We start from the raw sequence: 288,358 nt of genomic DNA on the forward strand, positions 1-288,358 counted from the left end.
TGTCTTCCTTGGTGTTTTACACATTGGTTGTGGTGGACAAGCAGGATTGCCACATGATGACGGCTTGGGATATTGAAAGGGTTGGTCTCACTCTCCCGAAACTTTTTGATTGGCTAATGCATCCACCTACTTACATTTAAGTCATTTAGCAGACGCTCTTATCCAGAGCGACTTACAGTAGTGAGTGCATACATTTCATTTCATGCATTGTTTTTATTTATTTTTATTTTTGTTTATTTTTTGTACTGGCCCCCCGTGGGAATCGAACCCACAACCCTGGCGTTGCAAACACCATGCTCTACCAACTGAGCCACAGGGTAGGCTTACTCTTAGTAAGCCTTCACTGTCGATGACGGGGTGGAGATTACGAAGCGGACTGTTCGTAGGAAGGTCACGTTTTGACCTAGTGTTGAACACTTCTGATCACGATGTGCTTGGCATTGGAAAACTTCACCTCAGAGAAGCCTTTCTTGCACATGTGCCAGCCGACACAGTCACTGCTGTCTGAAGGGTGAGTGAAGCATTGGGAAGAAGGTGGGCTGTAGCCTTTGTGAGACAACTCCAGTCTGAGAAAGGCTCAAAGTACTTTGAGGCCACAGCTGGCTCTCTGAGACTTGGGTAGTGAAGGCCGCCGCTGTAGAATAGATCTCAGGATCAGACTCGGATTGACATGGTCGAATGATTCTTGGTCTTCAGAGACTGAACTTTCTGGGTTGCTTAAGAAGGCTGGTCCAGACAGCCATGTTGTCCTTGTAACGTGAGCTGCTGGGACAGACGGAGAACCATGGTCTGCTGGGTTGAGTTCTGTAGGAACGTAAGCCCACTGATCTAGTTGAGTTGACTGCTTGATTTGCTGCATGCGGTTATTCACGTACACGTATGTATTGTTACACAACTTTACTGTCAGTGTAGAATCTGATCGCGTCTAATTTCATGTCTATTTCTTCCACAGTGAGTTTGGCGATCTTCACGGCCAACACAGCCACACACAACTCCAGTCTTGGAATGGTGAGCTCTGGCTGGGGTGTTAGTCTGGCCTTAATAAGGACAAAGCCTACATCGCTGTGACTATCTTTGTCTGACTTTCAGTTAATCAACTGCTGCTATTTAAGTAATGATGAACTGTCATTTCTCTTTGCTTATTTGAGCTGTTCTTGCCCTAATATGGACTTGGTCTTTTACCAAATAGTGCTATCTTCTGTATACCACCCCTACCTTGTCACAACACAACTGATTGGCTCAAATGCATTAAGAAGGAAAGAATTTCCCCAAATTAACTTTTAACAAGGCACACCTGTTAATTTAAATGCATTCCAGGTGACTACCTCATGAAGCTGGTTGAGAGAATGCCAAGAGCGTGCAAAGCTGTTAAGGCAAAGGGTGGCTACTTTGAAGAATCTCAAATATATAATGTATTTTGATTTGTTTAAATTTTGGGGGGTTATTACATGATTCCATATGTGTTATTTCATAGTTTTGATGTCTTCACTATTCTACAATGTAGAAAATAGTAAAAATAAAGAAATCTTAGGCTTGTGTGCGGATGCTCGGCCATGGAAACCGGTTTCATGAAGCTCCCGACAAACAGTTCTTGTGCTGACGTTGCTTCCAGAGGCAGTTTGGAACTCGGTAGTGAGTGTTGCAACCCATTTTTACGAGTTACGCGCTTCAGCACTCGGCGGACCTGTTCTGTGAGCTTGTGTGGCCTACCACTTTACGGCTGAGCCGTTGTGGCCCCTAGACGTTTCCACTTCACAATAACAGCACTAACAGTTGACTGGAGCACTTGTAGCTGGGCAGAAATTTGACTGACTTGTTGGAAAGGTGGCATCCTATGACGGTGCCATGTTGAAAGTCACTAAGCTTTTCAGTATGGGCCTTTCTACTGCCAATGTTTGTCTATGGAGATTTCATGACGGTGTACTCGATTTTATACACCTATCAGCAACGGATGTGGCTGAAATGGCCGAATCCACTAATTCCAAGTGGTGTCTAAATACTTTTGGCCATGTAGCGTGTGTGTGATATATATATATACACACACTGTGCTTGCTCTATGTGCACAATAGGTGACAGTATGATATGTTCTGTTTACACAGTGGAGAAGGGAAATATGCAGTCAGGAAGCACCACCACACAACCAATGGAAACACGAAGAACATTTTGTGTATGTAAGTTATTCAGGACTAAGAGGACTGTGCTTGCTCTATATGTGCACCTCAGGTGACCGTAGTAGGATATGTTCTGTTTACACAATGCAATCACAACAATCACGACTTGTTTCAGTGTTATTGAAAACAGTTCTAAAAACGTTTGCAGGTATGATATATAACAAACCAAGCTTATTTTTTTCTATATACGAATGGGTTTATGCGAGCGTGAGTTTATTACGTTGAAAACAGTGGTCGGCCGTCTAGGAGGCTGCCTCTAGGTCTTATCATAGCTCAGCGGTTAGGTCACGTGATAACATCTTGATGCTGAGCGAGATTTATGCTGTTTGACTCTGGTGCTCACTTCATAAATCATAATATTTTGATCAACTGTATGAAATAACTTCCTTAATATGTTGTGAATAATGTATGTAATTGTCAATGTCTGATAAACCGTTTGTGAGCATGTCTCTCTGAGGGAGAGTGGGGTGTTCTGCATGGCTACGGTAGAGATGCTTTCTCTCACTGCGTTCTGTCTCGCTCTCTCGATTTGATGAAAATAAACTTGAATACGTTTAAACCTCAAGTTCTAAGTAACAATTTGATATGCAGCCATTGAGACTTCATTTAGAATTGCAGATGCGACCAGCGATAAACCACTGAGGTGCCAAGATGTCTTTGGCAAGTCTGTAGTTGAGTGGGAGAGAAACATTGGTTGGTGCCTGTCTCTCTCTGCACTCAGCTTTTACTGCCAGTGTACACACACACACTCTGTCGGAAGGGTAAAGGTTTGGTGAGTCTAGCATAGAAGGTGTTGGAGGAGTTGCGAATGGGAATTTACCAGTTGAAAGTGTATGGCCATTGGAATGCATTGAATCCTATATTGCTATGGCTTAAAAGTAGAAATAGCATCAAAAGATGTAATGTAGTCTGAAGCAGCTTGTAAGGTTATTTGGTGTCTAGCTCAAAGGGTTTAGAGCAGGGGTGGGCAGAAGAGAAATATGAAGAGTATTTTGAGTCGAATTACGTAAGTGTTTCTGTTAAAAGCACACAAATCCTGAAAGGATTACCACTGGTTAGTTCAGTAGCATGTGTGCGGCTAATTGAATTAGTAGTTCAGAAATAAATAACTTAGGTAGTTAGACTCATTTGTCAACGATTTACTGTGTACAACATGAAATATGCACATAGATTAACAGTGAATTTGCATATATTTTCTGTGTATAAATAATGTATTGTCGATAGGAACGTTCCTATCTTGATATTTGAGTTTCTGTTTTGATCTTAGTCCACCTGTGTCGGGCTCGTGCAGTGGAGGCGATCTTCTTGGGCTATACTGAGCCTTGTCTCAGGGTAGTAAGTTGGTGGTCTGTTGATATCCCTCTTGGTGTGAGGTTATATCCTGCCTGTTTGGCCCTCTCCATGGGTATCGTCAGACAGGGCCACAGTGTCCCCTAACCCCCCCCCCCCCCCCCCCCCCCCAGCTTCCAGTATCTATGCTGCAAAAGTCTGTGCCGGGGGCTAGGTTCAATCTGTTATCTGGTGTAATTCTCATGTCTTATCTGGTGTCCCTTGTGAATTTAAGTATGCTCCTTCTAATTCTCTATCTCCCCCTCTCCCGGAGGACCTGTCCTAGGACCATGCCTCAGGACTATCTGGGCTGATGACTCCTGGCTGTCCCCTGTCCACCTGGTCGTGCTGCTGCTCCAGTTCCAACTGTTCTGCCTGTGGCTATGGAACCCTGACCTGTTCACTGGATGCGCTACCTTGTCCTGGACCTGCTGTTTTCGACTCTCTCTCTCTCTCTCGCACCTGCTGTCTTGACCTCTGAATGCTCGGCTATTAAAAGCAAACTGACATTTACTACTAAGCTACTGAACTGTTGCATCCTCAACCACTATGATTATTATTTGACCCTGCTAGTCATCCATGAATGTTTGAACATCTTGAAGAACAATCTAGCCTTAATGGCCATGTACTCTTATCTCCACCTGGCACAACCAGAAGAGGACAGGTTCCTCTCTAGGTTTCTTCCTAGGTTCCTGCCTTTCTAGGGAGTTTTTCCTAGCCACCATGCTTCTGTATCTGCATTGCTTGCTGTTTGAGGTTTTAGGCTCGGTTTCTGTATAGCACTTTGACACCCGCTGATGTAAATAAATTGTATTGATTTTGGTGCCATTTTTGGGAAAGGCTTTGCCATGGACTTGTGCATTATCTCCTGTGACCTTTTGACCCAGAATTTCTGATATACAAATTGTAATCTCAACACATATCAAAGTTGCAGGCTAAAGTTAAATCTAGACTTGGTTTCCTCCATCGTAATCGCCCTTCTTTCACCCCAGCTGCCAAACTAACCCTGATTCAGATGACATCCTACCCATGCTAGATTACAGAGACGTAATTGATAGATCGGCAGGTAAGGGCGCTCTCGAGCGGCTAGATGTTCTTTACCATTCGGACATCAGATTTGCCACCAATGCTCCTTATAGGACACATCACTGTGTAACCGATGTGAAATGGCTAGTTAGTTAGCGGTGGTGCGCGCTAATAGCGTTTCAATCGATGACGTCACCCGCTCTGAGACTTGAAGTAGGTTTGCCCCTTGCGTTGCAAGGGCCGCGGCTTTTGTGGCGCGATGGGTAACGATGCTTCGTGGGGTGTCAGTTGTTGATGTGTGCAACCTGGTTGGAGCCCGGGTTGGGGCGAAGAGAGGGACGGAACCTACACTGTTACATTGATGCTGTTGACCCGGATCGTTGGTTGCTGCGGAAAAGGAGGAGGTCAAAGGGGGGGGTGAGTGTAACCGATGTGAAATGGCTAGTTAGTTAGCGGTGGTGCGCGCTAATAGCGTTTCAATCGGTGACGTCACCCGCTCTGAGACTTGAAGTAGGGTTGCCGTGGCGCGATGGGTAACGATGCTTCGGTGGGTGTCAGTTGTTGATGTGTGCAAGGGTCCCTGGTTCAAGCCCGGGTTGGGGCGAAGAGAGGGACGGAACCTACACTGTTACAACTGCACTCACATCACTGCACTCTATACTATTTATAAAACCATCTTAGGCCTCACTCCCCCCTATCTGAGATACTTACTGCAGCCCTCATCCTCCACATACAACACCCGTTCTGCCAGTCACATTCTGTTAAATGTCCCCAAAGCGCACACAACCCTGGGTCGCTCGTCTTTTCAGTTTGCTGTAGCTAGCTACTGGAACAGCTGCAAAAAAACACTCACTATCCAGTTTTATCTCCATCACTTTGTTCAAAGACCCAATCATGAACACTCTTACTGACAGTTGTGGCTGCTTCACGTGATGTATTGTCTACCTTCTTGCCCTTTGTGCTGTTGTCTGTGCCCAATAAAGTTTACCATGTTTTGTGCTGCTACCATGCTGTGTTGTGTTGCTGCCATACTATGTTGTCTTAAGTCCCTCTTTATCTAGTGATGTGTGTTTTGTCCTATATTTTTAATCCCAGCCCCCGTCCCCGCAGGAGCCCTTTTGCCTTCTGATAGGCCGTCATTGTAAATAAGAATTTGTTCTTAACTGACTTAACTAGTTATATTTATTTAAACCTTAATTTTTATTTTAAGTTAATGGTAAAGCCTACAGACATGAAACAAAGTGCACTGTGCTTCTGATAGTCTGTATAATTTGGTATGCTCAGTTTAGCTCTAAAAGCAATGTTTATTTACACATTAACACCCTAGTCAGTTTGAAAGAAATTCCTCTGGTGGGAAAATGCGGATTTGAGAATATTCACATTAAATCTGCCGACAATTGGATGGAAATCTAGCTATTGAAAGCAATTATGGTGTTATTTTCTACACAGAAGATCATACACAAATATTGTCTGACCTGGTTGCATTTGGGACTTCAGTGTTAATCATCCGAAAGAAGCGCTATTCAACCAATTTAATGGCTTTCATAACGACCATTACTTTTATTTAGACATTTCACAGAATGGTGAGAACCGGAGGTAGGTGCTAAGAAAAAAATTGTCATGGCTAAAAGGGTTCTAGGTTTTGTCAAATGAAAGTCAGATTTGACTTCGTAGCAGGTTAGGAGAATTAGGTGACGGTTACGGGAAAGCTAAACTTCACAACAAAAAATCGACTTTTAACAAAAGCTGCACCCTTCTAGCCACAACCAAAGAAAAGATTCTCAAACCAAATCCCATCTGCGCATGTACGTTTATCAGTTCTGTTCGCGCGCGCGAAGTTGAGGGCGTTCGAGAATCTTGGTAGAGCCGTTTCCTTGGTTATCTCTGGGTCCATGTTGACAATTTAGTTTGCATGCTAGAGAGGTAACTTGCATGTTTTTTTGGGGGGGTCAACTCTTGTATTCCATAACGGACCGGTAAAGCGTTTGAACCATTTCGTTAGTTCTGTTGTCATAACTTGGAGTTTGCCAACGTAAGTGTATATTATGATGTGCTACCTTTTTTTTTAGCAACTAACCTAGCTAGCTAAGGTAACGACGTTAGCTATCTAGCGTTAGCTATGTTCGTTGTCTGGCTGAGTGTGCTAGCAGATAACAGATGTCCTTGTATTTGACTTAGGAGTTTTTATAGCTAGTTTGTAGCTAAGGTTGACATATCTTGCTAGCAAAGTAACTTAGTGGCGTGACAAGGGCTAACGTTACCTTTTTTTATGCCAGCAGGTTGTGTTAAACCAAAATCATACATGGGGTCAAACTGCCCGTTTGGTTTGGAAAAACTTTTTTGACATATTCATTTATTGGGATATATTTACAGAACTAACACAGGTAACGCATTTATTTATACACCTCGAACAATGAAGCTTCAGTGCGATGTCGAAGTCGTGAACCGGATGCTTCCCACGTATGGGATGAAAAACCGAGGAAAGGGAGCAAGGGCTGTGCTGTCTATTGGGAGACATGTGGACAAGACCACACAACGCCACAACATTTATCTAATGATCTGTACAGCAAAGGATAGGACAGGCTCAAAATATAAGGTTAGTATCTAGCTATTTGTTTATTTAGCTACTTGGCCAGTTGTCTAGCTATGTATTCTATGTTTTACAGGTATACCCCAAGTACACAGGATGAATCACCCAACTTCTTGACCTTGTTAATTGGTATAGCTACTTTTCAAATGTATGATGACTTCATTGTGGAATGAATGAGTTGCATTTGATTGAAATCCATTATCTCAGATAACTTGGAGGAAACACTTGTTCATTTGTGTTAAACTGTTTTGGGTATTTTTTTCTCCTTAGTCCACTGTTGATGCCAGGGACCTCAAGATACGATACTTTGGTGCCGAAATTACATGTATTGCAATTCGATATGCTCACCATATGTCTGCTGCAGAGGGACAAGAGAGCCATGAGAATGACTATTGATCAGTTATGGAAATAAAAGTGCTGAAAACGAATTGGCTCCCTATTTTTTTTAAAGAAGCTGGAGAACAAGCTATGGAGGACAAATACTGGAGTTTTGGTGCAGATACAGCCAACTACTGCAAAAATAATATTGCGAACGATATGATATATTGTCAAAAATAATATTGCGATATGTAATTGTATTTTTGTTTACCTCCCCATCACTAGTTGATACAGTCCCAAAATGTTTTGCATTAATGTGGACATTAATATAGTGTGTGGTCTTGCATGAACGAGTCACCAGAAATACTGGATAACGAATCGACCATCGCTTTGTTTTTTGTTCCACGTCTTACTCTGTGTGTACCTACTTCCTCTACAGATAAAAGAAAACATTGAAACATTCTTCACCAGGTTTGTTGAGGAGGGAAAAGCCACTGTGAGACTGAAGGAGCCCGCTGTTGACATCTGCTTGAGCAAGGTATGAATCTAGACATTTCTGTATGGCGGAATCTGATCGCCAATGAAAAAGGAGAATAAAAAATAAAATATATATAGAGAGAGAATTTGGCCTTCAGGTTCACATGCTACTTACATTTCTGCTGGAAAAGTAGTGCTTACACTGAAATAAATAATTTTAGGGCATGCATATTATTAAACAGTTAACATGACCCAACATATAGAACGTTACATTGCTGTGTCCTCCCAGCCCTAATTAGGATTTTCAATCATCTCCGATGCTTAAAAGAATCATTGCGTAATACACTGAGTGTACACAACATTAGGAACACCTTCCTAATATTGAGTTCCACCCCCTTTTGCCCCTCAGAACGGCCTCAATTCGTCGGCTCATGGACTCTACAAGGTGTCGAAAGCGTTCCTCAGGGATGTTGGCCCATGTTGACTCCAATGCTTTCCAAACTTGTCAAGTTGGCTGGATGTCCTTTGGATGGTGGCCTATTCTTGATACACACGAGAAACTGTTGATCGTGAAAAACCCAGCATCATTGCAGTTCTTGACACTCAAACTGGTGCGCCTGGAACTTACTACCATACCCCACTCAAAGGCACTTAAATATTTTGTCTTGCCCACCCTCTGAATTGCACACATACCGTAAATTCCGGACTATAAGCCGCAACTTTTTCCCCAGGCTTTGAACCTCGCGGCTTAAACAATGACGCTGCTAATATATGGATTTTTCCCGCTTTACTTTAAAAAATTAAAAAATAAAAAAAACACATTCTGTGAAGTGCTCAGTTTTTTGGCGGCATGAAGCTTTCATTAGACCAATGAAATTGCCGAACGGGTTAAGGTCAAACAACTATTTTGTTTACCGTTTAGATTAAATCGAGCGCTCTCAAACTTCCCATCATTCTGATTATGGTAGTCATTTTGTCACCCTCATCATGGCAAAGACACGGAGAAATGCATATGATGCAGCTTTCAAGTTGAAGGCGATTGAGCTGGCTGTTGGAAAAGGAAATAGAGCTGCTGCACGGGAGCTTGGTCTTAATGAGTCGATGATAAGATGTTGGAAACAGCAGCGTGAGGAATTGACGCAGTGCAAAAAGACAACTAAAGCTTACTGCAAATGTTTTATTTTTTGTTACAAGCCGTGTTTCGTTAAAGCCTATTTATTTTTGTTACAAGCCGTGTTTCGTTAAAGCCTGTGTAAAGTTCATTTGTTTCAATGTACCGGTAGGCACCTGCGGCTTATAGACATGTGCGGCTTGTTTATGTTCAAAATAATATTCTTTTTTTAATTCAGTGGGTGCGGCTTATATTCAGGTGCGCTTAATAGTCCGGAAATTACGGTACACAATCTTGTCTCAAGGCTTAAAAATCCTTCTTTATAATGTATCCTCCCCTTCATCTACATTGATTTAAGTGGATTTAACAAGTGACATCAATCCATAACTTTCGCCTGGATTCACCTGGTCAGTCTGTCATGGAAAGAGCAGCTGTTCCTAATGTTTTGTACACTCCGTGTGTATCTTAGTCTGATATTTATGCGTTAGCCAGACTTGTCTGAATGTGGGGAGCATGCTCTGTAAATGAGCGACTGTTTCCTCCAATGGGTGACAATGGCTCTAGGCTGTGTTAGGGAAGTGTTGACCTTTCCCCTAGATCTTGAAACACATTTTCCACCCATCTCACACACACAGACAGGCTGTGGTGCATACGGCTATGGTGATACACAAATGGAACCAGGCTAGCATTGTGAGGACTCACTAGGCAATCCTTTGTGTGACTTATGTTAATAACATCTCATGTGTATTGTAATCTTTTTGTAATTAAACGTTTCATCTTGTGCTAGCACAACTAAGACCAAAGATATCTGTGTCATGGGAACAAATGTAGGCCTAATACAATATGATGAAATCCTTGGGTTGTTAGTTTACATTATAAACTGGGTGGTTCGAGCCCTGAATGCTGATTGGCTGACAGCGGTGGTATATCAGACTGTATACCACATGTATGACAAAAGTTATTTTTACTGCTCTAATTACATTGGTAACAAGTTTATAATAGCAATAAGGCTTGGCCTATAATAAGACACGTAAAATGCATAATTAAGCAATAAGGCACGAGGGGGTGTGTTATATGGCCAATTTACAATGGCTAAGGGCTGTGTCCAGGCACTCCGCGATGTGTTGTGCATAAGAACTGCCCTTAGCCGTGGTATATTGGCCATATAACACACCCCCTCATGCGTTATTGCTTAATTATGCATTTTACATGTCTTATTATAGGCAAAGCACTTTTCCTCCATCGTGAATGTTTCTCAATCTGAAGGATAGATAGGAAATGTGTCAACTTGTTTGATATGGAGGGATTTATAAATAATGCAATCCCACTCATGTAACGCTCAAATTGTTTTATAGCAGGTACGATAAGACCTATTGTATTGACTGTTAACCATTAGTGACATCGGTCTTCTTTTGGGTTTCAGGCTGATGCTAACAGCTTGAAGAACTTCCTCTCGGCTGCTCGGTTGGCTCACAGAGGAAATGACACGGACAGCCTGCCTCTCTCTACACTGACGCCCGTCCGAGCCAGGGATGTGGAGAAGCCCAAGAAGAAGCTTACTATTGTATCGAAGAAGGACTATCCATTGACCTCCAATTTTCCCTACTCATTAGAGCAGCTCCAGGTGTCCTACTGCAAGCTCTCACGGGTGGACATGCGAATGCTCTCCCTCAAGGCACTGCGCAGACTGGACCTCAGTAATAATAACATAAAAAAACTTCCTGACACTATCGGCGACCTGGGCTGCCTGGCTGAGCTTATTCTCCACAACAACCACTTAGAGACCTTTAGTGAAGCCCTCTGCCTGTCCAGCCTCCAGCGCACACTTCAACACCTCGACCTGAGTCAGAACCGCCTGCAGGCCCTGCCGCTTCAGTTCTGCCAGCTGCGAGAGCTGATCAACCTCAAGATGGACAACAACGGACTGGTGTGGCTGCCCTTTCGCATCAGCCATCTCTCCAAGCTGCGCTTTTTGTCAGCTGCACACAACCAGCTGGCCCTGCTGCCAGGGGACTTCCGAAAGTTAACTCTGGAGAACCTGGACCTGTTTGGTAATCCGTTCGCCCATCCCAACCCCCTGGACCACACCATCCAGCTCACCTTCCCCCTGACATTGCAGGAGATGGCCGCCAGGGCTGTGGCCAACCTCAGGTTAGTTCAATTATTCCTTTCAACATTTCACCCATTTAAGTGCTTTTATCTTGTTTGGAATTATAAATGTGTAGTATCACATAAGGTGTTATGCAATATTTGAGCCTAATTTATGTTTTGTGTTTACACCACATAGAATCCCTTACGGGCCTCATCTCATCCCTGCCCACCTTTGTCAAGACCTGGAGGTTGCCAAGACCTGTGACTGTGGCTGTACCTGTGTGAACTACTACATCAAAACAGCAGTCAGCATGAATCTGCATCTGATCTCTCACACTGTGGTTTTGGTAGATGACATGGGAGGAACAGATGCACCGGTGCAGCATCACTTTTGCTCCTTATCATGTTACTCTGAGTTCCTAGACCAATGCCTTCAGCGAGGCCTGAGATGATTAAGTCCCTCAACTGTTCCTCGGCAATCAGTACAGTAACTAGGTTTCCATCCAATTTGCGACAGATTTTCATGCGAATATTCTGAAATCGGCATTTAAAAAAATATGCTTGTTTTCCCATCAGATGTTTCCATCAAATGTACTTTTTGCGGATAAATGCTGTGTGTGATGACGTAGTGCACATAAACATAACTTTTCATTGTTAAAGTCCCATGTACTGAATGTGAAAATACAAGTTCAATAGGTTTCCATCGTATTGTCAAGTCTACTGATGGGTTTTGTCACAACTGTTGAGTTATACAGCAAATGTACCCACTCTGGTCTTGGCATGTGCGCTCTAGTCAACCGCGCGCAGATACAGTGCAGGTAGGCTAGACTGTAATGTAAAGGGCAGTATGAACTCTTTGGACATTGGACCCAACACGCATCTCACAACTGCTTATGTGACCACTGGTTGGACATATGCTGATGTTCAGACATTTTGTCTTCAAGCGTGTTTCCCAATCAGTGTTACAGATTGAGAAACCTAAAATGACAAGTAGTAGTTTTATATCTGTTTAAACAAGGTCTTTGTGTATATAAAACTTTTTTTTATATATGTTTGTGGAATTCAAAAAAATGTTTTATTTTTACTGTATTGGTACAAGTTTGAAAGGAAATTAAAGAAACTATCCATATCTATCGTTGTCTCAATTACTTTCTGAAGGTTTAAAATTATATTTGTCACCTGTTTCCATACCTTTTTATTTAACTAGGCAAGTCAGTTAAGAACAAATTCTTATTTTCAATGACGGCCTAGGAACATTGGGTTAACTGCCGTGTTCAGGGGCAGAACGACAGATTTTTACCTTGTCAGCTCAGGGATTCGATCTTGCAACCTTTCAGTTATTAGTCCAACGCTGTAACCACTAGGCTACCTGCCTCCCTGGTAGCTCCATCTTGTAGTAATACACAAACAATGTACAACAAAATTACAACAGTAAAACAATTATTTAAAATGTTAGTATTTGTGGTGTGACTAATGCATCCTTCGATATGTCAAGCAGACTTGAACCTTGTGGCATGGTCTGAGTACAGAATTTTACAGTTGTTGAAGCGTCGCTCAAATGGTGAGCTTCTCCACACCCTCAACATGTAGGCCTAATAGCAAATGGTAAGTATAAAACTAATAATACACTGGGTGGGTACTCCACTAAATGCTGATTGGCTGACAGCCATGGTATATCAGACCGTATACCACGGGTATGACAAAGCATTTATTTTTACTGCTCTAATTACATTGGTAACCAGTTTATAATAGCAATAAGGTACCTTGGGGGTTTGTGGTATATGGCCAATATACCACGGCTAAGGGCTGTATCCAGGCACTCCGCATTACGTCAGGCCTAAGAACAGCCCTTGGCCATATACCACACCCCCTCGGGCTTTATTGCTTAAACATACCAGTTGAGAACTTTCCCCCCTTTTGTAGAAAGAAGTATATGGGAAATAACTTATGAAAATTGTTTCAAAAGGAGAACTCTGAAATTGATACTGAAGACATGGGAGTCTTACTGATTCACTTATTCAGATAAACTTTTTAAATACCTTTTTCCTATTGCCCTCAATTGTATAAAAGGATTTTAGGTTTTCGCGCAAGACCTCAACTAATTGAATCTGCAACAAACTTCATAGAGTATCTTTGTGACGGAGAAAGTTCCTTGACATGAGACTCAGTCCAGGTCATAGATAAAGGAGTTTTGAAAAATGAAACCAGCAGATGTAGTATGATCACTAATGACCACATCTTGTCCATCCTGGTTAATTTCTGTCAGCAGAGCTTGCTGTGGTCTCATATCACAGTCCTGAAAGGTCTGCTCAGCAGGCAGGCCTTCCTCCTGAGACTGAGACACCTCCACATGCTCACTGAATCGCACACTCTTCTGTTTATCCTTAGTTGGAGCTTGACTTTCAACTATCTCTTCTATCTTGGGGGATGAGCAGTCTTTGGCCTGGTCATTATTGTCAAGATTGGATGGAATGACCATTGCTGCAGTGTTAGATGGGTCATCTATTCTCTCGCTCAGGGATGAGGGGTCTGTTTCCACCTAAAAGAAAAGTAATTGTCACAGTGGATGTTGGGGTTAGTAACAGCACTGATGAACAGAAGCCTAACGGTTCAACAACAACAGGGTCAGCTTTTGCTAGACATACACTATAATAGTACATTTTTCTTCTACTGAATGAATGTTAACCTAAAGATGATGGCTCACCTCATCATGTAAATGATTGCCATCTGACTGTCCCTCATTCTGGTCAGTGCACCCAGTCTTGCCATCAAATTCAGTGGGCTCTGAAGCTTTAGCTCGGTGTGATTCACCACTTCTCAGTTTGTGTTGCTTGTCCTCCTCAATGTCACCAGACTGTTCAGAAAACTCTATCTTGTCTTCCAGGACTGAGATTAGTTGATTTTCAGACCGGAGTGATATAGCATTTTCACATGCTTCTGAGCTGTCCCCTTCATTGCAACCGCTGTGGTCGGGGGTATCTTCTTTGCCACGTTCACTGTGGTCGGGGGTATCTTCTTTGCCACGTTCACTGTGGTCGGGGGTATCTTCTTTGCCACGTTCACTGTGGTCGGGGGTATCTTCTTTGCCACGTTCACTGTGGTCGGGGGTATCTTCTTTGCCACGTTCACTGTGGTCGGGGGTATCTTCTTTGCCACGTTCACTGTGGTCGGGGGTATCTTCTTTGCCACGTTCGCTGTGGTCGGGGGTATCTTCTTTGCCACGTTCGCTGTGGTCGGGGGTATCTTCTTTGCCACGTTCGCTGTGGTCGGGGGTATCTTCTTTGCCACGTTCGCTGTGGTCGGGGGTATCTTCTTTGCCACGTTCGCTGTGGTCGGGGGTATCTTCTTTGCCACGTTCGCTGTGGTCGGGGGTATCTTCTTTGCCACGTTCGCTGTGGTCGGGGGTATCTTCTTTGCCACGTTCGCTGTGGTCGGGGGTATTTTCTTTGCCACGTTCGCTGTGGTCGGGGGTATCTTCTTTACCACGTTCGCTGTGGTCGGGGGTATCTTCTTTGCCACGTTCGCTGTGGTCGGGGGTATCTTCTTTGCCACGTTCGCTGTGGTCGGGGGTATCTTCTTTGCCACGTTCGCTGTGGTCGGGGGTATCTTCTTTGCCACGTGTTCCATCTTCTGACTGCGCTGCACTTACACAGCTATTCTCAAAATCCTCTTCACCATCATCATTGACAAGCTGCCGGGCAAACAGTTGAGCGATTGTTGGCTCCTTCAGAGGTAGAACAGGTAAAGTAACAACCAGTTGTTTCTTTTGCTTGTTGAACTTTGCCTCTCCCTTGTTTTCATCCACTGGATATGCCATCGGCACCTCTAGTCTGTAAGCTGGTTTCTTGGATTCCAAACTAACAAGTCTTTCAGTCACATCTAGATCAGCATCCGCAACAGATCTAAGCAAAGGCAAATCAATAGTGATGACAATCTCTTTAGGGCGTGGGCTCTGAGCTGAATCTCTGGAACACCTGAAATCTTGCAAATCAATGAATGATCTGTATTTTAGAGTGTAATGTGGTTTCGTTGGCTCCTTGGGTGAATTGGCTTTTTGTTGTCTCTGGCTGATCTGGGTGTCGGACTGAATCTCGGCTTTCGGTTTAGGGCTCTCATTTTGATTTGTTGCCGTATCTGGTTGCTTTTCGTCAGGGTAGGGAAACGAGAGATGATCGTCAAATGGTGAATGTTTTTCCTTGGCAGGTTGACCAGGTAAGGGCTTGCGCATGACGGCAGCATGTGGGGTCCCTTTGTATTTGATTTTCAAAACTCTTACATTGTTTTTGTCTAGCTTCACTTTGCCCCCATTCTCGACAGCCTCAACAGCAGTGTTGTCAACCATTTCCATAAATCTCGGGTTGTTTCCAGCCATGTGAATAGTGTCTGGATGAAACACAACATCATAGATGGTGTACTTATTCCCCTTTGCATCCCTGTCTGGCGTTCCAGGTGTCAAGCTGTGGGGTAGTGACCAATGCTGGCCTACTCTGCCAGCCTCGTCTACCCTCCTAAACTCAGGTTTACGAATCATGTCATTGCTGCAGACATTGATGAAGCACTTCTGCCTACCGTCCATACTCGTCTTCAGGGCTCGGTAAGGTTCGGGGTGGACAAATTGAATGTCCATGCCCCTCTCTTGTTCTAATAACTTGATTTCTTCCTCATATTTCTTCTTGTTCTCCGGTTTTGATATTTCCTCTGCGTATTCGTGCAGCATCTTTCTGAATTCCTCATTTTGAAAAGCCTTGGTAAAGCGGCCTATTTCATCCGATGTCATGTTCAGGTCCTTGAGCTTGGAACCGAATTCCATATTGGTGCGATAAGCTAATTTAGCTACTGTAGCCACAAAGTCTTTTCACTCTTGTAGCTAGCTTGCTATTCCAGCACAAAACAACTTTACTACAGTAATTTTAAGGTGTTACACGAAATATGAACCGATATTTTACAGCAAATCATTCGCAACCTGCCAAAAGTAAAGTTTCTCAGTACTTTTGTAGACTAGGTTACCACGGAGTTGTGGCGTAGTGGTAGGAGAAAGCTGCCAAGTGTCTTGTAATGTTGACGAAACCATGGCAACAAGGCAGTGCAGCAGCCAGGTACGGGAGTGCGCTCGTCCAATCTTGTGGCGTTTGTGTAATAGTCATTCCAAAGCCATAATACAACTTTAGTGAATTCAAATTTTTATGACTGTCTTCAAAAGTTGTATATAATGTTATTATTATAAAGTGGTGGCCAAAGCAAAGTTGTAGTTGTAAAAAGTATGATATCAAACATTACAACAGTCTTGTTTGCAGGCAGAAGACACCCATTCACAGTCATAATATAAAATAAACTGTAAAACATAAAAAATATATATGGATACATAATGACAATAAACTACAATCTTTTGAAAGACAAATCTTCCCACATACCCTGAAGGCCTTATCAACAGTAATACGTGGAACATAGAGTATGAACTATGAACTCTGCATTATCAATTTACTGTAGTCTACTATTGATCATTTCCCTCTAATATTTACATATTATTTTATTATTTTATTATTAACCTTTATTTAACCAGGAAAGGCTCATTGAGATTTAAAATCTATTTTTCAAGAGCGTCCTGGAAACATATGAAAATGCTATATTCTCCTAGATGTCTGAAAAAAGGACATTCTCCTCTGTACAGCTGGCAGTAGTTTTGGGGGCATACATGGAAGCTGTTTTTGAAGCAGCTTGCAGTTCTTCACATTCTTGGCTATCCTGTGCAAAAAAAATATATGTTTTAAGGAACAGTGAAAGTATCGGCTAAGAGGGCAGGGCACTGCATGCATTTGGAAGATCTAGCTTAGTATACTAATCTTTCACTATGTTATAGCATCTATGTAATGGCAAACAGTCAACATGATTTCCAAAATATCAAAGTGTGTTCTAGAGCTGAGACAGAATGAATGAATGATCATAATTGATTAGTTACCGAAAGAGGGGGTAGGGCTGGATCTGGAAAACAAGTGCATCATTGCAGTGACCCTGAAGAAAGGTGATTAAAAAAAAAGTTAATTGTGTCATAAACAATTCTTTATATACCCCACCACAGCTCATTGTAAAGGTGTTACATAATTCATAATAAATGAGTGCTGTGTGGACCCTTTCTGTTTATGAATTTGAATAATATATGCATTAACATAATACCAGGTAATCTCCTTCCTGTCAGAAATTGTAAAATCATCCCAATGACGAAGGTGCATAAAAGATGGAAGAATTCAGATACACTACATGACCAAAGGTATGTGGACACTTGCTTGTCAAACATCTCATTCCAAAATCATGGGCATTATAATGGAGTTGGTCCCTGCTTTGCTATAACAGCCTCCACTCTTCTGGGAAGGCTTTACACTAGATGTTGGAGCATTGCTGCAGGGACTTGCTTCCATTCAGCCACAAGAGCATTAGTGAGGTTGGGCACTGACGATGGGCAATTAGACCTGGCTGGCAGTCAGCCCAAAGGAGTTCGATGGGGTTGAGGTCAGGGCTCTGTGCAGGCCAGTCCAGTTCTTCCACACCGATTTCGACAAACCATTCCTATATGGACCCCGCTTTGTGCACAAGGACATTGTCATGATGAAACAGCAAAGGGCCTTCCCCAAATTCTTGCCACAAAGTTGAAAGCACAGAATCGTCTAGAATTTCATTGTATGCTGTAGCATTAAGATTTCCCTTCACTGGATCTAAGGGGCCTACCGCAATCCATGGAAAACAGCCCCAGACCATTATTCCTCCTCCACCAAACTTTACAGTTGGCACTATGCATTGGGGCAGGTAGTGTTCTCCTGGCATCCGCCAAACCCAGATTTTTCTTTCAGACTGCTAGATGGTGAAGCGTGATTCATCACTCCAGAGATCTCTTTTCCACTGCTCTTGAGTCCAATGGCGGCGAGCTTTACACCACTCCAAAAAATGCTTGGCTTTGCGCATGGTGCCCTTAGGCTTGTGTGCGGCTGCTCGACCATGGAAACCCATTTCATGAAGCTTCCAATGAACAGTTTTTCTGCTGACGTTGCTTCCACAGGCAGTTGGAACTCGGCAGTGAGTGTTGCAACCAAGAGCAGGCAATTTTTAGGCGCTTCAGCATTCGGTGGTCCCATTCTGTGAGCTTGTGTTGCCTATCACTTCGCGGCTGAGCCGTTGTTGCTCCTAGACATTTCCACTTCACAATAACAGCTTTTATGGGTTGACTGGGGCAGCTCTAGCAGGGCAGAAATTTGATGAACTGACTTGTTGGAAAGGTGGCATCCTATGACGGTGCCAAGTTGAAAGTCACTGAGCTCTTCAATAAGGCCATTCTACTGCCAATGTTTGTCTATGGAGATTGCATGGCTTTGTGCCTGATTTTATACACCTGTCAGCAACGGGTGTGGCTGAAATAGCCGAATCCACTAATTTCAAGGTGTGTCCACATACTTTTGTATATATAGTGTATTACGTACCTGTTTTTAGCACTACCCACAGAGTTCCTAAACTATGCTGCGCAACGTAGTTCAACGTGCCTATAAATCAGCACAATGTACTTTTTCATTTTTTTTCAAATTGCCACCATCTTGGAGCTAGAATTGGGATCATGTATACTACGCTAATACCGATACAAAAAAAGAGTAACCAAGAGCAATGTACAATATGGTGAATTTAGCAAACGAGGCATTTGTCGTAAGTACATGTGGGCCGCGATCTTTATGCACCTTCACCATTGAATGATTAGATAAGTTCCCTGTATGGTTTCCATAATACTTACTGTGTCTACAAGGAGGATGTAGTCGCAACTACCCCCAAACACAATGACATCAGAGTCCTTCCCTTGGCACGCTGTGTGCCACAACCTGAGGGTAGAAAGTAAATAAAATGGAGACTTTAAGAGTCAGGTTAATCATTAAAATCTTCGTAGGAGCATCGTTAAATCTCCGAGCTGTTTCCCAAAACCATTGTTATTAACATTGCACTTGAAAACGCTCGTAATCTAACGCCTGTAATCTAACGCCTGTAATCTAACGCTCGTAATCTAACGCCTGTAATCTAACGCCTGCCTCAGACCATTCGTAGAACCAGCTAACGCTTCGAACACACCGACAGTGTATTTGCATTTTGGTACACCAGAATTACATTAATTTCCAATGAAACACTGCATATGCCTTGCAGCATTGCGTTGCAGAGACAGTTGCAGTGCGTTTGGTGTGGTGCATACGTTGGATTTATCAAACGTATGCGTCAAACTGTATGCGTAGACGGCTTGACAGAAATGGTAGCAGAAGGTGAATGTTGTGAACTTTTGTTGCATACATTTCCAGATGATGCTGCATACTATTTTGCGCAATGACTCTGTCGGTGTGTCCAAAGCGTTAATGCGGTTTTTTTTGCCCTCCTGCATCACTGTATACACAGAGGATCTCTGCAAAACAGTGTTAATCCTCCTCTCGTGACCGTGATTTGTAGTGAACTTCAACAAAGTTGACTAGAAATACAAAGTTGTCTTTGCAATTGTAACAACCAAGCGAAGGATAACTAAGAATATGTTTGAAATGAAAACTGCAGATGACTGCATTAAAATAAATGGTTTACTTACAGTATAGGCTATAGGAAGTATTGACACACTTTGACTTTTTCCACATTTTATTGTGTTACAGCCGGCACTTAAAATGGAGTAAATGTAGAATTTTTGTCACTGGCCTACACCCAATACCCCATAACATCAAAGTGGAATTATTTGTTGGGAATTTTTATTAATGAAAAATAATTAGAATCTGAAATGTCTTGAGTCAATAAGCATTCAACCCCTATGTTATGGCAAGCTTACATAAGTTCAGGAGTAAACGTTTAATTAATTAACAAGTCACATGATTTTTTTTGAGTGACCCATGTCATCTCTGTACCCCACACATACAATTATCTGTAAGGTCCTTCAGTCGAGAAGTGAATTTCAAACACAGATTGAACCCCAAAGATCAGGGAGGTTTTTCAATGTTTTGGAAAGAAGGGCACTTATTGGTAGATAATATATCTATTTTTTAAAGCAGACATTAAATATCCATTTTGAGCATGCCGAAGTTATTTATATATTTTACCCCCCCCCCCCCCCCCCCCCTTTTCTCTCGCCAGTTTCGATCTTGTCTCATCGCTGCAACTCCCCAACGGGCTCGGGAGGCGAAGGTCGAGTCATGCGTCCTCCGAAACATGACCCGCCAAACCGCACTTCTTACCACCCGCTGGCTTAACCCAGAAGCCAGCCGCACCAATGTGTCGGAGTAAACACTGTTCAACTGACGACCGAGGTCAGTCTGCAGGCGCCCAGCCCGCTGCAAGGAGGCGCTAGATCGCGACGAGACAAGCAGAGGCGAAAATCTGATATCAACTTTGGAGGGGACAATTACATTACATTTTCTCAAGAGCAATTCCTGAGGGGGACACCAAAAGTAGTGCTGTAACACATAGCCTACGTTTAATATGGTAAATGTATATTGAGGAATCAAAGAAATAAGGTGTTTGCCGTACTCCTAACTACCGGTACCCAAAACTACACAACTAATCACAACAGCAATACCATTGCCTTTAACAAATCTTAGTTCAGTCACCAGTTTAAGTTGAGAGTGGGGGTATCCATGGCATTTTCCAATTATGTTCCTATTTTACAAGTAAAAAAAATTGAGAACCTTTCATAATGTTGCCAAACAAAGACTCAACAAACTTACCTGAGACTCCCTGTCTCTGCCAGTCTGTCCCTGCATATCTGTCCCCAACTCTGCTGTCTGTGTGCTATCTGTTGCCTGCTCTGCCTAATGACATCATTGTGAAACATTTCCATTAGAATTTCATTTCTTTCTTATGAACATTTTATCAACTAGTCTTTGAGATATTAGGCTACTAGGGTTCTTACTTTGCGTTTTGGTGTACTGAAAAATACTCTGATGTCCGTCTTTTTTCTGCCATTTTTCTGCCATTTTTCTACCTGGTTGGCTACACATACACAGTATGTAGGTTATTTACAGTAGGAGATGGGCTTCTATCATCTTATCTTCTATCATTCTATATGGGCTTCGATCTAAAAGGTAGCTAGCAAATGTGAAACGGATTGCAGTGACAAGAGTTGACAGCTGTATGAGTTCACCATTTACACAACATATGCTGCAACCTTTTGTAATTTTAATCGTTTGTTTCATATTGGCTGGCTTCTAACAATAGCTGAATTTGCAAAGCTAGCGAGCACCAATTCAGTGGTGTTTGCTATAATCTTTGCTACCCGGGTTAAATAAAGGTGAAATAAAATATATAAATAAAAGTTCCCTTGCGACAATTTAGCTTTTGCAACGAGACCATTAAATATATTTAAAACAATGGTAGAAGAGAGTGTAGTTCTGTTCAGTTTATCGCTAACCTTATCACAGGGACTTTGAAGCACTAACTTACATGCATGCTGGTCTTGGAATAAATTGACGATAGCAAAGATTCCATTTTTGACGACGCCACATAAATGGAATAGGTACTAGCTAGCTTAATAGTTAATATTTGCGTGCTAGCTCTGCATATTCAGCTAGTGTGTGTGCGCGATTGACTGGATTAACCTCACGTCAGTTACGTGCATTGAGTGCCTTTCAGACAGTAGATACGACCTCTACGTTACCTCGCAAGCTAAGGAACTGGCAGTGGATCAAACCATTGTGAGGCAAAGGGTGGGGGGGGGGTCGCAATCTTTTGAAACTTAAAAACGAGCTATAAAGTGTCTATAATCAGCACAATTGCTTTCATTGCGTATTATTAATATTATTTAAATTACATAGTTATGTTTCAGTGATATATTGGGGGGGACAAATCATAGTTTTCCCAGGATGGGGGGGTCGTGTCCCCCCCGTGGTTTCCGCCCCTGGAGACAAGTAAAGCCCACACAGCCAAACCCTCCCCTAACTCGGACGAGGCTGGGCCAATTGTGCGCCGCCCTATGGGACTCCCGATCACAGGTGGTTGTGATACAGCCTGGGATCGAACCCAGGTCTGAAGTGACACCTCTAGCACTGTGATGCTGTGCCTTAGACCGCTCCGCCACTCAGGACACGAAGTTATTATTTAAACTCTGGATGGTGTATCAATACATCTAGTCACTACAAAGATACAGGCGGCCTTCCTAACTCAGTTGCTGGAGAGGAAGGAAGCCCTTCAGGATTTCACCATGAGGCCAATGGTGACTTTAAAACAGTTACAGAATTTAATGGGTGTGATAGGAGAAAACTGAGGATGGATCAACAACATTGTAGTTACTCCACAATACTAAACTAATTAACAGAGTGAATAAAAATATGCCAAAACAGCAGGACAATAACTTAAAACACAAGGCCAAATCTACACTGGAGTTGCTTACTAAGAAGACAGTGAATGTTCCTGAGTGTCCAAGTGACAGTTTTAACTTAAATCTACTTAAAAATCTATGTCAAAATCTGAAAATGATTGTCCAGCAATGATCAACAACAAATTTGACAGAGCTTGAAGAATTTGTAAAATAATAATGGGCAATTTTTGCACAATCCTAATGTGGAAAGCTCTTAGAGACTTACCCAGAAAGACTCAGCTGGGATCGCTGCCAAAGTTGATTCGAACATGTATTGACTCAGGTGTGAATACTTATGTAAATAAGATATTTCTGTATTTCATTTTCAATAAATGATGCAAAAATGTCAAAAAACATATTTCCACTTTGTCATTATGGGGTAGGGTATTGTGTGTAGAGGATACGATTTTTTTTTAATGATTTAATCCATTCTGAATTCAGGCTGTAACATAACAAATGTGGAATAAGTCGAGGGGTATGAATACTTTCTGAAGGCACTCTATATATTTAAATGATATTGAAATCAATGTCATGTTCATTCAATTTAGATTTATTTGGCTATTTGGCTACTGTCTTTTGCTTGAATATATTTCATGATGTGTAGCCTAACACGTGCTCAAAGATCTTCCAAACCTTGAATTAGTGCATTATTATAGGGTAAGCATTAGAATAAGTCAACTCAATATTTGCAGGTGTAACCGATGTGAAATGGCTAGTTAGTTAGCGGTGGTGCGCGCTAATAGCGTTTCAATCAGTGACGTCACTCGCTCGCTCTGAGACTTGAAGTAGGGTTTCCCCTTGCGTTGCAAGGGCCGCGGCTTTTGTGGCGCGATGGGTAACGATGCTTCGTGGGGTGTCAGTTGTTGATGTGTGCAAGGGTCCCGGGTTGGGGCGAAGAGAGGGACGGAACCTACACTGTTACACAGGCATGGGACGGAGCTGATCCATCATCAGTATTGTTGAATAATTCTAATGTTAAGGTAAGATTTGAATGGTGAAAACTGATCCGAGAGCAGCGCTGCCTTTCTGTTCTATCCTATCAGTATCGACACATGCCTGCCTCAACGACGCACCTAGCGAACGTTCTCCCAGCGTGGCGTTTTGGGAAACGCATGTTTTGTTACATCTTCGACCGTTGCAGGAAAGATGCATTGTTAAAACACTCTTAAGCCTAAATTGTATCGCTATCAGGGAGCATGGGCCCAGGTGCACCGTTATTTACGAGTCCACTTTTGAAGTTTCCCAAACAAGCACGTAGAGAGAACGTTTGCAAAGTGCGTCGTTAGACCACGTGTCGATACTGACAGGATCGAAGGTAATGCACCGCTGCTCTCGGATCAACTTTCTCCAATAAAATCCTATTTTAACATTATAATTATTCCACAATACTGACAACAGATCAGCTGCTAAAGAGATATTAGCCTACCACCTATGGCTGTAAATAGGCTATTGAGGAGGCTTATTATGCTAACCCAATAAAAATGTACTAAATAACAGATTGGGCACATCATTATGCACATCCTGAAACACATTAAGGCAAACATTTCCAGACAGTAGCTAAGTCGCAAAATAGAACTCGATTGAACATGAAATTGATTTCAATATGATTGAAATAGCCTATATAGGCCCATGTAGCCTAAGTATCTTTCAATGCAGTCATCTTGGTTTAAATTTGAAACATAATTGTATCCTTCACTTGTTTGTAACAATTTCAAATACTTTGAGAACTTTCCTATTTGTAGTCAACTTCGTTCTGAAGTTATGGGCAGTTACAGTCAGACAGACAGCCAATTAGCAGAGATCTTCTAACGATGCACTTTGGCTACTCTACGAGTAATCTGGATCAGTCTATGTGCGAAGGTTTTTAACAGCCCCTTTACTAACGAAGGCTCTAGGAAACACTTTCACTACTAAAGACACATCGTAAGAAGGTTCTAGCGATGATCTTAACACTAACGCTATGAAAGCTCTGGGAAATGAGGCCCATATCATAGAATTACATATAGAGATCCTATAATTCACTCTGAGTCAGACAATGTGTTAACAGTTTTACTATTTGCACATTTTAGGTACATTCCTCAGATTTCAGATTGGAAAATGAAACACTTTCTGCTAACAACTTGCACATACACTACCTTGGTTTGTTCATGTATGGATGCTCAAGCTCTCTCCATTTCTTTGCCATCGCCTGAAGAAACATAATCTTTTTAGAAAACCAAATAATTCCATGTTTCCATGGAATATAAGGTACAGAGGTAGGATAGGGACCTGAATGAGTAAATGACTTCCTCATTGGTTCGCAGTCCATACCCAGTCCTCCAAATAGAAACAAAGCGCTATCAGATATAGCGGTTAGGGTATGCCACGACCTTCCCATTGGCACAGTGGATTCTGCTACTCTGGAAAAGCCATTTTTGAAAGAACAGATAAAAAAAAATCAAGTGTGATGTGAAAACAGTATAGTACAGAACAGTAACCATTTTAAGTTGAGCATTTCAAAGAGTGAACAGTAAATACGTACATTTCGGACCATGTCCATGATTCTAGATCTAGACAATAAATGGCACTTGTCCTGGATTCCTAAAAGTGAAAAGAAAAACAGAAGAGCTTATTCCAAACCAGCTTAAAAAAAACAGTCAAAAGTCCTATGTTTCATTAATGTTCAGCAGAAGACACAATCTCATGAATCGTTGTGACACTTTAGGTTGTCTGTGTCAATGAAAAAACACGAGAGAGGAGTTGAGATATATCGTTTTTCACCCTTATTCTGCCTCCACATACGTATCCTTTGTTGTCAAGTGTTGCACTGGCATGGGTAGCCCTGGGGTCAGGGGCACGACCCTGTAGACCAAAACAACATTTACAGTGTAGCTAGATATCCACAAAGAAACGATCATATTTTAAGTGTCTTGTCTTATATGCTATACTGTTAATAATATGCTATGACAACACCATGTTTTTGTATATCCACTAAATTAATTGCTTTATTATATATGTAAACACAATTTAACCTCCGTCTTACACTGGTATGTGGTTCACTCCAACTGGTCGATGTTGGGTCAAACATATGGACTTCATTGTTCCATCCCCAATAGATGTCATCCACCTGCAAAGCACAATATTACTAATCCATACAAAAAGGAAAGTTAATAGTAAATGAATGTATACCTTTGGACATAATTGCACCCGGAGGCAAAAATGACCCTTGATGCCTCATCCATAAGGAAGCTTCTATTGTTACCGATGTCATCAAATTGCTTATGACCATATCCAGCGAAGTAGATGAGCCTACAGAAATACCAAAACATCTTCCAATCACAAGGGGTTCATATTACAGGGGAGCTAGGAACCCCCATAAATGTAGGAAAGACTTTAGTTGGGCCAGCACACTATTTATTTAGACCACCCTTAATAGTAAAGGTGTAATCCGAACCCTGACAATATTTCTATTTACATAAAGAATGTTTACCTGCCATTGAAAACCCAACAAGAGAGCTTATCTCTGGGTGAGGGAGAGGAGCCACTCTTATGGTTCACTTTCCTCCAGCTATACTTCCCATCCAGGAGGTTGACACAGTAAAGCTGCAAACACAGGGCATTTCAGCATGTAAATGTGAACAAAACAATATAAGGCTTTGTAAACTATTGAGGATTTTCACACTTCCCTGTCAAAGTGTACTGTACCATCAGGGCTCGTTTTCATCAAGTGTCTCAGAGTAGGAGTGCTGATCTAGGATCAGGTCCACCCTGCCCATGTAATCTTATTCCTTATGATCTAAAAGGAAAAAACGAATCATACATCAGTACTCCTACTCCGAGACACTCTGGAGCCCTTTTTTTGAGTTTACCTGATTGGTCTGTCCGTTGTCATTGCATCCCCCAAATATGTACATGTCTCCATTCAGAGAGCAGCCACAGGTGCCTGACATTGGGGGTGGGACCTCTCCAGACATTTTACACATTTCCCTTCAGATTGGAGAACAAACAAACAATAAACAAACAGAACAGGGAAATGAGGGATTCAGTTATGCAGCTAAATCATTCCAGAACACACATTGCACATAAAGCATAACATTAACCAGATGTATTTAGAGAGTTGAACCAATGGGGTTTGTGCATTATGAAGCATTTACATGACACTTCAACATTCGATGGCAGCCATGTTAGCTCCCCATTAACATTACATGGGAAATGTTTTAAAAAAATACTATAGAACTGAATGTCTAGAATTAGTATTATGATGCATTTACATGACACTACAACACTATGGCAGCCATGTTAGTTCACCATTAACATTAGATGGGGAATATTTAAACCATGCTGTGTAATTGTATGTTCGTAAATTCACTCTAGCAACCTACTCCGATTTCAGAGTGCTCTGGTTTGAGTGCCAGAGCGCAGAATAATTGAGGAATTTACGAACGCCCTAAACTTGGTTGTTGTGACAGGTGTAAGTAAACATCGACGAATTGTTTTAATTAAACTGTTGTCAGTAACTCAGTTACAATCATGAATCCTCTTGATAACGTGACAACACTCAAGAAGCTATGTCAGCACTGCCTGGGCGAGTAAAATGTTGAAAATAGTGTTTTCTCATTTTGTGTCTGGAAGTAGCTACCTAGCAACCTAGCCAACTCTTTATGCATTTTGCCTGGGTGGTTGACCGTCGTTGTAAAGGGGTTGTTCGTAAATTCAGAGCCACACTGGACGCTCTGGCCGAGGAGTAGAGTTGATCCGTGCGAACTGACCTCACGACGGTAGTAAAGCACCCAAGTTATCTGCCTAACGTTGGCTAGCTTGCTAGCTACTTCCAGACATATGAGAGAACACCTCACTCTGAGCATTTTACTCTTACTCGGACCTCGCAGAGTTGGTTAGTGTTTTCATGGTATCACGAGGGTTAGTGACCTAACTGTGTTATGGCAACAATTGATTTACGTATTATTATTTTTTTGCCGATGTTTACTGACACTGGTCATAGTTATTCTGCACTCTGGACACACACAGACGAGAGTGCTCTGAAATCGGAGTAGATATCGAGAGTGAATTTACAAACGCTACTCCTCGGCCAGAGCATCTAGTCTGCCCATTCATAGAGAGAAACGCTCTGAATTTATGATAGGACAATCTGACAACGCTCTGAATTTACGAATGCTCAGAGCGCACACTGGGTACACTCTGACACTACGGAGTGAATTTACAAACGCTCCCTGAATGTCTAGAATTTTAACACAGGTCAAAATCTCTCTAAATACCAATATTCCACTGTGTCAATGTAATAACATTTTAGTAACTATGTAGTAGGCCTAACACCTCTGATATGCGATGCAGAGTTTACAAATGATGACCTGTTTACAAAGTCTGCCATCTAATGATATGTTGGTTTCAGTGCAATCTTTTTATGTTTAGAATGTAGTTTTCCAAGGATCCAAACCTTTTTATTACATCAATTTATTAATTCACAATCTTTGAAATGTGTTAATCTATATACTTCCCATATACAAAAATACAATTTGTTATAATTAGATTAATATTCTTACCATACACCTCTTTCTAAATCATAAAACCAGACTTCATCATTTGGCAGAAAAACTTCACCATCAGCAATTGACTGCAGAAAACAATTGAAACGTAAAAGTAAATATTTTTTTTATTACTGAATGGGAAGATGGAATACGTTGCTTTACATTCTTAAATTCTATCTTTGCATATTCATCAATACTGTATGGAGAAAAAAAACATTCATTGCGTAACTACATTGAATAATTTTGCATATCCCTAACAACATATTAGTGAAATATTGAAATGCTTAACATAAATTCAAGACTATCAATTGGCAATGTTTGTAACCATATTTGCTAGTAGACTTTCTTCAATCTCTTCCATCTGTTTGCCAGTTTTTGCTTACCACGTAGCCTCCCCACACGTACAGGACATTTCCCTCAGCTACAGCCGTATGACCGCTTCGCTCACCGGCTACAAGCTCTGGACAGTGCTTTGCAATTGCAGAATCCATGGGTGCTAAAAAGGGAGAGGGAAAAATAACGAAAGGTGACTACATAAAAGACCACACGTGGCAGTACTTTCAGTGTATCTGGTTGAAGAAATCTGTAAAAATGTAACCTTGTTTAGAGATCCAAGTAATTTATTTTTGTCAACACAGCTTTTGACAGCTTAGAACCAAGGCCATATGGTAAATTAAGGCACAAGAGTCTCTCGTCCGTCGCCTCAAGAGGATGTTTTCCAACAGCTTCTTGGAGAAAACAAGTTTTTCTTGACCTGATAGGCTTCAGGGCAGGTTGTCTCATTGGACACTTATAACCTATCCTTCAACCTGACCTAATGGTTGTTCTATTCTGGATTATTTTTTAAACCAATAAAATGATGTGCTGTAAACATTTTAGAATAATATTGCAATATGATGAATAAACATATGACAAGACTGATATACATTAATAACCATGCCAATTGATCATGCAATGATAAGTAATAATCTGGGTAATAGCTACTTACATGTCTGGCTGCTTTATCCATGTTTTTGAGAATACCCAATGTTTTGAAAACATCAGCTGACTTGAAACACCAAATATCGGCAGAATCGTGCAGTAGTGAAGCTTGTTGTGTAGAATCTTTGCTTTGAAGGAAGTGACGAAACATATAGGCGGAAGTTAACATTTAGCGCCAAATGTTGATTGTTGAAGAAAGATTCAACATGGAGGTTCGCAGAGTGAAGACGAAAGTATCTGCTGGCTTCAAGATGAGGGGACTTATGCTTCGACCGTACGCTATAATTTGTCAATCATGTTGTTCTTGACATGATATGTGGTTTACAGTAAATGTAATGGCTGCATTGCTAGTTAGTAGCTAAATCTGTCTTGTTGTGTCAGTGATACCAAGAAAGAAACTAGGAGGCTAAGGTTAGCTTAGCTACAGTAAATTACATGGACAGCTAGCTAGACATTTTAGTAGCATACTATGCATATTTAAGCAATTAATCTATAGAAACGAATGCAAATGTTGTATGTTTTTAATAGGAATGATGGGATTGATGTCTGGCAGTCAAAAGGTATACTACAAAGCAGCATCAATGAGTTAGCCAGCTAACTTTGATAAACAACCAGAAATAACAATTGATTTGAAAGTTAGCTAAAAATAGATATGTTTTTTGTTGTTAAGTCAATTAGACCATGCCCATTTCAAGCATGTCTTACTAAAAAGTTATTTCAGAATATTCAGACAAGTTAGCTGGCTAACTCCTTGATCCAGCTTTGTAGTATACCCCTCAGATGTGTACGTAATGTTGTTGTTGTCCTCCAGAGAAGCCAGCAGATACCTGGTGGAGGTGTTGGAGTCTGTCAATGAGCTTGAACTGGATGATGTCATCGAGAGGGTCATGGATGCTGTGGAGAAGCAGCCACGTACGTCTTCTTCGATCATAACATGCTACTAAAATCATGTACAAAACTCAATACAGTCAGTTGTGTTGGCTCTGCTTGTGAATGATGGGGCTATTCCTCTCTTCTCCTGGACAGTGTCCTCCAGTATGATTGAGCTGGCTGTGGTGGAGACTGCTGTGCAGGACTGCAGCCAGTCATGTGATGAAACCATGTAAGTTGAGAAAGATGTCAGTCTCACAATAACCAATTTCATACACATTCTCTAGATAGTAATCCTCAAATTTGACTTATTCATTTGAACTATTTTATTATTTTCAGAGATAATGTCTTCAACATAATTGGTGCTTTTGACGTGCCAAGATATATCTACAGCACAGAGAGGAAGAAGTTTGTACCGTAAGTATGAATGTATAATCCTGACTTCCTGATGTTTTACTGTTTGTTTACTTGTTTAATTACTTGTATGTGCTGTGTACTTGATTCTGCTTTTAGCTGCCAAGTACTGGCAACATGCAAGGTATTAAAACTACTACTACTACTATAGGTTGACCCCATCTAGTCTACATGGTCCAAATGTTATATCAAAAACACTCTATAAAAAAAAAAGATCTTTCTATTGAAACCACCATATGAAGACATCCATCAGTGAAACCGTTGTTTGTTCTTCACCCAGCCTCAACATGACCACCCACTCTGCCCCAAGTCTCTGTGGCTCAGCCAGGGACAAGGCAGAGCTCTTCAGGGAACGCTACACGCTCCTACAGCAGGTCAGTAGGCTGCATTTCTTTGCCCTCTGAATCCATCATAGTTTGATGGTCTTTGTATATTTTGGCCTTAAAGCAACTGTCCAGTGTTTCCAGACTTCTCTGACATAATATTACCTATATGAAATTACAATATGAGTGAAAAAGTTTTCCTTCTAAAAATGTGTAATTAAGTACAGTATGTTAAGAAGCATATTTTCTGTGTTGGAATGGTGTGGGCGTATAGCGGTCATTAAAAATGTTCACGAGAGCAGACCGCTGATTGGCCAGCTCATCATCCTCAGGAGGATGACATCATCCTTTATGAGGAAATAGCAAACATTTTTTAAACAGTCTGTTTGAGAGACAAGTTTGAGGTGGGGTTTTTTAGGTGTTTTTTTTCTCCAATTTATGCTTTGGCCACATATGAGTGTAGGATGAGTCATCAACATTATTTGGGTATGGGTTAACAGAATATTAACTTTTAAAAGTGATATTTTCACTGGACAGTTACTTTTAAAAATGCTTATTTCCTGAGACGCTGCTCTCTGAGGTCATTGTAAAGAGAATGTGTTCCCAATCCACTTGATAAATGAGGTTAAATCAGTGAAAAATAAATGTGTACCCTGATCCACATTGACAGTTGCCCCGTTTCTGTAGCGTACACATCGGCATGAACTCTTCACCCCACCTGTAATAGGGTCCGCTGCAGAAGAAGGCAGAAACAAATTTCAGGTAATAACTCTGTCATAACCAAAAACACACTTAAATGTGTTTAATGGATTTGATATAAGCTAAGAGGACGTTCTCATGTTGAACATTGATTGTCCTGATCTTGCTCTGTTCTTGTTTTCAGCTTCAGACTGTTGAAGCACTTTTAGGTAGTACGGCTAAGCTAGGAGAGGTCATTGTTTTGGGGATGGTCACACAGCTTAAAGAGGTGAGCAGCTAAAATTCATGTTAAGGACTTTTTAATTGGAAAATATAGTAATATCTATAGATATACAGTGCCAGTGAAAAGTTTGGACACACCTACTCATTACAGGGTTTTTCTTTATTTTTACTATCTTATACATTTTAGAATAATAGTGAAGACATCTAAACAATGAGATAACACATATGGAATCATGCAGTAACCAAAAAAGTGTTAAACAAATCAAAATATATTTGAGATTCTTCTAAGTAGCGACCCTTTGCCTTGATGACAGTTTTGCACACTCTCAACCAGCTTCACCTGGAATGCTTTTTTCCCCCAGGGGAAATTCTATCTGGAAGACCCCAGTGGTACAGTACAGCTGAACCTCTCAAAGGCAATATCCTTTCACTGTGGTGTGGGGATGGAGAGCGAATGATACAAATGTTCTCTTACATAATTCAATGGGCCAATTAAAGTCTTGAATATAGTCAATGTTTATTGTATTTCAGATCAATCATGTTTTCTTTAACCTTGCCCTCACCAGTTCCACAGTGGACTTTACACAGAGTCCTGCTTTGTTTTGGCAGAAGGTAAAATAATTTATCTTTTTCATCCACATTAATGGACATCGAATATTACCTGTTATGCAATGACTTAGTAGTCCGGTCCTATTTCCACCCCATAGGCTGGTATGAGGACTCAGTCTTCCATGTCAATGCATTTGGATTCCCACCAACTGAGCCATCATCCACCACAAGGTCAGTAGATTACAATGTCGCTGGCCTGTCAGTGTTGTCTTGATTTAGAAATGGACATTACCTACATAATGCCTTCTCTGAAAATCAGTAGGCCTACTGAGAAGGGCGAAAGTTCTTTTAAATTCCAATGTATTGTTTTTAACTCTACAGTTGGCATTTAAAAATATATTTTCCTTTCCCCTGTGTGTGTGTGTGTGTATATATATGTATAAATATAAATAAATAAACAGAGGATGAGAATGGACTCTGGTTTTTAGGGCCTACTACGGCAACGTGAACTTCTTCGGTGGGCCGTCCACCACGTCGGTGAAGGCCTCGGCCAAGCTAAAGCAACTGGAGGAAGAGAACGAGGACGCCATGTTTGTGGTGGTTTCCGACGTGTGGCTGGACAGCGTGGAGGTGCTGGAGAAGATCCACCTTATGTTCTCAGGTTAGTTCCACCCATAACTTCACTGACAGAAGAGGAGCTCGTATGGGGATATTTACCAGGTTACTGTAAAGAACTTTGTGACAACTGTTTATGTAAAAAGGGCTTTATAGATACAATTGGGTTTCTGGATTGATTCAAGCATTTATGCAAGTCGTATTAATGTTGACATTGATGGTTATTGTCATGTGTTTCATGTCCATCTCTGACAGATTTTCAAGTCTCCATCAGTATCTATCTCTACTGCTTAATAGTATGGTCTGAAATAACCTTTTCATGTGTCCATTGTAGGATACGCAGCCATGCCTCCTACCTGCTTCATCTTCTGCGGCAACTTCTCCTCGGCCCCCTATGGAAAAACACAGATCAAATCACTCAAAGGTAAAAAAGATTTGAGTCAATTTTTTAATTTTTTTAATAAATGCCCTGCTTGTGAAGATATACTGACCTGTCAAATAGGTTATGACAGAAGCATTAGTACACACATTTGAAGTATTTTCTTTTTTCCCCCCAGAGTCGTTGAAAGTTCTTGCCGATGCAATCTGTGAATATCCCAGCATCCACAGCAGGTAACGTGTGAGGGAGGAAAACCACTTGGTTGACCTGAAAGTCTGATATTCCAGGAAACTATTTCAACAGTACCACATCGTTGTATTCAGGGTGACAAACTGTTTGGGAAATATTCACCATGCTGCATTATGGGTCTTCTACAGGAAATTGTTGTGTTTACTTGTCTAACTGAATGCATCCTTTCAAAACTGCAGTAGTCGCTTCGTGTTCGTTCCCGGTCCTGAAGACCCTGGTCCGAGTACAATTCTACCCAGGTGAGAGTTGAAAAACAACAGACCTGTGTTGATTTGCTCATGATTTGACTATAGTCCTCTGATGTACTGTACTTCATATAAATGCTTATGTCCTCAGGCCCCCATTGGCAGACCACATCACTGAGGAGTTCAGACAGAGGGTGCCATTCTCTGTGTTCACTACCAACCCATGCAGGTGATTGAAAGATATGGGACTCCCAATCACGGCCGGATGTGAATCAGCCTGGAAATATGGCAGTTGTTGATTTATTCTATTTTCAGGAATTTGTCTCTTGACCTTTATTAAAGGGATATCTCTGGAGCTTTATTAAAGGGATATCTCTGGAGCTTTATTAAAGGGATATCTCTGGAGCTTTATTAAAGGGATATCTCTGGAGCTTTATTAAAGGGATGTCTCTGGAGCTTTATTAAAGGGATGTCTCTGGAGCTTTATTAAAGGGATGTCTCTGGAGCTTTATTAAAGGGATGTCTCTGGAGCTTTATTAAAGGGATGTCTCTGGAGCTTTATTAAAGGGATGTCTCTGGAGCTTTATTAAAGGGATGTCTCTTGAGCTTTATTAAAGGGATACAGTTGAAGTCGGAAGTTTACATACACTTAGGTTGGAGTCATTAACTCGTTTTTCAACCACTCCCCAAATTTCTTGTTAACGAACTATAGTTTTGGCAAGTCGGTTAGGACATCTACTTTGTGCGTAACACAAGTCATTTTCCAACAATTGTTTACAGGCAGATTATTTCACTTATAATTCACTGTATCACAATTACAGTGGGTCAGAAGTTAACATACACTAAGTTGACTGTGCCTTTAAATGGCTTAAATTCCAGAAAATTATGTTATGGCTTTAGAAGCTTCTGATAGGCTAATTGACATAATTTGAGTCAATTGGAGGTGTACTTGTGGATGTATTTCAAGACCTACCTTCACTCAGTGCCTCTTTGCTTGACATTGTGGGAAAATCAAAAGAAATCAACCAATACCTCAGAAAAATAATTGTAGACCCACAAGTCTGGTTCATCCTTGGGAGCAATTTCCAAACGCCTGAAGGTACCACGTTTTCTGCCAAAACAATAGTACGCAAGTATAAACACCATGGGACCACGCAGCCCTCATACCGCTCAGGAAGGAGACGCGTTCTGTCTCCTAGAGATGAACGTACTTTGGTGCGAAAAGTGCAAATCAATCCCAGAACAACAGCAAAGGACCTTGTGAAGATGCTGGAGGAAACAAGTACAAAAGTATCTATATCCACAGTAAAACGAGTCCTATATTGACATAACCTGAAAGGCCGCTCAGCAAGGAAGAAGCCACTGCTCCAAAACCGCCATAAAAAAGCCAAACTACGGTTTGCAACTGCACATGGGGACAAAGATTGTACTTTTTGGAGAAATGTCCTCTGGTCTGATGAAACAAAAATGGAACTGTTTGGCCATAATGACCATCGTTATGTTTGGAGAAAAAAGGCAAATGGCTTGCAAGCCGAAGAACACCATCCCAACCATGAAGCACGGGGTTGGCTGCATCATGTTGTGGGGGTGCTTTGCTGCAGGAGGGACTGGTGCACTTTACAAAATAGATGGCATCATGAGGTAGGAACATTAAGTGGATATGTTGAAGCAACATCTCAAGACATAAGTCAGGAAGTTAAAGCTTGGCAGCAAATGGGTCTTCCAAATGGACAATGACCCCAAGCATACTTCCAAAGTTGTGACAAAATGGCTTAAGGACAACAGTCATGATATTGGAGTGGCCATCACAAAGCCCTGACCTCAATCCTATAGAAAATGTGTGTGCAGAACTGAAAATGTGTGTGCGAGCAAGGAGGCCTACAAACCTGACTCAGTTACACCAGCAGCTCTGTCAGGAGGAATGGGCCAAAATTCACCCAACTTATTGTGGGAAGCTTGTGGAAGACTAGCCAAAACCTTTGACCCAAGTTAAACAATTTCAAGGCAATGCTACCAAATACTACTACTTGAGTGTATGTAAACTTCTGACCCACTGGAAATGTGATGAAAAAATTAAATTTGAAATAATTCATTCTCTCTACTATTATTCTTACATTTCACATTCTTAAAATAAAGTGGTGATCCTAAATGACCTAAGACAGGGAATTTTACAAGGATTAAATGTCAGGAATTGTGAAACTGAGGTTAAACATATTTGGCTATGTAAACTTTCGACTTCAACTGTATTTCTTGAGCTTTATTAAAGGGATATACAGTGCATTCGGAAAGTATTCATACCCCTTGACTTTATCCACATTTTGTTACGTTACAGCCCTATTCTAAAATGGATGAAATCGTTTTTTCCCATTATCAATATTCAAAAAATGCCCCATAATGACAAAGTAAAAACTGTGGTTTAGAATATTTAGCAAATTTATATATTAAAAAAATGAAATCACATTTACATAAGTATTCAGACCCTTTACTCAGTGCTTTGTTGAAGCACCTTTGGCAACAATTACAGACTTGCATGTTCATGGGTATGACGCTAAAAGCTTGGCACACCTGTATTTGGGGAGTTTCTCCCATTCTTCTGTACAGATCCTCCCAAGCTCTGTTAGGTTGGAACGTGAGCATCGCTGTATAGCTATTTTCAGGTCTCTCCCTAGATGTTCGATTGGGTTCAAGTCCAGGCTCTGGCTGGGCCACTCAAGGACATTCAGAGACTTGTCCCGAAGCCACTCCTGCATTGTCTTGGCTGCGTGCTTAGGGTTGTTGTGCTGTTGGAAGGTGAACCTTCGCCCCAGTCTGAGGTCCTGAGTGCTCTGGAGCAGGTTTTCATCAAGGATCTCTCTACACTTTTCTCCGTTCATCTTTCCCTCGATCCTGACTAGTCTCCCAGTCCCTGCCACTGAAAACATCCACACAGCATGATGCTGCCACCACCATGCTTCACCGTAGGGATGGTACCAGGTTTCCTCCAGACCTGACACTTGGGATTCAGGCCAAAGAGTTCAATCTTGGTTTCATCTGGCCAGAGAATCTTGTTTCTCATGGTCTGAGAGTCCTTTAGTTGCCTTTTGGCGAACTCTAAGTGGGCGGTCATGTGCCTTTTTACTGAGGAGTGGCTTCCGTCAGGCCACTCTAGCATAAAGGTCTCATTGGTGGAGTGCTGCAGAGATGGTTGTCCTTCTGGAAGGTTCTCCCATCTCCACATGTTTACGATTATCTGACTCTGGGGAAGTGGATAAAAGTTCGGGATTTTGGCAACGAAGCCCATCTGTTGAAGTTCCTATGAAAAAATGTGCACTTAATGGCTAATATTTTTAACGTTGTTGTGTGATACATTTGGCTACATTTGCTCATTATAACAAACAGTGGAGGCTGCTGAGGGGAGGACGGCTCATAATAATGGCTGGAACGGAGCAAATGGAATGGCCTCAAACACATTAAAACCATGTGATTGATGTACTTAATACCATTCCACCTATTCCGCTCCAGCCATTACCACAAGCCCGTCCTCCACCATTAAGCTGCCACCAACTTTCTGTGATAACAATTGACCATTCTTTGACAGTTACTTTTCACAGGTTTTGTGATTGCATGTAGTCTTTGTTTTGCCTGCATTTTGTAAATGTCATCTTTTAATATCTCACAACCTGTGAATCAAATGTTCCTATGTCAGAATCCAGTACTGCAGCCAGGAGATTGTTGTCATCAGAGAAGACCTGGTGAACAAGATGTGCAGAAATTGTGTCCGACTGCCTAGCAGCAACCTCGACATTCCAAACCATGTGAGTCTTAGCTCCTCAGTTATGACATACCCAGCCTCTACTAGTACAATTACCTACACTACCAATCACAAGTTTGGGCACAACTACTTATTCCAGGGTTTTTCTTTATTTTTACTATTTTCTACATTGTAGAATAATGGTGAAGACATCAAAACTATGAAATAACACATGGAATCATGTAGTAAGCAAAAAAGTGTTTAACAAATTATATTTGAGATTCTTCAAAGTAGCCACCCTTTGATGACAGCTTTGCACACTTGGCATTCTCTCAGCCAGCTTCATGAGGATTTCTTTCCTTCTTAATGCATTTGAGCCAATCAGTTGTGTTGTGACAAGGTAGGGGTGGTATACAGAAGATGGCCGTACTTGGTGAAAGACCAAGAACAGCTCAAATAAGCAAAGAGAAATGACAGTCCATCATTACTTTAAAGCATGAAGGTCAGCCAATCCGGAAAATGTCAAGAACTTTGAATGTTTTTTTCAAGTGCAGTCGCAAAAACCATCAAGCGCTATGATGAAACTGGCTCTCATGAGGACCGCCTCTGGAAAGGAATACCCAGAGTTACGTCTGCTGCAGAGGATAAGTTCATTAGAGTTACCAGCCTCAGAAATTGCAGCCCAAATAAATGCTTCACAGAGTTCAAGTAACGCACACATCTCAACATCAACTGTTGAGGAGACTGTGTGAATCAGGGCTTCATGGTCGAATTGCTGCAAATAATCCACTACTAAAGGACTTGAATAAGAGGAAGAGACTTGTTTGGGCCAAGAAACACAAGCAATGGACATTAGACCGGTGGAAATCTGTCCTTTTGTCTGATGAGTCCAAATTTGAGATTTTTGGCTCCAACCGCCGTGTCTTTGTAAGACGTAGAGTAGGTAATCGGATTATCTCCGCATGTGTGGTTCCTACTGTGAAGCATGGAGGAGGAAATGTGATTGTGTGGGGGTGCTTTGCTGGTGACACTGTCAGTGATTTATTTAGAATTCAAGGCACACTTAACTAGCATGGCTACCACAGCATTCTGCAGCGATATACGCCATCCCATCTGGTTTCTGCTTAGTGGGACTATTATTTGTTTTTCAACAGGACAATGACCCAACACACCTCCAGGATGTGTAAGGGCTATTTGACCAAGAAGGAGAGTGATGGAGTGCTGCATCATATGACCTGGCCTTCACAATCACCCGACCTCAACCCAATTGAGATGGTTTGGGATGAGTTGGACCGCAGAGTGAAGGAAAAGCAGCCAACAGGTGCTCAGCATATGTGGGAACTCCTTCAAAAATTTTGCAAAAGCATTCCAGGTGAAGCTGGTTGAGAGAATGCCAAGAGTGTGCAAATTTGTCATCAATGGAAAGGGTGGCTACTTTGAAGACTCTAAAATATAACATTTATTTTGATTTTTAACTTTTTTGGTTACACATGATTCCATATGTTATTTCATAGTTTTGATGTCTTCACCATTATTCTACAATATAGAAAATAATAAAAATAAAGCAAAATCTTGAATGAGTAGATGTGTCCAAACTTTTGACTGGTACTGTTAATTGTAAACCTAGCTAGTTAATTTGGCCCGTATTCACAAAGTGAATACCCCCCACCTAGATCAGAAATCCTACTCTGAGGCGCTTTGTGTGAATATTTGTCCTGTAGTTGAATTTATTCTTCATGAATAATAACGACATGAAAATGTCTAACACTCACCAATAAACTCTTTCTCCAGTTTGTGAAGACTATCTTGTCTCAGGGCCACCTGACTCCACTTCCGCTGTATGTCAGCCCAGTGTTCTGGGCCTATGACTATGCTTTACGGGTTTACCCCGTGCCTGATGTCATCATCTTTGCGGACAAATATGACCCTTTCAACATCTCCAACACAGACTGCCTCTGCATCAACCCGGTACGTTATGCTTATTCCTAGATTTCCACCATTTTGTTTTATGAGACTCGGTATGAGATGTTGGACTTGGGTTTCGAGCTATATTATGATGAGATCTTATATTCTTAATTTAAGATTTATTTTTTATGTGTTGTCATTTTGTTCTTGCAGGGCTCCTTCCCAAAAAGTGGCTTCACTTTTAAGGTATATTACCCATCCAACAGGACCGTTGAGGACAGGTGAGAAATGTTTTTTACTCTTTGTTTATGCATGCTCTACACATATCTCACTTGGTGTTAATCATTGCTTTACTGGCAATATGGTAACTATAGTATATTGAGAGTCAACTTGGTTTCCATGTCGGTCTTCATTTCTCTTTGCTGATCTAAATATTCTTTATTTTTCCTCACAGCAAACTTCAAAGCCTCTAAAGACCATAAGGATTATTTTGGACAGGGGGATTGGCTGTTATGGTTGTGTAAAATGTTTTTGTAAAATGTCTAAAAATACTTTTGCTAAATCCCTTTTTATTTTATTTGTATGTACCTTTTGTATCATGGAGAATAAAGGTTCACTGTCATTAAATTGTCATCTTTGTGCATTTTTTACTTGACTGGTTAATGTTGGACAATAAAGCAAATAAGAATTGTGTTACTCTTCTGTACTTGCATAAATCAAACGATTATATTTGACCTCACAAAGATGGCGGAAATAAGAAGTTATTGGTTAATTCCGGTTAGGCATCTTGTAATTGACGACTTCAACCAGATGTCGCATAATAATCACTGAACAAAAACATAACGTTTCACACTGAAGGCCAAAGCAGACGTGGACCATTTAAAGCAGACTACGTAAGTGTCTTTTTTGTTGTTGTTGCAAGGTTGCATTAGTTCCCTTTTTCAAAGTTTAGGTGGCGTTAAAACGCAGTTAAATTGATTGATAGGGCGAACGTTAGCTAGCTTGCAGACACGGCTAAGTTTGCTAACGTTGGCTAGGTAGCTTTCGGTGTCACGTTGAGTCGGTGTAGGCTTAAAATGCTTGCTGAAAACTAGTCTTTTTGCACGAGCTACGCATTTGTATTGTCTTCATGATGGCACACAAGCCAACATCATGACTTGTGTTTCCATGTAAACCAACCAACAGTCAGTGCATCAGCCATGGTGGTACTAAAACAGTTGCCAGCTGTTGATATTAACTTACTTAGCTGGCAACAACAATTCTAGTCCTACCCAGTAACAGCTAACGCGCTATCTTTGGCATTTTACTATCTGAATTATTTGTAAATCTCTTAGAATTCATACTGTAAAACGTATTCTCTTTTTAGTCATACTAACCCTGTTCATAACACAGCCCATTGGTAGCTGAGCTACCTGCTTAGCTATATCCTATAGCTGCATGTTGGGATGAGACTTCTTAACTATAGTGAATGTCTGTATTGTTACAATACCTCTCATACTCCTCTACTCTGAAGCCCTGTGTATGCAAAACTAGGTAGCTCTCATCTCCCATCCAGGTGATCATGGATGAAATAGAGGAGGACATTCCTGACCGCTTGCCTGTTGAGGAGGGGGATGAAGAGGAGGGAGAATTTGACTGGGTGGTGGACGAGGCTGATGAACTCGATGATGAGGATGTAGTTGTTCTGGACACAGAAGCAGAGCCCTTTGAGTTGGAGCAGCCAGCTGAGCGCAGTGGCCACATAGCAGCGGTGGATGGACACTACATGTATGTTTGGGGAGGATATAAGGTAAACAAGTATGACAGGCCTTCTGAATAGACTTTTGTTTATATGATAGTGTATCTAAATAATTTAATTTGGAACTATACCATTTTAATCAATGATTGAAACAATGATCAATGAGTCTTCAATCAATTATAGTTTTTATTGGAAGATTTGCCGTCGGCTTTTGACCTATGATACCATTTGCCACAGTCCACTTTGCCAGAGATAACACAGCCGAACCCTAGCCAACATGTTTACAGATGATTTAATTCCATTGACTTCCCTCTTGTTTGTCTTGTCATTAGAATTCCCAGACCACTGGCTTCTTTGACTTATACTTGCCAAGGAATGAAATCTGGATCTACAACATGGAGACAGAACGATGGTAATGATTTTAAACATCCTTTTGTTAGTGTCTAGCGTGTCTCAAATTATATGGCTCCCTATATAGTGCCCTACTTTTGACCAGAGCCCTTATATCTACCGTCTGTATTTGCAGGAAGAAGCAGATGACTGTGGGTAACCTGCATACCTCTATGTCTGGCAGCTGTGGAGTGTGTGTGGATGGCGTCCTCTATCTGTTTGGAGGCCACCATGCCAGGGGAAACACTGACCGGGTGAGAATAGACCGTGTGTGCATGTGCGTGGACTCTGTTATGTCTTGTAGAATCTTGGCACCTAAGGCTGTGACCAGTCCCTCCCTTTCCAGAAACTGTGTTTACAAAAATATTTTATGTGCTGCACGCTAAGAACTATGTTTTTGAGGATTTCTTTGGTTAAAATCCCCACTTTCAGCATCGGATGTTAATTCACCACGGCAGGATTTATTTATTTATCTCCATCTCACCTCAGAAGCCTGTTTTCCAACAAACCATTTAAATGTTAATGTCCGTTACGAAACTTATGATGTAACTTTTTTGATTTCATACCATCTCAACGTTGGCCCTGTTCTGCTCCGTGGCCTTCAGGTCTTCCGGCTCCCTCTCCGAACACCGGCCCTCTGCTGGGAGGAGATGAAGGATCTCAAGGGCCTGGCCCCGTCCTGCAAGGACAAACTAGGCTGCTGGGTCCACAAGAACAGGTGAGGTGGCCCGTTGGCAGGCAGTGAGGTAGATTATAGAACAGGTGAGGTGGCCCATTGGCAGGCAGTGAGGTAGATTATAGAACAGGTGAGGTGGCCCATTGGCAGGCAGTGAGGTAGATTATAGAACAGGTGAGGTGGCCCATTGGCAGGCAGTGAGGTAGATTATAGAACAGGTGAGGTGGCCCATTGGCAGGCAGTGAGGTAGATTATAGAACAGGTGAGGTGGCCCATTGGCAGGCAGTGAGGTAGATTATAGAACAGGTGAGGTGGCCCATTGGCAGGCAGTGAGGTAGATTATAGAACAGGTGAGGTGGCCCATTGGCAGGCAGTGAGGTAGATTATAGAACAGGTGAGGTGGCCCATTGGCAGGCAGTGAGGTAGATTATAGAACAGGTGAGGTGGCCCATTGGCAGGCAGTGAGGTAGATTATAGAACAGGTGAGGTGGCCCATTGGCAGGCAGTGAGGTAGATTATAGAACAGGTGAGGTGGCCCATTGGCAGGCAGTGAGGTAGATTATAGAACAGGTGAGGTGGCCCATTGGCAGGCAGTGAGGTAGATTATAGAACAGGTGAGGTGGCCCATTGGCAGGCAGTGAGGTAGATTATAGAACAGGTGAGGTGGCCCATTGGCAGGCAGTGAGGTAGATTATAGAACAGGTGAGGTGGCCCGTTGGCAGGCAGTGAGGTAGATTATAGAACAGGTGAGGTGGCCCATTGGCAGGCAGTGAGGTAGATTATAGAACAGGTGAGGTGGCCCATTGGCAGGCAGTGAGGTAGATTATAGAACAGGTGAGGTGGCCCATTGGCAGGCAGTGAGGTAGATTATAGAACAGGTGAGGTGGCCCATTGGCAGGCAGTGAGGTAGATTATAGAACAGGTGAGGTGGCCCATTGGCAGGCAGTGAGGTAGATTATAGAACAGGTGAGGTGGCCCATTGGCAGGCAGTGAGGTAGATTATAGAACAGGTGAGGTGGCCCATTGGCAGGCAGTGAGGTAGATTATAGAACAGGTGAGGTGGCCCATTGGCAGGCAGTGAGGTAGATTATAGAACAGGTGAGGTGGCCCATTGGCAGGCAGTGAGGTAGATTATAGAACAGGTGAGGTGGCCCATTGGCAGGCAGTGAGGTAGATTATAGAACAGGTGAGGTGGCCCATTGGCAGGCAGTGAGGTAGATTATAGAACAGGTGAGGTGGCCCATTGGCAGGCAGTGAGGTAGATTATAGAACAGGTGAGGTGGCCCATTGGCAGGCAGTGAGGTAGATTATAGAACAGGTGAGGTGGCCCATTGGCAGGCAGTGAGGTAGATTATAGAACAGGTGAGGTGGCCCGTTGGCAGGCAGTGAGGTAGATTATAGAACAGGTGAGGTGGCCCGTTGGCAGGCAGTGAGGTAGATTATAGAACAGGTGAGGTGGCCCGTTGGCAGGCAGTGAGGTAGATTATAGAACAGGTGAGGTGGCCCATTGGCAGGCAGTGAGGTAGATTATAGAACAGGTGAGGTGGCCCATTGGCAGGCAGTGAGGTAGATTATAGAACAGGTGAGGTGGCCCATTGGCAGGCAGTGAGGTAGATTATAGAACAGGTGAGGTGGCCCGTTGGCAGGCAGTGAGGTAGATTATAGAACAGGTGAGGTGGCCCATTGGCAGGCAGTGAGGTAGATTATAGAACAGGTGAGGTGGCCCATTGGCAGGCAGTGAGGTAGATTATAGAACAGGTGAGGTGGCCCATTGGCAGGCAGTGAGGTAGATTATAGAACAGGTGAGGTGGCCCATTGGCAGGCAGTGAGGTAGATTATAGAACAGGTGAGGTGGCCCATTGGCAGGCAGTGAGGTAGATTATAGAACAGGTGAGGTGGCCCATTGGCAGGCAGTGAGGTAGATTATAGAACAGGTGAGGTGGCCCATTGGCAGGCAGTGAGGTAGATTATAGAACAGGTGAGGTGGCCCGTTGGCAGGCAGTGAGGTAGATTATAGAACAGGTGAGGTGGCCCATTGGCAGGCAGTGAGGTAGATTATAGAACAGGTGAGGTGGCCCATTGGCAGGCAGTGAGGTAGATTTTAGGTCTAATTCATTGCTCCGTTACATATTGTTGTTGCGACATTACATATTGCCTCTAAAGAAAGAGATGTTTATTTTGATGAATGTTTCTCAATGAACTACTCTGTGTGTCGACAGGCTAGTATTCTTCGGGGGCTACGGCTATATGGCACAAGGAGCTCACCGAGGGACATTTGAATACGATGAAACTTCATTCATGGTATGGTCAATTAATTCTACAACTCTGCAGCTGCTTTTTAACGGCAGTATGAAAACAATGGTCTGTTTAGTCTATTAGTCTGCAGCAAAGGGAGTCATCAATAAGGGTAAATCCTTGGTTGTGTTCATTAGGACAAAACGGAAGAAAATGGACTGAAACAGGGAGGGACAACCTGGACTTGTCCAATAAGAGTTGCCAATTTTGGTGTTTTGTAGAAAAATGTTTTGTGTTGCATGGCCTAATGAACACAACCCCTTCACTGTGTGTTGTAACAGGGAGATAATCCGGGGCGGGGCTGGAACAACCACATTCACATCTTAGACCTGGAGACGTCCACTTGGAGCCAGCCAGTCACCAAGGTAACGCCATTCCCAGAAATCCGGTCATGACTTTGTGTTGGAAGCCATTTTGTACAGCTGTCTCAGTGGGAGCCCCATTCTCACCCCTCCTTTCCCTCCCTCTCTCCTGGCGAAAGGGCAACGCCCCCTCTCCCCGGGCAGCGCATGCCTGTGCCAAGGTGGGCAACCGAGGCTACGTGTTTGGGGGGCGTTACAGGGTAAGTAGGAATGTTCTTTGAAAATAGAGCTTACACAAGTTTCTGCTGAGTTTACAGTCATGCTGTCTAATGTAAAACAATATCACTGGCCTGTAGACAGAGATTTAGGTCTTCACGGTGTTAATTTATATGATTTACATATTGTTATGCCTTGTTACATCATAGATTATAAAGGATATTGTGTTCTAAATGTTTGATGCTCTTCCTCCATATGAGTAAGGCTTGACTCTTTCGCAACAGGATTACCGCCTGAATGACATGTACTACATCGACATGGACTCCTGGGAGTGGCATGAAATGTACGCTATGCCAACTTATCCAAAATGTCTTCATGCATGTTATAGTGTTAAACACATCCATTTTTTATGGGAGGATGTTGTGCTCTTACCCATGGATGTCCCTGTATGTTCACCATGATGGTACTAACAACTCTTAACCCCCTCCACCTCCCCACGCTCCCCTCCACCTTCCCCGGTCCCATCTCCCCTCCATCTCTCCCGGTCCCATCTCCCCTCCATCTCTCCCGGTCACATCTCCCCTCCATCTCTCCCGGTCCCATCTCCCCTCCATCTCTCCCGGTCCCATCTCCCCTCCATCTCTCCCGGTCCCATCTCCCCTCCATCTCTCCCGGTCCCATCTCCCCTCCATCTCTCCCGGTCCCATCTCCCCTCCATCTCTCCCGGTCCCATCTCCCCTCCATCTCTCCCGGTCCCATCTCCCCTCCATCTCTCCCGGTCCCATCTCCCCTCCATCTCTCCCGGTCCCATCTCCCCTCCATCTCTCCCGGTCCCATCTCCCCTCCATCTCTCCCGGTCCCATCTCCCCTCCATCTCTCCCGGTCACATCTCCTCTCCCGGTCCCACGTCACATCTCCCCTCCATCTCCACCTCCCCCGGTCCCATCTCCATCTCCCCCGGTCCCATCTCCCCTCCATCTCTCCCGGTCCCATCTCCACCTCCCCCGGTCCCATCTCCACCTCCCCCGGTCACATCTCCCCTCCACCTCCCCCGGTCCCATCTCCACCTCCCCCGGTCCCATCTCCCCCTCCACCTCTCCCGGTCCCATCTCCACCTCTCCTTGGCCTTCTGCAGGAGTGTTCCTCAGCAGGGTCCTGTGGGACGCTCATGGCACTCCTTAACCCCTGTGTCACCTGACCACATATTCCTGTTCGGAGGCTTCACAACTTCCCGAGAGACGCTCAGTGAGTGAAGAATATTTCATTTTCCTTAAGAGTCCATGGCTCGACCACAATTAATTCCTCTATCTATTTGTCATGTATACAGGTGATGCTTGGCTGTACTGTGTCAGCAAGAACGAGTGGCAGCAGTTCAAGCACAATCACACAGAGAGCCCCAGGTAATATCTCCATACAGATAAACCAATTAATCTTCATGACAATATCACCAAATAAGTGGTTAGGAAAAGAAGCTGCTTGTCTCACTGTGTACATTGTTTGTGTTATGAGTCAGTGGTGATTTTTCTCTGATTGTGTGTGTGTGTGTCAGGCTCTGGCACACGGCCTGTTCCGGTCCTGGTGGGGAGGTGCTTGTGTTCGGTGGCTGTGCCAACAACCTGCTGTCCCATCAGCGAGCTGTGAGTACAGTTAGAACACACCACTCAGTCATAAACTACTAGACCTTTCTTGGTGTCACTTGAAATTAGATCAACAAACAGATTGATAACCAGTTTTACTACCAAGTATAGTTTGAATGCATGGATATGTTCTTCGATTTTCCTTTTCAACAGGCTCACAGCAAAGAGTTGCTGGTCTTCACAGTTCAACCCAAGTCACTCGTCCGGTGAGTAGAAACAGAACTCAGACAATATGGCCCATACACCGAAATACTGTTTTTCCGTTGCATGCCCTAATGAACACAACCCAAAGTCCAGGTCCCTGTTTCAGTCAGTTTCCTTCGGCATTAATGAACACGTCTGCTCTCAAACAGTACATCTTGTGGTCAACCTAAAATTTGCCTTCCCATGCGAAGTGGTAAGTTAAATATTGCCTGATTTGTTCTAGGTTCTGTATGGAAGCAGCGCTGCAGCACAGAGAGTTGCTGTCTGGGTACTGGGACTGTCTGCCTAAACATCTGCTACACACTCTCAGACAGCGGATGGGAGGCATCAACGCCCTGGGCTCATAAGAGCCATACACCACCACGTTCTTTGGGGTGGTAGGGTTGAGTGTGTTTGAGATGGTTGACTGCCATGGCCTTGCTGCTAGCTGAACGAAGAGGACAGCTCACCTGATCTTGTCACCAAGTGTCATGAGGAGTGGGTCGGGAAAAACAAAGTAAATTAATGTAAATCATTTAGAGAAAAAGAGGCTTTTATAGGGACTAGTGTTGGCAAATCCCTTAGGCCAGTCAATCAGCAAACATGGCAACGTTCATTATCCTAATTCTGAGTGCTTACTTTTATGATGTATATATTGTATTGTATTGCATATATATGTGTGAATTTGTTGTGACCGTGTTTAAAAAAAAAAAAGTATATTTTTTTAAGTAAAAGTACCATGTATTCAATCCTGCTGGAGAGGTGGCATACCTTAGATCATGTTAGTCGGAAGAGGCTCGTGTAGCATTTTGTCTGTTTTAATCGGGTAATACCAGTTACATTGGAGCTACATTGCACTGAATTTAATTATCAAGAAGTTACTTGTTTGGTATTATTCTTGTCTGATCTGCACAGCTTTCCCTTGACATTTTTATTCTAAAATACATTTAAAATGTTTAATTTTGAATCAAGAAAATAAACCAGACAAATATGGCAGATCTGAATCTGATCTTTTACATACACACTATCTTGAATGATGAATGTAAAAATCTGTGAAACAACTTGAGGGAAATTAAGGCTTTTCCTGTCATGCATATATTAATTTGCATATTATCGGTCAATTGAAGGCATCAATTAAGTCAGCATTGTCCTATTAAGGGATGGGTTGACTCATTGTCTCTGGTTTTCCTTGGTATCATGATACTGTCCAGATGGGAAGAAATCCCATGACCATAAAAATGTAATAAAATGTATGCACTCTACTGTAAGTCGCTCTGGATAAGAGCGTCTGCTAAATGACTAAAATGTAAATTCATTCTATAGAGCCACTTTAACATTGCCGTGGATGTTTCTAGATAAATCCATATCCTGAAACGAGCGATAAAAGGATGTGAAAACCAGAGCTCCGTTTTCACACTCATGGATGGTTAGTGTTAAGTGACTAAGCAGTCATTCATATGGCCATGGTGCTTGCTTAAATATTCCAGACTGCCAGAATAAGACTGAGGTGAATTTGTATGATTTACTATATATATATATATATATACATACATACAGTTGAAATCAGAAGTTTACATACACCTTAGCCAAATGCATTTAAACTCAGTTTTTCACAATTCCTGACATTTAATCCTAGTAAAAATTCTGCACAATAAATTGGGTGAATTTTGGCCCATTCCCCCTGACAGAGTTGGTGTAATTGAGTCAGGTTTGTAGGGCTCCTTGCTCGCACATGCTTTTTCAGTTCTGTCCACAAATTTGCTAATGGATTGAGCTCAGGACTTTGTGATGGCCACTCCAATACCTTGACTTTGTTGTCCTTAAGCCATTTTGCCACGACTTTGGAAGTATGCTTCAGGTCATTGTCCATTTGGAAGACCCAACCAAGCTTTAACTTCCTGACTGGTGTCTTGAGACAAGGTCCTTAACGATATCATAACCGCCATCGATAAGAGACATTACTGTGTAGCTGTATTCATCGACCTGGCTAAGGCTTTCGACTCTGTCAATCACCACCTTCTTATTGGCAGACTCAACAGCCTTGGTTTCTCAAATGATTGCCTCGCCTGGTTCACCAACTACTTCTCTGATAGAGTTCAGTGTGTCAAATCGGAGGGCCTGTTGTCCGGACCTCTGGCAGTCTCTATGGGGGTGCCACAGGGTTCAATTCTTGGGCCGACTCTCTTCTCTGTATACATCAATGATGTCGCTCTTGCTGCTGGTGATTCTCTGATCCACCTCTACGCAGACGACACCATTCTGTATACTTCTGGCCCTTCTTTGGACACTGTGTTAACTAACCTCCAGACGAGCTTCAATGCCATACAACTCTCCTTCCGTGGCCTCCAACTGCTCTTAAACGCAAATAAAACCAAATGCATGCTCTTCAATCGATCACAGCCCGCACCTGCCCGCCCATCCAGCATCACTACTCTGGACGGCTCTGACTTAGAATACGTGGATAACTACAAATACCTGGGTGTCTGGCTAGACTGTAAACTCTCCTTCCAGACTCATATTAAGCATCTCCAATCCAAGATCAAATCTAGAATCGGCTTCCTATTTCGCAACAAAGCATCCTTCACTCATGCTGCCAAACAAACCCTCGTAAAACTGACCATCCTACCGATCCTCGACTTCGGCGATGTCATCTATAAAATAGCCTCCAACACTCTACTCAACAAACTGGATGCAGTCTATCACAGTGCCATCCGTTTTGTCACCAAAGCCCCATACACTACCCACCACTGCGACCTATATGCTCTCGTTGGCTGGCCCTCACTTCATACTCGTCGCCAAACCCACTGGCTACAGGTTATCTACAAGTCTCTGCTAGGTAAAGCCCCGCCTTATCTCAGCTCGCTGGTCACCATAGCAGCACCCACTCGTAGCACGCGCTCCAGCAGGTATATCTCACTGGTCACCCCCAAAGCCAATTCCTCCTTTGGTCGCCTTTCCTTCCAGTTCTCTGCTGCCAATGACTGGAATGAACTGCAAAAATCTCTGAAGCTGGAGATTCCCATCTCCCTCACTAGCTTTAAGCACCAGCTGTCAGAGCAGCTCACAGATCACTGCACCTGTTCATAGCCCATCTGTATACAGCCCAGCTACCTACCTCATCCCCATACTGTATTTATTTATTTATTCTGCTCCTTTTGCACCCCAGTATCTCTACTTGCACATTCCATCTTTTGCACATCTACCATTCCAGTGTTTAATTGCCATACTGTAATTACTTTGCCACCATGGCCTATTTATTGCCTTAATTCCCTTATTTTACCTAATTTGCACTCACTGTATATAGACTTTTTTTTTTCTTTTTTTTCTTCTACTGTATTATTGACTGTATGTTTTGTTCATTCCATGTGTAACTCTGTGTTGTATGTGTATAACTGCTATGCTTTATCTTGGCCAGGTCGCAATTGCAAATGAGAACTTGTTCTCAACTAGCCTACTTCGTTAAATAACGGTGAAATAATTTGTTCTATTTTTTTTTTAATGTTGATTCAATATACAGAAACAGGACATGTTTGTCCCCAACAAATAGAAGACACATTGTGCAAGCTACTTGTGTCTGTTCTAGATTATGGGGATATTATCTACATGCATGCTTCAGCATCAACACTTAAATCGCTGGATGCTACTTATCATTTGGCACTTAGGTTTATTACGAGTGCTAGCTACAGAACTCACCACTGTGTTTTATATCAAAATGTGGGTTGGACTTCGCTGTCCATGAGACCAGAACAACATGCTCTCGTGTTTGTCTATAAAGCACTTCTGAAGAAACTACCTTCTTGTCATCACCCATCATTATAATTATAATTCATGAAACCAGGTCTGAAGCATGGATTACACTTGAGGCCCATGCGATTTCCACAGAGTTGGGTATGGCTGCCTTTTCCTGTTACGCTCCTTGCCTATGGAATAGCCTGCAGACCAAACTTAAACTTCAGACTCTTGTCCCCCTTGCCCATTTTAAACATTTATTGGAGGATTTTTATATTGCTTGTAACTGCTTCGGGTAATGCAAGTTCTTGTGCTGTTAGGGGAATAACCTATGTGTAAGTGTAATAATCTGCTACTGTATTTTTTTGTGTTATCTGTGATCGTTTTGTTTCTTAATCATTGTACCTAAACTGTATGTGTAAACATGTATACGCAGGGCCCAGCTGTATAAGAGACCTTGGTCTCAGTCTGTGTTCCTTGTTGAAATAAAGATATAATAATATCCACATAATTTACCTTCCTCATGAAGGCATCAATTTTGTGAAGTGCAACAGTCCCCCCTGCAGCAAAGTACCCCCACAACATGATAGTGCCACCCCCGTGCTTCACGGTTGGGATGGTGATCTTTGGCTTGCAAGCCTCCCCCTTTTTCCTCCAAACATAACTATGGTCATTATGGCCAAACAGCTTCATCAGACCAGAGGACATTTCTCCAAAAAGTACGATCTTTGTCCCAATGTGCAGTTGCAAACTGTAGTCTGGCTTTTTATGGCGGTTTTGGAGCAGTGGCTTCTTCCTTGCTGAGCGGCCTTTCAGGTTATGTCGATATAGGACTCGTTTTAGTGTGGACATAGATACTTTTGTACCCGTTTCCTCCAGCATCTTCACAAAGTCCTTTGCTGTTGTTCTGGGATTGATTTGCACTTTTCGCACCAAAGTACGTTCATCTCTAGGAGACAGAACGCGTCTCCTTCCTGAGCGGTATGACGGCTGCGTGGTCCCATGGTGTTTATACTTGCGTACTATTGTTTGTACAGATGAACGTGGTACCTTCAGGTGTTTGGAAATTGCTCCCAATGATGAACCAGATTTGTGGAGGTCTACATTTTTCTGAGGTCTTGGCTGATTTCTTTTGATTTTCCCATGATGTCAAGCAAAGAGGCACTGAGTTTGAAGGTAGGCCTTGAAATACATCCACAGGTACACCTCCAATTGACTCAAATGATGTCAATTAGCCTATCAGAAGCTTCTAAAGCCATGACATCATTTTCTGGAATTTTCCAAGCTGTTTTAAGGCACAGTCAACTTAGCGTATGTAAACTTCTGACCCACTGGAATTGTGATACAGTGAATCACAAGTGTAATAAAAAAGAATTAAAACATCTGTCTGTAAACTATTGTTGGAAAAATTACTTGTCATGCACACAGTAGATGTCCTAACCGACTTGCCAAAACTATAGTTTGTTATCAAGAAATGTGTGGAGTGGTTGAAAAACGAGTTTTAATGACTCCAACCTAAGTATATGTAAACCTCCGACTTCAACTGTATATATATATATATATATATATATATATATATATATATATATATATATATATATATATATATATATATATATATACTGAACAAAAATATAAAATATAAATGCAACATGTAATGTGTTGGTCCCATGTTTAATAAGCTGAAATAAAATAGCCCAGAAATAGCCCAAAAACTGATTAAACAGCATGATCATTACACAGGTGCACCTTGTGCTGGGGACAAAAGGCCACTAAAATGGGCAGTTTTGTCACACAATGCCACAGATGTCTTTAGTTTTGAGGGAGTGTGCAATTGTCATGCTGACTGCAGCAATATCCATCAGAGCTGTTGCCGGATAATTTAATGTTTATTTTGATACCGTAAGCCACCTCCAACGTTGTTTTAGAGAATTTGGCAGTATGTCCAACCGGCCTCACAACCGCAGACCATGCCAGCCCAGGACCTCCACATCCGGCTTCCTCAACTGCGGGATCTTGCCAGCCACCCAGACAGCTGATGAAACCTAGGAGTATTTCTGTCTGTAATAAAGCCCTTATGTGGGGAAAAACGTTTTCTTACTGGCTGGGCCCGGCTCTCCAGTGGGTCGGCCTAGCTCCCAACTAGGTAGGCCTATGCTCACCCAGTTGTTGCAAGTTGCGTTTATATTTTTGTTCTGCATAGATAGCCACCCAGCCAGCCACTGTAACGCCTCAATCACACCGATTGTGTTTTGCATTTTGGTACACCAGAAGTACATTCATTTCCAGTGGAACGCTACGTGTGCCTTGCACTATTGCGTTACAGAGGCCTAATTAGTACGTTATGTGTGGTGCATACGTTGGATTTATCTAACATATGCGTAGACGGTTTGACAGAGATGGTAGCAGACGGTTAATGTTGAACTTTTGTTGCACACATATCCAAATTGTGCTGCGTAACAATTTTCCAATGTCGGTGTGATCGAGGCGTAAATGTATTGTTTTCAGGTCAGAGAGTTGAGGGTGAGGCGTGCCTGGTTACCAAGGTGACGGCCCAGCTAACATGGCTAGCTAGAGCAGCAAGGCGTTTCTCTCTCCAGCCTTTCAGTCTTGGAGGAGCTCGCTAGATCAGCCAACTAGCAATCTTGCCACAACACGGCTGTTCCATGAAATTATCGCAATGTGTTATTTAAATATAGGACTAGTATGGATAATCTACTTCTGTGCAGTGAACACTTTGAAGAATGGATAGTACGTTGATCGCTTGCTTGCCTGTACTACGTTACTAGCTAGCGTTAGCTAACCTTACATTGGCTAGGAAATATCGTGGCATGTCAAATTCTTTTTCCAGGCAACTTTTCATATTCTCATATAATTATACAGCTAACATTAGACAGCTGCTAGCTAGAGCTGCATGTTTTTTTCTTAATTATTACAAGAGTAACGTTAGCTACATGTCTAAACTGTTTTGTTATGCAGATTACAAGATAATCAACAAAATTGGAGAAGGGACATTTTCAGAAGTGGTGAAGGCTCAAAACCTGAAAGATGGGAAGTATTATGCGTGTAAAACGATGAAGCAGTCACTCAGCAGGTAACTAACTATCAGGGGTGCTGCCTGCTGTTTGCCTTGGGGTGCTCCACGTCCTCTGTGTGTGTGGACCCTCACCTTGAATCTTGAGCTAGCAGCATGACACCCTTACCTATCCAACTGGAAGTCACTGTCAACATGCCCTGACTGTGACCCAGTGAGGTTGAGTTCGGCTAGGCACAATGTTGCTTTTTAGAACAGATTTTTCTAAGCCTGTAAATTAACGTTTAACCTATATAGCTAACTACTCTCAATTTAACTACTCCATTTTGTGAATCGTCTTTGAAAATAAGTCATGACATGATACATGTTCTCAACAATGTAAAGAAAGTTAATTTAACATGTGTTGGTGGTTATCAGTCTGTTACAGAGTTAATAACAGGTTTCGCTACATGTTTTTTGGTTTGTTGTTCAGCCTGGAACAGGCCAACAACCTGCGAGAAGTCCAGGCCATGAAAAGACTGAACCCTCACCCAAACATCATTCAGCTGCATGAATTGATATTGTGAGTACAATGTTTGTCCCTGTCTTTTAAATTGTTTGTGTGAAGCCTCAACCGAATAATAACTTGGTAATTTTGTCTGATTAATTCAATGTGTTACAGTGACAAAGAGTCAGGGACTCTGTCCTTGGTATGTGAACTGATGGAGATGAACATCTATGAGTTCATACGAGGTCAGACACACAGTGAAACTGCTACTGTGAATGACATAAAACGTCTACCACAACTGTAACTACAGCACATCAAATACTATTCCCATTCAGTTATCTTGTGTATTGCTAACTTGTCTCACTTGCAGGGAGGCAGCAACCTTTGCCAGAAAGTAAAATCAGACACTACATGTACCAACTCTGCAAGTCACTCGATCATATGCATAGGTAAGAATGAAAATATTGAGATGGGATCTTGTCCATGTATAAATACATTTCCTACAGACGAAAGACAGAGGGTGTTAAGGGTATGTTTTTTTGCTTCCCCTAAAAGTAAACAGTTGTACCCTGTTGTTATCTTGGTACAGCAACGGGATCTTTCACCGGGACGTTAAGCCAGAGAACATTCTAATCAAAGTAAGTAAAAAAAAGAATGATGCTGAAAACCTTGCCTGCTGATTGGTAAATCAGAACTGTTACTGTTACATTGTTTACCATATGTTGTCCATGACTTGGTTGGTTGCTTCCATAGCACGACGTGCTCAAACTTGGAGACTTTGGCTCATGCAGGAGTTTGCACTCCAAGCCCCCCTACACAGAGTACATCTCCACCCGCTGGTACAGAGCCCCAGAGTGCCTCCTCACAGACGGCTATTACTCACACAAGATGGACATGTGGAGTGTAGGATGTGTTTTCTATGAGATCATCAGGTACCTTTCATCGATCATCAAATTAGATACAGAACTGCTTATGTCCATTCTAGTAGGAGACTTTGGTTATGGCTTTAGCGTTGTGTTCCTCTACGGCCGAAGCCACAGACATTCGTGAACAGCTGCTGTCGTGTAAATAGCCTTGTTGACATCACAGACGATAATGTTTGTGTATTTCAGTCTCAGCCCTCTGTTTCCGGGAACCAATGAGTTGGATCAGGTGACCAAGATCCATGATGTTTTGGGTACACCTGACAGCAGTCTCCTTCAAAAATTCCCTCAGTACGTTTGTTAGATACGCTTATCATGTAATGAAGACCAATGACTTACAGTATGTTCAGTGGAAACCATTGTCCTCAGTGACAGTGTTGTACATACATTTTTTTGACAGGTCTAGGGCGATGCGTTTTGACTTCCCTCTGCGGAAAGGCAGTGGAATATCTCAGCTCATCCCAAACTGTTCAGCACCCAGTCTGTCGTTGCTCTACCAGATGCTGACCTACGACCCAGAGGAGCGCATTGGCGCAAGAGCGGCGCTACAGCACATCTTTTTTAGAGAGCTACGGTAAGCACATAAACTGTACTGTATAACAAATACATAGACATACTGTGCTTTATAATTGTAGTATGAGAGATAAAGTATTTAATTGAATTCATATGGTAAATGCTATCTTCCCTCCTGTCCTTGTCTCAGGCTGGCGGAGAGGAGAGCTGATAGTCTGCGCAGAGCCATTGTGACTGTAGAGGGAGGAGAGAGCAGTGGGACCCCCCACTCTGTGGATCACCTGCGGCGCATGGCCAGACAGGGCAGGAGGCAGGTAAGAGACGGACACATCTCCTAAAAAGGTTGACCCAACATCACATTTTATGAGTAATCAACCACATTACAAAGGGTAGGATAAAATGTTTTAATATGCTACATACTGGGAAAATGACAATATTCCATAATTTGGATGTACTTTTCCCTACTATGATGGGGCTATAGTCCCTTATGATGGCATAATATTCTTCTGTTTTTCTGCACAACATTAAGCACGTTGCCGAGCCTCTGATCAGACGCAACGCCCCACAGGTGGAATTACCAAAGCTCAATGTGGTAGTGCCTGCACCCCAGATTACCTACCCTGTTAGCACAGTGCCAGTTCTCACCATCACTCACCGTGGGTCCCTCCCAGCCATCACATCAAAAAAGTGCCACTCACGGTTGGCTAAGGTAAACACACTGTATTACGGTGTACATTTTAGGACATCCCTATGGGAAAGGGGGATACCTAGTCAGTTGTACGACTGAATGCCTTCAAATGAAATGTGTCTTCCACATTTAACCCAACCCCTCTGAATCAGAGAGGTGTGGGGGGGCTGCCTTAATTGACATCCACGTCTTCGGCGCCTGGGGAACAGTGGGGAACTGTTTTGCTCAGGTGCAGAACGACCAATTTTTACCTTGTCAGCTCGGGGATTCGATCCAGCAACCTTTCGGCCCCAACGCTCTAATCACCAGTATGGCTACTCCCTACGACAAAATGTCCTGTACAGACATGACTTTATTGCACATCATAAAGACAATCTGAGGCTGTATGTGTCAAGAATCTGAGTAGGACTGCTGGTCTAGGATCAGACCCCATCTATCCATGTAATCTTATTCATTATGATCTAAAAAGCAACACACATCCTAGATCAGCATTCCTACTCCGAGACCCTTGATATACAGCCTCAGGACTCAATAGAATAGCGTCCATGTGTTCATATATTTCTGTTAACCCCGTTTTATCTCCTCTTTACCCAACAGCCAAGGGATGAATCCCACTGCTCTGCTTTCAAGACCTACTACATGCCTCCTCTGGATAGGAAACCTGGTGGCTACTGAGAGACCCAATTTTTAACAACTGTTGCTATTCAACAGACCTGTTGTACATACTCAGATCTGATTTGGTTAGACATTGTTGAACAAAGCTACTTCGCTACTTCAAAGCCTGCTGCTTTCTGGTGAGCAATGCTAACATGGTGTTGGACAAAGGAATGTCCCATAGCAATAATTACCAGGGTTAATTTGTATAAGTCATCATTCCGGCAGATGAAATACAACATGATCCCCAAAGTATATTTGACTCTGTCATCAGTGTTAGGCAAATGAGAAGATGCCTATTGACCGTTAATAACCCAACCATTTCCTAACTAGGTGTGTCATGTTATTAACGGTTGTTGATAAATTTGCTCAAAAGTGAGCTAATGACTACTCGCATGCAATGCAGAACTTCAATGAGGAGCTCTGATATACACTGAATGTACAAAACATTAAGAACACCTGCTCTTTCCATGACAGACTGACCAGGTGAAAGCTATGATCCCTTATTGATGTCACTTGTTAAATCCACTTCAATCAGTGTAGATGAAGGGGAGGAGACGGGTTAAAGAAGGATTTTTAAGCCTTGAGACATGGATAGTGTATATGTGCCATTCAGTTTGTGAAGTTGCAAAACAAAATATTTAAGTGCCTTTGAACGGGATATGGTAGTAGGTGCCAGGTGCACCAGTTTGAGTGTGTCAAGAACTGCAACAATGCTGGGTTTTTCCACGCTCAACAGTTTCCTGTGTGTATCAAGAATGGTCCACCACCCAAAGGACATCCATCCAACTTGACAACTGTGGGAAGCATTAAAGTCAACATGGGACAGCATCCTTGCGAAACACTTTCAACAACTTGTAGAGTCCATTCAATGAGAAATATGAGGCTGTTCTGAGTGCAAAAGCAGGGGGTGCAACTATGTTCCTAATGTTTTGTACACTCAGGGTATTTAATAAAATGATGAAAGATCAGGTGTTAGTACCTTGGTAAGTTCATTGATTCAGCACATGATTCAGTACATTGTATCCCAGTGCTAGATAAAATCAGATTTTTGGAAATTGTATTTTTTTGCTCACAGAGCATTTCTTTACGATACAATCAAAATTGTAGATTTCCTAGACCACCTGTGACTTCCAAAGCAATAGTCAAGTACATGACCAACAAACTCTCAATGTGTTTTAGTATCGCCCCTGGGCCTGGAGAGCTGCAGGCACGTCATGGTTTTGATTAAACCAACCCGGAAGACCAGGTGGGTTGAATATAGGCAATCACTAAACTGATCAGATGTGGTGCCTAGTTGGAACGAAACCCTTCAGTTCCAGCAGGAGCAGGGTTGCCTACCCCTGTACTACTGCATTGCCATAAGAGTATAACATGTAGAAACTGTATTGAGAAAAAGCAACATATTTTGTAAGTTAAGTTCTGTGATGGTTTTGCCTTTTGTTCTATGACATATTACATAAGATTTTCCAATACTGTGACAGACTGTTTCTAAGTCATTTGAGACAGAGGTATTATTGTACATATGAAAGGCATATACTGTGTACGTCCATACTTATCCCAGCACGTATTGTATGGGAACAAGCAAAGTGAAAGTGTGTTTCATGAAGTGTATCTTTACAACCCAAATGTAAAAACATTTCACCAAGCACTTATAAAAATCAATCTGCACAATAAAAATAGACAAACAAAATCACTAACAATACAAGTGTAATAGAATATATACCTTTTTAATTAAGAATAAAAAAAAGTGTCAAACGTTAACCACAATCCAAAAATATATTCACTTCACCATTCGTTCCTTCTGTGGTTAGTGTGGAGTCACTTAACTCCTTAAATAGGCGTCACACGGAACAAGGTCCTGCTGTGGGTCTTTTTGGACACATAGAAAAGCGTTGCTGATGGTAAGCAAAATATATATTTTCTTTATCTTAGTCTATAAGACTTCCTGAGCTTCATAATATTTGTGAAGTTGACAGCTGCTTTGTCTGACTTCTGCACATTGTGATTATTATGCGTTTATTTCGAGCATTTAATACATTAATCTCGTATATCAAAATACATCTGCATGAATTTTGTACAAGAGAAAAGAACTGCATACTCAAGATTTTAATATAATTAATGTATATTTTTCTGCATTAGAAATATAACAATTTCCTTAAACGATTAGAAGTTACACTACAGTAATAATTTGCTATTACCCCGATAACTCACTGAATTGCAATACTACGATAGAGCAGATTTTCATCTGAAATAATTACAATAAATGCTTAAAGGAAAACCCCACACAAAAACAATATTTTGGTATTTGTTTCATTAGTCCATTGTTGATATAGTCCGAAAATGTTTTGCATGTCCAGCAATCAAGTTAAGATATACAGTACCGGTCAAAAGTTTGGACACACCTACTCATTCCAGGGTTTTTCTTAATTTTTTTACTATTTTCTACATTGTAGAATAATAGCGAAGACATAAAATAACACATGGAATCATGTAGTAACCAAAAAAAGTGTTAAACAAATCAAAATATATCTGCGATTCTTCAAAGTAGCCACCCTTTGCCTTTGACAGCTTTGCACACTCTTGGCATTCTCTCAACCAGCTTCATGAGGTAGTCACCTGGAATGCATTTCAATTAACAGGTGTGCCTTGTTAAAAGTTAATTTGTGGAAATTCTTTCCTTCTTAATGCTTTTGAGCCAATGAGTTGTGTTGTGACAAGGTAGGGGTGGTATATAGAAGATAGCCCTATTTGGGAAAATATCAAGTCTATATTATGGCAAGAACAGCTCAAATAAGCAAAGATAAAACAACATATCATTACTTTAGGACATGAAGGTCTGTCAATACGGAACATTTCAAGAACTTTGAACGTTTCTTCAAGTGCAGTCGCAAAAACAATCAAGCGCTATGATGAAATTGGCTTTCATGAGGACGTCACAGGAAAGGAAGACCCAGAGTTACCTCTGCTGCAGAGGATAGGTTCATTAGAGTTACCAGTTTTACTGTACCAGTCAAATAAATGCTTCACAGAGTTCAAGTAACAGACATCAACATTAGAGAAAGGTGGATACCTAGTCAGTTGTACAACTGAATGCCTTCAACTGAAATGCGTCTTCTGCATTTAACCCAACCCCTCTGAATCAGAGAGGTACGGGGGGCTGCCTTAAATCGGCATCCACGTTTTCTGTGCCCAGGGAACAGTGGGTTAACTGCCTTCCTCAGGGGAAGAACGACAGATTATCTTTTATGGTCTACCATCTGCCACACTGATTTTTTTACCTTGTCAGCTCGGGGATTCGGTTACTGGCCCAACACTCTAACCACTAGGCTACCTGCCACCTCTTATTACGTGAATCAGGCCTTCATGGTCAAATTGCTGCAAAGAAACCACTACTAAAGTACACCAATAAGAAGAAGAGACTGGCTTGGGCCAAGAAACACGATCAATGGACATTAGACCGGTGGAAATCTGTCCTTTGGTCTGATGAGTCCAAATTGGAGATTTTTGGTTCCAACCGCCGTGTCTTTGTGAGACGCAGAGTAGGTGAACAAATGAGCTCCACATGTATGGTTCCCATTGTGACGTATGGAGGAGGTGGTGTGGTGGTGCTTTGCGGGTGACACTGATTTATTTAGAATTCAAGGCACACTTAACCAGCATGGCTACCACAGCATTCTGCAGCGATACGCCATCCCATCTGGTATCTGCTTAGTGGGACTATCATTTGTTATTCAACAGGACAATGACCCAACACACCTCCAGACTGTGTAAGGGCTATTTGACCAAGAAGGAGAGTGATGGAGTGCTGCATCAGATGACCTGGCCTCCACAATAACCCGACCTCAAACCAACTGAGATGGTTTGGGATGAGTTGGACCGCAGAGTGAAGGAAAAGCAGCCAACAAGTGCTCAGCATATGTGGGAACTCCTTTAAGACTGTTGGAAAAGCATTCCAGGTGAAGCTGGTTGAGAGAATGCCAAGCGTGTGCAAAGCTGTCATCAAGGCAAAGGGTGGTTACTTTGAAGTATCTCAAATATATTTTGATTTGTTTAACACTTTTTTAGCTACTATATGATTACATATGTGTTATGTAATCGTTTTGATGTCTTTACTATTATTCTATAATGAAGAAAATAGTAAAAATATAGAAAAACCCTTGAATAAGTAGGTGTCTAAACTTTTGACTGGTACTGTATAAGTCAAAATACAGCCGGTATATTGAATTTCGAAAGTTACACATCTTGAAAACTTGATTGCTGACATGCAAAACATTGGGACTATATCAACAATGGACTAATAAAAAAAATACCAAAAATAGTTTTCGGGTAGAGTGTTCCTTTACTAGATATAAAAGGCTTTTAATCATTTCTCCTCCTAACAGCTGTCAGAGTTATTGCACACCCAAAATGTAAAGCCATTTTCCACTGATAAAACTATACTGAACAAAAATGCAACAATTTAAGGATTTTACTGAGTTACAGTTCATAGAAGGAAATCAGTCAATTGAAATACATTCATTAGGCCCTAAACTATGGATTTCACATGACTGGACAGGGGCGCAGCCATGAGTGGGCACAGGCCCACCCCCTTGGGAGCCAGGACCGCCAATCAGAATATGTTTTTCCCAACAAAAGGGCTTTATTACAGACAGAAATACTTCTGAGAATCCCCCACCCTTCCTCAGACGATCCTGCAGGTGAAGAAGCCAGATGTGGAGGTCCTAGCCTGGTGTGGTTACACGTGGTCCGTGACCTACGGTTGTGAGGCCGGTTGGATGTACTGCCAAATGCTCTAAAACGACGTTGGAGGCAGGTTATGGTAGAGAAATGAACATTACATTCTCTGGTAACAGCTCTGGTGGACATTCCTGCAGTCAGAATGCCAATCGCACGCTCCCTCAAAACTTGAGACATCAGTGGCATTGTGTTGTGTGACAAAATTGCACATTTTAAAGTGTCCTTTTATTGTCCACAGTACATGGTGCACCTATGTAATGATCATGCTGTTTAATCAGCTTCTTGATATGCCACACCTGTCAGGTGGATGGATTATCTTGGCAAAGGAGAAATGCTCACTAACAGGGATGTAAACTAACTTGCGCACAACATTTGAGAGAAATAATATTTGTGCGTATGTAACATTTCTGGGATCTTTTATTTCAGCTCATTAAAAATGTGACCAACATGTTGCGTTACTCACCAGACATGATGCTCTGGATCGACAGCGTGTTCCAGTTCCCGCCAATATCCAGCAACTTCGCACAGCCATTGAGGGACAACATTCCACAGGCCACAATCAACAGCCTGATCAACTCTATGTGAAGGAGATGTGTCGCGCTGCATGAGGCAAATGGTGGTCACACCAGATACCGACTGGTTTTCCGATACACGCCCCTACTTTTTTTGTTTGTTGGTATCTGACCAACAGATGCATATCTGTATTCCCAGTAATGTGAAATCCATAGATTAGGGCCTTATGCATTTATTTAAATTGACTGATTTCCTTGTATGAACTGTCGTTGAAATTGTTTCACGTTGTGTTTATATTTTTGTTTAGTATTGACCAAGCTACACACGATCACAGGTTTCGGTGTGCCTTGTCTTCCGTTCAGAGGACAGTCTCAGTCATAGTAGGTGTGCTTTTACCAGTCACTGTAACAAAATCTGTGCAAAGTTCTCAATGGGGAGATTCTATTTAAAAAAAAAACACTTGTAAAGAATTTGGTTAGAGGCAAATCCTTGGATGCTAAACGGTTAGTTCACTCAAATGTAATTTGTTAATCTTTTTCTTACCTTGAATGCAGCCTATGAGCCAGGAGTGACACCTACTATGACTGAGACTGCCTTCTGAACGGAAGACAAGGCACACCGAAACCTGTGATCGTGTGTAGCTTGGTCAAGAAAATAGTTGGGACTCTAGCAAATGTAATACCCTTTGACAGTGCAAAGTCATAAAGGCTAAACGACTTGATTTTTGTGTGCAGTTTTTAGACTATGGAACGCCATTATTTTACGGTAGCGGCTGGTGGCAGTCACTCCTGGTCCATGGACCATTTGCATAGGAATTATGAAAGTTGGGTGAACTCTCATTTTAAAACACAAGCATCATTTCATTGGTTTGCATCTAACTAAGCCAAGCTCAAAGTCCAGAAAACAGTCTTGTGAGATGTGGGAGCAAAAATAGACAAATTATTTAAAAAAAATTACATTTTAAAAGTCCAGACAATACATTAGAAACACTGTCCAAAATGTCTCCACACCCTTTCCATTTCTGTATTTGAATACTTCTACCATCTAGGCCATGTGAATGATAAATAAAGACAATAGAAAAAGTAACAAGAGAAAGGAAAAAGAATAAAAGGAAAAAACTTGCAATGCATTGTGGGGTGAAGAGCAGCACCAGGCTCTGGTGTAATGCAGGATTCTTAGCAGCAGAAATAGTGTTGGCTATATTATCGTTCCACTGGGAGAGACGGCTTGCTTTTGGGATGACAAACCCTGGAAAGGAAAACAAGGAGATTTGGCATTGGGGAAAGTTCTCAAAGCATCAAATGAATCACCCCCCATCTTCCTTCTCCCACTTTCCTGCATTCAAATGGCCTTTGCACAGTAGTTAGTGAGTGCATGCAGTAAATATAATGCATTAACATAGAAAGCTGAAAGAATCTGTGTAGTGGGTGAGCGTGCAGAGTTCTTGCTTGGTTATGCTGCGGTGCATTGTGGGATGGTAACTTGTCAATATGGGTGTTTTCGAGCCGATGCACACAAACACACTCGGTTGGGATCAATGTCTTCTTTCCACTAATAAGGAGGGCTGCCTAAGTGCACTTACTTATCCACCAGGTGACTTGATTGTACATAACATACAAGCGTCTAACCATTATTCATATTTTGAAAATGTATGGGCTTTGCATGGGGTGACAGATGAACACAAACCACACACATACAGACAGATTGAGATGTGACATAGTGCATGTGTAGGAGATCCCAACACAATGCTGTCCAAAATGTCCACAATTATATTAAAGTTTTCAAAATGGACCCTTGCAGTGCCCAAACTAACCACAAAGAGAAATGCATGGGTATTATGCAGAACTTAAATTCTATTCAAAAAGAACTTACCACTTTTCCAGGCCTCGCCCATGTCCAAATAACTCCCTCCTGACAAGCTGTCACTATACAGTCCTCAAGAAATATTAAGACAGTCAGTCTCTCATGTGCTATCTTTTTACAGATAAGAGGCTCTAGTAGGGGTAGGTCTTCCATGCGGGGACAGAGCAGTGTCCCCAGAGTCTTTGCAGGGTCTGTTCTGGATTTGGTGAGCATGTTGAGCTTGTCACTGCTCTTGCTGCTAATATGACCCATGCTGTGGTTCCGTTTGTGGTCTGTCTCCTGGTGCTGCTCTTTGCGATCGTGAAGGGAGAGCGTGGCGAACTTGCTGACACCCGAGGCGATGGCACTGCTCTTGTTGTTGGCAGTCATAGCTGGCGAGTGCGGTAAGCTGTTGGAGCGTGGCAGGGGAGAGGAGAGGGAGTTACTGGGGGTGTTGGCGCCGCTGTCGTTCGTGCTAGGGTTATTACTCACATTGTTCACTATGTCACCAGCGACTCCACCTCCTGCCGGGGGGCTGGTAGCATTCATCACATTGGTGTGTGTTCTTGTCCGGGAAAGCGGGAGGTGGGGGAAAAGGATATCTTCTGTGAGGTCCCACAAGCACAGCTGAGTGTCCTGGCCCACTGAGCCAAACCTGTAGGTGGTGTGTACTGTCCGACTGTCCGTGGAGTTGCATTTGGAGAGCCGGGACTGCGTACTGTTGGCCCGGTCGCGACCAAAGTGGATTTGGCCCTGGAAGTCCTCGTCGCTGCCGCTGAACTCCATAGGGTCTGCATCCTCCACGCTGGTTGTGTAGTGGTCAAACGCCACCACGCTGACCCATGATTTGTGTCCGTGACCGCGCGCGATAACCCGGCAGTCCACAAACGACCACACGGTCACCAGATCATCCTCGCCCCCTGCGACAATGTACTTTCCATCCGGACTCCAGCACATGCACAGCAGACCCCCAAAGTAGCTTTTCATGGTCCCGTGCAGCTCCACCGCGTCAAAGTTGAAGACCCGAAGGAAGCCGTCCTGGCTGACGCACGCCAGGAACTTCCCGTCGGGTGAAAAGGCAAACTCGTTGAGCGCTCCCTCGCCCACCGTCCATTTGAGCAAAGGGTTGCGCGTGGACTTGCTCTTACACGTGTGCACAGAGTAGTTCTTGCCCTGTTTGAGCAACTGGTAGTGAGGCGCCGTGGTGCCACACGTGTTTTCTACGTTGTACAAGTACATGTTTCCACTGGAATGAGCAACTAGGAACAACCTCTCCAAGCCGGGCACCCATTTTACACAAGTCACTCTAGATTTGTCTATTAGTCTCTGGGGAAAGCGTTTTGGGAGAGAAAGGGAGGAGGGAGAGAAGGAACAAAAAACAATTTCAAATGCAAATGTAAGCAACAATGGCTTTCATTGAGTTATGTCAAAAAATTACATTTGAAGTCAGTAACAAAACGCCATTTCTCTCTCTACCCCAATCTATGGTGGTTTTAGCCAATCACAGCTTTATGTGGCTTTACATTTCTTGAGACTTTCATGACAACTTACTTCCTCATTAAAGAGCTTGCTGGTCTCCTTCTTGATGGGGTCGATGAGCTGCACTTGGCCTGCCGAGAAGCCCACCAGCAGGGAGACGCTGTCCGCCGTGGCCGTCAGGTGGTTGAAGTCATGACACGTGGGCTGTGTTCCCTTGTATATCCTCTTGTCGATAGGCTTGCTCAAGTCAGCCGCCTGAAAGAGAAGAGTACAACAACAAAAAAACATAAGATTAGGGCAGTAACCTTTTCAATGTTTTCGGCTCTTGATCAAAATCGCAGATCAAAGCATCAAGCATGCAAAAGCAACAAAGCCAACTTGAGTAGAGTGCTCACGATGACACAGAATTCTTTGAACATGACAGCAAACACGAAAGGCCTTTTGAAGTGGTAACTAGGTCTATGACGTGGCCTTTCAAGTCAATAGTTTAATTGCATTACAGTACAATCCATTGTAATAAATCAGAGGACATCAAAAAGACACCCTTAAAAAATATCTTCCTGAAATAAAGGCCTACATGACAACGTAGTGTCTCTGGGGGCTTGATGCTGTGTGTTATGAACAATACTGACATAAAGAATCAGACCAGGGCATGCAACTCTAGCCTCTTGGGTTTGTGCTTTATTCAAAAGGCCTCACAGTGACTTTACTAGCATAACAGTCACACTGGTGAATGGTTGACACTATCAGCAGATCGGAAAGTTTTCTTGTGTCTCCAGACAGCTCAGCTGTTTTTTGCATAGGCCTATTCCAACCATAGGCCCAAATAGTATATCCCAGCTAGGAAATATCAGAAAGGTACACGCTTTAGTATTTTAAATATAGATTTTTACTTTATTTAACTAGGCAAGTCAGATAAGCCTACCAAAAGGCAAAAGGACTCATGCTGGGACAGGATTATTCTTTTTTAAATAATAAAATATGGGACAAAACACATATCACGACAAGAGAGACAACACTACATAAAGAGAGACCTAAGACATCAACATAGCAAGGCAGCAACACAGCATGCTAGCAACACAACATGGCAGCAGCACAAAACATGGTACAAACATTATTGGGCACAGACAACAGCACAAAGGGCAAAAAGGTAGAGACAACAATACATCACGTGAAGCAGCCACAACTGTCAGTATGCGTGTCCATGATTGAGTCTATGAATGAAGAGATTCAGATAACTGTCCAGTTTGAGTGTTTCTTGCAGCTCGTTCCAGTCGCTAGCTGCAGCGAACTGAAAAGAGGAGCGACCCAGAGATGTGTGCGCTTTGGGGACATTTAACAGAATGTGACTGGCAGAACTGGTGTTGTATGTGGAGGATGAGGGCTGCAGTAGATATCTCAGCTAGGGGGGAGTGAGGCCTAAGAGGGTTTTATAAATAAGCATCAACCAGTGGGTCTTGTGACCGGTATACAGAGATGACCAGTTTACAGAGGAGTATAGAGTACAGTGATGTGTCCTGTAAAGAGCATTGGTGGCAAATCTGATGGCCGAATGGTAAAGAACATCTAGCCGCTCGAGAGCACCCTTCCCTGTCGATCTATAAATTACATCTCCGTAATCTAGCATGGGTAGGATGGTCATCTGAATCAGGGTTAGTTTGGCAGCTGGGGTGAAAGAGGGATTACAATAGAGGAAACCAAGTCTAGATGCAACCTTAGTCTGTAGCTTTGATATGTGCTGAGAGAAGGACAGTGTACCGTCTAGCCATACTCCCAAGTACTTGTATGAGGTGACTACCTCAAGCTCTAAACCCTCAGAGGTAGTAATCACACCAGTGGGGAGAGGGGCATTCTTCTTATCAAACCACATGACCTTTGTTTTGGAGGTGTTCAAAACAAGGTTAAGGGTAGAGAAAGCTTGTTGGACACCAAAAACACTTTGTTGTTTAGCATTTAACACAAAATCCATTGATGGGCCAGCTGAGTATAAGACTATCATCTGCACATATATGGATGAGAGAGCTTCCTACTGCCTGAGCTATGTTGTTGATGTAAATTGAGGATAGTGTCAGGCCTAGGATTGAGCCTTGGGGTACTCCCTTGGTGACAGGCAGTGGCTGAGACAGCAGATGTTCTGACTTTATACACTGCACTCTTTGAGGGATCTTTGGCTTGGTTTACTAACTACCACTCTCAGAGACTAACACTCCTTAGCCGGCCCACAAGAATGGAATGGTCTACCGTATCAAAGTCAATAAAAATAACAGCACAACTGCTTAGAATCAAGGCCAATGACGACATCATTAAGGAACATTTAAGGTTGCAGTGACACAATCCATAACCTGTGCGGAAACCAGATTGCATACCAGAGAGAATAGTATAGACATCAAGAAAGCCAGTCAGTTGATTGTTGACAAGTTTTGATAAACAGGGCAAAATAGAATTTTTGCACCTGTATAGTCCTTGTGAATATTGTAGATGTTTAGATCTGTTTACACACTTGGAAGAAATGGAAAAACTACAGATTTGGTCTACTATCTGCCACACTGAGGAAAATAGGATCAAGCACCTGTAGCCCTGCATTATCAACTTGTCATGTCCAAAAGTTCACAGCGACTCACTAAGATGCCCCTCTGTCTGTCTGATTGAACTCCATGAAGTACTTCCTACGTCACCACATCATTGGAAGTTAATGCAAAACCATTCAATGGAAATCTTGTATGCAGATTTAGATTGAGGTTATATAACATCTTCATATGCATGTGAATTTGCAAGTTATTGTGCAAATTAATTCACAACAACACCTTGTTCTTGACCCCACAACTGTTGTTTAAGAAGTCATGTAGCTAGCTTTACACATTTCAAGGCTAGATTTCCTAGGTCACATCAGACAGGGCATCCGTGCACTGTAAGTCATCACCCAAGTGGAAGTACAAATAGAGGTCACACTTGTGATTTCACTAGTATGTATTCACTGCCAATATTGGGATTCTAGTAAAATGTCCACCATGTCCATGGTGCGTTGATAGGTGTTACAACCTAACTGTGACTGTCACATTAGAGTTAGCCAGTCTGCTAGCTGGCTCGCCGTGCATACCACAACACTTTTGGACGAGGTGGACTGTGCAGTCAGAACAGACTGGTGGTGGTATTGGACACAGTGCTGTGCATTAGTCATAAACCATGAAAATTGGACAACACTGGCCTGTGGTCATCAATTAAGACACATCAATTATAAGCAAGTTGTTATAATAATATTTAGCTACCTACCTTTCTAACGCCTTTGTAGATGTAGAAGTACAGCTCCCGGCCCACATTAAAACAGATTCTGTCGCCGTTACCAGACTGGTCATTGACGTTAACGAAAGAGACTTTGACCGGGTTTGAACCCTGGGAATTAAAAGGCACCCTGTTGGGGCGGCTATATTCGGAGTGAGTGAGGAGTTTATAGACGCCTTCCCGTGTATTGAACTGAGTTTTAATTTCGTTCAACTCCTTCCCTCCTCCCTCCGCCGCCGCCATCTTTAAAATTAACAATAACATTCATCCTTCCTCGAGCCCGGATCTTACGCATGGAGCATGCGCATCACCGTTCATGGGTGAGTGTGACCGAAACAAATAGACAGGAGTTGAACAGATGAAAACCATTAAAAAAAAAAGTTTTTGTTCTAAATTGAAGTTTAATACTGGCAAACTCACGTTTCTCTCCTTGGTAAACGAGGCATAAAGGTAAAATAACCTGTTTAAAATGAACCAATAATAAACGAGTCAATCAATTCACAGTATTCAGCTGAGATGCCGACAAGGCGCACCTGTCCAAATCTGTGAAGTTGGTGGTCAATCAAAGAACCATGGCGACAACGAACCGGCAGCAGCAACACTCACTTCCAGGTAATTTTGGGTGAATTGAGTGTCAGTGTTTACAGATGGCAGTGAACAATGAAAACCGAATGCATACAGACTTATGCACATACTTTAGGTTTTCATCCGAATAGACGTGCGTTTCTGCAGAAAAACCTTGTTTTTAAACGTGACGAGTTTAACTTAACCAATGTTTAAAAAAAAACGTGGGCCTATTATCACAGTAGGTCACGTTATTAATTGTGATGACAGAAGAAAATACTCTAATTAGGCCTACTGATTGTTTACCTTATAAAATAAACATGGATTTATATTACTCGCAGGTTTTCCTGATGACAGTCTTGTTGAAAGTAGCCCCAGTAGTGTGGATAAGCTTGCATTCAAATACATGGTGAGGAAATACAAAGATGTAGTTGTATGCACATTTTGTATTTTCTAGACGGGTAAAGTCAACGCCTGTCGGCCTAGTTAGACATTATTGTGCCACAACTTTGAGGTGAGTAATATGTAATAACTTTTCTTTAACACTATTATTGTAGGAGCTGTGTAAAGTGGAGTCCAGTACTGATTCCGAGTCCGATGTCAGTCCAAGGTGGTCTGATACCAGCACCATGGTAAGTCTCATTGTATGTCCTTTTGACTGACAGTAAAATGTTATGGTAGGCATAGTCTACAATAATTATGAACATGCATGCACTTACCTCTCAAACTCTACCCTTATGAAAAAAAGACTGCAGTTACACTGCCTTCTAACTGCATACAACAAAAAAGACTGGTTAAGCGCCATTCATCCACGAAATGACTTCCGCTACAGTTTGAGTTACGCTGACACACCGGTGTTCGGGGGACATTAGATAGATAATAAACACAGGTGGTGGCCTCCTGTCTTCCGTAAACAAGCGCAATAACAGGGAGATATGGCCGTGTGGGAACACTAAACCTATCAATGTGTATCAATTGAACTTTTTTCTTTCTGATATTAAAGTTAAGTTCTTTATGCATCCAAAAACTGTACCGCAAGTGACTCATGTTAATGTTCAGATTGAGCATCGGCCTCTTAAACTCCCTTGTACAGAAGATGCCTTGTGTAATGGAACGGAGTCATGACCAAGAACTAGCATGCCCTCACCTTTGATACAAGTTAAAAACCTTTTATTTTTATAACATTTTAACTAGTTTCTACAATGTTACTCTGATCAGGGATGTGGAAGTAGTGCGCCAGAGAGCAGACAACCCATTCAAAGGATGCTAACATGTTCACACAAGCCGGTGGGACGATATTCGTGGCTTTCTTTGGTAAGTAGGATTGCAATTCACAAGCATTGATGAGCAAATCACTTACATTCATACTATACTTAATACTATAAAATACCCATCTCGCTTCAGTCCTTGGACCCATATGACGGGAGCTCAGAAGATTCGGATGAGTCTAACGCTGGCCCCAGGCGACCGAGGCAGGGGAGCTGCAGGTATTGGGGCAGGAGCCAAAGAAGGAACAATCACCCTCCCACTGTCATCCTCAAAGAAGTGATCAAAAGTGGTGGCCCAACGGAGCCTCATCTCATTGATGTCCAGATGAGATCAGCAAGTGACTCTGAGCTTTGGACATGCAGCCACAGCAAGGGGCGGGGCCCTGTGACATCTGCAGACTCAGGAGTGCTCACTATTAAATCCTCACCTTGCACACCGGTGTTTCCCACTTTGGTGGGGGCAGCAACCTCTGTCCCCAATGTCCGGATACCAGAGAAATCTCCCGACAATACTATCCCCCTCAGGGGTGTCTTCAAAAGGAAGTTAAGTCTTCCAGGAGCAGAGACACTACAAGATTGTGGCCACAGGAAGAAGCAGTGTGTCACCAAAATGGAGGCTGGGGATTCTCCTCCTGAGGGGAGTTGGTCCATGACCAGAAACACCCCCCTAGCCTAGACACTATTGCTTATACCTGCTGTTCTACACAGGTGGCTAGGAGTGGTTTCTGGACAGGGTCATGACACTGGAAAAACGGGCACTTTTGATCATCTTTTTCTGCAGAACAAGTTGATAGTACATTGATGTTGAAGTTGTGGCTATTCAAGTTAGAGAATGTCACTTTTTTTTACTTAGATGCACTTTTTTTTTTAACACTTACATGTGAGAATTAAGTTAAGGAAAACATTCCATATTAATTTGCATTGCTATATTGTTAATTGGTGTGGTGCTGTATATTTTGGGGGACTGAATAAATCATGCATTTGCTAGTTCTATTGTGTGGTAGACAGAACTGCTTTATTTAATATTAGTGTAAAGCAAATCTATCAAATTGACTAAATTTGTTTATATGGGTCCTTGCTTTGTAATTCTCTCCAGACAATGTCTGACTGCTCCCCTCACTGTCAATTCATTGGGTGCATTCCAAACAAGGATGGCAGACTACAAAGAATCATTTGTGGATTGAGAAAATTCCACATTACAAGGGTGCTAGTGTGCACGTAATTCAGCCTAGGAAAAGCAGAATGATGAATCTAATCCCACAGTGAAGTAAAATGCTCGGGTTTAGCCCCTCATATCTGAGATGGATAAGCAGCAATATGGTGCTATTCTTAATTGTGCATTTAAGGTCAAGCATAGACCATAGTAAAAATAAAAAACCTGTACCCAGTCTTTCAGCCATGTTAAACCACTGATACTTTATTTTCCATGTCGTTTACGCCATCATAACATACAGAATCCTTCAAAAATTCACCTCTTTCCAACTTCCCTTTCACAATCCAACTGACCACATTACTCAGACTTTCTTACACTTACCAATGACTTAGTGTTAAATTCAAATTTTACCCACTAGTTACTTAACTGGACTACACTATGAATAAGTGATTAATAGGAATGATGAATAAAACAAGTTCCAGAGTCTACTCTGTGCAGAGCACTGCCACTCCACGCTCGTAGAAGTTGTGAGGGTCTTCCTTGGTGGCGATGTCAAAGTCCACGGTGAAGATGAGATCAGCTCTGGTGAAGTTCAGATACACGGGGAGAGTGACCTGTGGGAATGATAGATATACAAGCGAGTTGTCATTAACAGTACAATGTTCACGGTATTTGGATAATGACTGATTAGCTCCCAACATTCTATGAACCATTTATTGAAGGGAATTGTGAGGTCTAGTCTCGCATATGGAATCTAGCAATACCCCCGAGGGGATATTGAATTCTAAAGAAAGCGTTGAGCTCAAGCTTCACATTTGTGCATTCCCATGTACCATGTGCTTCTTCTCAGCGCTCAACTGCTTCACCCAACGCAGCTGAGTCAGTGGCAACTCCGTGGAGATGTCGTTGGAGAGAGACAGCTTGTTGTTGCCGTGAGTGGCTCCCTGCAGCTTCAGACCTGTCGGGGAGAAAGAGGGGTTCATAAAGGTCACTTAAGTTGAACATGTATATTGGATGGATAAATAAACACTTTCAATAGAGAATGTATTTTAAAAATCCAGGAAACCAGCCCTGGAGGATCACAGCCAGACCATAACTATATTAAAAGTAGCTTTGGTGTTGTGGTTAATTCTTGCTTTCTGGTGAGAATACCCAATGCCCTGTCTGGTACTGTATACTAATATAGATGAGTGACTGGTGAGCTGACCTTTGATGCCGAAGCTGCAGGCATCAAGCGCGGCCCCCTGGGCGGTGGTGACGTTGACCTCCAGACACAGCTCCTCCAGGGACCAGCTGTTGGCCTGGGCCACGTACTGACGGGTGGCCGTGATGTAGGCCTCGGGGACAAACAGGCTGCCTAGGCACACATGGATGTTCTGGACAGGAAAAGACACTGATTCAGAGTTATTGGTAACACTACTGCTTCGAGTCCAATACCTTGTCTGTCATGTTCCCGGGGTCAATTATGGTATCAACCATTTATTTTTAACTCTAAAAAGTGACAACTTGTTCATGGACTTTAAAGTCATTCAGACTTAAATGAATACCATCCAATGGGATGCTAACATTAGCAATATTCCAACCTAACGAATTAGGCTGTCTGTCTCTACGTTGATGGAATCATTTTAAGGCAACACCAAATCCACTTATGGTCTTCCTATCCCTTTGATATAGGATGTCAAATGTACAACCCCGTTAATATTAGAGGTCAGATGAAGGCACCTTGAGCTCCTTAGCGCCCCCGCTGGCGGCTCCCTGGGAGATGGCCTGCAGTTGTTTGACACGCTCGCTGAAGTCGGCCACCCACTGGATAACAGTCATGGACGCAGGCACGGTGTAGCGACACCAGCTACGGGGCAGGATACCTGGACGAGACACACCGTTAGCACTGGGAAGCCTTGTAGAGACTACATGCCAAATCCTAACTAGAGTTGCATGAGTTTAACTTTTGACCCTTAAGTAAAAACATCCATTGATGTCAATGGAAGACTTGTATAAAAACAAAAAAGTACCACACATGGATCTTAAATTAGGATTTGGGCCATTGACTATTACCGTAATCCTCACATTGTCACTATGTAACCATATTAGATGTGATAGTGAAATGAAGATGATCTTGTGTAGAGAATGAGAGGAGAACCTTTGACGAGGTCGTTGATGAGGGTGCGCAGGTCGTTGGTCTGTTTCTTCTTGCCCTCGCACACCTGCACCACATCAGTCAGGTCCTGACGCACTTCCTGCAGCATGCGGGCGCCCATCTTCACCTCGCGCTCAAAGAAGCGGAACAGAGGATCCTGTGTGTGTGTGGGGAATTAAATATATAGAAGTTGATTAAACAAGATATTTTCACATGTATAGTCCTTGAAGACACCCACAGTGTTTGAATTGCATATTAGAAGTCAGATCCATATGAGTTTCATTCACATACTGCATCAAGGGGGAAAAAGCATTATGTAAGAGAGATTGCAGTGTGTGTAGGTTGGAAATAGAAGTGTAAAAATAAAAGGCATCAGATCCCAGGCGTCACACTGACCAGATGAGACGTTGCCGGGACATTACCTTGATGTTCTCCACGGTGCGCTTCAGGTGGTTGACCACCTGCGGGATGAGAGTCAGCCAGTTGGTGGCGGTGGTGAGCAGCGTGCGCATCCATGCGGGCTGGGCTTCAGCCGAGGTGGACGCCGTGCGCTCGCGCTTAGTCTCCTTCTCGTAGGCCAGATCATCCTCATCCTCCAGCATCTGCATTTTCAGCATCTTACCCATCATGTCAGTGCCTTAAGCAGCCAGCAAGGGGAGCAGGAGGGGAGAGGGGTGGAAGAGGAGGGGAGAGGGGTGGTGGAAGAGGAGGGGAGAGGGGTGGGGAGGAGTGTGGGAAGAAGATATCAGCGGTGGACCAAGAACATAGCCTTGTACTGCCTCATCCTCATAGAAGTGTTAATAAAAGGGTTGTTTCACAATCAAAAACAAGGGATTACAACATAAAGTCCAAGACAGACAGTAAAACATCTGACAAAAACAAGTCAATACCAACAAAATGGAGGGAGACCATGCAATATTTCTTAAAGGAGGACATATAGAAGTGAATACATTTTCTGGGGCTCTCTGAGAAAAATCAGTTGTAGCCAAAGGGGAATGGATGGATGAAGGGGATGAGTGAATGGATTGAGGGGTGGATGGAGGGGATGGATGGGAGGGATGGATGGATGCATCAACAGCTGGGAGTTGGAACTGGAAGCCAAGCGAGACACGATAAATGTGAAATACAGCTGCTGGAGGGTGAGAACACCCCTCTGCTGGACAGAACACTCCCATTCACATGGGCAAGGCTACCACACGGGGGCCTTCGGTTTTAACACTGGAACTGATATGAGGAAAGGTATGAGTAGAGGAAAGGGGTCTACAACCACGTTACTGGAAGCAGTGAGAGAATATGCTCTGTATCAATGGTAGTCATCAAACGAACACCTGCCTAATGTGTTGGTGGGTAAGAATACCTATTTTACTAGCCACGTTGGCGGGTAGGAGGACGTGTGCTGGTTGTGATTTAACAGTACTTGGTTGTGATTTTCAAAGTACTGCTGCCATTTTGTTTCGTAGCTGCTAATCACACCTATCAGACCTGTGCGCTCTGAGTGAAGTGCTGATAGATTCATTTTTGGAGGAGCTGTGCACAGGCATCAAAGTTGATCTAATTTACTCTAAAGTCTACAAGGTGAGACTTCGTCCTCGCATTTCTTGGCTATTTCAATTGTTTTGTTCACAAGCTTGGTTGTTTTTCAACATTAGCTTAGAGACGCCCTAGTCAGATCCCATCTCACGCACACAGACACGACTCAAGTGCCCCTGTTAACCTCCTGCCCTTAAAAGGGGCAGCTGAATATTTAGTAAAAAAAACTCAAGTCACAAAAAAAATAAATGGAATCGAGCAATATTACTTCTTACTAAAAACATTTTTTGTTTTAGAAACATGGTCATCAGTTTATTATTTTTTATGTCATTAAGGTAAAAAAATACCAGTGGCTGGTGGACCAAAACATACATTTTAGGCCCTGGTAGTCATTCCTGTAGTTCAGGGGTAGGCAACCCTGTTCCTGGAGTACCACTGGTACTGCAGGACTTTGTTCCAACTAGGATCCACACAATACCAATGGAGGTAATTAAAGCAGTGATTTCCTGAATTCAGTTAAATCAAAAACATGTGCCTGCGGCCCCTCCAGGACCAGCCTATCCTTGCCCACGTTAGAATATGCTCAACACCAATGGTGGTCATTTCTCTAGTTAGATGAGAATGAGGCCTGTGGGAATAAGATGTGTTACAACAGATATGGAGAGAGGAGAAACCAAAGATGAGTTTCAGCAGTCTCCTCGCTGCAGACAAAGGATCCCACAGACAAAACCGGACAAGCCGCTTGAGTGCAGCTGCAGCCAGGGCCAACCAGCTGTAGCCAATAGCATACCCTGAGTGGTGAGCAGGACCTTCTCGGCGTTGCTAGGCAGGCCCAGCCAGGATGGGGTCTGGGTGTCTGGCAGCATCTCCACCCAGTGCATGAACTCCTCACGTCTGGAACCAAAGACAGAACAGTGTTACTGAGAGAGAAGTGTTACAGAGAGAGGGAGAAGAGAGAGAGAGAGAAGTGTTACAGAGAGAGGGAGGAGAGAGAGAGAGAAGTGTTACAGAGAGAGGGAGGAGAGAGAGAGAGAAGTGTTACAGAGAGAGGGAGGAGAGAGAGAGAGAAGTGTTACAGAGAGGGAGGAGAGAGAGAGAGAAGTGTTACTGAGAGAGGGAGGAGAGAGAGAGAGAAGTGTTACAGAGAGAGGGAGGAGAGAGAGAGAGAAGTGTTACAGAGAGAGGGAGGAGAGAGAGAGAGAGAAGTGTTACAGAGAGAGGGAGGAGAGAGAGAGAGAAGTGTTACAGAGAGAGGGAGGAGAGAGAGAGAGAGAAGTGTTACAGAGAGAGGGAGGAGAGAGAGAGAGAAGTGTTACAGAGAGAGGGAGGAGAGAGAGAGAGAAGTGTTACTGAGAGAGGGAGGAGAGAGAGAGAGAAGTGTTACTGAGAGAGGGAGGAGAGAGAGAGAGAAGTGTTACAGAGAGAGGGAGGAGAGAGAGAGAGAAGTGTTACTGAGAGAAGGAGAATGGTAGAAAATCACCTGAAATGCCTAAATGTGTATTTCCCCTGAATTTCTTTATGACAAACATTTTACTGAGGAGAACTGATCACAATATAATGTCGTTTTTTTGTATGTACTGTATACTACACCTCAGTTTTCAGTTGATATATATATGAAATAAATAAATGACTGGGCAGGGAGCCAGGTCCGGTCAGAATGCGTTTTACCCCACAAAAGGGCTTTCTGACAGAAATACTCGTGTTGCGTTTCTATTTTTGTAATAACACTAAAGTAAAACTACCACCCAACCCCAGCCACTGACCGGATGCCATCGGGCATCTTGATGTCCTTGTGACCGTCCACCTTGAAGGCCAGCTTGAACTCTGAGTCGAAGCTGCCCGTGGTGAAGATGCGATCCAGGAAGGTGTTGAGTAGGCGCTGGTCAAACTCGTTGTCGATGCGGCCGCCATAGATGGACTGGGCCATCAGGGTCTTCAGGGCTGCCCAGGGGATCTTGTCTGGGGAGATGTTCTGACGACCCTGGGGGTGTGGAGGAAGAGGACAATGGAAGGTTACCACCATAGAAACACATAGAATACCTGTTCTATTGTCACCACGCCCATCCAACTTAGAGACTAGTCATTTATTGTTTTTAATTGAGTGACCTTCAACTTCATTCCTAATGGCAAGAATGTATATATTATGTTTGTATTGCATATCAGAAGTCAGATCCATATAAGAGTTTCATTCACATGAAATCAGTTTCGGGATAGATTCATCATCTAATGCAAGAGACGTTCTGCATACAGAAAAAACCTAAGGTAAGAGACAACAGCGTGTGACTGACCTTAGCGGTGTCGTCCAGCCAGGTGTCCACGGTGTCGCATGCCGAGCGCAGGTCCGACTCTCCGAACTCGTACTTCTTGGACCAGCCCAGCGGGGCATAGCGCAGACGCTCTTGGATGACGGCGTGGAACCAGGCCAACAGGAAGTAGAGGCGGGCACGCTCGTTGGGCGCCTGCAGAGGATGACAGACAAGTAGAAGGATTTGTTTTTAAAGGGGCAATCTGCAGTTCAAACAAAGTGGCCACCCCACCACTGTTTTGGTAAATAGCTGAGGAATGGGGTTGGAGCTCTCAAATTCAGACAGAGCTATGCATGCAAGGACTGACCATCCATAATATTAAAATTATAGTTTTAACCATGTTGTTTCAAGACTATACAACGTTAGTTTTCAATTACATTGTTTACAAATAATGGAGTAAAACAAGCGTATATCTTGGGTTCTTGATGGGGTAGGACACTTAAACTACACTCAATAGGCCTTAGTTATATTCTTAAAGAATCTATGGGTATATAATATAAATACATAATATAAAATTCATTTAAAAGATAGTCACAATTGCAGATTGACCCTTTAATAGTCAGGGTTAAAAAGAAATCATTCATCCAAGTTTACGGAGGAAGAAGGTGTGAGACGAACAGAGAGGCAAAACGTGACAGGAGAGAAAAGAAGGAGCGAGAGAGAAATCAGTATTCATATAGTTGTGTTGGTCACCTTGCACATGCGAGCCACAGGGATGCTGCTGAAGGTCCTCAGCATGTTGGCCTTGACACCAGGAGGAGGTTCAAACACAAAGATACGTCCAGCACGCAGCAGGTTCACTGGCACCTGAGAGGAACAGAGAAAACACATTTAGATCTCTCAATAGTCAACACATTCATAACTGTGCCACATGGCAAGAAAAAACTTGAGGTTAACCAATCACAGTGATAAGTCACACTTCAAGTAACAACGTGGATATTTTTAAATCACTGTTTTTACATTTTTTATCAACAATTGAGTGAGCTTGAACTTTCTTAAAATCCCTTTCTAGCGCTTTCATTATGTTTACTGTTATGTGTTTATGGTCCTCAATACGGAGTGAAAAACACTGTCAAACTCGCTATCTTCTTTATTTTTCTAAGGAAGTTGAAAGTGGAATGTGACCTTGGGGTTGATCTCCATGGTGAGGAAGAGGCGGAAGCTGGCGTGGGGCTGCATGGAGTGGAGCTTCTTCTCTAGCTGCATCAGCCAACCAGGAGCCAGGTGCACGTTCTCCAGCATCACCCACCTGCCGGACTTGACAGCGGTGTTGATGTCGCGGTCGGCCTTGTTAAAGCCCTCAGCAGAACCTGAGAGAGAGAGAAGAGGAACCAGGTTTCTAAGATGCCAGTAGATGTTTCATACTTACTCCTGGGCTGTTTTCAAACTGAACTGGCTAAACCCTGCTGTAGGCTACCTACCAATGGAGATGGAGGTGATGTGTTTGTTTTCCTCGGCTGCCAGGTCCCGGACCAGGCCGCTGGCGTCGTACCCGGGTACGGAGCACATCAGAACAGGGGTACTGGGTTTCACCTAGGCGGGTAGGAGAACAAGTAGTCGTTTCATGAGGAGATGAGCAGTTGTAATACGCAATGGTACGCAGAACAGTAACCCTTAAAAACATAATGTAAAAATAACACACTATATCTGAGATGATTGTCGATTCAGGGATGTCCAGACTTCTGTACCATAGATATGAAATGACTACAATGGTAGATTCTATTTCTATGCTCTGTTACCTCGCTCTCCACGATGTTGCCCAGGTCAAGGGGCTGCTCGATGATGGCCATGAAGGTGTCTCCCAGGACCTTAGATACAAAGATGTGGGCCATGGCCAGCATGCGGTCCGGACGGAAGGCTTGGATCAGGAGCAGCTGGTGCACTGCCTGACCGATGGAGGCTGTCGAGGACAGACAAAGTACATTTTTGACATTGACAACATTGCAGTCGGGACGGCACAAAATCACTGTAGCACTCTTTACTGCCACCACTGAACTACAAACACTCAAACTACCCATTTTTTCTACATTCATTTTGTATTTTTAATGCAAATTCTATCAAGAGCATAATTGGGATCTCGATAATGCATAGCAACCTCTTTAAACCCCATGGGTTCCCATGCTCCCCCAATGTAAATCGGATTGAAATACTCACTTGACTGTTTCTCCTCTGTCCACAGGTAGGGCACGGACAGCTCAGGGGAGTTGCTCTCAATCCACATGAAGAATTGCTGCAATGATATAAAAAAAAAAAGCCATGTCAACCTCAAATGACAACTTAAATTTTCCTTTCTTACTCTCTTTTATTCTAAAAATAAATTGTAATTCTCTTCTGCTTAACAAACGGCTTAGTAAAGAGCCGGTTTAACAAACGGCTTAGTAAAGAGCCGGTTTAACAAACGGCTTAGTAAAGAGCCGGTTTAACAAACGGCTTAGTAAAGAGCCGGTTTAACAAACGGCTTAGTAAAGAGCCGGTTTAACAAACGGCTTAGTAAAGAGCCGGTTTAACAAACGGCTTAGTAAAGAGCCGGTTTAACAAACGGCTTAGTAAAGAGCCGGTTTAACAAACGGTTTAGTAAAGAGCCGGTTTAACAAACGGTTTAGTAAAGAGCCGGTTTAACAAACGGTTTAGTAAAGAGCCGGTTTAACAAACGGTTTAGTAAAGAGCCGGTTTAACAAACGGTTTAGTAAAGAGCCGGTTTAACAAACGGTTTAGTAAAGAGCCGGTTTAACAAACGGTTTAGTAAAGAGCCGGTTTAACAAACGGTTTAGTAAAGAGCCGGTTTAACAAACAGCTTAGTAAAGAGCCGGTTTAACAAACGGTTTAGTAAAGAGCCGGTTTAACAAACGGTTTAGTAAAGAGCCGGTTTAACAAACGGTTTAGTAAAGAGCCGGTTTAACAAACGGTTTAGTAAAGAGCCGGTTTAACAAACGGTTTAGTAAAGAGCCGGTTTAACAAACGGTTTAGTAAAGAGCTTCACATTGCAAAAGTCATTTTCTTCCCCTTCCTTCCCTCCAAGTTTCTCACCTCATCAGCCTCCACCTTGGAGACCAGGTCCTTGAAGGCGGGGAGACGGCTGAGAATGATCATGGCCTCACACTGCTCCGTGGTCAGGCCCTTCACCTTGGGCACCGCTGTACCCTTCAGCACCATCTCCGCACCACGCAGGAAGTGCTGGAACTCCGCGTCGTAGGACGGCTCGCTGAGGGCAATAGGAAATGGTTATCAATAAGATGCAGGGGCAACGCCACACTGTCCACACTAGTATACCACTTAGAATGCATCCTCAATACATTGCGCTAGTGTAGATTTTGGAACTGAACCATGGACCTTATCCTTCACATAATAACCAGGAATGTGTAGAAAGTTGAATACCTTGTCATTCCTTTCAGGTTGATCCTGGCTAAGAGCATGGCGAAGGTGATGTGATCCTGGTTACACATGCCTCTGGCCACTCTGTTGAACGCCCCCTGAAATGACACAATGGGATTGGTGATTTTGTACTAGAAAACCTTTAAAACAAAAACCCATTGACTTGAGATCTTTGAAGAAAAACTCCAGTTCTAGATGTTCTAGAAGGTGTTCTAGATGTGAGGTTTTTAGATATTCTAGGTTGTAGTGGGTGTTTGAGATGTGCGGTTACCTGGAAGAGGTCCTTGGTGATGTGGGTGAGGCGCTGGGTGTGGTCGCTAACGCTCTTGAGGTTTGCGTTCTCGTACAGCACCGTGTGGTAGATATCCAGGAAGAAGTGCAGCGAGTACTGGTACAGGAAGTGCATCTGGAGATGGACAGGAAGTCATCAACACAACAGGCTGGACCGGTTCGGTACAGTACTAGAAGGTTTTTAAGAGGGTCACCACCATAGAAACAGAACTAGAAGAGACTTGCATATCAGAAGTCAGATCCATATGAGAGTTTCATTCACATGAACTCAGGTTCGGGATATATTCATCATTTAATGCAAGAGGCTGTCTGCACACGGGAGAATCTTTATAAGAGATAGCAGTGTGTGTACCTGGTTCAGGGCCTCCATGGTGAAGTAGATGGAGCTACAGGCCGAAGAGAGGGACAGGTACTGCTGCGACACCGCCTCCACCTCAGCCATCACAATGTCAGTCTCCTCCACCTTCCTGGTCACCTCCGCCGCCTCCTTCTTCAAGTTCTCCAGGGTGGTGATGATGGTGTCGTCGTCCAGGATACGACCCTTGACCTCGTTCAGGGCCTGCAGCAGGGACTTCTCCAGTTGGCGCAGACGCACCTGGAACTCACCTGGTGTAGGGAGGGAGGGTTAATGCTTCCATATTTGAAGGATAAAATAGGACTAAAAGTAGAGAGTAGATACTTTTGTGTGCATTGCATATCAGCAGTCAGATCCGTATACGAGTTGCATTCACATGAAATCAGGTTCTGGATAGATTCCTCATCTAATGCAAGAGACTGTCGGCACACGGAATGAGACTTGCGCAAGCGAGCGTCTCACCTTGCAGTTTGAGGAGGTCGGAACGCTTCTCGTCCACGTCGGGCCTCTCGGCCTTCAGCACCTCGTTGAGACACTGGCTCTGCAGACTGCTGCGGGTCACTGTGAAGTTCACAAAGGTCACACGAGAACACAAGTCTGGAGGGAACTCCACTGTGGGGTCGCGTGTGGAGAGGAAGATGACGAAGGATGGCGACAAGTCAATATCCTGGTCGCCAAGGGTGATGAGCACGCGTCCACCGGTCCTGCGCACCTCTCTGTTGAGCACCGGGTTCAGGATGGGGTCGTAGCTCTCTACATCCTGGGGGAGACGTCGTTACATATTACCATTAGGTACATGGAAGCTAAATGGTTTCTCCAATTGAACACCGGTTGGATAGCCCAACAGTAATCTTGGAACCCAGAACCAAATGTGGCATTCGCTAGCTAGCTACTGGACCTAACATTTACGTTAAAGCTTATGTTAAATATAGTAACATTTATGTTACCATTCTCAAGGGAGATTATATTTTACAGCAGCAGCAGAGGACTACCTCCCAATGTATTCAGATTAATAGCATGTGTTACATGCTATTGTTGAGGTACACATGGTCTGGAACATGCTGGATCAACCGAGAAGTCTGTTCTGACCTGCACAAGCAGAGGGTTTCCAAAACGCAGGGCGCTCTCCAGATTCTTCCGGAAGGCGTCATCCAGGAAGCTGGTCCTGGTGATCTTGCGGTCCTTGTACTCGTTCATGATGAACTCTGTGGCCTGGCCGGACGGGTCGATGATCAGTGGATACCTGGGAAAGGTTGTATTTTTTTTATGTATTAGAATCTCATTTAGCCCAAAGAAATTGACAGCTTTCCTGGAGTCTTTAAAAAACAGTCTATCCATCACACTCTTGGATGCACCGTGGAACTAGGATAAGCATTCATTATACAAACATTTCCATGGTGAAGGTTTGCATCTTCCGACAGGATCCTCAGTGAAGCGTTTAGCTTTCCATACAGGTTTATGATAGACCTATCATCCTCTACCACTCTGTGTTGGTCATTTAGGACACTTCAACTCCTAGACGTGGAAAAAAAGGGGATGATATTGTGATTCGGATGGACACACTCACCTGTTGAACCTCTTGAGCATGATGGCGTTCTCGGTGCAGAGATCATCTGCCGGGAGGGAGTTAGCCTGCCAGCGCAGCCTCTCGTCCGCATTGGACAGGTACTCAGTCCTGGCGATGTCCGTACGGAACTAGTGGGAGAGAGATCTGCTTAGCCATACAAACTGGAGTCTAGAACATTACATAGAAAGAATACGGCCTTGAGTTACAGATGACTGCCAGAGTAGGCGTAAAAGTCTGGGTTTCGAACTTGGGTTATCCATGCGACTCAAAACAGTTAGCCGTCTGAACTAAAGCCTAGGAAATAGCTGTGGGAGCCAACACAATTCTCCACATCTCTGGCAAGGTCATTTATCATTAGGGCCAGTATTTTTAACCCCCATCCTGTGATTTGACATGGAAAAACTCATGACCCCTCCCCCTACTCATGATGTCAACTAAAGCCTAGTGCTGAGAACTACCCCCGTTACATGAGCCACTGATCAACCCACTCCCCCCAGTACCTGGATGTTAGGCTGCTGCAGGTGACCTACACACCCCCCCCCCCAGTACCTGGATGTTAGGCTGCTGCAGGTGACCTACACCCCCCCCCCCCCCAGTACCTGGATGTTAGGCTGCCTACACCCCCCCCCCAGTACCTGGATGTTAGGCTGCTGCAGGTGACCTACACCCCCCCCAGTACCTGGATGTTAGGCTGCTGCAGGTGACCTACACCCCCCCCAGTACCTGGATGTTAGGCTGCTGCAGGTGACCTACACCCCCCCCAGTACCTGGATGTTAGCCTGCTGCAGGTGGTGCGACCAGGTAGTGAAGAGGTTCTGCCTCATCTGCTGCTCGAAGTAGCCAGCGTAGGCGATGAAGGCTGCGGACAGCAGGCAGTCCCCGGCGATGGTAGCCATCTGGTTCTTGAACGTCTCGCTGGACTTCTCCCAGCGCTCGCTCTCGGCAGACAGGCTCTTGAGCAGGGCTGTGCTGCGGTTCACCTGCACTCGCAGAAGACGGTCGGATTTAACAATGAGAACAATGATGGATTGGATTGATACAGCACTTTTCCACCTAGTCATCAATTGCTTTACATTGGAATGGAGTTTTAAACTGAAGACTCATCCCACTGGGCAACATTCTATTGTCAAGTCTAGGGCATTGACTTTCAGAATGTTCATAGTGGAGATGCCACGCCTTTTTCTTTGTAAAAAACACTATTTGCTTTAAAACACATTTCCTAAATCTCTTGCTAATTCTTAAGGTTATGGAGATGGTAAAACGGTTGAGTTTATTGGGAATGGTTGTTTTATGGGTGGATGGACTTCCCTACCTTCGCCTCGACGGCGGCCAGATCTGCCTTAATGGCCTGGGCCTCAGAGATGAGCACGGCGTACTCCTCCTTGTAACGGGCGATGCTGGACTCCAGGTCATGGATCATCTGCTCTACCTCCTCGGCCTTGGACTTGTTGTCCATGGCATCGTCCTCCAGCTTCTGCAGCTCGTTCCTCAGCGGCTCCACGCGCTTCAACATGTCAGCGTAGTTCAGCTAGAAGAGGGAGAAGAGATGGGTCAATATAATTGCAGGCTATAACTGCAGGTTTTTACACATGGTAAGGAAGAATTTACTACTGGCACTCATTAGACATTACGTGAATCTCAAATCTTTCCTCTCCAAATGCATTGGAAGATCCAAGAATCCTCCTCTATGACATTCTCCTCCAATGAGTTTTGAGAGGGAGACGAGGATAGAGGATGCAAGGAATCGAGGAAAGACTTAAGATTCACCCTTAAACCGTTCCCAGTATAAAGATCAGCGGGTGGTGGTTTCCTTACCTGAGCGATGGCCCATTTGACCATAGGGCCACAGGCCAGGGAGGCCCTGTTGACCATCTCGTAGTTGAAGTTGGGGTTGGACATGTAGTTCTTCTTCATCTTCTCACGGATTGACTCACTGCATTTACAATAAGAGGTCACAGGGTTAGGACAGAGCAACAGGCAATTGTATAAAAATGTCAAATGAATTAAATTGCGAGTAGGGTTTTCAGAAATGATCATGATGAAATTATGTACGAAAAGGGGTGGCGTGTAAGGAAGCAAAAATAATTTAAAAAAAAGGCTTATTGGTTGTTACAGCTTTAAAAAGGGAAATTTCACCAAAATATGACTGGGTTTGTTTTGATCGTGTTTCACATATATATTTGACCACAAAGGTCGGTGGGTCTTGGTTTCACGCGCTGAACGATACACCCAATGACAACATCCGGTGTATTGAATGAGATCTAAAAAGGCATTTCACGACGCCTCTATGTTATGCCGATCACACATCTGTGTGTAGATATGGTTGTCCTTGTTTGACAGAGCCATTAGATGTCTTTTCAGCGATGCTCCTATTGGCTGATTCACTGAAAAACTACCGCTTGGTGTGGAGGCGGTGCTTCCTGCTCTGGCCCCGCCGTGCATTCGCTATGAATGCCGGAGTGGTGGTACACTTGGAGCAGACGAATACACAGGAAGTTGAAAACTTCCTGATTCTACCGGTGAAAATAAAATGCACTTGTAGCTTGTGCTGGGATTTTTTTTGATAGATGGATGACAAAACCTAATGTTGTTAACATAGTAATGACCATGGCAGAGCTAGGGTGAAATTCCCCTTCAACTGGAAAATTGCATTCTATGAGACTTATGAATCATTTTGAAATGTTTCATCTAAATGGATACAGATCGTAGTGACTGATTTCAGACTAACTGTATGGCTACCAACTACGGTCAGAAAACATATCTAGCCAACTGCTGGACATCCTAACTTGATTCAATGAGCATAATCATGCCAAGATTGGTCTACTATCAATAAATCAGTACATTACTCTTCTTTTTAATTCTGATTTCTCAAGACAACCAATTGGCAATTAACAATAATGCAGTAAATCACAACTGCGTGAGGAAGATTGAGATCAGATTAATATAAAAATGGATAAGCACAGTACCTCATGTCCTCTGAGACAAAGTTGACTATGTTGGTGATGAAATTGTCCCTGACAATAACTTGTCTGATCTTTTTCCAGTCATTAGTCTCCTCGCCCAGCAGTAAGCAGATAGACTCTAAGGCCAGCTTAACCGTGGGAGGGGGGTTGGTCATGGCACGCACTTCAACAAGATGGTGACGCTTAATAGAGCTGACGGCTGGGGAGGGATGGATGGGGGGGGAGGGAAAAAGAGGGGGGGGCCACTCTTTAGGAACCACGCAGGACAGAAGGGGTGGGAGGAGGGGGGTTTGACAGCAGCAGGGTTGGAAGAGGGGGGCAAAGGGACTGTGTTTCAGGGCAGAGGTGTTTAGGGATTTGAACTCCATTGAAGAAAGAGGCCATTTTGTATCTCTTAAAACTTGCTAGCAGGAATGAGTCTTGCTCTAGATTTTACTGCAGAAGTGCCAAAACATGTCGGCAGCTCAGACCAAACCGCTCTGTAATTGGTTCAATCACACAACTCCTCTCTGCCATTGAAAAATCACAGACACCCCTTCCCTCGGTCACGCAAACCCCACCGCTGCAATCTTCCCCCTCCAACAAAACACTCATGGTCACCTGATCTCATCGGCAGAAAAGTTAACAATGGTGGGGATGAAGTTCTCCCTCATTATGATGGAGCGGATCTGCTTCCAGTCTGTGGTGCTCTCCCCCAGGAGCAGGCAGATGGACTCCAGGGCCAGCTTGACCGCCCCCGGCGGGTTGGCCATGGAACGCACCTCCACCAGATGCTGCTTCTTAATGGACTTAACGGCTAACCCCGGCCAGAGGGGAGGCACAAGAGGACGGAGAGGAGAATCAACAGCAAAGAGGGAAAGCGAGAAGAAAAGCAGAGAAGTTAGAATAAGAAGAGAGATATCCATCTCGTACAAGGAGACAGCGGAAGAGAGGACAATAAAGAACCTAAGTTGAACTTGGAAAGAAACAAAGAAATCTGCTCAAAAAGAGCAATGTTGTTTCTATCAGCTGGGCATCTCATAATGTAAACGTGTTGTTTCTATCGGCTGGGCATCTCATAATGTAAACGTGTTGTTTCTATAGGCTGGGCATCTCATAATGTAAACGTGTTGTTTCTATAGGCTGGGCATCTCATAATGTAAACGTGTTGTTTCTATCAGCTGGGCATCTCATAATGTAAACGTGTTGTTTCTATCGGCTGGGCATCTCATAATGTAAACGTGTTGTTTCTATAGGCTGGGCATCTCATAATGTAAACGTGTTGTTTCTATAGGCTGGGCATCTCATAATGTAAACGTGTTGTTTCTATCGGCTGGGCATCTCATAATGTAAACGTGTTGTTTCTATAGGCTGGGCATCTCATAATGTAAACGTGTTGTTTCTATCAGCTGGGCATCTCATAATGTAAACGTGTTGTTTCTATCAGTTGGGCATCTCATAATGTAAACTTGTTGTTTCTATCGGCTGGGCATCTCATAATGTAAACTTGTTGTTTCTATCAGCTGGGCATCTCATAATGTAAACGTGTTGTTTCTATCAGCTGGGCATCTCATAATGTAAACGTGTTGTTTCTATCAGCTGGGCATCTCATAATGTAAACGTGTTGTTTCTATAGGCTGGGCATCTCATAATGTAAACGTGTTGTTTCTATAGGCTGGGCATCTCATAATGTAAACTTGTTGTTTCTATCGGCTGGGCATCTCATAATGTAAACGTGTTGTTTCTATCAGCTGGGCATCTCATAATGTAAACGTGTTGTTTCTATAGGCTGGGCATCTCATAATGTAAACGTGTTGTTTCTATCAGTTGGGCATCTCATAATGTAAACGTGTTGTTTCTATAGGCTGGGCATCTCATAATGTAAACTTGTTGTTTCTATAGGCTGGGCATCTCATAATGTAAACGTGTTGTTTCTATAGGCTGGGCATCTCATAATGTAAACGTGTTGTTTCTATCAGCTGGGCATCTCATAATGTAAACGTGTTGTTTCTATAGGCTGGGCATCTCATAATGTAAACGTGTTGTTTCTATAGGCTGGGCATCTCATAATGTAAACGTGTTGTTTCTATAGGCTGGGCATCTCATAATGTAAACGTGTTGTTTCTATAGGCTGGGCATCTCATAATGTAAACGTGTTGTTTCTATAGGCTGGGCATCTCATAATGTAAACGTGTTGTTTCTATAGGCTGGGCATCTCATAATGTAAACGTGTTGTTTCTATCGGCTGGGCATCTCATAATGTAAACGTGTTGTTTCTATAGGCTGGGCATCTCATAATGTAAACGTGTTGTTTCTATAGGCTGGGCATCTCATAATGTAAACGTGTTGTTTCTATCAGTTTGGCATCTCATAATGTAAACTTGTTGTTTCTGTAGGCTGGGCATCTCATAATGTAAACTTGGGGATGTAATCATTCAACAGCAGCAGTGACATTGCAAATATGAACCCTCCCAAAACAACAGTGCTTGTTAAATAGATCAGTCTATGCCTCTAAGCTGATTTTGCAACAATGTCTAAAGCAGCCATCAGAAGTGTAAGGAAATGAAAAACAAAATAAAACACAAGGGAGACGTACCATTCTGGGCCTCAATAACAGCGGGCTCCACCTGATCCAGGTCTACCTTGACACTCAGCTGTTTGTCTTTGATCTTCTCCTGTTGCTTGTACACAGACTCCTGGATTTCCTGACTCATCACCTAGAAATCCCAATGGAAAACACAGGTCTAATACAACCACCATCTACTTCCACAGAGGTTAGTCTACAGCAGAGACATGAAAGTCCCGGCCTGGGAGCCACATCAGGACCTGATCTGCTTATTTCTTGGCCCAGCGGGACGGAATTGTCCGACCACTGGTATACAGTGAAGTAGTTCATCTATCTCACCTTCTTCTTCTCAGCCTCCTGCTGGTCTTTGACCATCTTTTTCAGCTTGTCGTTGGCATCCGCGTTCTTCACCTCCAGCTCCTGGCTCTTGATCCGCAGGTCGTGACGCAGCTCCTCCACCTATGGATGAAGATAGAGACTGTGGTATCAAACAACTGGAACGGACAATAAAAATCCACCAAACAGATCTACCATAATCTTGAAACAGTGAGCCAAATTGTGCGTCTGCAAGCTAGCTAGCTATCTTTATCCACGTCTTAAGTTTATGTTTGACAGGGAAGACCACTATGGAAGGAAGCGTCACCTGGTCCACGGTCTCCTTGATTTTCCTCAGGCCCACGTTGAGATGCATCTGCTGCTCCTCCAGCTCGCTGCGCTTCTCATTGAACAGGTCGGCGTAGTGGTTGATGAAGTCCAGGTAGTGGCGCGGGGTGATAGCCATGGTGCGCCCGCCACGCTTGGACAGCCGGCTGTTAGCCTGAGGAGGAAGAACGCCATCGTAAGCAAATGTGAGTACCATTTTACCATCATATGATCGACAGATCTGGTTTAAAATGTTGTCCCAATCTCAAATCATACCTGTAAGCCCACTTGTGGAGATCTGAGGGGAATTGACAGGTATAATCAAGCCTTTTGATAGGCTAGGTGGAAGTTTCACTATATTGCTTACACCAATCAAATCCTCTCAGATCTCCACAAGTGCATAGGCCTGGTATTTCTATTCTTTCAAATACTTTAAGCATTTGATTGAGCCTGCCTGGAGTGCCAGATTGGCCGTATTTTTGCACTATTCCATTGGTTCCATTGCACTAGGCGAGCTCATATATATATACACACATATACAATTTGAACCCAGGTCTGATTACCGAAGCGTGAGTCTTACCTGGTGCAGTGTCTGGTGGACAAACACGCAGCCGTTGACGATGGCCTCACGGTGAGATGGTGGCTGGGGCAGCTTGTCGTACACCACCGGCATGTAGTCAGGCACCTTGTAGTTGGGTTTCTCCAGGTCCAGTTTGATGGTGAACTCTTTGCCCACTTGGTAGAGGGCCTCAGTTGACCAGTCTCCAAACCAATTCAACACACACCTGTGGAAGGGAAGAGAGAAAGAGCTATGAGAGACCAACACAGATACTGCAGTGGAAGGTTACAATCATGACAGATCTGAAAACGACTGGGGGGGAATTGAGTGCAGTGTGTCTTGTCTATCCAAAAGGGATCCCAAAGAATCAATTCAACAACAAAAAATATGTTTTTCTAAGAGTTCAGAATCAGCCACTATTAGTGACCTGTGACAGGGTGTAAATGTGTTCAATGGAAATATTTTAGTGGGTTTAGAGTCAGCTACTAGGGTAAGACCAGCGTCACTGTACTGTAGGCTGGGCATAAAATTAACACCTGCCAAATGCGGTAGATTTAGGTATTGGCGGGTAAGAATGCATTTCATCAGCCATGTAAGTGGGTGATCAATTTGCAGGGCTCTACAGAGAGAGCGTTACATTTGCAAATAAAGATTTAGTACATAAAGTCATTTGCTAGTTGGGATTTATATAAATGTTGCGTTAGCTGTATTTCTGCTGTTTCATAGCTGCTAATCACACAAATAAATACAAAATCTATATCCCACCTCGCGCAGCAACAAGGCCTGGCTGGGGCGCTTTGTGCTTATAGATTGATTTTTGGAGGCGCTGAGCAATAGCGAAGAGATGCGGGGTCTACTAGTCAGATCCAAAATCCCGGCCACGTGGCATGACTCGAGTGGTCCCGTTACCACGGTAACCCCCCCCCCCCCCTAAAGTGGCAGCTGAACATTTTGCCTCTGATATTTTGGTTAATAAAAGACTCAGGTCACAAAAAATGTTACGAAATTGAGCAATTTATCACATTACTTCTTACTAATACATTTTTTGTGTTAGAATCATTAAGCATGGTCATCTGTTTTTTTGTGTGTTTGTTAATTATGGCAAAACAACATTTCGGCTGGTAAAAAAATCTAAGTGGCTGGTAGATTTTTTCCATCTACCTGCCACAGTGGCTGGTAGACCAAAAAGTACATTTTAGGCCTTGACTGCAGGTGTGGATATAGGAGGCCCCCACCTGTTGAAGAGGGCAGGGGAGGTGGCGGCACGGTCCTTCAGGCCCTCAGATGAGGGGTTCATGGTGAAGACCACATGTAGGTTTCTGATGACCTGGCTGGTAAACCACTTGTAGAGCTCCTCGTGTGTGTCCAGCATCATGCCCTCCTTCTGGGCGCCCTCCTTACACTGGGTCATCAAGGCGGCATACTCGTCACCCTCAAACAGACCTGGCACCTGGACAGGGACACATGTTAGAGAATATATACACACAAAAAGTATATGAACATAGTGGATTCGGCCATTTCAGCCACACCTGTTGCTGACTGGTGTATCCAAATCGAGTACACAGCCATGCGATGTCCATAGACAAACATTGGCAGTAGAATGGCCTTACTGAAGAGCTCAGTGACTTTCAACTTGGCACCGTCATAGGATGCCAGCTTTCCAACAAATCAATTCATAAAATGTCTGCCCTGCTAGAGCTGCCCTGGTCAACTGTGCGTGCTGTTACTGTCAAGTTGAAACGTCTACGAGCAACAACGGCTCAGCCTCAAAGTGGTAGGCCACACAAGCTCACAGAACAGGACCACCGAGTGCTGAAGCACAGCGTGTAAAAATACTCTGTCCTCAGTTGCAACACTCACTACCGAGCTCCAAACTGCCTCCGGAAGCAACATCAGCACAACAGCTGTTAGTCAGGAGCTTCATGAAATGGGTTTCCATTTCAGCTGACGCTGGTGTAAAAGCTCGCCGCCATTGGACTCTGTTGCAGTGGAAACACATTCTCTGGCGCTCTCACGCGTCACCATCTGGCAGGAGAACGCTACCTGCCCCAATTCATAGTGCCAACTGTAAAGTTTGATGTTGGAGGAATAATGGTCTGGGGCTGTTTTTCCATGGTCCGGGCTAGGCCTCATAGTTCCAGTGAAGAAAAATCTTAACGCTACAACATACAATGAAATTCTAGACGATTCTGTGCTTCTAACTTTTTGGAACAGTTTGGGGAAGGCCCTTCCTGTTTCAGCATGACAATGCCCTCATGCCTTAAGCAAAGTCCATACAGAAATGGTTTGTTGAGATCGGTTTGAAAGAACTTGACTGGCCTGCACAGAGCCCTGACCTCACCCCCATGAAACACCTTTGGAATGAATTGGAACGCCGACTGAAAGCCAGAACTTATGGCCCAACATCAGTGACCAACCTCACTTTCGCTCTTGTGGCTGAATGGAAGTCCCTGCAGCAATGTTCCAACATCTAGTGGAAAGCCTATAACAGTGGAGGCTGTTATAGCAGCAAAGAGGGGACCAACTCCATATTAATGCCCATGACTTTGGACTGAGATGTTCGACGAGCATGCGTCCACATAACTTTGGTCATGTATATAGGAACTTGAGGGTATGGTATTTCCTACCAACACGTTTCTTAATAGCAGTATCTAGGACCAATGGAAGAGGCGACAGGGGATATCTGTTTAAAGTGACTACTTTCTCCTTGTCCCTTCTTCTGCTCTGAGCTGACAAGATAGGTAAAAGCAATATGATCTTGATTTGGCCTTCACCCCATCCTGCCTCTTCAATGTCAGTGCAGACAGAGGAACGGAGACTGTTGTATTTTTGAGTATTAAAGTGTAAGCTTGGGTTGGCGGCCTCTACCTCTCCGTTGGCCAGCAGGGTGTTCATGCGCTCCAGGAAGCCAGAGTCCAGGACGTTGGACTCGTCCATGATGAAGGCGATCTTCTCGTTCTTGCACCCGGAGCGACGTAGCACCGTCCGCAGGTCCTCGTCAAAGTCGTCACCCGTGTACCTCCTGTGGACCTGGACACAGACGTCACAATGCAGTCAGCACCTCATTCAACCACTCAACTCATTAGAACCTACATATTGACTTATTCCAATTTACATCCGATGGATTCCACACTGACATAACAAACACATCTGAAACACTACTTTTCCCATAATATTTGTCGTATTGTGTCGAGATGGCGATTCAGATAGCTTTCAATGGTAATTCAAAAGGAACAGAGTTAGATTTACAGTTAGCCATTACCGCTGGACTTTTCTTTACTAACCTTGATCTGATAGACACTCAGGCCGTTCATCCAGGCCACAAAGCGTGACAGGGTCGTCTTTCCTGCTCCACTGACTCCAATCAGGAGGAGATGACCCTGGGGTTGTCGGAAGATTCTGGAAAGGACATGAATTGGCCATTTTAACAATGTCAAGTAAGGAGTCACATCAAAAACCTCAAGTTTATCCACATGCTAAATTTCACAATGTGAAGCAGAGAAGTATTTTTTTAATTTACCGGTCGATTCGGAGGACATGGTCCAGAACCTCGTTGAAGAGCACAAGCGGCACGTCCAGCTCCTCCTCGTAGAAGACCCTCAGACGGGCCTTGACGTAGTCTCTCAGCTCCTCCTGTTCCACTGGGATATAATCCTGAGGATGGGGACAGACAGCCATTAACACAACAACTAAAAAACATATTTCATTCAACCTACACAAGCCATGATTGTCAATTTCTTGGCTCTACATTGACGGTGGGTATGTCTATATGGTAGTTAGGTGATGCTGCAACATATGCCGATACACAGAATTAAACAGAACCATATTATATTGCATCTCAAATCAAAATCACATTTTATTGGTCACATACACGTGTTTAGCAGATGTTATTGCAGGTGTAGCGAAATGGACAGTGCAGTAATATATATCTAAAAAATGACTTATATTGCGTCTGTATAAACAGAACCGTATTATATTGCTACTATGGGCAGGAAGCTCACCTTAGAGAGCCAGTTGCTGTAGAGGATAGGCCTGTTGAGGGCCTTTTCACGGTCAATGTTGGGGAAGTGCTTGAGGGCCACCATGTCAATGTTTTCGTCTGTCCAGCGCCTCTCCTCATCCTCCACCAACCTGTGCATGGGAGAGAATAGTTCAACAGGACAGTCAGGACTTAGACAACAACATTGATCTCTTTGCATCCAACTTTTAAAATCGATCAGGTCACACAATAGAGAAAAGTCAGGGCCTTGGTTATAGCCTGGAACAAGCACCTGGTGTTATTCCTGGCAAGGGAAAACTCCAAGCCATATTAATAATGCTAAACAATCTTTCCCCCAAAGATTCTACTAGGCTACTTCCCTAAGGACTGAACACACACCTGTCCTGGAAGAGGCGCAGGGCCTCGTGGGCCCAGATGCGGATGAGACCCTCCACAGGGAGTGTCTCCAGGGGCCGCAGGGCCTCGAAGATGCCCCTCACCCAGCGGGACATCTCACGGGGAGAGTAGATGTAGTGGGGCTGAGTGTCTTGGGTGAAGCGTTCCTGTAGTGGACAGAAGGTCAGTTCCCTTAAAGCACATCTAATCTACCCTGGTCCTGGATCAGTTTGTGACGTTTTGCTAACAACCATAGGGTTTGGCAAGATGGCATAAACTGATCTGGGACTAGGCTACATCCTATTCTACCATTGTGTTCAGCACTATAAAAATCGGACATTGAGAGTGATTCCTATAGTGGCTCTTATACAAGACATTTGTGAGGATGTTGTACCATAGAAATGGCTGCTGCTATTACTGCAGATAACTGTAAATATTACATTAGATAATACTACTGTTGATAATACTGGTGCTGTAGATCAGCCTTTCTTAAAGTATGGGTCATGACCCAAAATGGGTTGCGACATGTCAGAGTAAAAAAATAAATATATCTCTAAAAAAAAAATCTAAAAAAAATCAAGTGCAACTCAGGGTCTCAACTTACTGTTTAGAGTCAGAATAGTACAATACACAATTTAAAAATGTGGTTTTGGATCAGCAGTTTCCTCTCTTGTTTCATCAGTCACTGACAGTTAACTATTTTTAGATTAGTATGTTAGTCTAAGCCAGCCGTCTAACCTAATTGTAGTCGAATACCAACCGGGCACGCGCCCAGGGGCCCTGACCTCCAGGGGGCCCCCATTGATATCATGGCATAAGTCATGGCAAAATGTGATAATAGTCAAAATACTACTGTAAATACTTGTACTACTTTATCCGTCTATGTTTGATATGCGAGCTCTTACCTGAGACATAGTGTAAAACTCCACCATGGCGGCGGTGAGTGGCTCAGCGAAGGTACGCAGCGAGGGGATGAGACGCAGCATGGCCCGGTTGAAGGTGCCGTAGATCTGAGTGAGGGAGGCGGGGCCGGGGTAGTCCACGTACACCACTGGCACGTGGCGCAGGAACCTGGAATTCAAAAAATAAAATAAAAATCACACAACAGTTACTCATCATTCAAAACCGACCACAGTGAGTCTAGTCCGGGGTCGTATTCATTAGGCACCAAACGGTAGAAAACTGACTGAAACGGGTAGGGGACTACTTATACGAAACTCTCCTTTTTCTGCTTCAAACGTTTTGCTACAGTTCGTCACGTCGCTGTGTACCATGTGAGTTGCTACTACTAAACAAGACCTAGGATAAAGCTACATGGTTTCAGAATGGACATAGGTCATGTTGACAGTGTACCTGTGGGTGAGGGGCTTCCTGCCGGGATCGGTGGGGGGGTTACAGGCTCCCACAAACTGGATCCTCTCCAGCTTGACCCAGGTCTGGTCTGAGGTGCGGTAAAAGCCTCCGTGCTCCACCATCTGCAGGGGGAAACACCAGAGGAGGGTGAGCTAATGCTCACGCAGGAACTCAGCATAACACAGGCCTTAGTGCAGGGGTAGGAAAACCTGTTCCTGGAGTGCTGCAGGCAACACACCTGACCAACAGATAAACGATCAATTCAATGATGTCCTAAATTCAACACAGGTCGGTTAAATCAAAAAGCATGAAGTGCCTGCAGCCCTCCAGGACCAGGGTTGCCGATCCTTGCCTTTGTGTTTAACTTCAGAACACACCGGCCCATTCTCAAATAGCATCCTTCCTGGTCTCGCTTTGCTTCAGTATCACTGATAGGTGGGAAAGGCCATTAAGGAAAGAGTCATTTTTAACCTATTGAGACACAGCCAGTACATGTGTTTGTACACGCTGAGATCGCCTCACCTGTCTGAGGAAGGAGATGACCCTCTGGGTACCATACTTGTCCATGTCGGGCAAGTTGATCTCATCACAGAAGAGCACGAGCCACTTGCCCAGCTGCACGGGGGCCAGGACCACACCGTTGGGCGTGCGACGGTACTCGCAGTAGTGATCAAAGGTCTTTAGCAGCAGCTCCGGAGTGGTGGCACTGGAGAAGTTCAGACCCACAACCTGGGAGCAGAGGTGAAAGGGTTAACTTAAGCAGGAAGAACGACTCATTGGCACACTTGAAGATTTAGCCTCTGGTCCAATGTCCACAGTAGCATACTTATTGTGGTATTAGCAATGTATTGGGTATGCATTCCAAGTTGTATGCATTCTAAGTGGACATTGGAAGCTGACCTAAGTCCAGCTCTAGGGTGACCAGCTGAAGACATGCAGGGTGTCCCGGCATTTGTTCCAATTCAGCACAAAACAAAAATCACGTTTCTCAATATGCATACTACCGTGCTCCACACTAATGCGCAGAGTGCATTCTCCGAGGGCGTTCTTGAGAACGCATAAAACATGACATTTATTTTAATACATTGAGTAATTTTTTACACGTTTGCCTCGTATTTCTTTGCATACTTTCAGTTGAAGCTTGCATCGATGCATGCTTCAAAATACGTACAAACGGAGTACGCATTTGATAACGGTACTCGGTTTCGCATACTTTGATTTGGACTAATACGCCGACCCTCCAGTAGTATGCATTTTCAGAAACACCCCATGACTCAGACCATGGTCAGTTTGGACTACAATTGACACCCACAGATCTAGCGCCGTCTAACGCCAGTAAACAGCATTCCTGATGGGACCACACTTACCTCCATGTCAGGCAGAGCTCGGAGGGCGCTGAACAAGGTCATGGTTTTACCCGAGCCGGGCGGGCCGCAGAGGACCAGGGGCTTGTGCTCAGCCAGCCAGGTGTAGAGCAGGGCTTCGTGGCGCACCGTGTCCAGGGTGGGTACCACGACATCCGGGCTAGCCACCTTGTGGGTCTCCACTTCGATCTGGGGCACCTTGCCCTGCCACGACTGCCACTCGCCGGAAATGGTGACCTGACGGGAAGAAAAACAAGGAGGGTTGGAGTATAATTCTAGGGACAAGAGGTTTTCCTAGTTAGCTCATATAGTCAGGAAAAAAGGAAAAACTCAGGTCTCCTGTCAGGGCCTAACACGGGCCACATGCCGGTAGATTTTGGAATTGGCAGGTAAAAATTATATTTCACCAGCCACGACGGCAGGTGGTCAGGGCTTGACAGTGCAAGTATTTCATTAGTCAAATATGATCACATTTATAGTAATAAAAATGCTGCAGTAGCAGTCTTAGAAGTATTTTAGCCGTTTTGTTTCATAGCTGGTAAATGTAAAATAAAAAAAATGTTAAAAAAAAAACACAAAAAAATATTTTTAAAAAATAAATAAATAAAATCGCACAAAGAACTATGAATCCTCACGCTGTAAACTGCCTCACTTGGGGCTGTGCACACGTGAAGAGCTGAGTGAAAGATTCATTTTTACAACGAATAATCTACTGAAGTGAGACTTTGTCCTTGTGTTTCCCAGCTATTTACATAGTTTTGTTCACAAGCTAAGTTGTTTTAGTTTCAACAGCTAGGGAAGAGAAGACCACGTTTCTACTAGTCAGAATCTCACGGGCACAAACATGACTTGAGTTCCGTTATCACGGTAACCTCCCGCCCTTAAAGGGGCAGGTGAACATTTGTCTCATCTGCTATATTTTGGCTAAAAGACTAAGGTCACAAAAAATGAAATTAAACATATCACATTACCTCTTACTAGTAATACATGTGTTTTAGAAACATTACAAAGCATGCTCATCCATTTGTTTGTTGGTGTCATTTTAGCAGCAAAAAAATACTAATTTGTCTGGCAAAAATTCTGAGTGGCTGGTGGACCAAAAAGTTAATTTAATTTGTAATGATTAATTTAATAGTTAAAGTTAATTTGAAGCCCTGGCTCCAGTTCTACCACAGGATTAGAAAAATAAGAAAAAGGAAAAAATAAAGTTTTGAATTTCAATGACATTTAAATGGGTGATCCACTTTGTTATTCAGCTTGATGATCTGAGATTGAAGAGCACATCCATTCCTACCTCGTAGTCGATGATGGGCACGTTGGGCGCAGAGGGCAAGGGCACAGTGGTGATGCGGCGGATATATTCACCCAGCTCGCCACGTATCTTCAACCGGCCGTCGCCTGAGAAGGACCACAGCACGGCGTAGATCAAGTACCTCTGTGGACCCACCAGGCAGAAATATGGTTAACATTTATAAAAACCCATTCATTATTTTCTCTAATATATTTTTGTACAAAAACCTTCATTCTCCGGTTTAAGTCTCCAGTCTGACAGGATAGTTTCAACTCAATCAATCCAAAAAGTGAATTGAAAAAACATTTGCACCCCCCCCCCCAACTACTCGATTCTTAAACTGCAATTTCAATTAATCTCCTAAATTTAAATGAATTAAAATGGAATTGACACCAAGCCCTGGGGGGACTCCATTTAGCCTCCCCACAAGCAGGAGGCGCTGTGGCACCGCTGACTGACCTGCATGTAGCGCTCCAGCTGGTCGTTGGGCATGGGGAAGTCAGAGTGGTTGTTGTTGTAGAGCGCCACGTTGCGGCAGGCCTGGTGCAGCATGGAGAACAGGGAACCCATACAACGCAGCCGCGTGAAATCCATGATGTGCTCCATCTTGGAGGCGTGCTCCAGGGTCTTGATCACCAGCCCAGTGGAGGTGAAGTATGGCTGCAGGATGGCCGCCGTGTCCCTCTGGATCTGGAGCGAGAGAGAGAGGACAATGGGGAGTGTTACAAGGCTGTTAACGTAACGCGAGATGAGCAAGGGCTGTGTTCAGTACGGAGAAAATGTTTTCCAACAGAGTGAAACAAGTGTTTTGTTATGGTGTGCCCTACTGAACAGGATCCGGGTAGCTACAGTACCAACCTGCAGCATGGGGGAGGCGGTCTCTTCGCCCTCGTCCTCAGTGCCCTTGTGCATGCGGAAAGCCTCATCTTCGCCCTCGTCCAATGGGATGCTGCGCAGGCGCGCCAGGAAGTGGTTGAAGATCATGTCAGTGCTGAGCACGTCTTCGCTGAACCAGACCATGCCACAACGTGACACAGTGGCCAGGGTGGCATACTTCAGATCCTGCACCTCGAACATGATGCGCACCTACAGACACCACATTATGGAGTTATGAGAGGAATGCTGATGTCACAGGTCCAAATGTAAAATTGTTGGACCAATAAAAAGCTGGCGCTGGAACACACCCAGAGAAAATTGTTTAGTGTAGAGGTGCTGACTAATGGTGAATAAACCGTAAGCTATAGAAATAAATAAAAAAAGTCGCACACACACTTTTTCTAGATCTTTTTTTGGACTAAAAGATAATGACCAGTTTTATTCAATGGCGCAGTTTCACAGACCCAAATTAAGCCTCCACCTGGACTAAAACTGAATCAGTATGCGCAAGTGTGTTTCAAATGTTGACTTCATAAGGTGACCAATGGTATTACAGATGTAAAGCTCATGTCATGGTACTGGATTGTTTTCATTAAAAAGGATCTGGCTCGAGGGACACGACATACGTTTGGTGGCAGGCTGAGACGCTCTCCGTTGGGCAAGGTGAGCAACTTGTTGTCGTCCAGCACAGAGTTGAGATTCTCTACCCACTCGGGGTCCACGTCACCATCGAAGATGATCCATTGCCGTTTCTGCAACTCGCCTCTCACGTTGTCAATGATCCTGGGATGAAAAATCCCCAAAACAATCGATTAACTAATTGACTGGAATTGTATATATAAAAAGAGAAAACCTTCTGAGTGTCTTCAACCTGACATTGACAAGAGACACCATGTGAGGATATGACAGAACTGAAGTGACTTGGTGCACAGAGAGAACAAGAGGGCTTAGTACGGAGCTCTGGGGGCCACCAGTCGTGTCGCGAGACCATGTGGTGCTTAAAATCAGCACACTTCATAGAATGGCTTGAACAACAATACATTACATTAAAGCCTGCTAATACTTACTTCCTGAGCACGTGCGTGAAGAGCCCATCGGTCCACTCGCGTGTGTTGGGGTCCAGGGTTCCGTACAGGTGGTCCTTGCTGATGGCCTTGGGGTCGATGATGTGGGCCACACCCTCCATCCCCTCCAGGCGCTCCAGGGCCTTGAGGAGCACCCTCCAGGCCATGGTCTTGCCACTACCAGAGGGTCCCACCATCATCAGGCCGTGGTTGATCTGGGTGATCTGGTACAGTTGGAGCACCTGGAATGATATGATATGGTTTAACATTACAGATTTGACACTTGCTGACATCTTGGGAGTGCAGACAAACTTGGTTTCAAATTCAAACATTTGAATCAATGTCGGCAAAGGTTCTAAGAGAATTACATTCAAGTGAGAGTTAATAGTAACGACACTGTCATAGATGTAACAATTGTCATCAGGATAAAGACAGTTTGGCAAAACCAATCTATACTACCGGTCAAAAGTTTTAGAACACCTACTCATTTAAGGGTTTTTCTTTATTTTTTACTATTTTCTACATTGTAGAATAGTAGTAAAGACATCAAAACTATGAACACATATGGAATCATGTCATAACCAAAAAAAAGTGTTACACAGATCAAAATACATTTTATATTTGAGATTCTTCAAAACAGCCACCCTTTGACTTAATGACAGCTTTGCACACCTTGAATGAGTAGGTGTATATTTCTGGGTGAAACCATACAGAATGAATAATTGGGGATTACATTACGTACCTTCTCAACCCACATGCTGCCCACGTCGTCTCCGTCTCCATAGGTGAGGAACATCTCGGCACAGACCTTGCGGAGCTCTTCGCGCAGAGCCGTCATCTCGCCGCGCATGTACTGCACGCCGGGGAAGACGTCCGACAGCAGGCTGAACAGCAGGGGGATGTCCTCAGCCACCAGCTTGGGTACCATGGTCTCACACACACTCTGGATCAGGATCTGAACACAGAGGTTAGGTGACATCCCTTTCTAGAGGTCCTATCCCTTCCACAGGGACACACCTAGGTTAGGTGACATCCCCTTCTAGATAACAGAAATGCCATGCAATATTGGCAGTCCTTTTAATCTTTATACTTTGGGTGGCATGGTCTCCTAACCCAGCGTAAGAAAATATGGCTCATGGGATTAGCTGGTGGTCATACAACTGGAAGTGTATTGTGATTGTAGTTTTAGTATGTTTTTAATGCTGCAAAAAAACTGAATAGAGAAAACCCAAAGATTCTTCAGTTCCTTTACCTCCTGTTCGGGGAGGTTCTCTGCGATCTCGTTCTCGTCCACATTCTCGCCGCGCTCACGCTTATCCTTCTTGATCCTCTGGATGCGCTCCCGCTTCACGTTCCCGGCGCTTACCAGCACGCTCTTGAGAGCTCGCAGGCCAAAGTCGTAGTGACTCTGGGAGGACAGCTGTTCGTCGCACAACCTGCAGGTGCACAGAGAGAGAAATAGATTTTCAGTCAATGAGAAGGAACACAAAACCAATAGAGTGTAGCTTTCAGGGGTAGTAGTGCTGGCATGCATGACAGATTCCCCATTATTTGATCTCTCAAATGTTGTTGGAAATATGCAGCAGAAACGATATTAACCCTCCCACCCCCCGAGCTTCAAGCCCCGGCCTGGTTGAGTACAGGACATACTTGAAGAAGGGCACGATCTTCTTGGCCAGGATCTCTGCGGTGCGGAAGCCTTGTGAGTAGAGCATGACCTGGGCGATGAGTTGGCGGTCAGGCTTGGTCATGGCCAAGGAGCGGAACAGCTTCTTCAGATTGTCGGGCAGGTTTGAGCGGCCGGCGTAGCCGGGGTTCATGGTGATGAAGATGGCCATGTCGGGGCTCACCTTCACCTGCTTGTTGAGCAGCTCGCAGGTGACGGGAGCGCCTGGAGAAGGGGGAAACGATGACATTTTTTAAACTTACATTCTTAAGTGCAACGCCATATGAAAACATGCTTGGTATGAAATGAACGATGCGATATTATCAGCAGTCATTCAACATTTTATGTTTTTTATAACATAGGGCCTCTCGGTCAATACATTTTCATGGACTAAAAAGCATTTTCAAATGAAATTCTAAGAAGCTTTTAATGAGTCTGGAGATACGTACTGCGGTCTCGGTTGGGGTTGCTGTGCTCCCTCAGGGCCACCTGGATGAACTGGACCTGCTGTGACACAGCCGACAGCATCCTCTCCTCCAGACGATTGAACTCGTCAAAGCAGCCCCAGGCGCCTACCTGGCACAAGCCCACGAAGATACGACCCATCGCCTGGAGACAGATAAACAGATCTTCTTTAAAAAAAAAAAAGATGCTTCTCTGATTCTGAAAATAACATTAAACCAAGATTAGCCTCTTTTAGCGTAAAGTATCAGTCAGTATTAGCGTACCTGGAAGTCGAAGGTCTCGTCACAGTTGAAGACCAGGACGAAGCGTCCCAGCTGGTGACCCAGAGCCTTCACAGACTCGGTTTTTCCAGTTCCGGCGGGCCCTGGAAAAAAAAAAAGAGAGCGAAAAATCACCAGAGGATACGCTATAAAGTTGCAACTCAGTTTAGCTTTCAGAATTTAAACTGTCTACTTTATTGGCTATGTAGAGTCTAGAGCAGGCCTGGGCAATTCCAGTCCTCGGTGGCCTGATTGGTTTCACACTCCCCCCCCCCCCCCCATCCCTAGCAAACACACCTGATTGAAACAAATAACATTTTTAACTGAAGATCATGATTAGTTGATTATCGGAGTCAGGTGTGTTAGCTAGGGCAAAAGTGTGACACCAATCAGGCCTACGAGGACTGGAGTTTCCCAGGCCTGGTCTAGAGAGTGTCATGCAGTTCTTGGAGCGTACCAAAGGGAGCTCCACCGAACCTGGCCTCCAGGGCCTGGGTCATGGTCAGGTAGCAGCGGTCGGTCAGGGGGGTCTGGACCAGCTTGTCCTGGACTCCTAGGTACTCAAAGCCATAGTTGAACTTGGCGTTGGCCATCTGGATGGACAGCTGCTGCAGCACGTCCGTCTGCTTGGGATCAAAGTAGAAGCGCATCTGGCTGAGCCACTCAAACGACTTGGGGTTGTCGACCTTGTTTTTGATCAGTTGCCTGGTCACGTCCCTCTGGTGGACCAGCTCAGTGATCTATAGGGAAGGAACACAAACAGTTTACTTATTAATCCGTTTGGATAGTGGGGACTATACTTCTAAGTGCTTAGAATTGGACTGACAGAGAAAAGCTTGATGCCGAAGTCTGTGCATTTAACAATAATAAAAACAACCTTTGAAATCCTACTTGGAGAATGCTCTTCTAAAAAGCTACACCCATTTCTTCCAAACCAACTCGTCCAGATTGTCTGCCGATGTGTCATCTTCCACTCACCAGATGTTCCAGCTTCCTCCTGCGGAGTGGAGGCTGCTCCATCAGCACGGTGTCAGCCAGCACGTTCAGGGTGGCCTCCACATTGGTCAGCACGCTCGACATGGGCGACATGTCCCCGCCACCCGAGATGGTGGTCAGAGCGGCATCCACTTTCTCAGACCAGTCAATCTGAGCCGACAGCACTACCAGCTGAGCCTGGAGTTAGTAGAGGGAGAGAGAGAGATGGTTTTCAACATGTTTAATTGGTTCCAAGATCTTTGTGGGCGTTACTGGTCTGACTACAATTTTCATGGATATTCTTTCAGGGCTACTAACCGGATTACTATCTGTTAACCACTTTGTCACATATTTTTGTGAAAAGGGCTATGTAAATAAAATGTATTGATTGATGATAGTGGGTCATGGCCAACTTCTGTTGTGTCATTGCCGACTCAACATGATCATGGCTGGACTGCTGGATGAACAATAGCCCACTGTGACGTTCCGTACCTGGTATCGGTCGATCCAATCGATGTATTTATCGAGTTCGATGGAGTTGCCCTTGTTGAACGCGCCCACCTCTGTGACCGATTCGGCTAGCAGCTTGGCCAGAGTGACCCGCATCTCCTTCTCCACCAGGGTCAGCCAGTCGTTGATCTTGGGGTGCTCTAGGAGGTCCACGGGGGTCTTGTAGAAGATCTCCTCGCCCTCACGGGATGAGATGCCCAGCACCACAGTGTTTTCCTCATTCAGCAGGATGCTGGAGACGCCGGCGAACATCTTCTTGAAGTGCTTCTGTAGTTTGGCCACGTTCTTGCTGTTTCCGATGATCTCCAGTAAGTCTTCATCACCAACGAAGTAGAACCTGGTAAACATAAATAAACATGTGTATCCTGAATGTGTTGACCATCAGTCACTTTACAGGACTAAATGACCAGCAATTACTAATTTCTTCAATGGGGGGGGGGCTAAATATTACAGCTAAAAAAGCTTAGCTTGCTGCTTAGCCTGCTAAGACTATGCATATACAATCAAATAAATATATATATAATTTTATTTAAAAAACAGTAAGAGTCAACAATACTTTATAGCTATAATATAGCTAACGTTAGCCAGCTAATGAGAAGCTGTTATCTGCTGGATGCTTTCACGTTTAGTTTGTCTGGATTTGTTGCTGTTCGCTAGCACATGGACAAGCACTACTGCAGTAGTCAGACATGACACAAATTACCAACACAGGTGGATCCTTCCTTTATTTTTGCACTACACAAACGTTTATGAGAACAGTCAGCCCACAAATGCTAGCTAACGTTAGCTTGCAAATCAGAGTTGAAAAATGCTGGCTAGCAAACATGAGATAGCAGGGATTTTAGCTAGCTAGGAATTTTAGTGAGCTATCAAACCTGTCTGGTGTGTTTGGTTAGCCTGCTAGCTAGTAGCCTGTGACGTGGGAAGCAAGGTTAGGAATTAAGCTAGTTAGCCTGTTATGCAGGCGATGACGCTAACCGTTTAGCTAGCAAGCTAAACATTTGGCTAGCTGGTGTCGGGAGTATAAGGTAACTTTAGTTACAGCGTGGTGAGGGTGAATTTAATTATTTCTTCAACATCTTGCTAGCTAGCAAGTTTATCTAGCTAGTTGTTGCCAAATGGTCTAGTTTTCTAGCTAGCAATATTAACAAAGCTAGCTGCACAGTCACATTGGCTAGCTAGCAACATGACAATTTCTCTATTCAAGGCAGTGGAAACGCAATTCGAGCTAGCCCACGAAGGCCAGCCCAACCCAGGGTTGACTTTTAAGTGCGAAGCTTTAGATACGGCCCTCTCTTTTCAGAATTCAAACCAAGAGGTACGCTACAACAGCACTTGCTCTTGGTTTGAGCCATTTCTATTGAGAAAAGACCCTACACTTTAGACCGGATATATGATTTCCCGGATTTTCCCAAAAACGGATGTCCCGCCCCAGGAAATGAGAAACGGCCTATGGCAGATGCCACTATTAGAGACATGGATAACATCTTACCTTGGGAACGAGGACCTCTCCCTCTCCAGGTACTCCCCCAGGGCCTTCTGGATCTTTCCCAGCAGGTCGGCCAGCCTCTCCAGAGACCTCTGCACCCCCTGGATGTTCAGCACGTCCATCACCAGAGGAGACTTGGTCACCTTCTTCATCAGAGCCAGGAACTCTGTGCTGATGCTATATGGGAGAGAGAAAGAAAAGGTTGAGTAATGCTATCTTGGGGTGGCAGGTAGCCTGGCGTGTAGCAGCGTTGGGCCAGTAAACGAAAGGTCGCTGGATCGAATCCCCGAGCTAACAAGGTAAAAAATCTGTTGTTCGGCCCCAGAGCAAGGCGCAGTTGCCGATGAAGTAGATGTCGATTAAAACAGCTCTGCCGCACCGCTCTGATTCAGAGGGGTTGGGTTAAATGCAGAAGACACATTTCAGTTGAACAACTGACTAGGTATCCCCCCCTTCCCCTAAAAGCTTACCAAGATCTTTACCAAGTCCTCCTTCCCATAGACAAGGTTCTTTGACCTATTCCCAATTTTAGGTGACAAGGGGGAACCTCAAATATTTCCTTGATTCCTTCACAAAATGTATTGGAGGAGAAGATCAGAAGGGAAGAACTACGGATCTTACCTCGAGAACCTCTGGGTCTCCACAGGCAGCAGGTGTTTGATGTCAGCACTGCCAGTGAAGATGCCCTCCAAGTAGACCCAGCGACGCTGGACATCGATCCACACGTCAAACAAGGCCATGATCCGATTCAGCTTGTCCTCCCAGCTCATAGCATCTTCCTCAAACACCTGGATGGCACAGAAGGAACCATTAATGCCTCATTGAAACCAGAACCATACCATGTATACTGTGTATTCTTATACTAGACTGAGTCAAGACAGGAACTCGAGATTCAGACCAAGACCAGCCCAGACCCCTTTGAGATCCAGGCCCAACCTCTTAAGAAACCAGATCCCATCACGAGACCAAAGCTGCATTTATATGATGTGAAGACCACAAGATCAAGAGTACATCTCTAGCAAGAACCCATTTCAATTGAAAACGTCCACCGACCTTGTAGTAAGGTGACAGCTTCATGGCTGACACGCTGTTGATGTGCTCCTTGACCTTGTTGAAGAGGTCGTCCCAGCCGCGGATCAGACGGCACTTGTTCTGGTAGTTGATCAGGTCCAGCTCATAGGCGTTCCAGACCTCGCGGATCTGTCGCGGACCAATGGAAAAATAATACATCAATGACTTGATCACCAATTGGTCAAAAGGTGCACTAATATTGCAGTCTCTATGGACATACTTGACTACCCAGATATTAAATCCTTTATCCTTTTTGTAATTGCGCTGCAGGGAACAATAAAGATTTGTTGAAGTGGAATGTTGTGGTTACCTGTTTGAGGAACTCCTCCAGGGCCATCTCTCCCTGGGCCACCAGCAGCACGTCTCTCACCACCATCTCGTTCTTCTGCAGGTCCACGTCCCAGATCTGACCCAGGGTCAGCTCCGACAGCACCCAGTTCACGTGCAGACGCTTCATCAACTGCTTCCAGTGACGGTCCTTCAGGGCCTCCGACTTCAGCTCGATTACCAGCATGTTGATCTGAGTGACGGACAGTTCAGTGTTAGGATAGGAAACTCGATTCAGGTACATTGTAGACGTGATCAGGATGTTATTCAACATTAACATGTACAAAGTCCTTGTCCAAGCTTTTCCCATCCAAGAGGAATGTCAACCAGACATGGTTCAATTTTTTGTCTCAAGTAACTACTTTTCCATTGCAACAATGCAATGTCTAGTTTCGACTAGTACCGAGGGAGATTCGGGGGTCTTACCTTCATGTAACTCTTGAGAAGCCTCTGGACATGCTCGTAGGACGCATACTGCCTCAGTCGAGCTGGGAAGTTCTTCAGCTCGTTTAGCAGGCCGTCTAAACTCTGACGCAGCTACAAAATTGGAAATACAGATACACATTACACTAACAGACTTGGCCCAATAGATAGGCCCAAAACAGACATGGTCCACAGTGTCCTTGAACACAAAGACGAATTAATCTTACCTTGCGTGGTTGAACAGAGACCCAGGGCTGCTCCTTGGCCTGGTCAATCTGCTCCCACACCTTGGACAGCTCTGACCACACCCCCTTCAGGTCCTGCAGCTCCTCCAGAGCCACCTACAGCACATAGAAACAGACCAAACTTGAGCACCACAGAGGAGCATCTGAGGACATCTTACTGGGAAGTGACATGTTTGTATCGACAGATATACCAGGACTCCAGGCACAACGAGGCAAGGAGAACAACAATGCCAAATGCCGAATTACTCTTGCACAGACTAATGAACAGTCCAAATGCAGTAGCGGCTGGCTGCAGATACCATAGTGCTGAAAAGTTAACACCTCTAGTTTAAAAAGACAGAGGTGTGATAATCATACCTGAACTCTCTCTTCGCTGCCGCTCAGCAGGCCAGTGTCGGTCAGCTCCAAGGCCTCTTTGGCGCGGGAACACTTATCCCGGTCATCCTTCAGCCGGCCAAACTTGCCCTCGTAGATGGTGAGAGACTGGAGGGCCTCCTCTGGACGCAGGCCCCCCTATGGAACAACAGATCTAGGATCAGCTTATATCCTCACCAAAATTCCAAGTGCAAAACTCATACGAATGATTTATGCAAAGATCAAATTAAACAAGACCATCCTATATATCAATCTTTCAAACAAAAATGTATCTTAAATTATTTTCTCTTACAGCCACCGGTTTGGTCTTCTCCCAGTCGGCAAGGAGATCGATGGTGCGACCCTCCACGGCTTTGTCTTCCTGGACGATCTTCATCTGCAGGTTGGCCACCTGCTGCTGGATGGCCGTGTCCTTGCGCTTCATGATGTCGCTGAAGGCACCCCACTCGCCCTCGATGTTGTCGATGTACAGCCACGATGGCGGGAACTGGAAGCGCTGCTTCTCGAGAAGCCGCTGACCGTTGCGGAAAAGCTGTGAAGAAAGAAGTCAGGATTTTAAAAAGCCACCCATCTTTTCAGATCAAAAATCAAATGTACTCAACACATACAGTTTACAGCAGGGTAAAAAAGGGCAGTGAAATACTTGTGCTAGCTCCATCAACAATGCAGTACATTTATCAACAATTTCAAGTAAAAAAATGGCACGTATTAGAAGTAGTAGAGGGAGCATGCATAGTAGCAATGAACTGTATTTAAAAATAGAAAGTGGGTAGTGGAATCAATAGTATATAATAGAACAGCAGTGTTGACTGTGCGAGTGCTTGTGTACGAGTTCTCACCCATGACAATGATTTGAGGTCACAGCTTGTGAGGATCCTATGATTTTTTTATTGTTTTTTACAGTACTTACATCCACGTTCTTCTCAAACTGCTTGATCTTGCGTTTGAGCGTCTGGACATAGGTGATGAAAGTCACAGCATCTGAAGTGCTGGCGGTGTCCACAGAGTGCTGCTCCAGCTCTTGGCGGGACTGTGGTGGGACAGATGAAGACATGGGAGTTGAAATCAGATAGACCAATAGTCTGCTCCAACAACCACACTAACAGTTTCATGCTAGTTATGACATTGGAATATATTGCCAGTGACAACAATGAAACCGGCTTACCTTGGAGATCTGGGAGTGGAAGTCCTGCATGTTGTTGCCCAGCATCTGGCCGAACCTGCTAAGAACCTCCTTGTGCCAGGAGTCATACTTCAGGTTCACCTTGGACTGGACCTGGAGTTGAACAAAGTAGATATCCAATCTGCATCACCACATTTCTAGGCAACAATACATCTCATGAGCGCACAACTGAACAGAACAGCAGAAATTGCTCTACTCTACTGCTGAATCGTCAGTCTCTTTACCTTGCCATAGTCAATGACCACGGGCCCAAACTCCTTCTTGGTCTCGGCGTTGTCGAAGGTCCCCCTGGCTTTGCGGATCTGGACCAACAGGGCCTGCCACTTGGTCAGATCCTCCCCCAGGCGGTTGTAGATGTTCTCTGCCTGCATGTCCCACAGGCATTGGTACTGCAGCCACACCTACACAACAGAGACACATGGGTGAGTGACAGAACCAATAGCTGAATGGAACTCCATCTTGGGGTGAATCTCAATAATCGTTACTTGCTTCCTTGTGTTCAAAAGACATTGGAGGACAAGGTACAAGGGGAGGAACCAAGGACACAAGGAAAGACAAATTGAGAAAGAGATCCAGTATACTTTATGGGTGTTTCAAATAGCTAGCTGGCTTAATTTAGCACATATACAGAAATGTTAAGGACACCAATACATCAACTATCCCCGTCACATCAATACGATTGATCGCATACCTTGACGTACTGCTCCACCTCGTTGACGTTGTCCTTGACCGAGTTGTAAGCCTCCTCCAGGGCTGCCGGGCCGTCTGGCATTCTTGTCAGGGCGTTCCTGTAGAACTTCTCCTCCTCAGACAGCTCATAGTGGACACCCACCTAGAGGCCAGGACACCAATACATCAACTATAGCAACCTATACCAAAACATCCCATGTACTCGTACCCAGCATGCTAGAGAGGCTAGCTTGATGATATCACTGAATTCAATACTAACTTGCTAAGGAAGCTAGCTAGGTGATAGCAATGAATTGAACATATAAAAGTGCTCTGCATGGCTTCCAGACCTGGTATCTCTGGCTCTGGATCCTGGGCAGAGAGAGGATGACCATCTTCCAGGCAAACATCTCCTGGTAGAGCTTGTAGCGACAGTCTTCAATGGGCGGGTTCAGGTAGATCACTTGATTGGTGATCCTCAGCTCATGCACAACGTTCTTTCACAAGTAGAAAAAAAAAAAGCATAATACGTTTCATAAACTGCAATTTGTGCCTTTGGGAAGACATTTTATATGTTATATTCTTACCAAATCAATCCTCCTACTGTAATCTTGGACCCTTACCTTGATCTTGGGCTCTCCGCCAGGCTTGTGGCTGACTTGAGGAGCCTCTGTGTCCATGTCCACATCAGCCTTGTCCTCCATCTGACCCCGGAGAACCTGGGTCCAGGCCCTGAGCCCAGCCTGCAGACGCACCCCGAGGATCCTTTCAATCTACACACAGGGAAAATAAAATTTGTAATGAATATTGATTCAATAAACCACTTTTTTTTTTTTTTTTTTACCAGAATAGGGACAAGCAGCAACAGAATAGGTGCTGGTATTTGTGGCCCCTACTGGTCATGTTCCAGGACAACTTTCCGGCTCGAAGGACCATGAAAAAGAGTGCCAACTTGTAATTGGAGTACTTCAGAGAGAGGTGCCATTTTAAATACTGAATAGGAATTTTCTCAGGAATGTGACCAGCAGGACACAGGGTAAGAGCCTCAAGACACAACACAACACAGAAAGTATACTGGAGAGTGTTATAAGGATTTTGGAGAGTGTTGTAAGGGTTTTGCACAGACCTCAATGTCCAGCTTGTTGACCCAGATGGGTAAGTTAGAGTAGGAGTGCAGGTTGAGGTCATCCACAGCTTTCTGCACGCGGTTGAGGATCTCTGTGAAGGTCTTGTGTTCGTACATGCAGGTCTCGAGAGAGCGCACTTCAAGGTCGATCTTCTCCTCGATGAGCAGGAGGTCATCCACCTGGAAAACAAAAGACATGAATATCATACATTCAGGGCGGAATGCAAACATACGATCTTCAAGTGCGGAACGCAAGTCTAGCATTGCTGTCAACTGCACGCTTAAAATAAAAAATTGCCAGGTGAGATCCAACCTTATGGTTCCAAAAAACACTGACCTTCTCCTGGAAGTTGAAGACGGTCTCGGCCAGGCGCTGGACGTAGGGGTCCAGTTTGTAGGACTCCCAGACCAGGGCAATGCCCTCGGTGACCAGAGCCTGCACTTCCTTCTTGAGGCCGGCCACCAGCAGCGAGATTGAGATGCGCTCCTCCACCTTCTCACAGGTGCGCTCGTACGTGCGCACGCTCTCGATCAGGGAGATGGCGAATGGATAGAGCTGGTTAGCCTGGTGTGCCTTGTTGACGATAGCAAGCGGCACACGGAAGCTCAGCCACTTGAGGTTGCGCACCTCCTTAGACAGCGTGATGATCTCTGGCAGGAAGTTGACCTTGAGCTTCAGCATGTTTCCTGTGCGACCGCGGGCCCGGCTGGTCTCAATGGTGAAGATGCGGCCCGACACGCCCAGGTTGCGCTGCTGCACCTTGCGTGCCCAATCGTCAAAGATCTCCTGGGTGTTGAGCTTGGCGCGGAAGCTGTCACCATCCTGCTTCAACTTGAGGCCCTCCACATGGTTCTCCCAGCCTTTGCCCAGCACGTCTTCCACACGCTTCATGTAGGCGGTCAGCTGCCGGTCGATCTGCTTGGCCCAGATGATGGAGCCCGACACAGGTGGCAGGTCACGCACGTGGCTCATCTTGCATGATTGGCTCTGTGGGTACTGCACCTTGAACTTGTCATGCAGCGACTCAATGTCATCTTTGACTCGCTGGATGAGCTGCGTCTGGTACTCGCGGATGGCGCCGCGGATGTGGGGGCGCACGAACAGGGCGTTGAAACGTGAGAAGATACGGAACATCTCGTTGGCATTCTTGGCCGTTCCCAGCTGGTCACGGAGGCGGGCGGTGATGCGGGTCTCCACGCGGTCGATGCGCTCGTCGTAGCGCTTCATTGCTGCCTCCCAGGCCTCCATGCCCTCCTTGGACACATCCAGACCATCCACCTCCTTAACGTTCTCATAGGCCAGGTTCACCTCCTCAATAGCGTTAGCGTCCGCAGCGTCGAACAGCACCTCCGCCACCTTCATCTCAGTGGGCTCCACCGCCTCGCCTGGGGCGTGCTGGGGCACCGCAGACACCTTGACAAGGCATAGAGAGAAAGAACCTTTTAGCAATGACGAATGATATTACCACTTAGAAACCAGCAAGGGCGACTCTTGACCAAAACGGCAAGTCATTTTGGGGTGAGAGGAATTCCAGAACTGTATTAAGCCTACTCCTGGACTTAAAAGTATGCTCAATAGAAAATCTCCATCAAAAGTGGTTAAGTCCAGATATAAACTTAATCTGGGCCCATAACACCAACTCTCGGGGGGCACTAGCCATTGACAAATCTTCGTCTCTTTCTTACCTGAGGCCTGAGTACACGAACGATGACGGCCCTCAGCTGCTCGTGCTGCCTGCGGAAGCGCCTCATGTGGTCGAGGCGGGCCTGGAGCTTGCGGTGGGCTGGGCTCAGGCGCCACACCATCTTCAGGTTTTCCTCCCTCTTCCTCTTCACGATGTCTCTCAGCAGGACCTGCAGCTTCTCATATTCGTCCTCCCAGGTCTGGAAGACCTCGAAGCATGCCACCATCACCTGCAATGGGGTAGAAATTAGTATCAACTAAATGCTACTATCAACTAAATGCTATTAAGTCATGTCAATACAACAATATAGAAGAGTATAGGAATGTTTAAGATGGGTTAGCTGACAACGACACAAAAACCATGTGCACCCATCCATGGGGCGTAAGTCAGTGTGTTGTTGTGAATCTGGATGGCCAGATTGCTAGCAAGAACGACAAGAAACTGCCGTGTGGGGAATCGTAAGTAGCTCATTTCAGCTCGTTTTATCTTGTTATTGGTACCATGTCTTGTTTTGACTGATGTCATGTCAATGCTAATATGGCTAAAATTCACTTGCTAGCTAGCTAGCCAACAACTAACAATGTATTTGAAAGACAAGTGGTCATTGTGCAAATGTATTCATGTTGTTTTCAATAAACATTGGGAGACGAAATATAGCTTACATGTTGTCAATCTAAGCCAACTCTGTCTGTTTTACCCCATAGTTGCACACGTCTCGTTTTTTTGTGTGCCAAACAACCAACTCGTCTATGGAGTATTTGTAGCAGCTGCCACTGTAGACTCACCTTTTCAAACTCCTCATAGGCCACGTGCATGAGCTTCCTGGTGCCCAGCACTTTGAGGAGCTGGGAGCTGAGGTCTCGGGAGATGGCCTCCACCAGCCGCAGGGCTCGCTGAATGGGGTACTTGGTGTTACGGATCTTCCTCAGGTGGGTGAAGATGGCCACCAGCGCCTGGCGGATCTTATCCAGCTCAGTGGCTGACAGCAGGTCGTTCAGGGGGAAGTCCTTCATCAGGGGGTTGTAGTCGTTGACCGTCTCCACTGCCTGCTTCAGACCTGGGAAACAGATGGGGGGGGGGAAACATATTCAAGTCATTAAGTCTAATAAAATTATGGCACGTTCTAAACATAGAATTAGAATACAATAGGATCTCCATGGTTCTAAAGTAGTGATGTCAATCATAAAGTGGAAAATGTATATTGATCGAAGGTTTGAGTGACAAGTCCTAAAAAAGAAAAGGAAAGGGTTCCTCGTAACATCCAATTCATAAAGAGGTATTGGCGCTTGTTCCATCAAACACAACTCACCGGTGTCAGTGTCAAAGCTGACGGTGGCGTGGAAGCGCTTGCCGTGCTTTAGGATGTCCAGAGTGAGCAGCACTTCGGGGCTCTCCCTCTTCTCCTGGATGCGGTTCAGGGCGCGCTCCAGGTTCAGCCAGAAACTGATCTCCTGCAGGGCCGTCCCAGAGGCCGGGTCACGGTCCAGCTTGGTCACCTGACAGGAAGAGGAGAGTATTCAAAACAATCATTCAGACTAGCCGGAGAACACAAAAACCACAGTAAGAGAAGCCAAATGCAACCAACAAGCCATGGTCATGTTCAGTCAGTGGCAAGCGTTTCAAAATGGAGTGAAGCGGGGAGGTACTAACTTATCGTGTTCTATATAAACACCATTTCCCCACCCTCTTTGTAAAACGTTTTGCTTGAGTATGGCCTGCTACTGAACACCACCCGGCACCCAATTTCTCAGACAAGTCATTGTTTCGACCCTCACCTTCTGGATTTCCCGGATCCAACGGTTGACCCCCGACTGTAGCTGGTTGAGGAAGGTGGGGTCCTCCACCTTGTCGCCAAAGTCAGTGACCTTGGGCTTCTCACCGCGTTCGTAGCACGCCTTGGCGATGTTGAGGATGATGGGGTGGATGATAAGGCTGATCTCTGGGATCTCGATGTTCTGCTGCAGGTGAAGCAGGCCCATCTCCAGCTCTGCAATCTTCTTCTCCACAGAGGGAGCCATCTTGTCGCCATCCCTGGACCAGGACAAAATGGAGCCATTATTAACCCACTGGGTATAAACGAGATGCGCAAAATATGAAAACAGTTTTACAAAACTATCATGATAGTCCACTTAGTTCCTGGTTTACCTGTCTGCCTTGCCAGATTCACGGATGTAGGACTTGAAGAAGGGAGCGACGGCATTGCTGATGAAAGAGTGCAGGGTCTCATAAGGAGAATCCTCACTCAGAGTCAACACGCGCACCTGGGTCGATATGGGCTTGTCAGCGTCAATAACTCCAGTCCTCTTGATGAAAGCCAGACTGAAAAACAAGTTGTAAAATGTCATAATCCACATATGAATAAACAGGGATATAGGTTAGTTGATGTAGTATTATGCAATGTTAGGAACTGTTTCACCACAGTTTGATACACAAAGGTAGCACGTAGGGCAGGCCTATCTAACCAGGAAAAGAATCAGTATAACTATTCCTAGGCCCGTCTTAAAATGGAAATCATATGCCATCACAATCTCAAAATGGATATCACTTGATGATCTTGCGGTCAAGGATGACGCAGGGCTTAAAAACAGACTCAGCGACATGACAGTTCCACAAGCGGCAGGGTGAACCGAAGATATTGTAGACTGCAAGACAATGCACTCACAGAGCGCATGTGCACGCTTCACTCTCCTACAATATGATAGCTTTCCAACAACTGGGAGGGGGGGATTAGGTTCTCGCTTCACACTCTTCGTTGTTGCGTAATTCTCCCTGATACTGCCATTTACTTCCTGTATCATAAAAGTTCTTGCCTGTTGGACTTGAGCCCATAGTGGATGTCAATGTTGATGTTGTAAGAGATGCACTCCTTCTCTTCCTCTCCTTCATCCCCAACATCCTCTGAGGAGAAAAAAAAACAAGAACGCTAGTCAGTGAATGCACAGAAGCATAGAAAAAGGGTGTATGGATTCAACCTACATTACCTAAAGCACAATATTTAGCATCCCGAAGAGGAAAGCCCATTCTAAAATATTAAAACACAAGTAGAAAATAATTCAAATGAAACAGCAGCATAATGTTTTAATGACATTAATACTTTAGCAACTAGCCTATTTAAGCCTACACTACAGTTTGTTCTTGGTGCAGACTGACTGCCATTGAGGCCATGAAAACAAAAGGTAAGTGCTATAAAGTGTTGTGTTAGGGCCAAATGTTGGCAGGGCATTAGGGTTGGGCGATATCTGGAATGCTACCGTCCCATCCAAACATGGAGGTGGGGTGGGGGTCAATTTATATTGCGCACAGAGGGGTCAATTGGTGGGAAGAAAGCAATTTAAAAGCATAAAGGACACATTGGTTATACTAGAACTGTGATTTGGTGCAAAATGTATTTAAAATTGTTCTTAAAGCCACAAAGAAAATCTCATTAAATAACTGTTCAAAACAGTGTTGGGCCTAGTTATGTTTATCTAATTATGGCTGCAGAATGGTAAATAATTTCATGGTAGGACCATGTTTCTCGTCCATAAAAATACTCAGATCAGTTATATTATTAGCCTACCATTTAAAGCCGTCAAGTGTAGGCTATTGTTATTTCATCTTGATTATCTAGGTAAGAGCACCTGCGACATTCGTACATGCAGCTACTTTGACATTCTGATTATATATATATTTTTTAAAAAGAGCGCAAGTGACAGGATTTCACTTAGTAACTATAGTAAAGCCTCCCTCATGCAAAAATAAAATGGAATGAACACGGCTGACTTAGTGGGAAAGAAAAGCACATCGTCGCCTGTTTGGCAGTTCTTCAGTTTCAGGTCGAATGGTGGTGAGCCAGCAGACCTGGCCGAAGTCACTTGCAGAAAGAGTCAGGGCAAAGGATGGACCAACTACAAACCTCCGTCAACAGTTACAAGTCCATCACCTGTTGAGTTCGCGACTCCGGGGCAGTAAAGGTGAACATGCTGGTGTTTCTTGCCAGAAACCTTTAGGTAGGCCATAGACATGGTAAAAAAAATAAAAAAATAAACTAGACCTAAAATGGTTCCTTACTGCGTTTTATAAATGTAGTCTATATTAAAATCCACATGCATCTTATTCGAAAGACAGTTGCGCTGGTCAGCGTGACTATAGTGGGGATTTATTGAAGCTCAATGTTAAAATAAACATTTCCCTACCATCATATATATTACACCAAACTCGATGAAAATGTACAAATCAACTTGTCGAGGTAAAACACACACTCCCTGCCTATAGTCATGATCCGTCCGGCCGTTACCGAGAACCACTATACCGGATTTTTTACAGAGAACCACTACTTTGAAGAATCTCAAATATAAAATATTTTGATTTGTTTAACACTTTTTTTGGTTACTTTTTGATGATTCCATGTGTTATTTCATAGTTGTGATGTCTTCACTATTGTTCTAAAACTTTTGACTGTTAGTGTACGTACACACACACACACACACACACGCACAGCGGTCTAAGGCACCTGCATCTCAGTGCAAGAGGCGTCACTACACCTGGTTCGAATGCAGGCTGTATCACATCCGGCCGTGATTCGGAGTCCCATAGGGTGGCACACAATTGGCCCAGCGTCGTCTGGGTTTAGCCGGGATAGGCCGTAATTGTAAATAAGAATTTGTTCTTAACTGACTTGCCTTGTTAAATAAAAAGGTTACACACACACCAAAAAGTTATTTTGATGGCATTTATGAATGTCCCCATCACCAGTAAAATATATTCAAAACCTATTTCTTTCACTTATTTGTTGTGCCGTTTCGTTGTTCATTTGTTCAGTCATTTCATTCTCAACCAGGATAACTATGGAACGCCGTTTGAAATAACACTATTTGACGTGTCAAATAAGCTTGTTGACCAATCAGGACCTGGATGACTACACGTCACATAATTGAACGCGTTCATTAATTTCTTACATAGTTATTACACTATCCCTCGTATTTCATATTTCACAACGATTCATCGATACGTATGCTATGATGCTGGTAAAGTTGTCTCGCGCACCTACAGTGCTGATAATAATTTTTAAAAAAGCTAGCTAGCTCATGGACGCAAACAATGTTCTTCCCCAAAAACATAGCAAAACGAAATAATCTGTTTCAGTAACTATAGCTAGGTGTCATCTAAAATAACCCTAACTTATAAGACAGTTATTTGATTAATGGTGGTCGGACTATATGAAACTAGCACAATAAGGATTAGCCACAATAGTGGACTTTGTGGTTAGCCTTCAAAATAAGCGTAATTGACAGTGATGCAAATGCATACAAATAGTAGAATTATGCCATAATTGAATAGATCATGCTAAACGAGGTTGGAATGTTATATAAAAACAAAAGACAATCTGTTAAATTTGACAAATCTGTTGAAATCACACTGGATGTATTAGACTTTAGAATTGCATTGGTGGCATACTTATTTCACTGTACAGCCTTAATAACCTATGGATCAATGACATGGGGTATCAGTCAACTAAGTGACACCCAGAGAACATTAGCATCGTAGCTCTTATTGCAGGACTCTGAAACAACTGAATTGAGCCACATTTATTGTCAACCTGTGTGTATTGAACACTATTCCCGAGGAAAAACAGTACTGCGTGGGTGTTTTGGAGTCTGATAACTCTGAGGATGTTGGGAAAAAATATCTTGGGTATTGAGTTGACTGTTATTCCATTGATTCATATTGCACTGCACAGTTTTACAGTGCAATATGAATGTCAATACACACAATAGGCTGACTGGGGAGGTGATTTCACCGTCACAGTCCCGAGATAAGCGCTGCAATGCTAATATTTACAGTTGTGTTCGGTGGGTGTCACCGAGTAGACTGATACCCCATTTCATTGCTTCACACTTCAACCTTGTTTAACATTAGTCTAAATATGGCATGATTCCAGCAATTGTAAACCTCTTCATCACCTTCAAATAGGTACTTTTATTTTGAAGGCAAACAGCAAAATTCCACTATTGTGCCTAATCCTTATTGTGGCTAGATTCACAATACGGTCCGGACAAGCCATACTAGCCAGATGAAGCTAGATGGCTGCTTATAACATTAGCTTTGGGCAACAGGGTTAAGTAGCTGGCTAGCTATTGATTTTCATGAACTGAAGTTCAATTTCTAAAAGCAAACAAGTGGCTACCTAGCTAATACTTACTCAAGGATTTCCGAATCATTGCTAAGAATATTGAAAATGAAAGCCGTTTCTACGGGTCTTTGTTTTCAGGCTGCTTGTATTGGTGCTAGCTAGGTACCATGCTAATGTTAGAGCTAGCTACCCCAGAAGTTGCGGTCAAACAAATAATGCTTTATTACCAACGCGGTATTGTAAACACATCGTTCGTGGCCAGTGTTTGCAAACTTTTTTGTTGAGCATTGACAGTGCTATGGATAGTAGTGGTGGCACTTGGCTTGCACGTGCAAATTCAGAACACACAACATTCTATAATAGAACTGTTATTTGACATGCATCTTTTTTGACACAAAGACCCAAACGGCATTCCATATTATGTTGTGAAGCTAATAGCAGTGACGCTATTACTGTGTAGGGCAACATCTGAACAATAGCGCATTTGGAAACATTCGTGTGTACCGGTGCTCGACCAGTCGCAAAAGCCAACATCACCCACGACAGAGAACGGTTGATAGTCAAGGGCAATTAATTCCATTATCTTGGCGTTGATGGATTGCCGTCGTCGAGTTGTCTCGCTGAAATTTTGTTACTTTTTAATTTTGTTATTTTTTAAGGTATCTGGGACCAACAGATACATATACAGTGCATACGGAAAGTATTCAGACCCCTTCCCTTTTTCACATTTTTAGAATGAGGCTGTAACGTAACAATGATTAAATCGTCCCCCCTCAAGCCTACACACACAATACCCCATAATGACAAAGCAAAAACAGGTTTAGACATTTCCACCAAAAAATTACTGAAATATCACATTTACATAAGTATTGAGACCCTTTTGTCAGTACTTTGTTGAAGCACCTTTGACAGAGATTACAGACTCTAGTCTTTCTGAGTATGAAGCTACATGCTTGGCACACCTGTATTTGGGGAGTTTCTCCCATTTTTCACTGCAAATCCTTTCAAGCTTTGTCAGGTTGTATAGGGAGCGTCGCTGCACAGCTATTTTCAGGCCTCTCCAGAGATGTTCGATTGGGTTCAAATCCATCCTCTGGCTGGGCCACTCAAAGACATTCAGAGACTTGTCCCGAAGCTACTCCTGCGTTCTCTTCGCTGTGTGCTTAGGGTCATTGTCCTGTTGGAAGGTGAACCTTCGCCCCCGTCTGGTTTTCATCAAGAATCTCTGTGTACTTTGCCCCGTTAATCTTTCCGTTGAGGCCGACTAGTCTCTCAGTCCCTGTCGCTGAAAAACATTCCCACAGCATGCTGCCACCACCATGGTGCCAGGTTTCCTCCAGACGTGACGCTTAGCATTCAGGCCAAATAGTTCAATCTTGGTTTCATCAGACCAGAGAATCTTGTTTCTCATGGTTTGAGAGTCCTTTAGGTGCCTTTTCGCAAACTCCAAGTGGGCTGTCATGTACCGTTTGCTGCGGAGTGGCTTCCGTCTGGCTACTCTACCATAAAGGACAGATGGGAGAACCTTACAGAAGCACTCCACCTTTCTCCACAGAGGAACTCAGTCAGAGTAACCATCGGGTTCTTGGTCAACTCCCTGACCAAGGCCCTTCTCCCCCGATTGCTCAGTTTGGCTGGTGGCCAGCTCGAGGAAGTCTTGGTGGTTCCAAACTTTTTCCACTTAAGAATGATGGAGGCCACTGTGTTCTTGGGGACATTCAATGCTGCATAATTTTTTTTGGTACCCTTCCCCAGATCTGTGCCTCGACACAATCTGGTCTCGGAGCTCTACAGACAATTCCTTCGCTCTGACATGCACTGTCAACTGTGGGACCTTATATAGACAGGTGTGTGCCTGAATTTACCACAGGTGGACTCCAATCAAGTTGTAGAAACATGTCAAGGATGATCAATGGAAAAATGATGGACCTGAGCTCAATTTCAAGTCTCATAGCAAAGTGCCTGAATACTTATGTAAATAAAGTATTTGTTTTTAAATTTGCATTTTTTTAAATAAAATATAAAGCTTTAGCTTTGTCATTATGGGGTATTGTGTGTAGATTGATGAAGAAAAACATGAATTTATTCCATTTTAGAAGAACAAGATTTTGAAAAAGCGAAGAGGTCTCTATACTTCATGCACTCCTAGTCATGTGAAATCCATAGATTAGGGCCTAATGAATTAATTTAAATTAACATATCTCCGTATGAGAACTGTAACTCAGTAAAATCTTAAATTGTTGCATGCTGCGTTTATTTTTGTTCGGTGTAGTTTAACCTGTTATGGCTAGGGGGCAGTATTTTCACGGCCGGATAAAAAACGTACCCGATTTAATCTGATTATTACTCCTGCCCAGAAACTAGAATATGCATATAATTATTAGCTTTGGATAGAAAACACTCCAAAGTTTCTAAAACTGTTTGAATGGTGTCTGTGAGTATAACAGAACTCATTTGGCAGGCCAAAACCTGAGAAGATTCCATGCAGGAAGTGCCCTGTCTGACAATTTCTTGGCCTTCTTGATTATCTCTATCCATTACAGGGGATCTCTGCTGTTACGTGACACTTCCTACGGCTCCCATGGGCTCTCAGAAGGCGGCAAAAAGCTGAATCGTGGCTTTGCAGGCTCTGGCTGAAAAAAAGTAGCGCGTTTGGATAGTGGCTGGTCACAGTACTGTGAGACTCAGGCGCGTGCACGAGTGGACTCCATGTTTTATCTTTGAACGAAAACCACCGCTCCCGGTCGGAATATTATCGCTTTTTTTACGAGAAAAATGGCATAAAAATTGATTTTAAACAGCGGTTGACATGCTTCGAAGTACGGTAATGGAATATTTAGAATTTTTTTGTCACGAAATGCGTCATGCGCGTGACCCTTATTTACACTTCGGATAGTGTCTTGAACGCACGAACAAAACGCTGCTATTTGGATATAACTATGGATTATTTTGAACCAAACCAACATTTGTTATTGAAGTAGCAGTCCTGGGAGTGCATTCTGACGAAGAACACCAAAGGTAATCAAACTTTTCTAATAGTAAATCTGACTTTGGTGAAGGCTAAACTTGCTGGGTGTCTAAATAGCTAGCCCGTGATGCCGGGCTATGTACTCAGAATATTGCAAAATGTGCTTTCACCGAAAAGCTATTTTAAAATCGGACACCTCGATTGCACAAAGGAGTTCTGTATCTATAATTCTTAAAATAATTATGTTTTTTGTGAACTTTTATCGTGAGTAATTTAGTAAATTCACCGGAAGTGTTCGGTGGGAATGCTAGTTCTGAACGTCACATGCTAATGTAAAAAGCTGGTTTTTGATATAAATATGAACTTGATTGAACAAAACATGCATGTATTGTATAACATAATGTCCTAGGGTTGTCATCTGATGAAGATCATCAAAGGTTAGTGCTGCATTTAGCTGTGGTTTTGTTTTTTGTGACATTATATGCTAGCTTGAAAAATGGGTGTCTGATTATTTCTGGCTGGGTACTCTGCTGACATAATCTAATGTTTTGCTTTCGCTGTAAAGCCTTTTTGAAATCGGACAGTGTGGTTAGATAAAGGAGAGTCTTGTCTTTAAAATGCTGTGAAATAGTCATATGTTTGAAAAATTGAAGTTTTTGTATTTTTGAGGAATTTGTAAGTCCCCACATTTCCACTACTCTCCCACACCTAATAGCCTGAAGCCACAGCACAGGGTTCTTCTCGCAAGGTCTTTTTCCTTACATGGGAGCATAGGGAACCGTAGGTTGATTATTTGTTTTACCTGGTTACATGTACATTGAACACAGCAGCTTTTCGGCATGCTTTGTAATTTCTGTATAACAAAAAAAACATTACAAAACAAAACATTTGACAGTTGGGGTCAATGGGAAATAATGTCCCCCCAATTTGTTGGCGTGGTCGAGGCGAATTCCTTCTGATGAGGTCTATATGGACTTGGAGTATGCGTAGGCCTATAGCCTATTATTTGCCGTTTGGTTTGCAATGAGGAATTTTCTGACAACAATTTAGTTTGCATAAACTCTGGTCAAGTTAAACTTCCAATTTGATTAGTCCATCTGGCAATTATTTGTTCCCCCTCTCATTACTACTATTGTCATTTATTTAGGCTAGGCTATTCGCAAACAACTGAAATGTTACTCCGTTAGGCCAATATATTCATTTGATGGTTGATCGTGAAATAGTTGGCTATGCCTAGGCCAACAAGTCACATTCAAATCGAATGGCGATTAAGGAGAAATTAAGATTTTAAAACAATAACCTAGACAACGAAATTGAAAAGGCCCATGATCATCCGACATTGGGGGAGGTGGGAATAAAAACATGTCAGGCTCTGACATTTTGCGCTGTCCGCTCTTTTTACAATCATTATTTAACCTTTATTTAACTAGGCAAGTCACTGTTCTACACTATTCTCTTGCATTATGCTAAATAGTCTAACTACCGCATACATGTTGTGCTCTGCCAGACATGTCGTTTATGACATCACGATGTTTTCACCATCGACGATGGCTGTCAAACATAGTCGATAGATGATGCTGTCGTAAAAATCGCCCATCAAACATAGTCGATAGATGCATTCGTAAAATCACCCATCAAACATAGTCGATAGATGATGCATTCGTAAAAATCGCCCATCAAACATAGTCGATAGACGATGCATTCGTAAAATCGCCCAACCCTACTGAGCGCATGACACTGCTTTCAGAGATGACTCAAATCTTTTGTGCTCCCCACCCTGCAAGATGAGGTCACTCACTGCTGCTAGAGATAAAAATCTGCATTGCAGCGTACATATACACGTTCTGTCTGTGCATCCCAACCAAGCCTACAGAAAACAATCAAAGCCCATCACTCGAATGGAGACATTTCTACTCCTCATCACTGTAGCCAGATAACTATATGATCAGCACAGATAACTACCTAATTTCCTTAGTTAAGTGTGCCACGCCTAGATGATAAAAATGAATATAGACGTGCGTGTGTGACTGAAATGGAATTTCTATTTGGCACAGTGGTCTAGGACTAACTGTTAGGTAGAAGACAGGAGCCTGATATTCACATGATCCTATAGCTGAGGGCAAAACTCTACAACAATGGAGCCGTTCATTGAACCGCATCCACTGCAAACGTTACCTGCTTTTGGCAGTCAAGACTGCCTTGTATTTTCTATATGATTGTACCTCTGACATTTTAACGTAGCCAGTAAATGTTTGGGTGAGAGGAATCCTCTGACGGATGCTGCTGCAGCATGAGCACATTTCATTTGACTGGCTAGTTAACGTTAAGATGTAGCCTACGAAGGTAGTCTATTAGCTAGCAATTTGTATTATATATATTTTTTAAAACAATTATCTAGCAATTTCTTAAACTAGCTAGTTAGTTAACTACTTTATTTGAATCAGACTGACCTTTGAGAGTGCTTCTCTCAACCAGAATGGTGTGAATTTGGGGGTCCGAAAGAAACTTCCTCATTTGCTCTATGGAGCTTTTCTCTTCTAGGGCGGTTTCCAAGGAGGCCGGAGCTTCGCCGCCATCTTCCAAGAGCAGAGGGACAAGTTTACGAATATGCTTCTGCAGCACCGCGGCATCAGCAACCGTTTGTACGGCAGTAGACACCTCCATGGTGCCGGAGCTATCGTCGCCCCCACCGCCGTCCGACATTTTCCGAATTAACGACCAACAATCGGTCGTAGACTCAACACTGAACAAAGAGACTTCTGGTCAAACCACATCAACGGGTAACGTGTCAATGCGGCGGTACATTCGCTACCCTTCAGATGTAGTCTTGCATTGCATGCTGGTATTTGTAGTACCAGAGGACGAACTTGAAGCGTTAAATCGATAGCAATGTCCCATAAAACTACTACGCTACCCACAATGCAATTCAGACCGGTCTCAACTTTTGTCTGAAAGGGGGAAATGGGAGTTGGCTGATAAACTCATATTGTTTTACTGCCTGAAAACTAATAGTAACCTAAACTACAGCATTGCCTAAACTATGTGGTATATTTGGAACAAGAAACAATCAGATTTCGCGGTAATGCATATGTCTCTGATAAAACAATCTTTCAACAAATGCGGGTTCAGAAAGAGCTTTTACAAGCTAATTGTACCACTAGGGGGCGGTATTGCTATCAAAGTGTCTGGCACGGAAAACTAATTAAACTATTTTAGACAGGTTTATATTTATCTAGGCACCAACTAAATCAAAGGTCCTTTCTCTTACCTTCTATTAATATATTTTGATGTGAATAAACTGAAATCCCTGTCGTTTTATGACATATTACAAATTTAGTACGGACCAGCTTGATATTATAGCCTATCACAGTCTGTCTGACACCCTATTGAGTTGGCACAAGGTCGTTAAGGATTATGACAGTGCAGTAACCATAGGCAGTGACGGTAAATGAAGTGGAGAGCTGTGTGGATGGATTTTAAAGTCACATGACCGAAGTCAGCGACTCAAAACTCTATGGGCGAAAACAGAGGTGTGGGCTACTTTTGTTACGGAGGAATCAGAGGCATTGAGGGAGCGAACGGAGTTTTCAGAAGGACGGGGGGCTCCGACTCCTCGCCTGAAAATGCCGAATAAAGGGAAAAAATATAAGGTGAGTAGGCTAGATGTACAGATATTATCGAATAACAACTGTTAGGATTCATAGGTGAAATAGCCTAATTAGTTATTGAATGACTCTCTCTCTCAATTAAATTCAAAGGGCTTTATTAGCATGGGAAACATATTTTTACATTGCCTAAGCAAGTGAAATACATAACAAACAAAAGTTAAATAAACAATCACAAATGAACAGTATAGACATTTAAATGTAATGTTATGGCTACATGCAGTGTTGTAACGATGTGGAAATAGTTAAAATACAAAAGGGAAAATAAATACATATACATTTGGGTTGTATTTACAATGGTGTGTTCTTCACTTGTTGCCAGTGGTGGAAAAGGTACCTAATAAAGTCAGAAAAAAAGAAACGTCCCTTTTTCAGGACTCTGTCTTTCATATATAATTCGTAAAATCCAAATAACTTGTAAAAGGTTTAAACACTGTTTCCCATGCTTGTTCCATGAACCATGAACAATTAATGAAAATGCACCTGTTGAACGGTCGTTAAGACACTAACAGCTTGCAAACGGTAGGCAATTAAGGTCACAGTTATGAAAACTTAGGACACTATAGAGGCCTTTCTACTGACTCTGAAAAACACCAAAAGAAAGATGCCCAGGGTCCCTGCTCATCTGCGTGAACGTGCCTTAGGCATGCTGCAAGGAGGCATGAGGACTGCAGATGTGGCCAGGGCAATAAATTGTAATGTCCGTACTGTGAGACGCCTAAGACAGTGCTACAGGGAGACAGGACGGACAGCTGATCGTCCTCACAATGGCAGACCAAGTATAATACCTGCACAGGATTGGTACATCCAAACGTCACACCTGCGGGCAACAACAACTGCCCGCGTTACACCAGGAACGCACAATCCCTCCATCAGTGCTCAGACTGTCCGCAATAGGCTGAGAGAGGCTGGACTGAGGGCTTGTAGGCCTTTTGTAAGGCAGGTCCTCACCAGACATCACCGGCAACAGCGTTGCTTATGGGCACAACAAACCCACCTTCGCTGGACCAGACAGGACTGGCAAAAAGTGCTCCTAACTGACAAGTCGCGGTCTTGTCTCGCCAGGGTGATGGTCGGATTCACGTTTATCGTCGAAGGAATGAGCGTTACACCGAGGCCTGTACTCTGGAGCGTGATTGATTTGGAGGCGGAGGGTCCGTCATGGTCTGGGGCGGTGTGTCACAGCATCATCCGACTTAACTTGTTGTCATTGCAGGCAATCTCAATGCTGTGTGTTACAGGGAAGACATCCTCCTCCCTCGTGGTACCCTTCCCCTTTGTTCAGGGACACATTATTCCATTTCTGTTAGTCACATGTCTGTGGAACTTGTTCAGTTTATGCCTCAGTTGTTGAATCTTATGTTCATACAAATATTTACACATGTTAAGTTTGCTGAGAATAAACGCAGTTGACAGTGCTGAGTTTAGTATTACTTGAGTAAAAGTAAAGATACCTTAATAGAAAATTACTCAAGTAAAAGTGAAAGTCACCCAATGACATACTACTTGAGTAAAAGTGTAAAAGTATTTTGATCGGATGCAGTAGGGATGACCAGAGATGCTCTCTTGATAAGTGTGTGAATTGGACCATTTTCCTGTCCTGCTAAGCATTCAAAATGTAACGAGTACTTTTGGATGTCAGGGAAAATATATGGAGTAAAACATACATAATTTTCTTTAGGAATGCACAGATACCCCCAAAAAACAACTTAAGAAGTACTTGTAAAGTACTTAAGTAAAAATACTTTCATCACTGCTGGTTGCCCTTATCTTGTGGCAACAGGTCACAAATGTTGCTACTGTGATGGCACACTGTGGTATTTCATCCAATAGATATGGGAGTTTATGGGACTGTGTAATCTGAAGGAAATATGTGTCTCCAATATGGTCATACATTGGGCAGGAAGTTAGGAAGTGCAGCTCAGTTTCCACCTAATTTTTTTGGACAGTGTTCACAAAGTCTGTCTTCTCTTGAGAGCCAGGTCTGCCTACAACGTCCTCTCTCAATAGCAAGGTTATTTTCTGGATTTTGATAATTAGCGGGTATTGGCCTAATTCTGCTCTGCATGCATTATTTGGTGTTTTACATTGTACACTGGGGATGTTTTTGCAGAATTCTGCATGCAGAGTCTTAATTTTGTGTTTGTCCCATTTTGTGAATTCTTGGTTGGTGAGTAGACCCCAGACCTCACAACCATAAAGGGCAATGTGTTCTATAACTGATTCAAGTATTTTTTTTACCAGATCTATGTCTATCTAACCTGGGCCTACTGTCACTCACACAGTTGTCTGTCTTATGTAGGAATCTTCCAAGTCTGTGAAATCAAGCAAACCTGGATGCAAAAATGGACATTCCAAGTCTGACCATGAGGTAGGAAGCAGTCAAAGCTGTATTTTCTTCGTTTTGCCACCATATTTCAAAGCAATCTAATAAGGTTGGAAAGTACTGATGAACAATGATACTGATGAACCTTTTGATTTGAAAACGGATTTGGACCCATCTTTGTTTTGTTATATTCTATCCACACCCGTCATGTACTTATCAAGCAAGGTGAAATTCAATTGACTTTTACACTCATGTGTGAAACAAACTGTATGGATTCTTCTAAAATAGACAGAGGAGGGTGTCTTCTCGGGAAGCTGTGAAAGTACTCAATGAGCCAAGGAATATATGACTTTATCTGGGGTTAATTGGGGTTAGTGGAAAGAACAAACCGGTCTAATGAGAGATGTCATGAATCCTCATTCACCTTTTAGAGCCTTTCTAGCTTCAGACTTCTGGCTCTATAAATACACTGTCAGAGTGTTTCCAAAATGGTACCCTATTCCCTATCTAGTGCACAGGGGCATATAAGGCTCTGACCAAAAGTAGTGCACTAAATAGGGAAAAGGTGCCATTTGGAACAAAGCCTCAGGTTTCCTCTGGCATGCAGAGTTCTTAGAAAACCTACTAATTAATATTAGTGTTATGCATTGTAAGTGTTTTTTTAATACACTGTCAGTTGATCGACTGTTAGGTACTGACTAGAACTAGACAGTCACGTCTGGCTGTCTACAGTCTATCCGTATGGTCCTACAGTACGGTACTGTAGTATTTATTTAGACTTAAAACATATGTATATCTGCTGAAACAGCATGAGGAAGCAGAGCTTAAGTCCCTTTACCAAGAGGCTCTTGTGCTGTATAATTACCACACCAGTGTGAACATGAATACTGATTAGAAAAGAATCGTAGCAGCAAGCCTATTGACTGTTATTACTTTTTATCTGTGGTCACAATGAAGTGATACGATATTGATAACACACAGTTGTCACTGTTACACAAATATTATTGTGCATCATATAGCATTTATTGCATAGTAATACAGATTTCTTTTTTTTTTGTCTGGGGTGTGTTTTGTGGTTATCACTACCTGCAAAATACGCCCCAAGACATTGCAGAGCGTGAGATGAGAACAACTCTGTCCACATTCATAATTTACACTTCCAGACATAACTGTTGAAACTTGAGATAATCAATCAAATTCAAGTTCATGTTTTTGGATTATGATAATGTAAATGTAAGAAGCAGTACTAAGCCATTTAATGTGTTTCTGAGCTCTGACGAAGGCCTTGAGGCCGAAACGTAAAGGGTAATAAAGAACGGTGACACTAGCGAGAGCAGTGTGCAGGTTTCTTTTTTTCCCCTCATTTTATTCTATTGTTACCATGTACCTGCAACAAAGATTGCTCAGATGTGCGAGTGCCTTTTTGAATTTTTAAGCAGTATCCGTCAAAAAACCCAACTAGTGTTATATGTTGTTATATCTCCTCAGTCATGATGGCTGATGTGCTATACTTCATGAGAATGTCCATCGCCACCCCACCAGGCTTTAAAGCTGCATTCAATATTAACCTAATCAAAGTTTTAATGGAGATTATTGGGAAACATATGCTCTCATTTAACAAAGGAATAATATGAGGTAGGGTTTCCAGATTACCTTGTCAATGTTAACAAGACAGACAGACCGGCAGAAGACAGACAGACCGGCAGAAGACAGACAGACCGGCAGAAGACAGACAGACCGGCAGAAGACAGACAGACAGCATGATGCCACTATCACTGCCTGTACAACTCTATCAGTTATCTGTCTCTGTGGGACTCCATTACACACCCTGTGTCAAGAGACAGTGTATACACACACACACACACACACACACACACAGCGCCTCTGATCAGGTTCCCTCCCAGGGAAACATCTGATCTGATTTGGAAGAGGAACATGACCCTTAACCACAACTCCACATCATCACTGACTCCTCCCTGTGGAAACAATTTGGGTAATTGTGATCCCTGGCTTCCTTGGGCAGGAAACTGCTGGCCAGTAACAGGAACCCTCGCTTTGCGACTCTTGTTTCCACAGGGTTCCAATAAGAAGATTGCGCAGCCGCCCAACACCCAGTTGCTGAGGGTGAAACCTGGCTCAAACTCAGCAGTCAAGAGGGAGCGGAGGCTGAGTGCGTCTGTCTTCCCCATCAGCACAAATAGGAAGCTGCAGACGCTGCCTGCTATTAAAGGTACACTTGAGATGCACATATACAGTACACATGACAGACTCGGGTGGTTCAAACTCAAGTCTCCGAGTTAACAAGACTGTGTTAGCCCACTGAGCTAAAGCCTAAGTATTAGCTTAGGGAGCCAATGTAAGTCTTCAGGTCTCAGGCAAGGTTACTTATCACAAGAGTGTGGTTCCAAACAAACACTCTCTCTCACTTCCAATAGGGCCTCAAAGATGAAGTTTTAGAGTCGGAGTAGGACAAGAAGTTAAGGTGACTCCTCTTAAATATTAATTGTTCTCAGTTTATCATTGTACTGTTCAGTTCAATATGTCTCAAGGACTCACACATTCTGTGTTAACCGGTAATCATATGCATGACATTAGCGTAACACCGTTAGTTCTGACCTATTAGGATCAGGGGAGGTTATATTAACAATTCATAGGCTCCTAGGATTCTCATAACCAGCTTTTTAACCTTCAGGACTTAGCGTGCTACATTATTTAGACCATAGCGGATGGCAGTTCATGTCTATCTCCAATGCTAATCATCTGCACTCAACTGTATCTCAAGTCTTATCTTGAAGAAACAGATAGTCCCTAGAGAGGGACTGCACATCATGTCTAGGGTAACAGTGATTCAGATGGAGTCTTGAGACAAAGATCGGTCATTAGTGGGATTGGTGCCACTATGAAATCGGCACAGTTAAGGTAAGAGTGTTGACCCTGGTTGCTTCTGTGGGTCACTCTAGATGGGTCTGTTAGATGACTGAATGTAATATAATCTTGAGTGGCTTCATTGCAGGTAGATTGTATGTTTTAATATTCAATAAAACAAAATGGCGTGCTGATCTAAGATCAGCTGCCCCCTTGTCTATATAATGTTATTCGTTAATATCAGTTTTGCCATTCAGATCATATCACAGCACTCAGCACACATATGGGCCCTGGGCCCATATCCACAAAGTGTCTCAGAGTAGGAGTGCTGATCTAGCACCAGTTTAGCTTTTTTTAGATAAAAATGAATAGATCCGCAATCCTACTCTGAGATGCTTTCGGTATACGGCCCTGTACTGCTTCTTGGAAATAATTAACCTGAGAAATAGACTCTCTGCAAATCTAGATAAAAATCCTTTATTTCCACTGTTTTGTTTGCCTTTATTGTGTTTTTAAAATGTTATAATTTATGTATAGATTGTTATGAGGGAATAGCTGTGTAATTTTCACATCATAGTAATATTCGAGGGAGCAGAGTGACATGCCGCACCATTCGGCATGCTGCCCACCAACAGTGATTGAAAGCACTGACTGAGTGATTTTATACAGATACTTGGCAGTTGTTGTTTGGACTTACCTGTGTGATGCACTCGATGAGATATAGGGGGTTGAGGTTTACACCTTTACATTAATCATTCATGACTCGTTTGTTTACACCGAGCATTACAGACAAGATCTGTTGCTTTCAGAAAAGTATCCTACAATGCGCTCCCCATTGGGGCCCAAAAAATGGTTAAATCAACGTTGTTTCCACGTCATTTCAGACCAAAAAGTATATGTGATGACGTTGAATGGTGAACTGATTGGATTTGCAAGAAGTCATCAACATAAGGGAAATTCGTCTTTTTTTTCTTTTTTACATCTGAGCCCAGTGGGTCTCTTCTTCTTACCCGCAGAAGAAAGACATTGATTGGTTGAATGACTGATTGATTGATTGACAAAAAAGAACCACAAACAGAGGTATTACTTTTCTATACAGGAATTATGTTGATCGTACATGATCAACCAGGCACGTTCAAAGCTTAAACAGTGCTTAAACCGTGTTTTAACAGTGCTTGGTTCTGTGCCAATATCCATACGATAGCATACTACATAGAGTGCAGTGTATTGGCATTGCATTCCAAGTTGTAGCCGATGCTAGTATGGATATCAGAGCACAACATGTTTTGTCCCCCCAGACCACAAACACAACCCTCCTTCCTACTGATCCAACATTACTAGCATATCTTACTACTTACAGAGAAGCAGTGTATTGGCCATGCATTCTACACTTGGACACCAGTATGGATATTGTTTTTCTCTACCTAGACAACACAAAGGCATTGGTGTTGTCCTTGGTTTGTTTTGCAGTAACCACTAAGCGAAGGTGGGAGCAACCGGAGCATGTCTGAGCAAGCCAAACCTTTTAATGTCATCACACAAATCACACCTGACATGTTTAAGGACTGCGCTGTGGCTGTACCGAACTACTACCCCCCCCTCCCCAATCACTATGTATTGTTGACAGTCCACTATTCTCTGGCAAATATAACTCATTTATATGTATGTCATTAGCTATCTGCTAACTAACCGCGTCTGATAGGCGAGCATTTGAAAAAACATTTGAATACCTACATACCTGCAAATGTAAAGATACAGTATGTCAGACTACAATGGTTTATGTGTTCTTACTTGTTACAGTACATTCACCCACTTGGCAGGTACCAATAACCCCACTAAACGGATAGGCGTCATAAATCTCTAAATGTAATTCACCTGTGTCGGACGACTTAGAAGTTATATAAACATTTGGAAGCTGCAATCGGGAGACTTGGATGAATGGTAAATGGATTTGGGCATTTGTGGTGGCAGAGTTAGTCAGGTGCCTATTTTTAAAGGCTAGTCCTAAAATGTATCTTTAATGCTCCAGGCCTTTGGCGTAGATTGGAATGTACATACGCATTAGGAAAGTTACCTTGAGAAATAAGGAACAAGATGGTATTCTGTTGGTCTATACTGTCTCATGAGTTTCCCTATTTGAGAGGCTTCTCTTATGGTGGTAGAATATCAGGGCTGGGGGTCAATTCCATTTGGATTTATTTTAATTAATTTCTCCCTAGTTACATTTCTGAAATGTCAGTTTACTTCCTGAATTGACTGAACAGCAATGGAATTGACCCCAACCCAGTTTCGTAGAGTATAATTAGAAAGAGGTGCAGACCGTTAAGTTCTCCGTCTTCAGAGATCCATGTGATCCGCAATTATGCTAATTGTCATTACTCAGCCCTATTCTTGCCATCTAAGCGCTGCAATCTATGGGTTTTGATTGACAAGTGTATTATTGCTTGGCCGCTCATGAAAGGTCAGCACTTTAACCTTTTTGGCAAGATAAAACACAGTCCATAAAAACACATCGGACTGTCTTTTCCAGATCAGAAGCAAACAAGACAACACACTGAAAGCATAATGTGCAGGTTGAGGAGGAAAAGTGTTGATAGACTGAAACAAGGACGTGGTGGAGGCTGAAACAAGGACGTGGTGGAGGCTGAAACAAGGACGTGGTGGAGGCTGAAACAAGGACGTGGTGGAGAATGAAACAAGGACAACAACAATTTACTCTTGTCTAGTTACCCTCTCCATCTTCAATGGTCAGTTGGCATTTTAATGCCCTGCATGTGAGTTCTCTGCTACCTGGCTCAAAACTGAAGTTTACCCACTACTCTTTTCACTTGTGTAGAGAAGACAATATTTTTTGTGCAGACTCAATAGGGTTTTCTAAACCATATAACGCACCTACAAATAGTTTCCATATTTCATAAGTTTATTATTCACTGTCAAACTGTCCTGATGATAACACTTCTGACAGCAGAGCTACATAAAATTGTCAAAGACTCCAGCCACCCATGTCATAGACTGTTATCTCTGCTACTGCATGGCAAGCAGTACCCATGCACCAAATCTGGAACCAACAGGACCCTGAACAGCTTCTTCCTCCAAGCTGTAAGACTGCTAAATAGTTAACCAATAGCTACCCGGAATATCTGCAAATACCCTTTTTGCACTAATCTCTTTTGACTCATCAGATACGCTATTACTGTTTATTATCTATCCCGTTGCCAAAGCAGCAGCTACTCTTCCTGGGGTCCAGCAAAATTAAGTCAGTTTACACAATTGTGTGCCCTCAGGCCCCTACTCCACCACTACCACATATCTACAGTTGTGTGTGTGTGTGTGTGTGTGTGTGTGTGTGTGTGTGTGTGTGTGTGTGTGCCAATGTTTATGTTGCTTCACAGTCCCCGCTGTTCCGTAAGGTGTTTTTTTTAATCTGTTTTTTAAATCTAATTTTACTGCTTGTGTCAGTTACTCAATGTGGAATAGAGCCATGACTACATGGAACTCTATGTAGTACTGTGTGCCTCCCATACTCTGTTGGACTATGGGAGGACTTGGGGACTGTGAAAAGACCTCTTGTGGCATGTCTTGTGGGGTATGCATGGGTGTCCGAACTGTGTGCCAGTAGTTTAGACAGACAGCTCGGTGCATTCAACATGTCAATACCTCTCATAAATATAAGTAGTGATGAAGTCTATCACTCCTCCACTTTCAGCCAGGAGAGATTGACATGCATATTATTAATATTAGCTCTCTGTGTACATCCAAGGGCCAGACATGCTGCTCTGTTCTGAGCCAAATGCAATTTTCCTGAGTCCTTTTTTGTGGCACCTGACCACAGGACTGAACAGTAGTCAAGGTGCGACAAAACTAGGGCCTGTAGGACCTGCCTTGTTGATAGTGTTGTTAAGAAGGCAGAGCATCGCTTTATTATAGACAGACTTCTCTCCATCTTAGCTACTAGTGCATCAATATGTTTTGACCATGACAGTTTACAATCTAGTGTTGCTCCAAGCAGTTTAGTCATCTCACCTTGCTCAATTTCCACATTATTTATTACAAGATTTAGTTGAGGTTTAGTGAGTGTTTTGTTCCAAATACAATGCTTTTAGTTTTAGAATTATTTAGGGCTAACTTATTCCTTGCCACCCACTCTGAAACTAACTGCAGCTCTTTGTTGAGTGTTGCAGTAATTTCAGTCACTGTAGTAGCTGACGTGTATAGTGTTGAGTCATTGGCATACATAGAAACTCTGGCTTTACTCAGAGTCAGTGGTATGTCGTTAGTAAAAATTCCTGATTTTGATTCTTGATTCTAACTGAATTATATTTGAGAGACTTCCATTAAAGAACACACTCGGTGTTATGTTAGACAAGTAACTCTTTATCCACATTATAGCAGGGGGTGTAAAGCCATAACACATACGTTTTTTCTAGCAGCAGACTATGATCAATAATGTCAAAAGCTGCACTGAAGTCTAACAAGACAGCCCCCACAATCATTCTATCATGAATTTCTCTCAGCCAATCATCAGTCATTTGTGTAAGTGCTGTGCTTGTTGAGTGTCCTTCCCTATAAGCATGCTGAAATTCTGTTGTCAATTTGTTTACTGTAAAATAGCATTGTATCTGATCAAACACCATTTTTTTCCAGAAGTTTACTAAGGGTTGGTAACAGGCTGATTGGTCGGCTATTTGAGCCAGTAAAGGGGGCTTTACTATTCTTAAGTAGCGGAATGACTTTAGCTTCCCTCCAGGCTTGAGGGCACACACTTTCTAGTAGGCTTAAATTTAAGATGTGGCAAATAGGAGTGGCAATATCGTCTGCTATTATCCTCAGTCATTTTCCATATAGATTGTCAGACCCTGGTGGCTTGTCATTGTTGATAGACAACAATACTTTTTTCACCTCTTCTACAGTGACTTTACGGAATTCAAAAGTACAATTCTTGTCTTTCATAATTTGGTCAGATATACTTGGATGTGTAGTGTCAGCATTTGTTGCTGGCATGTCATCCCTAAGTTTGCTTATCTTGACAATTAAAAAGTCATTAAAGTAGTTTGCAATATCAGTGGGCTTTGTGATGAATGAGCCATCTGATTCAATGAATGAAGAAGCCGAGTTGGCTTTTTTCCCAAAATTTAATTTAAGGTGCCCCAAAGGTGTTTACGATCATTCTTTACATAATGTATCTTTGTTTCATAGTGTAGTTTCTTTTTCTTTAGTCACATGATTTCTTAATTTGCAGTACGTTTGCCAATCAGTTGGGCTGCCAGACTTAATTGCCAAACCTTTTGCCTCATCCCTCTCAACCATACAATTTTTCAATTCTTCATCAATCCAAGGGGATCTAAGTTTTTACAGTCATTTTCTTAATGTCTGTGTGCTTATTAATAACTGGAATAAGTAATTTCATAAATGTGTCAAGTGCAGCGTCTGGTTGCTCCTCATTACACACCACAGACCAGCAAATATTCTTTACATAATCAACATATGAATCACTACAAAACTTATTGTATGACCTCTTATACACTATATTAGGCCCAGCCTCTGGAACTTTGGTTTTCCTAGATCTGGCTACTCTATTGTGATCACTACATCCTATGGATTTGGATACTGCTTTAAAGCAAATATCTGCAGCGTCAGTAAAAAATGTGATCAATAAATGTTGATGATTTAATTCCTGTGCTGTTTGTAACTTCTCTGGTAGGTTGACTGACAACCTGATCCAGGTTGAAGACACTGGTTACAGCTTGAAGTTTTTTCCTGAGTGGGCAGCTTGATGATAGCCAGTCAATATTTAAATCACCCAGAAAATATATTTCTCTGTTGATATCACATACATTATCAAGCATTTCACACACATTATCCAGATACTGACTGTTAGCACTTGGTGGTCTATAGTAGCTTCCCACAAGAATGGGTTTTAGGTGAGGCAGATGAACCTGTAGCCATATTACTTCAATAGTATTTAACATGAGATTGTCTCTAAGCTTTACAGGAATGTGGTTCTGAATATAGACAGCAACACCGCCTCTGTTGGCATTTCTGTCTTTTCGGTAGATGTTATATTCATGTATTGCTACCACTGTATCATCAAAGGTATTATCTAAGTGAGTTTCATAGATAGTCAGAATATGAATGTCATCTGTTACAAGCAAGTTATTGACTTCATGGACTTTGTTTCTCACAGTTGTGAGTCTGTCTAGGTAAGTCCCACACCTGGATTGTGCAACATTTGCCCATTTTATTATTTTCAGAATTCTTCAAGCTCTGTCATTGTTTGTTGAACATTGCTAGCCAACCATTTTCAGGTCTTGCCATAGATTTTCCAAGTAGATTTAAGTCAAAACTGTATGTCGGCCTGTCAGGAAAATTCACTGTCTTCTTGTTAAGCAACTCCAGTGTAGATTTGGGCTTGTGTTTTAGGTTATTGTCCTACTAAAAGGTGAATTAATCTCCCAGTGCCTGGTGAAAAGCAGACTGAACCAGGTTTTCCTCTAGGATTATGCCTGTGCTTAGCTCCATTCCATTTATTTTTTATCCTGAAAAACTCCCCAGTCCTTAACAATTACAAGCATACCCATAACATGATGCAGCTACCACCGTGCTTGAAAAATATGTGGAGTGGTACTCAGTGATGTGTTGTGTTGGATTTGCCCCAAACATAACGCTTTGCATTGAGGAAAAAAAGTTAATTGCTTTGCCACATTTTTTGTTAGTATTAATTTAGTGCCTTGTTGCAAACAGGATGCATGTTTTGGAATATTTTAATTATTTACAGGCTTCCTTCTTTTCACTCTGTCAATTAGGTTAATAATGTGGAGTAACTACAATGTTGTTGATCCATCCTCCGTTTTCTCCTATCACAGCCATTAAACTCTAACTGTTTTAAAGTCAGCATTGGCCTCATGGTGAAATCCCCAAGCACTTTCCTTCCTCTCCGGCAACTGAGTTAGGAAGGAAGCCTGTATCTTTGAAGTAACTGGGTGTATTGATACACCATCCAAAGTGTAATTAATGACGTCACCATGCTGAAACGGATATTCAATGTCTGCTTTTTATATTTTCACACATCTACCAATAGGTGCCCTTCTTTGACAGACATTGGAAAGCCTCCCTGGTCTTTGTGGTTGAATCTGTGTTTGAAATTCACTGCTCAATTGAGGGACCTTACAGATAATTGTATGTGTGGGGCACAGAGATGAGGTAGTCATTCAAAAATCATGTTAAACACTATTATTGGTGCTTACCTACGGAACGGCAAGAGGAACTTCCCCTCCCTACCTTCAGGCTATGCTCAAACCCTACACCTCAACCCGAGCAGTCCGTTCTGCCACCTCTGGTCTCATGGCCCTCCCATCCCTACAGGAATGCAGCTCCTGCTCAGCCCAGTCAAAAGCTCTTCTCTGTCCTGGCTCCCCAATGGTGGAACCAGCTTCCCCCTGAAGCATAGTCTCTGCCCATCTTCTGAAAACATCTGAAACCCCACCTCTAACAGTATCTTAAAAAATCCTCCTCCTCACCTCACCCATTCCTGAACTTATTTAGGCATGCCATAACAAAGGGATTGAATACTGACTCAATCTTTATTGATTTTATTTCACCTTTATTTAACCAGGTAGGCCAGTTGGGAACAAGTTCTCATTTACAACTGTGACCTGGCCAAGATAAAGCAAAGCAGTGCTACACAAACAACATAGTTACACATGGAATAAACAAAACGTGCAGTCAATAACACAATAGAAAAGTCTATATACAGTGTGTGCAAATGAAGTAAGATTAGGGAGGTAAGGCAATAAATAGGCCATAGTGGTGAAATAATTACAATTTAGCAATTAAACACTGGAGTGATAAGTGCAGAAGATGAATGTGCAAGCAGAGATACTGGGGTGCAAAGGAGCAAAAATAAATAAATAACAATATGGGGATGAGGTAGTTGGGTGGGCTATGTACAATGTTCTGTAAGCTGCTCTGACAACTGATGCTTAAAGTTAGTGAGGGAGATATGAGTCTCCAACTCCCCGCAAGCCATTTCAGCTATTCATTTGTCATTAATTCGTTAAAAATTGAACAACATAATTCCACTTTAACATTTTCTGGTATTATGTGTAGACCAGTGATGAGAAATCTCAATTGAATCCATTTTAAATTCAGGCTGCAACACAACAAAATGTGGAATAAATCAAGGGGTGTGAATACTTTTTGAAGGCACTGTATATGTACATATCTACCTCAATTACTTTGTACCCCACCCTGCACATTGACCCAGTACTGGTACCCCGTAGCCCAGTTATCGTTACTCATTCGTTTTTTTCCCCCTGTGTTATAATTGTTACATTTTTTTCTACCATCTCTTTTTTTCTCTCTGCATTGTTGGGTAGGGTCCGTAATTAAGCATTTCACTATTAGTGACAAATAAGACTTGATTTGACACAGTAGGCCTATCCCACCAATCATTTAAAGCACTGCCACTGTAAGTGGAATGGTTACAAGGATAGACAGCAGTTTTTGTGTTACAATAATTGATAGAAGATTTAGATTATTGTTGTTTCCTAAATTATACTCACTGACACTACATTATTTCCAGTGTGATATTTGAGATGTCATTTTTGCAGTGTTTGTGTTTTCGTTTGATCATATTACAATAGGTCCATCATGTATGTACCTTTTTGTCATTCAAATTGAGAATTTGACCAACCATTAGGCACTTGGAGTCATATTCAGTAATATCTGGAATAGAATACAGTGAATTTGTTGAGTTCCTTTTCCTTAAAGAAGGCAGGGCCAAGCTCAAAACGGCTCTGAACAATCACAGACCAATATTGCCCCTGCAAGTCCCGCCCCCTACTCAGTTTACCAATCAACATCCGCTTTCCGAGCTGCCTGATCACGTCACTTTGTGGCTGGGCTCAGCCAACCGGCTTGCTTCTCACCGCTGACGTCACTAACGAGACAGTTCCCTCCAGCAGCAGAGAGCTTCATTTTCTCATCTGCTTTTGTGCTAAAATGGAGGTTGGCCCCTTACCTTAAGTGGATTGCCTTCCTGGTCGAGTTTAGATGTTGACATGCAATAAAGCTGGAATCAGGATGGTTGTGGATGCACCTAATTCCAATGGGCCTTTCCAGCCCGTGGCTCTTATGCACTTCAGAGGTACGTAGGAACCATCGTTAAATTTTGTCCTCGAGAAAGAGAGGGAGAATGCTATCTGTTCTGTTCCCCTCCGTTGGTTATTGGCTGATTTGTCACCAAGACGGGAAGATAAGCTTTAAGGGTCTTTGTTTCAGAAGGATTGACGTTTGGAAAGGGTTTTTATTGTTTCCTTATAGGGGTTCAGGGGATGGTTTTCTTAGGGATTGCAGGCAGAGTTTCATGAAAAGATTGAGAAAAAGCTGGTTTTTCTACTCTCTCTGCCCATCCCCCGCACAGCCCAGTGAGGTCATAGCCTAGGGAAGGTTTTCATTATGTTTCTCTCTGTTTGTGTGTGTGTTTTGAGAGTGTGATTTGTATGTTTTTATATCTTTTTGTAAGAGGTAAGAGAAATGCATAAATGGGGTACGGCAGACTCAGCCTGTGTTCGTTAACTCTGTTTTTTCTGGCCTATGGTTTGTCACACTCCAGTTAATCTGGACACAAATTGGCCAGAGGTGTGTAGAATACTGCCTCCGCTGCAGCAGCCCCTTTTCTACTTCTGCTGCCTCCCCGCCCTTATCTGTCGAACTTCCTCTTCCCAACGAAGGAGAGGTCGCCACCGCCAAAGAAGGGCAAAAGCCTGGTATTTCCCTCCCCTGAAACAACAAACCTTTGAGAGTCACAGTCAGTAGGCTAATAGGCTAGCAGTAGGCTAATAGGCTAGCAGTAGGCTAATAGGCTAGCAGTAGGCTAATAGGCTGGCAGTAGGCTAATAGGCTGGCAGTAGGCTAATAGGCTGGCAGTAGGCTAATAGGCTGGCAGTAGCACAGTCAGTAGCAGGCTAGCAGTAGGTTATTCGGCTAGCTGCTAGCGCATTTAGTGAACTCTGGGCTAGCCAGCACAATGAGTCAATAGCACGCAGACATGGCCTTTTCTGGAAAGGTGGGCCTATGCCCCCCCCCCACTGTTCTGTGAACGCCAATGGGGTTGGTGGTGTTGAATGAGGTCCATTATGCCGTGGGGAGTTATTGATTTGGTTGTGAATTGGAGTCGACCAACACCCCTACATTGAATGACATTAATTTGTTTTGAACAATCAAGTGGTCTGTGTCCTTGTAAGACATCAGAGGCTCCCTCTTGCTAATATAATAGGAAAAAAGGCAGAAAGTCCTTAGGTTTATTATTCAGATAGAAAGGTACAATGGAAATGTGGAGAATGCGATGGGTGCATTGTTTTGCTAATGAGGCACGCTTGACCTATTCAGAGCCCATGTCTTTGCCAGTGACCTGTCAAAAGAATACAAAAAGCAAATGTCACTGGTCCTCTTTGGCTCAGTTGGTATAGCATGGCACTTGCAACGTCAGGGTCATAGGTTTGATTCCCGTTGGGGCCACCCATATGAGAAGAAAAAAAAAATGTATGTATGTATGGCTGTAAATTGCTTTGGACTAAAGTTTCTACTAAATGGCATATTATAAACCGGGTAGTTTGAGTCTTGGATGCTGATTGGCTGAAAGCCGTTGTATATTTAAGCAATAAGGCACAAGGAGGTGTGGTATATGGCCAATATACCACGGCTAAGGGCTTTTCTTATGCGCAACGCGGAGTGACTGGATACAGCCCTTAGCCTGGTATATTGGCCATATACCACAAACCCCTGAGGTGCCTTATTGATATTATAAACTGGTTACCAATGTAATTAGAGCAGAGGTTGTTGTTGTCATACCCGTGGTATACCACGGCTGTCAGCCAATCAGTATTCAAAGCTCGAACCACACAGTTTATAAAAGACCTTATGTCACATTGGAGCTCCTTGCTAAACCCGTTTTAAAGACTAATACCGCTATCCTGAAATAAACAACCAAAATGTTTGGCAGCAAAGTTTTTGACAACTTACAGTAGCCCGTATAGAAACAGATTGCGATTTTTGTTAAAAATTGTGATTATGACCTACGGAAATGTCACTCTTAACCCAATGTGACTCCCATTACTGCCGTTATTATAGTCACATAAAGATGATCAAGGCTTCCTCTGTGACACTTGTGTCCTATAGTAATGTGGGTTACATCAGGGTTAGTGCATATGCTTTTATCTCTCTTGCACATCCCATTAGAGGGTATTTTAGGCACATGTACAGAAACTTTATCAGCAAGCGTTTTTGTAATTGGAGAAGTCTCCCCATGACATAGGCAAGGTAAGGGTGCATGCAGGGCTGGTGATTTAACTGACAGTGGCACTGTTATATTACTTTAGAATGGATTATTGATCCTTAATTCTGTCCTTGTTTCCTTGCGGTAAACACAAATCTATAAGTGATTGGATGGCTGAAAGTAGTGTCACTGCCTTATTACTTTGCCCAATCCAAACAATGTGGATTTGTGAGGCCTCTCTGATGTATTCGAACTTGAGTCTTTGCCTAGTGTCATACCCACCAGCAGAAATGGAATGCCGTTTGAATATTTGCGTGTCAAAACAGACGTGTCAAATAACTTGTTGACCAATCAGGATATATATATATATCGCGAATCCATTCTTCTGTAATTTAAAAATCTCTCCCTAATTTCTGAATCACACTTGTAACATTAGTAGGCTATAACCTAGCGTTTCCCAAACACGGTGCACGTTTTGGTTTTTGCCCTAACACTACACAGCTCACTGAAATTATCAAAGCTTGTTGATTTATTTGAATCAGATGTGAAGTGCTAGGGCAACAACCAAACATTATTAAAGTGACCACTGGTCAATGACTATGTACATAGGATAGCAGTGACTAAAGTTCAAGGCAGGGTACTGGGCGGATGCTGGCTAGTGGTGACTGCAGTGTCTTCGGAAAGTATTCAGACCACTTGACTTTCTACACATTTTATTACGTTACAGCCTTATTCTAAAATGGATTAAATAACAAATGCTCATCAATCTACACACACTACCCCATAATGACAAAGGGAAATAGTTTAAAGACATAACATACATTTAAAAAAAAAAAAATATTTACATAAGTATTCAGGCCCTTTGCTTTGAGACTTGAAATTAAGCTCAGGTGCATCCTGTTTCCTTTGATCATCCTTGATGTTTCTACAACTTGGTGTCCACCTGTGGTAAATTCAATTGATTGGACATGACTTGGAAAGGCACGCACCTGCCTATATAAGGTCCCACGGTTGACAGTGCATGTCAACGTAAAAAACAAGCCATGAGGTCGAAGGAACTGCTGGTAGACCTCCAAGACAGGAACCACCAAGACTCTTCCTAGAGCTGGCTGCCCAGCCAAGCTGAGCAATCCGGGGAGAAAGGCCTTGTTCAGGGAGGTGACCATAAACTCAGGGGCTGGGAGACTAGCCAGGATCAAGGGAAAGCTGAACGGAGCAAAGTATAGAGAGATCCTTGATGAAAACCTGCTCCAGAGCGCTCGGGACCTCACAGAGCCCAGACTTGAACACGATCGAACATCTTTGGAGAGACCTGAAAATAGCTGTGCAGCAACGCTCCCCATCCAACCTGACAGAGCTTGAGAGGATCTGCAGAGAAGAATGGGAGAAACTATCCAAATACAGGTGTGCCAAGCTTGTATCGTCATACCCAAGAAGACTTGGCTGTAATCGCTGCCAAAGGTGCTTCAACAAAGTACTGACTAAAGGGTCTGAAATACTTATGTAAATGTGGTATTTCAGTTTTATAAATGTGCAAACATTTCTGAACCTGTTTTTGCTTTATCATTATGGGGTATTTTGTGTGTGTTTAAAAAATCAGTTTTAGAATAAGGTTAACCTGTTGGGTCTAGGGGGCAGCATTTGCACGTCTGGATAAAAAAAATGTACCCGATTTAATCTGGTTACTAATCCTACCCAGTAACTAGAATATGCATATACTTATTATATATGGATAGAAAACACTCTAAAGTTTCCAAAACTGTTTGAATGGTGTCTGTGAGTATAACAGAACTCATTTGGCAGGCAAAACCCTGAGACATTTTCTGACAGGAAGTGGATACCTGATGTGTTGTATTGACTTTAAACCTCTCCCATTGAAAAACACAGGGGTTTAGGAATATTTTGGCACTTCCTATTGCTTCCACTAGATGTCACCAGCCTTTACAAAGTGTTTTGAGTCTTCTGGAGGGAGATCTGACCGAACAAGAGCCATGGAACGGTGATGTCCCATTAGACACCTGGCGCGCTACTTCATGTTGGGTACCCTCGTTCCAATACGTTATAAAAGGCTATGCATTCGTCCACCTTGAATATTATTCATGTTCTGGTTAAAAAAGGCCCTAATGATTTATGCTATACAACGTTTGACATGTTTGAACGAACGGAAATATATTTTTTCCCCTCGTTCATGACGAGAAGTCCGGCTGGCTTACATCATGTGCTAACGAGACGGAGATTTTTGGACATAAATGATGAGCTTTTTTGAACAAAACTACATTCGTTATGGACCTGTGATACCTGGAAGTGACATCTGATGAAGAGAATCAAAGGTAATGGATTATTTACATAGTATTTTCGATTTTAGATCTCCCCAACATGACGTCTAGTCTGTATCGCAACGCGTATTTTTCTGGGCACAGTGCTCAGATTATTGCAAAGTGTGATTTCCCAGTAAGGTTATTTTTAAATCTGGCAAGTTGATTGCGTTCAAAAGATGTAAATCTATAATTCTTTAAATGACAATATAATATTTTACCAATGTTTTCTAATTTTAATTATTTAATTTGTGACGCTGACTTGACTGCCGGTTATTGGAGGGAAACGATTTCCTCAACATCAATGCCATAGTAAAACGCTGTTTTTGTATATAAATATGAACTTGATAGAACTAAAAATGCATGCATTGTCTAACATAATGTCCTAGGAGTGTCATCTGATGGAGATTGTAAAAGGTTAGTGTATCATTTTAGCTGGTTTTATGGTTTTGGTGACCCTGTCTTTGACTTGACAAAACATTACACACAACTCTTGTAAATGTACTGTCCTAACATACTCTAAATTTATGCTTTCGCCGTAAAACCTTTTTGAAATCGTAAAACGTGGTTAGATTAAGGAGATGTTTATCTTTCAAATGGTGTAACATAGTTGTATTTTTGAAAAATTTGAATTTTGACATTTATTTGGATTCAAATTTGCCGCTCTTGAAATGCACCTGCTGTTGATGGAGTGCACCACAGGTGGCACGCTAGCGTCCCACCTAGCCCCAAGAGGTTAACCCATTTTTCTTTTAAATGAAGGCGTCTAAATACTTTCTGAATGCACTGTAGTTAAGTCTGATGGCCTGGAGATTGAGAAACAGTTTGTCTCTCGATCCCAGCTTTGATGCACCTTCTAGATGGCAGTGGGGTGAACTAGCTCGGGTGGCTGACGTCCTTGATATTGTTCTTGGCCTTGCTGTGACACAGGATGCTGTAGATGACCTGGATGGCAGGCGGTGTGCCCCCGGGGATGTGTTGGGCTGACCGCACCGCCCTCTGGAGAGCCCTGCGGTTGCAGACGGTGCAATTGCCATACCAGGCGGTGATACAGCCAGACAGGATGCTCTCAATGGTGCATCTGTAGATGTTTGTGAGGGTGTTAGGGGCCAAGCTGAATTTCTTCAGCTTCCTGAGGTTGAAGAGGCTCAGTTGCACCTTCACCACGCTGTCTGTGTGGATGGAACATTTCAGGTTGTCAGGGATGTGCACGGCGAGGAACTTAACTTTTCACCCTCTCCACTGCGGCCCTGTCAATGTGGATGGGGGCGTGCTCCTTCTGCTGTTTTCTGAAGTCCACAGTCAGCTTCTTCGTTTTGTTGAGGAAGAGGTTATTTTCCTGGCATCACTCCGCCAGGGCTCTCTTCTCCCTGTAGGCTGTCACGTCATTTTTGGTAATCAGGCCTAATCATTAGCCTTCATCAAGACAGTTTACAGCCTATAGAAAATAATTGTGTACTCACTTGATAACAATATATTCCTCAATGCACTGTGTTGTAAAAACGTAGGCCTAATCAATAGTGGAGCCTTGCATGCCTGGGGACCACTGAGCATCGCCTGGAGGAACAGACAGATATGCCATTTCATAATCTGTTTACTTTTTTTTGTGCACTTTGACTGGTAAATATTTGGCCTATAGCCCTAATATTTAGCTTTTTACTTTGGCTACAAACATCACTGGCCTCTCTTCTAGCTGTTCCCATGCGCAGCAGGCTACGCAAGCCTCTCCGCTATAGGCCATTCCTCTTATTGTGAAATTCCAGGTAAAGTGACTGCGTAGATAAACAGTGAGTAGCTGCAGTATTAGAACGGGGGGGGGGGGGGGTCATTTGATTAATTGTTTAGCAGTTTTTTATGGCTCGGGGGTAGGAGCCTTTTGGACCTAGACTTGGCGCTCCGGTACCGCTTGCCGTACGGTAGCAGAGAGAACAGTCTAACTTGGGTGACTGGAGTCTTTGACCATGTTTTGGGCCTTCCTCTGACACCGCCTAGTGTCTGACACTGGCCATTTTCAGCCTGTAATCCAACCCACAAATGCTGATGCTCCAGATACTCAACTAGTCTAAAGAAGGCCAGTTTTATTGCTTCTTTAATCATAACAGTTTTCAGCTGTGCTAACATAATTGCAAAAGGGTTTTCTAGTGATCAATAAACTTGGATTAGCTAACACAACGTGCCATTGGAACACAGGAGTGATGGTTGCTGATAATGGGCCTCTGTAGGCCGATGTAGATATTCCATTAAAAATCTGCCGTTTCCAGCTACAATAGTCATTTACATAATTAACCATGTCTACACTGAATTTCTGATCAATTTGATGTTATTAAAATCTCGAATCTTTGTTGTACGAGAAGGTCAAATGCACTGCATTTCAAAAAGTCTGCAAAAATCCTATGAATTCAGGCCTTGTGAAAGTATTCCTAAGTTAAGCCTTCCACAACCATAAGGCCTGCTAATTATGTCATTATTTTATCTAAATAGTTGAACCTGCTTTCTTTGCAATAATTACTGATGTCTTTTGAAAATGCTATTTTTGTTAAATTTAACCAGAACCATGGATAATGCACATTCACTTCTCGTAGCAGGCACTATAGAAAAGTAACACAGGTCTGTCTCATCAACCATCTCTCAAACACAAGCCCACGTGCTAGTAATAGGCTAGCTTATGTTTTATATTTCAAGTTTAGCCAACTTGGATCTATTTGCTAACAAGGCAGAACAGTTGAATTATGAACGTAACCTTCTAGCCATCGCCAACTGTTTGAACAGCACGTTAGCACAACAGCACTTTAAGATGTTGAAATCAAGTGGCCTACCTTATTTCTCAGAATGAGAACGAGTTGCCAATTCCTTTTTATATAATTGTTTTCCTGCTTATTGCACACTTTGTAGAAAAAAAAGACGAGACTAGTATACGTCTTTGGCTAAGACGCTACTAGTGGCACGTGGTACCGAAATGCCACGTGAGACAACCTGAGCATACGTTTTCCATAATCAATGTTAATTGATACTCCCGTTTCAGTAGTGTCTGCTCTGCAATTTGATGAGTTGAGACATAAAAAGGATATCGTTAGGAAAATGAACTTCTCCTATTACAGTAAAATAATGTCCATATGACTAATTCCAACAGAAATTGAACTTAATGCAAGTAGCAAGTTGAAACCACTTGTCAGAGAGGAAGGAGTGATCTGTCATCGTTGTTGTTGTGTATGTGACAGGGGGAGGGGCTTGGCATGTGTTAATGGAGAGGTTCCCGCCGCACACAAGGAGCGACGGAAACGTGACCAAAAAGACATTCGAACAAACCTACATAAATTATACAAAAAATACTTGTTTTATTGCGATACAGGCATTTGGAATATTGCTCACAAACATATACATTGGAATTAATCAAATGAATTTGATATTGCCCTAGTTCTCTGTCATGCTGACTGCCTGCCACCCTGCCATGGCAGATTAGTGATGGCATATGTGCTTATTTGCCTGCTGTCTTTGTTTACATTGGCAGTGATGTTATTGGTGACTTTGGGACATGGTGCGGGCTGTGCAGCAAGAATGTATCTTCTGAGTGTTTTGGTTGCCAAGGTGGAAACAAAGGTCTTAACTCTGTATTGTACATACAGGAAGTGATGCCTTTTCAGTTGTGTGTTTGACCAAATGAAGCGACTGACTACACATTTGTAGTAGAGGTCGACCGATTAATCGGAATGGCCTATTAATTAGGGCTGATTTCAAGTTTTCATAACAATCGGAAATCGGTATACCACCTGCCTTACTTTGCATTCCACGAGGAGCCTGCGTGGCAGGCTGACTACCTGTTACGCGAGGGCAGCAAGAAGCCAAGGTAAGTTGCTAGCTAGCATTAAACTTATAAAAATCAATCAATCTTCACATAATCGCTAGTTAATTAAACATGGTTGATGATATTACTAGTTTATCTAACGTGTCCTGTGTTGCATATAATCGATGCGGTGCCTGTTAAGTTCTCATCGAATCACAGCCTATTTCGCCAAACGGGTGATGATTTAGCACCACTGTCGTTGCACCAAACCTAACCATAAACATCAATGCCTTTCTTTAAAATCAATACACAAGTATATATTTTTAAACCTGCATATTTAGTTAATATTGCCTGCTAACATGAATTTCTTATAATTAGGGAAATTTTGTCACTTCTCTTGCGTTCCGTGCAAGCAGTCAGGGTAAATACAGCAGTTTGGGCCACCTGGCTCGTTGCGAACTGTGTGAAGTCCATTTATTTCTAACAAAGACCATAATTAATTTGCCAGAATTGTACATAATTATGACATAACATTGAAGGTTGTACAATGTAACAGGAATATTTAGACTTAGGGATGCCACCTGTTAGATAAAATACGGAACGGTTCCGTATTTCACTGAAAGAATAAACGTTTTCGAAATGATAGTTTATGGATTTGACCATATTAATGACCAAAGACTTGTATTTCTCTGTGTTATTGTGCTATAATTAAGTCTATGATTTGATAGAGCAGTCTGACTGAGCGATGGTAGGCAGCAGCAGGCTCGTAAGCATTCATTCAAACAGCGCTTTCGTGCGTTTGTCAGCAGCTCTTCGCAATGCTTCAAGCATTGCGCTGTTTATGACTTCAAGCCTATCAACTCCCGAGATTAGGCTGGTGTAACTGATGTGAAATGGCTAGCTAGTTAGCGGGGTGCGCGCTAATAGCGTTTCAAACGTCACTCGCTCTGAGACTTGGAGTATTTGTTCCCCTTGCTCTGCAAGGGACGTGGCTTTTGTGGAGCGATGGGTAACGATGCTTCGAGGGTGGCTGTTGTCGATGTGTTCCTGGTTCGAGCCGAGGTAGGGGCGAGGAGAGGGACAGAAGCTATACTGTTACACTGGCAATACTAAAATGCCTATAAGAACATCCAATAGTCAAAGGTATATGAAATACAAATGGTATAGAGAGAAATAGTCCTATAATAACCTCAACCTAAAACTTCTTACCTGGGAATATTGAAGACTCATGTTAAAAGGAACCACCAGCTTTCATATGTTCTCATGTTCTGAGCAAGGAACTTAAACGTTAGCTTTTTTACATGTCACATATTGCACTTTTACTTTCTTCTCCAACACTTTGTTTTTGCATTATTTAAACCAAATTGAACATGTTTCATTATTTATTTGAGGCTAAGTTGATTATGTATTATATTAAGTTAAAATAAGTGTTCATTCAGTATTGTTGTAATTGTCACTATTACAAAAATGCAAAAAAAAATCTGCCGAATTTATTTTTTATGTTAAAAAAAAAATGTTTATTTATTTTTTTTTAAAATTGGTATCGGCTTTTTTTGGTCCTCCAATAATCAGTATCGGCGGTTAAAAAAATCATAATCGGTCGACCTCTAGTTTGTAGGCCCTTATATATTCCCCCCCCCCCCCCCAAAAAAAAAATCTCCTTTTGTGGGAACAGGCAGAGATGGCTTTTTATCTGAGTAGGGGACATAACATTAAGTCCGGTCAAGCAGGGATTTGAACTAGAATTTTGAGCATTAATTTAACTTTGCGTTTCAAATTCCCCAGCTTTAAGACCATATGGGGCTATAAGGAAGTTGTCTCAAGTGAACAGGGTCAAAATTGGAATGTGTACTTCTGTTGACAGTGTTTTTTTTTTTGGTTGACTATTTTTCTGTATGTAGTTTGTTGCATGCAGCGAGCACTGTATTACATCTTCACAAAAAATATTTTAATAAAACATTATTTTCTCTCTCCTCAGACTGTGCTCCGGCGGAGCAGGAGAAGCTGTTTGTGCAGAAGCTGCGCCAGTGCTGCGTGCTCTTTGACTTCCTGTCAGACCCACTAAGTGACCTGAAATGGAAGGAGGTGAAGCGGGCGGCGCTGAGCGAGATGGTGGAGTACATCACGCACAACAGGAACGTCATCACAGAGCCCATCTACCCGGAGGTGGTGCACGTGGTGAGTGTCAGCAGACTGACTGGAGGAGAGGAGACACCCCTAAGGCAGGCTCGGGCGGGGTGTCTCTATTGCTGGGTAGGGCTGGTGCCATGATCATCTCTGCTGCTGCCCAGAATGTGCTACATTCTGACAGTCTGAGTTGTCCATCAGAATGTGCTACAATTGTGTCCCTACTGTTCAGAATTAAATACAAAGGGTAGGGTAGCACACGTTTCATTATTACCCAATGTGCTACCATAATCTCTGTTGGGGGTAGCACATTCAGAGTGGGTAGAACAAACAACCTTCTGACAATCTGACCTACTGTTCAGGATGTGCTACCCCCAATTATTGAAGCAATGACAGAGAGAGAGCCAAAGCGAGAGGTTTTACTCCACCCCAAATCCTGTCCATGAAAATACAAATTGAGGACATTTTGTATGGAGGTCAATGAGTGTCGAATTTGGTCAACAACAAAAATGTAATTGCTAAAATGCTACATGAGGCTTATTTGATCAAATGGAGAATTCATAATGGTTAGGTTGTTATGAATGCACTGATGTAAGTGGACGCATGTGACATAGAGATGAATAGATGACCTATAATGGATATAACCCGTTTTTAGCATGGGCATTTCCATTGAGGGCTTCCACCATTTTAAAGTAGTCAACTGGGTGGGGATTCCTATGAGTTGGGAGCAATCAGCCAATGAATAAAATGGGTCTAGGATAAAACCATTAGGTTTGGGCAGTGTACTGGGGTTATTTCAAAATTCCGACTGTATGAGTTAAGCCACTGCTTATAATTTAAGTATAACTATAAGAAATCTAACGTGTCAAATCAATTATATCAAGCTCAGGGCTCAATGCCTTTTGGTTTTCTGACTTGCTAGCTTGATGCCAAGATCAAGCTTCTTGGTGACTTCAGAGATATTCAATCCCCTCCTGGATCAATATCCCTGTTGCATAAATTGTTGTGTGCATCAAAAAATAAATACAATAAAGTGTGTGTGTACAGTTGGATAAGTCATGGATAAGTGTAAATGCAGCAAGCCTTTTCATGTGTCAAAACCTTCCGTTTAGTCCTAATTTTAAAAAGTAAATAAATATTAATTTTATAATTTTCCGCCCGGGATGCCTAATCTCCTACTCTTCTCTTCCTTGTCTGTCTGACGTCATCACCCATGTCCAGTCTGAAATGTTTCTCTATTATAGATCTAAGCTTCCATATGTAGCTGGGCAGCTAATGAGAGTTATTATAATAATTTGACAGTGAATTAAAATAATGTCCCTCTTTGAATGAATGGATCTTCAGATCCGGAGAACTTTTTAAATATCTTCAAAAGGCAGTTCATTATTCGAATTACATACAGACAAGATGATTTTAAAATGTAAAACACATCTCTTTTTTTCAAAGCTAAATCTAGACTTGAACATAGCGTACCTAGCTATCAGCCCAACAGAAATAGCGGTGTTCTATTCCTCAGGCCAACTGCACTGTCTCATGATCTGTCTTTACTGGCAGAAGCAGTTATAGCACCCCACACGCAGTCAGTTGATGTTCAGAGACAAATGGTAACCCACTTGGGTCAAAGGAAAGAACGGCGTTAGACTTTGCCAAGTGGATACTAACTAGGGACGTGTTTTGAATACTTCAGACATCCCCCCCCCCCCCCCTTCTTCCCTTCCTTGTTCCCTTGAGGTAAACACAGATCTAGATGTGATTTTAGATGGGATAACGTGCTCTCGTCTATCACTTTCACTAATTCAGATCTGTGATTAGTTTAGGGCTATGCAACTGGCTGTCTGCAGGCCAAATCCAGACCAGTTTTTATTGATTTAGACTGGCCCTTTGATCAGTTCTGAACATTAATAAATATCTCATCCAAACTCTGACTTTCAGTGCCATAGTGGGTTGTCTTATAGTCTGGGTTTTAGCGGTTTCTAGCGCCTATGTTGCATGTTGACTATTTTCTTTATTTTGAATGTGGCTCTATAGTTTTGAATGGTTTAAGCTACAAAATATTTCTGAAAGCTACGACTCTAAGGAACACGTACGTGACTTTTGTTTCCCCCTCTGACGCTCACCAGGACTTGTTTGAAGGGAGTGAGACAAACAATGCACAAAATGACTGAGGGAAATTAATTCAAAGCATACTTCCTTCAGACTGGAATTTGGCATTGCCTGATTTGACACATTTTTATTATTTATTGGGATGCTTAGTTTAAAAAAAAAAAAAAAAAATGAGTACCTCAAGTTTTAGGAAGCTTTTAATAGTTGAAATAAAAAAATAACAATGGTTGCTTCTTTTCCTTTTCAATTATGATCTAATTGTTGGGTTGCGACCGTCTTTCTAAATTACTTTTAGCAACGTTTAAGAACTCCTTTTATTGGTGTGTTGCCTTTAAAAAAAAAAGTTTTATACAGTTCTTCAGAATAATCACGTAGCACATTATTTTATATATATATATTTTTTTTAAATATTTTTTTATACATCTGGCCCCAGTAAGAATCTAGTTGACTAGCCCTGGTTTAAGGTAAGACGGAAAAGTCAAGTATGTATTCTTGGCAATCCTGTTACATTCAATATAAAACAACAGCTACTGAAGCAATTTGACTCCATACTGGCCTTCATCACTGTGGTCTACTGACTCTGAATATACTCTTTTGTTTCTCTCCCCCACCCCCCCCCCCCCCAGTTTGCGGTGAACATGTTTCGAACGTTGCCTCCGTCGTCCAACCCCACAGGAGCAGAGTTCGACCCCGAGGAGGACGAGCCTACGCTTGAGGCTGCGTGGCCACATCTCCAGGTACCCAGGGATATTTACTAACCCAGCTCACATGGCCTGGGTCCTGTTAATTACGCACCAAAATGAAGAAAACAGACTTCAACCGGAAGGAACTACCTGGACTTTTACACAGCAATTCTTTTTTTTTTTTTTCTGTTGTAAAGAGTTTTCAGTTGCGTGTCCTAATGAACACACGACCCTGCTGTTTGAGTAAGAATGAAGTGTTGCAGACCTTACATTAATTATACAGCACTGTATTTGAGAGAATGTATCAGCATAAACGGTCATTGGACCTTCCTTACCTCTCGGCCATGACAAAAACAGCACGTCTGTTTTATTATGGATCATTATGATGTTATATACAGATATTACTGATGCTGTTATGTGATCTAATGAACATTTGGTTGTCTATTTATGTGATCTAATGAAACATATTTTTGATTTTTACCAAGCATTTTTTGTAAGGAAGGGCACTCTTGCTATGCGTTCTGCAAATTATGCATTTTAAAAATGTTTTCTTTCCAGCTCGTCTACGAATTTTTCCTTCGGTTTTTAGAATCTCCTGACTTTCAACCGAACATAGCGAAGAAGTACATCGACCAGAAGTTTGTGATGCAGGTAAGAGCTGAAAGAAGCATAGATTACACATTTTTAAATTGTCTGAATGGACAAGTAAAACAAAATCACTCAAATCACAATATCAAACAATTAGGCTACTCCGATCAGAATTGGATCACTGTCTTCCGGATGTGATGTTTTGCTCACTGTCCTCCCAAGCTCTGCAGAGTGCATCGGAGTATAATTAATATAGGCCTACATTGACCGCCACGAATGATCTTTTAATCATGCAGTCGTGAGATGTTTTTGAGACAAAGCGACGCTTGCTGTGTTTGCACATTTGTTGATAATAATTACTAGTGTGGGGGCCTCCCGAGTGCCGCAGCGGTCTAAGGCACTGTATCGCAGTGCCTTAGAGGTGTCACTACAGACCCGGGTTCGATCCCAGGCTGTGTCACAACCGGCTGTGACCAGGAGTCCCATAGGGCGGCGCACAATTGGCCCGGCATCGTCCGGTTTAGGGGAGGGTTTGACACGGGGGGCTTTACTCTGCTCATCACGCTCCAGTGACTCCATGTGGCGGGCTTTGTGCCTGCAGGCTGATTTTGGTCATCTGAACAGTGTTTCCTTGGACACATTGGTGCTTCCGGGTTAAGCGGGCGGGTGTTAAGGAGCGCGGTTATGCGGGTCATGTTTCGGAGGACGCATGACTCGACCTTCGCCTCTCCCGAGCCTGTTGGCGAGTTGCAGCGAGGAGACAACATGGTAATTGGATATCACGAAATTGGGAGAAGGGGGGGGGGGGTAAAATAAAAAAATTGCCAGTTAAAGCAATGAAAATTCTGGAAAAGTAATGGTGTATCACCTGTGTGTGGGTTGTTGCCAGCGGGGAGAAAGACATTTGCGCAGCAGGTAAAATAAAGATATACAACAGACTTAACTACATGGCGAATTCAAGATATATTGTGTAGTTTAGCTAGTTAACTATTTAGCTATTAGCATGTGTTAATTTTATGTCCCATGTCCTAAAATAACTTTCCACCGACACTCATGTAGAACCGCAAATGCCCGACACCTAGTTGGTACGGGTGCTCGTGTGGAACCGCAAATCCTGAGTACTCCAATTGTAAAACCTTCTCAAGCGCTCAAAATTGACCAGGATTCACCTCCTATCCAATTCTGACAAAGTTACTAATTGACAAGTAACTCCTATGACCTATGCTGTCAAGATTTCCCCTGAATATTTTAACCTTTTACAAATGGATAAACATCTTTGTTTACTGCCTCGTCCTCCTTAGCCATTTTATCCCTGGTTCATTGAATGAGGGAATTATTTTATAAAGACAAAGTATTTGGTTGTAATTGTAATGTTGCAGGCAGACGGACCACGTCTTTGATACTGTAGCCTATCAGTGCAATATTTAACTTTGGGGAGGGTTAAGTGCCTTGCTCGTGGCACAGCGGCAAGAGATACACCACATGGGATCAGAGACCAGCAGTCTTCCATTGTCAACAGCAGTGATCATAATGAGGGATTATATTTTAACTATTTCCTTGCATCATACAACACAATTTTCAGTCACATTTTTGGCACATGGTGTTACAAACCATTTTATTTACTTAAGACATCTTTCCTAAAAAAAAAAAAAAAGTTAATGTCAAGCACTGGAGGGATGTCATGTGTCCACAGCTTTTAGACCTGTTTGACAGTGAAGACCCGCGGGAGAGGGACTTCCTCAAAACAACTCTCCACAGGATATATGGGAAGTTCCTGGGACTACGGGCCTACATCAGAAAACACATCAATAATATATTTTATAGGTGAGTTTAATCATAGACGCTTTTTACATTTTTTTTTTATGTCAGATATTTTAACATATCAAATCGATTGCTAAAGATTCAATGGTGACTTGTGGTTGTTTATAGTTTCATATCACCACTAAGAAATGGGTGTTTGGTTGTGTAACTAAAATCTAATATCTCTGTTTTTGACAGGTTTATCTATGAGACTGAGCACCATAATGGAATAGCAGAATTACTGGAGATACTTGGAAGGTACACCTTAAGCTCTACCTCGGCGTGTATTGCAGTACAGTTATTTATTTTGGACTGCAGAAAGGATCTCTAACCATTGCTCTGCCGCTGTTTAGCCTTTTATCTTTTTCATATTCAGTACTATTTTGAGTTCAGTTGAAATGATTTAGATTAGAATCATTCTAATTGTAATTTGTTTCTCTCTTTCACAGTATAATCAATGGGTTTGCCTTACCACTAAAAGAGGAGCACAAGATATTCCTTTTAAAGGTCCTGTTGCCTTTGCACAAAGTCAAATCACTTAGTGTCTACCATCCGCAGGTAAGCCCTTGTCTGTCTAGGGTCTGGGTCGTGTTCAGTGGGTACAAAATGGAAGTTAACAGACTGAAACAGGGAGGGACTTCCTTGTCCAATAAGAAACGTGTGTTTTCATTTTCCGTTTATTTCATATTTTTTTCCCATCCCCATTAGCTCATGCCAATGGCGACAGCTAGTCCTACTGGGTCCGACATAACGAAAAGGACATTACAAAATACTTTACAATTTACATACATTTAACATGTAGTGTGTGTGGACATTTTTTTTTTTTACTTTCCCATTGTGTGACCCTAATGAACACAACACAGTTCTGATTGTTCTATCGGCCATGCTGCCCTGGGCTCTGTTCAAGAGGGTGTGAGGTTACAGAACGTTCACACAGAAATACAGTGTGTACAACAGACATGATTCTCTGCCATCAATAATTGGGAGTTGTTTCAGCTCTATTTAATCAATTTCAATCTGCCACATTCTGAATGTTCTGCCCCTTTTGCTCTAGTGAATGCACACTATGGAAATGACTGATTATAGGTGTAGGTCAGGCAGTGGGGCTTGTTTCCAATGGGGCCTGGCCTGTTTAGGCAGTGTGTGTGGGGGAGGTGAGGTGAGGGCAGTGGCCTGGCTGCTACAAGCTAGCTGGAATCAGATATCTGCTATTCACAAGCCAGAATTACTATGAAGACAAAGGTTCTTGTCAGGGGCCTCTCGCTCTTTGTGTCTTGCTGTGTTTCCCTCGCTGTCTTGGTGTCTGCCGGCCTGTTTCAATCTTATCTATCTCTGCCGTGCTTGCTATACATTGCTCCATGGACCATAGCATAATATCTACATTACAGCTTGATCAACTGTTAAAGCTAGCCTAATGCAAAATGAGAACACCTCACAAAAAGTCATTGTTTTGTTACAATGTAGTTATACTGCTAGTATTACTGTTACTGCAACTTCATGACTGCAATTATTTGTTAGTAACTATTGTTCAGAATGTCAACACAATTAGGCTGACTGGACCAGCCAGCGTCACCAGTAATTGTGTCCTATCGTTGTGAATGTCAACACAATTAGACTTATTTTAGGATCAGCCAGTAATTGTTTCCCATTGTCTTTTTCTCCCCCCTAGCTGGCATACTGTGTGGTGCAGTTTCTAGAGAAGGACAGCACTCTCACTGAGCCAGTAAGTTGTGAAATTTCTGCTCACAAGTAAGGTGTATTGATGACCCCTTCAGTGACGTTGTATTCTGTCATCTCAAAGGTTTTTGTATTGCAATGCATATCGACCCATTTGATCAAAAAGGATCGGTTACACTTTATAATCGTACTACACCGGCTGATGCTGGTCAGATGTGGCAGGGCTTGCAAACTATTACGGATTACAAAGGGAAACCAAGCTCTCCAGTGACCAGACGGGCTAAATGCCTTTTTTTTTATGGTCGCTTCGAGGCAAGCAATACTGAAGCATGCATGAGCGCACCAGCTGTTCCGGACAGCTGTGTGGTCACGCGCTCCATAGCCGATGTGAGCAAGACCTTTTAAACAGGTCAACATTCACAAGGCTGCGGGGCCAAACGGATTCCCAGGACGCGTACTCGGAGCATCATGCGGAACAACTGGCAGGTGTTTTCACTGACATTTTCAATCTCTCCCTGACTGAGTCTGTAATACCAACCCGTTTCAAGCAGACCACCGTAGTTCCTGTGCCAAAGAACGAAGGTAACCTGCCTAAATGATTACCGCTCGTAGCACTGACGTTGGTGGCCATGAAGTACTTTGAAAGGGACTCGTTTTAATGTGGATATAGATATGTTTGTACCTGTTTCTTCCAGCATCTTCACAAGGTCCGTTGCTGTTGTTCAGGGAATGATTTGCACTTTTCGCACCAAAATACGTTCATCTCTAGGAGACAGAACGCTTCTCCTTCCTGAGCGGTATGACGGCTACGTGGTCTTATGGTGTTTATACTTGCGTACTATTTTTTTTGTACAGATGAACGTGGTACCTTGGTCTTGGAGGTCTTGGCTGATTTCTTTAGATTTTCCCATGATGTCAAACAGAGGCACTGAGTTTAAAGGTAGGCCTTGAAATACATCCACAGGTACACCTCCAATTGACTCAAATGATGTCAATAAGCCTATCAGAAGCTTCTAAAGCCATGACATCATTTTCTGGAATTTTCCAGGCTCTTTAAAGGCACAGTCAACTTAGTGTATGTAAACTTCTGACCCACTGGAATTGTGATAGATTATTTCACTGTCTGTAAACAATTGTTGGAAAAATGACTTGTGTCATGCACAAAGTAGATATCCTAACCGACTGGCCGAAACTATAGTTTAACAAGAAATGTGTGGAGTGGTTGAAAAACGAGTTTTAATGACTCCAATTTATGTAAACTTCCGACCTCAACTGTATGTGAGATTGCTGTTCAGTAACTACAGCTCAGTGTTCACCACCGTAGTGCCCACAAAGCTCATCTCCTAGCTAAGGACCCTGGGACTAAACACCTCCCTCTGCAATTGGATCCTGGACTTCCTGACGGGCCGCCCCCAGGTAGTAAGGGCAGGTAACACATCCACCATGCTGACCCTCAACACAGGGGCCCCTCAGGGGTTCATGCTTAGTCCTCTCCTGTTCACCCACGACTGCACGGCCGCGCTCGACTCCAACACATCATTAAGTTTTCTGACGACAACGGTGGTAGGCCTGATCACCAACAACGATGAGACAGCCCATAGGGAGGAGGTCAGAGACCTGGCAGTGTGGGTGCCAGGACAACAACCTCTCCTTAATGTGAGCAAGACAAAGGAGCTGATCGTGGTCTACAGGAAAAGGAGGGCCGAACACGCCCCCCTTCACATCGACGGGGCTGTAGTGAAGCGTGTTGAGAGCTTCAAGTTCCTTCGTGTCTACATCACCAACAAACTATCATGGTCCAAACTAGAGGTCGACTGATTATGATTTTTCAACACCGATAACGATTATTGGAGGACCAAAAAATTATTTATTTATTTTATTTTTTATTTTAGATTTGTAATGATGACAATTACAACAATACTGAATGAACACTTATTTTAACTTAATATAATACAGAAATATCTATTTAGTCTCAAATAAATAATGAAACGTGTTCAATTTGGTTTAAATAATGCAAAAACTAAGTGTTGGAGAAGAAAGTGAAAGTGCAATATGTGCCATGTAAAAAAGCTAACGTAAGTTCCTTGCTCAGAACATGAGAACATATGAAAGCTGGTGGTTCCTTTTAACATGAGCCTTCAATATTTCCAGTTAAGAAGTTGTAGGAATTATAGGACTGTTTCTCTATACCATTTGTATTTCATATCTTTGATTATTGGATGTTCTTATAGGCACTATAGTATTGCCAGCCTAATCTCGGGAGTTGATAGGCTTCAAGTCATAAACACTGCAGTGCTTCAAGCATTGTGAAGAGCTGCTGGCAAAAGCAGGAAAGTGCTGTTTGAATGAATGCTTACGAACCTGCTGCTGCCTACCACCGCTCAGCCAGACTGCTCTATCAAATATCAGATCATAGACTTAATTATAATAAACACACAGAAATACGAGCCTTAGGTCATTAATATGGTCAAATCCGGAAACTATCATTTCGAAAACAAAATGTTTATTCTTTCAGTGAAATACGAAGCCGTTCCGTATTTTATCTAACAGGTGGCATCCATAAGTCTAAATATTGCTGTTATATTGCACAACCTTCAATGTTATGTCATAATTCTGGAAAATGAATTGGTCTTTGTTAGGAAGAAATGGCCTTCACGCTGTTCGCAATGAGCCAGGTGGCCCAAACTGCTGCATATACCCTGACTCTGCTTGCACTGAACGCTGGAGAAGTGACAATTTCCCTAGTTAATATTGCCTGCTAACATGAATTTCTTAACTAATTATGCAGGTTTAAAAAAATCTATACTTGTGTATTGATTTTAAGGAAGGCATTGATGTTTATGGTTAGGTACATTGGTGCAACGACAGTGCTTTTTTCGCGAATGCGCTTGTTAAATCATCACCCGTTTGGCAAAGTAGGCTGTGATTCGACAATAAATTAACAGGCACCGCAATGATTATTTGCAACGTAGGACATGCTAGTTAAACTAGTAATATCAACCATGTGTAGTTAACTAGTGATAATGTTAAGATGGATTTTTTGTATTTTTTTTATATATAAGTTTAATGCTAGCTAGCAACTTACCTTGGCTAATTGCTGCACTCACGTAACAGGTGGTCAGCCTGCCACGCAGTCTCCTCGTGGAGTGCAATATAATCGGCGTCCAGAAATGCAGATTACCGATATGTTAACTTGAAATCGGCCATGTCCGAACACGGCAAGACAGGGCACGACCCAACACCTATTCCCCCTCAGGAGACTGAAAAGATTTGGCATTGGTCCCCAGATCCTCAAAAGATTCTACAGCGGCACCATCGAGAGCATCCTGACTGGTTGCATCACCACCTGGTATGGCAACTGCTCAGCATCCGACCATAAGGCTCTATAGAGGGTAGTGCGTACGGCCCAGTACATCACTGGGGCCAAGCTTCCTGCCATCCCCCCTTTGTTTTTACTGCTGCTACTTGCTGTTTATCTAGGCATAGGCAATTTACCCCTACCTACAGTACCAGTCAAAATTGGACACAACTACTCATTCAAGGGTTTTTCTTTATTTTTACTATTATCTACATTATAGAATAATAGCATCGACCATAAAAAATGAAATAAAACACATGTAGTCATGTGGTAACCAAAAAAAGGGTATATTTTATATTTGCGATTCTTCAAACTAGCCACCCTTTGCCTTGATGACAGCTTTGCACACTCTTGGCATTTTCTTAACCAGCTTCCTGAGGTGGTCCCCTGGAATGCATTTCAATTAACAGCTGTGCCTTGTTAATTTGTGGAATTTCTTTCCTCCTTAATGCGTTTGAGCCAAACAGTTGTGTTGTGACAAGGTATGGGTGGTATACAGAAGATGGCGCTATTTGGTAAAATACTATATTATGGCAAGAACAGCTGAAATAAGAAAATTGAAAATGAAGCTCAGTGAATCTGGAACAATTCAAGAACTTTGAAAAATTCTTCAAGCGCAGACGCAAAAACCATCAAGCGCTATGATGAAACTGGCTCTCATGAGGACGGCCACAGGAAAGGAAGTTACCTCTGCTGCACAGGATAAGTTCATTAGTTACCAGCCTCAGAAATTGCAGCCCAAATAAATGCTTCACAAAGTTCAACTAACAGACACGTCTCAACATCAACTGTTCAGAGGAGACTGAATCATGCCTTCATGGTCGAATTGCTGCAAAGAAACCACTACTAAAGGACACCAATAAGAAGAAGAGACTTGCTTGGGCCAAGAAACACGAGCAATGGACATTCGACCGGTGGAAATCTGTCCTTTGGTCTGATGAGTCCAAATTTGAGATTTTTGGTTCCAACCGCCGTGTCTTTGTGAGATGCAGAGTAGGTGAACAAATGAGCTCCACATGTATGGTTCCCATTGTGACGTATGGAGGAGGTGGTGTGGTGGTGCTTTGCGGGTGACACTGATTTATTTAGAATTCAAGGCACACTTAACCAGCATGGCTACCACAGCATTCTGCAGCGATATACGCCATCCCATCTGGTTTGGGCTTAGTGGGACTATCATTTGTTATTCAACAGGACAATGACCCAACACACCTCCAGACTGTGTAAGGGCTATTTGACCAAGAAGGAGAGTGATGGAGTGCTGCATCAGATGACCTGGCCTCCACAATAACCCGACCTCAAACCAACTGAGATGGCTTGGGATGAGTTGGACTGCAGAGTGAAGGAAAGCAGCCAACAAGTGCTCAGCATGTGGGAACTCCTTCAAGACTGTTGGAAAAGCATTCATCATGAAGCTGGTTGACAGAATGCCAAGAGTGTGCAAAGCTGTCATCAAGGCAAAGGTTCGCCTCTTTGAAGAAATCTAAAATATATTTTGATTTGTTTAACACTTTTTTTTGTTTTTTTGTTGTTACTACGTGATTCCATATGTTATTTCATAGTTTGTCTTAACTATTATTCTACAATGTATGAAATGGTCAAATTAAAGAAACCCTGGAATGAGTAGGTGTGTTCAAACATTTGACTGGTACTGTACATGCACAAATTACCTCAACTACATTGACTTGGTACCGATACCCCCTGTATATAGCCTTGTTATTTTAATTGTTTATTTAACTAGGCAAGTCAGTTGAGAACAAATTAATATTTACAATGATGACGCTGGGCCAATTGTGCGCCGCCCTATGGGACACTCAATCACAGCCGGATGTGATACAGGCTGGATTCGAACCAGGGACTGTAGTGACGTCTCTTGCACTAAGATGCAGTGCCTTAGATCCCTGCACCACTCGGGAGCTTTTATTGTTACTTTAAAAAAAAACGTGTCTATTTAGTAAATATTTTCTTAACTGTGTTGTTGGTTAAGGGCTTGTAAGTAAGCATTTCACGGTAAGGTCTGTTGTATTTGGCGCATGTAACAAATAATTGGTTCTTTATTAACTTTTATAAACAATGTGTGTGTGTGTGTGTATATGCTCTTTGCATGTTAATACATGTTAACATATACACTATTTATAAAAAGTTCCAGTGAATGTTTTTGCTTATTGAATATCCACTCCACTCCCTGCTCAATGTGTTTCCCAGGTGGTCATGGCCCTTCTGAAATACTGGCCCAAGACTCACTCCCCAAAAGAGGTGATGTTCCTTAACGAGCTGGAGGAGATTCTAGACGTCATCGAGCCGTCCGAGTTCGTCAAGGTCATGGAGCCACTGTTCAGGCAGCTGGCCAAGTGTGTGTCCAGCCCACACTTCCAGGTGACTGACCCCATGCCATGGGAACCCTGTTATTGGTGACCTTTTGACTTTTAGTCATTACGGTTAGGTGGGAAAGTGAATTTGCGTAGTGAAATGTTCCTAGAACTAAGCAGTCCATTGAAACAAAACAAGATCCAGGATGTAATGACCGTGCCGCCTGGTTCGACCCTGTAGTGGAAACCAACATGAGGGGTTCTAGAGAGATGTTGGAACAGTTATTTCTAGGCTTAATGGAAGGATGTTTCACCAATCAAGTGTGCTTCTCTATCTCTACATGGCTCCTCCTGCCATCACCATTTTGAGTGAGCTGTCCTCACAGACGTTGCTGTATGCTTTGGGTCATTGTGCAGGTAGCGGAGAGGGCTCTGTACTACTGGAACAACGAGTACATCATGAGTCTGATCAGCGACAACGCAGCCAAGATCCTGCCCATCATGTTTCCGGCGCTCTACCGCAACTCCAAGACCCACTGGAACAAGTAAGTAGCCACTCAAAAAGGGCCGTGTTCATTAGGCACCAAAAGAAAGACAACAAACTAAGATATTGAGGGATTACCTGGTCCAGTAAGACATTTTTCATTTTCTGCTGTGTGATCTAATAACAGTGATCCTGATCTGCCCTCATAGGCCACTCACTCCAATATCTCAGAACATGTAGTGTTAGCAAGACCTGGGTTTAAATACTATAAACTTTTTAGCTGCTCTTGATTGAGCTTGCTTGGTTTTCGTGAGCTTGCCTGGCACAAAATAACCAATGGAACAGTGGCGAAAGTGCACAGCCATCTGGCACTGCAGGCAGGTTCAATCAAACAGATTACCAATAAAACTAAATTTCATCCCATGTCCCTTGGAGGCATATTTAATGAACATAATTATTTTTTAATGATTTGAAAGTTCAACACCTTACCAAACTGTTTTAGGTGGAATGAGAGTTGTTTAACATTAAGTTGCTCTGAAAGTGCTAGTGTTGACTGCAGGGAGCTCAACAGTGGTTCAGACCTACTTTAGTCATTCACTGGAATCTAATTTTGGTTTGGGCTGGAGGACAGGCCTACCCTTTTAGACATGATGGCAGACTGACTCACTGCTGTCTTTGTCTGTCTCTGTGCAGGACCATCCATGGCCTCATCTACAACGCTCTGAAGCTCTTCATGGAGATGAACCAGAAGCTGTTTGATGACTGCACACAGCAGTTCAGAGCAGAGAAAAACAAGTATGTAATATGCTAATCCGAAATGAGAATATTCTAGATCTCAAATCTTGACTACAGATTGTAGTTAAGACTAGAATATGATATACTAATGTGAATGATAATAGTACGTTTCAAATGTGGACCATATTCATTAAATATTCTCATTCAGATTAGCATGTATCAAATCTTGACTATATATTGTAATGGTAAATAGATTATGATATGCTAATTTGGATAAATCTTTTCTCATGTTTAGACAGTATTGTAATGATTACTACATATGAAATATTATCATTCAGATTTGCAGATCTGAAGGACTATACATTGTCGTGACTGTGGGGGGGGTGTTACTGTAGGGTGACTAGAGGGGGGGGTGTTACTGTAGGGTGACTAGAGGGGGGGGTGTTGCTGTAGAGTGACGGGGGGGTGTTACTGTGGGGGGGTTACTGTGGGGGGGTGTTACTGTAGAGGGGGGTGTTACTGTAGAGGGGGGTGTTACTGTAGAGGGGGGTGTTACTGTAGAGGGGGGTGTTACGGTAGAGGGAGGGTGTTACTGTAGGGTGACTAGAGGGGGGGTGTTACTGTAGAGGGGGGGTGTTGCTGTAGAGTGATGGGGGGGTGTTACTGTGGGGGGGTGTTACTGTGGGGGTGACTGTAGAGGGGGGGGTGTTACTGTAGAGGGGGGGTTGCTGTAGAGTGACGGGGGGTGTTACTGTGGGGGGGTGTTACTGTGGGGGTGACTAGAGGGGGGGTGACACTGTAGGGTGACTAGAGGGGGGGTGTTACTGTAGGGTGACTGGGGGGGTGTTACTGTAGAGGGGGGGTGTTACTGTGGGGGGTGTTACTGTAGGGTGAATAGAGGGGGGGTGTTACTGTAGGGTTACTGTGTAGGGGGGGTGTTACTGTAGGGTTACTGTGTAGGGGGGGTGTTACTGTGTAGGGGGGGTGTTACTGTGTAGGGGGGGTGTTACTGTGTAGGGGGGGTGTTACTGTGTAGGGGGGGTGTTACTGTGTAGGGGGGGTGTTATGGTAGAGGGAGGGTGTTACGGTAGGGTGACTAGAGGGGGGGTGTTACTGTGGAGGGGGGGGGTTACTGTGTAGGGGGGGGGGTGTTACGGTAGAGGGAGGGTGTTACTGTAGGGTGACTAGAGGGGGGGTGTTACTGTAGAGGGGGGGTGTTGCTGTAGAGTGATGGGGGGGTGTTACTGTGGGGGGGTGTTACTGTAGAGGGGGGGGGGGTGACTGTAGAGGGGGGGGGGTGTTACTGTGGGGGGGTGTTACTGTAGGGTGACTGTGGGGGTGACTGTAGAGGGGGGGTTGGTGTTACTGTAGGGTGATGGGGGGGGGGGGGGTGTTACTGTAGGGTGACTGTTGGGGGGGTGTTACTGTAGGGGGGGGGGTGTTACTGTAGAGGGGGGGTGTTACTGTGGGGGTGACTGTAGAGGGGGGTTTGGTGTTACTGTAGGGTGACTAGGGGGGGGGTGACTGTAGATGGGGGGTTGGTGTTACTGTAGGGTGACTAGGGGGGGTGTTACTGTAGGGTGACTAGGGGGGGTGTTACTGTGGGGGTGACTAGAGGGGGGGGTGTTACTGTGGGGGTGACTGTAGAGGGGGGGATGTTACTGTGAGGGTGACTAGAGGGGGGGGTGTTACTGTAGGGTGACTAGAGGGGGGGGTGTTACTGTAGGGTGACTGGGGGGGTGTTACTGTGGGGGTGACTAGAGGGGGGGTTGGTGTTACTGTAGGGTGACTAGGGGGGGTGACTGTAGAGGGGGGGGTAGGTGTTACTGTAGGGTGACTAGGGGGGTGTTACTGTAGGGTGACTAGGGGGGGTGTTACTGTGGGGGTGACTAGAGGGGAGGGGTGTTACTGTGGGGGTGACTAGAGGGGAGGGGTGTTACTGTGGGGGTGACTAGAGAGGGGGGGTGTTACTGTGGGGGTGACTGTAGGGGGGGGTGTTACTGTGGGGGTGACTGTAGAGGGGGGGTGTTACTGTGGGGGTGACTGTAGAGGGGGGGTGTTACTGTGGGGGTGACTGTAGAGGGGGGTTGTTACTGTGGGGGTGACTAGAGGGGGGATGTTACTGTGGGGGTGACTAGAGGGGGGGTGTTACTGTAGAGGGGGGTGTTACTGTGGGGGTGACTGTAGGGGGGGTGTTACTGTGGGGGTGACTGTAGGGGGGGTGTTACTGTGGGGGTGACTGTAGGGGGGGTGTTACTGTGGGGGTGACTAGAGGGGGGGTTGGTTTTACTGTGGGGGTGACTAGAGGGGGGGTTGGTGTTACTGTGGGGGTGACTAGAGGGGGGGGTTGGTGTTACTGTGGGGGTGACTGTAGGGGGGGTGTTACTGTGGGGGTGACTGTAGGGTGGGGGTGACTGTAGGGGGGGGGTGTTACTGTGGGGGTGACTAGAGGGGGGGGTTGGTGTTACTGTGGGGGTGACTGTAGGGGGGGTGTTACTGTGGGGGTGACTGTAGGGGGGGTGTTACTTTAGCATGACTAGAGGGGGGCTGAGGTTATGACTGTAATGTTTGTTTCCTCCTATAGAGAGAAGGCCAAGTCAAAAGACCGGGAAGAGGCCTGGATCAAGATTGAGAACCTTGCCAAATCCAACCCACAGGTGTGTGTGTGTGTGTGTGTGTGTGTGTGTGTGTGTGTGTGTGTGTGTGTGTGTGTGTGTGTGTGTGTGTGTGTGTGTGTGTGTGTGTGTGTGTGTGTGTGTGTGTGTGTGTGTGTGTGTGTGTGTGTGTGTGTGTGCATGCGTGCCATCTAAAGAGCTGAAGTAGTTTCCTTTCTGTCTTCCCTCTGAGGACTGTTTGGTTTGCTGTGCAGAGAGCATGACCAGTCTTTTCTATCTAAACATTCCCACATGCACTGCACCACCCTTTCCTGGTTAAGATCAGGAGGTTGGTCAGGAGGTTGGTTGGGTGCTGAATGATATATTGGCATACGATCTCCGTAGCCAACCCTGTACAAGTCAAGTGAAATGCCAGTTGACTGAATGGTCTTCCTAAACTGCGTTCCCATTATTTATTTTTTATATTGCTTCATTTCTGGTCTCAGTAAATACAAAACTAAGGTGGAAGTACCTACAGTGAACTGCATTCCCAATGTCTTGTTTTATTATAGGTAGTCTTCTAAGGTGGATGTTGAACAGTCCTCGTATTAGGTAAAAATCTACTCTTAATGACCGTACTAACGATCAGTTGAATTAGTCTGTCTGCACCGCATCATTTTCTACTCTCACCAGATCACTAATAGAAGCCATGACTCCAGCATCCAATTTCTAAACCCTTCTGTTTATCTAAACTCTCTCTGATTCATTCTTCTTTGCATGCGACTTAAGTCTCTTTCTCCCATTCTTTTTGTGTGTTCGTTTCCTGTTACATTAGTCTCTTATCCGTGTTGATTCCACTGGCCTCAACGGTCCAGTAGCAATGGAGTCTGATGGTCCATTAACCTATGAAGAAGTTCACAGGTTAAAAAAGACTGTAACGGAAGAAGTCGCTCAGGTAACTGTCCGTCTTCGGTCTGTCCGTCAGTGCTGCTCTAGGATCAGGTCCCCCCCTGCACCTGTCAACTTAATCATTATGATTTACTCTGAGACATGTTATGACATTGGGCCCTGATCACTCTTTTCAAAATGGGTCCTGTACTGTTTCTCCTATAGAGGAGTGATGACTCATCAAGACCATGGACTGAACACTGGAATCAACTACTTTTGTTATTGTCTGTACCATCTCTCTTCTTCTCTCACTTTCCTTTCTTTTCTCTTTCCTTTTATTTTCCTTTTTCTTCCCTTCTTTCTTTCGGTCTCTTCTGTTTAAATGTGATGAGGGTAGTCCTGGTAGCTAACATTTCACCAACTCTTTTCTCACCGTCCTGTTTGGTGCATGGCGTCCTTAGTTCATTAGCATGAAGCATGGTGAGCGGTTTCCTGTCAATTGGTGATTGTTTCTAAACATTACTTTGTAATGTGAAAAAAGGAGTGGTACTTGTGGCAAAAACTTAGTAGACCATACCCAGGATAATACTAGTTACAAGCTAAGCATTTTATTCCATTGGACCTAACTCTCTTTAACACTCTCCCCTTCCTCTGTTGCAGTTACAAACGAGAGACCAGAGGAAAGACCGGCCTATGGTGCGGCGTAAGTCGGATCTCCCTCAGGACATCTACACCGCAAAAGCCTTGGAGACCCATCGCCGAGCCGACGTCATGATCACTACCCGCGATGGGCTCTAGGTCTGCCCCTCTCTCCCTCTAGTGTCCAGTCCCCTCTTCTCTCTTTCCTCTAGTGTCCAGTCCCCTCTTCTCTCCACATCCCATCTCCACCCTCATCCACACAGCACATTCAGATTACTGGCCCAGTTTCATCATCGTCGCCAGTACACAACCCCCCCCCCCCCCCCAGATTTCTGCTTTCTCAGGTGTTTCTTTTTGGGAGGGGTGGGGCCGCAACTTTCTTTTTTAGTCTTGCCGACAATTTGTTTTTGCTTAATCGTGCATAAAACAGTATCGGCTCATCCCTCCAGGCTCTTACTGTACTAAAGGAAATGGGGGAAGTTCTGTCCCACTAGCAACATGACAGGCTCCTATGTTCCCCCATTGAGCGCAGTTGGTAGAATGCACAACAAAAGTAGAGAGCAGAAACAGAATGGGGGAGGCTCCTCTCGTTTCCTCTGTCATTTTCTGTCAAGGGGAAACAAAACTAAGAACAGCCATTGTTGGATGGTGGGGGATGACTGTTTGGATCGACTTTTGGGACGTTTTGTTTCTTCTCTAGTTTTAATTTTTTAATTTTGTTTAATCCCAGGGACATTTGCCAGTGCCAAGACCGTTTGTTCTTTCTGTGTGAGAGAAACCTGGATGACTATCTAGGTAGACAGCCTGTGTCGTTTGCCTTCGTTTTTTTTGGAGCCTCAGATGATTCAATTATGCTTTTTTTTTTAATAAGCTGAAGAGCAACAGGACTTTCTGAAGTGACTGATCCATCTGTTCTGATGAAGTCACTATAACTAGGATGGAGGGAGGACGGGAGGTTCTCTGTGGACTGATCCATCTGTTCTGATGAAGTCACTATAACTAGGATGGAGGGAGGACGGGAGGTTCTCTGTGGACACTGATCCATCTGTTCTGATGAAGTCACTATAACTAGGATGGAGGGAGGACGGGAGGTTCTCTGTGGACACTGATCCATCTGTTCTGATGAAGTCACTATAACTAGGATGGAGGGAGGACGGGAGGTTCTCTGTGGACACTGGACTCTTTACACTCTACACTTTGTGCCATGCACATTCTTTTGTTGGATTTATTTCCCTTCTGTTGAAGTCCATTGGCAATATGTGAGCCAGATCACAATGAAATATTGACAGTTCAAACAATGGTACTTATTTCATACGGAGAAACACATTGGTTGGTTGTTAGTCTGCACCCAGTTTGTCATATTCAAAAGCCCTTCTTAGACATGTTAGTCTCCTTTAATTCATACATAATGCATGTCTCCAGTTCTTAATGCTATTGGGAAGCTTCATTTAACTCTCAATGGCCAGCTAGGAAGTGTTTGGTTTGACACAGAGTCCATCAAGACGCCTGTAGCCACACACACTGTAATGCTACATTATGCAGAACATTCCAGAAACGTTCCAACTGAAATGACATGACACTTTACCAGTTTGAGGAAGGCGAGGTGCAGAATTACTCATCTCGATCACATAATAAGTTATTTGGGATGCAGGGTGATGTTGTAGAACTGTGATTCTGCACAGCCCGACTGTAATGAAGTCCTTCTCAAATGCACATCTTGTCCTCAGATGCAGGCTTTTCAGAAGCCCTGGAGCTGCTTGCAAGTCAAGCATGGTCCTCCATTTGTTCCAGAGGTACCCATGATATCACATGCCCTGAAGCCCTCCTCCCCCAGTGTTCTCACGTTTCCCTGTTGGTTTTTACCAGTGCCCTCCTCCCCAGAGGTGCTTTGCTGTGGAGCTGGAAGTACTGAACAAATGGGGATCAGAGAGCCGTTTATCGAATGGAGGAATATTACATGATGAGAACAGCAACACTGTTTGGATGACTACCATTTCATGTGACAGTTGAATGAGCATAGAAAGAGGTGATTTCAAACCTGAATCCCTCTTTGGATGATATCTGTAACCGTTAAGAATAAATCTATTGAAAAATCACTTCCTGAAACTTGAAAGATGTGACATGTTTGTGTATCTTCAATGAAGCGCTCTTCAGTATCCTGTTGAGTCTATGTACAGTCTGTTCTGCTTTCTCAAGTTCAGGAAGCTGTCCATTTCCTGCACTGGACAAGGAAAGGACCCCGTCAGTAAGCATTTCGGTGTTAGTCCACACCTGTTGTTTACGAAGCATGTGATGAATAACATGTGATTTGATTGGGGCCCCATTGTAAATGTTAGTCTTTCTCTGGTACCATTGTTTGAACTTGCAAATCTAGCACATGTATCCAATCTGTAATGTCTTTTCTGTTTCTAGTGCCTGGCAACTGGTAGCCCGGGTGCTAGTTTTGGAAAAGGCTAATGCTGAAAGACCGACATCAAGGCTTGGCTTGGTAACTACATTATTAATACTTAAATGCAAAAAGGTGTTCATTTAACTACCATTTTAAACATGTATCTTTTGTCCTGGACAAATGGCACTCGCCAAAACAATTTGATTCCCCCCCCCCAAAAAAAATCTTTGCTTTTATATAACAGTATCATTTGGAAATATGTTTGATCAGTTCGCTTTTTATTTGTTCAAACTTTTTTTTTTAAGACACATTATTCGTATGGCAAGTTAGACAACAAATGTTTTGGATTGTTTTCTGGAATTCTTTGCTTGGCCTCTGCAGGTTTTTAGTTGGAACATGTACTTTCCAGAATATAATAACTTGACAAGTGTCCTTTTGTATGTGATCTGTACTATGTGGCTTCATTTAATATTGTACATATGATTTACTTTGTTTTATGTAGTGTTATATCTAGATTAATTTTGTACAAAATTGTTCTCTGTACAGAATAAAACATCAATAGCAATGACAAAGAAGTCAATGTGGCACATACCTTCTCTTTCCCCTGTAACTTTCTGCATTATTAGAAATGACAGGTCTAATATTTTTCTGTTAACTCTTGTTCCCTCTTCCAATTATCTGTGACCAGATTTCAGTCCGTAGCCTTTTGTGTGCTTTTATCACAATCTCAAGTGGTGTTCATCTGTAATAGAATGAATAAAGAGAATATTTGAATTTTATATTTTCAACCATACATCAATTCTGGAGGCATTTTACTTCACGGAAGTCTCAAAACGCAGACAGTTATTATACGTTTTGATAGTTTAAAGTGTATATGATTTGACCTCAGGGGAAAAATGGATACGGCTAAAAATGATTTCTTCCTCATCACTTACTGTATACACACCCCTTTTGGGTGGTGGACCATTCTTGACACACAGCCAGCAGTGTTGCCGTTCTTGATACAAACCGGTGTGCCTGGCACCTACTAGCATACCCCGTTAAGGCATTTAAATCTTGCCCATTCACCCTCTGAATGACACATACACAATCCATGTCTTGATTTTGTCTCAAGGCTTAATCCTTTAACCAGTGTTGTCCCCTTCATCTACACTGATTTTTGAAGTGGATTTAACAAGTGACATAGCTTTCACCTGGATTCACTTGGTCAGTCTGTCATGGAAAGGGCAGGTGTTCTAAATGTTTTTTTTACACTCCGTGTAGAAGTCAATGTACAGGTAACTGCCAAAATAAAGGAAAGGCAAACAGTGTCATAATGGGGTGTTGCGCCAGAGCAGTTTCAATGTGCCTTGGCATAGATTCTACAAGTGCCTGGAACTCTATTGGAGGGATGTGACACAATGCTTTCACGAGGAATTCCATATTTGGTGTTATGGTGATGGAAAACAGTCTCAGGTGCTGCTCCAGACTCTCCTATAAATGTTCAATTGGGTTGAGATCTGGTGACTGACACACCCTTTAAAACTATTATGCTAATTTTGAGACCCCTCTCTTTAACTCACAGATCTCTTGCCATGGTAGCCAAAATAATCACCAACTGGGCATTTTTATACATGACCCTAAGCATTGTTAATTGCTTAATTTAACTCAGGAATCACACCTGTGTGGAAGCACCTGCTTGTATTTGGAAAGTATTCAGACCTCTTGACTTTTACAACATTTTAGAATAAGGCTGTAACGTTTTTTTTCTAGGAAGAGTCTTGGTGGTGCCAAGCTTCTTCCATTTAAGAATGAAGGAGGACACTGTGTTCTTGGGGACCTTCAATGCTGCAGAAATGTTTTGGTACCCTTCCCCAGATCTGTGCCTCGACACAGTCCTGTCTTAGAGCTCTGAGGTCAATTCCTTCGACCTCATGGTTTGGTTTTCACTGACATGCACTGTCAACTGTGGGACCTTTTTCTATAGACAGGTGTGTGCTTTTCCAAATCATGTCCAATCAATTGAATTTATCACAGGTGGACTCCAATCAAGTTGTAGAAACATCTCAAAGATGATCAATGGAAACAGGATGCACCTGAGCTCAATTTTGAGTCTCATAGCAATGGTTCTGAATACTTATGTAGTTCTGTTTTTATTAAATTGGCAGAGATGTCTACAAACCTGCACCTCAATGTCAGGAAGGTGTTGTTAATGTTCTGTAGTGTATGTGCAGTATATTATTTATTTATTTCTGCAGGCAGTATATATATACTGCCTGCAGAAAGGTTAGTGTGCAGACAGCACCTTTCCTGTGACTGCCTTTATACAACTGACAATGATTTTCTTAAATCAAAGATGTTTAGGTCAATTTGCATATAGTGTCAGTAATACAAATGTAATGATTGTGTAACTGGGTAGTCTCCCTTTTTGAGCTGAGCTTGCTACTGAAATTGACCTCTAAGAACTCATTGTAGGTAGCATCATTGACCACAAGAGGGACCCAAATAACTTCTTTGGGTCTGACTGAATTGTATTTTGCGTCAGGCATAAACTACAACTTAATGTAATTCCTAATTTTCGAGTTTCTTTGGGTAATTTCTACTTTGCGGTGCCTTTTTGAACCTCCTAACTTTTGTAAATGTATTCTATCAGAAAAAGGACGTTTTTAACTTTCAGAAAAACATATTGGTCAAGCTCAGCCACTTATTGTTTTTAGGTGCATTTTCCAACCTGTTAGGTGCATATTTTGAGCCTAAATTGTCCATAGCTCTGTGAGCGAGCAAAATTGAGCTAGCATAATTGTGAACACTTGAACAGGATTTTAACTTCTCCATCAAACATATTTTGATAAAAAAAAAATTTAAATGTATAATTTATCCTAACAGGGTTGTAGTTTACAAGTGGGACATATAAACTAACAACATTGATCAAACTGAAATTCTGACACTTCCTGTGTCCTTGTAGGAAGAGGTTGTTTTCTTAAATGGAGCATTACAACAAACGAACAGGGTGGAAAGTGATATCAGGGACACTGAAAATCTTAAATAAAATAAATACAATAATCATGAAAAAAAAACGTTATTGATGAGAGAGAATTCAACTAGGAAGTTGATTAATAACACCTGGGGGCATGGCAAAAACACCTACATCCACTGAAAGAAAGTGTGTGAAAAATTCATAAAATTCCTCTTTCAAGATCCAAATGTTTGTGAACACTTTTATTTACTGACTTTATATTTAAAGCCTTTTGGAATCCCCATTTTACACTAAATAAGAAGTTATATTTCCTGGGGACAGAAAAGGCACCGCAAAATAGCAATGACCTACCTAACTGCCTGACCATGTAGTGGTTATGGACCCAAAGCCAACACCTAACTGCCAGATCAGAGTAAAAGGAAGGTTTATTTGTTATATTTGGAAAAATATACATATCAGTCATTTAAAGTACAAACTCCTCTACTAATGTACCCTGTCATTGTTATTCTATGCACTAGACCAGCTCTACAAATTAGGAAACATAATTAGATGTGTGTTCCTAGATCATTTACATTGAATTATGTTTTTAATCATAAAATGAATGGTGCCTTCTTTAAGGAGTATAAATCTATTCAGGGCCCCATGTCAGGAGGACTACATAACCAAAACGTTAGCATGTGGAAACGGTGCCAGGGAAACTAAACCAAAGAATGGATTGCTGTCATACCTTGTCCCTGGACTCCTTTCTGGGTAAGGAAACCAATGTGTCATTTTGAAATTTGGGCCTACTATCCCTTTAACACTTTTCTAAGTGTTATGTGAGAATCACAGCACCTTCTTGTCATACTGGATCTCAGGTTTGTTAGGTAAAGTTGGTGTACTTTTACCCCCCCCCCCCCCCCCCTCCCTGTTTTTTCTTTTAAAAATGTTATATTTCCAGTTACATGGTTTTGTAGCTATAGCTCCTATATCATGAAATCTTTTTTTTTCAGTATTTAATTTCTTGGACTCAGCATATCAAATCCAACCATACAGCAACTAGTGCTTCACCAGCCCAGGAAGAGCCAAGCAATCAGCAGGAAAAGCAGTTTCACGGAAAAACATTTTCCACTATGCCCACTTGCACTTTGCCACACCAGGCCAAATAGGATATTTCATAATTGCTCTGCATTTTCTGGATTGGATTTGACTGACAAATGTCAGTATTGACACTAGTCTGCATCCACATGCTTGATGGATTACATCCTATATCACTACTAAGGACTTTGAATGAGAGTGTTTTTTTGAACTGTAAGCTGCAGCTTATCTATTTTCTCAGTAGAATATTAATTACTGCACATGTTTAAGGTCAAGTTTCAGAAATACAGTACCAGTCAAAAGTTTGGACACACCTACTAATTCAAGGGTTTCTTTATTTTGACTATTTTCTACATTGAAGAATAATAGTGAAGACAAAAACTATTAAATAACACATGGAATCATGTAGTAACCAAAAAAGTGTTAAACAAATATAAATATATTTAAAAAATTGTTTCAGGAACTTCGAAAGTGTAGTTACAAAAACCAGCAAAAAACTCTTGACTGTCAACTTTTGACTGGTGCTGTGTGTATATATATATTTATGTAAAGGTGCATTTAAAGTGAGTCCCAACACACTTAAGAAATGAGGTGAAAAAGTAAAGAAAAAAGGAATATAATCATCAACAACATTAAAATCAAAAGACCGAGCCAATGACAAGATTGACGGGAGCAGTGTGGTACTCAACTTTGGTTCTGGTGATCGGGTATTTGGCATGTGAAGGCCCCCCAAGACGGAAAAAAAGCTTTTTTATTAAAGTTTACCAGGATCTTTACCAGTGCTTTGAGAGACTAGTCAAGGATCATATCACCGTCACCCTACCTGACACCCTAGACCCACTCCAATTTGCTTACCGCCCCAATAGGTCCACAGACGACGCAATCACACTGCACAAACCCATCTGGACGAGGAATACCTATGTAAGAATGCTGTTCATCGACTACAGCTCAGCATTTAACACCATAGTACCCTCCAAGCTTGTCATTGGGTCTCGACCCCGCCCTGTGCAGCTGGGTCCTGGACTTTCTGACGGGCCGCCCCAGGTGGTGAAGGTAGGAAACAACATCTCCATCCCGCTGATCCTCAACACTGGGGCCCCACAAGGGTGCGTTCTCAGCCCTCTCCTGTACTCCCTGTTCACCCATGACTGCATGGCCATGCACGCCTCCAACTCAATCATCAAGTTTGCAGATGACACTACAGTGGTAGCCTTGATTTCCAACTATGACAAGACGGCCTACAGGGAGGAGGTGAGGGCCCTCGGAGTGTGGTGTCAGGAAAATAACCTCACACTCAACATCAACATAACAAAGGAGATGATCGTGGACTTCAGGAAACAGCAGAGGGAGCACCCCCCTATCCACATCGACGGGACAGCAGTGGAGAAGGTGGAGAGTTTTAAGTTCCTCGGCATACACATCACGGACAAACTGAAATGGTCCACCCACACAGACAGCGTGGTGAAGAAGGCGCAATAGCGCCTCTTCAACCTCAGGAGGCTGAAGAAATTTGGCTTGTCACCAAAAAAACACTCACAAACTTTTACAGATGCACAATCGAGAGCGTCCTGTCGGGCTGTATCACCGCCTGGTACGACAACTGCTCCGCCCACAACCGTAAGGCTCTCCAGAGGGTAGTGAGGTCTGCACAACGCATCACCGGGGGCAAACTACCTGCCCTCCAGGACACTTACACCACCTGATGTCACAGGAAGGCCAAAAAGATCATCAAGGACAACAACCACCCGAGCCACTGCCTGTTCACCCCGCTATCATCCAGAAGGCAAGGTCAGTTCAGGTGCATCAAAGCTGGGACCGAGAGACTGAAAAACAGCTTCTATCTCAAGGCCATCAGACTGTTAAACAGCCATCACTAACATTGAGTGGCTGCTGCCAACATACTGACTCATCTCTAGCCACTTTAATAATAAAAAATTGGATGTAATAAATGTATCACTAGTCACTTTAAACAATGCCACGTTATATAATGTTTACATACCCTACATTACTCATCTCATATGTAAATACTATACCATCTACTGTGTCTTGCCTATGCCGTTAGGCCATCGCTCATCCATATATTTATATGTACATATTCTTATTCATTCCTTTACACTTGTGTGTAAAAGGTAGTTGTTGTGAAATTGTTAGATTACTTGTTAGATATTACTGCATGGTCGGAACTAGAAGCACAAGCATTTCGCTACACTCGCATTAACATCTGCTAACCATGTGTATGTGACCAATAAAATGTCATTTGATTTGATCCCATTCGGGCTATGCCATGCCCGAGCAACATTCCAACCGCTAATGCAACACTGTCTAGGGTTGCTGAGCAAGTCAATAAATCTCTATTGATATAAAGTGAGCTCCAAAAGTATTGGGACAGTAACACATTTGTTGTTGTTTTGGCCCTGTACTCCAGCACTTTGGATTTGAAATGATACAATGACTATGAGGTTAAAGTGCACACTGTCAGCTTTCATTTGAGGGTGAACTGTTTAGAAATTACAGCACTTTTTGTACATCGTCCCCCCCATTTTAGGAGACCAAAAGTATTTGGACAAATTCACTTACAGTATATGTGTGTTAAAGTAGTACAAAGTGTAGTATTTTGTCCCATTGTATGCAATGACTACATCAAGGTTGTGATTCTACACATTTTATGGATGCATTTTGTGTTTTGTTTTGTGTTACAGATTATTTTGTGCCCAATAGAAATTAATAGTAAATGATGTATTTTCTCATTTTGGAGTAACTTTTATTGTAAAAAAGAATAGAATATGTTTCTAAACACTTCTACAATAATGTGGATGCTACCATGATTACGGATCATTCTGAATGAATAATGATGAGTAAATTAGACGCACAAATAGCATACCCTCAAGACATGCTAACCTCTCACCACTACAATAACAGGTGAAGTTAGCATTTTTCGGGGGAGTGATATTTGTGCGTCAGTAACTTTTTTTATTTTTTTTATTTTTTACCTTTATTTAACCAGGTAGGCTAGTTGAGAACAAGTTCTCATTTACAACTGCGACCTGGCCAAGATAAAGCAAAGCAGTGTGACACAAACAACAACAGAGTTAAACATGGAATAAACAAGCGTACGGTCAATAACACAATAGAAAAAAGTCTATATACGGTGTGTGCAAATGGCGTGAGGAGGTAGGCAATAAATAGGCCATAGTAGCGGAGTAATTACAATTTAGCAGATTAACACTGGAGTGATAGATGTGCAGATGATGACGTGCAAGTAGAAATACTGGTGTGCAAAAGAGCAGCAAAGTAAATAAAAACAATATGGGGATGAGGTAGGTAGATTAGGTGGGCTATTTACAGATGGGCTATGTACAGCTGCAGCGATCGGTTAGCTGCTCAGATAGCTGATGTTTAAAGTTAGTGAGGGAAATATAAGTCTCCAGCTTCAGTGATTTTTGCAATTCGTTCCAGTCATTGGCAGCAGAGAACTGGAAGGAAAGGAGGCCAAAGGAGGTGTTGGCTTTGGGGATGACCAGTGAGATATACCTGCTGGAGCGCGTGCTACGGGTGGGTGTTGTTATTGTGACCAGTGAGCTGAGATAAGGTGGAGCTTTACCTAACTATCTCACTCATTATGGGTATGCTTTTAATCGTTAAGGACTGGGGAGTTTTTCTGAATAAAAAATAAATGGAATGGACCTAAAGCACAAGCAAAATCCTAGAGGAAAACCTGGTTCAGTCTGCTTTCCAACAGACACTGGGTGATAATTCACCTTTCAGCAGGACAATAACCTAAAACACAAGACCAAATATACACTGGAGTTGCTTACCAAGAAGACAGTGAATGTCCCTGAGTAGCTGAGTTACAGTTTTGACTTAAATCTTCTTGATAATCTGTCAATACCTGAAAATGGTTGTCTAGCAATGATCAACCAACATTTTCACAGGGCTTGAAGAATTTTGAAAAGAATAATGGGCAAATGTTGCACAGTCTACGTGTGGAAATCTCTTAGAGACTTATCCAGAAAGACTGTAAAGCTGTAATCGCCGCCAAAGGTGCTTCTACAAAGTATTGAGTCAGGGATGTGAATACTTATGTAAATTAGATATTTCTGTATTTCATTTTCAATACATTTGCAAACATTTCAAAAAATATGTTTTAACTTTTTCATTATGGAGTATTGTGTGTAGATGGCTGTAACACAACAAAATGTGGAATAAGTCAAGAGGTATGAATACTCTCTGAAGGCAGTGTATGTAGTAGTGCTACTGCAGCTGTTGTAGGCTACAGTGCGTCTCTACACTTGATCATGGTTTGGACGAGCCACTGCAGTGCCTTTAGGGTCAGCTATGGGGAATACGTAGAAAAACACCAAAAGGGAGAACTTGTTTCTACACTAATCTGTGATTTTTACTATCACCGGGGCAGGGTGCATTAAAACACACACTCTACATAGAGCGGATCAGCACCACCGCTTCATTTCCCAGCTAAAAGTAACATAAGGAACACTCAGCAAATAGCAAACAAACCAAGCATTTCATCTGTTAATATCCCAAAGCAGAGTATCCCTCATTGTCCAAATGTCATCATGTTAGGAGTAATGCCACCGGAAAATCCCCACTAGTCTAGCTTCTAATCTCATATTTGACTGTAGTCTTTCCAAGATTTGCCAGAGTGAACACAGATTAGGATTAAATAACAGGAAATGGACCATATTTATGTGCTTTATAATTTATATTATTTTTTTGCTTTTTACATTTTGCTGTTCCAATGTGAACCTTTAATTTACATTGGGCTAGCGGGATTGTAACAATGTATGTTGCATATGTAACCGATGTGAAATGGCTAGTTAGTTAGCGGTGGTGCGCGCTAATAGCGTTTCAATCAGTGACGTCACTCGCTCTGAGACTTGAAGTAGGGTTTCCCCTTGCGTTGCAAGGGCCGCGGCTTTTGTGGCGCGATGGGTAACGATGCTTCGTGGGGTGTCAGTTGTTGATGTGTGCAAGGGTTTGAGCCCAGGTTGGGGTGAAGAGAGGGACAGAACCTACACTGTTACACATATTGCAACATGAATTAGTTCACAAATGATGGTAAAATGCTATACATTTTCCTTGGGCATAAATTAGTACCCATAATGAACCACAAAATGATTATTCTGGGGTGGTAATGAATATCATGTCCTGGGAAGATGCTATCCTTGTTTGCCATACATTTACCATGTGCAGGTCACCAAGCCTTTTGAAACTTAATTGACCCTTTCCACTCTTCGCTTTGCAGAAGGCTTCTGGGGCTACAACTTCATGTCATAGTACCACAGTTTCTGAAAAACATTATCTAAATGCTGCAGGTGAGTCTCAAAATCTGATGAGTAGACAATTCCATAATTACCCATGACCACCTCTGAAGAATAATTTGGTGGTTTATTATGGGTACTCATTTATACCCAGGAAATTGGATAGCATTTAACCATTATTTGTGAACTAATTGAAGTTGCAATATACAATATATAACCTTCCAATCCCGCTAGCCCAATATAAATTCAAGGTTCACTTTGGGACAACAGAATGTAAAATAAATAAATTATAAAGCGCATAAATATGGTCCATTTCCTGTTATTTAATCCTAATCTGTGTTCACTCTGGCAAATCTTGGAAAGACTACAGTCAAATATGAGATTAGAAGCTAGACTAGTGGGGATTTTCCGGTGGCATTACTCCTAACATGATGACATTTGGACAATGAGGGATACTCTGCTTTGGGATATTAACAGATGAAATGCTTGGTTTGTTTGCTATTTGCTGAGTGTTCCTTATGTTACTTTTAGCTGGGAAATGAAGCGGTGGTGCTGATCCGCTCTATGTAGAGTGTGTGTTTTAATGCACCCTGCCCCGGTGATAGTAAAAATCACAGATTAGTGTAGAAACAAGTTCTCCCTTTTGGTGTTTTTCTACGTATTCCCCATAGCTGACCCTAAAGGCACTGCAGTGGCTCGTCCAAACCATGATCAAGTGTAGAGACGCACTGTAGCCTACAACAGCTGCAGTAGCACTACTACATACACTGCCTTCAGAGAGTATTCATACCTCTTGACTTATTCCACATTTTGTTGTGTTACAGCCATTTACACACAATACTCCATAATGAAAAAGTTTTTTTTTAAATTGTCGAAATGTTTGCAATTGTATTGAAAATGAAATACAGAAATATCTAATTTACATAAGTATTCACACCCCTGAGTCAATATGTTGTAGAAGCACCTTTGGCGGCGATTACAGCTGTGAGTCTTTCTAGGTAAGTTTCTAAGAGATTTCCACACCTGGATTATGCAACATTTGCCCATTATTCTTTTCAAAACTCTTCAAACTCTGTCAAATTGGTTGTTGATCATTGCTAGACAAACAGTTTTATTTCTTGCCATAGATTTTCAAGTAGACTTAAGTCAAAACTGTAACTTGGCCACTCAGGAACATCAAATCAAACTGTATTTGTCACATGCGCCAAATCAACAGGTGTAGACCTTACTTACTTACCTTACTTACAGGTGTATGCTTACTTACAAGCCCTAACCAACAATGCAGTTTAAAAAAAAGTAATAAAATAAAAAAATACCTAAAAAAATGTGCGGGGTCACCGGTTAGTCGAGGTAATTGAGGTAATATGTACATATAGGTAGAGTTATTAAAGTGGCTATGCATAGATAATAACAGAGAGTAGCAGCAGTGTAAGCAACACCAGTGTAGATTTGGCCTTGTGTTTTAGGTTATTGTCCTGCTAAAAGGTGAATTCACCTCCCAGTGGCTGGTGGAAAGAAGACTGAACCAGGTTTTCCTCTAGGATTTTGCCTGTGCTTAGCTCTATTCTGTTTCTTTTTTATCCTGAAAAACGACCCAGTCCTTAACGATTACAAGCATACCCATAACATGATGCAGCCACTACCATGCTTGAAAATATGGAGAATGGTACTCAGTAATGTGTTGTATTGGATTTGCCCCAAACATAACACTTTGTATTCAGAACAGAAAGTTAATTCCTTTGCCAAATTTTTATTGTAGTATTACTTTACTGCTCTGTTGCAAACAGGATGCGTGTTTTGGAATATTTTTATTCTGTACAGGCTTCCTTCTTTTCGCTCTGTCATTTAGGTTAGTTAGTATTCTGTAGTAACTACAATGTTGTTGATCCATCCTCAGTTTTCTCCTATCACAGCCATTACACTCTGTAACTGTTTTAAAGTCACCATTGGGCTCATGGTGAAATCCCTGAGCAGTTTCCTTCCTCTCCGGCAACGGAGTTAGTATCTTTGTAGTGACTGGGTGTATTGATACACCATCCAAAGTGTAATTAATAACTTCACCATGCTCAAAGGGATATTCAATGTCTGCTTTTTTTTAACCTATCTACCAATAGGTGCCCTTCTTTGCGAGGCATTGGAAAACCTCCCTGGTATTTGTGGTTAAATCTGTGTTTGAAATTCACTGGTCAACTGAGGGACCTTACAGATAATTGTATGTGTGGGGTACAGAGATGAGGTAGTCATTCAAAAATCATGTTGAACACTATTATTGCACAAAGAGTGAGTCCATGCAACTTATGAGACTTGTGAAGCAAGCTTTTACTCTTGAACTAATTTAGGCTTGCCATAAAAAAGGGGTTTGAATAATTATTGACTCAAGACATTTCAGCTCTTAATTTTTTATCATTTAGTAAAAATGTTGAAAAAACACATTTTTCCATTTTAAAATCAGGCTGTAACACAACAAAATGTGAAAAAAGTCTAGGAGTGTGAATATTTTCTGAAGGCACTGCATATCATCCATACCAAGTGCTTGAGTTGCTCTTTGGGATTGCAAATACCCCTGAATTGCATCCATTATCAAGTAACTCAGCAAACCAAATTCTCTAGCTGACGTGAACGTCATGTTTCTAACATTCTCAGAATGTCTGTGGGATAACGTTTTGACAAATCCGTATAGGGGACCCAACCAGAAAGTCTTTAAGGCCTCTGTCCCAGTACCCTTAGACTGTACATCAAAGAAATGTATCACAGGAATCCTATAGAAGGTGCAGTTGTGGAGTGCACACAGTGTGGCTTTCTAGTACAGAGTGTGGTAGTCAGAAGGATTTAGAAGTGAAGGACAATGCCCTGCCTGTGCAGATAGAGCCAGTACCTGCCAATATGTGAAAGCTGAGAGCCTTCAGGATGTTGATTGAGGAGTGTCGTCACTCTCTGGCATGTAGTATCCTCTTGCAGGGTTCACAGGCGTTTGGGTGATCTTGGGTATAATCACATTCCAGGTGAATGCCAAAGGGCTGAGACTGGTGGAGACCCTGAAGAGCCTCTTTCAAACTCCAAGTAAAAGGCACAACAATGGGCTCCTCAACACTTAAGGCTGGTTTATACTTGGTCTACTGTCCTCTGTTTAAATTCTAATGCTCTACAGACTGATTCAAGATTGTTTAAATTGTAAATCAGTTTGTTTAAATTCCAATGGTACACAAACTGATTTACAATTTAAACAATCCTAAATCAGTGTGTAGACCATTCAAATTTAAATTGTTTATTGGTGTTAAAAGAGAGCAGGTATGCTATTTAAACCGCCAGGCTGCTAATGTCATGCAGACTGTCATATTTGTGTTTATATTTTTGGCAACCTTTATTTTACAGCTCGGTAATTACTACCTAATAACCAGGTAAATACCTAGTATCAAAAAGTAAACTCATGGTAACTATTCAGTCCCAAACTTAATTACTAGAAACCAAGCAAGTAAGTACTACATACTTAGTAAAATGTAATGAAATAGTATATTTTTTACTTGCCACATAAATACACTACCGTCCAAAAGTTTGGGGTCACTTAGAAATGTCCTTGTTTTTCAAAGAAAAGCAAATTTTTTGTCCATTAAAATAACATCAAATTGATCAGAAATATAGTGTAGACATTGTTAATGTTGTAAATAACTATTGTAGCTGGAATCGGCACATTTTTATTGGCCAGTCTGAGATATGGCTTTTTCTTTGCAACTCTGCCTAGAAGGCCAGCATCCCGGAGTCGCCTCTTCACTGTTGAAGTTGAGACTGGTGTTTTGCGGGTACTATTGAATGAAGCTGCCAGTTGAGGACTTGTGATGAGTCTGTTTCTCAAACTAGACACTCTAATGAACTTGTCCTCTTGCTCAGTTGTGACCCGGGGCCTCCCACTCCTCTTTCTATTCTGGTTAGAGCCAGTTTCCACTGTTCTGTGAAGGGAGTAGTACACAGCGTTGTACGAGATTGTCAGTTTTTTGGCAATTTCTCGCATGGAATAGCCTTCATTTCTCAGAACAAGAATAGACTGACGAGTTTCAGAAGAAAGTACTTTGTTTCTAGACATTTTCAGCCTGTAATCGAACCCACAAATGCTGATGCTCCAGATACTCAACTAGTCTAAAGAAGGCCAGTTTTATTGCTTCTTTAATCAGATCAACAGTTTTCAGCTGTGTTAACATAATTGCAAAAGGGTTTTCTAATGATCAATTAGCCTTTTAAAATTATAAACTTGGACTAGCTGACACAACATGCCATTGGAACACAGGAGTGATGGTTGCTGATAATGGGCCTCTATACACCTATGTAGATATTCCATAAAAAATCTGCCGTTTCCAGCTACAATAGTCATTTACGACATTAACACTGTCTACATTGTATTTCTGATCAATTTGATGTTATTAAAATCTCGAATCTTTGTTGTACGAGAAGGTCAAATGCACTGCATTTCAAAAAGTCTGCAAAAATCCTATGAATTCAGGCCTTGTGAAAGTATTCCTAAGTTATTTTAATGGACAAAAATGTGCAAGGAAATGTCTAAGTAACACCAAACTTTTGAACGGTAGTGTACCTTCAAGTCAATCATCCGGACGTTGGTATTCTCTCAAGATATTTCTGTGTACTTTGCCTTTAGTTCCCATGTTTGTATTGAAATAAAGTGGTGTCTATCTCCAGGTGGATAAAAACATAGTTACTTGAGAAATACCACCACATTGGATGACTCCTTCTAATGAAGACAACAGGAAATCTGTCTGTGATTGTTCCTTGTTGTTTCATGGGACCACTTTCATCATTACAGGGTAGGTAAAAGGTCAGAGGTCAGAGGGCTGTAAAATTAAGTCATTGCTAATACCATGCAAATACCAGATACCTGCTGGTCAACTAATACTCTTTTTTTATTTTTTTTACAATCCCTTTTTTGTGATATCCAATTGGTAGTTACATTGCTGCAACTCCCGTATGGACTCGGGAGAGGCGAAGGTCGAGAGCCATGCGTCCTCCAAAACATGACCCCGCCAAGCCGCACTGCTTCTTGACACACTGCTTGCTTAACCCAGAAGCCAGCCGCACCAATGTGTCAGAGGAAACACTGTCCAGCTGACAACCGAAGTCAGCGTGCATGCGCCCGGCCGCCACAAGGAGTCGCTGGAGTGTAATGGGATAATGACATCCCAGCCGGCCAAACCCTCCCCTAATACGGTCGACGCTCGGCCAATTGTGAGCCGCCTCATGGGTCTCCCGGTCGCGGCCGGCTGCAACACACCCGGGATCGAACCCAGATCTGTTGTGACGCCTCTAGCACTGTGATGCAGTGCCTTAGACCGCTGCACCACTCAGGAGGCCCAACTAATACTGTCTTTTGATTTAGTTGTATTATTGTGTAGACATCAATAATACAACATCAAGTAATTTTCCTGTAGTTACTAGGTAGACTCTGTGTATGTTGTAAAAGGGCCGACAACAACCACAGCTGATGTTGGATAACAATAGAATGTTCATGATGTTGTTGCGACAAGTGTCTACCGACTGTCAATACTGTATTTAAACATAACTTTATATTAAAGGGCACATAAATTCAACACTTTACAGTAATAGGTTTCCCAACACTTACCTGGCACAGTGGGCGTAGTGGACTAATTGACAATTACCTGGCACAGTAGGGCTAGTGGACTAATTGACAATTTTACCTGGCATGTCAGTGACCAGATCTCAACCCAACTGAACACTTATGGGAGATTCTGGAGTGGTGCCTGAGACATCATTTTACATCGCCCCAAAACACCAAGTTATGGAATTTCTCATGGAAGAATGGTGTCACATGGTGTCACAATGGTGTCCAATTGTAAAATCTATGCCAAGGCACATTGAAGCTGTTCTGGAGGCTCTTGGTGGCCCAACACCCTATTAACACACTTTATGTTTGGTGTTTCTTTTATTTTGGCAGTTACCTGTAGCCTCCATACTGTCCCCAGTCTTCCTGGTGCTGAGGTCGAAGTGGCCAGGAGAAACGGTTTCCTTGACAAGTTCCAGCTATACCGTGGACTATGTAACTATGTGTTGGAAAACACACATTTTAATTTGAGGTAAAAAAAAAACATTGTGATGTGCGAACTCATTTAGCATGTGTTGAGTATACATTACATCAAAGCTAGCCAAACTTGTATTACTCAGTTGTTACTTAGAGGACAGATGTGATTTACCCAGATAAAAATTATTTTGTATTATTGGTTTTAGTTTCTTGTTCTGTGGTGATACAAACAAGCCATCCACGTTCCTAGCAACGTCGCTGCCTTGCCTTGTGAATCTGAATGTGCCAGATGAACAAAAAGTTCCAGTTTTTCAAAAGGCCTCATTGTATTGCATAACACTTGGACTGACACTGGAGTTGTTCTCTCGTCATTCCTGGGGGGGGGGGGGGGTGAGATTCCCATCAGCAGCCACTAATGAGACACTAGTTCGGATAGAAGTTGTGATAGAAGTGGGTGTTGTCCAGAGGAGCTACGTCGGAACTCTCAGAGCTCTCCATAATGAGTCATGTTTTGCTGTAAGTCTATTAGTATCTCCAGGCTACAGCTTGTTCCGCTGCAGCCTGTCCTTGTGTGCCCCACCTGAGCTGGTCACCTGCCAAGAGAGACAGCCTGTGGGAGGCGAACCTGTCATCTCTTTAGAACACCGGCCTTGGGTAACAAACATGGCCAGCTGCCATCCAGAAAGACAGACAGGCAGCCAGACAGGCATTTCCTCCTGTGATTATCTTAATGCAGTGTTAGTGATTATGATTTGAATTCATCAATTTTGTGTCAGGTTGACTCCATAACAAACTGTGACTCCAGGCAAAGAACGATGTCTATTGTATTTTATGTGGATAGTGATATCTAAACGATCTTTACTTCCAGTCCACTCTTCTTCTTCCTTTAGAATAACAGAGGATGGCGAACAACAACTTAACCTGGTTGGTTATATCTTGGTCCAAGTTGTCATCTGCAATAATCCCATGGTTCAGTGTGGACAAAGGACTAAATGAACCCACAGTGCATCCCAGTACACGTCTCTCGCTCTATCTGAACTCCATGGGGTTTCTTGAGGCTTCCTCTGGACTGGGCTTCAGGCCATATGCGGTTCACCTCTGACCTATCAAACTCACTGCCCCTGACCGCTCCTGGTTAATTGACTTGACTGGATTTTCTGAATTAAATAAAGTGGATCTAACTTAATTGGAAAGCACTTCCAAAATGTTTCAGAACTAAGTGGCTCTGCAGAAAAGACCTGATTATCTCGCCATGCAACGTTCACATCTGCCAAATCCCACACACAAAAGAAGTTTGTGCATTTTAGAAAAACGAATTAGAAAAATTGTAAGGCTATTGGGTTAAACTATTAATCAGATGTGATTTTATGCATCAATGTTTGTCCATCCCAATATTACACTTTCTGCACATTTTTTTTATTTAAAAAAAAATGTATTTCACCTTTATTTATCACCTTTATCACAGAAGACTGAAATATAACAAAACCGCTTGACAAAGAAACACTGGATTTTCGGCTAACAAAACTCAAACGTTCCACCCATGAGGCCACTAGGTCATTTGACTGCAGGAAAGGGCTCCCCCAGATTTCTTGACGCCATTGCAAGTGGCTCCTTGATCTTTAGAATGTATGTATACGTAGTTGTAGGCATTTTAGCCTCAACTATTGCCAATCAATAGATTTTTCCTCTCAATACACAACATCACAATATTTAGATTTGCAGTCTTATAAAGAATCTCTTAGGCAGATAGCCCAATAGTAAACCTATACCCTGTGTGTCACACAGGTAAAAGGTCAAGCGGTACATCATGGTGATAACCTTTATTTCTGCAGCATCACATCACTACTTAGCAGACATAAGGTCTGAAAAATGACTGTCGGGAGATTCATGGAATTGTGTTTGAACATCCACTCAAATGAGAAAAAGTTTAGTCTACCAACGTTTTCACTGACAACAAACTTCTGTGTAATGTCATTTGTGTAATGTCGGCCTGTTGACGTACTTCCAATTACTTTTATATTGACATTGATTGCTTGGCAAAATTGGCCAACCAAATAGCATTTGGAAATACTTAGAAGTCTCTGCCAAGGCAAACTAGTTGAAATAATTTAGGGAATTTCAAGTTGAGGACCAAAGGAGCCTCAAATGTCCTCATCCCTCACCCCCAGGCTTCAAATGTCCTCATCCCTCACCCCCAGGCTTCAAATGTCCTCATCCCTCACCCCCAGGCTTCAAATGTCCTCATCCCGCACCCCCAGGCTTCAACATTCTCGGCGGCATCAGCCATGCCTCTTGTGTAGCCCTAAAGAAATCCATGCCTTACGGCCAAAGCTGCCGTTATGCCCTTAGGCTGAATATAATAATTATAATTCCCTTCTCCCGGCTGCCAATAGTCGTGCTCCGAAGCACCTCTCACACACACAGCTCTCTCAGACATCTCAATTCTTATTAGCCAATGCCCGTCACATGATTGGGTCCTTCTCACATGCATCGCAGCTCCGAAATAGGCTACAAGTGAAGACAGACACATCGGGGACGCAATGGAGCGTCTCCTTCTTATCAAATTCTGAGGCGCACATTGAAGATGTTAAAATAACTGTCCACCTTTACTTTCCTCAGGCAAATAGAGGAGTAACAAACAGCAAAATCCCTAGCCTATGTCAATCTCACTAGAGGCTGGTGGGAGGAGCTATAGGAGGTAATGTAGTACAAATAATTTCCATATGTTTGATATGTTTGATACCGTTCCATTCATTCCATTCCAGCCGTTGCAATGAGCCCATCCTCCTATAGCTCCTCCCACTAGCCTTCTCTGGTCACTCTACTATGCCCCCATACAATTTTGCCTACCTATTTTATTTAATTACATTTTTTTATTTCACCTTTATTTAACCAGGTAGGCTAGTTGAGAACAAGTTCTCATTTGCAACTGCGACCTGGCCAAGATAAAGCAAAGCAGTTCAACACATACAACAACACAGTTACACATGGAATAAGCAAGCATACAATCAATAATACAGTAGAAAAGTTCATATACAGCATGTGCAAATGAGGTAGGATAAGGGAGGTAAGGCAATAAATAGGCCATGGTGGCGAAGTAATTACAATATAACAATTAAACACTGGAATGGTAGAATGTGCAGAAGATGAATGTGCAAGTAGAGATACTGTGGTGCAAAGGAGCAAGATAAATAAATAAATACAGTATGGGGATGAGGTAGATTGGATGGGCTATTTACAGATGTGCTATGTACAGGTGCAGTGATCTGTGAGCTGCTCTGACAGCTGGTGCTTAAAGCTAGTGAGGAAGGTAACAGTTTCCAGCTTGAGTGATTTTTGCAGTTTGTTCCAGTCATTGGCAGCAGAGAACTGGAAGGAGAGGCAGCCAAAGGAAGAATTGGCTTTGGGGGTGACCAGTGAGATATACCTGCAGGAGCGCGTGCTACGGGTGGGTGCTGCTATGGTGACCAGTGAGCTAAGATAAGGTGGGGCTTTACCTAGCAGAGACTTGTAGATGACCTGGAGCCAGTGGGTTTGGCGACAAGTATGAAGCTAAGGGCCAGCCAACAAGAGCGTACAGGTCGCAGTAGTGGGTAGTATATGGGGCTTTGGTGACAAAACGGATGGCACTGTGATAGACTGCATCCAATTTGTTGAGTAGAGTGTTGGAGGATATTTTGTAAATGACATTGCCGAAGTCGAGGATCGGTAGGATGGTCAGTTTTACGAGGGAATGTTTGGCAGCATGAGTAAAGAATGCTTTGTTGCGAAATAGGAAGCCGATTCTAGATTTAATTTTGTATCGGAGATGTTTAATGTGAGTCTGGAAGGAGAGTTTACAGTCTAACCAGACACCTAGGTATTTGTATTTGTTCACATATTCTAAGTCAGAACCGTCCACAGTAGTGATGTTGGACGGGCGGGCAGGTGCAGGCAGCGATCGGTTGAAGAGCATGCATTCAGTTTTACTTGCATTTAAAAGCAGTTGGAGGCCACGGAAGGAGTGTTGTATGGCATTGAAGCTCGTTTGGAGGTTTGTTAACACAGTGTCCAAAGAAGGGCCAGATGTATACAGAATGGTGTCGTCTGCATAGAGGTGGGTCAGAGAATCACCAGCAGCAAGAACGACATCATTGATATATACAGAGAAAGAGTTGGCCCGAGAATTGAACCCTGTGGCACCCCCATAGAGACTGCCAGAGGTCCGGACAACAGGCCCTCTGATTCGAGACACTGAACTCTATCTGAGAAGTAGTTGGTGAACCAGTTGAGGCAGTCATTTGAGAAATCAAGGCTATTGAGTCTGCCGATAAGAATTCGGTGATTGACAGTCTAAAGCCTTGGCCAGGTCGATGAAGACGGCTGCACAGTACTGTCTTTTATCGATGGCGGTTATGATATTGTTTAGAACCTTAAGCGTGGCTGAGGTGCACCCATGACCAGCTCTGAAACCAGATTGCATAGTGGAGAAGGTACGGTGGGATTCGAAATGGTCGGTAATCTGTTTGTTAACTTGGCTTTCGGATAGCTTAGAAAGGCAGGGTAGAATAGAAATCGGTCTCTAGCAGTTTGGGTCTAGAGTGTCTCCCCCTTTGAAGATGGGGATGACCGCAGCAGCTTTCCAATCAAATCAAATCAAATTTATTTATATAGCCCTTCTTACATCAGCTGATATCTCAAAGTGCTGTACAGAAACCCAGCCTAAAACCCCAAACAGCAAGCAATGCAGGTGTAGAAGCACGGTGGCTAAGAAAAACTCCCTAGAAAGGCCAAAACCTAGGAAAAACCTAGAGAGGAACCAGGCTATGAGGGGTGGCCAGTCCTCTTCTGGCTGTGCCGGGTGGAGATTATAACAGCACATGGCCTAGATGTTCAAATGTTCATAAATGACCAGCATTGTCAAATAATAATAATCATAGTAGTTGTCGAGGGTGCAACAAGTCAGCAACACAAGAGTAAGTGTCAGTTGGCTTTTTCATAGCCGATCTTTGAGAGTATCTCTACCGCTCCTGCTGTCTCTAGAGAGTTGAAAACAGCAGGTCTGGGACAGGTAGCATGTCCGGTGAATAGGTCAGGGTTCCAGCAGGTCTGGGACAACAGGTCTGGGACAGGTAGCACGTCCGGTGCACAGGTCAGGGTTCCATAGCTGCAGGCAGAACAGTTGGAACTGGAGCAGCAGCACGGCCAGGTGAACTGGGGACAGCAAGGAGTCATCAAGCCAGGTAGTCCTGAGGCATGGTCCTAGGGCTCAGGTCCTCCGAGAGAGAGAAAGAAAGAAGGAGAAAGAGAGACTTAGAGAGAGCATATTTAAATTCCAATCTATGGGAATCTCAGACGATATGAAAGAGAGTTTGAACAGGCTAGTAATAGGGGTTGCAACAATTTCGGCAGATCATTTTGGAAAGAGAGGGTCCAGATTGTCTAGCCTGGCTGATTAGTAGGGGTCCAGATTTTGCAGCTCATTCAGAACATCAGCTATCTGGATTTGTGTGAAGGAGAAGTGAGTTGCTGTGGGGGGTGGGGGGTGGAGGGCTGTTGATTGGGGTAGGGGTAGCCAGGTGGAAAGCATGGACAGCCGTAGAAAAATGCTTATTGAAATTCTTAATTATAGTGGATTTATCGGTGGTGACAGTGTTTCCTAGCCTCAGTGCAGTGGGCAGCTGGGAGGAGGTGCTCTTATTCTCCATGGACTTTACAGTGTCACAGAACTTTTTGGAGTTTGTTCTACAGGATGCAAATTTCTGCTTCAAAAAGCTAGCCTTACCTTTCCTAACTACCTGTGTATATTTGTTTCTAACTTCCCTGAAAAGTTGCATATCACGGGGGCTGTTCGATGCTAATGCAGAACGCCACAGGATGTTTTTGTGCTGGTTAAGGGCAGTCAGGTCTGGAGAGAACCAAGGGCTATATCTGTTCCTGGTTCTAAATTCTTTGAATGGGGCATGCTTATTTAAGATGGTGAGGAAGGCACTTTTAAAGAATAACCAGGCATCCTCTACTGACGGGATGAGGTCAATATCCTTCCAGGTCGATTAGAAAGGCCTGCTCGCTGAAGTGTTTTAGGGAGCGTTTGACAGTGATGAGGGGTGTTCGTTTGACCGAAGACCCAATTACGGATGCAGGCAATGATCACAGTGATCACTGAGATCTTGGTTGAAAACAGCAGAGGTGTATTTGGAGGGCAATTGGTCAGCTTGTCATTGGTCAGCTTGTCATTCTATGCCATAAAGAAATTTCAAACAGACTCTGGGACAGTTGTGGGACGATAGATCCCAATACAACCACTCTCCATTAAAAAAAAATATGTAAAAGAAATAAGGCTGAAGCAAGTGGTTTCATGTGACAGAGATGAAAATATCCTTTTGAAATGTAGAAAAAATAAGATCTAAAAATGCCACAACTAGCATGGGTTGCTAATATAACTAGGATTGTGTCCATCGCTGCTGGACAATGAAAGAAAGTTAATTTGAAAACCAATAGAAATATCCTACTGGTTTCAAGGGTATACGAAGAAGTGCTGAGAAAATAATTCCCTCAACATTCCTATGGTCTGAATTTGGCTAGGCTACTTTAAACAAGGTAAGACATGCCTCTTAAAATGAAATAATAAAAAATCCAGGTTTTAAACCATTGCGTTTATGGTTAAATAGTTTCAAAATGTTGACTGCCTCCGCTCAGATTACAGCCAATGGCCTTTCTGTCCTTTCCTAACGAACGAACAGTGATTCCAGTATGCCAACAGAATCAAGCTTTTAGATGTTAATATGAATTGTCCTACATTATATTTGTCAAACATGACTGGCGTTTAGCCTATATATATACAGTACCAGTCAAAAGTTTAGAATTTGTATTTATTTTTACTATTTTCTACATTGTAGAATAATAGTGAAGACATCAAAACTATGACATAACACAATTGGAATCATGTAGTAACCAAAAAAGTGTTAAACAAATCAAAATATATTTGAGATTCTTCAAAGTAGCCACCCTTTGTCTTGATGACAACTTGGCATTCTTGAATGAGTAGGTGTGTCCAAACTTTTGACTGGCTACATTTTCTGGGTCCTCCATCACGTCAGCATCGGTATAGACATGAGAATATGACAGGCTATCCCCTACACTCCGACATGTAGGCTAGTCTTTTATGTACATTTACATACACTTAGGTTTTTCTTAACAGAATAGCTTGTGTTTTTTGGTTTTCAAATCAATTTAAATTGGCTATTCTAGTTAATGGCCTTGGTGCCCTGGCAGATGGCCTTGGTGCCCTGGCAGATGGCCCTGGTGCCCTGGCAGATGGCCCTGGTGCCCTGGCAGATGGCCTTGTTGCCCTGGCAGATGGCCTTGTTGCCCTGGCAGATGGCCTTGGTGCCCTGGTAGATTGGGCACCCCTAGAAGGCCAAATAGCCTTGCCCCTAAAATCACGAAGTTCCAGGCCTGCTCATCCCCTACCCCACCAACCCCCACTGACCACTGTCCCTGTTTGATCTGAGCCCCAGAAAGGCTACCAAAACGTACTCGTGGAAGCCTTCCCTCTTCCCCCTACTCCTCTTCTCTGAACACTGTGGTCCATGCGTGAAGCTACGTGCACCAGATGCATGAGTTCTGACCGTTTGGCCACGCCTTCCCACCGGGGTTCAGCCACTACGTGCCAACGGGGGTCAGCCAGTTCGTCCCAACGGGAGTCAGCCAGTTCGTCCCAACGGGGGTCAGCTAAAGTCACAGAGCCTCAGCTCACACTGGCTGTTGTTCAGCTGGTTCTGAGGAAAAGCCATCAATCAGCCAGCCATCCATTCAGACAGGGGAATCCCTCTCCTCTCCTCCTCTCAGCCTGTGCAACTTCCAGTCCATGCCGCTCCAAATGTTTGTCTGGTTGCTGGTGCTTTCCATGTGGACAGTGGTAGTGGTGATATTATTGTGGAGCCAGCACATTGAAGACTCAGAGAGAGGGCCAGTAGGGGGAGGTATTGCTCTACTGGAGAGAGAGGTAGAGAGAGCCAGGGAGGGAGGGAGAGGGGAGCGAGGGAGGGAGGATATGACTGAGGAGTAGAGTGCAGTTGAGGTGAGCGACGGGGAGGCAGGCTTAAGCCCAAGCACAGTAATCTAAGCAGCTGCCGCAGTACAAGTCCGTCACCAAAGCACGTCTTTCTGTCTGACTCTCTCTCTCTCCCTCCCCCTCTCTCTCTCTGTCACGGTCGCTCACGATGATTGGGGATTTTCATTCTCCCCGTTTGACACAAGCATGTTTTATTTCACCTGAGAATACATGTTATGATATGAGCAAAATGAACAGTAAGCTGTTTAGTTTTTTTTTGTTCTTTCGGTTTTCCATGGAAAGGAGGGTTTGTCTGATACCTTGTTGTGTTGGAAAGACTTAACAAGATTTGTCTGAACACTTCTGTCTGAATGTTGTGTTTAAAATCCACCATGTAGCCAGTATCTTCTTGCTGTTTGTCCTGTAGGCATCAAAGTCATGCCACAAATTATACGAGGCTTACAGAGTTATCAGAGACAGTTCTACGGTGAACAAAATAAATGCTCAACAACAGTGTGTTCAAATACAATTATAGCAATGTAATTAATAACATGTAATTAATAACAACTAACAAGCATCTTGATTTGTCAGAGTAAGACAGACTTTTAAAAACAGAGAAACGACAGACCCACAAAGCTAAACACAACTTGGTTGAGACAGAATGGAATTCGATTATGGGAACATTTGGCATCAAAAGGGGAAGTCATCTGTATAATCATTATCAAAGTGCGTTCCAATTGTTGTTTCCAGAAAAAAAAGGTTGTTTATTAATGCGTCACTCCCAATGACGCCAATGGGTCGTGGCTTAGCCTTGATGCTAATTCTCATTTCAAAACCACGTCATGGGAATAATGTTTTTTCCAACATTGAACTGAGTTCCCTGACAACTGTCACTGTAAGCAAGTGGCAACGCAGAACATTCTAATTCAACAACTACGCACGAACCACATAGTGCCCAAGTATCTCCCAGATGGCATTTACCTAACAACTGAACATATTGGGACATTATCCCACTCGGAAATGAAAGGTTATACATGCATTTAATGGCAAAAGTATTGATTTAAAACGGGACAAACATTAATTCCAGATGATTACAGATATCAACTGATTTCCAGTATACTGTGCATTGTGTCCCTTTTGTCCCCAACATACTTGCCAATGTCAATCAATGCATTATTTGTATGGTTTCAATAAGGGTTTCGTTTTCAGTTCTACATGAGCCATTGCCATTTGAGTTAACCAAAGCTAGTGTTTTAGGACATTACCTCAACGCTACACAAACATATTAGTCATTAAACAAAATGATTAGATACAGGAAACAAACCCTGTTTTAAATATATACATTAGGCACATTCTAATCATGTGTAAACACAAAGCAAAGAGTGGAGGCATCTCAATACTCGTCACGTCTCCTTTCCTACATTTGCACTGATGTGAAGTAACTTGACTGGGGTGAGAGCTAATTTCTGGTGAGATCCATTACGTTATTTTCTACGTTGTATTCTCGGAACCATGCAGATGAAGGAAACGAGATGAGGAGCAGACGAAGGAGAGGACACGAGGAGAGGAAACAAGGAGCAGACAAAGGAGAGGAGACAAGGAGAGGAGGCCAGTTAATAGTATTGGAGATGCAACCAGTAAGTTGATCTGAATCGTTTTCCACGACACTAGGTGTACGTACACATTTTGGGCCATGGTGTACAGAACCTAATGCTTATAACGTCGTATCACATTTGGATGGAGCTCACGAAGCGTCATCCACGACACGATGACCTCAAAGATTTGGTCGTTTTTGGATTGGTTGCCTTGGTAACATAAGTGTAGATGCCTCTCTGAGAGAGGAGAGAATGAGTCAGATCTTGACTCAGATCAATCAGATCTTGACTCAGACCAATCAGATCTTGACTCAGACCAATCAGATCTTGACTCAGACCAATCAGATCTAGACTCAGACCAATCAGATCTTGACTCAGACCAATCAGATCTTGACTCGAACCAATCAGATCTAGACTCGAACCAATCAGATCTAGACTCGTACCAATCAGATCTAGACTCAGGAACAATCAGATCTAGACTCGTACCAATCAGATCTAGACTCAGGAACAATCAGATCTAGACTCGTACCAATCAGATCTAGACTCAGGAACAATCAGATCTTGACTCAGACCAATCAGATCTAGACTCGAACCAATCAGATCTTGACTCGAACCAATCAGATCTAGACTCGAACCAATCAGATCTAGACTCGAACCAATCAGATCTTGACTCAGACCAATCAGATCTAGACTCGGACCAATCAGATCTAGACTCAGGAACAATCAGATCTAGACTCACACCAATCAGATCTAGACTCAGGAACAATCAGATCTAGACACGGATCAATCAGATCTAGACTCGGACCAATCAGATCTAGACTCAGGAACAATCAGATCTAGATTCAGGAACAATCAGATCTAGACTCAGGAACAATCAGATCTAGACACGGATCAATCAGATCTAGACTCGAACCAATCAGATCTTGACTCGAACCAATCAGATCTAGACTCGAACCAATCAGATTTAAAAGATAAGCAATGCTTAGTATATTATTAAGCACTACATAGACAGTTATAGAGACATTATTCACTCTCACCTTTACAAATTAGTTTACACCTATAAGCATTTGGCTACATATAAGGCATTACAACACTTTGCATCATAAGGTTCTATGCTGCCTGCTTATAAAGCTTTATAGATGTTCACGAGCAGGTATTAGTGCATATGTCGTTGTATTATGCATAACTCATAAGGCATTATAAATGTACTCATTATGCATTATGAAGAGAGTATTCAAGGAAGTGTTACCAATGTATGCAGTATATAAAATTACATTAGTATAAAGTAACAACAGTTCTTTGTTTTACACAGATACTATTTGATTTTATTGATCCTTTATTTAATCAGGCAAGTCAATTAAGAACAAATTCTTATTTACAATGATGGCCGGGCAAGAGGCAAAAGGCCTCCTGCGGGGACGGGGCCTGGGTTAAAAAACCCCCACAAAAAACGACAACTATGAAAGACAAAATGGACAACACAGACAGAAGACACTGGCAACAGCACAAATACAACAGCAAACAGACAGTGGATGTGTGTGTGTGTAAAGTAAAACCTCATGTTTCCTTACATAAGACAACGCAAACTAGTGACGACTAGAGACAATTACGTCTCAACAATCTGTTCATCTATTTGCCCTTTGAACTCATCCAGGGACACCAGGTCCTGTAGTTGTAGGTTGGCTTGGAGGCAATTCCAAGACCAGTGGGCTGAGTAACAAAGAACCTTCTTCCACGCTCTGTTATAACGTTCGGGACTCTTCATTTAAAACAAGATGGAGATCTGAGCTTGTACAGTTTATCATTCCCAGCTAGAAGACGGGATGACTAAAATGGCGTTAGAAATAATAATGTACCAGTGTTTGAGCCTGCGTGTTGCTAGTGATGTCCAGTCGACAGCACTGTAGAGATCACAATGGGGAGTTAGACGTCTCTGGTTGGTGACTAAATGAAGGGCTGCATGAAACACAGACAAGAGCCTTCAGTGTAGAGCTTGAGGCTTGCGCATAAATAGTACCACCATAGTCTAACATAGAGAGGAAAGTACAACCAATCAACTCCTTTCTGGCGGCAAAGAAAAAACTATCTTTGTGACGGCGATAAAACCTGGCACAAATGCAAACACACGTTCTCCCAGTAGAAGACATTTTACGTTTTATTGTTAACTTGGAAACCTGTTAACTGGTTTAGACTGTAAAAGGCGCTGTATCTTATATAATCAGCGACATGCATTGAATTGTGAGTGACAAAGAAATCTGCATATCTGAGTCTAAACTCAATAACCTTCTCAACACTGATAATGGTGATATTACAAGTATAATTGTATTGATGTTTGGACGAAATAATTGGTTATCTGTTATAAAACATTTGGTGGGTTGAGTTGTTGGTAAGGAGCTGGCAAGGAGAATCCATTCTGTTGTGATTCTCTGTCTAGGTCTTGTCGACCTATGAAAAACAGTAACCAAGCAACAGGGGGAAAAAACTTGTGCGGTGTCAGAAATAGCTGACAAATGAAGCAGTCAGACTATTCTGTTTGATTTCTATGTGATCTTCCAGGCTCACTGTCACGCCCTGACCATAGAGAGCCCTTGGTTCTCTATGGTGTAGTAGGTCAGGGCGTGACTAGGGGGTGATCTAGTAGGTTTATTTCTATGTTGGTGCTAATATGGTTCCCAATTAGAGGCAGCTGTTTATCGTTGCCTCTGATTGGGGATCATATTTAGGTAGCCATTTCCCCACCTGTGTTTTGTGGGATATTGTTTGGTTGCCTGTGTGCACGTCATGACTTCACGTTTCGTTGTTTCTTTATTGTTTTGTTTGCGTCACGGAGATTAAAAATATGTGGAACTATACTCACGCTGCGCCTTGGTCCGCTCATTACGACGATGGTGAAAGAATATCCGACCAAACATCGTGTTCACCAGGTAAAGGAGTTTTGGATATGGGAAGAAGTGATGGGTGGATGCGAAACCCTTCCTTGGCGGCAGACGGAAGGTAATAATTGAGGACAGTGACGACACCAGGGTTCGCGGCCACAGAAAGACCAAGGACAACCCCAAGTGTTTTTTTTTGGGGGGGGGGGGGGGGGGGGGGCACAAGGGGTGGCTGGTCGAGCCGAGGAGAGTGCCAGAGCCCGAATGGCAAACTCTGGAGGAGGGGGGGGGGGGGGGGGAAGAGCCGCGGGAAGAGCCAGACCAGAGGATCCGGTTAGCAGTCTGGTGCAACCTGGGCCGGTTCCACGCTTCTGGCCTCCAGTGCGCCTCCCCAGTCCGGTATGTCCTGTGTCTCCTCCTTGCACTCGCCCTGAAGTGCATGTCCCCAGTCCGGTAGTCCTGTGCCTGCTCCTCGCACTCGCCCTGAAGTGCATGTCCCCAGTCCGGTACGTCCTGTGCCTGCTCCTCGCACTCGCCCTGAAGAGCGTGTCACCAGTCCGGTGCAACCTGTGCTGGCCCCACGCATCAGACCTCCAGTGCGCCTCCCCAGTTCGGTACGTCCTGTGCCTGCTCCTCGCACTCGCCCTGAAGTGCGTGTCACCAGTCCGGTGCAACCTGTGCTGGCTCCACGCACTAGGCCTCCAGTGCGCATTCACAGTCCAGAGCTTCCGGCGACGGTTCACAGTCCAGAGCTTCCGACGACGGTTCCCAGTCCAGAGCTTCCGGCGACGGTTCCCAGTCCAGAGCTTCCGGCGACGGTTCCCAGTCCAGAGCTTCCGGCGACGGTTCCCAGTCCGGAACCTCCTGCGACGGTCCATGGTCCGAAACCTCCAGCGACGGTCAACGGTCCGGAACCTCCAGCGAGGGTCAACGGTCTGGAACCTCCAGCGATGGTCAACGGTCTGGAACCTCCAGCAAGGTCCGAAGCTTCCAGGCAAGGCATCCAGTCCAGCTCCAAGGCCGGAGCCTTCTACTGCGCCAGTGCCCAGTCCAGGCACGGCGTCCAGTCCAGCTCCAGGGCGGGAGCCTTCCTGTGCGCCGATGCCCAGTCCAGGCACGGCGTCCAACCCAGCTTCATGGCCGGAGCCCTCCTTTGCGCCGGTGCCCAGTCCAGGCACGGCGTTCAGGCCGGATCCGGGGTCTGGGCGGGGGCTATGACCTGCACCGGTGCCGCCACCGACACAAATCAGCCCCCCACCCTCCCCATTTGGTTTCAGGTTTTGCGGCCAGAGTCCGCACCTTTGGGGGGGGGGGGGGGGGGGGGGGGGGGGGGTACTGTCACGCCCTGACCATAGAGAGCCCTTGGTTCTCTATGGTGTAGTAGGTCAGGGTGTGACTAGGGGGTGATCTAGTAAGTTTATTTCTATGTTGGTGCTAATATGGTTCCCAATTAGAGGCAGCTGTTTATCGTTGCCTCTGATTGGGGATCATATTTAGGTAGCCATTTCCCCACCTGTGTTTTGTGGGATATTGTTTGGTTGCCTGTGTGCACGTCATGACTTCACGTTTCGTTGTTTCTTTATTGTTTTGTTTGTTTCACGGAGATTAAAAATACGTGGAACTATACTCACGCTGCGCCTTGGTCCGCTCATTACGACGATCGTGACACTCACACTAATTGATATCATAGTCGTGAAGAGGGACACGTTTTGTTCTAAAAGTGCACTTGTTCATATGGAGAAAGGAGTCTGTGAGACCTGTATAATGGATCATTGAAAGGACACTTGCACAATGGGATTGGTTTTGGTGGAAATACATTTTGCCAAGGTTTTGCACAAACACAAAATGAAAGCTCTTGTAGGGACAGAATGGTTTGATTACAGGATGTGAGCTTGTCTAGCCAGGGGTGTCTTGCGCTGTGAAAAAAACAGGGTCACATTTGGAAAGAATGTGCATGAGTTTGAAGCTGTTGCAGAGACTGTTTTAGCCCAAAGAACTGGATAAGCCATACATAAACAATGCATTATATTGTCCCTACAGGAACTCAAACTCTGGTCGCCATGACCGAAGGCAGCAACCATAACCAGAGCGACAAGAAAGTTAAATCTTTGTTACAATATATTATTAATCATTCATAGAGAATGTATTCACAATATGACCTTAAATGTTATTTTCACAAAGGCCACCTCTTCTTAGGACATTCGGGTTTGATTACATGATACCTGTTGATTGAACCAGTATTGTTTTTTTCTCTCAATGATACAAAGCAGAGAAAAGCAGATCGTTTTTTTATGAAGTATGAAGACTGAAATGCTGTGGAACCACCCATGTTGGTCATACCTTTACGACCGCTCAATTATGTTATAAATGCAACATAGTGTAACCACAGCAGCGCAAGTGTTGTTCAAGTGCGTTCAAAACGACGTATTCTATATGATGATTCCTCAAGGCAGGAATACATGCATTCTTAGAAAAAAGGGTTCCAAAACGATTCTTCGGCTATCTCCATAGGAGAACCCTTTTTGGTTCCAGATAGAACCCTTTTGGGTTTCATGTAGAATCTTCTCTGGAAAGGGTTTTACATGGAACCCAAAAGGGTTCTACCTGGAACCAAAAGGGTTCTTCAAAGTGTTCTCCTATCGGGACAGCCAAAGAACCCTTTTAGGTTCTAGATAGCACCTTGTTTTTCTAAGTGTGGATACTTTTGAATATTCCTTTTTACACAGAAAGTTTGATCAGACAGAAGCTCTCTTCTCAGTGTTTTATCTAAGTGATCATCTGAATGATTTTTAATGAGAACACGGTCCTCAGAACAGTGAGCCTAATAGGGGTACTGAAGTCTGAGTAACAGTAAAAAAATTAACTTTTCTTATTATTGTTACTTTGATTTTATATTTGAGATAATTTAACCCATAGGGCATGGGCTTTACTTAGATATTTGAGATTATTGAACACATAGACAATTAAACACAGATAATTGAACACTTAGGATGCGTTTACACAGGCAGCCCAATTCTGATCTTTTTTCCACTCTGGTATTTTGACCAATCACATCAGATCTTCTTTTAGAGCTGATCTCATTGGTCTTAAGAATAATTAGTGGAAAGGAAGATCAAAATTGGGGTGCTTGTGTAGATGTACCCATAGATTATTGAACACATAGGGCATGGGCTCTACTTTGATTTTATAATTAAACCCGTTTGGCCATCAGCTTCAGTGTAAATTTGTTCATATGACATGGGAGCAAACAGCATACGTTTAGAATGAAGTTAAATGTTGATATGCTCTCTCTGATATCAATGAATCGTTTCTGGAGAGAGAGAGAGAGAGAGAGAGAGAGAGAGAGAGCGTGAGCAAGAGAGAGTAAAGCACAGAAAATTGATATTCATTCTGATGTCAATAGTTGGGGTTTCTGACTGAAGTTTATAAAAAACCAGCATGCACAGGTTACTGTACACTGATTGTACAAAACATGCTGAACTCCTGCTCTTTCCATGACATAGACTGACAAGGTGAAAACAGGTGAAAGCTAGGATCCCTTTTTGATGTCACTTGTTAAATCCATTTCAATCAGTGTAGACAAACGGGAGGAGACAGGTTAAAGAAGGATTTTGAAGCTTTGAGACAATTGAGACATGGCTTGTGTATGTGTACCATTCAGAGTGTGAATGGGACAGACAAAAGATTGAAGTGCCTTTGAACAGGGTATGGTAGTACGTGCCAGGCGCACCGGTTTGTGTCAAGAACTGCAAGGCTGCTTGGTTTTTAACGCTCAACAGTTCCCGTGTGTACCAATGAATGGTCCACCAACCAAAGGACAACCAACTTACTTGACAACTGTGGAATGCATTCGAGTCAACATGGGCCAGCATCCCTGTGGAACGCTTTCGACACCTTCTAGTGTCCATGCCCCGTCGAATTGAAGCTGTTCTGAGGGAAAAACAACTCAATATTAGGAAGGTGTTCTTAATGTTTGTATCAAAGAAATGTGTGGTTTACCCAGTAACCGCGTTTCCCACAGTCTACTGCGCACAAGGGAGGAAGCCTGTTGCTAGAGGCTATAGGCTATCTACTCAGTAATTACCTTACCATCATTTTAAATGTGACTTTAGTTAACAAAAGTTATTCCATGCAGATCAAGCATGCTAAATGAATACCCTACACATCATCCTAAATGAATTCGCCTTCAGCAATGAGCGAAATGTTTTAAATAGTTATTTTCCAGAGTATAGAATAAGACATTTTATTATAAAAGTATCTCCATAAAAAGTTAACCATATTTACAAAACCAAAAATACAAGTAAAAAGATATTGCACACAATCATTATCTTCAGCATTAGAACATCAGTATCGGATTTCTGGTGAGGTACCTTTTAAAAACCGAACTTCACAAAAATACTGGCAATAAATTGGTCATGGCAAACCCTACTTTACTCACACTTTCCACACAAACATTCGCATAAAGAGAACATGACAAATATGGGAGCACAGAACAACTGGTTTTGACAAATAAACCCTTGCAGTCGATCGTCTATTGACGTAATATGTTGAGATGTCCACGGTCAAAATAACAACTACAACTAAAACAGGCAATTCTGCAACCATTGGGATAGGCCTACATATACATCACTGGTAAACAACACAAGTGAAAATGCTTGTGTGTCCCTGTGACACCTTATTGGAGCCGCAACTCTCAAGTCGAAAAGTTGCAGTGTATGAAATGTGTAGAGACATAACTTATTTAATGGTGACGCCTAAAATGTTATAAAACTCTAGACATGAATAACGACATTTCTTGAATTTCCAACACTTTGTCTGTATTGATCTAGCCAGTCTCTCAGCTCAGAGATGCGGTATCCCTCCGGCCCTCTACCTCCTTGGTAGACAATCTTTCCGTCTTGAAGTATGTAAAGTCTATCGAAATATGCTCCATATGCGGCGTTGGACGAGTTATCCATGCTGTCTGCGACAACAAGGCACCCAGGGACCTCACGGTTCATTATTTGAGCGGCACTGAGTCTGTCCTCGAGACAGCGGTGTTTGGGAATTTGGTAGGGAGCGTCAGAGCTCATCCATCCGTCCGACGGGTGCGCTTCCTCTATGTAAACAACGACAGAGTCTGAGATATCAGCGTATTGCTGCACAACACGCTGGAACGCCTTCAAGCGTGTCATGAACGGTGGTCAGGTGCAGCTGCCAAAGTTTAGAATGAGCGGTCGCTTGTCTTTGGCATAGTCAAGAATCCGGTTGCAGCTCTGGTCGCGGAGCTGCACAACTTCTGTGTTGGGCGCTACATATCCAAGGTGCGCCGATTTTAAGAAGTCCAGTTTATGGCCATGCCAAACGGCTTTGATTGACTCCCAGCTGAACATTCGATTAGACTCGGAAATACATACTGGGGGGTCGACAATATTTCCTTCTTGTTCCTTCATTTTGGGGAAGACCCTCTTTCTTACGCAATGGAAATCGAGAAACCACAGCATTATCGCTGCCAAGAAGAAGCGAGGCAGTAAAATAAGACAGACAATTGCATTTTTCATAGCCTTGACTGTATTCATGCCGACTAATAATCGCAGACCGGCTAATATCTTTAGGCTATAGCTTCTAAAACTTCAGACAGACCGCGTTACTCTTGCGCTACGATCCTTTGCTGAAGTTGCACTCTACTTGTAGCTTCCCTTTTTATAGCACAGGCAGTGGATTTGAATGAAAAACACCCCGCCTCCAAACCGTGGCCGACTCCTCACATGGCGGGGATTACCTTCTATTAATTTAGGCTACTGATGATAGGAGAGGCAGAGAGCGAGATGTGTGTGTGTGTGAGGAAGAAAACGAGATGGCTGTGTGCGACAGAGATTTAATTCTGCCTCCTCCTCTTCATAAGTAGCCAATATGCCTGTCTTTCTCGACCAATACACCTAACCGGGTATGCACATGCAAGGATTGACCAAAACGTCATCTGTTTTTCCAAAACATCACAGGCCAATTTCGTCCGATGCCCAGCGTCAGGTGTCTGTTGCCTGGTGGAGCTTTCTGCTTTGCACAATATGAAACCACCCCACGACGCTGGTGTTTGATTGTATTACTTTTATTGAGACTGCTTATACATTTCATTATCAATCATTGGATAAGAAAGGGATCAAATGCTCTAGTATACTTCATTCAAATAAACGGCACTTGACAATATTTATTCATAGCCTGAACAAGGGAACTTTATTTCAAACGTTCCATAACACATAGCCAAAATACCTATTCCAAGTTTCAAGATGTCTATTATGTATAATTTGGTAACATTTCGTTTTAAAGCTTTGTAGCGCACAATAACGGAATAAACTATGAAAAAAACTGTGTCACAAGCTCTTCTGAAAATCCTAATAGAACAACGATTCACAATTTTGATTTAGTAGCCTACATTGTAATTGCTAAACATTGTGTAACTATTCGTTTAGAGTTCACATCGACCCGTGTTAAAGATTATTAATGAATGGGCAGGAAAAGGCCACGGATCATTTTTTGTTTGTTCACTCATCATCTGAATTCAATTAAATATGACAAAGTGAGTTTAATAACGATATGAATTAGGCAATGATATATCCACCACATTGCAGTTAACCATAAAACCCCTGTAGGTGCGTAATTACGCACAAGGCACTCATCGACACTCTCCCACTAAATGACAATAGGCCTACAAATAATATGCATAATCCGTCTGCAAATGTTAGTGCAAACAGCAAACTGCCAGGCTAGAATATAAACGCAACATGTAAAGTGTTGGTCACATGTTTCATGAGCTGAAATGAAACATCCCAGACATTTTCCATATACACAAAAAGCTTATTTCTTTAAAATGTTGTGCACAAATTTGTTTACATTCCTGTTAGTGAGCATTTCTCCTTTGCCAAGATAATCCATCCACCTGGCAGGTGTGGCATATCAAGAAGCTGATTAAGCAGCATGATCATTACACAGGTACACCTTGTGTTGGGAACAATAAAAGGCCACTCCAAAATGTGCAGTTCTGTCACACAGCACAATGCCACAGATGTCTCAAGTTTTGAGGGAGCGTGCAATTGGCATGCTGACTGCAGCAATGTCCACCAGAGCTGTTGCCAGATAATTTAATGTTAATTTCTCTACCATAAATCACCTCCAACGTAATTTTAGAGAATTTAGCGGTACCTCCAATTGCCTCACAACCGCAGACCACGTGTAACCACGCCAGCCCAGGACCTCCACATCACACCAGTTCTTCCATGGCCTGCGTACTCACCAGACATGTCACCCACTGAGTATGGTTGTTATGTTTTGGATCGACGTGTACGACAGCGTGTTCCAGTTCCCGCCAATATCCAGAAATTTAGCACAGCCATTGAAGAGGAGAGGGACAAAATTCCACAGGCCACAATCAACAGCCTGATCAACCATATGCAAAGAAAATGTGTCCTTCCCAGTCATGTGAAATCCATGGATTAGGATTTCTATGGAAATGTGTTTTAAATTGTCTGACGTCCTTATATGAACTGTTAAATCTTGAAATTGTTGAATGTTGCATTTATATTCTTGTTCAGTGTAGCTGGAGAAGACTGTATTAACTTTTTCAATGCTAGTTAAGGATATCCTAGGTCTAGTTATCACGTTTCACGTTGGATTTATTAACTACCAAAAGGTAAGATGTTTTTTTGTTATTGATCTGGTGTCGCTCTGCGCACACACAGGCTTGCTTGCTAGTTTAAAGGACATTCAAAGTTCCTCCATAGAAACTGCTCCTCCTAGGTATAATTTTGTGGACTTAATTCACATAATGCATGTCATAACAAGATGACCAGAAGCTTTAAGCTCCTCCTCCTCAACCCTCTTTCGCTCTCTTCCATCCCGCAAAATTTCAGTCACATCTTGCGCCATACTTGTCTGTCCGTCACACATGTAAACAACTAGCTTGTCTGCTCTTTCCGCACTGATTGGTGAAGTAATTTAATTAGCTAAATGTAAAAACCGCTTGGTTTCACAGGTTAAAAAAAGGAACAGAAATAAACATTATAAACCGTTACTTTGTTTTGGTTTGAACCGGTTCTGAACTTTATTTTGCTGGTCCGAACAGTGGAACGGTTTTTGGTTTTGTTCAGAACGAAACGATTAGGATGTCACGCCCTGATCTGTTTTTCCTGTCCTTGTGATTGTCTCCACCCCCTCCAGGTGTCGCTTATTTTCCCCAGTGTATTTATCCCTGTGTTTCCTGTCTCTCTGTGCCAGTTTGTACTGTATGTTTCCAAGTCAACCAGCGTTTTTCCGTTCTTCTGCTTTTTGCATTCTCTTTTTCTAGTCCTCCCGGTTTTGACCCTTGCCTGTTTCTGGACTTTGTACCCGCCTGCCTGACCATTCTGCCTGCCTTGACCTCGAGTCTGACTGCCACTCTGTACCTCCTGGACTCCGATCTGGTTTTGACATTTTTGCCTGTCCATGACCATTCTCTTGCCTACCCCTTTGGATTAATAAATATTGTAAGATTCCAACCATCTGCCTCCTGTGTCTGCATTTGGGTCTCGCCTTGTGCCTTGATATTAGGAAATCATTTAGGTTCCAACCCCTGCTGAGAAGGTTTCTGCGTTTTGGGTTAGTTACAACCATTGGCGATTTTAGCATGTAAATCTTGGTGGGGCAAAAAAAAGTGGGATGCATGCCAGCAAAACAAAACACTAAACAATACATTAATTCCACTTTAATGGTGACAGACGGTGCCCACAAACTGTTAGGGCCTACATAAAGCTGTCCCAACAACAGTCCCAACACCTTACCACTGCTACACCTGGCTATCAGCGGAGCCTTGTCTGGCAGCAAAACAGTTCATTCAGCCTCATTTACTGCTTTAAAAAAAACAACTGATATGGCTGCCTTTAAAAAAAAACTTAGCTGATATAGCTGACTTGCTTAAACAAATGTGTTTTCTAATGACAATTGAGATGTACAAACTATGGCATAAGGGGACGACAAGCAGATAAGTGGCAATCCGGAATTTCGATTAAGACATTAATGAGCGAGCTCGGACGGACATACGGACATACAGTAGTCAATATAACTATTTGTTTAGCACTTTTGAAATGTACAGAGACAGAATTCAGAACATGGGCCGTTCTTACAGTGCTCTCCCTGTACACCAAGTCAGAACCGTAGGATAAATATAAAGGGCATATAAGCAGACAATGAAAGCTCTTACAATATTTGATGATTACACTTCTCTAAAACAAGATACAGGCTACATGTGTACCACCAAGTCAGAACAGTAGGCGAAATTAAGAAGGGTAAATAGACCAAATTATTAGGGTGAGGCACATGGGCAACTAACATCTTACTACACAACATACACTTAGTATTACTTTCTTAGTGTCACGTTCGTTGGAATGATCGGACCAAGGCACAGCGTGAGTAGCGTTCCATATCTTTATTATAAAGTGAAACTTAGCAAAATACAAAACAAACAGTAAATTAATAAACGGACCGTGACGACAATGCAACTACACAAACAATATCCCATAACCTAGAGGTGGAAAAAATGCTCCTTAAGTATGATCCCCAATTAGAGACAACTATAACCAGCTGCCTCTAATTGGGAATCATACAAATCACCAAAACATAGAAAAACTAAACTAGAACCCCACATAGAAAAGAATAACTAGAAAACCCCTACCATAGAAAATAAGAGCTCTCTATGGTCAGGACATGACAGTACCCCCCCCCCCCCAAAGGTGCGGACTCCGACCGCAAAACCTGAAACAAAAAGGGAGGGTTGGGGGGGGTGTCTAGTGTCGATGGCGGCTCTGGTGCGGGACGAAGAACCCGCTCATCCCGCAGATCCACCAGCATCGGGGGCGGCTCTGGTGCGGGATGAAGAACCCGCTCATCCCACGGATCCGCCAGCTTTGGTGGCGGCTCTGGTGCGGGCCGAAGAACACGCTCATCCTGCGGGTCCAGCCATGGACCCAGGCTGAACACTGCGCCTGGACTGGGCACCAACGTAGAAGAAGACTCTGGCCTTGGAGCTGGAGGTCCCGAACCGTTGACCGTCTCAGGCGGTTCCGGACCGTGGGCCGTCTCAGAAGGTTCCGGACCATGGGCCATCTCAGGAGGCGCCGGGCCGTGGACCATCTCTTGGGGCTCCGGGCCGTGGACCGTCTCTGGAGGTTCCGGGCCGTGGACCGTCTCTGGAGGTTCCCGGGCCGTGGACCGTCTCTGGAGGTTCCCGGGCCGTGGACCATCTCTGGAGGTTCCGGGCCGTGGACCGTATCAGGAGGTTCCAGGCCGTGGACCGTCGTTGGAGGTTCCGGACTGTGGACCGTCGTTGGAGGTTCCGGACTGTGGACCGTCGTTGGAGGTTCCGGACTGTGAAATGTCGCCGGAAGCTCCGGACTGTGAAATGTCGCCGGAAGCTCTGGACTGGAAACCGTCGCCGGAAGCTCTGGACTGGAAACCGTCGCCGGAAGCTCTGGACTGGAAACCATCGCCGGAAGCTCTGGACTGGAAACCATCGCCGGAAGCTCTGGACTGGAAACCATCGCCGGAAGCTCTGGACTGGAAACCATCGCCGGAAGCTCTGGACTGGAAACCATCGCCGGAAGCTCTGGACTGGAAACCATCGCCGGAAGCTCTGGACTGGAAACCATCGCCGGAAGCTCTGGACTGGAAACCATCGCCGGAAGCTCTGGACTGGAAACCATCGCCGGAAGCTCTGGACTGGAAACCGTCGCCTGAAGCTCTGGAACGGGATGGCGCACTGGAGGCCTGATGCGTGGGGCCGGCACAGGTGGCGCCAGACTGGTAACACGCACCTCAGGGCGAGTGTGGGTAGCAGGCACAGGACGTACCTGACTGGGAAGGCGCACTGGAGGCCTAGTGTGTGGAACTGGCACAGGTGGCACCAAACTGGTGACACGCACTTCAGGGAGAGTGCGAGGAGCAGGCACAGGACGTACCTGACTGGGGATTGTCGCCAGAAGCCTGATGCGTGGGGCCGGAACTGGTGGTACCGGGCTGGTGACACGCACCTCAGGGCGAGCGCGAGGAGCAGGCACAGGACGTACTGGACTGTGGAGGTGCACTGGAGGTCTGGAGCGTAGAGCTGGCACAACGCGTCCTGGACAGATGATCACCTTCGCACGGCAAGTGCGGGTAGCTGGCACAGGACGCACAAAGCTGTGGATGCGCACTGGAGACACCGTGCGTATCACTGCAAAACATGGTGCCTGACCGGTCACACGCTCCCCACAGTGAGTACGGGGAGTTGGCTCAGGATGTACCGGGCTGTGAAGGTGCACTGGAGACCTGTTGTGTATAGCCGGCCTCAATTGTACCGGAACTTTAACACACTTCTCAGGACGAGTACGGGGAACTGACTCAGGTGGCCTTGGACGGCTAACACACTCCTCAGGGCGAATGCCGTGCATACTACGCCAAACCAACAGCTCTCTCGCTTCACTCTCCTCCAATTTATCCAACAATTCCTCAAAGGTCTCTAACTCTCCTCTCTGTTCACTCTCCTCCAATTTATCCAATAACTCCTCGACGGTCTCTGACTCACCCCTCCACTTCACCGACCACCCGGTGTGCCCCCCCCAAAAAATATTTTGAGGTTGCTTCTTGGGCTTGTGTCGTGGCCGCGAACCCTGTCGTCGTTGCTGTCCTTCCTTCACCGCTTGCGTCTCCCGCCATGGAAGGCGATCCTGTCCTGCCAGGATTTCTTCCCAAGTCCAGGATCCCTTCCATCCAGAATCTCTTCCAAGTCCAGGATACTTCCTCCTCATGGGCACTGTTACGCACGCCTCTAGAAAGAGGGAACGCAACACCCTGCTACAACTCAACTCTCCTTGTTGTGAATAAGGTAGGAAAATGTAGGTGTGAACAAGTATGACGAATAGTCAGAGAATACCGTTAACAGGGAATTTATTCCTTCACGTGATAAGGTTTGGGAAAAAGGGGCTGGACGGAACCAAAGCAAAGAAAGTAAATATCAAAGCCCCCTCTCCTACCTTACCTGACTACCCACTACTTACCTATCTAGCACCACCTGGTGCACTAACCAAAATACAGGGGATGGTCCGCCCAGGTCTTTCCTAGTGTGCATAGACAGCAAACTACTACGGGTATATGTATGCCCGCGGGCCTCTTGCCTAAACACTCCCTAGGTGCCTTCCCCTTCCCCCCTGGGAACAAATGAAACAGAATTACACAAATGTAAGTCAATATTCAAAACACTGCATCCTATTGACACACACAACCAATCAGCTCCCTCAGCAACAACGGACACAGTACATACCAAAATTCTTGGAAACAACCAACATGCTATAACCCTCAGCCATTAGCCTTGTCTCTCAGCAATCATCTCCCTTCTGAGCAACAGAACTGGGGCTTATATAGCTTCAGAAGAAGTTAGTAATTGGAGACAGCTGCGTCCTGATGAGGGGGGGCGGGGTCAGCTCTCCAAACAATCAATGTTGATTGACCAATCAGCTGCTCGTTGAGAACTTCAGGAATCCATCTCCTGAAATACATACATGATAATACACAAACCACAACAGAAACTGGGGAACGTAACACGCCCAACACAAAAAATGCAAACATACAGTTTGCAATAACAAAAATCAACGCTTCCCCAGTTACTAAACCCGTGATAGAGCGTCGGCAACCACATTTGCCGAGCCCTTCACATAGGCTATCTGTACATTATATCCTTGTACAATCAGAGCCCACCGCATAAGGCGGCGGTTCTGATTGTACATTTGCTTTAAGAACACCAAAGGATTATGGTCAGTGAAGACCATTACAGGCAAGGCACTGGAACCCACATATACCTCAAAGAACTGTAATGCTAGCAATAAAGCCAGCGTTTCCTGTTCAATTGTGGAGTACCTTGACTGACACGAGTTGAACTTACGGGAGAAGAAACTGACGGGTCAATCCACTCCATCTTCATCTTCCTGCAAGAGAACCGCACCCACCCCCACTATACTAGCGTCTACCTCCAACTTAAAAGGTTTGTCAAAGTTGGGGGCGGCAAGCACTGGGGCACTACAAAGTAGCGCTTTAGCGGACTCAAAAGCATAGTTACAGTCCTGGGACCACTTAAATGGTACCTTCGGACTAAGCAGAGATGAAAGGGGAGCTACTACCGTCGAGAAATTCTTACAGAAAGTACGATAGTAACCTACCATCCCCAGGAATCTGCGCAACTGGCGGCGAGTGGGAGCAGGAAAAGCAACAATTGCTTCCACTTTGCCAGTTACTGGGCGCACTTGACCTCGTCCCACTTGTTTCCCTAAGTAAGTCACTGTAGCCTTCCCAAACTCACACTTGGCCAAATTGAGGGTTAAAGAAGCATTCGCCAACCGCTGAAACACACTTTTCAAGGTGGCGAAATGATCAGACCAAGTAGACGAATGTATTACCACATCGTCAAGATAAGCAGTACAATTTGGTACATCGGCAAAAACAATGTTAACTAACCGCTGAAAAGTAGCAGGTGCATTACACATTCCAAAGGGCATCACAGAATATTGTACGAAGTTATCTGGCGTAACGAAAGCCGAGATGTCAGAAGCTCGAGAGGTCAAAGGCACCTGCCAATAACCTTTTAGCAAATCTAATTTACTAACGTAAGCAGCAGAGCCAATTCTATCAATGCAGTCATCTAAGCGAGGTAGAGGAAAAGAATCAGTCTTTGTAACGGCATTTACTCGCCGATAATCCGTACATAAGCGAGACGTACCGTCAGGCTTAGGAACAAGAATACACGGGGAACTCCAGGAGCTGTTACTGGGTTTTGCCATGTCATTCTGTAATAAATAAGCTACCTCACTTTTCATTACCTCCCTTTTCTTTGCATTAACCCGGTACGGATGCTGACTTATAGGAACAGCGTCCCCCACATCCACGTCATGTTCCAAGATGGACGTGCGACTTGGAACATCCTGAAACACAGTGAGAAAACTGTTTATCAATAAGATAAGATCCTTAGTTTGGTCTTTATCCAAATGTTCCATTTGAGATGGTAACTTTTTCAGCATCTCTGAATTACATAAGCGTTCACACTGCTGTAACGTATGGCGTAACTCCAACCCATCCTCCTTATCCTCCTCTAGATACCAGCCAGGCTTCAGCACCACCGCAGCCACACTGGAAACGGCGGGCTGGACAGGCTTTCTTGAGGAGCTGTTGGGAGAATCACGCATATAATATGCTTTCAGCATGTTAACATGACACATTCGGGAAGAACGCCTCCGATCTGGGGTCTTTATCACATAATTGGTGTCACTGAGTTTCTTTTCCACAAGATATGGTCCAGAAAAACGTGCTGACAGAGATGAGCCAGGGATTGGCAACAAAACTAAAACTTGATCACCTGGTGCAAAAGAACGGCCAACAGCCTTTTTGTCATAATGCAACTTCATGCGTTTTTGAGTAGAGGAGAGAGACTTTTGGGCTAATGCACCTGCAGCGTGCAGTCTCTCCCGCATCTTACTGACATAATCCAACACATTTTTAGGGGCGCTACTGGGTGTAGGAGATAAGATATGCTCCTTCAAAACCTTTAGCGGACCCCGTGGGGTGTGTCCAAACACAAGGTCAGCGGGGCTGAACCCTAAGGACTCTTGTATTGTTTCCCTAATAGCAAATAAGACAAAGGGCACCCCCTCATCCCAATCAGTACTGGTATCCATGCAATACTTGCGTAGCATTGCCTTCAGCGTCTGATGCCAGCGTTCGAGAGCCCCTTGACTCTCTGGATGATACGGACTGGAGACCTGATGGGAAATACACAGCGTCTTTAACACACTAGAGAACAGCTTTGACCACTTCATAGTTCAAACTATCTTCCAAAGGTAGCGCTGATAAAACCTCTTGGGCTTTTCCAGTTAATTTACACTGAAGTAATAAGCACCATACTTCTTCAGGCCATTTCAAGGCTACGGCTATACGTTCAAACACACAAAAATAGGAGTCAACCTCTGATTCTCTAAACAAAGGTACTAAGGCAATCTGCCTACTAATGTCAAACGTGTTGGAAGCTCCAGCTGGTGAGGACGACTCACTAACAGGCACAGTAGGAACAAAGGCTAGCCTCGCTGTCTCTGCCTCCAATTCCATTTGGCGCATTTTGAAATCCATCTGCCGCTGTTCTCTTTCTGCCTCTATTTTACAGATTTCCAACTGCCACTGTTCTCTTTCTTTTTTCAGCCTCTATTTTACAGATTTCTAACTGGAGATTTTCTCGCCTAATTTGGGCTCTCTTCCGCTTCCAGTTGAAACTGTATAGAACGGACATCCCTTCTGGCATCACCAGTTGACAGTGGGGAGAGCGGATCAAAACGGGGCAATGTGGCTGGAGCTTTAGCCTCGCCTTCGGTCTCAGAAACCGACGGGCTTACAGGAGCAGCAACATCCCCTACAGGGGTAGTAGGTTCAGGCAGCGGTAACACAAGCACCTCCTCTTCTAACAATACATTTAACACTAGTTTCTTAACCTCCGCCTTAACTAAATTGTGCGAAATAGACAATGAATAATGGTCAGCCAAGGTCATTAAATCACTTTTACGACACTTATTAAACACCTCCCACGACGGGTTATCCAAAAAGGATTGTACATCAAAAGTAGCCATTGTAAACTACTACACCAAACACAAGAGCCAACAAATAGCTAATGCTATGACGCTCAACACTGAACTAACCACAAACTAAACTAGTCACCCTTTACTCACAAATCACAGAAAGCTCAGTGCAGCAGGGTCCGGGGGGGGGGTTTAATGGTATCCCGGATGAGCCCCCATTATGTTACGCACGCCTCTAGAAAGAGGGAACGCAACACCCTGCTACAACTCAACTCTCCTTGTTGTGAATAAGGTAGGAAAATGTAGGTGTGAACAAGTATGACGAATAGGCAGAGAATACCGTTAACAGGGAATTTATTCCTTCACGTGATAAGGTTTGGGAAAAAGGGGCTGGACGGAACCAAAGCAAAGAAAGTAAATATCAAAGCCCCCTCTCCTACCTTACCTGACTACCCACTACTTACCTATCTAGCACCACCTGGTGCACTAACCAAAATACAGGGGATGGTCCGCCCAGGTCTTTCCTAGTGTGCATAGACAGCAAACTACTACGGGTATATGTATGCCCGCGGGCCTCTTGCCTAAACACTCCCTAGGTGCCTTCCCCTTCCCCCCTGGGAACAAATGAAACAGAATTACACAAATGTAAGTCAATAATCAAAACACTGCATCCTATTGACACACACAACCAATCAGCTCCCTCAGCAACAACGGACACAGTACATACCAAAATTCTTGGAAACAACCAACATGCTATAACCCTCAGCCATTAGCCTTGTCTCTCAGCAATCATCTCCCTTCTGAGCAACAGAACTGGGGCTTATATAGCTTCAGAAGAAGTTAGTAATTGGAGACAGCTGCGTCCTGATGAGGGGGGGCGGGGTCAGCTCTCCAAACAATCAATGTTGATTGACCAATCAGCTGCTCGTTGAGAACTTCAGGAATCCATCTCCTGAAATACATACATGATAATACACAAACCACAACAGAAACTGGGGAACGTAACAGGCACGCTGCTTGGTCCTGGTTTGATGGGATATTCTGTCATGTTCATTGGAATGATCGGACCAAGGCGCAGCGTTGAGTAGCGTTCCACATCTTTATTATAAAGTGAAACTTAGCAAAATACAAAACAAACAATAAATGAATAAACGAACCGTGACAACAATGCAACTACACATAAACAATATCCCATAACCCACAGGTGGAGAAAATGCTACTTAAGTATGATCCCCAATTAGAGACAACGATAACCAGCTGCCTCTAATTGGGAATCATACAAATCACCAAGACATAGAAAAACTAAACTGAACCCCACATAGAAAATAATAACTAGAAAAAACCTACTCTACCATAGAAAATAAGAACTCTCTATGGTCAGGACGTGATACTTAGCTACAGTATACATATCTCTCTCGCATATGATCGGCTATGAAAAGCCAACTGACATTTACTCTTGAGGTGCTGACTTGTTGCACCCTCGACAACTGTGATTATTATTATTTGACCATGCTGGTCATTTATGAACATTTGAACATCTTGGCCATGTTCTGTTTTAATCTCCACCCGGCACAGCCAGAAGAGGACTGGCCACCCCTCATAGCCTGGTCCCTCTCTAGGTTTCTTCCTAGGTTTTGGCCTTTCTAGGGAGTTTTTCCTAGCCACCGTGCTTCGACACCTGCATTGCTTGCTGTTTGGGGTTTTAGGCTGGGTTTCTGTACAGCACTTTGAGATATCAACTGATGTAAGAAGGGCTATAAAAATACATTTGATTTGATTTGATATTACAAAATTTATGCAGCAGCATTCAATACATTTTTGGACTTACATTATTGTGCAGTGCTCACTTGAACAGGAAGGTGGCGCGGCATTCCTTTGTGGGCAAATTTGTTATCAAAGTCTGGCATTCTCTGGATTTATGGTGCTTTCAAAACAACTGGGAACTCAGAAAAAACAAGGTTGAATCATGATGACGTCATTAATCTTCAGGTCTTAGCTCTAGAAAGAGGCCGGATTTACAAATCTGAGTTGGATGACTGTTCGAAACATATTTTCCCAGTCGGAGCTCGTTTATTCCCGGCTTCCCAGTTGTCTTGAACTCACTGAAGTCAAGTTTTCTCAGTTCTGAGTTAACAGTTGTTTTGAGCATGGCATATTATGCTTCATTGACAGCATGGCCAATGTTGAATGTTTATCATTTTAAACTTGGAAAAGAGCCCTTTAATCCCAGATTTGGGACCACACAGCCACACCACTGAATAGCAGGCTAGTGATTGCTTTGCAATGCTTGCAGCACTGTCACTGATTCCTTCCAAACCAGTCATTGTTGAATTTGCGATTTCCAATTTGTTGTGTTATGTTTATGTCCAATGGCCGATGAGTACCGATACTTTTTTCTATAATTTGTCTTCATATGACAAGGATTAAAAAGGATTTGCCAGTAGATTGTCAACTTGATTCATGATGACTGCTTGCTAAGATTTTGAAAGTATGATGTTGACATGATCAGTCCAATCAGAGCTACTGTACATATAACGTGATTTGACACCATTTTATCTGTGGCCAATGACCTTGAGCCTTCTTTGATCGGCACTTCTAATGTAACTCTATGGCAGCATCCAAGTGGCTAGAATTTTTTTTGCTCTTCCACAAGCTTCCCACAATAAGTTGGGTGAATTTTGGCCCATTCCTCCTGACAGAGCTGGTGTAACTGAGTCAGGTTTGTAGGTCTCCTTTCTCGCACACGCTTTTTAAGTTCTGCCCACACATTTTCTATAGGATTGGGGTCAGGGCTTTGTGTTGGCCACTCCAATACCTTGACTTTGTTGTCCTTAAGCCATTTTACCACTTTGGAAGTATGCTTTGGGTCATTGTCCATTTGGAAGACCCATTTGCGACCAAGCTTTAACTTCCTGACTGATGTCTTCAGATGTTGCTTCAATATATCCACATCATTTTCCTACCTCATGATGCAATCTATTTTGTGAAGTGCACCAGTCCCTCCTGCAGCAAAGCACCCCCACAACATGATGCTGCCACCCCCGTGCTTAATGGTTGGGATGGTGTTCTTCGGCTTGCAAGCCTCCCCCTTTTTCCTCCAAACATAACGATGGTCATTATGGCCAAACAGTTCTATTTTTGTTTCATCAGACCAGAGGACATTTCTCAAAAAATTACAATCTTTGTTCCCATCTGCAGTTGCAACCGTAGTCTGGCTTTTTTATGGCGGTTTTGGAACAGTGGCTTCTTCCTTGCTGAGCGGCCTTTCAGGTTATGTCGATCTAGGACTCGTTTTACTGTGGATATAGATACTTTTGTACCTGTTTCCTCCCACATCTTCACAAGGTCCTTTGCTGTTGTTCTGGGATTGATTTGCACTTTTTGCACCAAAGTACGTTCATCTCTAGGAGACAGAACGCATCTCCTTCCTGAGCGGTATGACGTCTACATGGTCCCGTGGTGTTTATACTTTTACATTGTTTATATTATATATTGTTTGTACAGATGAACATGGTATCTTCAGGCGTTTGGAAATTGCTCCCAAGGATGAACCAGACTTGTGGAGGTCTACAATTTTTTTTCTTAGGTCTTGACTGATTTCTTTTGATTTTCCCATGATGTCAAGCAAAGAAACACTGAGTTTGAAGGTAGGCCTTGAAATACATCCACAGGTACACCTCCAATTAACTCAAATTATGTCAATTAGCCTATCAGAAGCTTCTAAAGCCAGGACATAATTTTCTGGAATTTTCCAAGCTATTTATAGGCACAGTCAACTTAGTGTATGTAAACTTCTGACCCACTGGAATTGTGATACAATGAATTATAAGTGATATAATCTGTCTGTAAACACTTGTAGGAAAAATTACTTGTGTCATGCACAAAGTAGTGATCCTTTCCAACTTGCAATAACTACAGTTTGTTAACAAGAAATTTGTGGAGTGGTTGAAAAACGAGTTTTAATGACTCCAACCTAAGTGTATGTAAACTTCCGACTTCAACTGTATATATTTTTTACATTGTTTGCAAACTGATATGTGACACGTATTAATGCCAAAATAACATTAAAAACAGACAAGCCCCCCAATATATATATATTTTATTTACATTTCTTGCAAAAAAATGTGAGGCTCGAAATGGCAGGGCGCCACTGGTTACAACATTCTTTCAATACAATGGATCTTGAATTTTCACGTATTAAAATATCACACAAATCCCTAAAAAATATGTAAACCTATAGGGCTAAGATTTGCAGGAAAGTGAGAGGTATTTATGCACTCTTAGCGCATATAGTTAGGGCCTTATGGGGCCGAATCCAAGTTGTCTTTTTCCTTTAGCACATTGATCAAACTGTCAAAATTAGGCTATCAGTTAATATATCTCATAACCCACTAGGCACACACTGGTTGAATCAATGTTGTTTCCACGTCATTTCAACAAAATTACCTTGATCCAATGTGGAATAGACGTTGAATTGACGTCTGTGCCCAGTGGGAATGCCCAGGTGCCGGCTATCAGTAATTGTGTGTAGGCTATGTTTTTGAAGTAAACAAAAATGAATAAAAATCAAATGAAATTACACTTCTAATAATTTACATAATCGCATCATCTCCATCCCGTGGTAGACCTATCCAGTGGAGTAGGTTATTTCGTAACGGTGCGTCCATCCGCACACAGCAGGCTCTGTCTTTCATAGCAGTTATACAAACTGTGACTATATGTGTCACATGAAACTTAACTTAGTTCTTCTCTCAAGCTATTTGAACAGAAAATGGCCCGGCAGCATAATGTTGTTCTGACCTTTCAGAGTTCAATATCTGATCTATCTTATCTTGATCATTGGAAAGGAGCTACACGCAGTGTTTATGGACCATTTATCTTTTAGATATCTGTGACCTGTGCAATGATCATTATCATTCCATATCACATATTGATAAAGATATTGATAACATATTGATAACTGACCATTGATGTCATGAGTTCTTTTCAGCCTTCTCCCTTCATAAACAACCACACGCTCTCTTGAGGGCAGCGAACAACTCAAGGAAAGCCTTTCAGAGTGTGTGGTGACTCTTCAACCCAAATCACATGACACTGGGAGTTTTGCGAGCATGTGACTCGTTGCCTTGAACCTTTTAAACATTTTTGAGAAATTGTCGCCTATCTTTGTGTCTTGTCTTGTTCAGTACTAAAGTAATATGTTTTTTTTAATTATTTTTTATTTCATTTAACTTTTATCTAACTAGGAAAGTCAGTTAAGAACAAATTCTTATTAACAATGACGGCCTACTAAAAGGCAAAAGGCCTCCTGCGGGGACAGTGATTAAGAATACATTTTTTAAATAAAAATATAGGACAAAACACACGACAAGAGAGACAACACAACACTACATAAAGAGAGACCTAAGACAACAACACAGCATGGTAGCAACACAACATGACAACAACATGGTAGCAACACATGGCAGCAGCACAACATGGCAGCAGCACGGAGATTTTCTCATTTTTATCCTCCAGTCAACAGTTATAAATTATGCTTCCTTCCCCCTCATTATCCAAGATGGGTATTTGATAGTCGGCCAATATCTAAATCAAATGACATAAAATGTTGCTCCACATTTGGCTGAATGCGGTGAAACAAAACAGAAATACAGTTCTCTGTATCTATGTTATTGACCTATTGCATTTAGCTCTTTTCACCCAGTCTAAGCAGTTTACATTATCTCATGACCTCATCCTCTTGCAATGTGGAACACCCACCTGGAAATGTATATCTACTGGGATAGCACACCTACCGCAGCCCCCCCCCCCCCATAAGCATTTGTTTTATTTTTGGGGTTGGGGTCCCCCCGGAGGTCGAGCTCCCCAGATAGAATATGAAAAAGTCATAAGCCCTCAAATAAATGTTTAGAATTACATAAAATTAGCTTTAAATCAGGACAATCCTTGTCCTGCAGGGAAACTTTATTTCTATAGTAATAAAATATATTTAAAAAAAAAAAATGTTGCATTATTTGAACAAAAATGTTACATTTAGTGGAATTTTACAAGGGAAAATATATTTTCTGAAATTTCTAAATATTTTCAATATTATTAATTTGCATGTCAGCTCTATGCCTGGAAATGTCCTTGTCAGGAACAAAGGGTCACAACTTCAAACTCTCCAAAAATGTGTATAAAATTCTAAAAACTGGCAATAATGGATATTAACTGAAAAATAGTCTATCCCTCTGTGATTTTAAATAATATTTCTCTAAAACTGTGATTCCTTGTCTCGTTGGTATGAAGGATTGGGGGACAGACGCAGGAATGCGTTATATATTTTTTTTTATTAAGCCCAAATTACGGCGTGACGTGTAAGACGAAGAGACGAAGACCAAACAAACACGTAACAAAACACACTGTAGAAACCCAAAACAAAAGAGCGAGGAGTACCTCGAATAAATAACATACAATGATTAACACACGGGACGAGACCCGTAATCATCTGCGCAACCCACAATGGCAAGGTAAAGCCAAAACACACAGCACAGGTACTCACTCGCACAAACGGACATAGTAACAATAATCGACAAGACCATGGTGGGAATAGGGGCCAGGTGTGTATAATGAAAGTTCCGGAGGGATCCGTGACATTCCTAAAATATGTGTAATAAGATGGTGGTATGATAGTCCAGGATTATGAGGAAAAACGTTAAGATCCACAATATTTATTCCATGGGACAAAACTAGGTGCAGCTTATGATTGTGGCAGTAAGTAGGTCTGGTCACATGTTGGACAAAACCCACTGAGTCGATGATGGCTCCGAAAGCCTTTTGGAGTGGGTCTGTGGAATTTTCCATGTGAATATTAAAATCACCAGAAATTTGAATATTATCTGCCATGACTACAAGGTCTGATAGGACTTCAGGGAACTCAGTGAGGAACGCTGTATACGGCCCAGGAGCACTGTAAACAGTAGCTATAAAAAGTGATTGAGTAGGCTGCATAGATTTCATGACTAGAAGCTCAAAATACAAAAACGCAGAAATTGAAATTTGCTATCGTAAATGTTAGCAACAACTCCTTCTTTGCGGGATGCGTGGGGGATATGGTCACTAGTTTAACCAGGAGGAGAGGCCTCATTTAACACAGTAAATTCATCAGGCTTAAGCCATGTTTCAGTCAGGCCAATCACATGAAGATTATGATCAGTGATTAGTTCATTGATTGTAACTGCCTTGGAAGTGATGCATCTAACATTATGTAGCTCTATTTTGAGATGTGAGATATCACAATCTCTTTCAATAATGACAGGAATGGAGGAGGTCTTTAATCCAGTGAGAATGTTAAAGCGAACACCGCCATGTTTAGTTATGACCAACCTAGATCGAGGCACAGACACGGTCTCAATGGGGATAGCTGAGCTATCTCATTGTGGAGCTAGAGGAGTTAGAGTCCTGTCTATGTTCGTAGATAAGATGAGAGCACCCCTCCAGCTAGGATGGAGTCTGTCACTCCTCAGCAGGGCAGGCTTGGTCCTGTTTGTGGATGAGTCCCAGAAAGAGGGCCAATTATCTACAAATTCTATCTTTTGGGAGGGGCAGAAAACAGTTTCCAACCAGCGATTGAGTTGTGAGACTCTGCTGTAGAGCTCATCACTCCCCCTAACTGGGAGGGGGACAGAGACAATTAATCGATGTGACACGTCTTTCTGGTTAATTTACACACTGACAATGATTGTTGTGCTTGGTGACCTCTGACTGTTTCATCCGAGCATCATTGGTGCTGACGTGGATAACAATATCCCTATACTCTCTACACTCGACAGTTTTAGCCTTAGCCAGCACTCTCTTCACATTAGCTATTAGCCCTGCCCCCTGGTTAACAGTGTATGATTGCTGGATGATTCTTTATAAGTCTAAAACTGCGCGTAATGGAGTCACCAATGACTAGGGTTTTCAATTTGTCAGAGCTAATGGTGGGAGGCTTCGGCGGCTCAGACCCCGTAACGGGTGGAGGATAGACCAGCGAAGGCTCGGCCTCTGACTCCGAATAGTTGCTTAATAATGGGGAGAACCGGTTGAAAGTTTCTGTCGCTGAATGAGCGACACTGGAAAATTGTCTGGCTGTGGGGACTGTACACAGAGCTGTTCCATCCTTTCCTACACTTAAATTACCCTTGCCTAACGATTGCATCTGAAGCTGGGCTTGCAGCACGGCTATCCTCAGCATAAGGCGATAGTTTTCCTGCATATTATGAGTACAGCGAGTGCAATTAGATGGCATAGTGTTAATGTTACTACTTAGCTTAGGATAGTGGAGGTCCTGTAGAACCATGTTCAGATAAAGCATCCGGGGTGAAAAAGTTGAATGAATAAAGTTGAGCGAGGAAAAAAACTTAAATGTGTAAAATGAAGATTTTGATTAAACGGTTACTAAAAATGTAAAAGTAAAAACCGTAAAGTTGGCAGGTAGCCAAGTAGAAACAAAGTAGCAACAAACAGCACAGCAGCACGGAGACTATTTGCTTAGAATGATTTGTAGCTACCGTGGCTTGCGAAAGTATTCACTCCCTTTGGCATCTTTCCTATTTTGTTGCCTTACAACCTGGAATTAAAAGGGATTTTTTGGGGGTTTGTATCATTTGATTTACACAGCATGCCTACCACTTTAAAGATGCAAAATATTTTTTATAGTGAAACTAACAAGAAATAAGACAAAAAATATAGAAAACTTGAGCGTGCATAACTATTCACCCCCCCAAAGTGAATACATTGTAGAGCTACCTTTTGCAGCAATTACAGCTGCAAGTCTCTTGGGGTATGTCTCTATAAGCTTGGCACATCTAGACACTGGGGTTTTTGCTCATTCTTCAAGGCAAAACTGCTCCAGCTCCTTCAAGTTGGATGGGTTCTGCTGGTGTACAGCAATCTTTAAGTCATACCACAGATTCTCAGTTGGATTGAGGTCTGGGCTTTGACTAGGCCATTCCAAGACATTTAAATGTTTCCCCTTAAACCACTCGAGTGTTGCTTTAGCAGAATACTTGGGGTCATTGTCCTGCTGGAAGGTGAACCTCCGTCTCAGTCTCAAATCTCTGGAAGACTGAAACAGGTTACCCTCAAGAATTTCCCTGTATATAGCGCCATCCATCATTCCTTCAATTCTGACCAGTTTCCCAGTCCCTGCCAATGAAAAACATCCCCACAGCATGATGCTGCCACCACCATGCTTCACTGTGGGGATGGTATTCTCGGGGTGATGAGAGGTGTTGGGTTTGCCCCAGAGATAGTGTTTTCATTGATGGCCAGAAAGCTCAATTTTAGTCTCATCTGACCAGAGTACCTTCTTATATATGTTTGGGGAGTTTCCCACATGCCTTTTGGCGAACACCAAACGTGTTTGCTTATTCTTTTCTTTAAGCAATGGCTTTTTTTCTGGCCACTCTTCTGTAAAGCCCAGCTCTGTGGAGTGTATGGCTTAAAGTGTTCCAATGACAGATACTCCAATCTGCTCTGTGGAGCTTTGCAGCTCCTTCAGGGTTATCTTTGGTCTCTTCGTTCCCTCTCTGATGAATGCCCTCCTTGCCTGGTTCGTGAGTTTTGGTGGGCGACCCTCTCTTGGCAGGTTTGTTGTGATGCCATATTCTTTCCATTTTTTAATAATGGATTTAATGGTTCTCCGTGGGATGTTCAAAGTTTCGGATATTTTTTTATTACCCAACCCTGATCTGTACTTCTCCACAACTTTGTCCCTGACCTGTTTGGACAGCTCCTTGGTCTTGGTGCAGCTTGCTTGGTGGTACCCCTTGCTTGGTGGTGTTGCAGACTCTGGGGCCTTTCAGAACAGGTGTATATATACTGTGATCATGTGACAGATCATGTGACACTTAGATTGCACACAGGTGGACTTTATTTAACTAATTATGTGACTTCTGAAGGCAATTGGTTGCACCAGATCTTATTTAGGGGCTTCACAGCAAAGGGGGTGAATACATATGCACACACCACTTTTCAGTTTTTCATTTTTTCTTATTTTTTTTAAACAAGTTATATTTTTCATTTCACTTCACCAACTTGGACTATTATGTGTATGTCCATTACATGAAATCCAAATAAAAGTCCATTTAAATGACAGGCTGTGATGCAACAAAATAGGAAAAACACCAAGGGGGATCAATATTTTTGCAAGGCACTGTATCATCTATCTGTACATGACAGCATTACCCTCTGTAGTGTCTTGCGGTTGGAGGCCGAGCAGTTGCCATACGAGGCGGTGATGCAACCAGTCAGGATGCTCTCGATGGTGCAGCTGTAGAACATTTTGAGGATCTGAGGACCCATGCCAAGTCTTTTCAGTCTCCTGAGGGGGAATGGCATTGTCGTGCCCTCTTCACAACTGTCCTGGTGTGTTTGGACCATGACTGAAGTGGAGCGGTTTGAGAGTTTCAAGTTCCTTGGTGTCCACATCACTAACAAACTATCATGGTCCAAACACACCAAGACAGTTGTGAAGAGGGCATGACAACATCTTTTCCCCCTCAGGAGACTGAAAAGATTTGGCATGGGTCCCCAGATCCTTCAAAAATTATACAGCTGCACAATCGAGAGCATCCTGGTATGGCAACTGCTCGGCATCTAACCATAAGGCGCTACAGAGGGTAGTGCGTACCGTCCAGTACATCACTGGGGCCAAGCTTCCTGACATCCAGGACCTACTAGGCGGTGTCATAGGAAGACCCCCCCCCCCCCTTATGTTTTTACACTGCTGCTACTCGCTGTTTATTATCTATGGATAGTCCATTTACAAATTACCTCGTCTAACCTGTACTCCCGCACATTGACTCGGTACCGGTAGCCCCTGTATCTAGCCTCATTATTGTTATGTACATTTATTTCTTGAACTGCATTGTTGGTTAATTAAAACTTCTTAAGGCTAGGGGGCAGTATTCGGAAGTTTGGATGACTGAGGTGCCCAAAGTAAACTGCCTGTTACTCAGGCCCAGAAGCTAGGATATGCATATGTATGGTAGTGTTGGATAGAAAAGACTCTAAAGTTTCTAAAACTGTTAAAATAATGTCTGTGAGTATAACAGAACGGATAAGGCAGGCGAAAACCCGAGGACAAACCATCCAGAAAAAAAGATTCAGCCCACCATTGATTCCTATGGCTGTCTTTTTTAATATGAAGGGAATACCTCCCAGATTGCAGTTCCCATGGCTTCCATTAGATGTCAACAGTCTTTAGACAGAGTTTCAGGCTTGTATTTGGAAAAATGAGCTAGAATTTGTCGTTTTTCTAAGTGGCTCCCATTTTGGCTGTAGTGTTTGTTACGCATTCTGGTGAATGCGCGTACTTTGTTGTTTATCTCCAGTAATGACAATAACGATTCTCCGTCTTGAATTTGATCATTTATTTACGTATTAGGGTACCTGAGGTTTGATTATAAACGTTGTTTGACTTGTTTGGAGAAGTTTATTGGTAACATTTGGGATTCATTTTGTATGCATTTTGAAGGAGGGAAACTGGTGGATTATTGAATGAAGCGTACCAGCTAAACTGAGTTTTTGGGGATATAAAGAAGGACTTTATCGAACAAAACGTCCATTTGTGATGTAGCTGGGACCTTTTTGAGTGCCAACAGAAGAAGATCTTCAAAGGTAAGTGATTTATTTTATTGCTATTTCTGACTTTCGTGGTGCATCTGCCTGGTTGGAAAATGTTTTTAATGCATTTGTGTGCTGGGCGCTGTCCTCAGATAATTGCATGGTGTGCTTTCGCCGTAAAGCCTTTTTGAAATCTGACACAGCGGCTGGATTAACAATAAGTTAAGCTTTTAACTGATGTATGACACTTGTATTTTCATGAGTGTTGAATATTACTATTTATGTCATTTGAATTTCGCCCTCTGCAATTTCACCGGAAGTTGTCGAAATGCCTGACAGTACATTTGTATTTTCCAACGGGACTACACATTTGGGTGAGGTTTTTTTTCTCACCTGAGTGGCTTTGTATCACCGCCCAAAATGTAATTAAACTATCAAGTGTTCAGCAAAATTATTTCATTTACCTTTATTTAACTTGGCAAGTCAGTTAAGAACAAATTCTTATTTTCAATGACGGCCTAGGAACAGTGGGTTAACTGCCTTGTTCAGGGGAAGAACGACAGATTTTTACCTTGTCAGCTTGGGGATTTGATCTTGCAACCTTTCGGTTACTAGTCCAACGCTTTAACCACTTGCCGAAATAACAACACGATGTCAAATACAGGTAGCCTAGTCAAATAATTAACATCCAATCACATGAACCATTACTCTCTCGCAGGAAACCTTCACATGACAATTTGAAAAATAAGCCACAGGAGTTTTTTGAGCTAGAATAAAGATGACTTTTGAGTAGTAAGACATGTATGAAAGCAACAGATACCATTAATAAGAAGGGTCTAGAAGCGTCTTATATGGTGAGCTACCGAGTGGCTAGGACAGGCAAGCCCTATACTATTGTGGAGGACTTAATTCTTCCTGCTGCCGCGGATATGGCTGGGACAATGCTGGGGGAAAAGGCGCAAAAAACTATACAGCCAATGCCTTCATCAAACAACACTGTTTCACGACGCATCATTGACATAGCAGGAGATGTTTTGAAACAATTACTGCTTCGCGTACAAGCCACTGAATTATATGCGTTACAGCTGGATGAGTCAACAGACGTGGCGGGCCTGGCACAGGTCCTTGTATGTGTCCATTACGTTTATGGGGGGTCAATTAAGGAAGACATCCTCTTCTGCAATCCACTGGAAACCAGGACAACATGAGAGGATATTTTTAAACTACTGGACATCTTTGTGACATCAAATGGACTTTGGTATCTGTACCGATGGCGCAAAAAGCCATGCCAGGGAGACATAGTGGAGTGGTAACGCGTGTGCAAGCAGTTGCTCCCGACGCCACTTGGGTACACTGCAGCATCCACTGAGAGGCTCTTGCTGCCAAGGGAATACATGACAGCTTGAAATACGTTTTTGACACTACAGTGAACATTTTTAACTTTGTTAAAGCAAGGCCCCTGAACTCTTGTGTATTTTATGTATTGTGCAATGATATGGGCAGCGACCATGTAACGCTTTTACAACAGACACAAGTGTGCTGGTTATCAAGGGGCAAAGTATTGACACATTTTTTTTTTAAATTGAGAGACGAGCTTAAGTTTTCTTTACTGACCATAATTTTCACTTGTCTCACTGCTTGCATGATGACGAGTTTCTCACACGACTGGCATGTCTGGGTGATGTTTTGTCTCGCCTAAATGATCTGAATCTTGGATTACAGGGACTCTCTGCAACTATATTCAATGCGTAGGACAAAATTGAGGCTATGATTAAGAGGTTGGAGTTCTTTTCTGTCTGCATTAACAAGGACAACACACAGGTCTTTCCATAATTGTATGATTTTTTGTGTGCAAATGAACTCAAGCTTACGGACAATGTCAAATGTGATATAGCGAAGCACCTGAGTGAGTTGGGTGCGCAATTACGCAGGTACTTTCCTGAAATGGATGACACAAACAACTGGATTCGTTATCCCTTTCATGCCCTGCCTCCAGTCCACTTACCAATATCTGAACAAGAGATCCTCATCGAAATTGCAAGAAGCGGTTCTGTGAATATTGAATTTAATCAGAAGCCACTGCCAGATTTCTGGATAGTGCTGCGCTCAGAGTTTCTTGCCTTGGCAAATCACGCCGTTAAGATGCACTTTGCAACCACGTACCTATGTGAGAGTGGATTCTCGGCCCTCACTAGCATGAAAACTAAATATGGGCACAGACTGTGTGTTGAAAATGATTTAAGACTGAGACGCTCTCCAATACAACCCAACTGTCACGTCCTGACCAGTAAAAAGGGTCATTTGTCATTGTAGTTGGTCAGGGCGTGGCAGGGGGTGTTGTTTTTGTGTGTTTTGGGGTTTGTTTGTTTCCAGGGGATATGTTCTAGTTTTCATTTTCTATGTTTACTTTCTATGTGTGGCTGAGTATGGTTCCTAATCAGAGGCAGGTGTCGTTCTTGTCTCTGATTGGAAGCCATACTTAGGCAGCTCTTTTTTCCTTTGGGTTTGTGGGTGGCTGTTTTTTTCGTATAGTCCATGTACCTTACGGAACTGTTGATTGTCCTTTTGTTATTTTTTTGTTTAAGTGTTCACTTTATTATGTTAATAAAAGAAGATGAGCACTCAACACGCTGCGCTTTGGTCCCCTTTCATCGACGCTTATGACAGAACCACCCACCAAACACCCCCCGTTCTGCACCTTGAAGGGATACGGGACTATAAAAAGTTTGGGAGCCACTGCTCTAGAGGTATGTCATGTATGGTATGACAACAGGTAACCAGGCTAGCAATATTTTTATATATATTTTTTAATTGCTTAGTGAATCTTTTCACCTTCCAAGGGTGTGGGAATTCTCCATTTGAACCCCTGACATTTTTTTATTTATAGTCAGTTAAGAACAAATTCTTATTTACAATGACGGTCTACACTGGCTAAACTCAGATGACGCTGGCCAAATTGTGCACCGCCCTATGGGACTCCGAATCAAAGGCCGGTTATGATACAGCCCGGATTCGAACCAGGGTGTCTATAGTGATGCCTCAAGCACTGAGAGGCAGTGCTTTAGACTGCTGCGCCACTCGGAAGGGATATGATTGATGGAAAAGGAGAAGTAGTTTTCCCTCGTTATGAGTTTTGACCAAGATCATGCGATATTTAGCAGTGTGATACACGACATGTCCAAAAGTATGTGGACACCTGCTCGTTGAACATCTCATTCCAAAATCATGTGCTTCAATATGGAGTTGGTCCCCTCTTTCCTGCTATAACAGCCTCCACTCTTCTGGGAAGGATTTCCACTAGATGTTGGAACATTGCTGCGGGGTCTTGTTTCCATTCAGCCACAAGAGCATTAGTGAGGTCAGGCACTGATGTTGGGCGATTAGACCTGGCTCACAGTCAGCATTCGAATTCATCCCAAAGGTGTTTGAGGGGGTTGAGGTCAGGGCTCTGTCCAGGCCAGTCAAGTTCTTCCACACCAATCTCATCAAAACATTTCTGTATGGACCTCGCTTTGTGCACGGGGGCATTGTCATGCTGAAACAGGAAAGGGCCTTCCCCAACCTTTGCCACAAAGTTGGAAGTACAGAATCATCTAGAATGTCATTGTATGCTGTAGCGTTAAGATTTCCCTTCACTGGAACTAAGGGGCCTAGCCTGAACCATTAAAAACAGCCTCAGACCATTATTCCTCCTCCACTAAACTTCACAGTTGGCACTATGCATTGGTGCAGATAGCGTTCTACTGCCATCCGCCAAACCCAGATTTGTTCGTCAGACTGCCAGATGGTAAAGTGTGATTCATCACTCCAGAGAACGTGTTTCCACTGCTCCAGAGTCCAATGGCGGCGAGCTTTACACCACTCCAGCCGACGCTTGGCATTGCACATGGTGAGCTTAGGCTTCTGTGCGACTGCTCGGCCATGGAAACCCATTTCATGAAGCTCCCGACGAACAGTTATTGTGCTGACGTTGCTTCCGGAGGCAGTTTGGAACTGTAGTGAGTGTTGCAACCCAGGACAGACGATTTTTACTCGCTATGTGCTTCAGCACTCCTTTCCACCCCTTTCTGTGAACTTGTGTGGCCTACCAATTCGCGGCTGAGCCGTTGTTGCTCCTATGCGTTTCTCCTTCACAATAACAACACAGTTGACTGACTTGTTGGAAAGGTGGCATCCTATGACGGTGCCATGTTGAAAGTCACTGAGCTCTTTCAGTAAGGCCATTCTACTGCCAATGTTTGTCTATGGAGATTGCATAGATGTGTGCTGGATTTTATACACCTATCAGCAACTGGTGTGGCTCAAATAACCAAATCCACTCATTTTAAAGGGTGTCCACATGCTTTTCTATATATAGTGTATGATGGCCTGAAAACTTCTGCTCATGAACAATGTTTGTGCTTCAACAGAGCCAGGCCCAGTCAATGGGACCTGTTGACCATTGGCCCATGACTCACTGATGGCCAGTTTGAGTCCCTGCTGAGATCACCAGATTCTCTGACTTTTTACTCAGTATCTGCTCTCTGAATGCAGTAGGACGTCCTGGCCTTGCGTCGTACGATGGCTCGTTGTGGAAGCTTCTGTAACCTGGCCTCCTAGATCAATCAAACCTAAACTTTGGTTGATCAAGCATTTAAAACACGTTTTTATCCAGGGTCTCACATTTTACGCCTGTAGAAGAGGGAGATTACATGGTAGCTTACTCTCGCGTGACGGCACAGTCTAAAATGGACTACAATGGCAGCCCACCTGCGGAAAATGGGAGACCCTGGATAATAATGTGTTTTAAAAGTTTATTTGATAGCGAATGACTCGTTTAACCCGACGAATCGTAAATATTGTTCCTAGAGATACTGAATATGCCTGACTGGAAACTTAATTTTGCTGAAACAGAATAGTTTAGGATTGGTTGATCAAGGACGGCAGGCTATGGAAAGTTCCGCAATTAGCCATCTGTCAATAATGGACGTAAAGTTTCAATATACTATTTCAATCTGTGGTCCTGGCTATCATTCTGAGGACATGTAACCAGTACTGAAGCACAGTCTGAGAGCAAGATCACACACCGATACAGAAACAGAAAGAAAAGCAACACTGCAGTGTTCAGTTTCAACGGTTTCATTTCTGAAATGATATATTTCATATGGAGATGGATAGAGTTGCAATGCTGCTTCATACTGCATCTATCTAGGTGACTATTGCTTATCATCTACCTAGCTGTTCCAGATGTTATTTATAGTCTACCTGCTATAGTCGTTCTCTTACTATTATTTATTGGCATCTTTTTCAGAGATTGACTTCCAGTCTGTATGTGATTTGTGCCCCCATTCCTCAACAAATGCATTCTAGGCCTGCAAAACACATGCGGGCAGTTACTGAATAAAATTTTAACCAGCGTTAACTGTAAACAAAAGAGCACTATCTGACCTCGGACTTAACAGCTGTAAACCAGGCATGAAGACCCCTGTGGATACAAGTTGTAGTCCATGTGTCATAGATACTGTATTTGTCTCTGGGTTTCTTACTGTAACTCAATGTTTTTAAACGGCAAATAAAGTCACTAATCCCAACTGCATAGGGACAAAGCTGACGTAGTAGTCAATGTAGGTTAAACATGATAAAAGTATTGTATCAATACTACTATATATAAAGTATTTTGTTGGACTAAAAACACTTTGCTGAATAGTTGCAACTTCTGGGTAATCCAGACGTTGATTAAATGAATCCAAACAGCAGAAGTAATGTTCATCTAGGTGAAGATAGGAACATTGATTTTTGATTCAGACCTCCGTTTCGAACAGTTTCTCTTATTGCTCATTGTCCTCTGTGCAGTTTGTTCAACAAGATTAATTTGAATGAGAGAATTGGGGCATCATAACGTAATGCAGCTCTGTTTCAAAGATGTGAAATACAGCTTTAAATTGTCTGGATGATGCAATAAATGACCCCGATGCCCCTGATCAGATCAATAAAATGTATAAAGGCATTCATTAATCTTTGACTAGCAATTATAGCAACTTTCAAATTATTATCACTCTTTAAGGAAATGTCTGTGAAGTTTGATTTAGTAATCCAGACATGCATTGAACTTTCCTCCATTCTATATATCTGATTTAGTCTATTTCTAATTAACATGGACATGTCTTCTGTTCCAGACATTTCAATTCTATTCCGATGCCATGGATAAAGCCCAGTGTTACAATTTATGTCGACATAAGATAACCATGAGCCGTGTCAAAGATGGAGTCAAGTCAGGGGGCAAACGACAACACTGTTGAATCATCGTGCCTGGACTGGACCAGACTAGAACAGTACTAACTTAAGCCAATGCAACAAGAGCTGTGCCCATGACACCGCCTTCTCTCTATGCAAGAAATTCTCACTGTTGCCTTGAGCATGTACCAAAATGCATCTGTTTTTGTGTTCCCTCTGTCGACAGCAATAATGTCCTCTCAGTGTGCAAATTAGGATCTTGCCTGCAGTTTCGGAGTGACATTGTTCCCTTGGGACCATCACATTCCCTTGGGACCATCACGTTCCCTTGGGACCATCATGCGACGTCCTAAGGACTAGTAAAATGAATGTCCTAAATGGTACTCAGTGATGTCCTGGGAACTTACAGGGAACCTAGACAAAGGTCCCCATGAGAACATTCCCTTGAGATCAACCACGTGACATTCTTAGAACATTCTCAGAACGTCAGAGGGATAATATCACGCCAAAACCCTTAAGGGACCTAATGGGAACATCGCCGACTGTCCTCAGGACGTCCCTGTTAGCTGGGTTTCCACCACACAGGACTCCTCATTACCTCGCCGTCATAAAACCCTCCCTCCCTCCCCACCCTCCCCATACCTGCTTTGTGTATCACCTAAATCTTTCCCCACTTTCCCACAGAGGCTGAACAAAAGTGTATTGAAAGAAAAAAAAAAACGTACCTCTTTTGCCATAGGAAGGTTTTTTTTGTTGTAGAAAAAAAGTTGGCTTCTAACCCAGTTACCTTCTATAAACTGTGCAGGATTCTTGGCAGCCTCACGTGGTTCATCTGAGGACAATGCCGAACTGGAAAAACAGCCAGTGCCTCCCGCATACTGAGACAGAAGTGATTCAGAAACCACAACTGACGGAATATCATAAGGAAAGTCACTATAACCATCAATGCTGGCTTCCATTCCCCGTGTAGATTCATTCTCCTGATAACTCCCTCATACTGTATTAAATCAAAATGGTGTCTCTTCCCCACTCTGAATCAAAGAGGAGCAGTGTTCCTCTTCAACTCAAATGAACTACCCAGTGGGCTCCGCGTAGCTCGGCAACCGGCAGCCAGTCAAGTCACTGAGGATTAACAAGTTATTTTCATCTTTCTCATCTCGTTAAATAAGACATTCTCATCTCATTGGTCAAAAGACACAGGATGGTGTGCTGTTTCTTCTTGTTTACGGTTGAGCGTACATCTTCTCACATTATCTTCACAAACACATACATCAGATATGTAACTAAACAGTTTTAATTGGCAACACATTGTTTTAATGCTATTGTACTGTAAGAAAATGGGACATTTCACTTAGCTTGGCACTACTCTACTAACAATTACAGACAGGTATATAAACTGTAATCAGCAATGTGGGTGGTAGCAGTACAGTATGTTGTTGAATAACTAGGGGAAATAAAGGACTGATATCTCTTACCAGGATATAACAGGGATGAGTTAACAATCTTTTCTCTCTTTAACTTTATGTTTTGTTCCTTGTCCTAAAAGTATTCAAAATTGTTACCTGAATGCTCAAAATCGCAGAACATAAACAACTGTAGCAGTTCACATCCCAGACTATATCTGAAGTTACATTTTGTTCCCGCAAAAATACGGTAAGAAAACAAATGACTGTGATGTACCAGAATGAGGCCTGAAGGACACAACCACTGTACCTACAGTACAACTCACAGAGGTACCGTAGTAGTGTATATTCATTTGATTTAAGTTTTAAACGATATACCAGACTCAAAGTAGTCTTGGAGCATCAATGGACAGATTATCCCAGCATGGTTTTTGATGGTAGATATAAAATGAATGAATTAACGTTTTGTCATGTACATTTTATTTATGAGCAGTGTCCAGGGCCTAGCAACTTCCCAAATCCAGCTACAATTATTTAATTGAATTGCAGTCTGTTGTCTGAATAATTTACTAAAGGGCATTTTAGGTCAAGAGGATGCTTATAAGAACACGACCTATTCAAGGTGTTATGTCATTTTGGTGCAGAATAGAGTATCACTGTGCTATTAAATTAACTAGGTTATATTGTTTAAATTCAATAGGAGAATTTGATCATCCGAAAGGAAGTCTTGTGAAACCGAAGAAACCTAAAAAATGTGAAAATATGTCATTTTTTTATGATCTACTCAAGGTAAGCCACGATGCAAAATTAGAACCTCTCGAACAATGAGGAAGCTTTCAGCTCTGCACTCACTTGCCTAAGGTGACTTGCAGGCAACAATAGCTGACACAATAAATCTCATTGAAGGTTGAAGAAAAGAGTGACAGGCGTTCTTGTAATCAGATTAGTAATAAATCACAAAGACAAACTTCACTTCTAAAAATAGACGTTTGTGTAATTTAGCACAGATAAAGAAACAGTGATCGATCCATTTACTGAACGTTTCTATGGGTAAATCTGATGAATGATCAAATCCACAATATGGTAGAAGAAAAACACCTATTTTCTTGCCTGAGTACATTACTGTACTGAGTACACATCATTGCAATGAGTCTTATCTTTACCCCAAGACATTATGTAAATCAATACAATTGTAGATTGCATTCCGTCATTGAACAATGGGCAATCTACAGTATAGTTCAAACAATAATGAAGAGAAAAATGTAAGCAATTTCAAATTCATAGACAGAGCTATGGATGCAAGAACTGGCCATCCATGATATCAAAATTATAGTTTTAACCATGTTATGAGTCTATAGAGTGTTTGCTTGCATCTACATTATTTACGAACATTGGAACAAAACAAGCTTATACAATGCTTTTCAGAAAGTATTCAGACCCCTTGACTTTTTCCATATTATGTTATGTTACAGCCTTATTTATTAAAAATAAAAAGGAGAAATACCTTATTTCCATATGTTTTCAGACCCTTTGCTATGAGACTCGAAATTGAGCTCAGGTGCATTCTGTTTCCATTGATTGTCCTTGAGATGTTATGTATATCGCCAACAGGTTTAGCACTCATCACTGCATTCTCTACCAGAAAATTGGTTGGCCCTCTTTGATGTCACGTTGGTTGTTGATACATTGCTATGTTTTAATTTATAAAGCCCTTTTACAAAAGGTCCCACTGTACTTAACATCTTTACTAAACTTTAGACATACCAGTTACCACACCCACCAGTGTGTGTGTGTGTGTGTGGGTGTGTGAGTGCACAAGTAAAATATATATTTTTTTGTCTTGCACTGCTTGTAGACCATGCCATCCTCCTTGCTTTCATGTTGGCAAAACAGTCTATGGATCTGTCATACAGTACACGCTTTAAGTTTTTGCTGTCATAGGCTACCTAGCTAAAATTCTTGCTAGCCTAACTTCCTCGCAAGGGCAACAATGAACCAGCTAAGCTACCTAGCTAGTTAATGTGATCCTACATCTAGGCTACATATTGAACTTCAGTCGTCTCAGGCCAGTGGCCCAATATAGGGTTAGATCAGAATCGCTTTCGAACCAGGGTCTGTAGTGATGCCGCTAGCACTGTGATGCAGTGCCTTAGACTGCTGCGCCACTCGGTAGCCCCGAGATACATGGGCTACACATACTGAGACAGAGGGGCACTGTTTTCTGTCTCTCAGATGATTTCTCCGGTGACATTCAGCCACTTGCAAAGCTAAATTATTTTTTATTTTTTATTTTTTATTGGTCAAATATTTGGGGAAGCCTGGCTTCCGTTGGCATCCATGAATACATGCCACTGGGTGGTAGTCCTGATCCCCGACGACGATGAGACGGCCTAATGGGAGGAAGTCAGAGACCTGGCAGCAAGACTAAAGAGCTGATCGTGGACTACAGGAAACGGAGGGTTGAGCACGCCCCCATCCACATCGATGGGGATTATCATGGTCCACATACACCAACACAGTCATGAAGAGGGCACGACAACACCTCTTCCCCCTCAGGAGGCTGAAAAGATATGTCATGGGCCCTCAGATCTACAAAACGTTCTACAGCTGCACCATTGAGAGCATCTTGACTACCTGCTTGGCATCCGATCACAAGTCGCTAAAGTGGGTAGTGCGTACGGCCTAGTACATCACTGGGGCCAAGCTCCCTGCCATCCAGGACATCTATACCAGGCGGTGTCAGAGGAAGGCCCTAAACATTGTCAAAGAGTCCAGCCACTCAAGTCATAGACTGCTCTCTCTGCTACTGCATGGCAAGCGGTACCAACGCACTAAGTCTGGAACCAACACCTTCTGAACAGCTTCTACCTCCAAGCCATAAGACTGCTAAATAGTTAGTCCGGGTAGCTATTTCTTAACTATTTAACTATCTGCATTGACCCTTTTTACACTAACTCTTTTGACTCATCACATACAGTGCTGTTAGTGTTTATTATCTATCCTGTTGCCTAGTTACTTTACCCCTACCTATATGTACATATCTACCTCAATTACTTCATACTTACATCGACTTGGTGCTGCTACCCCGTGTATCTAGCCAAGTTGTCGTTACTGATTGGGTATTTTTTTCTTGTGTTATTATTTTTCTATTTGTATCTCTGCATTGTTAGGAAGGGCCCGTAAATATTTTGACTGTTAGTCTACACCTGTTTCTTATGAAGCATGTGACAAATACACTTTTATTTGATTTTGATATGAATTTAATTTGAACTGGTATTTCCGACTTCACAACTGGTCAATTCCCACTTCCCACATGGTTGCAAACGCAGCATCAGAGTGGAAACTTAAGAGGCCCAATATAACAATCCTGTCACAACAGACAATGCCAGGAACATTGTGAATGGCATTTGATTTTCCCGCTGTACTGAAACTGAAACGTGATCCCAAAACCGCAATACATACCAAACCATGAGTTTGGTGAACCGTTACTCCCCAATTGCTAGTTATCTGACCATTCAGAATCATAACAACGCTTTCCAGCCACATCGATGCGCACACATCATTTTCATGACGTTGTCAGCCAACCCGTCTATAAGACTGTTAAATGGTTAACCACGACTGCTCCCCCTCACACCTACGCTGCTGCTTAAATTATTATTAAGTACATTTATTACTACCACTATGCCGCTGTTCATTGATTACTGATTGCCATTATGATTAGTATTTATCTATTGATTCTGCTACTGGTCACTATTACTCCTGTTTACATGAATATATTACCATTAGTATATTACCATCAGTATTTCTATATTCCTACTACCAGTCACTTGTCAGCCCTGTTTACATGTATATTCACCTATCACGCCTACACGAACACTCTTACACTCACACTAACACACATATACACACTCACCACCACACACACCCACCACTTATGTTGCTGCCATACTGTTTACTATTATTATTATTATTATTATTATTATTATTATTATTATCACGTTTCAGGTACTTGTCAGTCACTTGTCAGCCCTGTTTACATGTATATATTACTCCTTAGTAAAGGGCACATGACAGCCAAAAGGCACCTAAAGACTCTCAGACCATGAGAAACAAGATTCTTTGATCTGATGAAACCAAGATTGAACTCTTTGGCCTGATTGCCAAGCGTCACGTCTGGAGGAAACCTGGCACCATCTCTAATGTGAAGCATGGTGGTGGCAGCATCATGCTGTAGGGAAGTTTTTCAGTGGCAGGGACTGGGAGATTAGTCAGGATCGATGGAAAGATGAACGGAGCGAGAGAGATCCTTGATGAAAACCTGCTCCAGAGCTGTCACACTCGTCGTAGTGATGGGACCAAACTGCAGCGGGTACGTGAATGCTCATCTTCCTTTTATTGAAAAAAACCCCCCAAAATACACTTACACAAAACAAACGATGAAAAACAGTCCCGTAAGGTGCTCAGACTATACAGGGAAACAACCACCCACAAACACAAGAGAAAATAAACCCACTTAATATGGCCTCTAATTAGAAGCAACGACAACCAGCTGCCTCTAATTGGAGATCGTTCCCAAAACTAACATAGATATAGAAAAACTAGAAAACCCACATAGAAATAGAAAACAGAACATAAACCAAAAACCCCGAAACACACTAAACAAACACCTCCTGCCACGCCCTGACCAAACTACAATAACAAATAACCCCTTTTACTGGTCAGGACGTGACAAGAGCGCTCAGGACCTCAAACTGGGGTGAAAGTCATCCAACTCAGAATTCCAAGTCGGGAATTCGAGTCTTTTCTAGACCTCCGACCTTAAGATCATTGACTTCATGACTCGACCTTGTTTTCTCAGAGTACCCAGTTGTCTTGAAAGTACCATAAATCCAGAAAATGACAGAGTTTGATGACAAAATTTGCATACAAGAAGGACCACCGCCCCACCTTCCTGTTAAAGTGAGCACAGCACAACAAGGTGAGTCCAAAAATGTATTTTAAGCTGCTGCATAAATTATGTAATATACCAGGGAGATATGTATGCGGGAGCTAAGAAAGCAATACTAAGTGTATATTGTGTAGTAAGCTGTTAGTTCCTCATGTGCCTCACCCCAATAATTTGGTCCCTTTCCCCCTCATAACTTAGCCTACTGCTCTGACTTCGTGGTGCACATGTAGCCTATAGCCTGTTTTAAACAAATGTCATCATCAAATATTGTAAGAGCTTTCATTTTCTGCTTATATGCCCCCTGTATTTATCCTATGGTTCTGACTTGGTTTACAGGGAGAATACTGTAAGAACGGCCCATGTTCTGAATTATGTTGCTGTACATTCCGAAAGTGCTGAACAAATAGTTATATTGACTACGTCTGTCTTAGCTCGCTCATTATCATATTTGAAATTACAGATTGCCTCTTATCTGCTCAGAGTTCCGTTATGCCATAGCTTGTACATCTCAATTGTCATTAGAAACCACATTTGTTTAAGCAAGTCAGACATATCAGCTATGTTTAAAAAAAGGCAGTAAATGAGGCTGTCAGACAAGTCTCCGCTGATAGCCAGGTGTAGCGGTGGTAAGGATTCACTCCATGTGTCACACCCTGATCTGTTTCAACTATCTTCATGCTTGTCTTCACCCCTCTCCAGGTGTCACCCCTCTTCCCTATTATCCCCTGTGTATTTATACCTGTGTTCTCTGTTTGTCTGTTGCCAGTTCATTTTGCCTGTTTCTTGCTCCTGTTTTCTAGTCCTTCCCGGTTTTGACCATCCTGCCTGCCCTGACCCTGAGACTGCCTGCCGTTCTAAACCCTTTGCACCCTCTCTGGATTATTGACCACTGCCTGCCTTTGACCTGTTGTTTGCCTGCCCCTGTTTTAGAAATAAATAATTTTGTTTCCTCGACGCTGTCTGCATCAGAGTGATATCTGAAATGTGATAATAATAATAATAATAATAATAATAATAGTAAACAGTATGGCAATAACATAAGTGGTGGGTGTGTGTGGTGGTGAGCGTGTATATAAGTGTAAGTGTGTTAGTGTGAGTGTGTGTGTAAGAGTGTCAGTGTAGGCGTGATAGGTGAATATACATGTAAACGGGGCTGACAAGTGACTGGTAGTAGGAATATAGAAATACTGATCGTAATATACTAGTAGTAATACTGTATATACATGTAAACAGGGCCGACAAGTGACTGGTAGCAGGAATATATACATACTGTCACGTCCTGACCAGTAAAGAGGTAATTTGTTATTGTAGTTTGGTCAGGACGTGGCAGGGAGTGTTTGTTTAATGTGTTTTGGGGTTTGTTGGGCAATGTTCTATGTTAGTCTATTTCTATGTCTGTGTCTAGTTTATCTATTTCTATGCTTAGTTTATTGGTTTGACCTTAAATTGGAGGCAGCTGTTTCTCGTTGCCTCTAAATGAAGGTCCTATTTAGTAGGGGTGTTTTTTCATGGGTTTTTGTGGGTAGTTGTTCCATGTTTAGCGTTTAGCCTGACAGGACTGTCTTCGTCGTCATTGTTTGTTATTTTGTTTTGTGTTCACGGTCCTTCAATAAAAGAAGATGAGTTCACACATTCCCGCTGCGCCTTGGTCCCATCAGTACGACGAACGTGACACATACTGATGGTAATATATAAAGCACTGTGCGCTATGATAAACTGCATCTAACGGCTTTAATGAAGTGGCTGATGCGTTCATATAGAGGATGTTGCCATAGTCTAGGACTGAAAGTGTCACACCTTGATCTGTTTCACCTGTCTTTGTGATTGTCTGCACCCCCTCCAGGTATCTCTGATTTCCCCCAGTGTATTTATCCCTGTATTTCCTGTCTCTCTTTGCCAGTTCATCTTGTATTTTTCCAAGTCAACCAGCGTTTTTCCCTTTCTCCTGCTTTTTGCATTCTCCTTTTTCTAGTCCTCCCGGTTTTGACCCTTGCCTGTTTCTGGACTTTGTACGCGCCTGCCTGACCATTCTGCCTGCCTTGACCACGAGCCTGTCTGCCACTCTGTACCTCCTGGACTCTGATCTGGTTTTGACCTTTTTGCCTGTCCACGACCATTCTCTTGCCTACCCCTTTGGATTAATAAACATTGTAAGACTCCAACCATCTGCATCTGGGTTTCGCCTTGTGCCTTGATAGATAGGAACGTTGACTGAATAATCTGCTTTCTACGATTTAGCGAGAGGCACATTAGAAACACATTTTTATTCTCAGCTTCTTAACTAACTCATCAATATGCTTTTAAAAAGACAACTTGTCATCATTCCAGATGCCCAGATATTTGTAAGCAGGGACACTATCAATACGACCCCATTCAAAGTACATATGCTTAAATCAGGTCAATAAAGTTTTTCTTTAATACAATGAAGGCAGACTGTAGTTCAGATAGAGCCTGGTCAACTGTGGGAGCATTAGCATACACAACAGTATCATAGGCATACAGTGCAGGTTACAATTTTTTACAGACAAGTCAATATTGTTAATGTAAACTGTAAAAAATACCAGACCCAGAATTTACCACTGCTGGATACCTTTCATAATATATTTTTGTGTGTGCTTGATCTTGTTTATTCTGAACAATATAACCCCTATCTTCTTATCATTTCCTCATAATCTCCCAGATACCTTCTTTCCAAATATACAAAGTATTTGTGAATGTCCGAATCATGTAATTACACATGAATAGCAGTTACTTTTGAGTATGTCTATTTAGATGGAAATCTACATTTTGCCATTACGTTTAAGAGGTTTTAAGCAAGGCATCTAGCACATCATAAATGTGTGCTAGTAAATTGATGAAATGAAAACAAAGATTCAGTAGAGGTTGACGGGTTAAATGTTGAGTCAGCTAGAGGCTGGCAGAGGGAAGAGCAGTCAGTTGACTGACCAGGGTCAATTAAACCACAAATAAAAAGTGTGCCAAGATAAAATGGTGATTGAAAGCATCACTTTGCCCATTCTTCTCAGTTATGATGCCAGAGTCAGACAGAATTTGCTTAGGCAGGGAAGAAGAGGAATGTGTACACTCCAGTGCATTTTCTGTTTTCCCAAATGTTGAAGAATCCCCAGCAGAGTCGGAGATAGAGCTTAAAAAGTAGCTTGATTTAGCTTTCTTAATTGAGAGAGTACATCTGTTTCTCAATTGTCTGAAAGATTGCCAGTCCACTCCTGAGTCAGTTTTCCTTGCTTTGGCCCTGGCCTGACTTCTCATCTGAATGAGCTCAGATAGCCCCGAAGAAAACCAAGGGTTAGATCTATCTTTGACTCTGAATTGTTTAAAAGGGGCATGTTTATCTGCCAAAGGAATACATATGAAGGAGAAATGTTCTAGAGCCAACTAAGGGTCAAGAATACAGGAGATAGTGGCTAAATCAGAGTAGAACATGTCATGTAAAAACCCTTCAGGTAAATCCCAGCAACAAATAAATGTGTATTCTGGTTTATGGACACATCTACAACCAGGTGCTCAAATTTCTTAGGAACAGAAAAATGTAAAGATTGGGACGCCATGAAATTAGATTTGACATATATGGCCACTCCTTCCTCTTTCTGAAATCTGTCACATCTAAATAAATTATAATAATTTAATAATAATATAGAGTGGGTACTAGCCTACCTGTTTGCTGAAATGGGTGCAAGAGGGAACTATGGGCGCATATCCACGGCTATAAACCAAAGACTACAAAAGAATATAAACAAAATAGCCTACATATCGCTCTTCTAATATCTTTGGCCTGGTCAGAATGAGCTGCCAAGGGCTGCTTGAATGCAGAGGGGAGTCAATATTGTGTTATTGTTTATTTGGGTTTTTTCTCTTCCTCATTTATACTGAGGTAATGTCGGTGTAAATGTGTCAACATATTTGAGCCGTTGGCAGCTGCATAAGCATTTGTTGTCCTGTTGTGTTCTTCTTCTCTCATGTATGGTGATGCGCTTCCTGTTTCAACTTGGAGGTGTTCTGCTGGTTCTTCTCAGTGAAGTAGACAGTCTGTATCTCTGGAAGATGCTCTGGTTCTGTCCAGCAGAGTGCTGTGGTTCTGGACAGGAGAGTGCTGTGGTTCTGGTCAGGAGAGTGCTGTGGTTCTGGACAGGAGAGTGCTGTAGTTCTGGACAGAAGAGTTCTCTGGTTCTGGACAGGAGAGTGCTGTGGTTCTGGACAGGAGAGTGATGTGGTTCTGGACAGGATAGTGCTGTGGTTCTGGACAGGAGAGTGCTGTGGTTCTGGACAGGAGAGGGCTGTGGTTCTGGTCAGTAGAGTGATGTGGTTCTGGACAGGAGAGTGCTGTGGTTCTAGTCAGGAGAGTGCTGTGGTTCTGGACAGGAGAGTGCTGTAGTTCTGGACAGAAGAGTTCTCTGGTTCTGGACAGGAGAGTGCTGTGGTTCTGGACAGGAGAGTGATGTGGTTCTGGTAAGGAGAGTGATGTGGTTCTGGACAGGAGAGTGATGTGGTTCTGGACAGGAGAGTGCTGTGGTTCTGGACAGGAGAGTGCTCTGGTTCTGGACAGGAGAGTGCTGTGGTTCTGGTCACCTTTTATATTTTTTTCAGCTCAGATTGACTTCAAATCAACTTTTATTGGTCAAATACACGTGATTAGCAGATGTTATTGGTCACATACACGTGATTAGCAGATGTTATTGGTCACATACACGTGATTAGCAGATGTTATTGGTCACATACGCGTGATTAGCAGATGTTATTGGTCACATTCGCGTGATTAGCAGATGTTATTGGTCACATACACGTGATTAGCAGATGTTATTTTTCACATACACGTAATTAGCAGATGTTGTTGGTCACATACACGTGATTAGCAGATGTTGTTGGTCACATACACGTGATTAGCAGATGTTGTTGGTCACATACACGTGATTAGCAGATGTTGTTGGTCACATACACGTGATTAGCAGATGTTGTTGGTCACATACACGTGATTAGCAGATGTTGTTGGTCACATACACGTGATTAGCAGATGTTGTTGGTCACATACACGTGATTAGCAGATGCTATTGCGGGTGTAGCGAAATGATGTGCTTCTAGCTCCGACAGTGCGGTAATATCTAACAAGTACTATCTAACAAATTACACAACATATACCCAATACACACAAATCTAAGTAGGAATGAATTAAGACTATATACATACTGTATGGACGAGCGATATCAGAGCGGAACGGACTAAGATACCGTAGAATAGTATAGAATACAGTATATACATATGAGATAAGTAATGCAAGATATGTAAACATTATTAAGTGAATGAGATACTGTAGAATATTTTAGAAAACAGTATATACATATGAGATGAGTAATGCCAGATATGTAAACATTATTAAAGTGACTGGTGTTCCATCCCTAAAAGTAGCCAGTGATTTCTAGTCTTATCCTATAGGCAGCAGCCTCTAATGTGCTAGTGATGGCTGTTCAACAGTCTGATGGCCTTGAGATAGAAGCTGTTTTTCAGTCTCTCGGTTCCAGCTTTGATGCACCTGTACTGACCTCGCCTTAAGGATGATAGCGGGGTGAACAAGCAGTGGCTCGCGTGGTTGATGTCCTTGATGATCTTTTTGTCCTTCCTGTGACATCGGGTGGTGTAAGTGTCCTGGAGGGCAGGTAGTTTGCCCCCGGTAATGCACTGGGGAGACCGCACCACCCTCTAGAGAGCCCTGCGGTTGCGAATGGTGCTGGTGCCGTACCAGATGGTGATACAGCCCGACAGGATGCTTTCAATTGTGCATCTGTAAAAGTTTGTGAGGGTTTTAGGTGACAAGCCACATTTCTTTAGCCTCTTGAGGTTGAAGAGACTCTGTTGTGCCTTCTTCACCACACTGTCTGTGTGGGTGGTCCATTTCAGTTTGTCATTGATGTGAACGCCAAGGAACTTGAAGCTTTCCACCTTCTCCAATGCGGTTCCGTCGATGTAGATAGGGGGTGCACCCTCTGCTGTTTCACGAAGTAAACGATCATCTCCTTTGTTTTGTTGACATTGAGTGAGAGGTTGTTTTCCAGGCAACACACTCCCAGAGCCCTCACCTCGTCTCTGTAGGCTGTCTCGTCATCATTGGTAATTAAGCCTATAACTGTTGTGTTGTCTGCAAACTTGATGATTGAGTTGGAGGTGTGCTTAGCCACACAGTCATGGGTGAACAGGGAGTACAGGAGAGGGCTGAGAACGCACCCTCGTGGGGCCCCAGTGTTGAGGATCAACGGAGTCGAGGTGATGTTTCCTACTTTCACCACCTGGGGGCGGCCCGTCAGGAAGTCCAGGACCCAGTTGCACAGGGCGGGGTTCAGACCCAGGGCCCTGAGCTTAATGATGAGCTTGGATGGTACTATGGTGTTGAATGCTTAACTATAGTCAAGATGGGATAGGGCAGTGTGCAGAGCGATGGATGTTGCATCGTCTGTGTATCTATTGGGACAGTAAGCAAATTGAAGTGTGTCTAGGGTGGCAGGTAAGGTAAAGGTTATTTGATCCTTGACTAGTCTCTTAAAGAACTTAATAATGACAGAGGTGAGTGCTATGGGGCGATAGTCATTAAGTTCAGTTACTTAAAGAGGCAGATGCCTACAACGCAGCGTAGGTATAGCCTATAGGCCTTCTGTTTTTATTTTGTAAATATACAGTTGAAGTCGGAAGTTTCCATACACTTAGGTTGGAGTCATTAAAACTCGTTTTTCAACCACTCCACAAATTTCTTGTTAACAAACTATAGTTTTGGCAAGTCGGTTAGGACATCTACTTTGACCATGACACAAGTATTTTTTCCAACAATTGTTTACAGACAGATTATTTCACTTATTACTCACTGTATCACAACTCCAGTGGGTCAGAAGTTTACATACACTAAGTTGACTGTGCATTTAAACAGATTGGAAAATTCCAGAAAATGATGTCATGGCTTTAGAAGCTTCTGATAGGCTAATTGACATCATTTGAGTCAATTGGAGGTGTACCTGTGGATGTATTTCAAGGCCTACCTTCAAACGCAGTGTCTCTTTGCTTGACATCATGGGAAAATCTAAAGAACTCAGCCAAGACCTCAGAAAATAATTGTAGACCTCCACAAGTCTGGTTCATCCTTGGGAGCAATTTCCAAACGCCTGAAGGTACCATGTTCATCTGTACAAACCATAGTATGCAAGTATAAACACCATGGGACCATGCAGCCGTCATACCGCTCAGGAAGGAGACGCCTTCTGTCTCCTAGAGATGAACGTACTTTGATGTGTAAAGTGCAAATCAATCCCAGAACAGCAGCAAAGGTCCTTGTGAAGATGCTGGAGGAAACAGTTACTAAAGTTTCTATATCCACAGTAAAGCGAGTCCTGTATCGACATAACCTGAAAGGCCGCTCAGCAAGGAAGAAGCCACTGCTCCAAAACCGCCATAAAAAAAGCCAGATTACGGTTTGCAACTGAACATGGGGACGAAGATCGTACTTTTTGGAGAAATGTCCTCTGGTCTGATGAAACAAAAATAGAACTGTTTTGCCATAAAGACCAATGTTATGTTTGGAGGAAAAAGGGGGAGGCTTGCAAGCCGAAGAACACTATCCCAACCACGAAGCATGGGGGTGGCAGCATCATGTTGTGGGGGTGCTTTGCGCAGGAGGGAATGGTGCACTTCACAAAATAGATGGCATCATGAGGTAGGAAAATTATGTGGATATATTGAAGCAACATCTGAAGACATCAGTCAGGAAGTTAAAGCTTGGTCGCAAATGGGTCTTCCAAATGGAAGACCCAAGCATAATTCCAAAGTTGTGGCAAAATGGCTTAAGGACAAAAGTCAAGGTATTGGAGTGGCCATCACAAAGCCCTGACCCCAATCCTATAGAACATTTGTAGGCAGAACTGAAAAAGCGTGTGCGAGCAAGGAGGCCTACAAACCTGACTCAGTTACACCAGCTCTGTCAGAAGGAATGGGCCAAAATTCACCCAACTTATTGTGGGAAGGTTGTGGAAGGCTACCCCAAACGTTTTACCCAAGTTAAACCATTTCAAGGCAATGCTACCAAATACTAATTGAGTGTATGTAAACTTCTGACCCACTGGGAATGTGATGAAAGAAATAAAAGCTGAAATAAATCATTATTCTGACATTTCACATTCTTAAAAGAAAGTGGTTATTCTAACTGACCTAGGACAGGGAATTTTTCCTAGGATTAAATGTCAGGAATTGTGAAAAAGTTTGAATGTATTTGGCTAAGGTGTATGTTAACTTCCAACTTCAACTGTACTTATTTTATGTATTAATTTGGGTTCACAGTGCAGACCTAACGAGGTCCCCATACTGAATGGTTCAGTACAAATATGGGTACCATTATACCCCTAGCTAGCAACAATGACAAGAAGCTGCCTTATGGGGAATCGTAGGTGGCTCTTTTCAGCTCATTGTATCTTGTTACTGATACACTACATGGCCAAAAGTGTGTTGACACCCCTTCAAATTAGTAGATTTGAGTATTTCAGACACACCTGTTACTGACATGTGTATAAAATAAAGCACACACCCATGCGGTCTCCATGGACAAACATTGGCAGTAGCATTGGCCCGTACTGAAGAGCTCAGTGTCTTTCAACATGGCACTGTCATAGGATGCCACCTTTCCAACAAATCAGTTCATCAAATTTCTGCCCTGTTAGAGCTGGCCGGGTCAACTGTAAGTGCTATTTTTGTGAAGTGGAAATGTCTAGGCGCAACAACGGCTCAGCCGTGAAGTGATAGGCCACTTAAGTTCACAGAACGGGACCACAGAGTGGTGAAGCGCGTAGCGAGTAAAAATCGTCTGTCATCCATCATCAGTTGCAACACTCCCTACCTAGTTCTAACTGCCTCTGGAAGCATCTTCTGCACAAGAACTGTCCGTCCGGAGCTTCATGAAATTGGTTTCCATGGCTGAGCGGCCACACACAAGCCTACGATCACCATGCTCAATGCCAAGTGTCGGCTGGAGTGGTGTAAAGCTCGCCGCCATTGGACTCTGGAGTGATGAATCACGCTTCACCATCTGGCAGTACGACGGACAAATCTGGGTTTGGCGGACGCCAGGAGAACGCTGCCTGCCCCAATGCATAGTGCCAACTGTAAAGTTTGGTGGAGGAATAATGGTCTGAGGCTGTTTTTTATGGTTCGGGCTAGGCCCCTTAGTTCCAGTGAAGGGAAATATTCACACTACAGTATACAATGACATTCTAGACGATTCTGTGCTTCCAACTTTGTGGCAAAAGTTTGGGGAAGGTCCTTTCCTGTTTCAGCATGAGAATGCCCCCTTGCACAAAGCGAGGTCCATACAGAAATGTTTTGTCGAGATCGGTGTGGAAGAACTTGACTGGCCTGCAGAGAGCCCTGACCTCAACCCCATCAAACACCTTTGGGATGAATTGGAATGCTGACTGCCGACATCGAGCCATGCCTAATTGCCCAACATTAGTGCCCAACCTCACAAATGCTCTTATGGCTGAATGGAAGCAAGTCCCCACATCAATGTTCCAACGTCTAGTGGAAAGACTTCCCAAATCAAATCTTATTGGTCACATACACATGGTTAGCAGATGTTAATACGAGTGTAGTGAAATGCTTGTCCTTCTAGTTCTAACAGTGCAGTAATATCTAACAAGTAAGCTAACAATTTCACAACTACCTAATACACACAAATGTAAAGGAATGGAACAAGAATATGTACATATAAATATATGGATGAGCAATGCCCCAGAAGCATAGGCAAGATGCAATAGATGGTATAAAATACAGTATATACAGTGGGGAGAACAAGTATTTGATACACTGCCGATTTTGCAGGTTTTCCTACTTACAAAGCATGTAGAGGTCTGTAATTTTTATCATAGGTACACTTCAACTGTGAGAATCCAGAAAAAAAAATCCAGAAAAATCACATTGTATGATTTTTAAGTAATTAATTAGCATTTTATTGCATGACATAAGTATTTGATACATCAGAAAAGCAGAACTTAATATTTGGTACAGAAACCATTATTTGCAATTACAGAGATCATACGTTTCCTGTAGTTCTTGACCAGGTTTGCACACACTGCAGTCGGGATTTTGGCCCACTCCTCCATACAGACCTTCTCCAGATCCTTCAGGTTTCGGGGCTGTCGCTGGGCAATACGGACTTTCAGCTCCCTCCAAAGATTTTCTATTGGGTTCAGGTCTGGAGACTGGCTAGGCCACTCCAGGACCTTGAGATGCTTCTTACGGAGCCACTCCTTAGTTGCCCTGGCTGTGTGTTTCAGGTCGTTGTCATGCTGGAAGACCCAGCCACGACCCATCTTCAATGCTCTTACTGAGGGAAGGAGGTTGTTGGCCAAGATCTCACGATACATGGCCCCATCCATCCTCCCCTCAATACGGTGCAGTCGCCCTGTCCCCTTTGCAGAAAAGCATCCCCAAAGAATGATGTTTCCACCTCCATGCTTCACGGTTGGGATGGTGTTCTTGGGGTTGAACTCATCCTTCTTCTTCCTCCAAACACGGCAAGTGGAGTTTAGACCAAAAAGCTCTATTTTTGTCTCATCAGACCACATGAACTTCTCCCATTCCTCCTCTGGATCATCCAGATGGTCATTGGCAAACTTCAGACGGGCCTGGACATGCGCTGGCTTGAGCAGGGGGACCTTGCGTGCTCTGCAGGATTTTAATCCATGACGGCGTAATGTGTTACTAATGGTTTTCTTTGAGACTGTGGTCCCAGCTCTCTTCAGGTCATTGACCAGGTCCTGCCGTGTAGTTCTGGGCTGATCCCTCACCTTCCTCATGATCATTGATGCCCCACGAGGTGAGATCTTGCATGGAGCCCCAGACCGAGGGTGATTGACCGTCATCTTGAATTTCTTCCATTTTCTAATAATTGCACCAACAGTTGTTGCCTTCTCACCAAGCTGCTTGCCTATTGTCCTGTAGCCCATCCCAGCCTTGTGCAGGTCTACAATTTTATCCCTGATGTCCTTACACAGCTCTCTGGTCTTGGCCATTGTGGAGAGGTTGGAGTCTGTGGACAGGTGTCTTTTATACAGGTAACGAGTTCAAACAGGTGCAGTTAATACAGGTAATGAGTGGAGAACAGGAGGGCTTCTTAAAGAAAAACTAACAGGTCTGTGAGAGCCGGAATTCTTACTGGTTGGTAGGTGATCAAATACTTATGTCATACAATAAAATACTAATTGATTACTTAAAAATCATACAATGTGATTTTCTGGATTTTTGTTTTAGATTCCGTCACTCACAGTTGAAGTGTACCTATGATAAAAATTACAGACCTCTACATGCTTTGTAAGTAGGAAAACCTGCAAAATCTGCAGAGTATCAAATACTTGTTCTCCCCACTGTACATATGAGATGGGTAATGTAAGATATCTAAACATTATTAGAGCCTCCCATCTCCCAGAAGATATTAATGCTCATGATAATGCTCATGATAATGCTCATGATTTTGAAATGAGATGTTAGACGAGCAGGTATCCACATACTTTTGGCCATGTATATCATGTCTTGTTTTGAGGTGTTTTGACTGATCTCATGCCTATGCTAATATGAAAAAAAATCACTAACTAGCTAACCAACAACTGTAAACATTTGAGAGACAACAAGCACTCATTGTGCATATGTATTTATGCATTTATGTTTCCAACATTTGGAGACAAAATAAACAATCTAAGCCAACCCCTTCTGTTTTGCCCCATAGTTGCACACACATGTCAATTTTGTTGCTAAACAACCAATCCGTCTATGACCAGGGGATAGAAGCTGTTTACAAGTCTGTTGGTCTGAGCCTTGATGTCCCGTCAGCCGGAGAACAGTCCATGTCTCAGATGGCTGGAGTCTTTGGCAATTTTTTGCGCCTTTCTCAGGCACCGCTTGGCATGTACATCCTGTAGGACCTTCAGGTTGAGAGCGGTGCAGTTGCCATATCATACAACGAGTCAGGATGCTCTCGATGGTACAGCTGTGAAAGTTCATTGGTATCTGAGGGGCTATGCCAAATCGTTTCAGTCTCTTGAGGGAGAAGAGGCAGTGCCGTGCCTTCTTCACGACTGTGCTGGTGTGAGGGGACCATGTTAAGTCCTCAGTGATGTGCACTGCGAGGAACGTGAAACGCTTGACCCTCTCCACTGAGGCCCCTCGATGTGGATGGGGGTGTGCACTCGCCCCCTGTTTCCTGTTGTCCACGATCAGCTCTTTGGTCTTGCTGACGGTGAGGGAGAGGTTATTGTCCTGGCACCACACTGCCAGGTCTCTGTAGGCCGTCTCATCGTCGTTGGTGGTCAGGCCTTCCACCGTCGTGTTGTCAGCAGACTTGATGATGGTGTTGGAGTCATGCATGGTCACACAGCTATATTGTATGCTCAAACAACGGGAAAATGATATTATTTTATACTAATGCAAAAAAATTTAGAAAGCTTTTGTTGACAAGTAATACAAAAAAACATAGAAAAGATAGGGTTCAAAATTATTGGCACAGCTGTTTTTACTACCTTTAAATACCTCAGGATAATGGCACTGAGCCTCTTTTATGAGATTGGAGAACACATTGGGAGGGATATTAGACCATTTCTCCATACAGAATATTTCCAAATCCTTGATATCCTTTGTCTGCACTTATGGGCTGCCCTCTTCAATTCAAACCACAGGTCTGGAGACTGAGATGGCTATAGCAAAATGTTGATTTTGTGGTCAATTAACCATTTCTTTGTGGATTTGAATGTGTGCTTGGGGTTATTGTCTTGCTGGAAGATACGTGGCCAAGTTCAGCCTCCTAGCAGAGGCAACCAGGTTTTTGTATAAAATGTCCTCATACTTCGTATAGTTCTGTAAGGGGTGGGTGTTTGCTGACGAGGAATCAAGTGCAGGAAGCAGCGATTCAGGGTATTGGCTTTAATAGGCACAATGGCTTAAACGACAAGCCAACCTAAACAGCGCTCAGAGCGCACTACAAAACAAAGTGCCCCAAACACAAGGGACAAAACACAGCTTGCCCAAAACACACACACCACTGAAAATGTACAACAAACAGCGTGTCACCACGCACAGCAGACAATGAAACAATCCCGCACAAAGAGCAGGCGGGCCTACTGGCTAATAAAGCCCGCTAATCAGCCCAACTCAGAACAGGTGCACCTAATAACGAAAAGAGGGAAAACAAAAAGGGAATCAGTGGCAGCTAGTAGGCCGGTGACGACGACTGCCGAGCGCCACCCGAGCAGGAGGGGGGGGCCACCTTCGGTAGGAGTCGTGACAGTACCCCCCGACGCGCGCCGACACCGGCCTCGAGGGCGACCCAGAGGGCGAGGTGCAGGGCGCTCCGTGTGGAGGCGATGGAAATCCCTCAACAGGGACGGGTCCAAGACGTCCTCCACCGGTACCCAGCACCTCTCCTCCGGGCCGTACCCCTCCCAGTTCACGAGGTACTGCAGGCCTCTCACCCGGCGTCTCGAGTCCAGAATGGCCCTTATGCTGTACGCCGGGGAGCCCCCGATGTCCAGAGGGGGCAGAGGGACTTCCGGCACCTCACCTTCCTGCAGGGGACCAGCTACCACCGGCCTGAGGAGAGACACATGAAACGAGGGGTTAATACGGTAATAGGAAGGGAGTTGTAACCTATAACACACCTCGTTTATCCTCCTCAGGACTTTGAAGGGCCCCACACACTGCGGCCCCAGCTTCCGGCAGGGCAAGCGGAGGGGCAGGTTCCGGGTCGAGAGCCAGACCCTGTCCCCCGGTACGAACACGGGGGCCTCACTGCGGTGGCGGTCAGCACTCCTCTTCTGCCGTCCACTGGCTTGCTTCAGAGATTCCTGGACGGCTCTCCAGGTCTCCTTGGAGCGCTGCACCCAGTCCTCCACCGCAGGAGCCTCGGTCTGGCTCTGGTGCCATGGTGCCAGGACCGGCGGGTAACCCAACACACACTGAAAAGGTGACAGGTTAGTGGAAGAGTGACGAAGTGAGTTCTGGGCCAACTCAGCCCATGGAATGTACCTCGCCCACTCCCCTGGCCGGTCCTGGCAATACGACCACAGAAACCTGCCCACCTCCTGGTTCACCCTCTCCGCCTGCCCATTACTCTCGGGCACCTGAGGTCAAGCTAACCGAGACACCCAGACGCTCCATAAACGCCTTCCATACCCTGGACGTGAACTGGGGACCTCAATCAGAGACAATGTCCTCCGGCACCCCGTAGTGCCGGAAGATGTGGGTAAATAGGGCCTCCGCAGTCTGCAGAGCCGTAGGGAGACCGGGCAACGGGAGGAGATGGCAGGACTATGAAAACCGATCCACAACGACCAGAACCGTAGTGTTCCCCTGAGACGGAGGGAGATCGGTCAGGAAGTCCACTGACAGGTGAGACCATGGCCGTTGTGGAACGGGGAGGGGCTGTAACTTCCCTCTCGGGAGATGCCTAGGAGCCTTACTCTGAGCACACACCGAACAGGAAGAGACGTAGCACCTCACGTCCTTAGCCAAGGTGGGCCACCAGTACTTCCCCCTGAGACCTCGCACTGTCCTCGCTACACCAGGATGACCCGAAGAGGGTAGTGTGTGGGCCCACCGAATCAATTGATCACGGACACCAAGCGGCACGTACATGCGGCCCGCGGGACACTGTGACGGCACGGGCTCCACCCTTAACGCCCACTCGATGTCCGAGTCCAACTCCCATACCACCGGTGCCACCAGCCTAGAAGCCGGAATGATGGGAGTAGGATCGATGGGCCGATCTTCCGTGTCATAGAGACGTGACAGCGCGTCGGCCCTCATGTTAAGGGAGCCTGGTCTATAGGAAATGGTGAACCTAAACCGGGTGAAGAACATGGCCCACCTTGCCTGACACGGATTCAGTCTCCTAGCTGCCCGGATATACTCCAGATTCCGGTGGTCGGTCCAGATGAGAAAGGGGTGCTTAGCTTAGCTTCTTCTTTGTCAAGCCAAGAGCGCACTACAAAGCGCAGTACAAAACAAAGTGCCCCAAACACAAGGGACAAAACACAGCTTGCGCAAAACACACGCACCACTGAAAATGTACAACAAACAGCGTGTCACCCCGCACAGTATACAATGAAACAATCCCGCACAAAGAGCAGGCGGGCCTACTGGCTAATAAAGCCCGCTAATCAGCCCAACTCAGAACAGGTGCACCTAATAACGAAAAGAGGGAATACAAAAAGGGAATCAGTGGCAGCTAGTAGGCCGGTGACGACGACTGCCGAGCGCCACCCGAGCAGGAGGGGGGGCCACCTTCGGTAGGAGTCATGACAAGTTCATGATGCTGTTGACCGTAACAGAGGCCCTACGACCAGTGGAAGCAAAATAACCCCATAAAATCAAAGATTCACTTCCATATTTTAGGTATGGAGTTCTTTTCTGCTTATAATTCCTCTTTTCAATGCAAAACCCACCACTGGTGTGCGTGGGCAAGAGCTCTATTTTCATGTCCTCTGACCATAGCCGATGCCGATGCCGTTTAACAAACTCCAGGTGTTTACGTTTGTTGGATGACATGAAAATAGAGGTCTTTGGCCACGCACACAAGTGGTGGGTTTGGTGTCTAAAAAAATCGTATGCAGAATAAACTCATCAAAAAAAGACACGTCCTCTCACTGTCAACTGCGTTTATTCTTAAAACAAAGTGGGGATCCTAACTGGCCTAAGAAAGGGAAGTAGAATAACAGTAGAGAGAATGATTTTGTCACAACTTCCGCCAAAGTCGGTTCCTCTCCTTGTTCGGGCGGCGTTCGGCGGTCGACGTCACCGGTTTTCTAGCCATCGCTGATCCACCTTTAATTTTTCCATTTGTTTTGTCTTGTTTTCCCGCACACCTGGTTTACAATCCCTCATCACTTGACGTGTATATAACCCTCTGTTCCCCCATGTCTGTGTGTGGAATTGTTTGTTGTAAGTGTTTTGTGTATTTAGACTGGTTTGTGACGGGTTAATTCAACCGGTATTTTGCTGTTCTGGGTGCAGTTTGTTTTTTTGCATCATTAAAGTGCTCCGACTGTTACCCATTTCTGCTCTCCTGCGCCTGACTTCCCGGCTGCACCGCTTACAGATGTATTTCAGCTTTTATTTCTTTCATCACATTCCCAGTGGGTCAGAAGTTTACATACACTCAATTAGTATTTGGTAGCATTGCCTTTAAATTGTTTAACTTGGGTCAAACGTTTTGGGTAGCCTTCCACAACCTTCCCACAATAAGTTGGGTGAATTTTGGCCCATTCCTCCTGACAGGTCTCCTTGCTCGCACACGCTTTTTCAGTTCTGCCCACAAATGTTCTATGGAATTGGGGTCAGGGCTTTGTGTTGGCCACTCCAATACCTTGACATTGTTGTCCTTAAGCCATTTTGCCACAACTTTGGAAGTATGCTTGGGGTCATTGTCCATTTGGAAGACCCATTTGCAACCAAGCTTTAACTTCCTTACTGATGTCTTGAGATGTTGCTTCAATATATCCACGTAATTTTCCTGCCTCGATTCCCACGGGGGACCAGTGCGGAGAAAAATATATGAAATGTATGCATTCACTACTGTAAGTCGCTCTGGATAAGAGCGTCTGCTAAATGACTAAAATGTAAAATGTAAATGTAAAATGTTGCATCAATATATCCACCAAATTTTTCTCCCTCATGATGCCATCTATTTTGTGAAGTGCACCAGTCCCTCCTGCAGCAAAGCATGATGCTGCCAACATGATGCTGCCACCCCCATGCTTCACGGTTGGGATGGTGTTCTTTGGCTTGCAAGCCTCCTCCTTTTTCCTCCATACATAACGATGGTCTTAATGGCAATTATGGTCATTTTTGTTTCATCAGTCCAGAGGACATTTCTCCAAAATGTACGATCTTTGTTCCCATCTGCAGCTGCAAACCGTAGTCTGGCTTTTTTATGGCGGTTTTGGAGCGGTGGCTTCTTCCTTGCTGAGCAGCCTTTCAGGTTATGCTGATATAGGACTCGTTTTACTGTGGATATAGATACCTCTGTACTTGTTTCCTCCAGCATCTTCACAAGGTTCTTTGCTTTTGTTCTGGGATTGATTTGCACTTTTCGCATCAAAGTACGTTCATCTCTAGGAGACAGAACGCGTCTCCTTCCTGAGCGGTATGACGGCTGCATGGTCCCATGGTGTTTATACTTGCGTACTATTGTTTGTACAGATGAACATGGTACCTTCAGGCATTTGAAAATTGCTCCCAAGGATGAACCAGACTTGTGGAGGTCTACAATTTTTTTTCTGAGGTCTTGGCTGATTTCTTTTGATTTTCCCATGATGTCAAGCAAAGAGGCACTGAGTTTGAAGGTAGGCCTTGAAAGACATCCACAGGTACACCTCCAATTGACTCAAATGATGTCAATTAGCCTATCAGAAGCTTCTAAAGCCAAGCTGTTTAAAGGCACAGTCATCTTAGTGTATGTAAACTTCTGACCCACTGGAATTGTGAAACAGTGAATTTTAAGTGAAATAATCTGTCTGTAAATAATTGTTGGAAAAATTACTTGTGTCATGCACAAAGAAGATGTCCTAACCAACTTGCAAAAACGACAGTTTGTTAACAAGAAATTTGAGGAGTGGTTGAAAAATGAGTTTTCATGACTCCAACCTAAGTGTATGTAAACTTCCGACTTCAACTGTAACCATAACCGCTAGAAGAGAAATGGGAAAGCTCTCACCTTCGTATACATTTCACAGCAACTAGTTGAAGAATTTCTCAGTTTCTCTGACAGTAGCCAGTTAACTAGCTAGGAAACTTTAGCAAGCGGAATCCTTATGTTCAACTATATCCCAGTTTGCTAACAAAAATACCAAAGACAACTTATTCCTGTCTGTAGATAGCCACCAGCTAGTTAGGTATCGTTTGTTAGTTGTCAAATTGACAAATTCACTGGTGTTGCAACACAGAAACTACCAGCGTCGGTTAGCCTACTCTCCATGTGAAGGTAGTTGATGCAAACTAACCACTTGCGAATTGCAGTCATTAAAAACAACCTCTGTGATCTTCATATTGTTAGCTACTAGTTTGTGTCCGAGGATTGTTTAGGCTAGGGAAAAGGCAGTGATGTCAGAAAGCCGGAACTTCCTACACATGTCCCATTTCCGACATCTACTCATCTACTCTGAAATGTTGGCAGAAGTTGTACAGACTTCTTAAACTGAAATGTTCAAATACGGCCTAGGAGAGACTAGGCCTCACCTGACCACTGTTCTGTCCTTCACTGCATATTAGTGGTCAGTTGTCCATCTGTGCATCCACGGATGCCAATATTTGCCAAGAGTATCAACTTAGGACAGATGGCACATGGCACCAAGAGGGGGTGGGAAAAACAAATGAGTGCAGATCAGCCTCTTTGCCTTTCATTGCGGCTCCTCAACTTCACCAACATCTCTATTCATGTGTCCCAATGCCTTTAAGGGGAAATCTGGGATTCAAAATAACAATAAAGCGGCCACCCTGGCACTTGTTTTGGTAAGCAGCTGAGGGAAGGGGCTGGAGAAATGGAACAAATCTCTAATTCATGGACAGAGCTATAGATCCAATGACTGACCATCCACGAGATCTCAATTACCATGTTTTGAAGCTATACAGTGTTTGCTTACAATGTAATTGTTTACAGACAATCAAGTAAAACAAGCCTATATTTGGGGTTCTTATGAGATTAGGCCGTTGAACTAAGCTCATGACAAGGCGTTTATCAATTACAATCTTCAATAATCAATGGCTGTATCATTCATTTTAACATCCAAACATTGTGTTACCAATCCCAGTTTCCCCATTAAATGTTTTTTCTTGTATTTGAAGAGCTATTCTAACATGTATTGGCATTGCAGTTTACTTAATGTAATTTTTTTTCAAGTAACACTTCTCACTTGAATGTCAAATGCAAAATGTGTTGTAGTTCACACACTGAGCACCTACAGCTTTTATATACAACTCAGTGCTTGCTAAGTTGACCATCTCTAACAAATAACTGGTTGTCATCATTTCATCAGCAACAGGAGGACTAATGAAGATGACACAGATAGTAGTTCACTATTCTCGTACACTTGCACTTGCAGCTGAGATTTGCTGGCTGTAATGTTAACTATGTTAGACATTGATTGAAGGCATGCTTCAGTGATATGTGATCAATGCAAAAAAATGGTTTAAACAGTTCTCAGTTGGTTGAAGAACTGATGCAGCACGGAGAACTGATACAGTACCCTGCAAGTGATAGAAGCAAAATGTTGTTTGACTTCACATGAGTAAATCATAGGTCATTTACAGATGTATTGATTTATCAACACTTCGAAAAGTGTTCATTTAACACCTGTTTTCGTCTGGTAGCACAAGTGCAGCCAAATTGTTGATTTTAACACCATGGCTGTTGATTTTAACACTGTGGCAGTTGTAAAATAAAAATATATATTTCACTTTTATTTAACCAGGTAGGCTAGTTGAGAACAAGTTCTCATTTGCAAGTGCGACCTGGCCAAGATAAAGCAAAGCAGTTCGACACATACAACAACACAGAGTTACACATGGAAGAAATAAACATACAATCAATAATGCAGTAGAAAAATATATAAATCTATATATAAAATCTAGATGTTGATTTTAACACTGTGGTTGTTGATTTATTTTAACACTGTGACCTTCGATTTCAACTCTGGCTGTTGATTTTAATACTGTGGGTGTTGATTTCAACACCGGGTGTCACACCCTGATCTGTTTCACCTGTCCTTGAGCTTGTCTCCACCCCCCTCCAGGTGTCGCCCACCTTCCCCACTTATCCCCTGGCTATTTATACCTGTGTTTTCTGTCTGTCTGGGCCAGTTCGTCTTGTTTGTTAAGTCAACCAGCGTTTTTTGTCTCAGCTCCTGCTTTTGCCCAGTCTCTCTTTTTCTCGCCCTCCTGGTTTTGATCCTTGCCTGCCTGCCTGCCTGACCACACTGCCTGACCCTGAGTCTGCCTGCCGTCCTGTGCCTTTGCCCCTACTCTGGATTACCGACCTCTGCCTGACCTGAGCCTGCCTGCCGCCCGGTACCCTTGCCCCACTACCCTGGATTATCAACCTTTGCCTGTCTTGACCTGTCATTTGCCTGCCCCTGTTGCTGTAATAAACATTGTTACTTCAACACAGTCTGCATTTGGGTCTTACCTGAAACGTGATAGTACGAACTGGCCATGACTGACCCAGCAGACTTGGTCCATCTCCACAACTCCATCTCCTCCCAAGGAGCCCTCATTGGTAGACACGTAGAGTTGCTTCGCTGTCTGATGGAAGGGGTCCTGGACGTGGCCGAAAGTCACAACCTACAGTGGTTGCTCCACTAAAAGTTTTGTGATTATGCTGCGGGATTTAGAAGTAATTTGTGGTTTAGTACGGTACCCTGCGTCACCACTTCATTGCTCCAGACCAACGCAAGGGGGAGTTAGAGCACTGATTATGCTTTTGGGTCCTACTGTGTCTCTGACAATGAATGGTGACATAAATCTAAATAGAAACTGATAATTGTGCACAACTTCAGTATTACTTACTAAAACTGTTGTTACACAAAAGTTTTAATTATTTCCTTTTGTTAAAATTATTTGGGTCTTACTGTAGTACTGTAGGCCACTCTGGACCGGTCACATTATACAGCGCCTAAGTGGCACAACGGTCTAATCGACCTGGCCCGGGTATCCTGGAAGGATATTGACCTCATCCCTTCAGTAGAGGATGACTTTTTTTTTTAAATGCCTTCCTCACCATCTTAAATAAGCATGCCCCATTCAAGAAATTTAGAACCAGGAACAGATATAGCCCTTGGTTCTCTCCAGACCTGACTGCCCTTAACCAACACAAAAACATCCTGTGGCGTTCTGCATTAGCATCGAACAGCACCCGTGATATGCAACTTTTCAGGGAAGTTAGAAACCAATATACACAGGCAGTTAGAAAAGCCAAGGCTAGCTTTTTCAAGCAGAAATTTGCTTCCTGCAAAACAAACTCAAAAAAGTTCTGGGACACAGTAAAGTCCTTGGAGGATAAGAGCACCTCCTCCCAGCTGCCCACTGCACTGAGGATAGGAAACTCTGTCACCACCGATAAATCCACTATTATTGAGAATTTCAATAAGCATTTTTCTACGGCTGGCCATGCTTTCCACCTGGCTACCTCTACCCCAGTCAACAGCACTGCACCCCCCACAGCTACTCGCCCAAGCCTTCCCCATTTCTCCTTCTCCCATATCCAGTCAGCTGATGTTCTGAAAGAGCTGCAAAATCTGGACCCCTACAAATCAGCCCGGCTAGACAATCTGGACCCTTTCTTTCTAAAATTATCTGCCGAAATTGTTGCAACCCCTATTACTAGCCTGGTCAACCTCTATTTTGTGTCATCTGAGATTCCCAAAGATTGGAAAGCAGCTTGACCCAAACTGCTACAGACCTATATCTATCCTACCCTGCCTCTCTAAAGTCTTCGAAAGCCAAGTCAACAAACAGATTACCGACCATTTCGAATCCCACCGCACCTTCTCCGCTATGCAATCTGGTTTCAGAGCTGGTCATGGGTGCACCTCAGCCACGCTCAAGGTCTTAAACAATATCTTAACCTCCACCGATAAGAAACAATACTGTGCAGCCGTATTCATGGACCTGGCCAAGGCTTTCGACTCTGTCAATTACCACATCCTCATCGGCAGACTCAACAGCCTTGGTTTCTCAAATGATTGCCTCGCCTGGTTCACCAACTACTTCTCTGATAGAGTTCAGTATGTCAAATCGGAGGGCCTGTTGTCCGGGCCTCTGACAGTCTCTATGGGGGTGCCACAGGGTTCAATTCTTGGGCCTACTCTTTCTCTGTATACATCAATGATGTTGCTCTTGCTGCTGGTGAGTCTCTGATCCACCTCTACGCAGATGACACCATTCTGTATACTTCTGGCGCTTCTTTGGACACTGTGTTAACTACCCTCCAGACGAGCTTCAATGCCATACAGCTCTCCTTCCGTGGCCTCCAACTGCTCTTAAATACAAGTAAAACTAAATGCATGCTCTTCAACCGATCTCTGCCTGCACCTGCCCGCCCATCCACTATCACTACTCTGGATGGTTCTGACTTAGAATATGTGGACAACTACAATACCTAGGTGTCTGGTTAGACTGTAAACTCTCCTTCCAGACTCACATCAAACATCTCCAATCCAAAGTTAAATCTATAATTGGCTTCGCAACAAATCATCTTTCACTCATGCTGCCAAACATACACTCGTAAAACTGATCATCCTACCAATCCTCGACTTCGGCAATGTCATTTGCAAAATAACCTCCAATACCCTACTCAATAAATTGGATGCAGTCTATCACAGTGCCATCCGTTTTGTCACCAAAGCCCCATATACTACCCACCACTGCGACCGGTACGCTCTCGTTGGCTGGCTCTCGCTTCATACTCGTCGCTAAACCCACTGGCTCCAGGTAATCTACAAGACCCTGCTAGGTAAAGTTCCCCCTTATCTCAGCTCACTGGTCACCATAGCAGCACGCACCTGTAGCACGCGCTCCAGCAGGTATATCTCACTGGTCACCCCCAAAGCCCATTCCTCCTTCGGCCGCCTCTCCTTCCAATTCTCTGCTGCCAATGACTGGAACGAACTACAAAAATCTCTAAAACTGGAAACACTTATCTCCCTCACTAGTTTTAAGCACCAGTTGTCAGAGCAGCTCACAGATTACTGCACCTGTACATAGCCCATCTATAATTTAGCCCAAACAACTACCTCTGCCCCTACTGTATTAACTTATTTATTTTGCTCCTTTGCACACCATTATTTCTATTTCTACTTTGCACTTTCTTCCACTGCAAATCTACCATTCCAGTGTTTTACTTGCAATATTGTATTTACTTTACCACCATGGCCTTTTTTGCCTTTACCTCCCTTATCTCACCTCATTTGCTCACTTTGTATATAGACTTATTTTTCTACTATATTATTGACTGTATGTTTGTTTTACTCCATGTGTAACTCTGTACTGTTGTATGTGTCAAACTGCTTTGCTTTAACTTGGCCAGGACGCAATTGTAAATGAGAACTTGTTCTCAACTTGCCTACCTGGTTAAATAAAGGTGAAATAAATAAAATAAATAAATAAAAAATACCTGTGCTTCCTTTGACTGGGAGACCCATGAGATGATTGTACGTTTTTGGTTTCTCTCCCTCCAAAAACAGAAATGAATAATTCTAAATAACAAACTGGTTTTATTTACAAATTAGTAACAATGTCTCACCCCATGTTCAAGAATGGCCTTTTTCTCACTCATTTTACGTTATTTGAAGACAAAATCATCTCCAAAATATAGTTATTTTTTAAACAAAGTGATTATTATTATTATTACTAATTTAGAATGATATAAAAGCCTGTTGGATATTCTCACAGATATATTATTAACCCTGTTATGAGTAGGACAATATATATTGGTCATATTGTTCATGGCTCCTGAGTGGCTCACAGTGGGATTGCCTTGCAGTTCTCCAGCTGTATCCACTGAATGCGCGCGAGGTTCAAGGCATGAGGGCAGAGGGCATGGGATGGGCCGCAGAGCCGCACACAGAAGACCGACCTAGCCCATGGGGAAGGGTGGAGGAGGGAGGGGGGGTGGACCCCCACCATGGGTTGCCTACTAGGCAGCCTACCATGACGGTAACCTCCCAGCCCCTCAGTAACCCAGCTGGTAGCAGCGCCGTCACCCCGGTATCCCGGGAACCGCGCTTACCTCCCCCGGAGCACTACGATGGAGATTCCAGAACCTGCCGAGCCTTTCTCTCCCAGTGCTCCCTCGTTTCTGAGCTGCAGGCTTCTTCGTTCCCCTCGGACCGCTCGAAGATAGCGTTCATTACTCACTGATGTCCGGGAGGGCACTCGCCTGGGCCACGGCAGTGTGGGAGCAACAATTCGCCGTCTGCCTCAGTCTGGAGATATTCGTGGCAGAGGTCAGACATTTTTTTGAGGCTCCGGTGTCAGGGAGAGAGGCTGCCTGGGAAGTTACTCCAGCTTCGGCAGGACTCCCTCAGTGTGGCGGACAATGCGGTGGATTTCCGCACGCTAGCAGCGGAGGGTGCCTGGAAACCGGAAGCGCTCTTTGACACGTTCCTGCATGGATTATCAGAGGAAGTAAAGGACGAGCTTGCATCCAGGGAACTACCGACGGATCTCGACTCACTCATTGCTTTAACCATCCGGATCGATGGTCGGCTACGGCAACGTAGGAGGGAGAAGAGGCCTGATTGCGGTTGCAATCGCTCACTCAAGGATCCCACCTTGCATCTGATGATCTCCGGATGTCCCCGGTGTCTTTGTCCCCAAGAGGATCCGAGCTTACCCGAGTTCCACCAAGATTCTCAGAAAACAGCCGATTTTCCGAACGCGTATGCAGACTTAACACCCAGAGGTGTTTGTATTGCGGTACTGCTGGTCATTATGTGGTTACCTGTCCCTTCAAGAGTCCTAGCTCATTGGTAGGAATGAGTACTCTGTTGGGTCTTAAGGATCATTTTGCTTCTCCCCCTACTCGCCCTCCTCTCCATGCCACCCTGCTGTGGGGCGACAAGTCCAAGTCTCTCCGGATACTCATCGACTTGGGGACCGATATGAGTCTTATGGACGTTACCCTGATGTCCGAGCTGGGCATCCCCACTCAACCCCTCTCCATTCCCATGGATGTTAGAGCGCTGGACGGGCGTTCTATAGGATGGGTCACCCACCATACCACCCCCATCAACCTGTGATTGTCGGAGAACCACAGCGAGACGATCCAATTCCTGCTAATTGAGTCTCCGCAGATTCCTGTGGTATTGGGATTCTCTTGGCTCCAACGACACAATCCCTCGATTGACTGGTCTACTGGTGCCATCATGGGCTGGAGCCCGTTCTGCCACACTCATTGTCTGAAATCAGCTCTGTCTGCCCCGGGATGTCTTCCTGGGGGCTTGGATATTGCCCCGAACCTCTCCGCCATTCCCACAGAGTACCAGGACCTCCGGGAGGGGTTCAGTACGGCCCGGGCCACTTCGCTTCCTTAACACGGACCAGTACCCAAGGATGTTAAGACGGATGCGCTGGCATGCCGCTATAGCCCCGCAGCTACACCCCCAGAAGCCGAGACCTTCCCCCCCCCTCCAAAATCATTAACCCTTCTGCTGTTCGCCCTCTGTTGCCCCATACCCTCTGTATACTTCCTACTTTTCATGTGTCTAGATGTAAATCCATGTCTCACAGTCCTTTGTCTCCTGTGGCTGTTAATTTTATCTCTGGCTGTTGATTTTAACACCGTAGCTATTGATTTTAACACCGGGTGTTGATATTCTTCTTCACCTGCATTGCTTGCTGTTTGGGGTTTTAGGCTGGGTTTCTGTACAGCACTTTGTGACATCAGCTGATGTAAGAAGGGCTTTATAAATACATTTGATTGATTGATTTGATTGATATTAACACTGTGGCTGTTGATTTTAACACTGTGGCTGAAAGTGTGCCTTGCCAATCAGTTCATATTTGCCAATCAATATGTACCTGTTTTCTTCTATTTATTTTATGTACAGGTCATTATGTTGGGTATAATCAGCCAAATAATCGATTTCCTTTATGTACAGGTCATTATGTTGGGTATAAACAGCCAAATAATCTATTTCCTTTATGTACAGGTCATTATGTTGGGTATAAACAGCCAAATAATCTATTTCCTTTATGTACAGGTCATTATGTTGGGTATGATTAGCCAGATAATCAGTTGTCCTCATAAGGTCACGGAGGACAGTGTTAATTGGATAAGTGCTTGGCTCGTTGTGACCTTAGTGGGGGTGGGCCTAAACATGTTACGGCGGCGACCCGGATAATAAGGTGAAACACTACTTGGATTTGCAGGTCATACAAGTCAGTACATGTTGTGATTCAGGAAAGGCTATCCGAGTTTGACACAAATGACCAATGGTGTGTATACCCACAATCCAATTTTTATAGGCCTAATCTGGTGGCAGGTAGCCTAGCGGTTTAGAGAAAGTTTGCTGGTTCGCAAGTTTGCTGTTTCACTGGTTCGAGTTTGCTGGTTCGAATCCCAGAGTCGACTAAAAATCTGTCAATGTCCCCTTGAGCAAGGCAGTAAATGTAAATCACATATTTAAATTGACATACTGTATATTTTAACATATCATAGCATCATAGTTACATTGAGAGATATCTACAGCAAATACAAAAGTCTTGTTTCCTGTAAACTTTCAGGGATTAGCTTTACTCCCGTGTCAAATTCTTTCAAAGTGTTTTGCAATAATTACATGTGACATCAGGACAAGCTGAAAGGTTTAAGAGGCTGTGGTTTGATACATTACCTTTGGCAAATACCCCAAAAAATGATGCTGTAAGTGTTGGCATTTGTTTTATGCTCATTTTAAATTAGCCTACAGCACTTTATAACATAAACATCTAATTATAGGATTTGACATTCTCCATTCAAACTGGCTTTATTTAAGGCATTACAACTTAGCTCAGTGGGCCTGCGCTGCTCTTGTTTCAAAGGAATAAAATGCATCACCAGCTCCAACCATTTTCACTGGGTTCCCTTTCATCTGCTGGATATTAATATAAGAAATATGAGGTTCCTGCAGCTTCCACATCAATCAGAGGAGTGTAGGCCCCACAGGGGAGTGCCAGACCCTTGGTTCAGGTCTGCTCGGTCTCCAGGCAGAGAGAGGGAGAGGACATCATGTGCTGTGCGTTGTGAGGCTAACTGGGGGGGGGGGAGAATTTAAAGGAGGGGTGGGGGCTGCTTCTTTATTTAATCTTTATTTAACTAGACAAGTCAATTAAGAACAAATTCTTATTTACAATTACGGCCTACCAAGAAGCAGAAGGCCTCCTGCGGGGACGGGGGCTGGGTTGTCTGTGCCACCAGGCCGGGTTGTCTGTGCTCCAGTGACCCCGCCTTCACCAGTGGCCAGGTGGCAAGTAAAAGGCAAGAGGGGACAGAGTGAATAAGATAAATGCGGTTAAAGAGCATGTACAGTAAGCTTAAAGGGGAATGGAAATACTTTAGGAAGTAAATCTATGCAAAGAGGTGTTCAATTTACAGTAACAGTTGGATGGTGTTCTAAATCCTAGTATTTTCATTCCCCTTTAAGACAGGTTAAACAGCAAGTCTGTTGAGGAAGGTAGAAGTACGCTGGGTTTTGTGACGGCCAAAAGTTCCTCTTCAGTTAGGTGGCGTTCTAAATCCTAGTGTTTCCATTCCCCTTTAAGACAGGTTAAGGAGCAAGTCCGTTGAGGAAGGTAGAAGTGTGCTGGGTTTTGTGACGGCCAAAAGTTCCAATTCCTGTTATATGGCGTCATAATAAGTAGTGGGGTGACTTCCGAAAGAGTGCGTAGCAAGAGGATAATCCTGTTAGCATTTTTTGTCACACAGCCATCATTTTGTTACGCCAGAGCACAGGGCAGAAGAGTACATCCTCCTTTGCTTTGTACTCACTCTGAAATATCTTTGGCTGCTGTTTAAACCCCCACACCAGTAGAAATCCACTTGTTTTGGTGAAAGACGATGGCTAGAGCTTACCCATGATGTTGCCCAATGATTAGGGGTCAATAAGTCATGTATTTGTCAAAGTATGATATACACTGTGTGCACAAAACATTAAGAACACCTGCTCATTCCATGACATAGACTGACCAGGTGAATCCAGGTGAAATCTATTAAATCTTATTAACGTCACTTGTTAAATCCACTTCAATCAGTGTCGATGAAAGCGAGGAGACAGGTTAAAGAAGGATTGTTAAGCCTTGAGACAATTGAGACATCGATTGTGTATATGTGCCATTCAGAGGCAAACCCAATATTAGGAAGGCGTTTGGTATACTCAGTGTATATATACAGTACCTGTCAAAAGTTTGGACACACCTACTCATTCAAGGGTTTTTCTTTACTTTTTTACTTTTCGACATTGTAGAAAAGTAGTGAAGACCTCGAAAATAGAATCATGTAGTAACCAAAAAAGTGTTAAAAAAATGAAAATCTATTTTAGAGTCTTAAGAGTAGCCACCCTATACCTTGATGACAGCTGCATACTCATAGCATTCTCTCAACCAGCTTCACCTGGAATGCTTTTCCAACAGTCTTGAAGGAGTTCCCACATATGCTGAGCACCTTTACTTAAGTCATTCAGTTAAGAACAAATTCTTATTTTCAATGACAGCCTAGGAACTGTGGGTTAACTGCCTTGTTCAGGGGCAGAACGACAGATTTTTACTTTGTCAGCTCGGGGATTCAATGTTACAACCTTTAAGTTACAAGTCCACGCTCTAACAACTAGGCTACCTCCTTTTTGGTCAAGTAACCCTTACAAAGCCTGGAGGTGTGTTGGGTCATTGTCCTGTTGAAAAACAAACGATAGTCCCACTAAGTGCAAACCAGATGGGATCTCGTATCGCTGCAGAATGCTGTGGTAGCCATGCTGGTTAAGTGCGCCTTGAATTCTAAATAAATCACTGACAGTGTCACCAGAAAAGCACATTCACACCTCCTCCTTCATGCTTCACGGTGGGAACCACAAATGCGGAGATCATCCATTCACCTACTCTGCGTGTCACAAAGACACAGCGATTAGAAGCAAGAATCTCAAATTTGGACTCATCAGATCAAAGGACAGATTTTCACCAGTCTAATATCCATTGCTTGTGTTTCTTGGGCCAAGCAAGTCTCTTCTTCTTATTGGTGTCCTTTAGTAGTGGTTTCTTTTCAGCAATTCGACCATGAAGGCCTGATTCACGCGGTCTCCTCTGAACAGTTGATGTTGAGACGTGTCTGTTACTTGAACTCTGTGAAGCATTTATTTGGTCTGTAATCTGAGGAGCAGTTAATTCTAATGAATTTATCCTCTGCAGCAGAGGTAACTCTGGGTCTTCCTTTCCTGTGGTGGTCCTCATAAGAGCCAATTTCATCATACCGCTTAATGGTTTTTGCAACTGCACTTGGAGAAACTTAAAAAGTTATTGAAATGCTCTGTATTGACTGACCTTCATGTCTTAAAGTAATGATGGACTGTCGTTGCTCTTTGCTTATTTGAGCTGTTCTTGCCATAATATGGACTTGGTATTTTACCAAATGGCTATCTTCTGTATACCACCCCTACCTTGTCACAACACAACTGATTGGCTCAAACGCGTTAGGAAGTAAAGAAATTCCACAAATTAACTTTTAACAAGGCACACCTGTTAATTAAAATGCATTCCAGGGGACCACCTCAGGAAGCTGGTTAAGAAAATGCCAAGAGTGTGCAAAGCTGTCATCAAGGCAAAGGGTGGCAAATTTGAAGAATCTCAAATATGAAATATATACTGCTCAAAAAAATAAAGGGAACACTAAAATAACACATCCTAGATCTGAATGAATGAAATAATCTTATTAAATACTTTTTTCTTTACATAGTTGAATGTGCTGACAACAAAATCACACAAAAATAATCAATGGAAATCCAATTTATCAACCCATGGAGGTCTGGATTTGGAGTCACACTCAAAATTAAAGTGGAAAACCACACTACAGGCTGATCCAACTTTGATGTAATGTCCTTAAAACAAGTCAAAATGAGGCTCAGTAGTGTGTGTGGCCTCCACGTGCCTGTATGACCTCCCTACAACGCCTGGGCATGCTCCTGATGAGGTGGCGGATGGTCTCCTGAGGGATCTCCTCCCAGACCTGGACAAAAGCATCCGCCAACTCCTGGACAGTCTGTGGTGCAACGTGGCGTTGGTGGATGGCGCGAGACATGATGTCCCAGATGTGGTCAGTTGGATTCAGGTCTGGGGAACGGGCGGGCCAGTCCATAGCATCAATGCCTTCCTCTTACAGGAACTGCTGACACACTCCAGCCACATGAGGTCTAGCATTGTCTTGCATTAGGAGGAACCCAGGGCCAACCGCACCAGCACATGGTCTCACAAGGGGTCTGAGGATCTCATCTCGGTACCTAATGGCAGTCAGGCTACCTCTGGCAAGCACATGGAGGGCTGTGCGGCCCCCCAAAGAAATGCCACCCCACACCATGACTGACCCACCGCCAAACCGGTCATGCTGGAGGATGTTGCAGGCAGCAGAACGTTCTCCACGGCGTCTCCAGACTGTCACGTCTGTCACATGTGCTCAGTGTGAACCTGCTTTCATCTGTGAAGAGCACAGGGCGCCAGTGGCGAATTTGCCAATCTTGGTGTTCTCTGGCAAATGCCAAACGTCCTGCACGGTGTTGGGCTGTAAGCACAACCCCCACCTGTGGACGTCGGGCCCTCATACCACCCTCATGGAGTCTGTTTCTGACCGTTTGAGCAGACACATGCACATTTGTGGCCTGCTGGAGGTCATTTTGCAGGGTTCTGGCAGTGCTCCTCCTGCTCCTCCTTGCACAAAGGCGGAGGTAGCGGTCCTGCTGCTGGGTTGTTGCCCTCCTACGGCCTCCTCCACGTCTCCTGATGTACTGGCCTGTCTCCTGGTAGCGCCTCCATGCTCTGGACACTACGCTGACAGACACAGCAAACCTTCTTGGCACAGCTCGCATTGATGTGCCATCCTGGATGAGCTGCACTACCTGAGCCACTTGTGTGGGTTGTAGACTCCGTCTCATGCTACCACTAGAGTGAAAGCACTGCCAGCATTCAAAAGTGACCAAAACATCAGCCAGGAAGCATAGGAACTGAGAAGTGGTCTGTGGTCCCCCACCTGCAGAACCACTCCTTTATTGGGGGTGTCTTGCTAATTGCCTATATTTCCACCTGTTGTCTATTCCATTTGCACAACAGCATGTGAAATGTATTGTCAATCAGTGTTGCTTCCTAAGTGGACAGTTTGATTTCACAGAAGTGTGATTGACTTGGAGTTACATTGTGTTGTTTAAGTGTTCCCTTTATTTTTTTGAGCAGTGTATATTTGTCTAACTGTTTTTTTGCTTACTGCATGAATCCGTATGTGTTATTCCATAGTTTTGGTGTCTTCACTATTTTTCTACAATGTAGAAAATAGTAAAAATAAAGAAAAACCTTTGAATGAGTAGGTGTGTCCAAACTTTTGACTGGTACTGTATACAGCTGTAGTCAGAAGTTTACATACACGTTAGCCAAATACATTTAAACTCAGTTTTTCACAATTCCTGACATTCAAGCCTTGTAACAATTCCCTGTCTTAGGTCAGTTAGGATCACCATGTTATTTTAAGAATGTGAAATGTCAGAATAATAGTAGGGAGAATGATTTATTTCAGCTTTCATTTCTTTCATCACATTCCCAGTGGGTCAGAAGTTTGCATACACTCAATTAGTATTTGGTAGCATTGCCTTTAAATTGTTCAACTTGGGTCAAACGTTTCGGGTAGCCTTCCACAAGCTTCCCATAATAAGTTGGGTGAATTTTGGCCCATTCCTCCTGACAGAGCTGGTGTAACTGAGTCAGGTTTGTAGGCCTCCTTGCTGGCCCATTCCTCCTGACAGAGCTGGTGTAACTGAGTCAGGTTTGTAGGCCTCCTTGCTCGCCCACGCTCGCCCACGTATTGGAGTGGCCAACACAAAGCCCTGACCTCAATCCTATAGAAAAAAGCAATTCTGCCACAACTTCGGAAGTATGCTTGGGTCATTGTCCATTTGGAAGACCCATTTGCGACCAAGCTTTAACTTCCTGACTGATGTCTTGAGATGTTGCTTCAATATATCCACATAATTGTCCTGCCTCATGATGCCATCTATTTTGTGAAGTGCACCAGTCCCTCCTGCATCAAAGCACCCCGACAACATGATGCTGCCACCCCTGTGCTTCACGGTTAGAATGTTGTTCTTCGGCTTGCAAGCCTCCCCCTTTTTCCTCCAAACATATCGATGGTCATTATGGCCAAACAGTTCTATTTTTGTTTCATCAGACCAGAGGATATTTCTCCAAAAAGTACGATCTCTATCCCCATGTTCAGTTGCAAACTGTAGTCTGGCTTTTTTATAGATACTTTTGTAACTGTTTCCTCCAGCATCTTCACAAGGTCCTTTGCTGTTTTCTGGGATTGATTTGCACTTTTCGCACCAAAGTACGCTCATCTCTAGGAGACAGAACGCGTCTCCTTCCTGAGCGGTATGACTGCTGCATGGTCCCATGGTGTTTTTACAGATGAGCATGGTACCTTCAGGCGTTTGGAATTTGCTCCCAAGAGTGAACCAGACTTGTGGAGGCCTACAATTTTTTTTCTGAGGTCTTGGCTGAGTTCTTTTGATTTTCCCATGATGTCAAGCAAAGAGGCACTGGGTTTGAAGGTAGGCCTTGAAATACATCCACAGCTACACCTCCAATTGACTCAAATGATGTCAATTAGCCTATCAGAAGCTTCTAAAGCCAGGACATCATTTTCTGGAAATTTCCAAGCTGAGGCACAGTCAACTTAGTGTATGTAAACTTCTGACCCACTGGAATTGTGATACAGTGAATTATAAGTGAAATAATCTGTCTGTAAACAATTGTTGGAAAAATTACTTGTGTCATGCACAAAGTAGATGTCCTAACCGACTTGCCAAAACTATAGTTTGTTGATAAGAAATTTGTGGAGTGGTTGAAAAACGAGTTTTAATGACTCCAACCTAAGTGTATGTAAACTTCCGACTTCAACTGTATATACAGTGCTCTCAGAAAGTATTTTCTTAGGTTACAGCCTTGTTTTAAAATATATTAAATCGTTTTTTTCCCTCATCAATCTACACACAGTACCCCATAATGACACAGCAGAAACAGTTTTTAGAAATTGTTGCTAATTTATTAAAAGAGAAAAACTGAAATTTCACATTTTCAATAGTATTTGACTATTCAAGCGATTACAGAGTCTTCTTGGGTATGACGCTACAAGCTTCGCACACCTGTCTTTGGGGAGTTTCACCCAATCTTCTCTGCAGATCCTCTCAAGCTCTGTCAGGTTGAATGAGGAGCGTTGCTGCACAGGGATTTTCAGGTCCCTCCACAGATGTTGGATCGGGTTCAAGTTCGGGCTCTGGCTGGGCCACTCAAGGACATTTAGAAACTTGTTCCGAAGCTACTCCTGTGTTGTCTTGACTGTGTGCTTAGGGTCGTTGTCCTGTTGGAAGATGAACCTATGACCCCGTCTGAGGTCCTGAGTGCTCTGGAGCAGGTTTTCATCAAGGATCTCTCTGTACTTTTCTCTGTTCATCTTTGCCTCGATCCTGGCTAGTCTCCCAATCCCTGCCGCTGAAAAACATCCCCACAGCATGATGCTGCCACCACCATGCTTCAGTTTAGGTATGGTGCCAGGTTTCCTCCAGATGTGATGCTTGGTATTCAGGCCAAAGAGTTCAATCTTGGTTTCATCAGACCAGAGAATCTTGTTTCTCATGGTCTGAGAGTCTTTAGGTGCTTTTTTTGCAAACTCCAAGTCAGATGTCATGTGCCTTTTACTGAGGAGTGGCTTCCATCTGGTCACTCTACCATAATGGCCTGATTGGAGTGCTGCAGAGATGGTTGTCCTTCTGGAAGATTCTCCCATCTCAACAGAGGAGCTCTAGTGCTCTGTCAGAGTGACCATCGGGTTCTTGGTCACCTCCCTGACCCAGGCCCTTCTCCCCTGAATGCTCAGTTTGGCCGGGCGGCCAGCTCTTGGAGGAGTCTGGGTGGTTCCCAACTTCTTCAATTTAAGAATGATGGAGGCCATTGTGTTCTTGGGAACCTTCTATGCTGCAGAAATGTTTTGGTACACTTTCCCAGATCTGTGCCTTGACACAATCCTGTCTCTGAGCTCTACAGACAATTCCTTCGACCTCATGACTTGGTAATTGCTCCGACATGCACTGTCAACTGTGGGACCTTATATAGACAGTGTGTGCCTTTCCAAATAATGTCCAGTCATTTCAATTTACCCCAGGTGGACTCCAAACAAGTTGTTGAAACATCTCAAGGATGATCAATGGAAACAGGATACACCTGAGCTCAATTTTCAGTCTCTGAATACTTATGTAAATAATGTATTTCTGTTTTTTATTATTAATACTGTCACGACTCCCGTCGAAGTCGGCTCCTCTCCTTGTTCGGGTGGCACTCAGCGGTCGACGTCACCAGTCTTCTAGCCATCGCCGCTCCACCTTTCATTTTCCATTTGTTTTGTCTTGTTTTTCCATACACCTGTTTTACATCCCCTCATCACTCTACGTGTATATTATCCTCTGTTCCCCCCCATGTCTGGGTGTGACACTTCATGCTGGTTTTTCACCGGGTCTTGTTTGGAACCCGTGGTATTGTATGCTGTACATTATTTGTGTGACGATTGCGCTATTCGCTTTTGCCTTTGGCGGGAGTGTTGTTGCGCAGTTGCGTTCGACTGTTTTCCTTCTGCCAAATAAAGTGTGCCTGTTCACTCATCTCTGCTCTCCTGCACCTGACTTCAGTTAACCAGTTGTGCACACTATTGCCAAATACATTTGTAAACATTTCTTAAAAACGGTTTTCGCTTTGTCATTATGGGGAATTGTGTGTAGATTGATGAGGATATTTTTCTATTCAATCCATTATAGAATAAGGCTGTAACGTAACACAATGTGGAAAAAGTCAAGGGGTCTGAAAACTTTCCGAATGCACTTCATACATGAACATTTTATAAATGGTATAATTATGTGATATGATAGCATTTTGCAAACCCTCTCCCCCCCATTGCCCCAAGATGAATGGTTTTGACCACTAAAGTATTTCTTCACTACACCCTTCACTGCTTTGATTGGTGTAACGTTATCTAGAAACCACAAGTGTCTATCCAGATAATGAAAAGGCTCCCGGAAAGAACATTCAAGGAACTTATGTCATCTGTAGTGTGCATGATCATGAGCAAAGTCATTGTAGGCTATCATTTCACTTCCCCTGTGAGAACCATGAACACGGCTGGCTTGGTTTTGCTGTACGACAGCCGAAGCCAGTTTCCATCTGTGGTAAAGCTTTCCCTAAATCAATGCTTGTGACAAATCCAGCTCCAGAACAAGCAATAGAGCCAGTTGGCTAATCTTTTGAATAAGAGCTTTCCACACCTGGATGGTGCAATATTTGCCCGTTATTATTTTCAAAATTCTTCAAGCTCTGTCAAATTGTTTTTTGATCATTCCTTGGCAACTATTTTTAGGTCTTGCCATAGATTTTCAAGCAGATGTATGTCAAAACTGTAACTCGGGCACTCAGGAACATTCACTGTCTTCTTGGTAGCAACTCTGGTGTAGATTTGGCCTTGTGTTTCAGGTTATTGCCCTTGCGAAAGGTGAATTCATACCCAGTGTCTGGTGGAAAGCAGACTGAACCAGGTTTTCTCTAGGATTTTGCCTGTGCTTTGCTCCATTCCATTTATTTTTTATCCTGAAAAACTCCCCAGTCCTTAATGATTGCAAGCATACCCATAACATGATGCAGCCACCACTATGCTTGAAAATATGGAGAGTGGTACTCAGTAATGTGTTGTATTGGATTTGCCCAAACACAATTCTTTGTATTCCGGACTAAAAGTGAATTGCTTTGACACATTTTTTGCAGAATTACTTTAATGCCTTGTTGCAAACAAGATGCATGTTTTGGAAATGTTTTATTCTGTACAGGCTTCCTTCTTTTCACTCTGTCAATTAGGTTAGTAATGTGGAGTAACTACAATGTTGTTGATCCATCCTCAGTTTTCTCCTATCACAGCCATTACATTTTGTAAATGTTTTAAAGTCACCATTGGCCTCATGGTGAAATCCCTGAGTGGTTTCCTTCCTCTTCGGCAACTGAGTTACGAAGGAAGCCTGTATCTTTGTAGTGACTGGGTGTATTGATACACCATCCAAAGTGTAATTAATAACTTCACCATGCTCAAAGGGATATTCAATGTCTGCTTTTTTTTTACCCCATCTACCAATAGGTGCCATTCTTTGCGAGGCATTGGAAAACCTTCCTGGTCTTTGTGGTTGAGTCAGTGCTTGAAATTCACTGCTCAACTGAGGGACCTAACAGATAATTGTATGTGTGGGGTACAGCGATGAGGTAGTCATTCACAAACCATATTAAACACTATTATTACACACAGAGTGAATCCATGCAACTTATTATATGACTTGTTAAGCAAATGTTTAATCCTGAACTTTTGTTTTTTTATTCATTTGTGAAAATTTTGAGAAACATAATTCCACTTTGACATTAAGGGGTATTGTGTGTAGGCCAGTGACAAAAAAAACGACATTTAATACATTTTAAATTCAGCCTGTAACCCAACTAAATGTGGAAAAAGTCAAGGGGTGTGAATACTTTCTGAAGGCACATACCAGAGTCAAAAGATTCAAAACTTTAATTTCCAGTCAATGAATCATCCTGACATTTTGAAACGGTTGTATATGTTTGTCTCGTGTGGTTTCCTGTCCTCTCATGTTTTCCAGGAAAGCAGGGTGATTTTGGGATGAAAGCAATTTTAATTTACGATAATGTTACAAGTTTTGTCACAAAGGCCTGCGGGTCCAAAGAAACTGTGCAAGCCCTCAATAGTGGGCGGGTATCTATCCTTCTTTCAAGTTTTGTAAGGGCTAGACTTCTGCTAGAAAGAGTATGAACACCTGCCATCCATCAAATGATTTTATTAACTAGTTGACTAAGTCACTTACACAGTAGTCTGCCGTTGGAAATATCTGGTGTTATAAGGGATGGCGCTCGCTGCAGTATATATTGATGTAGGATCTTAATTTGATCACCCCGTTGCAGGAGAACTCAAATCAATTTTTATTGGTCACATACACATATTTAGCAGATGCTGTTGCGGGTGTAGCGAAATGGCAAACTTATAAATGTAAATGCCAAACTTATAGTGTGTTTGAGTGTTAAAAATGCTTCTGATGTTTGTATTTCCACTTGAAAAAAAATGTTGCTTGTGAAAAAGCAATCACCCCTACAAAAATGTCCATTAATTATAATACACATAATAATTCATATTTCCTGTTGCTGCGGGATTATTTTCCTGCTGTAGCAAACTGGCTTAATTTAAGATCCCACATCTGTATACTTAAGAAGATACTGCTGCTTATAGTTGAAACCTTTTGAAGTAGGCAGATGGAAAGAGAGAGAGAGTAAATGCCTGCAGCCTTGCTATTTTTGGATTTCATGTAGCCTACATTCTTGGACAAAAAACATCTGGATCTCAATCAGATTGTTCCTCAAAGGTTTCTCAGAAAAGACTACAGGCGGTGATGAAGGTCTAAAAACATCCGCTGAATTACTGTTCTATCCCTCGGCAGGCTTAGCCTCATCATTATTATACACTGCCTTTAGAAAATATTCAAACTGCTTGACTTTTTCCACATTTTGTTACGTTACAGCCTTATTCTACAATCGATTAAATTGTTCCCCCCCTCGTCAATCTACACACAATACCCCACAATGACAAAGGAAAAACAGGTTTTTAGAAATGTTAGCTTATTTATATGAAAAAATAAAGAAATATGACATTTACATAAGTATTCAGACCCTTTACTCAGTACTTTGTTGAAGCATCTTTGGCAGGGATTACGTCATTGAGTCTTCTTGGGTATGACGCTACAAGCTTGGCACACCTGTATTTGGGGAGTTTCTCCCATTCTTCTCTGCAGATCCTCTCAAGCTCTGTCAGGTAGGATGGGGAGCGTTGCTCCACAGCTATTTTCAGGTCTCTCCAGAGATGTTCAATCGGGTTCAAGTCTGGGCTCTGGCTGGGCCACTCAAGGACATTCAGAGACTTGTCCCGAAGCCACTCCTGTGTTGTCTTGGCTGTGTGCTTAGGGTCGTTGTCCTGTTGGAAGGTGAACCTTCGCCCCTGTCTGAGGTCCTGAGCGCTCTGGAGCAGGTTTTCATCAAGGATCTCTCTGTGTTTTGCTCCATTCATCTTTCCTTCGATCCTGACTAGTCTCCCAATCCCTGCTGCTGAAAAACATCCCCACAGCATGATGCTGCCACCACCATGCTTCACCATAGGGATGGTGCCAGGTTTCCTCCAGACGTGACGCTTGGAATTCAGGCCAAAGAGTTCAATCTTGGTTTCATCAGACCAGAGAATCTTGTTTCTCATGGTCTGAGAGTCTTTAGGTGCCTTTTGACAAACCCCAAGCGGGCTGTCATGTGCCTTTTACTGAGGAGTGGCTTCCGTCTGGTCACTCTAGCATAAAGGCCTGATTGGTGGAGTGCTGCAGAGATGGTTGTCCGTCTGGAAGGTTCTCCCATATCCAAAGAGGAGCTCTAGAGCTCTGTCAGAATGACCATCGGGTTTTTGGTCACATCCCTGACCAAGGCCCTTCTCCCCCGATTGCTCACATTTGTCGAGTGGCCATCTCTAGGACGAGTCTTGATGGTTCCAAACGTCTTCCATTTAAAAATGATGGAGGCCACTGTGTTCTTTGGTACCCTTCCCTAGATCTGTGCCTCAACACAATCGTGTCTCGGAGCTCTACGGACAATTCCTTCGACCTCATGGCTTGGTTTTTGCTCTGACATACCTTGTCAACTGTGGGACCTAATATAGACAGGTGTGTGCCTTTCCAAATCATGTCCAATCATTTGAATTGACTACAGGTGGAGTCCAATTAAGTTGTTTAAACATCTCGAGAATCATCAATGGAAACAGCATGCATCTGAGCTCAAATTCGAGTCTCATAGCAAAAGGTCTGAATACTTATGTGAATAAGATATTTCAGTTTTTTATTTTAATAAATTCGCCAAAAAAAATCTAAAAACCTGTTTTACGCTTTGTCAGTAGGGGCTATTGTGTGTATATTGCTGAGGATTGTTTTTTATTTAATCAATTTTAGAATAGGGCTGTAACGTAACAAAATGTGGACAACGTCAAGGGGTCTGAAAACTTTCCGAAGGCACTAAAGCTTGTCATTATTATATATAGACCCTAAAGCGTATCATTATTAAATATCGCCCACTAAAGCTAATCATTCTTATATATAGACCCTAAAGCGTATCATTATTATATATACACCCTAAAGCTGATCATTATTAAAAATACACCCTAAAGCTTATCATTTTTATATATAGACCGTAAAGCTTATCATTTAACCAAATTTTCACCGCATTTGGGGCCCCAGGGCACCCGACTTCCAGACTACACATTTTATCATGAGGCTACAAGAAAATCTTGAAGTTTTAAAGCAAATTTCTTGCAATTATACACTTTTCTGCCATGGGTTAGAGAGAAACGTGCTGTTTTAAAGCTCATCTCATGCTATTGAGGCTGAAAGAAAGGTCAAGAAGACCAGGAAGGACTTCAGCCACCCGAGCCATGGCCTGTTCACCCCACTACCATCTCGAAGGAGGAGACAGTACAGGTGCATCAAAGCTGGGACCAGGAGACTGATAAATAGCTTCTATCTCCAGGCCATCAGACTGTTAAACAGTCACTACTAGCCGCCCAGTACCCTGCCCTGAACCTTAGTCTCTGTTACTAGCCGGCTACCCCCCGGTTGGTCCGATACCCTGCACCTTAGAGAATGCTTTGCCCAATGTTCATCAGTGGAGGCTCCTCCAAGGAGGAAGGGGAGGACCATCCTCCTCAGTGAATTTCATAAAAATACAAATAGTGAAACTGCACTTAATATGTTCACGTGTCACCACATAGTTGATTAAAACACACTGTTTTGCGATGAAGGTCTACAGTAGCTCATCCTACAGGGCTCCCAAGTGGCGCAGTGGTCTAAGGCACTGCATCTCAGTGTGTTACTACAATCCCTGGTTTGAATCCAGGCTGTATCACATCCGGCTGCGATTGGGAGTCCCATAGGGCGGCGCACAATTGGCCCAGCGTCGTCCGGGTTTGGCCGGGGTAGGCCATCATTGTCAATATGAATTTGTTCTTAACTGACTTGCCTAGTTAAATAAAGGTAAAATAAAATAAATAAAAAGTAGCCTCAACAGCACTCTCTGGGATAGAACCATGGTGTAGCCAGAGGACAGCTATTTTCCGTCCTCCTCTGGGTACATTGACTTCAATACAAGACCTAGGAGGCTCCTGTTTCTCACCCCCTTATACAGTAATTATGACAACTTCCGGAGGACATCCTCCAACCTATCAGATATCTTGCAATATGAACTGACATGTTGTCCACCCAATCAAAGGATCAGAGAATTAATCTATTACATAAAGCATAAGCTACATCTAGCTAGCACCTCAGTGCATGAAATGTCTTGAGTAGTTGACTCAAAGAGCAAGAAAGACAATAGTTGAACAGTTTTTAACAAATTAAGGAGAAGTGTGAGAGAGAGAGCTTGCTATATTTTGTTGTATTTTTTTTCTCACTTTCACTTATCTAGCTAGCGAATGCAGCTAGGTAGTTTAGACCACTCAAACACCCGGCTCAAACAGAGAGGGATGCTATGTTAGCTAGCTGGCTATGGCTATCCAACACTGGAACTCTTCCAAGTGCTACAACCAACTGGGAAAATGTTAATATAATGTAGTAGCCTAAACCTATCGATGTTACATTGAGCTGGGTGAATGGAATATGAATGGCAGGTATCCAATAAGCTGTAATAGAAATAAGGCTCATAAATAAAAAATGGTCCTCGCTCACCTTAAATGGCACCGACCGCCACCGATGTACATAGAGTCATTTATATGTATATACTGTATTCTAGTCATGGCTCATCCTATATAACTACTGCTGTACAAACCTTTTCTATTCATATACTGTCCATTGTATATTTATATTCCGGACTCTGACATTGCTCGTTCTGATATATCTTAATTTCATTATTTTTACTGTTTGGATTATGTGTGTATTGTTTTGTATTACTACACTGTTGGAGCTAGGAACACAAGCATTTCACTGCACCTGCGATAACATCCGCAAATCTGTGTAGCGACCAATAAACTTTGATTTGATTTTGATTTGACCTCCAGGGAGCCCACAACATAAAATAACTTGTAAAAACGGTAATTACCTAATAATTGCATAGTAATTACACTTTTGTTTCTTTTGAGATTTATTGACACAAGCATCACTATGTCCCATTTGTTACCATGTATTTACCAATTGTGTTCAATTAATTATTTGAGTAAAGTACCAGAGAGTCTCCATTGGATTTATATGTGTTGATAATGACTGTACTTTGTATACCATGACAAAACTCTGTGTGTTGTTCTTTATTTTTCAGGTGCGCACAGTTGCCGAGGGAATTAAGCCCCTTTTATTTACCATGTCATCTGGCCACTTTTCATTAGGCGGTCAATGACAGGGCAACATAATCCACTGTTTATGCAATTAAAGAGAGAGAAAGAGCGAGGGAGAGAGAATAACCTTCCTCCTTAGCATCATGCCCATTCACAGCATGTCAGTGATCTAGCATCCGTGCCATGATGCTAGTGAGACAGCACAATGACAGGCTGGATAGACTCGACCAGTCACAAGCTCAAATGTGGAATTAAGAATGCAGACCAAGTAGCAGAAGGGAGCCGAGTGGAAGCAGAACTCAGCAGAGCACACCTGATGTTTCATTCCTCGGTTCAAATGAGGACATGATTACATAGCAGTGTCCTAGTGATTAACAGCAGTGGTGTTTTCTTTAGAAGCTGACAGAACACAGTAAATCATTTTTAAATTAAATCCATGTAGTTAATACGTTAATAGGTTTCGTTTTTTGGCTTGAGCTCAATTTCATTAAGTTCATCACATTTTATGCTTCATGGCAGTACTTTCATGAATATTACGGAGTGAGAACAATGTTAGGTAACACGGTACTTAAAAGCCGATGGGTGAAATGCTTTATTGCTTGTTTATTATTACACCCCAGCCGGGAACACTCCATTCTGCCACCTTTGGCCGCTTGGCATTCCCATCAATGTGAGGGACTGACACACACTCACCCCGGTCATGTCTCCTCTCCGTCCTGGCACCTCAGTGGGGGAACGAACTCTCACCCCCCACCGCCAAAACAGCAGAGTCGCTGCTGCAATCTGAAAACCTACCTCTTCAGTCAGCCCTTTGGCTCCTACTAACAAGTTGAAATTGTATTTGCTTTTACTCTCACTAGCATTAAGACTATTGGAACATATTTTTTTTAATCAGTGAGTAACAGAGAAAAAAGGTGACAGAGCCCATTCCCCTCTTCCACGTGGTTGTCCATATTAGTAAGTGGATGTGGGTCTTGAAATCTATTCATCGTCCTCTTCCTTCTTTTCATGTAATGCAAACTGCTAGCGCAGTCTCAGGGATGGTTGTACAGCTTATTGAAAGTCATACAAAGTCTGCTGCAAAAAACAAATGGGGTGGCATCCCGATTCAAGAACATGAAAAATGAAAATAAAAGGGAACCTTAGCTGTGGATGGAGGTGTCTCAGATCTCTGTGGAGATCTCCGAGACAAAGCAGTATTGAGTGCCTCGGAGGAGACGGGACAGCTGAGAGGGATGTGATCCACCATGGTCATTATTTTGGCATGTAAATGGCTGGAAGGTTGTGGTAAGAAATCCAACATGTGTGGAGACTCAATGCATTGAATGCAAATCGATGGTTTGAGTTGCTCCCACTTTAACATGGTTGTTGTTTCTGTGTCACTTTTAATTAGCTACACATGGAACCTGTAGGCAATAAGGGTAATTAATACGGAAATATAACTGGTGTTTAGGGTGCCAGGTAGCCTAGTGGTTAGAGTGTTGGGCCAGTAACTGAAAGGTTGCTAGATCAAATGCCTGAGCTGACAAGGTAAAAATCTGTTATTCTGCCCCTGAACAAGGCAATTAACCCACTGTTCCTAGGTTGTCATTGTAAATAAGAATTTGTTCTTAACTGACTTGTCTGGTAAAATAAAAATGTCCAAGAGGTTTAGGCTGGGATTCAATCCATGGTGTGTTATCTGACAATGCAGAGATCCCATTCACAGTAAACGCTGCAGATGTCAACTCTATTGTAAATTACCTTAAAATGTCAAGCGCTCTACAGCGTGCCTCTGATTGAATCCCGGCCTGAGACTCTTTCTAGGAATCTACCATTACTTTTTCAGTGGAATGCTTACTGAGTTTTGGAACGTTCATAACATCTGGCTTTCATTTAAGCAACGATTCGAACACGTCTCTCATTCTTAAAGCCAAAGACATAAAGTAGATGTAAAATAACAGTTATAATATCAAATTAGGAGCTAATATAGTTTGGAAAATCTGAGGATCTGCCAGAAGAAGATATAGTAAGTGAGTATGGCAGGCTATCTTCTTGTGGCATCTATTTCTGTTATCCACTCTGGTTCAAGTTGTTTACAAGCAGTGATGGTTAATCGTACATTTCCAGTAGAGAGTAGTGACCGATCACAATATCCTTTACTGGAATTAATGTACCATGTGACTCACTTGAAATTTAAACTAGAATGACTCACTTGAAATCTAGTTGAAAATGGGAGCTGCCACATAAAAGAAGACAGTATTACAGGCGTTGTACATATCACTATGCACAAAGCAGTCTTTTAGGGGTGAATCAATCAAAATGGAGAAGAAAATAAATGCTAGAGCATAGATGATTAATGGAGCATGAACACAACGCTCAGTGATATCCGTTGTGCTATTACTAGGACACGGTCCCTTATATGTAACGTATACGTTGAAAACGTCCAATTACTCGCCACATCGACTCTTTAGTCCGGCATGGTCTCCGCGGCTATGCTTTGTGCTGTAGTCACTGCAGGAGCCCGGGCCACAGTGACTGGGCCTTTTCTTCTGGGTGGGAAACTGACATCTGCTTCCAATCCTCACTTGTAATGCCTGTCAAGTGTCACCGCCACCACCAGTGTGCTTCTCCTAACAGTTTACATTAAATTGCACAGCTATTGAGTTACTTTGAAACGGATATGGATTATGTCTTCCCCATTGCGAGTGAAAACCCAGAAGGCACAGGTTGGAGTCTGGGTGTGATATTCTGGTTATGCAGAGCAGCTCGCTGGTAAGGAGTTCTGACTGAAATATGGATTTATGATTTGTAATTTTTGTTGAAAAGTACATACCATTCCATGTTCAAGGTCAGAGGGAGGTAAATGTTCTTGCACTTAAATCTAATTTAGATTTTTATATAGAAGGTAGAGAGGAAGCTGGGTCAAAACAACATGAGAAAATCATGGCAAGCCATTGGAAGTTGGAACCATGGTTTCATTACAAAGAGTTCCAAAACATCACTAAGACAACAGTACAGGGAGTTCCAAAACATCACTAAGACAGCAGTACAGGGAGTTCCAAAACATCACTAAGACAACAGTACAGGGAGTTCCAAAACATCACTAAGACAGCAGTACAGGGAGTTCCAAAACATCACTAAGACATCAGTACAGGGAGTTCCAAAACATCACTAAGACAGCAGTACAGGGAGTTCCAAAACATCACTAAGACAGCAGTACAGGGAGTTCCAAAACATCACTAAGACAGCAGTACAGGGAGTTCCAAAACATCACTAAGACAGCAGTACAGGGAGTTCCAAAACATCACTAAGACAGCAGTACAGGGAGTTCCAAAACATCACTAAGACAGCAGTACAGGGAGTTCCAAAACATCACTAAGACAGCAGTACAGGGAGTTCCAAAACATCACTAAGACAGCAGTACAGGGAGTTCCAAAACATCACTAAGACAGCAGTACAGGGAGTTCCAAAACATCACTAAGACAGCAGTACAGGGAGTTCCAAAACATCACTAAGACATCAGTACAGGGAGTTCCAAAACATCACTAAGACAGCAGTACAGGGAGTTCCAAAACATCACTAAGACAGCAGTACAGGGAGTTCCAAAACATCACTAAGACAGCAGTACAGGGAGTTCCAAAACATCACTAAGACAGGTGACATATAGATTGTGCAAAACAACTGAATTGCTTCACACTTAGAGCAAAATATACCAGTGGCGGTAGATACCCTGTTAGTAAGCTTCAGAAAGCATTTATCGCTTGCTGTGTGGGTGGAATTTCAGGTAACGTGTTATCAGGCACAAAACAATATGAGCACCCACAGTCTGTTAAATCACCACAGATAATAAGATCCCCCATGGGTGTGTTTTGATCCCGTTTCTGATGATGCATGTCAGTGATAGTAGGAGTCGTTCTTCAAAAAGATGAATCATGAGATTTGTAGATGATCCCGCTTTAGTTAGTGTCTTACCTGGCTGTGAGTAAATAACTATAGTTTAAAATGAATGAGATTGTAATTTAGTATATATTTAGGAACAGAAATTGAGCACAAATTGAATTGTAATGCAAACACCGAGGCACTGTATATAAAATTCAGAGAGATAAGATGTGGAAGAAATGCGATTGGTCCAAGAATACCTACAGACTAGCAAGAAACATGTATCCTCTGGCAAATCCCCAAATGGACTTCCCCTCCAGGAAAAACCCACTGCGAATGTCCTGCTCTTCCTACTAATGAGTAGGAAACGGAGTGCCCCATATCTCATCATCCCTGTGTTACATCAGGGCACGATCTGCCCATCTCAGGCACATCCGCTGTGTGTATAGCAGTTGAGTGCCAAAAGCGAGGGACGGAGCGAGTGCCAAAAGCGAGGGACGGACTGTAAAATCTGCCTCAAATGTTCCAATCCATGTGCTTACTCGGATTCCAAGCCAGGAGATTAATGTAATTCTCTGGCACAACAGGATTTCTATCAGTCCCAAAGGAGTCAGTGAGGTTAAGATCCGATAAGTAGTAGTGTTTAAATCCATGCTGCTGGGCCTGTCGGGGTGAGAGGCGGGACACTGGACTCCGCTCACGTCGTTAGGAAAGTTACTATAGCGGTGACAAAAGGACATTTTAGCCAGGGGAGAGACATGGCGGTTACAACACCCCTTGTCAGCCCAGTTAACACTGAGAGTGGGCCGCTCAGTCTGTTTAGGTCACTAGGCCAACAGAGGTAACCAAGGTAAAAGCCTTGTAAGTGCTGTGGTTGACCTTTGACCTATAGGGAAGGTTATACATTAGAGCGGGATGTTCCTGTACTGGATAAATTAATCACTATGATAAAAGCCTTCTGATCGCGTAACATCGACCAAAATGCAATGTTACTATAAATGACTGTAATGTTAAAAGAATATAAATCATCACTAGAGAATTTATCAAATGTTTTATTGCAACTAAAAGGAATTTATTTCTATGTCATGTGTAACGTATACGCTGGGAGTTGGAAAGCAAGTTCAGGTGGTGAGTTTAATAATAATCGCAACATCGAACAATATAATAAACACGAGTAGCGTATAGACATGAAAAACATAAACAATACTGACTGGGGAAAGAACCTAAGGGAGTGCCAGATATAGGGGAAGGTAATGAGGAAGGTGATGGAGTCCAGGTGAGTGTCATGAAGTGCAGGTGCGCGCAACAATTTTGGCAGGTGTGCGTAATGACGAGACAACTGGCGACGTTGAGCGCCAGAGAGGGTGGAGTGGGAGTAGACGTGACAGTACCCTCTCCCTGACGCACAGCTCCAGCCGCCAGACGACGCCGACCAGAGGGACGGTCCCAAGGACCAGGAGTGGGCCGGTCACTTCTGCTGAGGTGTGGGAACCTGTAGAGCTGGCTGAGGCATGGGAACCTGACGAGCCGGCCGAGGCATGGGAGCCTGTCGAGCCGGCCGAGGCATGAGAACCTGTCGAGCCGGCCCGAGGCATGGGAGCCTGTCGAGCCGGCTGAGGCATGGGAGCCTGACGAGCCGGCTGAGGCATGGGAGCCTGACGAGCCGGCCGAGGCATGGGAGCCTGACGAGCCGGCCGAGGCATGGGAGCCTGACGAGCCGGCCGAGGCATGAGAACCTGACGAGCCGGTCGAGGCATGAGAACCTGTCGAGCCGGTCGAGGCATGAGAACCTGACGAGCCAGCCGAGGCATGAGAACCTGACGAGCCGGTCGAGGCATGAGAACCTGTCGAGCCGGCCGAGGCATCCCCGGTTGCTTCGGCAGCGGCACTTGGACCCGACGTCACCAGTAAAAAATAAAATAAAAAAGAATCCCTGTTGCTTCCCCTTGGTGAGGCTTTATTCTGTAACGTTTACGCTGGGAGTCAGGAAGTACAGGGAGAGCACATGTAATAAAAACAGAACATAGTACAAAACAAGAAACAGGAAAAGTGTACAGACATGAAACAGAGTCAATAACATCTGAACCTAAGGGAGTGCCAGATATAGGGGAAGGTGATCAGTTAGGTGATGGAGTCCAGGTGAGTGTCATGAGGCGCAGGTGCGCGTAACAATGGTGGCAGGTGTGTGTAATGATGAGACCTCTGGCGACGTCGAGCGCCGAAGAGCGGGAGTGGGAGTAAACAGGACATCATGCTATTGTGCAGAGTTTCTCTTAACCTGTATCCTGTATCCTGTTATAAAGCACTCTAGGGGATGTTTCAGGGAGATACATTTCAATAAATAACTATAATCAGTGCTTCAATTGGGCTGGTTTTCTCCAGGTGCTAACCGCCACCTCCAATTTTGTACTACTTGAGTATGTATGGGCACTTGTACTGTAAAATCAACTGTAATTTTTCTACATGACGTAAAAGGGAATATTGTCCATTTTCTTTAGAAAATAAATGAGTGTGAAATATTTTGTACTTTCTGTCTACCTTGTAATTAAATTCTGATAACTTTTTTGGAAGAACCTTTCTCTATATTCTCCTATTATCTCTCATGTGGGTGTGATGATTGTTTACTGTGTGGAGATTTAACTCAGATGAACCCCCGGCAGGAACACTTGGCTCTGGGGAGGCGTGGGCGGGAGGTTGCTTTCTAATTTGAGCGAACGTCTCTTCAGTATCCTCGCTGTTGTTCTGATGACTTATTTTGCATTGAAGCAGTGCGGTTATATAATTCTCAAACGGAATTGCTAAAGATATAGTGCCCGAGCCTGGCCTTGTTACTCACGACTCTTTAGTCTCTAATCATTAGGATTTCTATTAGGTTTTTCATCATGCGGATGGAGTCTTCTCATTGGGGAATAGCCTTTTGTTCTTTCTCATCTTATATCCAATGAGTAGCCTACATCTTTGAATGAGAAGGATTGTATCTGTAAAGGATAGTATCTAAAGAATAGTATCTGGTCTGGTGAAAGTCAAGTTTGTTTCCCTGGCTGGAGCATAGGCCTTGCTACTGGACTTCTAAGGCTAGATGATTCTATGAATCTTATAAAACACAGCTTAATAGTAATCCATTACCTTATTAGCTATCTGTCCAGTACTGAGAATCCAAACAGAATGTACAGTCACGTAGCAGACTAGAGAATCAGAAACACCTTAGTTCGTCAAATTCATTTACATGTTCAAGGAATTTGACCTGTGAAATGGTGCTGACACCAAAAGACAAAAACATATACAGGCAGAATAGAGGAATTCAAAGTGAAGGATCAAAAAGGACACAGTGTGTTTGTGATGACCTCATAGCAGTGCACTCAGGTAGGTCAAACGGTCACCTGTGATACAAGTCAGTATTTGACGTCGTGAGATGACCGGCCATTAGGGGCAACAGTGAGCGCTGTTACCTTCAAGTAGGCTTTGGTTTTACCTTGGCAATGTGGATGGGGATGGTGGAAGGATGTACAGTAAGCATCTGCCTCTAGTTCCAAAAAGCCAAAGGTTCAATGTTCAAATCCAGCGATAGAAAGTATTTTTTGTTTTAAGCCTATCCCAAACCTTAACCTTTACCTTAACCATTCTGAGGTAATGCCTAAACTTAACCTTGGAACGATAGAGGAGAAGTAACCAAAATGTAATTCTGACATGAGACTGTGAGAGCTTGTTGGTACACTAGTCTAGACCTCAAGCCAAAGTCATGAGGATTTGGCCAATTTTCAAGTGATACATTTCAGCCAGGCTACAGCTTTACAGCAATTTCCTAAAAGTGCTCTTGAAGTGAGTCATCCTTTGAACTGGGATGAACTTAGTGTAACAGGCACCACGCTTCACTGCTCTGCTTCAGTGCTCTCATGTGGGAAATTATGCATCATGATCCTAGCAAGAGAAAAAAAGATGAGTGAGTGATTGCCACTGTCATATTTCTTTTTCGGCAACCACCATGGATTAGTGTGTTGTTATTCTTGGCAAGCGCTGACCCCTTGACTCACAAAGCCCTAATATCTTGGATTAAAGTTGGCTTCAATCATTTGTTGCCAGAGGGCATTTCCTGTGCCTGAACTCCCTTTTCAAATTTGTCCTTTTAATTATCATGTGCCCTCATGATGTTTTTGTTGGCTTCGCCCCATGCTTCATCCTTACAAACAGCTGTGCACAAGTAGTTTCTGTTTCGCTCCTAGCCCTAGTAATACACCCATGAGAAAAAAGGAGGCCTTGAGATTTTGATCCAACCAGCTGTGTAATATTTTTTGGGGGGGGTTAAAATTGATATTTTATTGCTTTTATTGGCAGGAATATACATTAAATTAAGAAGAAGAGAGATAAGAGGATACAGTTTATAGAAATGTGGTGGGACCGGGATTCGATTTGAATCCATCCCACGCAAGCAGGGGACTGCATATGTGCTAAGGGTGGTGACCTGCTCGACCAACCGCCGCCACAGCTGTTTAAGTTTTCAATTGTTCTTTGATTTTGTCGAGTTATATAATACCTGTACTGGCTAATACATTCCTCCATAAAGATATTTAAAAGGAAAAGAAAGGGGCATGTTTCAACATATATCTTTCACAGATACCACACATTAAGGATGGTAAGCAACTGTGAGAACATGTCAAATAGACAAAGATGCATTCTTCGACACCCCCTTAGGCATGTTCATTATTAGTAGTTCTGTGATTGCACAATACAGTATAAGACCAAGCAATATTGGTTAAGAATTGCAAAAAGGGGTTGAATATGAACATTTTCTAGATGTCACGGTGTGACAGTAGTATGGCACTGTAACACAACGCAGCATTGTTGTATCAATGCTGCTAACGTAGTTCCATCATCATTTCTTAGATAGTTATGTATTGAACATTTAGACAGGATCATGATTAAATCTGTCTAAATTCTAAAGTTGTGGTATTGTTGAATATTGGTTATGACTGACCGATAATCCATCAGTAATGTTAATAAACCGGATCATTTTAAGTGTTGCTACCTTAGCATATTAGCAAACAGTGCTAACATGAGTGTGAGCTGCAGTTACACGTGGTGGTTGAACAATGCATGATGATGATGACATATGATGGAAAGACAGAGACCAAACAAATGGATATAAATAGTGTTATTGTAACTACGGAATGTCCTGCAGTTAATGAATGACCATAAATTAATTTGACACTATCAAGCACTGCCATAGGCACTTTAGTGTAGCGTAATAAAATGCAATCACTATTTACTGCCCCCAGTGGCTTGATTGGTTCACTACATCCCAGTCAGATCCACTGGCAAGGATGACACTCCAAGTTATGTAATAAAGAATGTTCTGCATTGATCCTGGTCCATGTTGCTACTCCAATATGTGGTGTTAACTGTTAATGCGGTCAAGGTATTGAAACCATAGACTGTTATGGTTGCACTGGTTTCTGGCAGCTGGTTTCTACAGATACTGTATATATAATACTGCATTATGATCATGCACAAGCCTTT

The 288,358-nt window shown here is 43.2% G+C and overlaps 11 protein-coding genes, 1 long non-coding RNA gene and 4 other non-coding genes across 30 annotated transcripts; 6 read left to right on the plus strand and 10 right to left on the minus strand.

Moving 5' to 3' along the window:
• Positions 1 to 6,360: 6,360 nt before the first annotated feature.
• On the plus strand, positions 6,361 to 12,242 carry lrr1 (leucine rich repeat protein 1). Of its 5 annotated transcripts, none has more exons than XM_014208861.3 (5): positions 6,361 to 6,449; positions 6,900 to 7,122; positions 7,874 to 7,972; positions 10,446 to 11,173; positions 11,310 to 12,242. In XM_014208861.3, exons 1-5 carry the CDS (start codon positions 6,439 to 6,441, stop codon positions 11,563 to 11,565), a joined length of 1,317 nt encoding a protein of 438 aa, XP_014064336.1. In that variant the 5' UTR covers positions 6,361 to 6,438; the 3' UTR covers positions 11,566 to 12,242.
• Positions 12,243 to 13,001: 759 nt separating this feature from the next.
• Positions 13,002 to 16,118, minus strand: dnaaf2 (dynein axonemal assembly factor 2). The gene is made up of 2 exons (XM_082963600.1): positions 13,818 to 16,118; positions 13,002 to 13,652 (listed from the first exon to the last, which is right to left on the minus strand). Exons 1-2 carry the CDS (start codon positions 15,921 to 15,923, stop codon positions 13,278 to 13,280), a joined length of 2,481 nt encoding a protein of 826 aa, XP_082819726.1. The 5' UTR covers positions 15,924 to 16,118; the 3' UTR covers positions 13,002 to 13,277.
• Positions 16,119 to 16,432: 314 nt separating this feature from the next.
• Positions 16,433 to 24,692, minus strand: LOC145861397 (uncharacterized). Its single transcript, XR_014381183.1, has 4 exons — positions 24,593 to 24,692; positions 18,882 to 18,966; positions 17,070 to 17,122; positions 16,433 to 16,855 (listed from the first exon to the last, which is right to left on the minus strand). It is a non-coding gene; the product is annotated as an uncharacterized LOC145861397 (long non-coding RNA).
• pole2 (polymerase (DNA directed), epsilon 2) lies at positions 23,322 to 39,730 on the plus strand. 2 transcript variants are annotated; one of them, XM_082963696.1, is made up of 19 exons: positions 23,322 to 23,437; positions 29,775 to 29,875; positions 29,990 to 30,065; positions 30,173 to 30,250; positions 30,528 to 30,621; positions 31,258 to 31,332; positions 31,454 to 31,537; positions 31,854 to 31,910; positions 32,055 to 32,103; positions 32,199 to 32,271; positions 32,529 to 32,701; positions 32,990 to 33,079; positions 33,213 to 33,267; positions 33,463 to 33,522; positions 33,620 to 33,697; positions 37,154 to 37,262; positions 38,990 to 39,166; positions 39,317 to 39,384; positions 39,558 to 39,730. In XM_082963696.1, exons 1-19 carry the CDS (start codon positions 23,430 to 23,432, stop codon positions 39,574 to 39,576), a joined length of 1,524 nt encoding a protein of 507 aa, XP_082819822.1. In that variant the 5' UTR covers positions 23,322 to 23,429; the 3' UTR covers positions 39,577 to 39,730. The 2 variants fall into 2 exon arrangements, with proteins under 2 accessions (XP_082819822.1, XP_014066044.1); XM_014210569.2 differs by lacking the exon at positions 23,322 to 23,437 and adding an exon at positions 29,088 to 29,237.
• On the minus strand, positions 24,686 to 29,103 carry LOC106611027 (kelch domain-containing protein 1). Of its 3 annotated transcripts, XR_014381168.1 has the most exons (10): positions 28,971 to 29,103; positions 28,366 to 28,478; positions 27,998 to 28,068; positions 26,306 to 26,423; positions 25,927 to 26,039; positions 25,626 to 25,745; positions 25,480 to 25,563; positions 25,218 to 25,298; positions 24,979 to 25,037; positions 24,686 to 24,856 (listed from the first exon to the last, which is right to left on the minus strand). XR_014381168.1 is itself a non-coding variant. In XM_045713921.2 (9 exons), exons 2-8 carry the CDS (start codon positions 28,471 to 28,473, stop codon positions 25,220 to 25,222), a joined length of 693 nt encoding a protein of 230 aa, XP_045569877.1. In that variant the 5' UTR covers positions 28,474 to 28,478; positions 28,971 to 29,103; the 3' UTR covers positions 24,918 to 25,037; positions 25,218 to 25,219. The 3 variants fall into 3 exon arrangements, 1 of the variants encoding a protein (XP_045569877.1); XR_014381176.1 differs by lacking the exon at positions 28,971 to 29,103 and having other exon boundaries at positions 28,366 to 28,562; XM_045713921.2 differs by lacking the exon at positions 24,686 to 24,856 and having other exon boundaries at positions 24,918 to 25,037.
• A 145-nt stretch (positions 39,731 to 39,875) lies between the features above and the next one.
• LOC106610936 (kelch domain-containing protein 2) lies at positions 39,876 to 47,536 on the plus strand. Of its 3 annotated transcripts, none has more exons than XM_082963748.1 (14): positions 39,876 to 39,996; positions 40,637 to 40,892; positions 41,174 to 41,253; positions 41,368 to 41,485; positions 41,837 to 41,949; positions 44,127 to 44,208; positions 44,484 to 44,567; positions 44,684 to 44,764; positions 45,005 to 45,063; positions 45,856 to 45,965; positions 46,048 to 46,120; positions 46,270 to 46,357; positions 46,511 to 46,563; positions 46,785 to 47,536. In XM_082963748.1, exons 2-14 carry the CDS (start codon positions 40,665 to 40,667, stop codon positions 46,906 to 46,908), a joined length of 1,293 nt encoding a protein of 430 aa, XP_082819874.1. In that variant the 5' UTR covers positions 39,876 to 39,996; positions 40,637 to 40,664; the 3' UTR covers positions 46,909 to 47,536. The 3 variants fall into 3 exon arrangements, with proteins under 3 accessions (XP_082819874.1, XP_082819927.1, XP_082819918.1); XM_082963792.1 differs by having other exon boundaries at positions 39,901 to 39,996; positions 40,659 to 40,892; XM_082963801.1 differs by lacking the exons at positions 45,005 to 45,063; positions 45,856 to 45,965.
• Positions 47,537 to 52,799: 5,263 nt separating this feature from the next.
• mok (MOK protein kinase) lies at positions 52,800 to 58,046 on the plus strand. Of its 2 annotated transcripts, XR_001330063.2 has the most exons (13): positions 52,800 to 53,020; positions 53,249 to 53,363; positions 53,776 to 53,865; positions 53,965 to 54,035; positions 54,161 to 54,239; positions 54,380 to 54,428; positions 54,544 to 54,722; positions 54,903 to 55,004; positions 55,114 to 55,287; positions 55,417 to 55,540; positions 55,756 to 55,935; positions 56,512 to 56,708; positions 57,751 to 58,046. XR_001330063.2 is itself a non-coding variant. In XM_014210955.3 (12 exons), the coding sequence occupies exons 1-12, from the start codon at positions 53,014 to 53,016 to the stop codon at positions 56,587 to 56,589; spliced, it is 1,248 nt and encodes a 415-aa protein (XP_014066430.1). In that variant the 5' UTR covers positions 52,800 to 53,013; the 3' UTR covers positions 56,590 to 58,046. The 2 variants fall into 2 exon arrangements, 1 of the variants encoding a protein (XP_014066430.1); XM_014210955.3 differs by having other exon boundaries at positions 56,512 to 58,046.
• Positions 58,047 to 58,282: 236 nt separating this feature from the next.
• Positions 58,283 to 68,692, minus strand: wdr20a (WD repeat domain 20a). The gene is made up of 4 exons (XM_014211373.3): positions 68,413 to 68,692; positions 65,215 to 65,397; positions 63,694 to 64,989; positions 58,283 to 63,069 (listed from the first exon to the last, which is right to left on the minus strand). The coding sequence occupies exons 1-4, from the start codon at positions 68,683 to 68,685 to the stop codon at positions 63,019 to 63,021; spliced, it is 1,803 nt and encodes a 600-aa protein (XP_014066848.1). The 5' UTR covers positions 68,686 to 68,692; the 3' UTR covers positions 58,283 to 63,018.
• Positions 68,660 to 71,298, plus strand: LOC106611540 (uncharacterized). Its single transcript, XM_014211879.3, has 6 exons — positions 68,660 to 68,741; positions 68,926 to 69,033; positions 69,327 to 69,394; positions 69,543 to 69,617; positions 70,204 to 70,299; positions 70,390 to 71,298. Exons 2-6 carry the CDS (start codon positions 68,994 to 68,996, stop codon positions 70,927 to 70,929), a joined length of 819 nt encoding a protein of 272 aa, XP_014067354.1. The 5' UTR covers positions 68,660 to 68,741; positions 68,926 to 68,993; the 3' UTR covers positions 70,930 to 71,298.
• Positions 71,299 to 71,643: 345 nt separating this feature from the next.
• dync1h1 (dynein, cytoplasmic 1, heavy chain 1) lies at positions 71,644 to 124,345 on the minus strand. 2 transcript variants are annotated; one of them, XM_014211261.3, is made up of 75 exons: positions 123,996 to 124,345; positions 115,276 to 115,363; positions 114,611 to 114,784; positions 114,241 to 114,496; positions 113,775 to 113,961; positions 113,251 to 113,522; positions 112,467 to 112,694; positions 111,118 to 112,194; positions 110,781 to 110,960; positions 110,278 to 110,427; positions 110,005 to 110,151; positions 109,677 to 109,817; positions 109,210 to 109,386; positions 108,968 to 109,078; positions 108,713 to 108,832; positions 108,095 to 108,334; positions 107,785 to 107,940; positions 107,410 to 107,523; positions 107,186 to 107,296; positions 106,743 to 106,952; positions 106,415 to 106,561; positions 105,983 to 106,149; positions 105,365 to 105,538; positions 103,855 to 104,209; positions 103,366 to 103,560; positions 102,845 to 103,127; positions 102,391 to 102,491; positions 102,112 to 102,271; positions 101,647 to 101,887; positions 101,249 to 101,432; positions 100,739 to 100,951; positions 100,000 to 100,238; positions 99,559 to 99,715; positions 98,915 to 99,142; positions 98,516 to 98,746; positions 98,060 to 98,200; positions 96,769 to 97,002; positions 95,924 to 96,130; positions 95,402 to 95,523; positions 94,954 to 95,119; positions 94,052 to 94,215; positions 93,675 to 93,804; positions 93,194 to 93,327; positions 92,958 to 93,072; positions 92,542 to 92,703; positions 90,909 to 91,123; positions 89,695 to 89,899; positions 89,116 to 89,289; positions 88,812 to 88,931; positions 88,503 to 88,623; positions 85,931 to 86,126; positions 84,780 to 84,897; positions 84,277 to 84,492; positions 83,732 to 83,944; positions 82,965 to 83,092; positions 82,487 to 82,640; positions 81,860 to 82,157; positions 81,395 to 81,648; positions 81,023 to 81,157; positions 80,755 to 80,849; positions 80,407 to 80,581; positions 79,534 to 79,609; positions 79,119 to 79,279; positions 78,801 to 78,912; positions 78,505 to 78,689; positions 78,073 to 78,186; positions 77,362 to 77,532; positions 76,837 to 77,054; positions 75,864 to 75,967; positions 73,966 to 74,180; positions 73,547 to 73,700; positions 73,129 to 73,271; positions 72,614 to 72,782; positions 72,240 to 72,364; positions 71,644 to 72,020 (listed from the first exon to the last, which is right to left on the minus strand). In XM_014211261.3, exons 1-75 carry the CDS (start codon positions 124,246 to 124,248, stop codon positions 71,892 to 71,894), a joined length of 13,935 nt encoding a protein of 4,644 aa, XP_014066736.1. In that variant the 5' UTR covers positions 124,249 to 124,345; the 3' UTR covers positions 71,644 to 71,891. The 2 variants fall into 2 exon arrangements, with proteins under 2 accessions (XP_014066736.1, XP_014066663.1); XM_014211188.3 differs by lacking the exon at positions 85,931 to 86,126 and adding an exon at positions 86,528 to 86,723 and having other exon boundaries at positions 123,996 to 124,344.
• On the minus strand, positions 77,230 to 77,301 carry LOC123726815 (small nucleolar RNA SNORD50). Its single transcript, XR_006758967.1, has one exon. It is a non-coding gene; the product is annotated as a small nucleolar RNA SNORD50 (small nucleolar RNA).
• LOC123726817 (small nucleolar RNA SNORD50) lies at positions 81,268 to 81,339 on the minus strand. The gene has a single exon (XR_006758970.1). It is a non-coding gene; the product is annotated as a small nucleolar RNA SNORD50 (small nucleolar RNA).
• LOC123726818 (small nucleolar RNA SNORD50) lies at positions 81,737 to 81,808 on the minus strand. The gene has a single exon (XR_006758971.1). It is a non-coding gene; the product is annotated as a small nucleolar RNA SNORD50 (small nucleolar RNA).
• On the minus strand, positions 107,599 to 107,735 carry LOC123726825 (small nucleolar RNA SNORA8). The gene has a single exon (XR_006758978.1). It is a non-coding gene; the product is annotated as a small nucleolar RNA SNORA8 (small nucleolar RNA).
• Positions 124,346 to 125,107: 762 nt separating the features above from the next.
• ppp2r5ca (protein phosphatase 2, regulatory subunit B', gamma a) lies at positions 125,108 to 170,939 on the plus strand. 4 transcript variants are annotated; one of them, XM_014211615.3, is made up of 16 exons: positions 125,108 to 125,195; positions 127,513 to 127,581; positions 129,613 to 129,766; positions 149,751 to 149,950; positions 152,629 to 152,739; positions 153,244 to 153,336; positions 154,967 to 155,097; positions 155,272 to 155,331; positions 155,523 to 155,631; positions 156,743 to 156,796; positions 162,314 to 162,484; positions 162,835 to 162,962; positions 163,595 to 163,696; positions 166,221 to 166,293; positions 166,803 to 166,842; positions 167,779 to 170,939. In XM_014211615.3, exons 1-15 carry the CDS (start codon positions 125,169 to 125,171, stop codon positions 166,812 to 166,814), a joined length of 1,494 nt encoding a protein of 497 aa, XP_014067090.1. In that variant the 5' UTR covers positions 125,108 to 125,168; the 3' UTR covers positions 166,815 to 166,842; positions 167,779 to 170,939. The 4 variants fall into 4 exon arrangements, with proteins under 4 accessions (XP_014067090.1, XP_014066977.1, XP_082820360.1 ...); XM_014211502.3 differs by lacking the exon at positions 166,803 to 166,842; XM_082964234.1 differs by lacking the exons at positions 125,108 to 125,195; positions 127,513 to 127,581; positions 129,613 to 129,766; positions 166,803 to 166,842 and adding exons at positions 139,318 to 139,546; positions 167,066 to 167,185 and having other exon boundaries at positions 166,221 to 166,305.
• A 31,291-nt stretch (positions 170,940 to 202,230) lies between these two features.
• On the minus strand, positions 202,231 to 203,672 carry dio3a (iodothyronine deiodinase 3a). Its single transcript, XM_082964454.1, has one exon. The coding sequence runs from the start codon at positions 203,557 to 203,559 to the stop codon at positions 202,774 to 202,776; it is 786 nt and encodes a 261-aa protein (XP_082820580.1). The 5' UTR covers positions 203,560 to 203,672; the 3' UTR covers positions 202,231 to 202,773.
• Positions 203,673 to 288,358: the final 84,686 nt, after the last annotated feature.

This window comes from Salmo salar, chromosome 01 (assembly GCF_965601325.2).
Source record: "Salmo salar chromosome 01, fSalSal1, whole genome shotgun sequence".
In the NCBI taxonomy this organism is placed as follows: Eukaryota; Metazoa; Chordata; class Actinopteri; order Salmoniformes; family Salmonidae; genus Salmo; species Salmo salar.

Excerpts from the sequence above, each read along its gene's own strand:
- lrr1 (XM_014208861.3), top strand. Across the intron at positions 7,123-7,873 it reads GGACAGGCTCAAAATATAAG|ATAAAAGAAAACATTGAAAC; the intron begins GTTAGTATCTAG and ends CTTCCTCTACAG. Across the intron at positions 7,973-10,445 it reads TTGACATCTGCTTGAGCAAG|GCTGATGCTAACAGCTTGAA; the intron begins GTATGAATCTAG and ends TTTGGGTTTCAG.
- dnaaf2 (XM_082963600.1), bottom strand. The coding sequence starts at position 15,923 with ATGGAATTCGGTTCCAAGCTCAAGGACCTGAACATGACATCGGATGAA. Across the intron at positions 13,653-13,817 it reads GCAATCATTTACATGATGAG|GTGGAAACAGACCCCTCATC; the intron begins GTGAGCCATCAT and ends CTTTTCTTTTAG.
- LOC106611027 (XM_045713921.2), bottom strand. The coding sequence starts at position 28,473 with ATGGATTCTGCAATTGCAAAGCACTGTCCAGAGCTTGTAGCCGGTGAG. Across the intron at positions 28,069-28,365 it reads ACGTGTGGGGAGGCTACGTG|TCAATTGCTGATGGTGAAGT; the intron begins GTAAGCAAAAAC and ends TGTTTTCTGCAG. Across the intron at positions 25,299-25,479 it reads GGAGTGAACCACATACCAGT|GGTCGTGCCCCTGACCCCAG; the intron begins GTAAGACGGAGG and ends TTTGGTCTACAG.
- pole2 (XM_014210569.2), top strand. The coding sequence starts at position 29,143 with ATGTTGATTGTTGAAGAAAGATTCAACATGGAGGTTCGCAGAGTGAAG. Across the intron at positions 30,622-31,257 it reads GCTACACGCTCCTACAGCAG|CGTACACATCGGCATGAACT; the intron begins GTCAGTAGGCTG and ends CCGTTTCTGTAG. Across the intron at positions 31,333-31,453 it reads AAGGCAGAAACAAATTTCAG|CTTCAGACTGTTGAAGCACT; the intron begins GTAATAACTCTG and ends TCTTGTTTTCAG.
- LOC106610936 (XM_082963748.1), top strand. The coding sequence starts at position 40,665 with ATGGATGAAATAGAGGAGGACATTCCTGACCGCTTGCCTGTTGAGGAG. Across the intron at positions 41,486-41,836 it reads CCAGGGGAAACACTGACCGG|GTCTTCCGGCTCCCTCTCCG; the intron begins GTGAGAATAGAC and ends CGTGGCCTTCAG. Across the intron at positions 41,950-44,126 it reads TGCTGGGTCCACAAGAACAG|GCTAGTATTCTTCGGGGGCT; the intron begins GTGAGGTGGCCC and ends GTGTGTCGACAG.
- mok (XM_014210955.3), top strand. Across the intron at positions 54,240-54,379 it reads TCACTCGATCATATGCATAG|CAACGGGATCTTTCACCGGG; the intron begins GTAAGAATGAAA and ends ATCTTGGTACAG. Across the intron at positions 55,936-56,511 it reads GCCACTCACGGTTGGCTAAG|CCAAGGGATGAATCCCACTG; the intron begins GTAAACACACTG and ends TTTACCCAACAG.
- wdr20a (XM_014211373.3), bottom strand. The coding sequence starts at position 68,685 with ATGTTATTGTTAATTTTAAAGATGGCGGCGGCGGAGGGAGGAGGGAAG. Across the intron at positions 65,398-68,412 it reads TCTACAAAGGCGTTAGAAAG|GCGGCTGACTTGAGCAAGCC; the intron begins GTAGGTAGCTAA and ends CTTCTCTTTCAG. Across the intron at positions 64,990-65,214 it reads GCAAGCTCTTTAATGAGGAA|AGACTAATAGACAAATCTAG; the intron begins GTAAGTTGTCAT and ends CGCTTTCCCCAG.
- LOC106611540 (XM_014211879.3), top strand. The coding sequence starts at position 68,994 with ATGGCGACAACGAACCGGCAGCAGCAACACTCACTTCCAG. Across the intron at positions 69,395-69,542 it reads AGCTTGCATTCAAATACATG|GAGCTGTGTAAAGTGGAGTC; the intron begins GTGAGGAAATAC and ends CTATTATTGTAG. Across the intron at positions 69,618-70,203 it reads GGTCTGATACCAGCACCATG|GGATGTGGAAGTAGTGCGCC; the intron begins GTAAGTCTCATT and ends TACTCTGATCAG.
- dync1h1 (XM_014211261.3), bottom strand. The coding sequence starts at position 124,248 with ATGTCGGACGGCGGTGGGGGCGACGATAGCTCCGGCACCATGGAGGTG. Across the intron at positions 112,195-112,466 it reads TTCGTGTACTCAGGCCTCAG|GTGTCTGCGGTGCCCCAGCA; the intron begins GTAAGAAAGAGA and ends TGCCTTGTCAAG. Across the intron at positions 81,649-81,859 it reads CGACCTCCTCAAACTGCAAG|GTGAGTTCCAGGTGCGTCTG; the intron begins GTGAGACGCTCG and ends TCCCTACACCAG.
- ppp2r5ca (XM_014211502.3), top strand. The coding sequence starts at position 125,169 with ATGCCGAATAAAGGGAAAAAATATAAG. Across the intron at positions 149,951-152,628 it reads ACCCGGAGGTGGTGCACGTG|TTTGCGGTGAACATGTTTCG; the intron begins GTGAGTGTCAGC and ends CCCCCCCCCCAG. Across the intron at positions 163,697-166,220 it reads TTCAGAGCAGAGAAAAACAA|AGAGAAGGCCAAGTCAAAAG; the intron begins GTATGTAATATG and ends TTCCTCCTATAG.